We start from the raw sequence: 259,904 nt of genomic DNA on the forward strand, positions 1-259,904 counted from the left end.
AATCTGGAGAACCGGGTTTGATTCCCCACTCCACCTGAAGCCAGCTGGGTGACCTTGGGCTAGTCACAGCTCTCTGGAGCTCTCTCAGCCCCACCCACCTCACAGGGTGTTCTGTTGTGGGGATAATAATGATATACTTTGTATACCGCTCTGAGTGGGTGCTAAGTCATCCTGAAGGGCAGTATATAAATCAAATATTATTATTATTACCTGAATAATTCCAAATATGTAGTTTTGGGTGTATATTCAGTATTCCTGAGCTGAATCACACACCCCTACTGGCTGCACTGTGGGTTGGTGGGCCCACCAATGGGCTCTTATTAGCCATACGGCACAATGTGATATAGGTATATCGCTTTACTGTAATCCTAGTTTTTCAAAAAAGGACTCTGATAGAAGTATGTGCCCGGGGAAATCAGAAAAGGCCCTGGCCTTACCTGGCAGCCTGGGAGGAGGAACATAGCCTATTGCAGATGGCCCTGGCTATGGGCAGCAAAAAAGTCAGGCCACAGGTCTTGCCTCTAGCTAAATTGCCACCGCTGCTGAGTTCTGCCTTGGTGCAGCCAACATTCCAGCCCGTGCTAGAGCAAGCCCTTTCATCTTTGGCCAGCTGGGCTGTGGCTGGGCCAGGAGGACGCAACTCTCACAAGAGTCTGGGAATGTGTGGGAGTGGGCTTATCAGCAGCGCTGCCTTCATTTAGATTGCAGACTTGGGCAGTCTTGCACGTGGCAGTCAAACAAGAACGGGAGAAGAGCAGAGAGGAGAGCCCGTGGGTGCCTTCAGTCTCTTCCCTTGTCTGGGCTGCAGTTGTCAAGGCAACGGGATGCTGGAGAGGATGCCAGACCCCAACGCCCCCGTGCCTCACAGTTTGTATGTATCTGGTTATACCTAGGTAATGCTGGTGCAGAGAGCAGCGACAGTGTGGGTTATATCCACAAAGGATTGATATTTTCATGCTTATGTAAACAAAACCGGAAGGAACTGTGATAAAGTGGCTTCTACAACACAAAGGTAACCTCACAGGGGGTTGGAGTTGGAGTGCTGACCGTGAATCATTGGCGTTCTATGCATCAAGCAAGAGCCAGGCAGCTGAACTGTAATAACCTTGATGTTAAATCTATACCAAGAAGGGTGTCTTTTGAACTATTGGTTGTAAGCGAAAGCATTAATACAATAGACTGCATCTCATAATTATCAGTACCCAGAAAATCTTCTTTGTTAGGTTCACATAACGGGGGCGGGGGGAGTCTAATTTGTCCCAAAGGCACTTTCTGGTCATGGTTGATACCATATTATATAAATGACCTTTTTTAGTTCCACATCATAATAGGTTTTGTTTTAGAATGGGTTTTCCTCCCCTTAAAACAGAATGTTGCTTACATCCCGTCTAAAGAACGCTTTCAGTCACATGAACAATTTGTCTGGGGCCAAAATCTTATCTACAGAGAGTCTGATTCAACTGCAGAGGCTTAGACTGAGTGTTTTTGTTGTAGTTGTTTCTTTTAAAAATACATATATGTGGCTTGTTAAAAAAAACTGCTGCCCCCATCTAAGAACAATACAAACCTCACATCATTTCCTGAAAATATGTAGAGTTGGAAGGCAATTATCTACTTACCAAGCAAGCTAAAACAACAGTTCCTGATATTCTTCTGAAATATTTCAACTTCCCAAGAATCCGGAAAAAATAGTTCCATGAGACTAAGCTATGAGTATGACATTTCAGCTTCCTTCACTTCCTTCACTTGGAATTTGACATCTCAGGGCAATAAATTACTGCATAGTTGGCACTGGCTGAGGAGGACCCGTGAAGAGATGTAATGAGAGGTAGGGCAAGGAGGCTGCTGATGGCACGTTATTTTTCTTCAATACAGGGACAATGAACAGTTTGTGTTCATCTCTTCCTTATGATGACAGGATGGATTCACTTGTCATGGTCTTTCAGCAGTAATCCTCTCACTGCCAGTAGGTGAAACAGAAGTCATACAGTGAGCATGGGAGAGAGATTATCTGTCTTCCACTTACTTTCCCTCAAATAAAATTAGCAAACTAAGCTGCAGACATATGAAAGTGCCTGACACTAACTCGGTCTATCAAGGTCAGCATTGTCTACTCTGGTGGCTGCTCTCCAGGGTCTCGGGTAGATATCTTTCACACCACCTACTACCTGATCTTTTCAGCTGGAGATGCCAGAGGTTGTATCTGGGAACTTTTGAGTGCAAAGCAGAGGTTCTGCTAGCAAGCCCATGGCCCAAGTACTAGTAGAGAAGCTGTTTTGATGTGGGACTAAGGTCATAATGTGATACCAACCATGACCAGAAAGTACCCCTGAGATAAATTAGACCTTTCTCCTCGTGTGAGCCTAACAAATAAGACATTCTGGGTATTGATGATTACTAGATATAATCTTGTAATAATTGTTTTATCTTTGGACTAATAGTTCAGAGAAAACAGTACAGATTAAATGTTTATCTGTGAACTGGGCTTCTATCTACTTAGAAATAATTGAGGAAAAGGGTACTCTCTGTTGATTTCTTTTTTCATCAATAGTAGTTTCTCACTTTTTGTTTCAGTGAACTTAAAAGAACTTAAAAGAAAGTATAGTACGTTCCAGTTACCACATGTACAAGTTCAACAGGACAGAGGTCATTGGACTTTAGGGTTTGTTCATTCATATCTGAATATTTTGTTGAGTAGAGCTCTAATATTGTAATAACAATGGTGATATAAGGGTTATTTACAAAAATGGCATTTTCCAAGTAAACCCTCAAGCTTTCTGCATTCTCATTAGTAATTACTTTATTTTCATGTCTTTGGAACTTACTTCACTAGATGTAAAGGAAAAGGAATGGGTGGGATTTAGCTCAGTACTTACTTGGTTTTTGTGTATTCCATTGTCAGGTTTGCTTCACAGATTCAGCATCTACATCTGTAGAACATTTCATTCTAGTTAATACCCCATGTCTTTTTCCCAGCAGCCTTCTGAAAGAGTTTTAGGGGATTTCAGCACTTTGTTTGCAGGAGATCATTTTTTATGTCACATTTAACACACTGGCTACTTAATATATTATGCTTTCCCTACATAGATGGCATTTCTTATAGGTCATGGTTATCAATGTTGAGTTTTGGTGACATAATAGCCAAAATTTAAAATTGAATACGGACATCTATTTATAATTTTAGTATTGTTCTCTGCCCTCTTCTTAATATTAACTTCCTGGTTAGCTTGGGTGGAGAGTGTTTAATTGAATTGTCCACAATATTTTAAAATCCTTTATCCTGAATTATTGCTGTGAGTTTAAAACTATTGCTATATATTGGAAACTAAAGGATGGTGTTGAAGAACATCCTTTGCTACTCTGCAGTCGGACCTCCATTCTGCTGTCCATTTTCCACAATTCTGCAGTGCCCTCCTGCCCTCATAACCCTCTTGAAAGCTAACAAAATATTTGTGTTGGTGCTGTTTATCCAAGTATGTAAGCACCCCACTGCTTTAGCCTCGTGCCAAATCTGTTAGTAAATATAGGAAATGCTGCCAACCTTACTGTAGACTGATGCTTCTCAAACTTAACTGATTTCAGGGAACCTTTTCCTCATTCGCTTATCTGCCAAGAACTCATGCACACCTATCTAGTAATAATTACTGTTAATAAGAACAATGCTGTGGATCTTGCTACATCACTCAGCCAAGTCTGAAGCCTTCCTCCAGCCTAGGGAACCTTTTTGAAAGGGAAGAGCTGCTTAAGTTGGAGGAAGGCTCCTTGGGCTAGAGGAACTAAGGTCTACTGAGTCTTCATGTGCATTGAGAATGCACCTTGCTGAAAACACAGTATTCCCTTACAGCTGCACATTTTCAGGTATGATTGGTAGAGACGGGCAAGATGCATTCCAGGGAACCTTGTCCACCATTACTGGTCTTCTCATTGAAGGACCTCTGATAAGCTTCCCTGGAGCACAGTTTGAAAAGCACTACTATAGACTTTGGAAGGAATTACTGCTCAGTTAACTTTCTCTATGAAAACAGCTCCAAATCCACCTTTTCCGATTAAGGGTTTTTTTTTTTACTATAATCCAAAAAAGTGCACATTTTTCCATTTCTTTTTTTAAAAAATTCAGCTGTTAGCCTTTGATTTAGGACACACTGAAAGAAAGCACAGTCAGAGACAAGGTGGGCAAATGAGGAATGTGAGAACTCAGAGGGTTACATTGTATAACTTGAAGGGCAACCGGGAATAGAAATGAATGAAGCAGGTAAAGGTCTTAAAGTGCTTAAGGCAAGCCATCTCAAGGGTCAGCACACAGATGACTACAGTCCTCAAGCCATTTTCTTGGACATGCCACTGTCACATTTTCTAGTGGCGTTAGGAAGCTGACCGCAGTTTCAAGCCAAAGATGTCCTAAAGAAGGTTTCATATTCTCTCACGGGCAAAAAAAACCCTTGAAGCCATTGCCAACTGCTAAAGTTAAAACCAAGCCATAAAAAGGCCAGAAAGGAAAAGGCTCAATCACCCCCAACCCACCCATGTGTAATTAAACTAAATAGCTGAAACGAGTTGGCTGCTGGCACTTTCAATGCCCTGAGGAGTATTCTGTTTTGGAGGCTCAGCTGCGGTAGCGTGTAGGACGCGCAAGACAGTGAAACTAGCCAACCGGATGGGCACGCTCTCCGCAAATTGGGCTAGGTCTGCTCCCAGTTCCGGCCACCGGATGACAGACGTAACGGCCCCCATAGAACACAACCTTTAAGAAACTGCCATGACCAAATGAACCACTGACCTTAGCTGAAGAACCACATATAATGTGGGTGAGGAACAGCTCAAAAAGAGTATTTTTCTTCACTTCCCTCCTCCACCAGTCATCATTCTAGAATTTGTCATTCTATCACACCTATCAACAGTTCCAACTTAGACATTCTAGCACCTGCTTGGGCAGTTGAGGGGGAGAAATCTCCTTGACATGATATACCATACTCTTTTCATACTTCTAAAGCAGCCCTTTTCCTCTGCCCTCAACAAAACACCTACTGAAAGCTTTGGTGACATTGGGAACATTGAAAAAAAGTAAGAGAATTCACAGACAGTCACAGCTTTGCCCTCCCCCATATACATATTCTGATAAATTAGTGAGCAACAGCCAGCCAGCACAGTGTAATGGCTAGGGAGACAGACTAGGATCTGAGTGACCCAGGTTCGATTCCCCATTCTGCCATGGACGCTTGCTGGGTAACCTTGGGCCAGTCACTCTCTTTCAGCTTAACCTGCCCCACAGGGTTTATTGTGAGGAAAAAACAGAATGATATAAGCTGCTTTGGGTCCCCATTGGGGAGAAAGGTGCGGTATAAATGAAGTGAAATAAAAATAAGGAGTGTGTGTGTGTGTGTGTGTGTGTGTGTGTGTGTGTGTGTGTGTGTGTGTGTGTGTGTGTGTGTGTGTGTGTGTGTGTGTGTGCGTGTGTGCTGGGGCAAGTTATACAAGTTATACAAAATGTGAAGCCTTGTGGTGATGTTAGTAGCTGCAGTAAGTTGGAGGCTCAGTAGGGGAGCAGAAGGTTTGCAAACAACCCTGTCTTCTTCACCTGTCCCATAAACATTGAGGGTTGCCCAAGTGAGGAATCCACTGCTTTTCATAACACAGAAAAGAGAGGAGATGGTGTTGCCTGGAAGGTGTTGCCAGATGTAACAACTTAGGGTTATCCCACAGCAAGGCTGATGTATGCTAAATGTTCATGATGACTTCTGCAAAACTGTGTCCAGCTTTCAGGTAGGCAGCTTGCCACATTTCAAAGCATATCTCCCTTAGAGGTGCAAGAAATAATACTAAATTTGGAAATCCAAAGGGTGAGGCGCATTACGACAGATGCCTGATTGTCACATATGAAGTTCAGCGCATTGTACTCTTTTCCTAGTGACCCATTATTTTAGCAAGTGTGGCGCCAGTTTGGTCCAAAAGCGAGAGAGCACCACTGTATCGCTCCTCCTTGGAAGGGAGTTGTCTTGGTGGGAACCAAGACAACAAGCGTACCGAGGAGGAAGCACAAATAAAGTTCAAGAGAGGCAGGTGGGAGGTTGTGTTGTTCCCCTCTGGAGATGGCCAGAAACTCCTGCAACCGTAATGCATCATTTAGTCAATATGTTGAATCAATTAAAGAACCTTTACATTGACTAAATAGTGCATATAATTGATTGGAAATTTATTTTTTTAATGGGTAATCAAAGTTGTCATTTTCGCAGGACATTCTCCTCCTGTGCCATGCATGTGAAAATGCCTGTTGTGATATAGGTATGCACCACTTTAGAACAAAAAATGCTTTTAATTTTTCTCATTCCTCTTTTTTGTGGTGTCTTCTCCCCTTTCCTACTGTGCTGTCTCTCTTAGATAGTAGGTCTGCTGGCAGGGTTAATAGGATTACTGTACAGCACAATTTGTGAGATGCTTTATAGGTCGTGGTGATCACCGTCATCGTTGTCGTCATCCTTAACCTGCAGATTGAATTGATCAATTGCTCCGTTAGTTGGCTAAAACCAATATGAATGACTGGTTTAAAATTTCTTTGAATCGGTTTATAGCCTTGCCTGTTGTGAGGAGTATTTAAGAGCTCTGAGAGATAATAAAATAAAGAGGACATTTACAGCTCTATAACTCTAGATAATGGCCAGGATCCAAAGACCCATAAAAGTAGTTCTGTGAGCCCAAGGAGGTTTTAGACTTGTTTTTCTTGAACAGCAGCCCACCCCCCTAGTCTGTGGCAAACTTCACTCTCTCTCTCTCACTCACGCACTCACCCACCCACCCCCCCCCCCCACACACACACACACACAGAGAGAGAGAGAGAGAGAGAGAGAGAGAGAATGACTGGATCAGTTTTATAGGAGTTTTAGTAGTACAGTGAAGAATGTGTGCATTTCCACTTATCTACATGAGACCTGAGGGTCCAGCATTTTGATACTCTACACATGTGAAATCCTCCACAAGAAATGCATATAGAAACATTGTAGAATTCTTAAGAAAGGTGTATATTTTTACAGCCAAGCTATTGTATTACAGAAAATGGTTCTCTCCATATGTTTGGTGTAGCTTGGTCCTTGATTGTACATGCTACTAGACCGTTCTTTGTGCAAAGAAATGTTTATGTGCAAGTTACATCTGAGTTAAGACAGTCCTGTTTTTACTAATCTTCAGAAGAAGCTGCTGCATGCAGTTTGTATTTTGGCTGCAGGCTGCTGGTATAGGGATTTAGGGCACAGGTATTGCATTGAGGAGGGGTGAGTGTTACTTGTAAAATATTTCTCCAGCCCTGTAATTTATCCAGCTGTTCATCCTGTTCATTTGGAAATGGATTATTATTATAGACAGTAAAAATTCTCAGTGTTCTGTCCTTGAAAGGAAACTGACCATGAATTTACCACAGGTCATGGGGACATAATTCCTGAATCCATCTCTGCCAGCTGTGCGATGGAAAGAACCAGCCTCATAGCGGATTTCCAGTTTGGACTATTCAGTATTCAGTGGTTATTCCAAAGACAGCGAGGCCATTTTCTAAAGGAAATATTTGCTTGACCTACCTGGGTGGCTATGTAAGTATCATTCACTACTTCTGTAACAGAAGGCTGTCAAGATAGCAGAATTTGTCAACAAATTCACTGATGAACAGTAGGTTAGCAGTATGAGTGTTATCTTTTAGCACACAAATGTTAAAGATGTTTCCATTGAAATAGAATATAATGTAGGTCTCTTAGACAAGAACCCTCAATGCATCGGTAAAAGCAGTACTGCCAACTAGAGATGGGCACGAATAGAAAAAAAAAGGAACATGATGTTCGTTGTTCGTTGCCATCCACAAACAGGGACTCATGAATGCTTATGAGCATGACCTGTTCACAAACATGTTCGTGGTTGGATGTTCGTGGGGGCCAGCAGGCCCTCCTCCAGCCATCATCCAAGTTTGGTCAAGATCGTTGAAGGCTTTCACGGCCGGAGAACGATGGCTGTTGTGGGTTTTCCGGGCTGTATTGCTGTGGTCTTGGCATTGTAGTTCCTGACGTTTCGCCAGCAGCTGTGGCTGGCATCTTCAGAGGTGTAGCACCAAGGTCTTTTGGTGCTACACCTCTGAAGATGCCAGCTACAGCTGCTGGCGAAACGTCAGGAACTACAATGCCAAGACCACGGCAATACAGCCCGGAAAACCCACAACAGCCATTGGTCAAGATCCCTACTGCACCACTCCCAGAAACTTAACCTGAGCATGCAGCAGGAAAGGTACCAATAATAAATAATAGCTTGGCCCCAGAGCCTGGCAGCAGCCCTGGAACTTGAAAGGGTAGGTCCCTACCGCACCACTCCCAGAAACCTTACACTTGAGCATGCAGCAGGAAAGGTACCAATAATAAATAATAGCTTGGCCCAGAGCCTAGCAGCAGCCCTGGAACCTGAAGGGGTAGATTCCTATCCCACCACACACAAAAGAAAATTCAAGCTCCAATGCACTCTATCAAAATGCCAACAGCAGCTGCCTCTCTCCCTCTCCACTGTCTGCAAAGCCAGAGCTGGGAGCGCCCCCCCCCCCAGTCTTTGCTCCCTTGTAACAAATTTGGAGTGCCACACTTGAAAGGAAGACCTGCCTATCAAGCTAAATTGGGCTTAGATTGGGGGTTCCAGGGCAACAGCAGTAGTTCAGACAGAATTCAGACAATCCCTGCCTGAGTTGCCAAGTGAATTGATTGCAGGTGCCAGACTGTCTGACTTGACGAACAGCAACGAACGAGGCTTGCAACACCCACCTGTTAGTTTAGAATGGGGCCTCACGAACAGCTTGTTCTCGAACAGCATGTTGGGCTGTTCATGGCTTTTTTTTTTTGTTCGTATTGCTGTTTGTGCCCATCTCTACTGCCAACACAGAGTACTGTCTGGTACTATTTTGGGTATAAATTTTGTCCATTATTCGCTGTTTGGCAGCAATATGAATTTTAATACCATTGTGGGAAAATAGGAACTTAGTTTATACAGAATACAATAGAACTGTTCTAGTTGATGCATTTGTAAGACCAATTGAGACAAAATGTTTTCCCACCCTGTCACTCAAATAGGTGGCCTCCTTAATTAGTTGGGGAATTAGCATTAAAGGAGACAAGCGAGAGGGGTTAACTAGAAATCTTCACCAATGTTTGCAGAGATTATTCCTTAGAGAACTCTCAAATCAGGCAGATGTTCAACCGGAAAGGGTTTTTTTTATTAAAGAGAAATAAAAGGCAAATGTACAGACAATCACACACAGCATGCATACAAGGCTAACTAGGAAAATTAGGGAAGAAAATGGGAGAAAGCAGTTCAAGGAGGGTAATAATTGGATAATAATTAACAGCAAAAACTACCAGCGTTTCACAGCAAGAAGAATCTCAACCAAACTTGGGGGGTGGGTGTATGGATCCAGAACACACACAGAGAACACATGGCTGGGTAGCCCAGTTATAGGGCAAAATGTTCCCTTGTTCCAAAAACAATGGCTTAGTGGTTTGTCTGGAGGTAGAACATTAAGTAGAGAGGTGTTTGATGGTTCCTATCTGATGTACACTGTAGGTGAAAACATTGCTTGATGATCTGCTAATACTGGATGGGAAAGCTACCAGGTTTGCTGAGTAGCTTTGATTAGGATAGTGGGTGAAGGGGAAGTATAGCAGGGTGTTGATGAGATTAGACAGGGGTTTTCTCAGGAAGTCTCATTATCTCTGCATCTCTCCAGGGCATGGCAGGACAGTCAGTCAGTCAACCACCTCTGACTCATGGCATTCACTCTTGCCTTGGGCCAGGCAGTCCCTTGGACTTATGGCATATGAGGAAGGGGTTTATGATATTCCTTCAATAAACTCCTCTCTCAGAATAAACACTGCTAACATCCCAGGACTTACATAGAATCTTCAAAGTACTGGATGACAAGATTGTTAGCTTTCTTTTCCAAATTAATCATGCTAACAGTGTGGTGAGAAATATATACATAAAGTAGTATTTAAAATCACTTGGCATCAAAGCATGAAATGGTAGAATGTGTAACCACAAACTACTTGGTGAAGAAGAAACTGGCTTAACCAAATAATTTTGTAGCTTGCCATCTTTTCTAGGTCTTCATGAACAGTAGCTGTCTGGAGACTTGTTCAGAATTCTTGGATGGCAGGAACTTTGTATCTCCTCACTAACATTAGAAGATGAGTAATGTGTTATAGAGGGATTGGGCCATAACAGTTCCATCAATTATGGGTATCATCTTGTGAGAGACTATGCCTGTAACACAGGCAGTGTATAGATTTGGAGTGTTTACAAGATTTGTTCTAATCCTTTCTCAATCGTAACTTTACCACATTAGTAATAATCTCAAGGTAGACTCATTTATATCCTATATTTTTTTTTATTAAAAAGCACAGTCTGTTGTATGTGTGTATGAAGTGTGGTGTGTGCACAGATGGAATTAACAGCAGGTGCTTATGTGCTGTCCTGTACAGAACACAATGGGGATGGAAGCCAAACGCAGCCCTTACCCTTCTTCGAAATCACAACTTGTTCTTAGTAGGTTGGATTCAAACTCAGGGAATCCTCCCAAACAATATATGTAGCACAGGGGACAGTAGCAAGAAAGGAAAATTGAACAAAATCACTCCCACACACATACTCTTGTGTGAATGTAGCAGGCATCTTGCGTGCATATTGTTGAACTTGCAGCAGCAGATGGGTGAAGGGATTGCTGGGGGAAGGAGAAAGAAGGGATGACTTTGTTCCACTAATTCTTTCCATACACTGGGGATTGGATCTAGTCAGTGCATTTTATATTATAGGCTCATACATATTGTCATTTGTAATACTTTGTATAGTCTGGTATGGTGTTAATCCTCCTTCTTCCAAGGTCAGGATAAAGTAGACTGATCTAGTTTATTAATTTCTTACAACACTGTGAGATGGATTGAGCTCAGAGACAGTGACGGGGTCACCCAGCAGGTGTCATGGCTGAGAACAGATTTAAACTTGGGTCTTGCTGGTGCTGCTACTGTCTCCCCAGTGATACCACTGATGAGTTTGCAAGGCCATCTTTCAGTTTATCTTCTATTTTAATTCATGCAGACCAAAAATCCCAAGTACCTTCTGCATCACTACACATTAGACTGATAGAGGGCACAAATGCTAACTATGAAGAATCAGATAACTTACTGACTGTTTGTTCAGCTTAATGCCTGTAAGGATAGGGCAGGAAGAGAGGGCAGTAAAAGGCAAGATTGTTTATCGTCAATTCAAGTTGGCAACAGGATCAAGCAGTTTCCAAATGGCTGTTGGAAAATGTTAGGACCACTGCTGTGTTTGGACAATATGGGCTATTGGAGCAGAAAACTTCAACATGCAAGGGAGTCCCCCTTCTTTCAAAACCCAGATAATTCCACTTGCCAGGAAAAGCTTGCCAGTCCTTTTGGATGTGGAGATGGTGAGGGTAACCTCATGTTTCCACATGAGAAAAAAGCTTATCAATCTGCAAAGTTATAACAATTTTACTGTTGTGCAGTTTTAAAACTAGCTTAGTGCAGTGAGTCTTGTGAGAGCCATTTTCATTTTAGGTGTAGTGATCTGTGTATACATGAGTTAAATCAAACTGTGGCCATTTTTGAAGTTTTTACACAGGTTGAATATAAAGATTCAGCACATAGATTCAGTACATGCAGTACATAAATTTAACTTTCTCAGAAAGGCGTCTTAAATATGAGTTAAGAAAATGGGCAGATATTATTACATCCCTCTGCAGCATTTGTTATGCACATGGACAAAGTATTAGGGGTTGTATATAGGTATCATGTACTTTAGTGGTTCTCAGACTTTAGCAACCTAAGGATTTCCATGTTAATTAGTCATTTTCACTACACTCCCAAACTGCCATATACTGTGTTTTATATTTTGTAATCCACCTTCAATCTCAGAGAAAACGGTAGGCTTTAAATGAATAAAACAACAACAAATCATAATCCACATATGGCAAAAGTGTGTATATCTTTTGGAGGCTTCTCATATCCTCAGAGTAACGAGACCCTTTTCAGAAACAGTAAGATAAATGTTTTTATTGTCAGTACATGGCCTACATCATCAGGTTCCAAATGATAGCTGATTCTATAGGGTTACAGCTCAAAAGACCCTGACCCAAGTTCCTTGCATTGGGTACAGCAAGGGACTTGATTATTGTTTAATAATTTCTAGAGAGAGGCCATGTGAACAGGGGTGGGAAGGGGCCTGTATCTTTTTTCAGAGCAGCTAACAGGAAAAGACCAACTATACAGAAAATCTGAACTTCAGGTAACCAGCTGAACATTACCTTTGGCTACTATTGCCTATTAATACACAGTGGCATCTCTGTACCTTTGTGCTGAAATGCTTTACATTAGAGTGAAACCAGTTCAGTTTCCTACTGGAAGCTGTGGTAAAATGACCCCAGATAAACGTGTAAAGAATTTCCACTTTGCTTTGAGAATGTCAGGGTTACGCTCTGTGAATGCTCAGCTCAAACTGATCTTAAATGGAATCTGGTCAAAAGAAAACCGGTCATCTCCTGCTCTCCCCCCCCCCACCCCGCCCCCATTGATTTTTCATTTATTTGATTTACGTTTGCCTTCCTACACATGTAGTTTTCCACCTTCTAACAGACTGTATTTGTTGGCAGGAGCCTCTTTGTATTTTTGTCTTTGTCAGGTTTCAGGAAGACATCTTGTAGACAAAGTCGGCAACTGGATCTGGCCATTGATGAACCTACTAAAAGTTAATCAAGGGTTGATGAAAATCTTGTGTACCTTTTTCACTGATAAGGAAACCAACACTACTTATCTGTATGTATCTAATACACGTTACTGTATTGCAGATCGCAGAAGATAAGCAGGGTCAGACTTCGTTAGTAATTGGATGGGAGACCTCCAACAAAGACCAGGGTTGCAGAGGTAGGCAATGGCAAACCACCTCTGATAGTCTCTTGCCATGAAAATGCCACCAGGGGTCGCCATAAGTCAGCTATGGCTTGAGGGTGCCACACCCACCCACATGTATTATAGAAAGGTACACAATCACCACCAGCCTGCCTTTGGGGGGATTTTTTCAGGGAACACATTTGTTGTAGTGGTTAAGAGCGGTGGGACTTTAATCTGGAGAACTGGGTTTGATATCCCACTCCTCCACTTGAAGCCAGCTGGGTGACCTTGGGTCAGTCACAGCTCTCCAGAGCTCTCAACCCCACCACCTCAAAAGGTGATTGTTGTGAGGATAATAATAGCATATTTTGTTAACTGCTCTGAGTGGGGGTTAAGTTGTCCTGAAGGGCTGTATATAAATTGAATGTTGTTGTTTTTGCTTCCCCCGTCCCCCAATGATTTCAGACCATTTGGGCAAAAAAGCCCAATATCTGTGAAGCCCTTCTTGCTAGGTGATGGAAATTTATTGTGGAACCTGACTATTCTTGGGGAGTTTAGATAGTGCCATTCCAAAAACTAGTATCTGGAAAGCACTGTATTCCCTGAGAAAACAGAATATCTGTGTCTCTGGAGTAGAGTAAATCCTGATACTAAAGAATAATATAACATAGACATTCCTGAGCACCATCACCCCTACCAGCAAAAATACTTAAAATATTTTCTGTACTATGTAAGTAATACATCAACACTGAAGCTGATTAAAATATGATAAACCACTGACCTCCTCACTCTTTTGTTAGGAAGACTGTGGAATGAGATAAAACAGTGTCACAGCTATTAGGACAAACATCATAGCATCCAATAAACTATTTTATGCACATATTTTGTTAAGATTGGTTCCTGTTTCCTTGTTTGTTAATAAGTTGACTCATCCAGAGTTTCAAAAACTGGTTTCTAGCACCAATGAGATTTGGATTTCAGCCAAGTAGAGTTGGAGGCAGAGATAACAGTCAGCAACAACAATAGTCTTCCTTGGTCCATTTGCCAAAAACAATTGGCAGAAAGGGCTTGCCGCATAACTTATCATTTGGTATGGTGAGAGCTCTGAAATTCTGGAAGAACACAGGGGCCATTTGCTTGTAAGAGATAAATTGCAGGATACAAGAAAGAGACAAGCTCGCACGAGACTTTCTTACCTGAAAGTGTTTCCATCACGTATTTAGTTGCATTTTGAATATATCCCTTTGCCTATACTGGTTGCTGATATTCCACACGTTCAAGGATCTAACTATCACCTGCCCCACAATATGTACATTTGGACTGCCAGTGACTTTGTCTGGAATAGATTTTCCCTTGAGCTGTTGCATAGTTGCTGCATGGAACCAGGGAAAAAATTTACGGAGTAGGACACAAGCAATAGACCATATGTTGCCTGCTCCTGTTCCATCTAATCCCTCCTTCTCAAATACATTATAAGGCAATTTTAAAAATGTGAACTTTATTGTCCTATTCTGCTCTTTTTCTCTGTGTCCCTTCCCCGCACAAATTGCGTTCTTCCCCAGCTGCTTTTGGCATTGCTAGGGAAATTTATGGGAAGATCTAACTTTTCCCTAACACAGGTAAAAACAGCTGTGAAGTATTTTTCAGCCAAAAAACCAGGACAAAGCAGAAGGATTAAATAGACCCTCTCACCTCAGGCATTTTTTAAAAAATTGCTGTCCGAGCAACGACATTGTGCAAAATAGAAAGCATCATTTTAAAATATCATAAACTGTATATAACATGTAGATCTCCTCTGAATTGCCATTTCATTACATTAAAAAATATAGTTTTAGCACTGGTTGGTGAAGTGGTGATCTGGAAAGGCCATCTTATTGTTTACACAATACTTGTCTTGGCAAAGACCTGTTTTTCAATGTACATTGGTCCTCTGAGTTTTGAATGGTTGTACCTAATGCTGAAAATAATATTGTTGTCTTCAGACCTACGGCAATGTTTTTAAAAAATCTCAGTCCCTTGGGGCTTCAACTGCTAACCATTGTCATTTATTTATCTGTGCAAGGCACCTTTGAATTACAGAGGGAAAAACAAGTAATACTTTCCATAAAAGCTTACACTGTAATTCTAATAGAAGCATCACATGTGAAGGAGCAAGGCAGCAGAATATCACACTAGATTAATAGCAATCACCAAGTAGTTTCTCTCTCTAGGTTAATGTACAGACCTTCTCACTACTAGTTAGGTCTTTTTCTTTTTCTAGCGGTGCTCAGTGGTACTGAGTATGAACGCTTTTGCAGTGGGGGTGTTCCTCTTCCAAGTCCTGAGGAAGGAACTGGTGGAAATCAATGGCAATCTTGTATATGAATACCGTTACCTCTTTAAAAAACAAAAAAGCACTGCCCCAGTTGAGCCTATTCAAAACATTGGTCCAACCCCACTGGCTCCTTCTGCCATTCTATTTATAACTTCAGTTTTACATAACACAACATCAGTCATAATTTGGGCCCCAGAAGTATCATGTGATGCATTTCTTGCTGGAATGTATCACAACATACTATAGGCCAGGGATCACATTTGAATGCCTCCTTGTCCCTTAAAGTATTTTAAAAACTAACATGTTAAGCAGAAAGGTTTCAACCTGCTCTTCTCCCTGACACAGTGGGCTGAACCCAGCATAAAGACCATATTAGGTCTGTGCAAGAATCCCCCATCCTCCCAACTCCCCTGCCCAGCAGCCATTTCCAGCCCTGGGAAAATTTACTCCTGGATTGCTAAACCTGCTTGGAAGAGTAGATGGGGAGGGAGGGGCAAAAACCACTCCCTTCCTTTTCTGTCAACAGAGTTCCACTAAGGTGAGAGGCAGGAGGGGGTGATTTTTTCCCCTTCTTCCCCTTCTCCACTGTAGCTGTCTGACCTGCATGGCTATTACAGGTCCTATGATCCTGAGAATAAATTTTCAGTTAGAAATGGCTGCTGGCAGGAAGGGAAAGCTGTAAGGTTTAGCAACCATCAGTGCCTTCCACTGACAGATCGTGGAATCTAACCCACTCATTTTCTGTATGCTGTTTAAAAAAAAAAAAAACTATGAGAGTTCAAACGTGACCCTGCATTGTGCAGGCTAAATAATCCAATCCAGCAAGAAATATATCATGTGATACTTCAATTGTTAATTCCATAGGACTTAACAGAGCTTAACCACATTCTTGTACGTTTTGTGTGTGTTATGTGCCATCAAGTTGCTTCTGACATATGGTGACCCTATGAATGAAAGACTTCCAAAATGTCCTATCATTAACACACTTGCTCAGATCTTGCGAGCTGGAGGATGTGGCTTACTTTATTGAGTCAAGCCATCTCATCTTGGGTCTTCCTCTTTTCCTACTGCCTTCAACTTTTCCTAGCATTATTGACTTTTCCAGAGAGTCTTGTCTTCTCATGATGTGACCAAAGTACAATAGCCTCAGTTTTGTCATTTCAGTTTCTAGGGAGAATTCAGGCTTGATGTGATTTAGAACCCACTTATTTGTCTTTTTTGGCCATCCATGGAATCCACAAAACTCCTCCAGCACGAGATTTCAAATGAATCAATTTTCTTCCAGATAGCTTTTTTCACTGTCCAGCTTTCACATCCATACATAATAATGGGAAATACTATAGTTTGGATTATCTTGGTCACCAAAGAGGCATCCTTATCCTTAAGGATCTTTTCTAGTTCCTTCATGGCTGCTCTTCCATGTCTGGATCTCTTTTTTATTTCTTGGTTGCAGTCTCCCTTTTGGTTGATGACTGAGCCAAGTAATAGAAAATCTTTTAACAATTTCAGTTTCTTAAAATTGTGAAATTCCTGTCATTACTTTTGTCTTCTTGATGTTCAGTTGTAATCCCACTTTGGCATTTTCTCCTTTAACCTTCATCAGTAGTCGTTTCAAGTCTTTATTGTTTTCTGGCAGTAATGTGGTGTCATCTGTGTATCTCATATTGTTAGCATTCTTTTTATACCAATTTTCTTTTTCAAATTTATTTTCTTTTTTAAAATACAAATGAGGGTACAGAAAAGAAAAGAGAAGGGGGCCAGAGCTGTGTGTTACAAGGGTTATCAAAATACAGAGTACAAAAATCTTATACGTTTGAAAATGAAAGAATAATATTTGAGAATATTTGAAATATATATTTTCAAATAAACAATATGTACTGAGTTCAAACCTGAGTTCAAACTTACCTCCACATCTTACGAAAATAGAAAAACTCATTATTACCCTTATCATTGCCTTATATATTTCTTCACAATATTTCAGTGCAGACTTCTTAACAATATTTAAATACTATCATACACTGGATTTTACCAATTACCTTAATTCAACTAATTATCTTGCATCAATCAAATTGAAAGGCATGTCTATATATACTATATATATCTTTTCAGTATATAGCATATTTATCCATATATCTCCATTTAAAACTTGAAACAAACAACATCTCGGTGATGCTATCCGGAACTCATAATCATAATCAAATTTACAGGACTGATGTGTCTTATTCAGTAAACAGATGCTCTGACCTCTCTGTCTTTCTAACTCTTTGGTTTGTCCCCCTCTGAAACCTGAGGAAAGAGACAGTGTCACGTCCTCCTTTTCTAACACCCCCTCTTGCTGTTGCTTGCATCAGTTTATGAGGTTCATCTTGTCTCATACAGCCTGAAAGCGAACTCTTGGTTAGGGCATCAGCAATTATCTCTGAGGATGGACAGTAGATTATCTTTGTGATGCCTTTCTGTTGTAGTTCTTTCATGAGGTGATACTCAGGGTCAATGTGTCTTGTATGGTGGTAGATGTCTACTATGAGAGCTTGATACAGTTGTCTCTAATTTTCCATTGTATTTGACACCAACTAGAATCCTTATACATCCTTATATATCTAGAGCTATTTTTAATCCAACAGCATGTTTTTAGAATACTAAGGCACTTTTGAAGCTTTACACTGTCACTTCCATAAATTTATGATTTTGTTGGTACATTCACCAGATTTATAACATTTATAAAGATTTATATTATAAGAATTTTTGCCTACTACAGACATTACGTTCCAGATACTTAATCACTTCCAGGGAGCAGAATTTGCAGTTCACCCTCTGTGATTTATAAAACTGTGTGGCTTATTGTTCATTGTTTAACCCTGCTAAGTCAAAGAAGTTAGATGTAAGCTGATTTAGATCCATCGGAGGTCTAAATGTCACAAATATGCATCTCATTCAGGTTGACATGACACTACACAGTGCTTAGATTTCTTTTTTATAGATGAAATCCTTTTGTTATTCAAAAGGCAAATACTTGTCTTGCTGTGCTTTGTCTTTCACAGTTGCAAAGAAAAAAATACATTGTTTCAGTACTCCCATTAATTTTGATGAAACTTGTGCAGGAGAATGTGGCTTTTGTCATTTACAGTGACAAAACATTAACAGTACAGTCATAAGCAGAGTTATACCCTTCTGTTGAAGGGCTTAGAAGGATACCTAGGATTGCATTGTTAGTGGGGCTTTCATATTTTTACCTATAATATCTTCAACGAAGATGTTTAATTTAGAACTCTTAAATCAGCGGTACTCACTCCATGGACTGCAGAGATGCATAACTCCCATCACCCAAAAGAGCCACATGATTATTGGATGCCTTGCATACCACCCCAAGCAATCATTAAAAAACATAATAACCTTTTAACTACTGGAGTGCCTCTGAACACGTAGACCTGTCTATCGACACTACTGTTGAATCTGAGCCAGCCCCTGTGTATCTGGTGCAAAGGGAGAAGGCTTGCAACTTTGCAAGAGAGTTATGACACAAAACAGTGTGCAAGCTTTCAAATTGTCCAGAACTCTTTATTAGGCTGGATGTTTTTTTAAAAAAATGTATCTCTCTGTTAAAATTCCCCTTAAAGATTCACTCTAGTTCTGCTGAAGAAGGGATGGTCATAAGCTCTCTCTTTGTCAAGTTTCCTGCTTGCAATGAGTTTTGTTTTGTGGGCTAGCCTTCAAGAGTTTTATGCCCCATTCTACAGGCAAGAGAGCTCAGAAGAGCCACAGGTGGCTCTTGAGCCACTGAGTGAGCATCACTGCCCTAAATCCAGAACTATCACATCCTAGGATGAAGGCGTCAGCCATTTTAGGATGGTTAGGAAGCAACAGAACAGAATATTACCCTCTTTCTCATTTCTTCATCTCAGGCCCTCACTGGTTTCCAGCACAGCTTCACAGCTTTTCTGTTTGAGAGCTTTTATAATAAACTTCTTGGGTTAGTACAACTTACACTCCAGCACATTTTGCTCATGACCTGCTGGCAATATGTTAACTGTCAGTGGTTTTATTGTGCTGCATTGTGTTTGCTTTTGGATCAATTGTTTCCCCCTTAAAAGACAGAATTTCCCTTTTCTTCTTGCATGGTGAACTTCAGGCCCATAGGAACCATAAAGACAAACATACACCAGACATTTCTTACAGTTTCTTAAGACACAGACATTTTTCTGGGAAGAGGGGCAAAGCTAGGAGGCTTGTTTCCACACACACACCAACACCAACCCTATCTTAACTGCAGGATCAGTCAGCTGTTGATCCATAGGATTCATGAACAAAGCTGTCTTCTAAAGAAGACAATATGTTTTTTTCCTGTGTTTGTGGCATGGCCTCCTGGAAGGGATGTTGGGTTGCCTCCTGAAGAATCTGGCTGTAATCCTACGAACTGTATCCTGCAAGCATGCCATTCAACTGGGTTTAATCCTGAGCAGAATTGATTTGACCTGCTCATGTGTCTTTACCCATAAACCATGTTTAAGGAATACAAGAATAACAGCTGTTCTAGTAATTTGCCATGAGGGAGTTTACTGAACCAGAGTGCTCTTTCCAGAAAGGTGGAATTTTAGCTTCTGTGTAATAGAACTGCTATTCGTAGAGACATTTAGTAATCCTAGACTGTGTATGATTGATTTTCTGAAATGCTTCAGATGGTTGTGCACTACTATGAACAGTCTCCTTTTTAAAAACACATGGTGTTTAGTAAATGAAAATGTCACTGCGCATTGAGTTTGAGAGAGACATTCTGAGACACTGATGCTATACTAGTGTGAGTACATTTTCAGACACAAAAACAATCCAGATCTAACCATTAGGGATAAAGCAGAACTAAAGCCAACTCTGTTAGTACAATACTTTCTCTCAGCCCAAGAAAAAGGATAGCCTCATCAGGGCAAATGGCAGTGGCGCAAAGGAACTGTGTTTTCCTTTCCTACATTTCTTTTAATAGGGAAGGGACAGATATCTGTGGGAAGGGCTGTGGCTCAACAGTAGATTCTCTGCTTGGCATGCCAAAGATCTCAGGTTCAAGATTTCCTTCTGAGACCTAGGAGAACTGCTGCCAGTAGGGTTACCAGTGTACAGGTGGGGCTTGGAGATCTCCTGGAGTTACAACTGATCTCCAGAGATCGGTTCCTCTGAACAAAATGGCTGCTTTGGAGGGTAGAGTCTATGGTATTATACCCTTCTGAGATCCCTCCCCAAACCCTGACCTCCTCAGGCTTCACTCCCCAAATCTCCAGGAATTTCTCAACCCAGAGTTGGCAACCCTAGCTGTCAGCCAGATCAATGGTCTGGTAGTCAAATGGACTGGCTGTTTAAAAGTGTGTATGTAGTGGTCTCCTTATTTCAAGAGTTATAATTGTCTTCTATGAGAGCTGCAGCATTCTCTATGTAATGGTCAGCTGAAGGAGGTGCGTAGAGCACTTTCTCTTTCAGGGTTTAAAAAGTTGTGCAAAGCCAGGCCACCTTGTTCTTTCAGGTCTCTGGAAGCTAAAAACGGTTGTCTACAGCATTCTGTCTTCAGGATTCTCCAAGATTAGTGCCCTCTGTACCCATGAGATGAGTGGCAGGTACTGTGTAGCCTGCTTCTGTCTTGGAAGTTTGTAAGTATAGTGTTATTTAATACCGTTTTATGCTAAAAATCTGTGATTTTTAGGATAGTGTTGGTTGGATATATATTACCATTAAGAACCACATGCCTCCAGTCTCAATTCCAAACACACCAAGCAATCCGTCGGCTACAGTCAAGCTCTCCACTACAGCTGTTTCTGTTCCAATCCCTCTGACAGAGATTCTTATCTGCAGGATCTACAACAGACATTTTTGGAACTACAGTATCTACCTGATGTAATAAGGAAACACATCTACAAAGCCAGAATAATACCAAGGAATAACTTGCTACAAGACAGGCCCAAACAAAACAACAACACCAGTGGTGGTCACATACAACTCTTTCTCACTCATAATAATGCATTTCCCAGCACTGACACGGACTCTGGTACCAACTGCATAATGTTTTGAGAGTGACAATGAACCAAAATGCCAACTCTGCCCCCACATTTATTCCAATAGCAAAATCACTGGACCTAACAACACCAGTTATACCATCTCAGGATCATTTACTTGTTCATCTTCCCGTGTTATATAATGCTATCAAGTGTCCCAGCAATGCCCTTCCACTCTACGCTGGACAAACAGGTCATATCCTACACAAAAGAATAAATGGACATAAATCTGACCTTAGAAATCACGACACTCAAAAACCAGTGGGAGAACATTTTAATCTTCCAGGACATCCATTGGTGGCAAGGATATAATTAGAAATATGAACAGAAAAACAATGTGGGGCATGGGATCTGATAGAGTGATGTGGCAGATTTCAACAGCCACTGCAGGCTTTCTAATCCGTGTGGCCACTGGTTTCCTGACTTCAGTTTGGCAATGCTGGGGAATTGTCCCAAAGGAAAGAAAGCTGCTTTTACATTTTCTTATGCCGTTCTTATGGTATTTATTTATTTACCTTTTTAACAATATATAATCATACATTAACAAAACACAACAAGCAGTCTAAAAAATAATATGCAATACAATTTAAAAAAATTGAGGAAAGGGAAAGAAAAAAATTGTGATGTTTACAATTATTGCCCTACATTTGGTCTTACAGCTGCAACAAGAAGTTGCTACAACTTCACCTACTTACTTACCACTTATACCTACTTACAATGCTAAATTACATCTTTCCATATTTTCCTGGTATTGCATGGAGGTTGAAGAGTTATTGAGAGAGCTTATTTTTCCCATGCCATAGTTCTACTCCTCTTCAAGAGTTATGGTGCCACACTGGGAATATGAAATGCTGCCATGATATACCCCTAGGAAAACAAACAAAAAAATCTGTCCTCTTGTTAAGACTGTGATTTCTGACTACTATTACCATCTCTTTCAGACTGTCAACTGCATAATGTTTTGAGGGTGGGAAAATTGATGTCATTTTATTCAACAGTTTGTCGTAGTTTCCATTCCTACCCCTACATGAGAGGTACAAATCATTGAAGTAATTGGGATAGAAGCTTACAGATGGCAGAATCAGTTTTTCCCCCTACTGAGATCACAATATCCTTCCTAACCAATGACAATTGAGCTGTCAAGAATATTACATCATCTTATCTCTCCTGAGAGGCCAGCATTTCACTCAAAGACAGCTGTCTAAATAAAACTTACTCTGAGATTTGGAAAGCTCATATTATCATACACATGAATTTGTGTTCTTTAGGAGATCTTCTCTGAATCTGAAGGTAAATTAAAAACAGAATTTAAATTTAAATCGTACATATAATTGACTTATTATATCCTTGTTGTACATATCACAAGCAATACCACATTAACATTAGCAATATTTGTTAAGAGCCACAAGGGATCAAATTAGGCTTGTGGAAAATGACACAGTTCCCCTGATTTTGACAGAGCTGTGCAAGGTGATACAAGAGCATTGCATATTTCCCTCTCTTGGACAGAGCAGCTCTTTCCTCCCAAACCATTTTAAAGTTATTTAGCTAGATGAAAGGGCAATGAAGGCTCTGCTCAGCTTTAAAAGGACCTCAGTTTGACAGACAGAAACATCAGTCTTCTGTCTACCACACAGCTATCAAATGCTATATATGAAAGGGAATTTGTGCATACTCCTTCTCCCCAAGCATTGGTCACTTCACACAGTGTCCAAAGGATATTGTTCATCATGCCTCATGTGCCTTCAGCAACTTCCTGACCAGTAGAAACTGAAGAGGTGGTCCTTTGCCCATCAGTGACATGCCGTTGTAGTTTATTCCCGTTGAATCACTGCAGTGACCGTCTAGGAGCCTGGGGGCAGGGAGAGAACAGTAACTGTAGGGCTGCACTGCTATGCACACTCACTTGGAGATTAAGCACCATTGAAGTCAGTGGACTTTTCTGAGTAATCGTAAGGATAGGAATACTCAAAAGCAATGTTGCTAGAGTGTCAGTCTGGGGTCTGGGACACCTGGGTTCAAATCCCCATTCTGCTGTTAAGCAGAATGGGGATTTGAACCCAGAATCCCCATTCTGCTGTTACCCAAGTAACCTTGGGTTGGTCACTCTCAGCTTAACTTGCCGCGCAGGGTTGTTGGAAGGATAAAATGCAGGAGTGAGCTTGAGCTCCCTGGGAAGGAGGAAAGGCGTGGAAAAACACTAAATAAATAAATGCAACTTTCCTCGCTGAGACCCAGAACTTTTTTTAGATTTTTTTTTAAAGTCACGCATTATCTGTTATTAAAACCCACCGAAATAAATGTGCAAGTTTTCGACTTCTCCAGACCAGAACTCTTCAAAAGGTAGGATATTAAAACGCGAAAGATGCGTTCTATTCTTGTGGTTGGCCTTAATAAAGAAGTATCGAAATACCTTTTGTTTACTGGGTTTGGGGATGGAACAACTCGGGCGACCTACTTTGTGTGTTAAGTTCATAAATGAAGCCTGGGGCGACTTCCCTAGAACGCTCTCCTCTGAGCCCGCTCGGGGAAGCCTCCTCGGCGTCGTCGGCCGCCTCCTCCTCCCAGCCACTCCCCGTCGCCCTTTGACTCGCCGAGGCGGGCTGGGGGCGGGGATGCTGCCTGGGCCCCAGCCGGCGGCCTGCCTGGAGACGCGGGCTGGGCCGGCTTTTTTTAAGTCCGTGCCGGCTTTCTCTCTCCTCCCTCGCACCGCCGCCATGGCTTCCGCGCTCCGTCCTGGCGCCTCCTCGCACCTGGCCCTGCTGCTCGGCGGCTGCCTGCTCTTTGGCGGACTCCCCGCTGGGGCTGGCGACCCGAAGGATGGAAAGACGGAGGCGGCGGGAGGCGACGAGACGGACCCGCACGCGCGCCACCTCTACAACGCCGAGATGCTGAGGCACGGCGTCCAGAGCGCCCCGCACTTCGTCATGTTCTTCGCCCCGTGGTGAGCGGCGGCGGCGGCCTGGCCAGGGGGAGAGGGCGCGCCGTGCTCTCCGCTGCTTCTGCCGCTGACGTGGCAGCCGGAGGGAGACCCGGTGAGGGCGGCCGGGCAGGGTTCCTGAGGAGAAGAACCGGGGAGGGGGCTCCCTTACACACCCACCCTCAGTTACTCTCTCCCGTACACGCGTGTTGTCCTCCTCCTGATAACGACCTTTAATATCTCACTACTTTCCCCCTTCGCGGCCTCCTCACAACGGGATTTCACCGCCAATTATTTTCACATCCCCCTTCACATCCATACGCGCGAGTTGTCCCCTCCTCTCTACAGGATTTAACAGCCTCAGTGTGTACCAGGAGCGGCAGGGGAAAGGTTGAGCCTCCTCCTCAGCAACCTTATATTGCGGTCCTAAACAGAATTACACTCTTCTAAATCCATTGAACCCCGCGGGCTTAGACGGGTGCAATTCTGTTTAGGATGGCACTGTAAATCTTCATCAGGCAAAAAAGTGCCTACTGAAACTTTGGCTGCTTGTTTCTCAAGGCCACAAGTGAACTTAGGGAAGGTTGACTTAAGGAAGGGGGGGGGGTGCAACTCAAGAGATTGTGCTAATTTTACCATCTTAAAATACGTTCTTTATCCCATGTGTAAATTGACGTTGTAAGTGGGGACTGTTTAAAGATTGCAACCACAATATTTTCAGGTGGGTAGCCATGTTGGTCTGTAGTAGAAGAGCAAGATTCAAGTCCAGCAGCAGTTTAAAAACTACGGTTTCCAGGAAATGAGAACTCATACCGGGGAACTCTAGTTGGTTTTTATACTTCTACAGAACCCAAATCTTGGTCAACTACAACCAGTTAGGGTTGCCAGCCTCCAGGTGGTGGCTGGAGGTCTCCTGAAATTTGATCTCCAGGCCACAGACATCAGTTCCCCTGCAGAAAATGGCTGCTTTAGAAGGTGGACACTATGGCATTATACCTTGTTGAAGACCCTCCCCAAACCCTTCCATTTGCAGGCTCCACCCCCCCCCCCAAATCTCTGGGAATTTCCCAACCTGGAGCTGGCAACCCTACCCAGTACTGATATTGCAGTCTTTCAGACCTCCCCCTACCCGTGTGTTAATTTTCATCTGAATTGGGGTCATGTGAAAGATCACATTGGCCACTGTTGTTAATCAAAAATAATAATTCTTGTGCCCTCCCGTTCAGGTGTTGTTGTTGTTGTTATTTATTACATTTCTAACCTGCCCTTCCCGCAAGTGGGCTCAGGACGAGGTACAACAGTTATAAAAAAAATACAAATATTAACAGTTCATAAAAAAAACAGTTCATATCATAAAACCCACAGATAATAACTGTCTCAAGATGGGGTCAATTCCAGGTTCCTGCCCATCAACATACAGGTGGAAGGAAGCAGACAGTGTACTGCAACCCATACGTGGGTCAGCTAACACAGGGCACTACATAGCCCCATGCTGTACCCATACATTGGGCAGCGGGCCAGTGGACACTGTATAACCCCACACTTGGTGGGAGACCAGTGGGAGGCTCAGTAAGGATCTCATGCTGGCCTCAGCCATTTGCCTGGTGGAACATTTCCGTCTTACAGGCCCACCGAAATGATACAAGATCCTGACGGGCCCGGGTGTCCTCAGACAGAGAGTTCCACCAGATTGGGGCCGGGACTGAAAAGGCCGTGGCCCTGGTTGAGGCCAACCGAGCCTCCCTAGGGCCAGGGACCACCAGCAGATGTTTTCCAGCTGATCGGAGTGTTCTCCAGGGTACATACGGGGAGAGGCGGTCCCTCAGGTATGATGGTCCCAGTCCATTTAGGGCTTTATAGGTCAAAACCAGAAACTTAACTGAATCCAGAATTCCACGGGGAGCCAGTGGAGCTGCTGCAGAATTGGTGTAATATGTGTGCTGTAAGGAACACGCGTCAAAACGCAGCAGCATTCTGGACCCACTGTAGTCTCTGGATCATACCCAAGGGCAGCCCTGCATAGAGCGAGTGACAGTAATCCAGTCTGGAGGTGACGGTTGCATGAATCACTGTCGTTAGGCCCTGGGCTGAGAGAGAGGGGGCTAGCTGCCTGGCTTGCCGAAGATGGGAAAAGGCAGCCTGGGCAACCATCGCAATCTGGGCCTCCATAGATATTGCTTATTCAAGTGCACCACTTGTGGAAGTAGTTACAAGGCTTAATTAATTGTGGTAATGTCTGTGTTCCCCTGTATGTATGGCAGGAAGGCAACCAGGATGGTGATGGGTCTTCAAATGAAGACCTTTTGAGGACAGGTGAGAAAAGTTGGGCATGAGGAAGAGAAGACCAAGGAAAGACAAAGATCACTGTCTTCTGCTATCTTAAGTATCAGTCATCTGTGGGGAAGACCTGTTCTCTTTTGCTTCAGAAGGCAAAATTTAGAACTGAGTATGAAAAAGTTAGATTTCTATTAAATATTGGAGAAGCTTCCTAACTGCAAGAGCTGTCAAACAGTGGAACTGACTGTGTTGGGAGGTGGTTGACTCTCTTTCACTTGAGGCTTGGCAGAAGGGAGATCAAGAGCTAACATATGTGCAGAGAGCTGCTGTAGCATAGTAGTTAAGTTGTTGGGCTGCGACTCCTGTTACTGCCATGAGCTCAGTAGTTGTCCTTGGATGAGCCATTCCTCTCCGTCCCAGTTCCCTGGCAGTATTGTGGGGATAATAATAACACTGACTTTGTTCACTCTCTGTGTGGGGCACTAATCTGTCTAGAAGAGCGGTATATAACGTGCAGTTATTATGTACAAGCACTGTGTCTATGTGCGTATATATAGTATGTGTGCAGGTTCCATCCCAGTGGTTGAGTGCAGGCAAGACATTTATCTCCTACCCCCTGTCCATGTACATTGTCTTGTCCATGCATATGTTGTGTGTACTATCCTCTTCTGTTCTTGAGTATGTGTTTTCAAAACAACTATATGTGACAGGCTCAGTTTTAATGCAACACTGGTGGGGTAGAACCAGTGTAGTGTAGCGGTTAGAGGATCAGACCACATTCTGGGAGAACCAGTTTCAAATCCCAACTCTGCCGTGGAAATTTGCTGGGTGACCATGGGCCAGTTACACACTTTCTGCCTAACCTACTTCGCAGAGTTGTGATGATAAAATGGAGGAGAAGAGAATTGGATATACCACCTTTTATGCCCATTGGGGAGAAAGGTGGAGTATAAATGAAGTAAATAAAATTATATATACAATGTTGCAAGCACCTTGCACGTTGTTTAAACTGGGCTGCTACCCATGCAATATTAGTATGGCAGCGCACAACACTAATCTGGGCTGCAAATATCTGGCATGCTAGCACTAAATGTGTAGTGGCCTAGTTTGAACAAAATGCTGAGCACAAGACCATTTTTGCTCGCCAGTGTCACATTTGAAATGGGGCATAAATTACCCTCTTCAGCTAACCCCTAAATGATGTCTTGCACGTGCATTCTGCTCATGAGAGAAATGGAGCGTCAGAAGTGGGACTTACAATTTCAGTGATTACAGGATTCACGATATCAGCCTTGCAAATAAGCTTATAAGTTACTAACCTAACAAAATATTTAGGTTAGGTTACTAACCTAACAAAATATTTAGTAATGTGCTTATCAATATATATATTAATTTAAAATTACTTTTCTAGGGTTGTCTAACTTGCAAAACTTAACATAAATTGAAAAACCCATCTGTTCTGAGATTATAAAACTAAAAACAAACTGCAAAATGTATTTTAGGATTTTTTTTCAACTTGATGTAATTTCAAATGAGCATATAGAAAACCTGTGGCTACAATTACACCCCTTTCATTAACAGTTCCTTTGTTTTGCAGATTCTAAACAACAAAAGCCAAAACGTTTCCCTCAATCCTGTGCAGCTATTTGTAATGAGCATCTGTATCTTTTCTTCTTCCCCGCCATCCCCATGAGAATGCTAGAATCCAAGCTGGAACTTGTTACCAAAGTTCAGCCCAAAGACATAATAAGTAATAGCAGCCGTATTGGCTCAGTATGAGCCAAGTGCCCTTTTCCTTCCACTTAAGCACTCTTACTTATCCCTCAAACATCTTCCATATAAAAACTGTTTTAAGGCTAATGTAGCTTCTGCAGCAAATGCAAATAGCAGATCAGAGATCACTGTAGACCTTTCTCTATAGGCCAGTTTAAGAGCAAGGCAAAAGTAAACATAAGTAAATAACAATAAAGTGATCTTTCTCATGAGCATTTATGCTGGAATAATATGTGGTTAGTCTCTAAGATGCCACTAGACCTTTGAAGCAGATAAAAGCTGCTTCCAGGAAGAGATGCCTTTCCCAGAGCTCATCTGAGTTATCACTTCATTTACCAGGGCTTGGTTTGTGCAAAAAAGGTACAAACAAAGCAAGATGCTTTTGGCACAAATAATATTCCATAATTCAAACCAGTTCAGTCAGCATTAACGTGGGCTTTTTATGTTGTTATGAAGAGTGACGTTCATCCTGGGCAGTGTGCTGCAAATCGGAGCTCTGCGTTCTCACCTGGACATAGAGGGCAATTTCGAATCACCAGTGACAACTAAATGACCTGTTAATCAATCACGAGCCTAAAACAAGATACATGTCTGAAACAACCCTCTGTGCCTGTCCTTCAAATGCTATTATATAAATGGAAAAATGTTTTTAAAATACTTGTTCATTATCCTAACCAGTCGTCTCCCATTCAGGGGACTCATCAGATCTATACCTGCTTAGCTTTAGCAATGAGGTATAATCAGATCATATGGTCTCAGGGCACTCATTTGGCCTCACAAATGGAAAACCTTACAAAGTGTAATGTCAGCACCAGCTCTCTCTCTCTCTCTCTCTCTCTCTCTCTCTCTAACGCACACGCACACGCACACGGGTATCCTCATGAGGGATCACATTCAGTGAAATTGTACGGGGATGTTCCAGAGCTTTCTTAGCTTCGCATCATACAGTGCAAACAGTGTATTTTCTGGGGAGCTTATTAAGATAAGAATTTGCTCATCTCCTCCACAGGTTCTCCCTTCACATTTTACATTTGAAGTGCAAAAAGAAACAGCTTGATTTTTTTTCTCCCGAGCCCTGTTACTCATGCCTCCTTCATAATATGAAGCCAGAATATGCATTATAGTCATCTTAATGATGCTAATGAAAACTTACCTTGGCAAGTGATCCCAAGCTGGTTTTAAAATGTTCAAGAACTTACAGTGTGACTCCCGTCTTGTGAGTCCATTCTGCCCCTGCCTTCTTTTCTAAGTGGCCGCTGGATACATAAAGTAGAGGATATGTATAGTCTTAATATGACTGGCGAGTACTTGCAAACTTTACCAATGGGATGGTCATATAGTTCATTTTGAACTATAATGTGTGTTCTGGTCTAGGTAAAGCTGCTTTGAGATGGACAGAAGAATTCTGGACAGGAAAAGTATGAACCATACAATTGTAACACTTACACAAATAAGATATTACAAGTGTGGATCTGTGACAAAACATTGTGTTTGCTTCTAAACTGCTCCCGTTCACCTACAACGGTTCCTGTAGAACTGATTTTTCTGAGGGTGGGAGTTTAAAGAACAAGATTGTAGTTTCCCAGTTTCAGAAACAGTGATCTGACTTGTAAATTCACAGACCTTAGAAACTGAACCTGATAGACTATAAGACTGTGCTTAGGGAACAATTTATAAACAAATGTGAAACAGTTTGTAACACCCATCCCATAACTCCAGCTACATAGAAGAAACTTCAAAGTGTGTGTAACATTTCTTTGAATGTATTAACATCATAAGAATTTAGCAAAAAGGCGAAAGATTTATACGATTTGAAGAGAAATCCGAGTGTTTTGCAAAAAAACAAAAAAATACTGCATGAACTATCCCAATTCCCAACTGCTTTTCTTCTCTCTAGAGAAAATAGATGGGGGGGGGATTTTTCAAGAATTTCATGCTACTATATTAAATTACAGCATAATTAGAATCTTGAGTTATACTAGAAACGAAAATGTAAAACTGGTAGTAACTTTGGAGTTTGTTTTCAAAGCTGCGAGAATAAGGATATATAACTACTGATTTCATGGATGAAATTTCATACTTCACCTGCAACATTCTCACATGTTCAGGTATTGCAAACATGGTGATCTTTTTCAAAAGATTACTGTTTTGGCCAGGATCCAATGTTTTATTTTAAGCATGTTCAAGAACTTTAGAGTTTTGCCCTGTCTCTTAGCTAACCACCATGCCATTTACTGTTTTTGAAAATTGTCTCAATCTTTGTCAACAATAATTATTATGTTAATAATTTTATTGTCTTGGAGTTGGATTTGTCAAGATGGGACAAATAGAAATGGGGAGGGGGGGTCTGATTTAGATCCAGAAAAGATTAAATATTCCATTCTCACCAGTGCAGTTTTTTAAAAAGAATCTGAGAGATCTAGTAATTATTCTCAAACCATTTTGCCTGCAGACATACAAACAGTGAAATCCTAAACAGAGTTATTCCAGTGGATTTAGACTGGAGTAACTTTGCTTAGGATTTTACTGGAAGATGCTCAAAACAGTGGTTTTCAGACTTTATGTATTCAGAGAATCTTTTCCTCATTGAATAGTCTCAAACACGCCCTATGTATTTGTCATGAAACCTTTGTACATTGCAGAGGATTCTGGGAGATGTTCCAGGAAACATGGTCATTTCATGTGTTGGATAGGCCTATCAAACATCATCACAAACATAGTCTGTACTCTCTTTTGGTGAACATTGTAGAAAGAGATTGTTAACACAATCTCATTCCTTGTTATTTATTTAATCAATATCTTTCTTCCATTAAACTAAAATAAGGGGTGTGCACTAAAAAAATTGGTATTTTTCAAATCTTGATGTTGAGAAGGCTAAAAATATCGGTATTACTCAATGTACACATCCTTCCAAAATTAACTGGGTTCATTATTCCCTATGGGGGAATCTTTCTGGGGGGCTGGAGTGGGTATTTTTCATGCATATTACACCCAAATTGCTGTGGAGTGGCTGCTGTCTGTCCACTAAAGACCTCCCAAGTTTCAAGAAAATTGGGTCAAGAAGTCCAGTTCTAGGGACCTTGCAACAAGGTTCCCTCAGCTATTCTCCATTGTTTCCCGTAGTGGGGGGAAAAAGTTTTCTCTAGGGCAAAGAAGTCTTAGTTGATCACATGAGCAACCACTGACCAAAATCCTCTTAATGCAAAAAGTACCAACAAAGTCCAACAGAACCAGAGAATCTGGATAGAAACAACCTTGCAGCAGTAAGTAAGTAAGTAAAGCACAGACTGATCAGAGCAGCCAAAAGCACACACTATAAAAATCTTGCCCAGAAGCTGCCTGCAGCAAGAACAGCTATAAGAGAATTATTGTTTATCATTGTTCTTCTGTGCAGGCCTACATTGGGACTGCACACTCACAGGCCTGCTGACTACAGAAGTTTAGGGAGCTACTTCTCCCAGTCACATCCCCAATCTTTCCTGCCCAAATGAGCATGTGACTACCCAGGAGAAGCGACCTCGTCCCCTCAGTTCTCTCTTAGCCGTATTGAGAACTTTGCTTGTGAACTCCATTGTTCGTAACTCATCTACTGTTTTTCTGTCTTGATCATCACCTCAGACTGTCTTTGACTCCCCGTTTTGATTTCTGATTCAGCTTGTGCTTTGTGGACGGTTTTGACCCAGCTCGTTTGTCTTTGTCTTCTGAACCTATTACAGTTCTTCAAAATGTCTCAGAGGGCACTTTTCAAGAAGTGCACTAGATGTGGTACTAAGATGCCCCACACTGTTGAACATGATCTTTGTTTGCTATGTTTGGAAGAAGGCCATTGTTGCGACCTGTAAAGTTTGCCAGCAGTTTACCTCTTAGGCCAGAAATGAGAGGGATCTTTTTTTTTTTTTTTAAGAAAGCTTTAGAACTTTGTTTTTATACTTTATTATGGCGGCAAGAGTACTTTATGCACAAAAGTGGAAAACTCCAACATTGCCTACAGTGGAGGAATGGTGGACAAAAGTTTTGGAGTTTGTGTCAATGGCAAAACTTACTGCATTGATTAGAGAAAGGACAGTTAACTTCTTGACTGAATGGAAACCGTTTATAGACTTTTTACATGAAATGGATAACAAGGATTAGATGACATCTGGATTTATGGATTAAGAAACATGAACAATAGAAAAAAGAGGGGGGTTGTGACTAACCTAGAATAAGTGTGACTCTAGAAATGATATACACTTGTTGCGAAGAAAATCGGAACTCAACTTGTAGTGTAATTTTAGGGTCCCCCCCTTTTTAATCATATAGATATATGTATTGTTAGTGTGTCTTATGTTTAGAGTGTTGTGTTTTTTCTTGTTCTCTGTTTATTGTTTATAGTTTATAGCTATTATGTTAGTTTATAGTTTAAATAAAGAAAAATCTACCTGGAACAGCAAAAAAAGAACAAGAAAAGAAATGAGAGGGCTCTGTTTAAGCACCACACTTTGAGAGAAAATGTTATCTGACTCCAATCCTTTGGCAGCTGAGTCTTCTGCCATGAAAGAGCCTCCACTGAGCTCTGAGCCCATGGCAGCTAAGTCATCTGTCGCAAAGGAGCATCCATCTAGGGATGGATCAGTGTCTTCTTTGAGGTTAGCATTGAGGCTGGATCCAACAGAGAGAAAATTTCTCCCTCCTAGGCCTTCTGCAAATCTGAGGCACTCTTGGGCCCCGTTGGGGCCCAAATCGGCCCATTGCAGAGCACACCACACCACTTGGGAGCACACCGCAGGAGGTGCATTCCCCTACCTTTCCCCCTCGCCGGCCAGGTAAGCAGTGGCGGGGGATGGAGGGTGAGTGCAGGGGACCCCCGCCCTAAGCAAGGGACTAGTAACCCTACCAACACCACTGCCCAATCTGAGAACCTCTAAGGTTCAAATGAAGACCTTCTCGTGCCTACTCACCATTGGTTCCGAGGGATCAGGGTCACCACTGATCGGAGCTACATCCTTTATTGGAACTGACATCACTATCATATGCCCACCAACACCACGCATGCTGCATTCCTCCACCAAACCATTGCTAATGGCCAGAGGGGCCAGGTGGGCAAGCTTCTTTGGACCTGAGACCATCTACTTCATTAGGTCGGAGATGGCTACCCCCACCCTACCCTTTGAAATTACAAGCCCAATATGACTCAAAAGAGGAAGGTGAACCTGTAGAAGCCAACTCCGAGGTCGAATCCAAGACAGCTTTGGATCCATTGCCCAATGACAATGTGGGCTGGAGTTCCGGTTCTCTGTATGAAGACCTTCACATTTTCTCCGAGCAAACATCCAGGATGGCAAAATACTGGAATTGGATGTGTCTTCATCGGATCTCAAGATGAAGGAAAAGCTCCTCAGCCACCTCTATGCAGATTCACCTTCTGTCATAAACTTCCCTATTTTTGAAGGTTTAGAGGGATTACTAATATATGGGAAAGACCTGCAGAGCTCCCAGCTACATCAGAAAAGATTGAGCTCATTTATAATATCAAACATAACACATGGCCATCCCTAGTGAAGCATCCACCACTCTCTTCACTGGTTACGGAAGAGGTGCAACAACGTCATCGTCCAGGTTTATACTCTGCTCTGCCTGACAGAGAGGACAGGAAACTGGATGGTATGAGCAGAAGACAATATTCTGTCTCAGCTCTAAACCTGCGCATTGCCAACTAACAAACTATCATAGGAGGTTACCAATTGTACCTCTGGGAGAAGCTGTCCTCTTACATTTTTGACCTCCCAGAACACTAGAGGTCTATGGACAACCTACTGCAGACAGAAACCATCAGACAGTGGAAGCAACAGATGAATGCAAGTAGACATACTGTTGACACCTTGGCCAGAGACATGGCAGGAGCAGTGCTTATGCGGCATCATTCCTGACTCATCCTCAGCTCGTCCCCCTGAAACGAAAACCAGAGTCAAGGAACTACTGTTTGAGGGTACATCTCTCTTCAAAGACGGATGACACACTCTCACAAAAGAAAAAGAATGGATGGACAGCAAAGTCTTTGGGCATGACACCTATTGAGGAGAGTATAAACCCAGGTACTTCTCACATCACCATTAACCTTAACACTATGGAAGGCCTCTTCGACATTACCATCAGAGCCAGTTGATGGGACAACACCCTTTCAACTCTCCGCCACAATCCCAGTTTAGAAGACGGGCTCTGTATAGACCCAAGTCTTCACAGAAATACAAGGACCCCCTATGGTCTTACTAAACAGTTCTGACTGGACTGTGACTTCTCTGACTTTAATTGTTGGTACAGAGACAGATTAACAACCTGTTTCTCTGAGTGAGAATCAATAATAGCTGGCTCTTGGGTCTTAGCCATAGTAAGAAATGGCTACGGTTTAGAGTTCACTGAATTGCCTAGGTGTATATTGCTTGCCGCAGCTGTAAATAATTTCCTATACGAATTAGCTGAGTAAATCCAGTCCCTTCTAGAAAAAGGGGGCATTCAGGAGGTGCAGACAGCTGACACCAAATATGGTTTCTTCTCCAGGTTTTTCTTATTCTCTAAAAAATATGGGGGCCCTCACCCCATACGAGATCTTAGAGATCTAAATCAGTGTCTCAAAGTGTCAAAATTTAGAATGGTCACCCTATCATCTGTGCTGCCTTCCTTGGAGACTTAACAGCCAGTTCGCTATTCTGGACCTCAAGGACGCGTATTTCTATATTTCCATTAGGAAGGATCACAGAAAATACCAGAACAAAGTGTTTCAGTAAACAGTGTTGCCCTTTGGTCTTTCAAGTATATGGCACCAGTAGTAGCCCACCTTAGATCTCAGGGATGCTCCCTTTACCCATATCTAGATGATTGGCCCGTCACTGCTCCATCTGTGGATCATCTAATGAATGATGTGATATTAATCTGATTTTAGAAACATGCCAGAAGTTGAGATTAGTAATCAATGGGAAAAAGTCAAGGTTGTAACCTACTTGAAAAGTGGCCTACATTGGCACATTCTTGGACTCCATAAGTTGCAAGTTCACCCTGCCCTTAGATAGAGCACAAGCTATTAAATCAACAATAGCCATGTTTTCAAGAAAATGTTTTCAACCGTGTGGAAAATGTAGAGGTTTTGTGGGCTTAGGGCAGCTACTACAGCTGTAGTACCCTGGGCCAGGCTGAATATGCGTACCTTGCAGAACTAGTTTGTGAAGAAATTTAAAGCATTCTCATACTTCCCTAATCACAAACACTCCATTCCAAGACAGTGGTGGGGCAGGGATAGCAACCTCTTTAGGAGTATCCCTTTTGGCACTAAACAGTATCAATAACCAATGCCTCATTACATGGCTGTGGTGTGATTGTGGCGAGGTTGCAATACAAAATGAATGGTCTGATAGGAAAAGTCATTGCATATCACTGCATTGGAACTCAGAGCCGTACGTTATGCTCTTGTCTCATTCACAGCTATGCTCCGGGACAAAGACATTCAGAGCCAAACACATAACACCATGGCAATGTACTGCCTCAACAAGCAGGAAGGCACGGCATCGCTAACCCTTTGTGTAGAAACTACTGCCATCTGGAACTGGGCAATTCTCAACGATGTTTCTATGCAAGCTATCCACATGCTGGCTTGGATAACACCGGAGCAGATGTGTTGAGCAGGGTTTTGAGTTCCAGTCACAAATGGACTGTGAATGGTGCTTATCTGAGCCCCATATTCTTGCAATGGAGTGCTCCAGATGTGGATCTGTTCGCAACACAGCCAGTGTCAAAGCACCAGAGTTTTGCTGTATAGCAGAGAGCAATCCCCTCTCTGTCGGAGATGCATACCAATATGTATAGGCAGGCCGCCTATTTTACGTGTTTCCACTAATTCCCTTGGTACCCAGAGTCTTCTGCCAAACAGCGAGGGACAATTCAGATTACATCCTCATAGCCCCCTTTTGGCCCAGACAAATTTGGCTTCCGAAGTTACTCCCTACATCCAAACAGAAGTATGTTCCACTTCCCCAGACACCAGGCATGATTCAGTTGGGAACATTATTTTACCACAACCCAAGCTCCGTGCATTTAGCAGCATGGTGCACTCAATCTAGACCATGAGTTTTTCTGTGCAGGTGCAACAAATGTTGCTGAACACAAGAAGACCTTCATCTAGGAGGTCTTACAGTTCTAAATGGAAATGCTTCGCAGAGAGGGCACAGAGTAATGGTACTACTGCAGAGGATTGCTCTTTGATCTTTGACTACCTATAAACCTTGAAGTCACAGAATTTGGCTGCTACATTTCTTAAAGTACATCTGGCAGCCATTTCTGCCTTCCATGTACGGGTCAAAGGCAAGTCTGTTCTCCCATCCAAACTCCCACCAATTCCTCAAGGGAATGTTCAGTCTTTATCCCCCAAGATCACAACTGGTCCCTATTGTTAGTGTTCTCACGCCTTATGTTACCACCCTTTGAGCCCCTAGCCACTTGCATGTTGGAGTTACTATCACTGAAAGTGAGTTTTTTGGTGACTATCATGTCAACCAGAAGAGTGAGCGAGTTGTCAGCACTTAGGGCCAACCCACCATTTCTCAAATTTCACAGGAACAGGGTGGTCTTTTGTCTAAGCCTCCAGTTTTTACTGAAGGTTCTGTCCCCCTTTCACCTATCTCATGATATCACCCTGCCTGTATTTTTTCCAAGCCCACAATCCAAGGCAGAAAGAGCACTACACTCACTAGATGTTGAAAGAGCATTGTCATTTTATTTGTATAGTACAAAAGACTTTCATACGGACCTGCATTTATTTGTGTGTTTTGGGAGCCCAAATATGGGCAAAAGAGCTTCAGCCCAGACCATTTCCAGATGGATTGTTTCCGCCATTCAGCTGGCATGCCATCATACTGCTGTCCAGAGTCCTCTGCACCTGAGGGCTCATTCAACCAGATCTCAGGCATCCTCTTCAGCCTTTATGCGAGGTGTGCTGATAGCAGACATTTGCATGGTAGCTACTTGGTTGTCATCAGATACCTTCGTCAAACACTATTCTATAGATGTTAACACCACACAAGATGTGGCAGTAGCCAAAGCAGTATTGTCATCTCTGCTTTGCCAAAAAAGAGAGATAGAAGGGATTATGAGGCAATGCGTCTTAAAGTTTTTATATGTGGTTATAGCTTTCTTAGCACATTTCCAGGTGCCTGTTCAGTTGTATATTCATTGATGTGCTACTATTCTTCGTGTTGATGTTCATAAAATATGCCTTCAGAGATTCATCCCGCCTCTTCATTGTGTGTAGCTTGGTAATCTCCCAATGTGGGACTGCACAGAATAACAGTGAAAACAGCATTGTACTTACCTGTAGCCATTGTTCATTGTGTTCTTCTGTGCAGGCACACATCTTTTCCTTGTTTCCCCTCTGTGAACTCTCTGGCAAGGTCCAGTATGAGGTCATGGTGACTCAGGAGAACTGAGGGGAAGGGGTCGCTCCTCCCAGGTAGTCACGTGCTCGTCTGGGTGGGAAAACTAGCAAGGATGTGATTGAGAGAAGTGGCCCCCTAATGGAGCTCTATGGAAGCGACAGAAATTTTTCTGGTCGGCAGGCCTGTGCATGCGCAGTTCCAATGTGTACCTGCACAGAAGAACTCGATGAACAATGATTACAGGTAAATACAACCCTGTTTTCTTAGATGGATGGTTGAGCTCCTCCCCCCCCCCCCCCAGAAACCTCCAAAAATAAGGGGAAAAACCTGCAATCTTTAAAATTCCATCTCTGGTTATTTCTGAAAATGAAATAATCAGGATTGGAATACTAGTATCGATCTTGCGTATCGAAACCGTATTCCCAAATATTTATTTTATTTATTTATTTTTTCAATTTATAATACCGCCCATCCCCAGGGGCTCTGGGCGGTGAACAGTTAAAATCGATAAAAACAAAAACTAAAATCAATATACAAATAATAAAACAAATTAACAAGGTGCAGTGGTGGGGAGAACCTTCCCCACCCCAAAGGTGGGAGGCCGACATGGCACCGCCCCCTTCAATCACCAAACGCCTGGCGGAACAGCTCTGTCTTACAGGCCCGGCGGAACGATAATATGTCCCGCTGGGCCCGGGTTTCCATTGACAGAGCGTTCCACCAGGCTGGGGCCAGGACTGAAAAGGCCCTGGCCCTGGTTGAAGCGAGGCGGGCTTCCTTAGGGCCAGGGACCACAAGTAAATATTTATTCGCTGATCGAAGCGATCTCCGGGGAACGTACAGGGAGAGGCGGTCCCGGAGATATGCCGGTCCCAACCCACTCAGGGCTTTAAAGGTAAGAACCAACACTTTGAACCTGATTCGGAATTCAACCGGAAGCCAGTGCAGCTGGCGCAGGACAGGTGTGATGTGTGACTGGTAAGGTATACCAGTCAGGACCCGTGCCGCCGCATTCTGGACCAGTTGTAGTTTCCGGATCAGGCCCAGGGGTAGCCCAGCGTAGAGTGAGTTACAGTAATCTAGCCTGGAGGTGACCGTTGCATGGATCACTGTAGCCAGGTCCTGGGGCGTCAGGTAGGGGGCAAGTTGCCTGATCTGACGAAGATGGAAAAATGCAGACTTGGCAACCGCCGTGACCTGGGCCTCCATCGATAGGGAGGCATCCAGGAGCACACCCAGACTCTTTACCACTGGCAAAGTTGCCAGTGGTGTCCCATCCAGGGCAGGGAGCTGGATCCCAACATCTGGCAGCCCCCGTCCCAGCTGCAGGACCTCCGTCTTCACTGGGTTCAATTTCAGCCTGCTCTGTTTCAACCATGCCGTCACAGCCTCCAAAGCTCTGGCCAGATTGTCTGGGGCCGTGTCTGGCCGGCCGTCCATCAACAGAAAAAGTTGGGTGTCATCCGCGTATTGATGACAACCCAGCCCAAACCTCCGCACCAACTGGGCGAGGGGGCGCATATAGATGTTAAATAACATCGGGGAGAGTATCACCCCTTGGGGAACCCCGCACACCAAAGGGTGATGGGGCGATAGATCTCCCCCGAGCGCCACCCTCTGTCCCCGACCCTGGAGAAAGGAGACCAGCCACTGTAAGGCTGTCCCCCTAATCCCCACGTCGGCAAGGCGGCTGGCCAACAAATCATAGTCAACCGTGTCAAACGCTGCTGTGAGATCGAGTAACACAAGCAGCGCTGACCCGCCTCGATCCAGATGCCTGCGAAGGTCGTCTGTGAGGGCAACCAAGGCTGTCCCATGGCCAGGACGGAAGCCAGACTGGAATGGTGGTCTCCCTGAGAGAGGGGAACCAAGGACCGAACTGTTCGAAATAATTGAGCCGGGCGTGAGCTAGCGGACGCAATGGAAGCAGCAAAGAAATCCCTCTTTGCTGCTTTCACTGCCACCTCATAGGCTTTCATAAACGTCCTATAAGATGTTCTTGCCTCTTCGTCGTGCCCCTGCCTCCACACTCGCTCTAGTCGTCTCAGAGACCGCTTCATCTGGCGAAGCTCCTCGGTAAACCAAGGAGCTACCCGTTTGCGGGCTCGGAGAGGACGGCAGGGGGCAATAGCGTCGATGGCTTCGGAAAGACAGCCATGCCAATCATCCACCAGCTCATCTAACGTACTGCCAGGGGGCATCGGATCCCGCAGAGCCGCCTGGAAAGCAATTGGATCCATAAGCCTCCCCGGGCAGGCGTAAATCCGCTCACCGCCCACCCGGGAAAGGAGCGGCATGCTCAGACGAGCCTTCAGAACAAAGTGATCTGACCATGGCACTGCATCATAGGCATCCAGGACCACCATCATCCCTGCCCCAAAAATCAAATCCAGCGTGTGACCTGCTTGATGCGTGGGAGCCGAATCAAACTGGGAGAGTCCTAGGGCCGCCATGGAGGACACCAGGTCAATGGCCTGCATGGAGGCATCGTCGTCAGCATGGACGTTGAAATCCCCGAGAACCAAAAGTTTCGGGAATTCCAAGGCCCAGCTGGCCACCGCCTCCAAGAGACCAGACAGGGAAGATGCAGGTGCAGTAGGCGGTCGGTACACCACGCATATTGCCAACCTCTCCTCGGCGTCCAACGCTAGGCCCACACAATCAATGCCAGTAATTTTGGGGGTGGGGAGTGGTCTGAAGGAGAAAGACTCCCGAATGAGCAAAGCCACGCCTCCCCCCCGACCACTTGTCCGGGACTGGTGGAGGACCGTATAACCTGGGGGGGCTAGTTCTTTCAAAGCGACCGTCTCGCCCTCCCTCACCCATGTCTCGGTCACGCAAGCCAGGTCCACATTCAATGCTGCAAGATAATCTTGCAGCGTTTTGGTCTTATTATTTATGGACCTGGCATTGCACAGCGCCAGTGTCGGAGAGTGGTTTAATATCCTAGCTCCACAACAGGTATATCTTGGGATGGGACGCAGATTGGAAGGGCACCTGGGAAATATACCTGGGAAATACCAATAAGGTATTGTTTGGGTGTATTTTTAAACCTGAAATACTGAAGCATACGTCCCTAAGATGGTAAAAGCAGGGTACCTAGGCAGACTTCCATACAGGTACCAACCAACTCTGGATCCACTTAACCTCAGGAACTTTGTTGTGCCAAGTGCTTTTAGATCATGTCCTTGGACCATTAATAATCTTTATATTCCAAAGATTATTACAAGATTCTAACAATACCATCCTAAGCAGGGCTACTCAGAATCTTCTCAGATTTGTGTAGTGGAACTTACACCCAGGAAACTGTTTTTAAGATTGTACTGAAAGTAACTTCAGATTTCCCCCAGAACACTGTTTGAAAACCACAGTCCCTACCCATAGGTTTCCATGAGACAATATGAATGAGAATTGGAGGAGAGATAACATGGATGCAAACCTGTTTGTAGTTTAATAATAAAGGAAGAAACTATAGAGAACTTTTGATCTCCAAAGTATTGGTGGTTTTTCTAATCTCCTAGGTGTGGACACTGTCAGCGTTTGCAGCCAACTTGGAATGAACTTGGAGACAAATACAACAGTGTGGAAAATTCACAAGTTTATGTTGTGAAAGTAGATTGCACTACAGATACACCACTATGTTCTGAATTTGGTGTCAGAGGATACCCAACGTAAGTATAAAACTTGCATGTTTCTACTTTTTCTGTTCCCATCTATGTCTTTTTTTTGTATAGGGGATATTTTCTATGCTCCTCTGATAACTTGATGAGGGTAACCGTGTTGGATTGTTGTTTTGGTAGCATCTTAGTAATCAGGCTAAATTTCAGCAGTCTCACCTTGTTGCCAAGTGCTTCTGATATATCATCCTTTTGCAGTAGATTGTGAATTTTATATCTAGGACAGATAGAGGACAGATCAAAATTCAGTTTTTCCTCCAGTGAATATGACTTTAGGCTAGCAACAATTCATTTAGCAAGGAAATGGTGTGTGTTTTTAAACTCCTCTTAGTGTTATATGTTGCTTTAATCAACTTTGCTCAAGTGAGTAAAAGCAGCATTCCATTATAAAATATGTATGACATTTTCTTATTGCTGCTAGATTATAGTGAAAAGTGTTATAAACATGCCCATTTGTTTGCATATGCCAGGATAAGAACAGCTGTGTAATTGCACCAGGCTGATGTAACAGTTTTACAGCTAGCAGAAGACAGTTCAATTGTTTCATTGGGCACTGATATACAGACCACACCTGATTTAGTACAGTAATTGTTGAGCATTTCCTTCCTTCGATGCAGTTTTTATTGCTAAGTCAGGAACAAAGCGATTAATGAAACTATGAAAGTTCAAAATATAATTCCAAATATCTATCTACAATTCATGGCAGGGGCCACTTAGATGATTCTGTAGAGACAGCTTCTCTTTGTGGACTTCCTCCCTGTTACGGGGTTTATATAACCTTAGCTCATCCCAGCTGAACTTGTATGAGGCTGACAGCTGTTCAACTTCACATTTACTGTAAATTATCTGACACTTACTGGCAAACTGCAGTTATCAAGAGTTTAACATGCCATGTATGTGTAGATAGGAGTCAGTCTCTGGACTATTTCCTAGCATTTTATTCATTTAAGAGCCCTGCAATTGTTAATATAAAATGCAGCATCTCTGTGTATTCGCTATGACTGTTTTAGCAATTTTAATAGCAGTTGTCAGAAAAAGAACAGGAATACATCATCTTAATAATCTATGATACTTGAGGCTGTGTGACTCGCAGCTACAGGGTTCTCATCTTATGAAGAAGGGCAGGTGTCTGATGGTACAAATAAAGACTAGTTGGCTTTATTCGGAGAATGATGTGGAGGAACCAGTGAGTTGGATCCCACAATCTGTCAGTAGAAAACGGTGACAGTCTCCCATCATCTTGGGTTTCCCCTCAGCAGTCATTTCTGACTCCAGGAAAGTTTATTCTTAAGTTTGTGGGACCTGCTTAACTATGTGGGTCAGGAGGCTGCAGCGGGGAGGAGGAAGGGAGCAAAATTGCTTGCTCCTGCCTTTTCTGTGAGCAGAGTTCCCCTGATGGAAGAGGAAGGAAACAACGTTGCCCCCTTCCCCCTCTAGTGCCCTGGGCTGCATGGCTGGGTCCCGCAACCCTGGAATAAACTTTCCTGGCATTAGAAATGACTGTTGGAGGAGGAGAAAGGCTTAGAAGATCAAGGATCCTTGCTTTGGATCCAACCCATTGTGCCTTTTTCATGTATTCTGCATGAACTTTTGTCTGATTTTGAAGTACACAGCAGCTTTTAGCTGACGTATTAAAATTGCATATATGAAGTTGCAAAAAAAAACCCCAGTCAAACAATGATTTGCAAGTTTGTGACAGACTAGACTCTTGAAAACCCAGGTTCGATTCTCCACTCTACCATGGAAGTTTGCTGTATGACCTTGGACCAGTCACACACTCTCAGCCTAACATACCTCACAGGGTTGTTGTGAGGAAAAAACGGAGGAGAAGAGAATGATGGGTCTCCCATTGGGGAGAAAGATGTACACATCTTGTGTTGACTAAATCATCTTTAAATGAAGTCACAACTCAATGCCTAATGAACCTTATTAGTAATAATTTTTCATTTTGTTTCTCAGCCAATAGTGTCACCACTTCCAAATAGCGTCATAGTTTTTGGAAGAGTAAGACAACAGAGAAATCTTACCGGCTTGATGTAATAGACCTTGTGTACTTGTCAGAAACTGAACATCATGTAAGCAATTCAGCAAACAAAACCAGAAACTGTCACCCGTAGGTCAGAAGACTCACTGTTAATATTACATATAATATTAATATACTGCAAAGGGATATAAATGCACATTTATATCCCTTTGCAGTATATTAATATTACATGTTAAATGTGGGCACAGTAGGTTTTTCACTTGGTATCTTGCACACATAGATGTCTTATGAACTAAACAGCTCTGGATCAGCGCTGTCTTGCTTCTCCTTAATCCTTCAGGCATCCTCTTTCCTTGTTTTTAATTATTTATTTGTTTACGTTATTTATAGTCTGACTTTCTCAGTGAGACTCAAAGCAGATTATACAGTATAAAGCAGCTTTATCCATATATGCAGTCATTGGGAAGATGTATTGGTACCGTTACCAGCACTAGCCAGTAGGTGCCTATCACACACATCTTTTTCTTTAGCATGATTGAAACTCTCAGAACCAGATTATTTTGGAGCTCAGTCCAGGACAGAAGAATGTATGTGTATTTTCATGACAGAGATTGTGTATTTAAACCACCACTTCCACAATTACAGTCTTAAATCTGTCTTTGCCCTAAAAGCCCTTTGAAATGTTACAGAACAATACCAGAGGTCTGAACTTGGAAGGCATAATGTTATGTTATTGAAATTGACGGAACTCTCAAAACTGGAATTAAAAAACCATTGTGACTAATGTTCTTTGAGTTCTGTCAAAATGCGATAAGAGGGATTGTTTTCAGAATGTTTCAAGCTTTTATGACCTTGAACACATTTATCTCATTGTCTTCTAACATTTGCAGCCTAAAACTATTTAGACCAGACCGAGAAACACTGAAGTATCAAGGAGGTAGAGACTTTCAGTCACTGGAAAACTGGATGTTGCAGAATCTAAAACAGGAATCTGTTGTAAGTGAATGGAGTGTGCTTTTTCAGGACAGATGATAAAAAAATATTTGTAATAACAATAGTATTAACACAGTATAATGCATTTACAGTAAATACCTATCCAGGTACAGGGGTCCAAGGGGGTATCTCCCGCCTGCCGTTTCAAGTGCTGCTTACAGCCACTCAAACCCCTAGCAGGCCTCCGGGAAGAATAGCCCTTACCCCTCCTGTTGAGACTCACCAGTCTCTGGGTTCTTTTCCAACCTGGGGGACTCTGCACACACTTGGTCAGACACTCACAGACACAAGGCTTACATAAAAGGTGTTTATTACTTCAGAAAGAATGTATGCAAGTAGCAGGAACCACTCTAGGCACAAGCAAGCACTCTAGGCACAAGCAAGCACTCTAGGCACAAGCAGGAACCACTCTAGGCACAAGCAAAGGGCATTTAAAACAAATAAAGCTTGTCTATATTAACTATAGCTGACTAACATTTCTCTGAGGAAAACTTGAGGCTTATGGTCATTAACATACTCCTTAAACTATACCAGGCAGGTCTGGTCGTCAGGCCTGGCATAGAGCAAAATATCTCCCTCATCTGCTGGAAAAGTAGTCTCGAGCAATCTCCGGGCTGAGAGGAGCCAACCTCCCCCTCTCAGATTCCTAGCCAATCAGAGGTGCGTGCAATCCGCGTTGCTAGGCGGGAACTGGGATAAGACTCCCTTGTTTCTCAAGGCCCCCTCTCTCGGCAACAGCTTGCAGGTGCAGTTAATTAGCTGAGCCAGACATTCTGCTCCCAGGAAGTTAAGCTAGAACTGGGCCTGTGGAAACTTAGAAGCCTGAACCAATACAGGCAATGGACTTAAAGGGGCTCTGCTAGACAATACCCACATATAAAAAATTCTTTCAATTTACATTGAAGAGCAATAATTGGCTTGCCATTGTTGATCGTTTATTTCTGCATTCAACCAAATGCAAACTAGCCATGTTATGCATGGGATAAGACGGCAGAGTAAGAGAATTTGGTCTCCAGCTGCTCTTGGTTGTATTTCCTTCCACCCCCTTATAAGAATTGCTCTTGTTGTTTCTACTCCCTGGTAGCCTGAATGACTCTGGCATGATAATGTTCATCCATGCTAATAACATTTTTTCCATATAAAAAGAAAGTCATTTTTACACAAAATGCATTTGAGTAACTGATTTAACTTTTATTTATTTATATATATTTATAGTTCACCTTTCTCACTGAAACAAGATGAATTACACAGTGTAAGTCAATACAATCAACATCTGAGATGTTTAAAGAACAATGCAGTAGGATATGCATTGAAAAGAAGCATAAATTCAAATACAGGAATACTGAGATGAAAAAATGCTGAATAAAACCGAAGTAATTTTACTTGCTATATTAAATAATGCAAAAACTACCCAGGAGAAGCATACATATATACATCAACTGACAGTACCCGGTAGTATAGTCTACAGTCCCTGAAGGACTTTGTATGTGATGGCCAAAACTTTGAACTAAGCCCAGTAACCCATGGGTAGCTAAGGGAGTGACTGCAGAATGGGAGTGATTGTATGCTCTGTCTAGCTCCTGACAGTAAACAAGCCCCAACATTCTGCACTGGCTGGAGTCTCTGAGTTGTCTTTGAAGGAGACCTATGTAGAATACATTACAGTAATCTAATCTCAGTGTTACCATGGCATGAATCCAGGTGGCCAGATCAGCCATGTCAAAGTATGCAGCCATCTTCCAGGCTAGCCTGAGTTGGGAGAAAACTTTTCCATCATGTCTGGGTTCAGTTTTAATTAGTTTGTTTTCAGCTATTTGACCACGCCTGTCAGGCAGCAACTCAGTACTTCTACTACATCACCACGAGATTTGGATAGCAGGACACATAGAGATTGAATAACATGGGAGATAAGATGATGTCTCATGGAACCATGCAAGATAATTCCTACATTGAAGATAGTTGGTCAGCTACGGCAACTTTTCAATGGGAAATGATTTAAACTAGTCCAAGACACATCCCATGATATCTACTTCAGAACACCTCAACAGGATGGCATCATCTACTGTATCAAAGGCAGATAGATCCAGGAGGAGCCAAAAGGAAGCATATCCTTTGTCTATATTCAAATAGCGGTTATCAGTTAAAGCCACCAGAGACATTTCCATCCCATATCCTGGCTTGAAAGCAGACCGAAACCAGAGTACAAGAGTTGTCTAAGAAGACCTAGAACTTGTCAGCTACTGTTCTGTCATTCACTTTGTCCAGAAAGGGCAGATTACTGAGCGATAGGTTGCCACATCATTTTTGGCGAGGGGCGTTTTTTTAAGTAGTGGGTAGATGACCACCTTGAGTGGCCAAGGGAAAGTCCCTTGAGTTATTTATTGATTTATGATAGACCTCAAGGACTCATTTAAGTGGCCTTTACAAGATTTTAGCAGGCAAGATAGGCAAGGATCGTGCACACACGTAGTGGCCTTCGTAAATGCCAAGATTCTGTCACTATCACTATAACTGGGTCAAAATGGTTCATACATGGTGTATGTGCACACTGTAAATCAGATTTCCAGAAACATTAAAAATATGAATGGTGGTCATTGCATTTATATTTATGTATATAACTATAACTTACAGTATCATTATGCAAGTATAGTAAAATCTTTGTTATCTCGAACTTAATTATCCAGAATGCTCTGTTAATCAGCACTGCCCAGAGGACAAGCTCCTCCCCCTCAGCCACCATGCTCTTTGTCTTTGGGCACCTGCATGCCCCACTTCTGCCTCTCCTGACAAACAGCTGTTCTGACAGTTGCCCCTTGCAGGTGCTTCCTTCCCTCTCAGTCTCTCTCATACTGTCAGATCCCAGGAAGCTGGCTCACTTGTCTGCCTGATTTGCTGTATGTGGCAGCTCTGTGGATCGAGGGAAGGGGAAGGGTCCTGCCAGGGCAATTCTAATGGGGTTTGGTCACTGAAGATGCCTCTGGTAGGGGGCAGGGCAAAGCAACTTAACTACCCAGCACATTCGATTAACCAGCTACATGCATTCCTTGTGCATATAGCCAGCTCTTCCCTTTTGTTATATAATGTTAAACTTTTAGTCCAGTAACAGTGTTCATCTTGTATTCTCTTAATTTATTTTTTTTTAAAAAAAAATAGGAGCAAGAATCGGAGTCCTCAAAATCCTCTGAATCAAAGCACGGCCTATATGAGCTCTCAACAGCTAATTTCAAAACGCATATTGCACAAGGTAATTACTTAATAATATAAATTCTGATACTTATTCTAGTAATTCTAGGACACGCACAAATCAATTGGGCACAGATCTAAGGACAACATTCAGATTCTATTTCTTCTGTGACTCATTGTATGGTCTTGGAAAGTTGCTGACACTCAGCCCAGGTAGGAATAGTTAATAGATTTTTATTAAAAGCATTAGCATCATAATAGGTAAAAGCCACAAACAGTTCTGTAAATATCTCCTGCTACAAGCTTAGGAGAAAAGGAAAATTTTCACCTAGTGCTTAAAGGATAGTAGGATAGGCATCAAATGACTGTCTTTGGGGAACTTGTTTCATATTTGGTAATAGTAACTTACTTGTCAGGGTTGTGCAAATCATGTAATAAAGACTAAAGCATTTTGGAAATGAAAGTTTTGAAATACAGAACTTAGATTTAACTTGCAATGATACAATACTTTGTGGAGTTGTTTGCTGGCATAGTGTGCCTTACATGTATTTTCTGGAAATGAAGATGCATAATGTTCTCCACCACATTCTGTTTACAAAGTACTACTACTGTACTTTTTGTTTCCAGATGTTACCGTGTATTTAAATAAAACAGCAATGAGATGCAAAAGAAATTCTGTCAGTGTATATATAGCTTTTAGAATGTTCAAAGTGCTTCTCATGCACTCCTAATAATCCTTACAACAACCGGATAAGATTGGTCACTATAATTATTCCAAAATTTGCACCCTAATACAGGGAAGGAGGCTGAAAACATAGTGGCTTGCCTAAAGCTTGCCTAAAGCCTGCAAGTAACAGATCTGCCTCTTGAAAATTAAATTGAAAAAGGGTAGATGTCCATCTGCAAAAAGACCAGATAATTGCTGCAGTGGTCTCAATCCTCTTTGTTTATCTATGCTTTTTTCTTTTAAAGGCAGTCACTTTATCAAGTTTTTTGCCCCATGGTGTGGCCACTGCAAGGCATTGGCTCCGTCTTGGGAACAGCTGGCTTTGTTCCTTGAAAACTCTGAGACTGTCAAGATTGGCAAGGTAGGTTTGATTGGCCAGGTAGCTATGTCTCGTTATACTGAGGAGAAATTATTTGCAAAAGCCCCATAAACCACACTTCACTTTGTTTAATTTGTGCTTTCTTTTGAATTTCCTGGTGCCTTGTGTGCTTAATAGAAGCAAACCCAAAAGTAACATACTGCTCTGCCGCTGGCAGCTGTGTGTCGCAAGGCAGCTGGAGCAGTGCACTTTACAAACTTTTACTCAGAAAGCGTTCTTCTTGGGTAAGTGTACTAGTTGTCAGTAGGAAGACAACGCTCACTGGGCCTTTCCGTTTTAAAAGAGGAGAAGGGGAAATGTTTTAATGACAACAGAGCTCTTCATTCTTTTCCATCTTCAGGCATGTGTGTAAGTCGTGACTTTGTTGTCTTTCTGATGAGAAAGTTTACTCTCTCACTCCGTGGTGCTCAACAACTGTACAACTGTGCTGTTAAAGTTCAAACAAAATCCTTGAGTTTAGATTAGCAGTGATCTTTTGCGGGGGAGGTGGGGGGACTGGACTACATGCTATGTTCAGACATGTGCAAGGAAGCCACAACATGAACGAGCCCTTGTCTCCGCCCTTAAACATCCAAGAACTGACCATTAGCTGTGACTCTTTTGCGAAGTTCTTTGATGAGGAAGTCTTGCAAATAAACTTTGATTTAGACACTGGCCACAATACAGCTGAGGCACTGGAAACCCCCAATACAGCATCCAGTCATTTTACGGATCACTTTGACCTCATAACTGCAATGGATGCTACAAAGGCCGCCACTTAGACCTGTACCTGTCTTGGATACTTAAAACATGTAAAGATCTCATCAGTGATCCATTGGAAAACAGGTGCCATCCGTCCATAGGATCTATCCCATTATATTTCTTTTTAATGGTTTCCTCTAACATTCCATATTTAAGTTCATACTTTTAAGTCTCTCCATAGGCTTGCCCTTTCATTGCATTCTGTTCTCCTCCTTGGTTACTGTATTTATCAGAGTGATCTTATGGAACCGCCATTCCCTTGTGTTATTTTTTTTTCCAGCTATATGCCTTCTCTCTCATGATAGCTTATTTATGGCACTCTTTCACTACATTTTAATTTATGTATGGTCTCTTCTTTGCCCTCCTTTAAGAAATTATTAAAAATTCACTTCTTTTCTCTTGAATTTCCCTAATGATATGGTCTGTTTTGATTATTTTCTTTATTATGTTAGTTGCTGTACAGGTTTTACTGCAGCTCCTTTTGCTTCCTCGTACAGCAAATACAAAATTCTCCCTTTCTTCCACATAACATTTTGTTTTGTTTCTGTTTTTTAAGATTGTGAATCTGCAGGAAGGGACCTATTTTATTCATGTCGGTGCCTAGGACATTGTTGTCACTTTTATAAATTAAAAATGATGATAGTCACTTTAATTTAATTTGATTTTGCAGTTGTGCCATTTTTAGGTGGTGGTAAAAATAAATAGTTCAGTTTTCCATCAGTGGAGAAAGGTATCCTTAATATTGGATGATGGCTCCTCGTTGCTTCGTGGGTAGAGCTTACACAAATAGTTTTTGGAAGGCTTCATCTGTTGTTTGGAAGCAGACCCCAGTCCATGCCTTAGCCACTTTGTGGCTGGACAGGCTTCCCCAGGTCACTCATAAGAAAAGAGAGAGCAGAAAATGCAGAAACACAAGAAGTCTTCCACCATCTCCTCCGTCACTTGCCTAATTGCAATGGCACTGGGGATGCAGAGAAAGAAATCTTCTCCTGTGGTCCGGAGTGGGGCAGTCAGCACTAGTGGGTAGCTCCTCCTCCGTCTCTTGCGCAGGGCCGGACAAACTTGCGATCCTCGGGGGAGGGGCTCCCAGGATGACTCAGTTTTTCCGGCCCTGCTCAGCAGAGCGGACGCAATTTCGGAGCTCTTAGAGAGCGGCGATCTTCAATCAAATCTTCAGGCGCTGACTCGCTGGGGAAAGGAAGGACCTGTTCCTCCACCCCGCCCCCCCCCACTCCCGATTGAGTGTTCTTTGCGAGGCAAGGGAGCTGCGGAGGCGAGTCGCACAACCGACGATCCTAGCCAGCTAGGACCCGGTTGCTGCAGAGGAGGCACGGAAAAGCGGCGGGAAACTCGGCGGCCGCAGAGCTGGCAGGAAGCTTAAGGGCTCCAAAACAGCAGAAGCCTCCGAGAGCGCGCCAAAAACAGTGAGTGTGATACAACCCCGCAGAGGGGCCTTCGCTCTCCGTGGAGCGGGGGGGGGGGAGAACGAGCCTGGGCCCCGTTTGGGAGCGCAGAGAGCAAAAGCGGCCTTAGACGCCTCAGGAGGAGGGGGAGGGGGAAGCAGCCTCTTACTACACCTTCCTCTCTGGGTTTTGTGGCTCCGTTTTTGGGGTGGTTAAGGAAACTCTTCCTAATGCAATACCCCGTGTATTTCCCCCATTAAACACTGTGAGTTTGGGAAATTGTGCTTCTATTGGGGTAATGCCTGCCCACGTTTGCTCCAATGGAAAAAGACTGTTTCAGACAAATGGGTACTGGAGACGGTCTCCAGGGGCTACTCATTGGAGTTCGAAAAAATCCCAAAGAGACGCTTCATTCCAATGGCTCGGAACAGCTCCCGGCTGAAACATCTTCAACTCATGGAGGCGATCAAGCACCTGTTGCAAATCAGGGCTATAGAGCCAGTGCCCAAACACTCCAACAAGTTAGGGGTGTACTCGATCTTCTTCACTGTACCGAAGAAGAACGGGGAGGTCAGGGCCATTCTGGACCTCAAGTGGCTAAATCTCCACATCAGGTCCAGGAAATTCAAGATGGAGACAATGAAATCAACTACGGAAGCCATTCAACCTGGGGACTTTTTGGCCTCCATAGATCTATCGGAGGCCTATCTACACATCCCCATACGCCCAGCGCACAGGAAATATCTGCGTTTCGCCTACAACGGACGCCACTACCAATACAGAGCCCTCCCCTTCGGCCTGAAGTCCGCCCCGAGGGTCTTCACCAAAGTCCTGGTTGCGCTGGTGGCTTTCCTCAGGATCCAGGGGGTGGCGCTGTCGCCCTACCTGGACGACATCCTGATAAAGGCACCCTCCCTGCGATCTGCACAGACTGCAGTGTCTCTGACCATACAATGCCTGGAGAGCCATGGTTTCATTGTCAACAGACAAAAGAGCATGCTGGCCCCAGCACAGAGAATTGTGCACCTGGGAGTGATTGTGGACACAGTACTGGACAAAGCCTTTGTGTCTCTGGAGAGACAGCACAAAATCAGGGAGCTGATACAGGACATACAACTGACAAGGGTGGTGGAGGTCATGCTTTTGGCCAAGCTGCAAGGCATGATGGTATCCTGCCAGGATACGCTCCAATGGGCCAGGTTCCATACCCGACCTCTTCTGAGATTCCTGCAGCCATACCAGCGGGTCATCACCCACAAGTGGCACAAACTGGTGGAGATTCCCGAGGCGCTGCACAGGGAGCTGCGCTGGTGGCTGGTTCCCAACAGATTCGGGGAGGGGTCCCCGCTCAGGGAGCCAATCCGGCTTACGGTGACGACCGATGCCAGTCTGTTAGGATGGGGAGCACACATGAGGGACAGGATAACTCAAGGGGAATGGCTCCTGGAAGAACAGAAAGCCAGCATAAACCTGCTAGAGCTCAGGGCCATCAAGAACGGGCTCTTGGAGTTCAGGGATGCCCTCCAAGGGAATCACGTCATGATACACACAGACAACATGACGGCAAAGGCTTACATAAACCGACAAGGAGGCACAAGATCCAGGCAACTGAGCAAAGAAGCGGAGGAAATCTTCCTCTGGGCAGAAAAGAACTTGAAATCAATAAGGGCAAGCCATATAGCAGGACAACAGAACACCTTGGCGGATTGGCTGAGTCGGAACAAAGTGGACCACTCGGAATGGACACTGAACAAACACATCTTTCAGGAGTTGTGCATAAGATTCGGCACCCCAGAGGTGGATCTCTTTGCCTCTCTGAAGAACAGGCAGGTCCCCAAGTTCTTCTCAAGGTACAGGGAACCGGAGGCGTTGGGGGTAGACGCACTGAGCCAGGAGTGGCCGCGCCAACTACTGTACGCATTTCCCCCAACGAAGATCATCCACAGAGTCATACAGAGGATCATAGATCAGAGGGCGGATGTGGTCCTAATCGCGCCATTTTGGCCCAGAAGGCCCTGGTTCCAAGATCTCAAGAGGCTGTCTCACCCGAACCCGTGGACCCTTCCATGCCAGGAGGATCTACTAGTACAAGGGGAAATTCTACATCCGAACCCGGGTTCTCTGAGGTTGACGGCTTGGCGGTTGAGCGTGAACAGCTCAAGGAACTAGGATATCCGGAGAAGGTGGTGGAGACGATGCTCGCCTCGCGGAAAGGCTCGACCAACAAGAGCTACAATAGAACGTGGCAGCGTTTCTCCCAATGGTGCATGGGGAAAGGTCGGGATCCCATGTCGGCATCGGTGACGCAGATCCTTGTTTTTCTACAGGATGGTCTAGACAAAGGTCTCAGCACCAGTACGCTCAAAAGACAGGTGGCGGCGATCTCTGCGATCAGGGGATCTCAGTCAGGGGCATCGCTCGCTTCGCATCCTCATATTAAGAGGTTCCTGAGAGGAACAACGCTACTGAATCCACCCCAAGTGCATCGTTTTCCTACGTGGAACTTGAACCTAGTCCTGAAGGCCCTTACCAGGGAGCCATTTGAACCGATGGCGACTTGTTCCCTCAAAAATCTGACTCTAAAGACAATCTTCCTAGTGGGCCTGACTTCGGCCAGGAGGGTTTCAGAATTAGGTGCACTGTCTATAAGTAAGGAATTGTGCATTTTCCACCAGGATAAAGTAGTGCTTCGAACAGACCCTGCGTTTATCCCCAAGGTCAACACGCCATTTCATAGGGGGGAAGACATCATCCTGCCTTCCTTCTGTGCTAACCCCAAACATGAGAAGGAAAGGGAATGGCACACGCTAGATGTGCGTAGGGCCCTAAGTTTCTACATAGATAGGACCAGTCATGTAAGGAAAGTGGAGTGCATGTTCGTATCCTTCAGGAATAGCTCCCTGGGGAAGAAAGTCTCTCTGTCCACACTAAGCAGATGGATTAGGGAGTGCATTGTGCTAGCTTACAGATCCAGGAATGTTTCTCCCCCGGCAGGGATTACGGCTCATTCCCTCAGAGGGGCAGCCACCTCAGCAGCCTATAGGTCATTCCCATCCCTGGAAAGGATATGCAAGGCGGCCACGTGGAGGTCGGTTCACACCTTCACAAAACACTATAGGATAGATAGGATGTCTTCCTCCGAGGCTGCCTTCGGCAGGAGAGTGCTACAGCACGTCCTGGATTCCTAGAACACCCACCCAGGGGCACACTGCTAGGAGTATATCCCACTAGTGCTGACTGCCCCACTCCGGACCACAGGAGAACGGAAGATTTTTATACACTTACCGTGAATCTTCCTTTCTTAGTGGTCCAGGAGTGGGGCAGTCAGACCCCGCCCATTACAAATATAGAAATAACTAAATAAATAAATAAGGGGGACAGACAGATATATATGAAGGACTAGTAATCAGAAAATACAGAAATAGTGTCTATGGTTAATACTAAGGGAACAGGACACCGGCAAGGTCCATGGATCCTGGAGAGTTCCTGGAGTTCACCCGGAATTTGACAGTTGGATTGAATGTTTTAATTGACTGTTGTTGTTAGTTATGATCCAGAACAGGAATGAGCTGGACTGAGTCTTCAAGGGGTTTATACGGGCTTGGAAAGGAACTGAGTCATCCTGGGAGCCCCTCCCCCGAGGATCGCAAGTTTGTCCGGCCCTGCGCAAGAGACGGAGGAGGAGCTACCCACTAGTGCTGACTGCCCCACTCCTGGACCACTAAGAAAGGAAGATTCACGGTAAGTGTATAAAAATCTTCCGTTCTCACACTCAGAGCACCCAACTTTGCTAGGAGCTGAGCCACAGCTCATCTAGTCAAAGTCAGCTGTAGCCAGATGGATGAAGGCCTACGTCTTCCTGACCTATGGGTTCCAACATCTGCTGGCACCTTCAGAAGTCACTGCCCATTCCACTCTGGTGGCAGCTTCCCAAGCAACCCTCTCCACCAGTGCTCTCATGGAAGAAATCTGTAGGGTGATTGCATGGACTTCAGTCTCAACCTTTTACAGTCTAAATATGTTTGCCTCCGCTGCAGCAGATTTCCGCAGAAGAGTTCTTCATCTGGTCCTTCTCTATTGATTCCTTCCTCTCTTGCCTAGGATCCTTCAGCTTTGGACATACTGTGAGGGTTTATTCTCATCAGTGGATTGGAAGGTATCCTTCCCTGCCCTTGTAGGAGGTGGCAGAATCAGCTGGGAGAGCACCTTTTTTCCTAATGGGATGAAGACATTTTGTCGCAGATGCCATTTATTAGCAGTTTCTGCATAAAGGTGGATGTCTCTTCCTTGGAAAGCTTGACAAGATAAGAACTGGAGTCCACATCCAAATGGCAGAAGAAGCCCTGCAGAATTCAATTAGATCTGCTGGTGGAACAAGAAGGCATAACTCAATATTAAGGATACCTTCCAGTATGCTGATGAGAAGAAACCTCATAGTGTGTCCAGTATTTCATTCCATGACTGTAGCAAATTTGAAACAAAGTTTATTGTAGTCTCTTATTTTGCATTTGTAAATTATTTCAATTATCCTGTAATTTAGGTGGACTGCACACAGAATTCTGAAATCTGCTCCTCATACCAAGTGCGTGGCTATCCAACCCTCCTTTGGTTCAGAGATGGAGAAAAGGTGAGAGGGTATCATGATCTGTTACTATTCATGAGATTAGAATGTTCTCATCCTTTATGTAGCAGATTTGTCTAGATTGCCTTTAATCCTATCGTAAGATTCCTGATTCTGTCTCTCTGTCTATAATGACAGAAACCCTAAGATCTGGAATTAAGTGAATCATGATAATGAAAGGATGCTATCACTTAGTTATAAGTACTCTGCAACAGCTGTTTTGCTTCATTGTTTTTGTACAAGGAAACTTGAGGAAACATTTTCTGATTTAATAATTTATATGACTTGTCTGTAGGCTGACCAGTACAAAGGCAAGAGAGACCTGGATTCCTTGAAAGAATATGTGGCTTCCCAGTTGAAAACCCTCGAAGAAAATTCAGGTGATGCTAAGCCTACCGAAGCTCCACCACCACCACCACCACCTAGAGAAATAATTCCTGAGGGAGAGGTGAGATCAAAGTTGCTATTTAAATAAGTTTCTTATAGTAAAAATTATTCTCATGGATTTGGCACCATAGCTCTAACACGATGATGGCTAAAATCCTAAGTGTAATATTCTTGTCAGAATTTGCAAGAATCTAACAAAGAAGTTGGCTTTGGGCATTCCTTTGCAGCAGTCAGTAGAAGAATGAATTAATGTTTTGTTTTCATGCTATCCTTCAGATACCTTTCTGAACAAAATTATTCCCACTTGTTCATCCTTTTGTGAAAAAAGGAGCTATTTAGATAATTAAAGACATGATGTTCACTTCCTGTCATGTGGTATAGTCATTTCCTGCTGCCTCTTCCTCAGTAATGATCCTTATGACATCACTGTTATGTTGCCAGGGCAAACATTAAGTCACACAGTAGTCTGTCTTGAATGATGTTACAGCATGGAGTTAGAGAACAAATGGATAGGAAAGAAGGGATTACCATAAACCAGAAGGTGCTAAAGGATGAAGATATGTGTAGAGGCAGAGAACCAAACTACCTAATTCTATTCATTCAGGCTGCATCATTCATATGCTAGATTTTCAAAGATGGCAGTGATGAATTAGCATTTTTGGTTAGAGTTTTGTCTATCTTTGGGATTCAACTCCTGTTCACATCTGATCTTCCTTTCACCTTGAGATCATGTGATCTTAAATTGCCATTCTGCATGTGCTAAAAGGGTGCAAAGGATTTTTTTTAATTTGCTATTTGAGTGCGGGGGGAGGGGGAGTGGCAGTCATCTGCTGTGAACGCATCTCCTCTCTCCATAACTCCCTAGTGATCAGAACCAGTCAGCTCTTCAGAATGGGAGATCTTCTGAGTTGGTGCACTGTTAGTCTAGTATATGGAAGGTTTGGGTTTGGGAAATAATTGTCCAGTTACAGCCATAGAGTATAAAATTGTGGCCCTATAATGTAGGGCCAATCATATACTTTCCCCCTTCTAAATGTTTCATTTTATCTTGCTTTAGTAATATAAGCTGAATGTAATGGGTGGCAAGTTTTACTATGGAATATTTGGCTGAATTGTTGCTAAAAAGTCAGTGTAACTGGAGTATGCTCAGGGAGTTCGGGTTAGTGATAAATGGAGAGAAATCTTTCCAAAAAAGTTGTCATGAAAAAGAGTCAATTTTAGAAGTGATCCACCTTTGATAGGATTTTACCAGTATATGTAGTTAAAATAATGGTGGATGTTAGTTCTGGTAACTGGGTCAGCTAGGGATAAATTCCACATCCCCTTTGTAGAACAGAGGTGCCTATCAGCATGATTCTGCTACAATTATCATTAGAAAGGGTCTTTCAGAAGGAGATAGGTTTGAATATTAGCTGGATTGCATTTTATGTCTCCACATTTAGGGTCTTTCCTGCACAGGGCTTTTACATTGGTTCTGGCCTCATACTGCATTAATTTCTCCACAGAGTTCTGCACACACAGTCAAAATACCCCCACTCAATTCTCCAAACTGCTTCCCTGACTTTTTGGTGTTCTGTGCAGAAAAAAGCTTCATCTGCTGCAAAATCGATTTCCCCCCCAGCTTTTTTGAAGTGCAGAATGCTTTCTTCGGTGTGAGGCCTGGCCCTGGCCCTATCTTTTGCCCTCCCCTGTATTCCCCTGCATCCTGATTGGTTGTACAGCAACTAATCCAGTTTTTTTCCTGATTTTTTAACAAAAAGCTTTAACTAGTAACATTGCAAGGTTGGTGCCTTAAAGAAAAAAAAACTGGCAACTGGGGAAGGGGGAAACGCTGCAATATGGCTAACACAAAAACTACAGAGAGCCCTGAATCCCACTTGATATTTTAAAGTTTTCACTTCTGTTTCCTGTACTTTTTAGTCCATTCTTTTTTGTTTGTTTTTTTCAAAATTTAAAACAGAAACACTGCAACATGGGTGCCATTTTAAAAAGAAAAAAAACTTGTACGTTTCCTCAGCAATCAACTAAGGAAACTGAGGAATCCTCAGCAAATTAGCTAACAAAACTGACATGATCTCAGCCAGTCCTCTAACAAACTGATGTGTCCTCAAAGCCTGCAGCAGAAATGGGGCACTTTTCTAGGACAGAAATCAAAAACAGACACCACTTTGATTCGACTCCCTCAAAATATAGAATTAAACAACCAAAGCAGTATGGGTCCAAACTGTTGAATAAAGCGTATTTGATCCTCATGCGTTGAATATACAGAAAGCCTGATGTAAAGTTCACCATGCGGAAGGGGATGTAGGAGGCCAGGTTTGTTTATTGGCACTGGATTATTTTTTGTAACATGAAAACTGGGGATTTGGATCAGGAAGGAAAAAAGTCACTCGGTAACAGTTAAGAATGTTCGTACAAAATCTTAACCATTAAAATGTTGTCTTTGTCGTAGTTTTAAAGAAGTATGGATTTTGTATAATTCTGAGAAGTGGTAAAGGGATGAATTGCTTGGTGTTCCAACTCTGTGATTCTGTGTGTGTGTGTGTGTGTGTGTGTTGTGGTTTGACTGTGATCCCTTTCTTTGGTCAGGGCAAGGTCCTTTCCCTCTCTGAAGAAGACTTTGATAAAGAAGTTTCCAAAGGGATCACCTTCATCAAGTTCTACGCTCCATGGTAAGCAATGCACACAGGGCATTTTTGGGATTACTGGTATTTAGCATACAGTCCCCTCTTTTGTTGAATGCTTGTTTTTATCTGCTTTAGTCTTTTGAATCTAATTATGCACTCAATACGTCTTTGCAGCCTTTACCTATTAAGTAAATTCTCATCTTACCTGGTAGTAGTTGTTCCCTGTCTTCATGTCATGCTGAGATGATGATGATAATAACTGCGCTTATATACCGCTCTTCTAGACAGACAGTGCCTTACCCAAAGCAGTGAACAAGTTAGTGTTATTATTATCCCCACAATACAGCTGGGGAGCTGGGGCTGAGAGGAGTGGCTTACCCAAGGCCACCTACTGAGCTCATGGAAGTAGTGGGATTCGAACCAATAGAGTGCTGATTCGCAGCCGAACCACTTAACCACTGTGTTACAGCAGCTGAAGTTATCTGTGGTAAACTCTTAATTTGTTTGTAACACATTACTTGTAGCTGCAGTTTAGAGGTTTGCCTGGGACTGTGTGTGTATGTTTCGTTCTTCCAATGAGTTAATATTTTGTTGATAATTGCTACTAAATTTTAGTGTGAATAATGGATAGCCCCAGCATGGCAGTTGCTTGTAGTACAAGATTACAGTGTTAAGCTTTAGGAGATTCAGATTTGCCAAATTAACATACTTCGTATGTTACCTTTCTTAATTTGGGTAAGATTCATAAACAGAACAAACACACATTGGTTTGGTTCAGATGTTTTCTCCGATGCGTGGATGGAAAGTCATCTTGTATGCTTTGTACATGTGTATTGCATTTGAGAACTAGTTCCAGAATACAAAATGTAACATATGAAGCAGCCCCAAGAGCCCAAAATTTGGGGATGAGAATTCTGTTGCCAATGTGTATCTGACAAGTTTCCTGCTGATCCTCATGTGGATGTAGGGGGAAGCGTATTTGGTATGTTCAGAGGATGGTGAACAGAAGTGCCTTTTGTTAAGCTGTGTTCTTTGGTAAAGAAGGCTGTACCTTTGGAGGAAAAAAATTCCAGACATGATCTTAGCTCCCGCTTTTTAGATGTATCCAAATATTCCTGTGGTCCTTCTTCACATCCATTTCTAAAACTCTGTGCTGACATTTTTATCTCATGGCCAAAGTGAGACTATATAAATCCTAAGAATTTGGTTGTGCTGTAAATTGTGAAACTGCTTGTAGTGATGATATAAATGGGAGGGGGAGGTGTTCGTGCGATATGGCAGTCGAGAAAACTGATTGTGTTTGAATTTGGGGGCATCAAATCTGAGAGCAGAGAGAGAACATAGAGCTGCGTAATTCATACTCTGAGATAGAGAGCTGGATCACACAAGCACTTTTGTCGTGGATTTCTCATCATTGAGAGAATGTATGAACATGATCGCTTGAATTGCTTTGTTTGGTTTGGTTTAGTGAGCAAGAGACAGGTGAGAAGCCCTGATGCATTGTTTCTCTAAAGCCTGCCACAGTGGCTCAAAGTGCCAGTTACCAGGTCAGATAGCAATAGAAGAAGTTGTGCCAGTATTTATCTACAGAGGATGAGGTTATATATGAAAGCAATAGGGTAGTTGTGGAATTCATTAAACTTTTTAAACTGTAGCTGCACTCCAAATATAACTTCCATTCTCTCTTGGCTTTGTTCTAAAAAGGGAACACCACAAGGATGCTAAATATCCAGAACCGAGGGCTGTGTTAAAGGATATTCTAAATGCCACCCAACCAATTCCCTCTCACATTGGCAACAGTTATTTCCATGAAAACCTGCAGTTTAGACTAATGTTTACTACACAAATAGCTGGTATCCTATTCCTGTCTACCAAAATTATGTACACAATTATAGATCATTGTATACAAATTGACCTTTTTCTCTTCCATGTCAACTGTTTTATGTTTGGCTAAGTAGCCACTAGTGAGCTGAGGTCTAGTTTTGCCCTTTACTGTGTTTTAAGTAAATATTAACATTAGGCTGCGTGACAAGCAAAAAAGCCCATCTCATCTTAGTAGTTTTCTGTGTGTGCCATGAAATAGCCTTCTAATGTTCACAGTGTATACCAAGAAGGTTTAAAATATTTGCTTTCTTGGTTTCTGAGGTGGGGAGTAGATTTTTACCACTTTTATTATACCCTGAATCAAACCCTGCTCTGTCATAAACGTATAGAACGACTGTGAGCATGATACATCTGAAGGAGGTGGTTTTACCCAAGCCCCCTCTCACTGTTTCAGCACTCCAGTTTGTGGTGTGTTTTGCTTGCAAGGCTCTCCAGATCCTCTGAGAGGTATTTGGGAAGAAAGCAGATGCCTAAGGAAGGGGAAGGCAGAGAAAACTCCTCTGCCAGGCCCTCTATTGAACTCTTCTACTGAAGCCAGCCCAAGGGTTCCATATATTTTGGCTGGCATTGGTAGCCATCCAGAATTTTTGCTTGCCATGGAGTATGTGCATGCATGCATGCACCCACACACACCCCAGTTTGGAAGGAGTGCAAGCTTGTCCCTGACCACAAGCTGGTTAGTGCTTGGAAAGAAGCAGGTTGGGGGTGTGCACCAAAAAAAAAAATCCAAAACTGGGTTTCAGGGATTTCAAACACAAATGCAACCTCAACCCAGAGAAAGCCCAACAACCAAACTGAAGTCCCCCCAAAACCTAAATATCCCCTGGACAAGCTGCCCAGCCATTCTTGTTTCCTATGGGGGAAACATTTCCAAGGAGGCTCTGAGGTAGAAACACACGAGGGCAAGGCTGTCAGTGGCCAAAGGCACACTCCCAAATGCAAGAGAAAGCCCAACAGAATGAAACTGAAGCAAGAGAATGGATGGAATCCCCTTCGAACCAAAGTGAATCAAGGGGACCAACATCAGACTAGAGAATTGTGTCAAAACAGAGAATTCCACCCAAATCAAACAGAAGCAAGGGATACTGATGCAATTTAGCCCAGTTGGGCCGTTGTCACTCACAGATGGCAAGCAGACTAGGAGAGCTCCTACACAGATTGGCCACTCACTCCCCCTCTCTTCTTGGAAAAAAAGGAGAACGCCAAGAGGAAACCAGCCAGAGGCTGAAGCTACATTTCCTGGACTTACCCAGATTTATCCAGGAGTCTGGATCCAGGTTCTCGGATCAGATCCGCGAGTCTCTGATTTGATTCAGGAATGCTGGATTTAGATTGGCAAAAATCCGTTTTTTCCCACGAATCCGGATTGCACACCCATAGCAGTACGACATTTGCTATTTACCAGGCATCTGCAAGGGTCTCTGAGGTCAGGAGACTCCCTTCTCCTGAACTGGAGGGAGAGGAACAGTTCTCACTGACCTCAATGGGAACTTGTGCTGCCAGATTAAAAGATGCATTTGCCAGTGGTGATTAGACCAAGGGCGTTTGTGAGCCTCTAGTGTAACAAAGAATTTTCCTACTGAAGAAGGATATCTATTTTTGGAAAGAATCAGTTCTGTGGAAGAGAATGGTTGAAGTAAATATGAATTAAATTCATGTTTTATATTGTATGTTATATTGAGTGGTCACTTCTCAGTGTTTCTGATTTTATGGCATTTGTATGTAATGGGGCTTTGTATTTGCATTACCATTCTTTTGAGTATTATTAGATATGTGTAGCAATTCTATAATATTATTAAATTTAGAATAATGAAAAGTTGTGCATTTTTCACGAACTTTTTCTTCTTCTAGGTGTGGTCACTGTAAAAACCTGGCTCCCACTTGGGAGAACCTCTCAAAAAAGAATTTTCCAGGCCGGATGGATGTCAAGATAGCAGAAGTAGACTGTACTGTTGAACGCAATGTCTGTAACAGATTTTCTGTAAGTGTAGATACTAAATGTTGAAGTCACTATTATGTGGCCTTCTCATATGATGCTTTGGAAGGCTTTCTTTCAGGGGAGAACATGAATAAAGGTTTATTATGATCACATATGTGAAATCCATAGGCTAGGATTTTGAAAGCTTCTGTGCATGTGCCAGAATTATACCAGTCCCCCCGCCCCAAGTTGTTAATTAGTTTAGGGAGTGGTTTGCCAGCTGCTTTCAGAAGGATATGCAGGGCTTTCTGTGCGACCTTCTGAATTCCCACCACACCTTCCTGGAAACTGAACTACATCCTGATTATCTTTCCTGCAACATACAAGTAAATGATAGACATATTGCGGAGCTGATGATTGTAGCAGTGGTGGTGATTTAACAAAGGTCAGATACTACTCTTTAAAGCTGAGTTTCTTCTGTGCAAAGTTTAAAGTACTGTGCAGAATTAGAGGAATTTCAGGAGATTCGTGTGTCGCAGAGGCATAGTTTAACCTGAGACCGCTGCTTCTAACACTCTTTACATTTTGCTTTCCTTGTGAAGGTGCGTGGCTACCCAACTCTGATGCTTTTCCGTGGTGGGGAGAAAGTGACCGAACACACTGGAGCCAGAGATCTTGAAACACTGCACAACTTTGTTTTGCGGCAAGCAAGGGATGAACTGTAAAAAAAAAATGTACCTGTTTGGATACTGCTGCCCTTGGCTGTGTCTGCCCAGTAAACGAGAGAGTTGAATCATGGTAATGTTAAGAGTTTTCCAGTAGTGGTTATTGGGAAACTGAATATGTTCAAGCGTGGTATCTTCTGAGTGTGTGTGTGTGTTTCTTGCAGCCCTACTGCATTGGCCTTGAGTGTGGCTTATAACAAGTAGTCACTGTTCAAATTGAGAATATTTTCAGTATCGGTTGCATTAATGAACTTCCACTTGTCCTATGATGAAAAAGTAAATTGTCACTTTGAGACAAAAATAAGTGAGGAAAGGTTGAAATTAAGGGGACGTGGTAGATTATTTTCATTAGTGGGTGAAGCAAGTTTGAAAACTTGCATTCATACAGCAAATAAAGCTGCACATCGTAACTTTATTTTATTGTACTGGTAAATTGCTGCATTTTAATGAATATCATGCAGGTGCACATTCAGAGACAGGTTAAATGGAAGTTCAAAAAGAAAACACATACGCACACTTTAGGAAGATACTCCTGTCTACTCTGGGTTGCTCGATTGCTGTTCTTGATTTCTCCTGTCAGGGGAGATCGGAAAGGAAAAGTGGTGGTGCTCGAACATGTGCTTGCTTACCAATGAATTGTGCTGTTTGTCAGGTAGTTTTCATAATTTTTAAAGCTATCAGTCCCTTTTAGTCATCTGCAAAGCAATTTGGCTCCCTTCATGCATAATCAGTGTTCATTTAAATGATCAGATAACACAAGATCAGATCTTTTTAAAAGTCCCTTCTTGGAACCATAAGCAGAGTCAGAGTTTTTAGAGGTAGATCAGGGTCCAGTGGCTTTATTATTCTCTAATGAGCAAAATCTTAAGAGCTGCTGACAAATCTTTTCTCATTTTAAATATTATTGCAAGGTACTGTAAACGACAGAATCAGCTTCTCTGAAAAACCCTTCCCTTTTTTAGTTTAGAGCATTCTCTCTCCTTCCTTGTGTTCCCATTTAGGGTGCTTTCCACGCAGGGATGGACAGTGCAACAGCAATGGGGCTTCCACGTGGCAGGTTCCTGCCCCAGCCCCCCAAAAGCAGCCACCACTCCTCTCCTCTGTGCCACCAGGGCTTTTGCAAAAAAATCGGCAGTAGAATATCATTTTAGCAATATAATTTTAGGTGGCTAGGCATGTTGGTCTGCAGTAGAACATCAGCTGAAGGGAACTCTGACTCTCAAAAGCTCACACCCTGAAAATCTTGGTGGTCTGTAAGGTCTGTAAGTGAAATCCTGCTTTGCAATAATAATAAAAAAAAGTAAAGCCCTAGCACCTTCTATTGCATACATGCCTTTACACTTACATTTTTGCAACAAAAGAGTCTAAAGGCTTTTTTCTTTAAATGAAAGCTGAGAATTCAGAGACCCTGGTACGCACATTGGTATAATGTTGTATCAATATAACGATATAAAGGCAGACATGCCTTGACATTTATCTCTGCAACAGAAGAGGCTAAAGACCTTTTTCTTTAAATGAAAGCTGAGAATTCAGAGAACCTGGCACACACATTGATGTAACGTCGTATTGCTATAACGATATTCTAGTGCCAATTTTTATAAAAAAATTAAAAGCCCCCCAGAGGCAAGTGGAAGAAATGGCCACTGCTGGGACAAGGTTAGGGAAGATGGCTGTCATTTGAGTGAGAAAATCCAAATTTTCATACACACACAGTAGTCATCCAGGCTTTAGTGCAATCTTTTCCCCAAATTTCAGAGCAAGTCAGGTTTAAGAAAGATCAGAGAAAATACACCCAGGAGATGTATGAATGCACACAATGCTGTGTGGATACAGAGGGGAAAAATAAAACACTCCCCAAAAGCATCAAACCCGAGGCAGATAATCTGTGCAGAAATGGCCTAGGACAATAGAAAGTATTCCACATGGAGGACACAACTAAAGCCAAAGAATCTCAAGCGCCAGTTCCGATGCAAGACGAAAGTAGGCCAGCAAATTAGATTTTAAAACTTACACTAGTCGTTATATGAACCTATATTGCCGTTTCAGGAAGGAGTTGTGGCTTGTAAAAATGCACAGACTTGTCTGTAGAAAGATGCTCTTGCCATGTGTCTGTCTCAGTTGGGATGATGCAACTTTCACTAGCCATGTCTGCATTTTACTGCTTGTACAGTAGTACATTTTCTGTATGAAAGGCCAGTTCCCAAACAATTTTTTTTAAAAAGATGGGCATACGGCAGATACATCAGATCACCAGGTAAATTTCTGCCTTAAAAGGAGCCTTTATTCATGACGGCTTTTTAAAAACCTTCTAATGAAGCACAATCTCGTGAACACACTGAGCTGTGAGCCACGAGTTTCTTGTACAAAATCAAGTGGTACAATTGTTTACACAAACATACTTTCTGAATAAAATCTTTTTTTACAAAAAAAATCTTGTTTTGCTAAATGATACATCAAAATTAATATATCTGACAGTTGCAATAAATTATAATTTTTCATTTATTTACAAGAAGTCTTTTAAAAATGCAAGTAGTCAAAGGGGAAGTGCACTTTTCTTGTAATTTTTGCCTAGGGAGAAATTTTCCATTGTGTGGAGTCAGGTCTAGGCGATGTATTTATGTACATTAAACCTTTCATTGCTCAAAAGGCGATTTTTTCCTCATGTCAGGGAGATCATAGAGACAAAGTTTGTATTTCGAGAACCCTCACTTTTAACCATTGTCTGAAGCACGTCAATTAGATGAGGGTAGGGATTTAGACAGTTTTCCGCCTTACAGTCGATTAGTTCGACATAGATTTTTGCTGTTCATTTGAGGTACAGGAAGTATACATGTGTTCATATGAGAGAGAGAGAGCAGCAGTGGTGGCAGAATGTATGAAAAAGCTGTCAGAACTGGCAACAGTGAGTAATACAGAAGTTGTCTTATAAGCAAGAGTACAAATAGCATCTTGCAATCTATTGAACAACTGGACTGCTAGAAAGGCAGAAGATGTGCTTGATAATCAGGAACCAAAGGTAAATTTCCAGTTGTGTTGTTTTTACATGGACAGGGACGGAAGAGCGGCAAAGGCTGAGATGGCTGTTAATGGTAATGTTTTTACTTGCGCTTCTAGGAGGAAGTCCAAGTGCCGCAGTTTGCCCAGTGCAAGTGATCTAGCTTGCATGCCTTTAGAGTTCAATCTTGAATAGCTTAGTTTGACTGTATATGGTCAGAACTTTGCCTTTTTGCCATGAATTATGCATTTATTTTCCGTCTTATGGCATCAACTAGAATTTGATGAGTGCTTGCTTAGCAAGTCCGAACTGGAGATCAAAACAGGCAGGTGTGTATCTGTACCCTTTTGCTGTAATAAGATGAGTCTTACTGTACAGTTTATGCTTGATATACTTAGAAATTGTGAAACCAGAAGAGCCACCATTGTACAATTGCTTTAGAAGTTACTCAAGTAGCACTGGAGTTCCTTGTGGTTTTGCTTATTGCTCCTTAAGGCACAATGTTATTCTAGAAGCATTCCGTTTTCTCTTTGAGGCACTGGATGAAAGTCATTAAGAATAGCACATCACGTTGGTCTTGTCAGTGACACCCACATGCTCTTACCACCATATTCCTGTATTTTTTCAAAATGACATTGGAATTGTCATCAAAGTAGAGAACCGATATTGCGTTAAGTTTTGTTGGAGCACAGCATGGTTTAGGAACGTACTTCGGATTCATAAGATGAACCTGTTTAAGGAAAGAAAAACTGCCTATTTCATTTGTAGCTCCAGCCTGTTTTTTAATGTATCCCATTTTATCTTCACAGCCACCCTATGAGGTGCAGCAAACATTTTTATGCCTAATTATACTTAGTCCATGTTATTGCCTTGTTTCATGGTGTATATATATAAATACATAAATATATTATACAGATAAAAAAACTTACACGGCGATAGATAAACTGGTCCCTGTCCCTAAAACTACTGATTCTCTTGAAAATGGTGTGTATTTTTTTTAAAAGGCTTTTAAGTTATGCCAAAGATCAACTTGAACAATTCTCTCTCTTGTGAGAGCCAGTGGTGGTGCTGTCAATAGATGTGAGAATCCTAGATACGGATTCTCAGTTTAGGCAAACTTAGTAGCTTTCCTATCTAACAGGGTTGCTGTAAAAGCCAAACGGTCACTCTCCGCTCTGTGAAGGAAAAGTGGGATATAAAATTAAAATTCCCAAATTCATATCTCCCATTTCAGGCCAATATCCCACCCACCCCACTACCTCATCTGAGTTCTCTACTCCTCCCTGCCTGGTTGATAAGGTGCTTACAGTGATGGGCCAAATTTATAATTCCGAGTTTATGCTTCAAGTATATTTTATTGCCTACCCTAAAACACCCAACACAAATGCTGGGAATATACATTACTTCTCTTGTCCGTTCCATCAATCACATATTGCTACAATAGGAAAGAAGAGAAGAGAGACGAAGTGGAGCTTCTTCCTCCCCCCTCTCCCCAAACAACCACCCGCTCTTAGGGAGTACTTTGGAGAAGGGTGGCAATGAACTATTTAACTACTGCTGTGGGATAGACTTAAATTTTATACTTACCAAAGTTTGTACAATGGCATGATTGGTGGCATTCATGTGAGCATTAAGTGGGAAAGAACATTCTCCATCACAGTAGTTTGCTGCATAGCCCTTTGGTGCAATTATCCAGTCCTTAATAACAGAAACATTATATGGACACGTTAAATTAAAATAATTTCACAGCTGTTTAACTCCAGAAATGTGAGAACCACACAGAGCTTAAATGCTGTGAATCGGAACCAACTCTTATAAATTGGCTTAGCTGACACGTATTTTAGGGAACACTGCTATTTGCATTGGTGTAACCAAGGCTTTTTTTCAGCTGGAACGCGGTGGAATGGAGCTCCAGCGGCGCAGAGGGCAATCTAAACTCCCCTCTGTCTGGAGAGCAGGGGGCAGGGCCACCAGCCATGTGTCCATTTTTTCCGAGGGCAACCCACTGAGTTCTGCCACCTCTTTTCCCAGAAAAAAAGCCCTGGGTGTAACAGAGCAAAGAGGTTAAAGGGAAGAGATCCCCATTTGCTCTGGTCACCATGAGGCCCTTCCTAAAGGCAAGGAGAAGAAAAATGGATCTCTTTAATGTTAAACCATCAAGATAAACCTCTACAAGGTAATAGCAAAACAAAAAGAACAAATACAGGAAAATTTTAAACAAGAATTAAAAGGCGTCAGTGATGACAGAAGCTATTATCAACTTAACTGTCCAAATAAAGAATGGCAATGTTCTGGAAGAATTCAGTATAAACATGTAAACAATACTTCAAGATACAGTTCTGATGGTATTTGACAACTTTATGAATTAATTGTGTGTATTGCGTTTTTTAGGTAGAATGCTACCACTGTCATACTTTGGATCCAGAATTTTGTAACTACAGCAACAAAGGATTATTAGAATAATTATATCATATGTTTGCTGCCTGTGGAACAAATGTATTCGGGGCAAATCAGCCGATATACTGACCTTAACAAAATGGCTTACAAAAATTTGACTGAAATATTGAAATGACTATAAAATAGTGGTAGAAAAGTAGGTAAGTTTGTCAGTACTGTGACCGTTGTTTTAGGAACATGTCTATAGAAGTAGAAGTGCCACATACCTGCCATCCCAAGTCCTGGAAGCTAACATAAAGTTCATGCTTCCTGCAAGCTGTTTTTAAATCACTGCTGTTATAATCTGTTAGGAAATATAAGAGAGCAAATCCATAAAAATGGTATCTTTAAAACTCTTAGCACCACAGTGTTGCTGAAGACGTTTTGTGGTTCTAAATACATGTTCCTACCTGGTCTTTTTCAAGTTGCTCATTTCAGTAAGGTTATCTAACAGGCTGTTTGTCTTCTCACTTCTTCAAGGCAAGATAATTTTGAATGTAGCCTTGTGATAGGAACGTGGTTGACGGAGGCTAACGTGCTCATGCCTGTGCCCCCTCCATGCACAGGGTTGTCTGTACCAGGCTAATATTATTTGTTTATTTTATGTCATTTATAGTCCGCCTTTCTCACTGAGATTCAAGGTAGATTCACAGTATGAGATCAGTACAGTCAGTTTCAAGGACATTTCCATAAACAATGCCATAGGGTAAATAAACAAGTTTACAAAGACGTAGCATTAGTAAGAATCCAATACAGAATTGAAGAAATGCTGGAACAGAACATAAGCAATTCTAGGGCTGACATCAGGCAACATGAAGCACAGGTAGCCCATAGGAGCACATATTTAAAACAACAGATAGTATGTAAGACAGCATAGTGGTGAAGTCTATGGTCCTTAACTCATTACTGAAGCATCTGAAACCCCCTCCCTGCAATGCGAAAGCTTTTTTTATAATTGGGTTTTACATCATTTGTGGAAAGCCAAGAGAGTGGGGGCTCTCCTGACCCCCTCAGGCAGGCCGTTCCACAGGGTAATGGCCACCACAGAGAAAGCTTGTGTACGGGCTGTTGCTGATTTTGCCCATGTGCAAGTCCAGGCTGCCATGTTTCTATTATCACAACATAAAGTATTGATAATTGTTGAATCCACCAACATGCTGTTCTGTTGTTTTACAGAATTTGGATGGATCTTCTAAACACCTGCACCTCTGAGTCAAGATGTGGATACAACTGCAATACAGTAGTCTTGTATTTTACAAACCGTGTCATCCTAAACTCAACTGCACCCTTCTAAGCCCGTTGATTTTGATGGACTTAGAAGGATGTAACTCTGCTTGGGCTGGCATTGTAACTTCCCATAATTTTGAATACTTTTTGAAAGCGGGGGGGGGGGGGTGTCTTAAATTTGGTTACAAATTAATACACTGCCTGCAGACAGGCAAGAGGGCATGCAATATGGACATATAGGTTGGAAGTGCTGTCTAAATCCACTGAAGTCAACAGGCTTAGAACGGTGTAGTTCTGCTTAGGGTTGCGTTGTACGAATAGTTCTTTAAAAGAGAACTGTGAGAAGACTGGGGTTTAGCTTTTTAAATGTTGTATTTTGGGACTTAAAATAGCTGTTTGTCAATCAAAATGACCAGAAAGGCTGTTAACTGGCTTCTGTTAAATATGCACTTCCACTCACCAGTAATTTTGTATAACAAATTTGAATGAACTTTCTGAACAAGTTTTCTGCTTTGAACTTGAGACTACTATCTTTGAATTGAAACAGAGTGTATGGTGGGGCGGGGGGGGGGGTCAGTTCAAACTAGTAACAGAAACGCAAGATTTCACATGGTGCAGATCAGCTTGTAGATGAAAAATCCTGCTGCTATACACTCCTTTATGGAAAAAACCCCAACACACTCAACCATACTCTTAAGTTTAATAAAACTGGCATAAAGGTTAGGCTGAAATCCTTCTGCCTGACACGCTGGTTTTGTATTATTCAAGAAGTTGTAACAGAAAATTAAAACCTGGAAAATTAGTAAAAGCTTCAAATTAGGATCAAATTTGAAACCCATCTTAAAGATGAATGAATAAAGCTATTGTTAGTTTTTTAAAATATCAAAACTTTGCAGAGCCCCCTATGCTCCTGAGTTAAGATTTAAGAATTATTTGATGCAGCAAATGAACAGAACAAAGGTTTGCTTCCTGCCAATTTGGAAGAGAATGGTCCTAGATTTCTTTTTGTAAGTTTCAGTACTAATGAATAGTCAAATCTAGATTTGCATCTGTCTGTATTCCGAATAATATGGATACAAAGTGAAGCTACCTTCTGAAAGCCCCAGAGCCCTGCAATGAACACCTCTCTGTACTGAAGCTTGAGACAAATTTGCTGTGAAGTAGTTGTTTAGAACATGAGTAGGCAATCCCTGGCATACATGCCAAAGGACAACATTTTGTTCAGCACACAGGGCTGGTTCTCTGCCCAAGCAAGGAAGGTAAGCTTGAGGTGCCCACTGGGGTTCAGCTTGCTCCCAATGTGTCTGGCTGAGTACAACCCTCCCTCGCCCTTTTACTTGCTGGCACACCAACAGCATCACAAGTAGATGTTGCAGTTTGGGGCAATTTAGCCAAAAATGTTGCTTGGGTTAGACTCAAGATTGATTTCAATGACTATGTTCTCTAAGATCCAGAGGAGTTATCCGTGTTAGTCCGCCATAGCAAAATAGCAGAGTCCAGTAGCACCTTTAAGACTAACCAACTTTATTGCAGCATAAGATTTCGAGAGCCACAGCATCTGACAAAGAGCTGTGGTTCTCGAAAACTTATGCTACAATAAAGTTGGTTACTCTTAAAGGTGCTACTGGATTCTTTGCTATGTTCTCTAAAACGTTTCTGACTCTTATCTATGGCTAAGCAGGTACACAAAATTTACTTAAATTATCTCCCTCGTTAAGAGATTGATCAGGTTCCACCAGATAATTAATAGGCATAGTACATCAAACCTATTTTGAAAGGGGTATCTGGGAAAGCACTGTCCCCATATACAATATTTAAGTTAGGACACAGGTCCAGATAAACTAGTCACGCTGCTAATAACAGCCTATTTAAACAGAATCAGTTTGGATGGGAAAATTAAATCTTAAATCTCCTGTATCTAACCATGAAGTTAAGTGCAACCTGTGTATATCTAAACCACTGCTATCCCTATTTTCCCAGTTCAGAGAATCCTTAAGTGCTCAGATTTCTCTGAAGAAAGCTCACAGTGTGTAGATTGCAACTGAGAGCTAAGTTACAAGAATTGAATTACATGAGGAGGAGCAGGTGAAGGGAATCGCAATGTTAGCCAGGAAGCTGAGTTTTAAAAGAGAGCGGCTTTGTCAATTTCCCCTTCTACAGATTGCTGCTCAGGTGGTTTATTTCCTCTTCACCTCTTAGAAGGGGAGTTGTAATGCAGAGCTTTCAGGAGGCAAAGAGGAAATTAACAAACCCTGCAAGCAGTAATTTCCCTGGCTCTGCAGAGGGGGGAAATTAACAAAGCCTTCTGATCTCTTGAAACTCAGCTTCCCAGCTAACATTGCTACACCCTTCACGTGCTCCTCTTCTGTAATTTTTCTCTTGTACCTTGGCTCTGAGGCCTGTGGAATGGACCGCTCAGGATAACACACAAATGTTCTGCATGAAAATGGATCAAATGTATCCTCAAAGATTCCTTCTTTCCTTTACTGTTCTCTGCAGTACTTCGCTTTGCTCCTTGCGCCCCTCAGAGGTACCTATGTTGCTGCTTCCCCTCTCCTGTCTTCCTTCCTTCCTGCCAGCTGCCTTTTGAAGATTGGGCCTGAAATGCCCCCCTTGCCCATCTGAACAATACTGGGCATGTGGGTACCAACAAAGTTCTCCACCTCTCATCTCACTCAAGGACCTTAAATAGATAGTTGTGACCTCACTGTGGCACTCCGGTAATTGATTTACCGCAGTTTTATCCCATGGCCAAACATTATTGCAAATTGCCTTGCAAGCTGTATTGGTTCATTTATCTTCTCTTATATCCCTCCCCTCCTAAACCAAATTTTTATATCCACCATTGCCTAAGTCCCCTTTGTTGACTATTAATTTTAAAGCTGTGATTTGAAATTGCTAAGTTAGGCGTTGAGCTAAAACTTTTTAAAAAAGAGACCTTGACACAACAAAATTGCTAGTTATGTTGTTTCCCCTCTTTTTTTAAAAAAAAATACTCATCATCTGGTTGTTGCCAGAAAAAAAAGATCGTATAAAAATGGCAACTGTGCTCAATATATCTGTTCTGTCTAGGGCTTTGAGTCATTATTGCCTGCCTTCACAGCAGTAAAAAGTTTGTTTGTATTGTACTTAACAGCAGGGAGAGGCAGGGAGTCTATATTGCCTTAGACATCACCAACACAAGATGTCAGCCAAGTTACAGTTCTATAATAAAATCCTGGACTGGTGCACACATTACCTAAGTGCTTATTATATCAATGCTACATGGGAGGAACAGGATTCCATACTGGGGGGTCTGAATCTATTCCTATCATTACTGAATAAGCAAATTGACTTTCTGGCAGATAGTGGATCATCATGTTATTCTATACTATTTGATGCATACAGCTGGATCACAATTGTCGCTAAGAGACAGCAGTTATAGTGAAGCAAAGTATTAACTTTAATACTATATTAAATAAAGTACATTACATAGCTTTACATGCTAGGCTTTTATGGCTCAAGCAAACTAAAATCCCCCTTCCCATCACATGTGAGCAGTGTAATAAAAGAACAATAACCTAGCTGGTCCTCTGGGATTTTTTGTGCATCCTAAACCATTTCCTACTTGCTTCTGTTAGTCTAGTCCTGTTTATACGGCTTATTAATTCTTTTACCTATGATAACATTATTTAATTAGCAAGATTTGGGTTCGCTATCATCTTAAGGACCAACTAGATTTCCAGGGCCTCTCGAAAGCTCATACCCTGGAAATCTAGTTGGTCTTTAAGGTGCTACTGGACCCGAATCTTGCTATTCTGCTACAGATCGACACAGCTACCCACCTGAATTTATTTAATGGTTATAAAAGGGATGCTTTAAACCAGTTGTTTGCTTGAGAGTACAGTACTTGATCTGGAGAAAGAAAAAAGGGAGCTTGCTATGAAGAAGACAGTCTAAGTAAAATAACTAATCGTTCTTATTCTACAAATGGAGAAGTACTTTTCCATAGACTGGGAATACAATTCAGCAAAAACATATACCGAAAGGAGAGTTTCAGTTTATCACGAGGCACAAAGATTGGTCAGCAAACAGAAAACATTTGCTTAATTTGCATCAATATTTCAGAACTTTTTCAACCAGCTGTAATGCAATGTAAAGCCATGTGACTCAGCAAACACCATAATGATCTCTGAGACCAGGGTCGTTTCCACACAGCTTACCTTGTTCCGGAAAACAGCGAAATCTCGCACGAAATCGCACGAGAAGACGCTGTTATTGCGTCTTCTCATGCGAATTCGTGTGATAACAGTGTCTTCTCATGAGATTTCGTGCAAGATTTCGCTGTTTCCCGGAACAAGGTAAGCCGTGTGGAAACAGCCAAAAACAAGGTTGATGGATAGGACTGAGAAACCCCATTTTAAAGTGAAGGGGGAAGGAGATGATTGTTTAAAGGTAAAAGGGCCATTGTGACGACAAACAGAACTCTTCGAGACAGGATGGCACTTAGTATATGGGGAAAGGTCAGAGTTTACTAGCAGAGCCTGTATTCTGCATACAGAAATGTATAATCTACAGGGTCTCTCAAAAGCTCATACCCTGGAAATTGTTGGTCTTTACGGTGCTACTGGACCCGAATCTTGCTCTCCTGCTACAGATCAACACAGCTACCCACCTGAATTTATTTAATGGTTATAAAAGGGATGCATTAAATCGGTTGTTCGCTTGAGAGTACAGTCAGACCCAGCCTTGCTGTTTGAAAAGAAGGTTGGTGCAGTGGCCAAGAGTACTTTCCATCTGGTTTTCCCAACTGTCCTTTTTTTTTAGACTCAGCCAATTTGGCTACACTGATCTATGCTTTTGTAACTTCACAGTTGGATTGCTGTAATGCACTGTGTTTAGCTGTCCTTGAAGACAGCCCAGAACCCACAGCTGGTCTTGAATTTGGTTTTAATGAGTAATATTTTAATTATTACTTGTAAGCCACCTTGAATCAAGAGGAAAGGAGAGGCATAAATATTTTAATTAATAAAATGAGGAAGACCCCAGTTCAGTCTCCAATTTCAAGGAACTCAGCAGGGCTGGGAAAGACCTTGGAGAATTGCTGCCAGCCACAACAGACAAGTCAAGGCTATATTCAATATACAGTCTCTGGTGCAGTATAAGACATCTGTTCTTATCTCACAGTACAACAGCTGGTTTCACGAAGAATAGTAAAAGTGCTACTGTGATCCCTGCTGAAGTGTAGCTATGGTCACTTTATGCAGAAAGAGTAAAATTTTAAGGGAATAATCTTTCAGATGCTTATTTTTTAATTGATTTTTTTTTACTATTAACGAAATATTGTGAAGTAATCTATACCACTGCACCAAAGCGACCAAGTCCAGCCTTTGTCAATGCAGTGCAGCAAATACAATGCAGCAAGAAATCCAAAAAGTTAATCCAGAGTTAATGGGCTGTAACTGAAATTATTTATCGAAAAGGAGTTGTAGAAGATAAATACACTGTGCACCCAATGATACACTCAACAGTAGAACGTGAAACAGCATCAGACTTCAGGTGCAAAGGTGATACTCTTGAAAGAAACATACTTCTTAAGGGTTAGAGCCAAACCTTACCAGAAGGGCACTTCAGCTACTGTATGTGTATGTAGTGGAAAAGAACAAGAGTCCAGTGGCACCTGTAAGACTAACAAAATTTGTGGTAGGGAATGAGCTTTCATGAGTCATAGCTTGCTTCTTCACAAGTGTGTGTGAGTGTGTATGGAGGGGGGGGGGTGATTTCTCCCAACTGCCCACTGCTATTGCAGATTTAGATTATTCTTAGGGGTTTCTCCTGAACACCAAGGGAAGTGTTTCAAGAGCAACAGTGAGGGGAGGTGGGAAAGTTGTGTTCTACAGGCAGAGCTCCACTTGTATTTGGACCCAACTCTATGAACAGGTCAACTGCTTAGCAAGGATTTTATATTACTTTTTTAGTGGTTTAGGAGATCAGCCAGTGAATCCCAGAGAGTTTGTTGTAGTACATGTATGTTTCACTACAGGCTAAATAGCCGTTTTGAGGGACTACAGAGGTCAGAGAAATGGCAGAGGTGAAAGGGTTAAACCCTCCCCTCACACCACAGTAATGAAATACTCACCCCCATGACTAGTTCTGACTTCTGTTTGATCCCCAGCTGAGATGCAATTAGTTCTAAGAAATTAAATTTCACTCAGCCCATTAACAGAAATTGTGTAAATGATATGGCAGTCAAAATAGCATATATTTCAGATGCTAACTCAAAGGCACAACTGAAATACATTCTTAAAGGTGCTAAACTCAAAGAATAGTTTAAAAGATTAAGATTGTACATGGCACCCTCTCAGAATAGTGTTAACAAGGAACCATGATCTCACAGTTATGTGTTTCTCTGTTCATATTAGACAAGCAAAATTACCACTACATAACACAGAAATAGCATGATTACAGGCAAAGGAGGAAGACATACAGAGTGGAGATTTCAGTAAATCCAGTTTTTCTCATCATTTAACAAGCTGTATCTGTCAAAATTCTCTCCTATATACAACTTTTAAAGGAATAAGGTCTTCCTTCCCCAATGTAAATATGCTGTAATTTCAAATGAACACCCTGAATACACTAACAAGATGCTCTAGGGAAAAGTGGGATAAAAATATGTTAATAAATATAATTTAATAAATAAATTCCATGTACAGTACAGGATTCTCTTACTAAGGCCATTTCACTTTTCTTTACTCTTCTCTGAGTTTATTGGCAAAAAAGAAAAGAAATCTCGAAACAGAAAAAACATCCCTAAAAGCAATTCATAAACGTAAAGTGCTAGGGAAATTATAATCAATAATCCCCCCCAAATATTTTATTTCCACATAACCGAGCAGTCATTTAAGAAGTTACCTGTGCTGCTGGATGCTCTGGAAACATCCTGAGGCTGGGTGGAGCGGTTCCGACTCTGCTGCCTGTGCGTGCCGGTGGCTGACCTAGCCGTTCGAACATGAACTTCGCTCACTTTGAAAAAGGCCACCATGAAAGGCTGTTTGTCATAAGGGCCATCGCGACCTATTAGTCCTGCTTCTCTAGGGTTTATACTGAGGCCTATAAATTAAACAAGCACCAAAAAAAAGCGCCATGTGTTACATAAAGAGCACAGTGTTTCTGAATAACTCTTTTTGACCAACGCAGCTTCTTTCCCACAAATAGCATTCTCTTGTCCCCTTTTCCTCCCTTCCCTTCTCTCCTGTAATTAATATGCATGATACTCTGATTTGCAGAGAAAGTTCAAAGACTGGATAGCCTTGCTTCTTTAAGGTTTCATATTCAGCCCTAATTTCTGTTGCTCATGCTGTGCATATGGAAGGCCCCAGGTGCAAACTCCAATGTCTCCACTTAAAAGAATCTCCATATCTACCTTTGGCCATGAAGAACCACTGCCATTCAGAACAAACAGCACCAAGTTAAACGGAGTAATAGTCTGAGTCAGTATAAGGCACCTTAAAAAGTTCACATGTTCTATTCCCAACATGGGAATCTGCCATCAGAATGAACTCTACCTGAAGCCAACAAAAGATATTCTCCCAAAATGCTTGGCTCCAGTGGCTCATGGCATGATGTGAAAGGGAGACATCACATGAGAAATCCCACCAACAAAGTTCCTTTCCCTAACAACATTAAACAGCACAGGGATAGAAGCACGTTTTGGCATTACATCAGTACTAGTATCCTAGGAGATGACTAACCAGCTTGTTTGAAAGGCAGAAAAACTGGGCTGAGATTGGTGCCCACTGAGGGTGCCGGCTAAGTTCTAGAAGGCACTTCCACTGCCCTAAGACACTGGAAACTAGAATTTTTTTCAATGCATCTCCAGTGAATTCCTTGGCAAAACATCACTATCCACAAGTCAGGCACCTCCAGTGTTTCACATGCACAGATATGGGACAAGCCATAGAAAGGGAGCAAGTTTCAGTCTTTGCTGTTGGATCCAGAGCACAACCATCACATCCCAGCTGCATGTTTGGCTGCATTAGTCAGATCATCACATCACAGCTGAATGCTATAAACATAGCTTCCAATTAATGATTAGGTCATTGGCCAGATGTTTCAAGTATGTTGGCCTGTTACCTACCATCCCTGGTCACCACACTCATCTGGAGTCCCAAGTTATGCTGAGGGTTTATCACCCACATGTTACTGGTGGCAGTGATGTCAAACTCTAGCCAGCCTTCTTCTGAGGCCCACACCACTCTGGTATCCAGCAAAAACAGATCTGAATCTCTGAAAAAAAAGGAGGGGAAAGCCTCAAAAAGAGGAAACATGAGAAGCATCACACCATTATTCTCATCCAGATTTCCTGTTGGCTTTGATAGCTTCAGTGATGAGCAAGAGGCAATGTTTTCAAAAGATTCTCACCTGTCACTTATATGGCATGGTGTTATTTATATTTGGCTTTAAATGGGGGGACGGGAGGGTAATGCAACCAAAAGCAAACAGAAATGACATAGAAGGAATAATAAAGCTAAGACATAACCCTGAATTTTGAAATCAGTAGGCAATCTTTTTGGCCCAAGCCCATCTGTGAAGATATTTGTGCACCAGCATTCAATTTGAGGAGGGGGAGAAAAGGATTGTACTTGGACAGATACACTAGGAACAAGCAGAGCCTGACTGATACTGTAAGTTCTGTGCTGTGAATCTATATCTCCCCACCTTCCCATATTTAAAACACTAAAAGAAATGGTTGTTTTTAATTGGGAAGAACAGCTGGAAGAGTAGTATCGGACAGTACTAATTCTTTCTCTGCCCATAATTTCTCTATTCCAAATTACTCTTAAACCACTTTCCCCTCTGAAGGGATCCCAATGTATATTTGGAAGAGGAGAAATTATGGGTCTGAATGGTAGGCAGAAAAGAGTTAAGTGTATACATGCCCCCCAATTCTCCTTATCAAATCTTTCCGATTCACAAGTAGTTAAGCCCCAAGAAGTTATTGACTTAAACTTAGTGCCTGCATTAATGATCCACTCTTGCAAATTGACAAAATGTTTATTCAAGAATGGTGGGAATGAGCACAATGAAATCTATGAACTGGAATACAACCAGAGTTTTTTTCCCATGGGAAGATACAGTTTGATAATTGCCTTTCATCCAAAGTCACTCTCATTACGTTCATTCACATAACATTATGCTTATCTGGAGCAATGTGTTGGTGACCCGAAGATAATATTCCCCATTTGAATCAGTGTCAATTATTTTCTGCATCAGATGTTCTCTTTTATCGGACATTTGTCTTTCATGTGCAAACCAATCCTGTGGCCCAGTTCATAGGAGACTTTATGATAGGGTTTCCGCAATCTTCAGATACTCCTGCAATATCACTAAGGCAGATGTTGTGGCCTTCAATGGTTAGTATAAGTGCTCAAGCAAGGTATACAAGTGCAAATCCCAGAATCAGTTCTGGCCTACACGCTATATAGAATAAAGTAATAGACTTCTGAACTGTACCACGTAGGAAGGATGTATTTTTGAACACTTCTTCGTGTTAAAACAAACCCCTCTTTAAATTTAGTAAAATAATATAGCACAGAGAGAGAAACCATTGTGTTCATATACATGAAGAGAGTTTTTTTTAAAGGGAGCATTTAAATGGAACATTTTAAAAACGATTCCCACACCCACGCATTTGAAGCAGTTCAGAACTCTCATTGAGATGCTATAATTCACTTTATTCTGCATACCGTATTGGGGCTGAAGCTACATATACCATAGAACGAGGGCCAAACTAGATAAGGCGGCACCCTCGAGTCTGACACAGAGATACCACCACCATTTTAAAGCCTAAAATGGGCAAATTAAAAACCTGCCTGGGCCTGAACCTGACCAGGCTCGTGATGTGGCTGGATGAGGTGGACGTGCTTCCCTCACTTGCCTTTTCAAACTGTTCATTCCCCCATGCACCCCAGATCTGTTAAGCTTTCTTTTGGCAGGATTTTAAAAAAAAAAACAGAAATATTCAAAAATGGTCTCTGCCTTTACAATCTGCTGCCTCGAAACTGCTGCCTCATCCTGCTGAATCAGTGGGCCTAGATCAGTTCTCAGATTGTCACACCACCATAAGATTGTCAGATTAGCAATGGAATTGCAATGAGCTGCCCAATCCTAAGAAGGGAGGTGAAAAGCACACGGAGTGGAATAAGGCTTACACAGGCATAAATGGCACTTACGTAGGCATAATGCCCCCCTCCACCAACACCCGCCCAAGGCTCATTACTGAAGACGGGCCGCCACCAGCAGGCACGCTTGGTGGCTAGGCAGAGGCATAAGTGCAGTGCAAGCCTCCATGCCAGCGCTGAAGGGGGCGGAGGGCGGGCCATGAGTTAGCTTCCAAAGCTGCCCCAGGCCCGGGAACGCCCCCTGCAACGGCAGAAAGTTATGCCACGAGAAAAGGCAGTGTAGCCCATAGGCGCCCATTAATCGGGAAAACTCGGACCTCCCTCCTGGTGCCCAGCCCCGCCCACACAGCCCAAACAGGGCATAGGATGGCAAATACCGTGGGGCCCAATCAGCATGCGATATCATGGTGGATGAGCCCCTCTCCCTGTAGCAAATCAACTCTCCAGGCACCCTACATAACCTCTGGCTGCGCTGCCCTTGAACCCAGGTAAGTAGGGAGGTAGGCTGGAGGCTCTGCCTGACAGCCCCCGGCAGTGGGGACTTAGTGCAAGGCAGGAGACTGGGTGCTTACGCTGGCAGGCCACGAGTGCACTAGGGGGGGACATAGTGGAAACTAAGAAGCACTTTACATTCACTCCAGGGAAGAAGAACAAAGTCCAAAATGTCTAACTAACAGTTACCACCCAAGTCCTCTTGCAGGTTATCTGACTCCAGAGTCCTGGCTCAGGAAGGGGCGAGGGAGCACTGACAGGTAAGAATGAGCTGGTGTAGTGGCCACCCCGGCTCACTGATTTTTGCCAGCTGCCCTCCTCACCTGAACCCTTCCGACCACCAGCCTCTGCAGGTGAAGCTTGCTTTTGGGGGCGGGGGGCAACAGCTGCCTGCCACAAAGGCAGTTGCCCAGAAAACTGCTCTTGACACAGCCATGGGGAGGGTGCACCAGCTACTCATCTGGGGGCTTTGCTCAGACTCCCTCAACAATGCCCTCTCCCAGCAGAGGAGGAAGTGCAGCCACAGGTCACGTTGACTGGGTGTTTGTAACTGGAGGGCGCTCAGCCCCCTGACTTTCTCCCTCACAGAATAAGACCATCCCAATGCAGAGCGCTTTCTCACCAGAGGGTCATGTATCATATGGCTGCGGGTTGAACCTGTGACACTGGATCTGCCCTGCCGCCGCTCTACCAACCATGGATACCCTCCCAGAATGTGGCAGACTGGGCTGGGCCTAGGACCGCACTACATCTCTTGCCACACATGTGTCTGTTTCCCATGCAGGCAGGTCACAACTCGTCCAGGAGACCATGGAGCATGGCTGTTCCAGCCCCCAGTGATCCTCTGCAAGTACCATTCAGGTCCAGCCCAGGCCAGAGAACAGTTCCCCAAGGCAGCCCGCATCTCAACCTCGCCCCTGTGAGGGCAGGATGAGGAATGGGTTTTGTGGCTCCAGCTGCTGTGCAAACTGTTTTTGCTCCCTTTCCAGCCAAGGGACATTGGCAAGACACATTTCCAGAGGAGCTCTTCACCTTTTCCAGTTTAATAAAATGTGTGTTTGAAAATAACAAACTGCCTGACTATTTGCTTGCTTGTCTGACGATGACAGTAGCCCCCTCTCCCCGTAGGGATGTTTTTTCACACATCCCTGCAAATGTTTACTGGCTCAGGGCTGGAATGGATGGGGTGGGCTCTGCTGCCAGAAGGACAGGTGTCAAGTGTTGCCTTGAGGCCTCAACACAACAACACCGAACAGGAGGCCTCATCCAGTTTCCCTGCCCCCTTCCCCCCTAAATGTAACTTCAGGCAGTGAGGTGGGAATGGAAGTGTGGCCCTTGAATGTCTGGGGGGGTGGGGGGCACCACTGAGGACTTTCATTCTCTGACAGACAGAGCTGCTGGCATCTGATAAGCCAGGCAGATGACCACTGCATGAGGGGGAAGGGGGAGGTTGCTGCAGGGAGGTAGGGGATGTGGAGCGATGTTGAGATCTCTGGGGCTCCTCCTCCGGGAGGATAGACCACTCTCCTTTTCGCTGTTTGCGGAAGCAGGGATGGATTTGGGAAATCTGGCATGGGGAGGGGATGGATGACAGCCCCTGGAGCAGTTTCTCTGATCCTTCAGGCCTACAGTCCACTCTGGTGGGCGTCACCCCAGGACTGGAGCATGGATCTCAAGATCCAATCCACCTTCTCCTCGCTTCTTTGCGATGCAGTCATGTACTCAAATGGCGTTGCTGCAAGTCCGTGGGCATTTTTCACTCCCATCATCTCCAATGCGCCTTCTGGCCTCTCACATGGTTTCCAATGGGCATTCCTGTCACTCATTGAAGAACCCGCCCCCCCCACCTGCCTCTCCGGGACCTGGGGGCTGATCCCAAGTGCTGCAGGCTGCAAGTGCAGCTCTCACCGGGTCCTGCTGCCTTTCTGAGCTCTCTTTTCAGGGAAGGGATGCATCTACCTTGAAGAAGCAGTGGTGGTGGAGTTTGCAAATGAGCAGTGTATCCACTGATAGCCTGCTCCTTGTTGGGAATGGGACTGGACAAGCATGTGGGCAAGCACCCCATCTCCATCATCAGTGTCCCCCCCCCCAGGCAGCGCTCCTCTCAGGGCAGGTGCCTCTATCGGGGTACAGAGAACCCGATCGTGGGGGTCTCTCCCTGAAGGGTGAGGGCGTGGCAGCTGGGGACAAGAAATGTAGTCCAGGACTGGCTACGCCTTCTCTGCCTCTCACAGCGCTGTCAACTGCTGCTGCCCTGCAATTGGTCAATCCTGGCAGCATTGCCTGGGCGACGACAGCGCACTCACTCCTGGCCATGCCTTGCTGGACTTGGTTGGCTGGCCCAACACTCCCGCGAAAGTCCTTAGGAGGCAGACGAATTGTGCTGCATTTATACTGACACATGGCTGTGGGCGCTAGATGATTAGGCATTAGGATTCCACAGAAAGATATAGAGTTTTCTGTATCAGTTCCATCAAACTCTGCTCCCATATAACCCTCATTCAGAAACAAAAAGAAGGACAGGCAAGATCAGTTCATATTAGACTGGACACAATGTCCCTGATACATAAAACCAAATAGCAAGAGGCTGTCATGCTTGTAGAAATAATATCCCACTTGTTCCATTAAAATTTTTGGTTCTCAGATATTAATTCTCACAAAATGTCACCTTTACTGATCATTTTCTGAATAGTAAAAAGTTAAATAGACTAAATTAACATTTTTAATACTGGTGAAGATTAGTGTTGTCAAACATCTGCGGGAGCAGGAAATCCCCCACCCCACCCCCGCTCCCATTTCCTATCACTGCTTGTGCAGTCAGCAAGAGGAAATTAATCTTTTAAAAGGGCCATTAGGAGATGGTCTGACATTACTTCCAAGGACAACCCAGAAGTGATGTCAGTCCTTTCTAAGAATTGCTGAAAATCATGGTTTTACCATAGAGTTTCTGAAAATTCCTAGAGAGATGTAACATCCTTCCCCCTAGAAGTGATATCATGCCATCTCTGACAATGCCCCTATACCCCTCCCCCTGCCTAAGTCTTCCACTGGTTGCCATACCTTGCAACCCTAGTGAAAATGCACCAAAAAAACCCCTCCTTTACATTTTGTAATCAGCCAAGTGCACTTCAAATACTCTTTCCTTTACTGGTACTGAAATGATACGTTCTAAATGACAACATTTAAACCATAAAAGCAGCCTCTGTTTGCTTACAAAATGGCTGGCAAGTGTGCCTTTTTCTGCTCAAGGTCAAATCCACATTTTCTAAGCAAAACACAGTCCCCCGGGGGACTCGCACCTGTTTGTTTACAACATAATACCCATTGCTAGAGAATAAACTGGCATACACAGACTCTAAATTATGCAGCTGTTTTATAAAGAGGTTAGTAGCACGCTGTGTTTTACATGCCTGATTTCCACTCCTCACAATGACCTCATATAGCCTTTCTTCATCACCTTCTTGAAAGTAAAGAAGTATGGCCCACATGCTGAGCAAGAAAGGACTGAAAACATGACAATTCTTCTTTGTGGTCTCTGTGGAATCTCACATATAGGGTTCTTCACCAGTAGCACAGATGGAGTTTCAGAACACTTTAGGGCTCTATCCAAGGCCCTTCCCTGAGAGGGAGTTTTGTTCCACTGAGCATGTCTATGGGGAGTACTTCTCTACTCAGTTTTTGTTTCTACCACAATAGCAGCAGAAGCCCCACACTGACTTGACCTTTGGCCAGTCACACACTCAGCCTAACCTACCTCACAAGCAGCAGTGGTGCCAGGGTCTTCAGCGCCCGCAGCTGGCCAGCAGGATGGGTGACCCCACCCCGCGCACACGCACACGCGCCGGGCTGTGTGATGACGTCATGTGTGACATCATCACAGGTGCATGCGTGCCGCCGGCCCAATCTCTGCGGCGGGCAGTTGGGGCGGCACATGGGTGGCCTCTGAGCTCTCCCACTCGGTTGCCCTGCACCGCCACAGACACCTGCCCACGGCTGCTGTGCCCGGCCGGGGGCATGGGCTGGCGGCGGTGGCGGCGCAGGAGGGCTAGGAGGTTGCAGCTCCATGGCGTGTGCTCCCTCCCCCCGCGTCTCCTCCGGTGCCCCCTCTGGCACCCCGCACCCTGAGGCCACCACCTACCTGGCCTCAATGGGCACGCCGGCCCTGCTCACAAGGTACACAAGCCACAACTCTAGAGAAATGGTGGAGTAAAAATGTAATCAATAGACAGATAAATAAGCAGTTTATAGAATTCTCTCTTTGAGAATCCCACCTCCCACCCTTTCATTTTGATTGTTTCAGGCTGGGGAAATGGTGCGGGAGAGAATACTGACGTCTTTTCTCCACATGCACCAAGGTCCTGATCCTAACTGGGCAGTACACATACAAGAATTGAGGAGAACCTACAATCCACATGTCATTGTTTTATGTCTGACACTAGGTGGAGACCCAGCCTATCTGCTCTGTAATGTATGAAGAGGGTGACATCATTTCCCTTTGTTTCTTAGATACGTGGACGTAATCCCTGTTTTTTTTCCCCATGGAATTTTAACATTATTTTTCATACATTTAGAGTTCAGTGGCTTACATGTAAGCACTGCAGCTGTCTCAGACGACACGGCATGTACCTTCTTTTTTGATAACACAAGGCAGAGTCCTGCATTAACTCTCAAAGCTGGCCTTCTTATCTCCATGCACAATTCTTTCCTCCTGGGTTTGGCCAACAATGGAGTCCAATCGCTACAGACAATGTAGCAACAAAGTTCTATATTATCAGACAATGGGTCACAGTATTACTAACATGCTAGGTGATAGCTGTGGAACGGGTACCTGGGGAATGGGTACATTTGAAGACACATTTTTCAAACTGCAGTATACATACCAGAGTTAACTAGTATCAGAGCATATGCCCCCAGCTAAGCTGGATAGTCAGCATATGAGTGGTCCCTCCATCTTCACTACCTGGACTCAGTGTTTAAACTATGGGGCTGACCACTTGGGTGGGGCCCTATGAGCACCCACCCACAGCTCAGTGGCTTTGCATGCAAAAAGGCTCAGTTCAAACCTTGTTCACTCGTTACAACGTTCCCCACTCCACAGTAGGCCGATTTCGGCCCCAAACAGGCCCGATTTGGCCCATTGCAGAGGGCAGGAACACTCCTGGGGGGGGCCCTGGAGCACTTCTGCACTTCACAGTGGGCAAATTTAGGCCCCAAACAGGCCCAATTTGGCCCCAAATGGGCCCCGCTCTCCCAGGGGCATCACAAGGCCCTGCACGATGATGTCACTTCCCAGAAGAACTTCCACAAAGGTGAATACCAGGCCTCCAGCCTACTGCCCGGAGAGTGAGGGGACCTGGCAACCCTACCTCACCCCCTCAGCTGCCAAGTTTAGCCAGGCACTTTCTGCTAGGAGCTTGCCTGGCAGACTCTCTCCCTCTCCTTTAGAGTGAAGGGGGTTGGCTGGAAGCAGGCCCCTTTTTCAGGGCTATTTCTTTCCCTCCCATCTGCCCCAGCCTAAGCCAGCAATTGGCCAGGCAGCTCATAGCAAACTTGGCCACCAATATGGTTGGAGACCATATTTGTTGAGGAACTGCATCTGAACCTAGAAATGATACCACTTACAGTAGCACATCCAAAATGGGGGTGTTGATAAATGATAAAGGTACTCTTGAGCCAGCCAAATATCTGGCCTCTATGGAAGTAAATAATTTCAGAAGGGCATTTTCTTTGGCCAGGTGTTCAGCTTTTCCATCAGTGGTTGTTGAGGGTAGGTCCAACAAAATCCCCTATGCAGAAATTCTACTTCTATGCCCTTTGGGAGAGGTAGAGTCTGCAGAGCACATGTTCTTCAGTTGCCCATTCTATGGAGAGGTTCATTTAAAAATTATTACCCCACTATTAGATAGGATCCCTGCTCATATAACTACAAATAAAGCAAAGCTCTGCTGGCTCTTAGCCGATAAAAACTACATGATCACATGGCAAGTAGCCGGATTCTGTACATTAATTTTTAAACGGTGTGAAATGTATTTTAAAGGTTTTTTAAAAACTGATGGTTTTTCTTTTTATTGATAAGTGGTTTCGGTAACATAATTTTTGTATATTGGTCTTGGTACTGAAATACCACTTACTGGCAATGCTCTAGGAATCCCCAAAATCTTTACCAAAATGATCTAGGGGTTTCTAGAGTACTGTCCGTCGCTTTTGGGTTCTTCCATCACAATCCCCCCCCCCCAGCACTCTCCTGCCACCGGGGCAGGCAATTGAGCCTCAAGCCACCAGCCAGCCAGGGAGTGCTCCAAGCCACTGGTTGGTCTGCTAGCTGGTCTGGGCAGCAGTGCTAGGGCCAAGGATACCCCTAGCACCTCCCCCTGCCTTCTGGCATGAAACAGACATTTTCTTACAATCCTCATCTCCACTCCCTCCATTTTGTTTGCTAGCATACCAACATCTTCCCAAACAGATGTGGCATCTTTTAAGCACTCGGGCCAAAAAAAGATTGCTTACTTACTCCTGTCTTAGAAAATCCTAAGTCTTGATTTCAATATGCTTATGTTACTTAGACTGCCGTAACAGCAGATAATTGCACTGTAAGTGTCTGACTTCTCAAGGTATTTCAGGCTAAAAGAGGCCCCTTCCCAAGACCTCAAACAGCACTTTCCATCCTGAATAGAAAACACAGGAATAATCGGCCAATGACCTGACTCGGCATCATACATATATATACTATTTTTACTCTTCAGTGAGCCTCTGCAAGGGAAAGTACAGGAAGCAAACATGATCCAGAATGAAGAAAGTGGTACCAGTCTAACCTAAGCAAATATGCCTTAACTCCTTGCAGAGGATTTATTTATTTATTTATTTATGGGATTTCTGCACCATATTTCTAGCCCACAGGGCAGGCAGTCAAGAAAAAAGAAGTTGGCTCTAGTTTTTCAAAGAAGAGTGTTCATCTGCCACATTATAAATATCTAGCTACTATTCTTAACCAATGCATCCTGACCACATATTTAGAGCTTTCACGGGATGAATATTTTGCAACTTATTACGACATTTCCTATGTAATCTAAACATTTCTTTAACTAAAAACCACTGTCAAAGCCTTGGGCAAGAAGCCCAAAGGTTTTAATTATCTCAGCTCTGACTAGCTTATAGAAGTTTATGCAATTAATAAACAGACTGATGTTTTTGCTACTTACAGTTAGGGAAACTGCCAAATTAAAATAATTTTCCCTCTCTTCCCTGAGCACACATCATACCATGGAACACCGCCACAGCAAAACATCACAGCTATTTAAAGCTATATTTTAAATATACATTTTTAAACAGTTGTCCAGTTTCCTACCTCTTTCTTACCCAAGCCTTCAGTTATATATAAAGGCATAAGTATTCCCAAAAATGCAGAAAGCACAAAAAAAAAAAATCTTTCTAGCCAATAATTTTCATACAAGGATTCTCTAATTTTAATTAGAGTTCTAAGGGCCACTCTTTATTTGGTCAATCTTCAAACAACACTATTACTAAGGTGCTTAACCAGACTGTTATGCATCAACAGCCATTTACTGAGCTATTCTTTACCATCACTCATGAAAACTTCCTTCATATTGAACTTATTTTGTTTACCATTCTTCAGTGACATGTTGACGTAACAGTCTAGACTCTGCATAGTGGTAACCTCAGGAAGGATGTGATTTCTAACAGAAGGTGCCAGTGTGTTTATGGATGCTCGTTACTATTTTGTATATAATTGCAAAACATATATATGAATTAATGAATTTATTTGCGGTCAGAGACCATAACAATGGCAATACATCCTTAGCAATCAAGAGAATAGTTCAATCCAGCGTAAAAACATATATATTGGTATCCTTCCTAAATTCGTCTGTGGGTAAAATCTTTGACCTGCTAAATTTTGTAGTTATTCGAGAACTGCTGTAGCGCAGTGGTTGAGAGGTTTGGCTACGAATCAGCCCCAGCTCCCCAGCTGTATTGTGGGGTTAATAATAACACTAACTTGTTCACTGCTCTGGGTAAGGCACTAATCTGTCTAGAAGAGCAGTATATAAGCACAGTTGTTGTTGTTGTTGTTGTTGTTCCTGCCACTGATGTCAAGCCTTCGCCCAAGAATTGCTTTTACTTGTTAGTTTTTGAACATGAGGATGTCAAACCATCTTCATCTCCAGAGCCTGAGCAGTAGTTAAAGAGTAATGGACTGAAGAGTACTGGTAAATTCTCTGATAGACATCCTGGTACTAAGCCAGGAATGAATTTAAAAGAGGGCTCACACAAGAGCCCCTGCTACTTATTTGGCTAAAAAAAGTCACTAGTGACAGCAATGCCTTGTCATTTGTAATTATCACTGGCCTTGAATCATATCACTAGGAATGAAACAGATTCTATAGGGCAAGAGTCCCCGATCTTTTTGAGCCTGTGGACACTTTTGGAATTCTGACACAGGAGGCAGAAATGGCTGTCGCAGTTTACCTTCAGTCACACAATGAACATCTTTGTGCTTTGGTGACAGCTGCTGCTGAAGCAACATTTTTAAAATCCACACAGTCAATCAAATCTCCAATGGCCAATCAGAAGCCCTGCTGGGCAAAAAGCCCACCTGGCCCCATCATTTCCTAAAAAAACTTTGTGGGTACCAGGAAAGGTGTCTGTGGGCACCACGGTGCCCAGCAGTACCACACTGTAGATCCCTGCTAAAGGGCATAAAAATATGTGTTTATACCTCCAAACTAGGTATGCTTTGCTCCCCCCCCCTATTCAACTTAGTTGAGAAATGTTATTTATTTACTAACTGACAAATGATACTGGCAAATCGAACAAGGATAATATGAGGTTAACATGAAATACAGACAGGTAGTAGATCCTTATTATTTGCAGGGGATCCATGCCCCAAATCTCTGCAAATGATGAAATATACAACATAGTGAAACCCACTGGTGGGAGGGGGGGTTGCTGCCTCCCAGCAGAAAAGCATCTACATTTCCCACAAAATTTAATGATGCAGCTGTAACCATTAAGAGATGCAGGATACCTTGATTAACACTCAGGGAGGCCCTGATCTCAGAGAAAAAACATCCTTTCTCTGGGAAAAAGAACCATAAAGATCTCAGATTTCAGGCTGAGAGGAGGCAAAGTTTCCTTTATAGAGACAAATAGGCAGGGAGAAGATAACCATTTGCCCACCTACCGGGAAAGGGCAAAATATATATTGTTTCCTGCCAAAATGTATTATTTGAATATCATGAGTTGGGACACAAAGGCTGGGACATGAGTTTTAATTTGATTGGAGAAAAGGTACACCAGTTTGGTGTAGTGGTTAAGAGTTCAAGACTCTAATCTGGAGAACCGGGTTTGATTCTCCACTTGAAGCCAGCTGGGTCAGTCACAGCTTCTAGGAGCTCTCTCTCTCAGCCCCACCCACATCACAGTGTGTTTTGTTGTGAGGATAATAATGACATACTTTGTAAACCACTCTGAGTGGGTGTTAAGTTGTCCTGAAGGGGTTGTTGTTGTTATTGTTGTTGTTGTTTTTACATGTGGGGATTCACTCCCATGTTCATTATAGGTTAAAATGAAATCCTCCCAGCTGGGACAGGAAGGGCTAAAAGATCTGGTCACCTGGTCAGAAGTGTGCAAGCTAAGGTCTGAGGAACAGGGGAGCTCTGGAGTGAAATCTGTACTGACCAGACTCTATTTTTCAAAGTTCTAGTAGCCTTGCGTCTATTCCAGAGAAAGGAAGGCTGGTAACACCAATATAACACTGAATAACTTAATTAGACTCATATATTTTATTTTATTTTATTTTTCTAGTTCTGTTATACACTATAGTATTTTGATATAGTTTCCCAATGCCCTTGTGTTCTAGGAACTTGAGATTGTATTTTGATAAATAAAGATATTTTCGAAGGCTTTAACGGAAGGAGAACAATGGTTGTTGTGAGTTTTCCGGGCTGTATTGCCGTGGTCTTGGCATTGTAGTTCCTGGCGTTTCGCCAGCAGCTGTGGACTGAGAGATCTCTGTCCTTTGGTGCTACACCTCTGAAGATGCCAGCCATAGCTGCTGGCGAAACGTCAGGAACTACAATCCCAAGACCGCGGCAATACAGCCCGGAAAACCCACAACAACCAAAGATATTTTCCTTTTAAAGATTAGAGTGTTGTCAAAGAATGTCATCCAGTGTGCCTAACTGCTCATTCCATACATAGATCAAAAACGTCTGGCTGCAGGAAGGTGTGTGTGAAGCTGTACATGCTCACATACACATGTGCACGCGCCCACAAACTCTATGGTACACACAGCTTGCGTGGTGGTGGCAACCGAAGAAAGAGGAAAGAGGAAAGAGAAGGGAGGGCTGGGGTAGGGGAAAGGTATCTCTCTCTCTCACACACACACACAGATCCCCCTCCACCTCATGGGCAAAGATCACAAGAAAGAAGAGGAGGAGGGGAGCTCTGACTATGATGATAGTTAACAGGAGTAAAAAGAGGCTAGAGACCATACCACGTGAGGGGACAGTGGACCAAGAATAAATGAAACTGCACATCATAAATAGCTAGGGTCTACTGCAAAGGCATCTATTTTATTTTTCTCCCTTCCGTTGGTGTTTTTTGTCAATTGTTCAGCTTGAGGAAGAGTTCTACGTAATGTGAAATTGTACAAGATACATGATGACCATTATCCACGATTTAAAACTAAAAGCTCAGCTGGTCATTTCCTGTTTGAAAGAGGGGGGAAACTAGTGTGTTAAAGCTAAAAAATACTGACAGATTTTATGCCTTCATAAAAACTATGTTGTGGTGCAGTAGGACAGTACTATCCAGTGGTGGGTGTGGCAGACTTCTACCCATTTTCTCATATTGTCATTCCTAAAGATATCCACTCACAAGCCACAAGCCACCTTTATTAAACAGTTTCAGTGCATAGCAAACAAAATAAACATTGAATGTTAAGATACAGTATCTCCCTTTGATCGTCTTCTCATGTCCCTTCCTTGTGGTTTTTAATAGATGAGTTGTTTGGACAGCGTAGGAGTTTTTTGAGGCTTGAGTTAACAGGATATTTACATTTGAAAAATAATCAACCATCTCTGGGCAAAGGGCTGATATCTTTGATCAGCCACAAAACTTCACCCCGCACTCCTGACCTGACATCTACCTGAGTTAAAGAGAGAAAGTTTCCAGGCAGAGTGTATATGTATAACAACCAGTTTCCAAAAATAATCCGTTTATTTTTTCCACTCTTTTTCAAGGGCTCCTTCTAAATGAAGGAACTTGTTTCTAAAGAGATTTAACATTTAGTTGCCATATTTCAGTATACCATGAACTCAACATTATCTTTCAAGCACAGCATAAAGATCTATTTAAACTTCAAGTGAAGGAAAAAGACGTGTCACACCCAATATCCCACCACATTTCAGTAGAAAAGTAAAAGGTACACTGTAGGGATAGGCAAACAAAATGGGGGATGGAGAAAGGAGGATTGTACTTGGGGAAAGCCAAGCCTCAGTGGCATTGTCAGCAGCTCAGGGATTTACCTTAGACTCACCTGGTTACTGTGCAGGTCTGGGAGGTGATGGCAGGCATAAGCCATGCCTGTTGCTTTCTCTTACACCGCTAGCAGGGCTTTTTTTCAGGGGGAACACGGGGGAATGGAGTTCCGGAACCTCTTGAAAATGGTCACATGGCTGGTGGCCCTGCCCCCTGATCTCCAGACAGAGGGGAGTTTATATTGACCTCTGCGCCGCTCAGCGGTGCGGAGGGCAATCTAAACTCCCCTCTGTCTGGAGATCAGGGGCAGGGCCACCAGCCATGTGACCATTTTCTCCAAGGGCAACCCACTGAGTTCCACTACCTCCTTTCCCAGAAAAAAATCCCTGACTGCTAGCCTCTACACTGCTGACAGTGCCTTGGTCGCTTGGGTAAAGATCTGGCCCTGGGCACAAAGTAAAATGGTCTAGTGTTCAGAAGTGGGCATACGTGCCAGGCGGAGGAGGACAGCTGCCTACCCTTGCTATAGAAAATGGTCTGAAGAGGAAGGATGTACCTTGATCTCCAGAATGCTATCTGTAAATGTGAATAACTGGTTCTGGAATGATAAGACTAGCCAGAAAACCTGTGCTTGCTCTTTTGAGTTCTGTGCGGGATGGATGAAGCACTAATATAATCAAATAAGGAAATAATGAGCATGGATTAGACAAACAATCTGTTAGACTACTTGGAACTCAATTTAATAGGAATTACATTGAACCAAGAATACAAACAAAGTTATGGGCATCCATAAGCTTCTGGTAGTGCTATTATTAATATTTCTACAGTTCTTTCAAGTAGTAAAGCATTTCAGATACATTAATAAAATCTCTCAACAATTTTACAGTAGTTTAGGTCACTATTAGCTTGCCCTTTTTCTGAACTAGGAGTCAAGCTACAAGTGACACAGTTCACGTGAAGTGCACTTGATTGGCCTTGCAAGTTTAGCTAGGAAGTATAGTCAGAGACTCCATCCTTTACATAGCAGCTGTGGCGGCAGCAAAGGTTCTGCTGCCCTTTATATGCCCGGTGCCTGCGCATGATGGCTTGCACACACAGCCTGGTTGGTGGGGGGAGGGGGCGGCAGGACCGCAGTGAGGGAGCAGCAACCACAGCAGTGAGGGAGAAGCAACCGAGGGCAGCTGTGCCCCTCCTCCCGTGGCCCAGTGGAGCTGCACAGGGCTGGAGTGCAGTTGCCAGGCACCTCCTGACGCGAGAGCAGACCACAGTGCTGTGCCCGCCCAGCTCCATCCTCACCCCGCTGACCATCACTCTCCCTGCCCCGCAGCAGGCGGCTCCTGCACCGGCTCCTGCAAGCGAGGAGGGAAGGCAGGCAGGCAGGAAAGAAGAAGCAGCCCTGCCACCACCACAGCCCAGCCACCAGCCAGCCAGACCTCCGCACCATGGCTTAGCCACCTTGCGGAGCCCCCCAGCACCCGGGAGCAGGCAGGGGAGAAAAGAGGAACTGAGCAGCTGGAGCTTCGCTGCTGCCGCAGTTGCTATGGGAAGAAGTCTCCGATTATACTTCCCAAGTAAACTTGCGCAGACCCGCCATGTGAACTGCGTCACTTGTAGCTTGACTCTAGAAGAGGGTGGTGTTTATCAGATTATTATCACCAAATTCATTTGTTTCCTGCTAAAATGTATTCTTGCGATATCAATAATCTTAAAAGTAAAAAGGTCAAATTTTAAAAAATATGATCACAAATGTACTTCTGAAAAACATTTCTAGGACAAAAAACAGCCTTGAACAGTTATTATGCTTTTAAAAAACTGTATACCTATCTTCTAATTAGTGTAACAGATCTCAAACTAATGACTTTTCTGCTTGGACTCATCAGCTGTCTTTGGATAGAGACGCACCATATTTTATAAGTAGGTCTACCAATGAAATGCTAATTCTAGCCAAGTACATACTGGCCATTAATATAGGCCGTCGTCACACGGGCGTTTATTCCGTCAAATTTCCATTATGTGGCACTATTGTTCCTATCGGCGCCATGACGCAATCTTTTGTCAAATACCGTCTCCTCCCGCTTCGAGTTGTTCACACTGTAGCGCTCTGTGCCGTCATTTTGAACGGGCACAGAAAAAACTCCTCCCCCCTTTTTTAAAAATTTTTTTTCCGCTTTATTGCGTTATAACGACATTACATCGTTATAACCAAACGTTAGCCCAACCCCAAAAGAGCAGGATAGGTTGGCCAAGTTTTCCCGCCCTGGAAGCAGCTTGAACATTGGCTAAGATTGTTTTTCTTCCTAATTTGAACATCCATAAATATACTCTTGTTCTGAGAAAAGCCCCTGTCTGACGTGATCCCCATCGCCGAAGACTCAACCATGGCTCCACCGAGTGAACTTGTAGTTCTGGTGGCCCAACTGGTTGTTTTGATGGTTCAGAGCACGTTCACTCTGTGCCATGCACACCTGCGATCCCTCCGTCGGAGGCGAAGGGCAGCGGAAAGACTTTTTCGGTCTATGCTGCTCGAGCAGCATAGAAAGAACACTCTTTCATTGCTTTGTATTTTTATAATATTATGACGTTATAGCGATATAAGGACGTTTTTTTTTAAAAAAAAAAGGAGCTCGCTGCAGGAGAGTGCGAAAGGGCATCTGGGATAACGGGTCAAGATAAGAAAGGGAAAATTCCGTCATTATGGGATAGAAATCGATGCCGGATGGTCACACGGAAGCAGATTATAGCGCGAAAATTGAGACCAGAGGAGAAATCTCAGACTTGCAACAGTGCCAGAATAAGGTGGGAATTTTGCGGTAGATTGCGCAATTTTCGCGCTAATTTTAAGCCCGTGTGATGACGGCCATAGTTGTACCTTGACTGGGAAATTTTCTAGGATCTCTACAACAAGCTTTCTAATGGTTAGATAATTTTGTAAAGAGGAAAAGAAAAGCTGCTTCAAACTCTACCCCTCAGTGAAGAACAAAGAGAATTTAAAGGGGTCATTCTCTGCCTGAACTCTTGCATTCTAATAGAGTCCTAACTGACACCCCAATCAAGGATCTATGGAGAGAATGGAGTCTTAAGCAGTTATTCCCAACTAAAGCTACCAATCTCAAGGTAGGTCTGGCATTCTCCTGGAATTACAATTGATTCCCAGACTACAGAGATCGGATTCCCTGGAGGAAATGGAGGACTCTATGGCATCACCCCCCAGCTGAACTTCCTTCCCAACCCCATTCCCAGGCACCAACCAGGAATTTCCCAAGTCTGAGTTAACAACCCTTGTCACAACATGTCTCAGTTTACAATTAATTGTAACATGGAGATATCTTGAATATATTGGTGGAGTCAGGAAGAGGTGATAACTAGTCATTATTTGGACCCATTCACAAGAATGATTGCCAAGACAAAAAGCAGAATAACAACAACAACAACAACATGTGAATAATAATAACATGTAATAATAATCATGTGAATATGATTGAATTGTCCTTTACCAAGAAAACTGCATCTTGGTTTAAGGAATGTTATTCAATCAGAGAATAAATAACAGACAAAGAGGCTGAAGAATGTTGTGGTTTTCAGCCTTAAATGGTTCCACTTGAAATAAAGGTCAGATGTTACCATCATTTTCTTTTACTAGGCTGTTTCTCCCACAAACAATTGGGGGAAAAGCTGTATAATTTTCTCAAAGGGATCTTAAGTTGGCCAGAAACCTGAGCTACCTTATAAGAATATCATTAATCTTTTCATTATGTTTTGTTAACAACTCCAGTGGTTTTTGTAATGATAAAATGTGGTCTGCAATGATTATATGATTTAAAACCATGACCACCACTTTCCCCCAAAGATTTTTTTAAACAGAGAGGAAAGCCCCATTCCTGCTATCCATTAGTTTCTTTTTAAACCTCTTGAGAACATATACAGCGTACATCAATCACATTAGGCATAAAATGTCTTAATTCCACAAGTACTTTCAGTTTTGCACTGCCTTAAATAGTAGCACAACACTACAAAATACTCCTTCCTAAATGAAGAAGTGCCTCTGATATTTCCATCTGATTTGCATTTTGAATGATGCTGCATCTTGTTCCTCAAATCAATTCAGTCTTTCTCTTGTTTCGTTCAACTGCACTTGGATGAAATGCCCTTTCACTTACAAAATTAGCAGCCCATTTCAAGAATAACTCAATAGCTAGTACATGTGACTGACTACATGCTCTCATTCTTCCACAGACCTATTCAATTAGCCCACTTCACAATACCCAACAGAACATGCAGAACTCTAATCCACCCAATGTGCTTGTTTTAAACGTTCAGCTGATTTCTGTCCTAACCTTCTGCTCACAGCAGTATGCAATTTTATCAACAGAATACAATTCAATTAAAACAAATTAATTTTTAAAAACCTTAAAAATTACAAGACATGCAGTGCAGCAGGCTAAAAGTAAACAGTGTGGTGTAGTAGTTAGACTAGGAACAGTGAAATCTGGGATCAAACCCTCCCTCTGCTATGACGCTTACTGGGTGTACGTTGGGCCAGTCATTCTCTCTGGCTAACCTGCCCCTTACCTTCAAACTGGGGGCTGGGGGTGCTCTCCTCATTCTTTGTGTAGTGAGTGTACTGGAAGCTTCAAGCAAAAAGGCTCTCGTAGCAAGGTTCCATACAGCTGCATTCCGACTGGCCATGTTGTTGAGCTGGCCAGTCAGGATTCCCCTACAGACTAGTGAACTAGCGAGTAGGGTTTCTAGATACCAGGTGTTTGCTATTGGTTGAGATTAATTGTGGGCGTGTTCTGGAGGGGAGTTGAGTGTTCTATAACTGCTGTTTTGATGTTTGTGCTTTGAGTGGTGATGTTGCTGTTAATAAAAGAGTTATTAGAAATCACTTGAACTGTTGTACCCACTACATAAGACTTTGTGTGTGCACATTCTAGGGGGCTTTTGCTGACGTCACTTCTGGTTTAAAATGGAAGTGCTGTGTTTGGGGCCTCCCGTCGCTTCCATTTTAAATCAGAAGTGATGTCAACAGAAGGACCCCAGAGAGCATGCATGCCATTTTGCCATGTGTTCAGGGGGCTCCAGCCAGCCTCTCAACACTTTTCCCTCCCAACTGGCTAGGTGAGTGGGAGCAGGAGGTGGCAGGTGGGGTGGGGATCCCGTGCCTCGTGTAGGGGCCTGACAACTCTGTGCCTCATAGAGTTATTTTGAGGATAAAATTGAGAGGAGGATACTGCTCTATCCTGAAAGAAGGCAGAGAAAAAATTAGATAGACACTAAAGGGTTTCTAGCCAATCAAAGGAAGGACTGAAAAACTGCTAGTCAGAGAACTATAAGAAAATAAGGTTCTGAAATTCCATGCAAACTTAGTGATTGGTGACCTCATTGTGGTTTGTGAGCTAGGGTTGGATCTTACCTAACTACATGCATGGCAGAGGGAAATTTTTGCCAATTCCCCATTCAATGGCAGACCTCCTACTCCCTTGAAGATATTTGTGAGGGTTCCCCACCCCCAGGATCAGCATTCCAGGGGGCATTTTGGGCTGCAGTGAAAGAGAGGAGGCAGAAATTTTAGGTGGAATTCAAAACAAAAGAGAAATCCAATGGTATCTTAAAGACTAACAACGTTAATTCCATCATGACCTTTCATGAGTCAGAGCTCACTTCTCCAGGTGCAATGGAAAGAAAGAAAATATTTTTCTCATGTTTATTCAGAAAATTATAGAATAATAATAATAACAACATTCGATTTATAGACCACCCTTCAGGACAACTTAACACCCACTCAGAGCGGTTTACAAAGTATGTTGTTATTATCTCCACAACAATCACCCTGTGATGTGCGTGGGGCTGAGAGAGCTCCAGAGCTGTGACTGACCCAAGGTCACTCAGCGGGCTTCAAGTGGAGGAGTGGGGAATCAAACCTGGTTCTCCAGATTAGAATCCTGCCGCTCTTAACCACCACACCAAACTGGAGGGAGAAAGGAGGAGATGAGAATCTCATGTGAGATTTATACCACTGAATCCACATTCTAGCTTGGGACAGTCAGACTTCCAATATAGGAAATTTAGCAAAAACATAACACAGAAAGGAAAAAAGAGAAAGATAAGGGTTTGGGCTCTAAGACAAGAACGAGCTGGTTAAATAAAGTTGACCAGATTAGAAATCCAATTAAATTAGACCATTTCCAAGTTAGGCAACACAATTGTAGATATGTTAAGCTCTATTGGCACAAGTGGATCTTTTCTGGATCCAAAGGGGACTGAAGTCTCCAAAATTATCATAATTCAACATCAACACCCTTCACAAGTACTAGATTCCCGTAGGTTCCCCCCCCCCTCCATTTACTTGGTATAGTAGGTGCTTGAGCCAACCACAGTTGTGCCCAGATGGAAAGCAACTGTATCTTCCCCTCATGACTAGCAATTACCAGGGATAAGTAAATGCAGCGAGGGTTTTCAGAGCTATTGTTACATAGTGCACAAAATGAGGTGATAGAATTTAGTCTTCAGAAGTAGCCATAATTTTGAATCTTTTCCCAACTCAAAAAGTTTTCTGCATGTAGCACAAAAGCACTTCAGAGAATGGAGTTCACTAAGTTTTTGATCCCAATATGATTCACAACATGCATGGGCAGAATTCAGAAATGTTACCATACCCTATCTGCAGCTTAAAGTGGTCCAGTCCATAATTTTAACATATCAGTCTATTACCCCATTCTACAAAATGTGTAAAATGGCTTTAATGTTCTGTTCAAACTCACAGATTTTTAACATTACCTTGACTCAGCAGGGAATTCTCCACTCTCAGCCCCAATCTACTGCCCTCAAGAAATTGAAGAGCAGCTGAAAAAAATGGCCTACTTAGTGAAGCTCTACAGATTTCCCCTAGTCTCCACAACATTTACCATGGAGATTAGGGGAATTTCCTAGAGTGTCACTTAGGAGTGACATTACATGCTCTACAAACTCCATCCTCTCCAGATGCCAAGCGCGCGCGCCCCCCCATCTCCCCCCACTTGCCTAAGCAATGTTGGGAGCCTTTCTTGACACACAAACAAGCTAGGTCTCACCAAACCATAAAGCATAACCCTCCAAAAAAGCAAAAAAAAAAGTTCATCCTAACGCAAGGTTAAAAACAAAGAAATCTTTCTTTGGCTACAAGGCAGGTTCTCTATAGGTTTATCATCACTTCAAATCATGTCATCAAATGTCAAGAGACCTAACATCTTTATTCAGATCTTTAGTCTGAAAGAAAGTCTGACAAGACTGCCTTTTAAGTAAAAAGCAGCTGTTCACTTTTGGCGTCTATGGAACAGTTGCTGGAACTCAGTGTCTAACAAAGTTTTGCTGGCTTGCATTTAAAAAAAAATGTGCTTCTTTACTCTTGAGTTTTAAAAGTCTGTTCCCAATAGGAAAAGAAAACAATATATTCCAAATGAATCATCGCCACTAAAAGAAGCAAGAATGAGGAAAAATGTTAGCCACTTGTGCAGAGGTTTTTAATCTAAAATTAAGGGGAAAAAACCATACAGTGATAATCAGAAGATAAAATTAGTCAATGTAAATTTATCTATAAATTACTCAAAGCATCCACAGAGAACTCAAGGTAGAAAGAAGCATCACACATGCTTGTAGGAGTTTATATTATGACTTTCCTGGATACAGTTGCTAGCTCATGGCCCAGGAATAAGAACCTAAAGTAAGATATTGGCTCCATTAAAATGAATGGCATCTGGTTTCCATACACCCAAGTTTCTTCCTTAGCGCTCATTGGATTGTGTATTGGTAATATAAAATGCACCCATGATGTGACCAAAAATGGAGCACACATCTGAAATTTCACAACCTGAGTTCATTAATCTGATCAAAATATTTGTAGAATTCCACTGCTGACACATAACTTGCATTTTGTAGACGATTAATTAAATAATCTCATTTTTTAAAAATGCCAGCAGCTGTTTAATCCCAAACAATTGTTTTTAAAAAAACACTATGTTTTAATGTAGCTTGGAACATTTACATACAGACGGCTTCATTCGACACATCTTGTGCAAGTATCAGATGACAGAGTCTGGGCTTTTATGCCTTCTTAGCCAGCCAAAGAAGAAGGGTTTGTAAAGGGAGGAGACAAATTATCCACTAGCGCAGCTAAACACATAAAGGACACCTGTTAAAATGTACTCCAGATATGGACTATGATTGGAAAAATATACATCACACAAGAACAAGCTCAATACTTCTCCACCCACATAACAAGCACACCCACTCCACTAATCTGTTCAACAATGTCTCAGTGCCTTACAAATACCATGCCCTCCCGCAAACTCCATCATGCTCGGTCTCAACTTCCCTTCTCTATGAACTTACCCATTCACTCCTCTACAACACAGAATTCACTCACTCTACTCAATCCCCATATGCACTTTCCTACTGTATTTATCATCCAAGATGTTTGTTTTCAGCATTTACAGAACTAAGACCCACCATTCACTAGCCTCATGGGACACACTAAGCTCCAAGCCATGTAACGGGAAGTTACATCACAGTCATTTGTCATCAGGATCACAATGTAGGAAGAGGGGGAGCCAGAGTTATGACCTTACAACAATCAAGGCCAGAACCATGGGCAGCAGTCCAAGAAAGCCAGGGACAGGCAACACCAGGAGATGCAGTGTAGTAAGGGACAAGTCAGTACTGGCAGATTCAGAGATGTCCCTCTTCACAAAACTGTGCACATCTGTATGCCCTCTTTATCCTCCCCAGTTATTCTCGCCTGCACTTATGGTGCAGAGTCACCCCTGAAAATGATCAGCTTTCTTAAGGAGACAAGGCTCTGTATTGCAAACATGTGCTCAGGGTATTACAGGACCAGTTGGTGATATTGGGAGGTGGAAGGGCTATGCCAGGATGAATGGGAAGAGTGAAAGCAATGGATGTTTTTGCTGGAGAAGGCACTTTGAAAAGGAACCCTCTCTGCTGCTGAATACCTCGCCATCCTGCTTCTCCTTTCACCATGCACACAAAAAAAGGCAGGGCAGCCTAACTCTCCATGTTTGGACACCAGCAGCAAGTCCTTCCAAAAGGCAGCAGAAAACGGCATCTCTGTAAGGGATCATAACCCACCTGAACCATTAACTGAAGAACACTGATCTAACCATTTGAAATTGATCTAACATGCTATTTTTCTCTTATGCGCCTCTTTTTATGATCCTTTTTTCTACTTTTTGATCATGAAACTCACTGGGTGACCTTAGGCAAATCACTCTCTCTCAACCTAACCTATCTCATAAGATACTTGTGACAATATTAAGGAGAAAGGGCGAGCCATGTGTACCACCTGAGATCCTTGCAGGAAGGATAGAATAAAAAAATGTGACAGATAAACTGTATCTTTGTTTACCAAATATTCATTTTTGTCTTGCATCATTCAAACCTGTAGAAATCTCCTACAGCCCGGTGCCTAACTGCTTTACACAAATGAAGGTGAAATTAAGAGCATCTCTGTATGGTAAGAAAAGTACCAAGTATATTTCACTCTAATTCCAAGTACTCCTGATTATGAGACCACAGATCATCCAGCCAGTTCTTCAAAATCGTACATAAAGAGCTATATATATATAGCATACATACATAAATAAAAAACATCCCAAATAAAACAAAATGACAAAATAGATAAAACAGCAGTATCTCTTAGCTCTTTGTTTTGCATATCTCCCCTTTATATTATACATATACATATATACACATGTTATTTAGTGCAAAGCAAGAATGTTAGTAGTCAAAGCTGCCCTCACACTAACAGGGAAGTTTATGGATATGGAATATCAAAAGCCCCTCTCCTCACATGTTTTAAACGCAGGCAAACTGCTTGGCTAGGCAGGAAATGGATATCAGCTCCTGGCCAGCAGATGGAAAAATACTGGAATGTGAGCTAAGAGGTAAGACTAGCTTCCAAACCCACACCCCCAGAGATGGGCAGAACTGTATAACGAAGGGGTCTCCAGAAGCTCTTGAGTTAATTCCATCACCCACCCTGCCAATCTTCCCTTCTCCCTTCTCCCAGCCTGAGCCATTCAGGAACTGTAAGCATCACCTATCCAATCGTCGAGGGTCATCAATCATCTTTTTACACCTTTAGTTCTTCCCAGGAAGGTTTAATCAAGCTTTCCCTATTTTATTGTCTTTCCCTCGGAGACAGCCACCGAACTATTGTCTTTGGGAACAAGACTTCAGTTTTACCCCAGGATACATTTTGCTCTATAATTAGGCTGTCCTGCCAGGTGCTCACAGTGTCCCTCCATGCATCTGATGAAGAGTTGTGTTTCTTGAAAGCTTATGCTACAAATAAATGAGTTAGTCTTAAAGGTGCTACTGAACTCTTTACTATTTTGCAACTACAGACTAACATGGCTAACTCCTCCGGATCCCCTCCAACTCAGGTCTGAGCCCCCTCCTTCTCCTTGTCATGAAGTGCGGATCGCTCAAGGCTGCTTCTTTACAGGATGTCCTCCTCCTCTTCTCCTAGACTGGTATAACCCAATCCTAATTCTCTGTCCCATTTTCCCCACTGTTTTATACTTAGCTCTGTGTCTGTGTGTGCTGTGCAACTGATCCTTATTATTTTATAAATAAAAACCCTATTGGTTGAGCCTGCTTATTTAAAGAGTTCTCTAGAGAGCCAATTCTCATATACAAAGGTGTAAGAACTTGCAGTTACTTGCCTCTTGCTGCCTCTCCTTGCATGCTAATTCCCCCAACTCGCAAGGAGACCCCTCATTTGGGTAACAAAAAGGCTGCCCTGTAAAATGTCTGATCCCTATCTACATAGTTCATCCACCTATTTACTTTAGACATCACATCCTTGAGCACACTTTGGATGTAATTGTGTTACTTCGGATCGAATTAATACAATCATTTTTATCTAAAGTGTGTCACTTATTGTAGAGTCATGAACATCAGCTCTGATACACCCTCTCTCTCAGGATTCATCAAAACTGAAGGAGGCAGGCTTTAGGAGGCTTTAGTCATTTTATCTGTTTTTGAACTGGCCAGTACTGAATTATTGTGATGTATTAAAACAATATAAACCACAAGAACACTTGAGTAATGAATACCTAATAGAAAAAGATAATTAAACCAAATTATACCCGATTATATAAGCAATTCATTGAACACAATTCATTCCTCATTCAAACGTCCTTTCTCTCCCCGCCCCCACCACCACTAAGAGCGGGACCACAAGTGACGCCTGACACAGGTTGGACACTTGCCAGCTTCCCTCAAGTTTTGATGGGAAATGTAGGCAGCTTGGCGGAATGTTGGAGAAGTGACAGTTGAAAAGTCCATTGGACAGCAATCAGAGAGTCAAGCTGCAAGACCAGGATGCCTACATTTCCCATCAAAACTTGAGGGAAGCTGACTAGTGTCCAACCTGTGTCAGGCGTCACTTGTGGTCCCGCTCTAAGTGTCACAATTTTATCAGGAAAGTGCACAATACCTGTTCTGATGTTCTTGTAAGACTTGATAGATGGTAATCAGAAAGGTTTGATTTTTAAAGCCTCCAAAGACACAATCTTTGTAGATTCGGAACTCAGCAGCAGTCACTGTCTCTCCTTCAGGAATCTGAGACAAATTAAACTTGAACTCCTTGTGATGTTGCTGATAAGGTGTGAATTCCTTGTCATATTCAACTGTATAAAAAGACCAAAAAAATCAATTTATTGGAATGTTTCCACATTCCCCATCCCCAATCCTACTTTTCAAAAACAAAATATAAATCAAAATCATTACAAAAAGTGTTTCAACAAATATTCAGCATCACAAACATTTTAAATTAAAAGTACCTGCAGAAAATATCAGGCATTTCACTAGGATGCCTGTAACATTCCTGTACCAAAACAAAAACGTTTTTCATGCAGCCCAAACTCAGAGTTTCAAGTCAATAGAAAGGGATACATTATTTGTTCCACTGGTTTCTCATCTTTTATCCAAATAAATTTGGTGTATGTGAGTTTTGGAGGGAGTTTCCCAGGCAAACTGCTTCCAACTAGGCTTAGATCTATCCAAATATTGCCACGAATTCAGACTTGTCAGCATAAATTAGAGTATTGTCATATTATTCTTTTTTTAAAAAGCAAGATTGTAACAGCACTGAATCCAGTGAAAGCTTTGTCTTTGCCTTCTGCAGAAGAATAGTATAGCATTATCATTTTCAGTAAAATATTGGATAGATCCTGAGTTTCTTTATTGTGTTTATGCAAAGAAGTTTTCTTGAAAACACGGCACAAACAGCTTCCATTCACTTAGTTTTTGTTTAAATACTGCAATCCCATCACATACAAGCACACACACACACACACACACTATTGTCTTAAAACCAACTTTCAGACTAGTGCTTCTTTGACATTCAGAAGCAGAAAACATAGTATGTTGCAAGGCCTATCACGGTGGGGGTGGGGATGACAGGAGGTCCATTTGGCCGGTGCATCACATTCACAGAGGGTCTTAAATTTAGACTTCTGACATTATCTACAAATGAGGTTATACAAACAGTCACAGAGATATATTGACAGGATTGAAAGAAGATGTTCATCATACAACTTTAAACTTGTGTCCGGGCCACACCACTTGTAGTGCACTATGAATTAATATCATCATCATCACCATGGAATTTTGCCCCCTTTATGAGACCTGTGTTAGGTTTGCCTGGTTTCCTTGGTGTTCTCAGAAGATTTTCACTGCCACCAAAGCGGTAACTGGAGAAAAATAATCAAAAAGAGTCCAGTAGCACCTTTAAGACTAACCAATTTTATTATAGCATAAGCTTTCGAGAATCAAGTTCTCTGCATTTGATGAAGAGAACTTGATTCTCGAAAGCTTATGCTATAATAAAATTGGTTAGTCTTAAAGGTGCTACTGGACTCTTTTTGATTTTGCTACTACAGACTAACACGGCTAACTCCTCAGGATCTATGGAGAAAAATAAGTCTTTGTATCTGAGTCCATTTAAAATGTTTGAAGATCTGTACCTATCTTGAAACCATTACTGAAATGATTTTGTTTTAAACTGCTTGAAAATTCATTTTACCTTAAACCTTTATCTCAGGAAGGCCCTGCTCACAACCAACATTCTCAATGGACTCAGATAGAAAGACTTATTTTTCTCCACTTGCCACTTAGGCTAATAATATTCACAGAGAAAGAACACATAGATTTTCCTCAGATTACAATACTTCACTCCTTCTCCCTCTTTCCTCATAACAGCTCTCCACAACGCTTATACAACGCACGGAACTCATTCCCTCAGAACAACTCTGACTAAACTGCAGTTCACTCTGCCCCCTAGGGTACTTCAATCACCCATCCAGCTCCCTCTTCCTTGCTTTATGGTGGTGGTGCTGGAAAGTACCATCAAGTCATAGCTGTCTTACGGCGACCCCCTGCTGAGGTTTTCAAGGCAAGAGACGGACAGAAGTGGTTTGCCATTGCCTGCCTCTGCAACCCTGGTCTTCTTTGGAGATCTTCCATCCAATTACTAACCAAGGCCGACCCCACTTAGCTTCTGAGATCTGACAAGAAAGATCAGGCTTGCCTTGGCTATCTAGGCCACAGCTTTTGCTTTATAGGACTGCATTTTTAACCACAGTACACATACTTTCAAAAGCCCACGTTAATTAGCTGAAATAAAACATACAAAATATTTATATGCCAAAATATTACAATCATTATCATCATTATATATTCTAATAACTAAGTGTGGCCCATCTGATAGAAAACAGATAGTTCTGCAAGGGGGGGAGGTTTGCAGAAACGTCTGAAAACATTTTTTAAAATACACTGGGCGTTTAAACTGCCCCCCAAACAAAAGCTTTGACTGCTCTTCCACAGACAATGCACATACCTCCTCCTCTATTGGCAAGGGCTGGGAGCTACAGTGGAAGCTGGGAGCCACGCCGGGGGGGGGGGGCGGCCATCTGGGAACTGCACTGGGGGGCCAGTGGGGAGCTATCCAGGGTTCGGTGGCAGCAATGGGGGGGCGGGGATCGAAAATGGAAGTAGCCTGGGCCTCTCTTGACCTCTGAGCAGCTCTAGTATGTTGTGGCAGCTGCACTGAAGTAACTTCATATATTTATGACATAAATCTCAACATAGGTACAAAAACACTTGTTTAACAACGCAGTCTTTAGCAGAGTTGTACACTCCTAAGTCCACTTAGTGATTCTGCTTAGGATTGCATTGTATATTGAGTCCCTGATGATCATCTTTCATTTTTGATTATCATATCATATAGTTATCTGTCAGAGCCGAGCACAACGGTGACAAGTCTTCCACAGGTAGGCTAACACAAAGCATAGTGCTTGATGGCTGTGGGATAAACTGAGCAGGTGAACACATCTGCCCCTTTATTTCTGTCTTGCTCTAGGTCCCCTACCACCATACATTTCATATTCCCTCCCCACTGAAAATAAATGACAAAAATTCTTTCATTAAGGCTTTCCATGAGTTTCGTTCAATCTGAATACTCATACATTATCGGCTTTCTTTTTTATTAAAAGCTTGGCAAACACAGACAGGCAAAATGCTTTCTACCCATTCCCAGGGCTAACCATTTTGTGTTGTTCTCACATTACACTGCAACAAATGACTTTATTACTGAAAGAACAGTGTACTCCAAAATGAAAAGAAGTAATGTGAAGGAGAGCATATTCTCACAGTGCTCCCCCCCCGCCCCCGCATGTGATTTGATTCAGGTTGCCCAAAGTTCTAGCTTGTGAAAGACAACCAATACTCATGTATGGCCTAATACATGTGTGTACATCTCCTAAATAGTACATAATGGTTGGGGGGGGGGGTTGTAGAGAATGAGGCAGCCAGATTAGTTTGTGCTGTGATTTTCTCTCAAACATGCTTAGGCAATGTTATATTAATGCAGAAGGACTTGACTTAATCAGTAGCTGCTTCAGGTAATAAATCTGATGAATTATTTATTGCCCAAACATCTTTGATTTCAAAACAGTAACCTCACATCTAGAACAAAGGGCTGAATTTTAATAAGCTGATACCTGTGTGCTGCGATTTTTAGAAAAACCAATCCTGTCAGTTTCATCCGGCTTTAACAAGCATATAATTATACAAAAACAAAGTCTGGTGGTGTAATTACCCGAATAAATTTGTTACATATAATTTCCAAGCATGATCGGTGTGTTAGCATTCACTGTGGACTACAACAGACTGTTGAAACTGTGCTGTTTCAACAAGTTTTTAAACAATTATTTTCATTACTTAATGGGGAACCAAAGTATCTTCCATCATTCTCCTCTCCTCCATTTTTTCCTTACAACAACCCTGTCGGGTAGGTTAGGCTGAGAGTGTGTGGCTGGCCCAAGGTCACTCAGTAAGCTTCCATGGCAGAGTAGGAATTCAAAATGAATACTGTTGGGGGAGGGTCTGTGGCTCAATGATAGAGCATCTGCTTTCCATGCAGAAGGTCCCAGTTTCAGTCCCTAGCACTGAATCTGGTAGCAGTTGATATGAAATACTCCGCCTAACACTCTGGAGAGTTACTGCCAGTCACAGTGGACCATACTGACCTTGATAGATCAATTATCTGACTCAGTGTAAGGTAACTTCGTTTGTTCATTAGCAACCTAGGTTCCACCTCAGCTAAACACTAATGACTGCGGAAAAGTCATTCACTCAACTATTCCAGTTCCCCAACTCTAACACTGAAAATCTCATTACCCTTGTAATAAAGGCTCTACTGGATTTTTGCTCCAGTTTGCCTCCTTAATTGCATTCTTTCCCCTTTCTCTTACAATCAGTATCATTTGTTCCCCATGTTTTTCTTCAAGTTTTTCCCATTTTTTTTTCAAACTAACCGGAAGAACTTTTAAAGGGGGGGGTATGCATTCAGAATCTTAGCTGTGGGAAAAAGTCATTAGGACAAGGGTCTGTTTGGGGAAAGCAGCCAGCAGGAAGGAGGTTAAGCACCTCCCTCCTGCTTCAGATTACACTTCCGCACACACACACATGCTCAGACACCACTTTGCAGCTGATAAATTTCCTCTATCTAGGTCTCTGCCAAAACACTGAGTTCTGCCCTAAGGACTAGGATGATATAGGGCAAGGGGCAGCCTATGGTCCTTTTGTGTCTGAAAGTTTCCAGGCACCCTGTTCTGGGTCCAACTGAAAGGGTTTTGCCCTTTTCAAGAGATAGGATATTCTGGCTGCTGCTGCTTCCACCGTTATAATTTTACAATGATTCAATGGTTTTGGAATGAATCTTTTGAAAATGTTACACATCATGTGTAAGCAAACCTTAACAAACTCAGCATTAGTTATAACAAATCTTTTCAACAACCAGTTTGAGATAGGAAGAACTGTATTTCAGTCCCGATAGAAAGCACACCCATGTGCATAGAATACAAAGCTCACTTTCTATATTTTGTACGCTTAAAGGGAACATCAAGATAATCAAAATTTGCATTCTAGAAAAGTACCAAAATCTGTCAAATACAGTTTCCTCATATTGTATGTCAGCTTCTATTATTACAGATGACAATAATTAAATAGAAACAATTTAAAAGGATACATAATGAATCACATAATTCAGTTCTAGTTAACTCTTCAGAATGAGAAAGTCTTTAACAAAATATTCAAAATATTGGTGAAACAGCTAGCCAATCAAAATGTGACTTTATATCAATATTAAAACAACAGAACTGCAACCAGATAAAAGCAGGTTAGAAGAAGACTACTATCTTGGAACTGAATCCAAGCATCTCTTTCAGCCAACAAGAAATCAAAATGGATAATGTAGACAAGGCCACTCAGCCACTTACAGTACAATCCTAAACAGAGTTAGGCCAGTCTAATCCTATTGAAACAAATGGGCTTAGACTGGAGTAACTCTGTTTAGGATTGCACTGTTAGTGTGGGGAAATATTTGTGAGCAGAAGCTGACCAGACCTGCCCTGCTATTAATCAGGGCGAAGCATCACACCTCCAGGGCCAGTTCCACATTTAGGGGGAGTGCCCAGGGTCCACCTATGCCCACAACCAGGCCCCCTTCTTGCCTACTTACATGACCCCACTTGCCTGTGCATCTTTCCCTCGCACATTCAGAGCTCTCCCATCAGGAGCTCTGCTACTGTATGCACCTCCCACATGCCATTCCCTGGCAACATGAGGCAGCATATGCAGCTAAGAGCATTGGAGTCAAAGCACTCGCAATCAGGCAGTGGAGGGGTGTGAGTGTGGGTGTCAGAAATGATGCATAAATCAGGAGTCAGCAGAAGTGGGCCTTGTCAAAAATCCCATGCCCTGGCAGTCCTACCTCCGGCAACAAATTTTAAGAGAGGCAATTAAAAGGAAATACATGGTCATTTTTTTAGTTTAATATTGGTATCCACTACGAGGGGGGCGCCACTTGGATTTTCTGAATTCACCATCAAAATGTCTTCTAAATTTTTTAGCAACAATGGTAATACTCACTACTGTAAAAATCATATCTGAAGCAAAGCTAGTATTTTTAGGCTATTACAATGCTTTGCCATTTCCCCATTTAACATGCCTTGTCGGACAATGTACTTGTTGAGCTCATAAGTGCGGCTCCACAGAATTAGTTCCAAGGGGTTGTTTTGTATCCATCTATCTATCCTGTGCAATTTTAGAAAGTGAACTGAAAGCTGCACTCAAAGCAACTGGGAGAAACAAATCAGGTGTAGATGGGATATCAATAGAGCCATTTCAAGCTACAGAAGCTGAGTCCATCAAAATTATTACAAGAGTATGTCAACAAATATGGAAAACAAAACAATGCCTCCCAGCTAGAAATACTCAATCTACATCCCAATTTCGAAAAAAGGAGATGCCAAAGATTGCAGCAGTGATCAGACCATTGCATTAATTTCCCATGCAACCAAGTGGTGCTCAAAATTCTATAGCAAAAACTCTTACCATATATGGAACGAGACATGCCAGATGTTCAAGCTGGATTCAGAAAAGGAAGATAGAAAAGAGTCCAGTAGCACCTTTAAGACTAACCAACTTTACTGTAGCATAAGCTTTCGAGAACCACAGTTCTCTTCATCAAATGCATCTGACTAAGAGAACTGTGGTTCTTGAAAGCTTATGCTACAGTAAAGTTGGTCAGTTTTAAAGGTGCTACTGGACTCTTTTCTATTTTGCTACTATAGACTAACACAGCTAACTCCTCTGGATCTATGACCAAGAAAAGGAAGAGGCATTAGAGAATAGAGACCATATTGCAAATTTACAATGGTTAATAGAGCACACTAGAGAATTTCAGAAGAATATCCACCTGTTTTATAGATTACAGTAAAGCTTTCAACTGTGGGTCAGGGACAGCTATGGATGATGTTAAAAGAAATGGGTGTAACACAACATCTGATAGTGTTGCTGCAAAACCTGTACTCTGGACAAGTGGCTACTGTTAGGACAAAATATGAGGAAACAGAATGGTTTCCAAATGGAATAGGCAGGGCCTTTTGGGGGGGAAAAGAGGTGGGGGAAATCTCAGCGGGGGCTACTCCCAAGAGGAAGTGCTGCCTCTATTAGTACATGAGTGCACAGTGCAGGCATGCTACCAGAACTGAGCGATGACATCACTTCCAAGAACTGATGTCATCACGCAGACCGTGGCTGCCCTGGGAGCGCTTCCGTGCTCCACAGGGGGCCTGATTCAGCCCAGATCGGGCCAAATTTGGCCCAGATTGGTCCTGAAACAGCCCTGAACGTGCCACTACAGCACAGGGATGCACTCCCCTGCCTGGCAGCAGCCAGATCCAGGCAGTATTGGGCCAAAACAGGCCCAAAATGGCCCGGATCAGGCTGAATTGGCCTGGAACAGGCTGCTGCTGCACGAAAGGGCACTCCTCTGCCTGGTAGCAGCCCAATCCTGGCCATTTCGGGCCCGATCTTGGCCCTTTGGGGCCCAAATTTGGCCCAAACTGGCCAAAAAGGGCCCAAAATGGTCAGGATCAGGTTGCTGCTGGGTGAGGGAGTGTTCCCCCACCCGGTAGAGGCCCGATCCTGGCCATCTCAGGCCCGATCCTGGCCATTTTGGGCTGGATCCTGGTACTTTGGGGCCCGAATTGGGCCCAAAATGGCTAAAAGGGGCCCAAATGGCCAGGATCGGGTCCAAAACAGCCTGGATTGGGCCTGAAACAGCCTGAAATACGCTGCTGCCAGGCGAGGGAACCCTCCCCTGCCTGGCCACTTTGGGCCCTATCCAGGCCCAAACAGGCCCAAAATGGCTGGGACGTTTTAAAAATACCCATGTGATGATCCAGGGCATCTCAGCTCAAAAAAGCCCTGGGCACAGGTGTCAGACAAGGATGTATATCATCTCCCTATCTGTTCAACCTGTATGTAGATCATATCATTAAAAAAGCTGCATTAGATTTAGATAAAAGTGGAGTAAAAATTTGTGGAAGGAACATTAACAATTGAGATATGCAGACAACATCACATTCCTGGCAGAAAATAGTAAAGACTTGAAATAGCTATTGATGAAAGTTAAGGAAGAAAGTGCCAAAGCAGGATACCAGCAGAACATCAAGAAGACAAAAGTAATGACTATGGAAGAATTACACAATGTTAAAATTGACAATGAAGATTTTCTATTCAATCCTTAAACCGAATGGGAGAATCCAACCAAGAAATCAGAAGGAGACTGAGACTTGGAAGGGCAGCCATGAAGGAATCGGAAAAGATCCTTAAGGATAAGGATGTCTCTCTGGTTACCAAGATCAAGATAATCTACACTACGGCATTCCCCGTTACTATGTAAGGATGTAAAAGTTGGACTGTGAAGAAAGATGACTGGAAGAAAGCTGATTCATTTGAAATATTTTTCTGGAGGAGAGTTTTACAGATATCATGGATCACCAAAAAGACAAATAAATGGGTTTTAGATCAAATCAAGCCTGAATTCTCCCTAGAAGCTAAAGTGATGAGACATGCTATTGTACTTTGGTCATCATGAGAAGATAAGACTCGCTGGAAAAGACAGTAATGCTAGGAAAGATGGAAGACAGTAGAAAAAGAAGACCCAAAATGAGAGGGCTTGACTTAATAAAGGAAGCCACAGCCTTCAGTCTGCAAGATCTGAACAAAGATGTTAAAATGATAAGACGTCTGAAAGGTCACAGGGTCACCATAAATTGTAATCAACTTGATGGCCTATAACACAATACACCTATTCTGTGAAACTTATTGGTTTATGTTAATTACCTCAGTATTATTCATAAAGGAACTTTAGTTTCATTAGTGTTACTATGAACTCATAGCAACTGGAGGCAAGAGCTTATAAAGAGAGGGAAAATCCCCACAGTTCACAATCACAACATTTCGTTTTCCTGAGTTACTGAATAACATGGGACTTATTTCTGAGTAGACCTGCTTAGGATAACTCCCAAAGCCAGCAATTTCACCATATAGTAAGCATGTTGTTTATCTAATACAGAATATTCTACTCTATATTAATAATGGTCAGTAGGGAAGCAGGAGATAATAGTAATTTCAGACGAACAGGACTAGAATAAAAAAATTATGACCTCGCATATATGATATAAACTCTAGTCATCTAATAACAACAACAACAACATTCGATTTATATACCGCCCTTCAGGACAACTTAATGCCCACTCAGAGCAGTTTACAAAGTATGTTATTATTATCCCCACAACAAAACACCTTGTGAGGTGGGTGGGGCTGAGAGAGTTCTGAAATAGAGTGACCCAAGGTCACTCAGCTAGCTTCAAGTGGAGGCGTGGGGAATCAAACCCAGTTTCTCAGATTAGAGTCCCGCGCTCTTAGCCACTACACCAAACTGGCTCTCTACACAAGGCTCGGGTTTTTTTTTTTAAAAAAAGATCCCAGCTCAACTTCCAAGTTCTCTTTCGACACATAGGGTTTTTAAATTAATATCCCCTGATGGTTTAGAACATACTTGGAATGCCTCTGTCCATCTGATAAAGAGATTGGACAATGCAGTCCAATTGCAGATAGTCTTACTTTAAAATATGTAGCTTCTATTTCTGCAGGGAAATTCACTGTTCTCTGTAATTTCAAACAGGAGGGCAGGGGAGCCAGGGAAATAATACTTTGGGAAAGAAAGATGATCTTGATGAAAAAGTTAGAGGTAAGGACTGTATCTGAGAGAGGAAAATGGGATGGTTAAAATATTAGTAAACAGGATCTGAACAGTTAAAACAGCTTTCTTAATTCTGACATCACAGCATTGCTGGGTAGATCTGCACAAGAAATGAAAAAGAATCAGCCGTTGCAAATCATACCCACATGCCACCCACATCTCACACTCTCTCTCTCTCTTTCACACACACACACACACACACACACACACACACACACACACACACACACACGTTTGTGTGTGTGTGTGTGTGTGTGTGTTTCATTTTTGTTTTCTATTTTCGTATTAAAAATTAAAGCACCTGCACAGGAGATAGCCTAAAATGTAAGGAAGTGGGTAAGTTCTCTGTACTCCTCCAGAGCCTTTAATATTTATTTATTTGCTAAAGACTCACAGAGAAGTAAATTAAAAAGTAGACCACATTACAAATGTTCCACATTTAGGAACAAAAATTACATATTATGTGGTTTCATACTCAAATTTATATCAACAAGATCTGAAATGAAAAATAAACATTTGAAATTTGCAGTGTGTAGGTGTATGTGTAAACATCAGTTTCTGAGTCTTTCCTAATCTCTGATTTTTTTTAAATACCCAAGGAAATATTAGCAGAACCAACTTGTATAGTTCACAGATTTTTAATCTATATTTAATATAACTAAAAGCAATGAATGCTGAAGTTATTTTTTAAAATTACATGCTGTCTACTGCACATGCACCCACATATACTTTGTATTTATTTTGTTATTTATTTGAAGGATTCATGCCCTGCTTTTGTATTGCAAAAATACTCAAAAGTGGTTTACAAGCAAATATTATAAAACCAAAACACCAAACTAATAAATATGTCAAGATACCTGAAAACACAATCTAATTGTCTTTCCTTTGTCCTAGCTAGCCTCACCTCTGACTGTGAAGGTTTCTGAAACGGAAAGACCCACCAGTAGACTCTCAGACCTAGGAAGGCTCACATGGTGGATGTGGTCCTTCACATACTTAGGACACAAAACCAGCACTTTGAATTGAGCCTGGAAACAAATTAGAAGCTGCTGTAGTGTGTAAAGTACTGGATGTCAGACTGTGGCTAAATAAGGCTCTCACTACAGGGTTCCCTTTAGAAGCAAACACAAGTCCATTGTTTGAAAAAGGAAACTTTACTGCAGAAAAGGTCCATTATAGTCCACTGTCCTGAATAGGAGACTCAGGATGGTACATGATCATTGTTACCAATGAAGAGCAAGCATAAGGTACAGAGTAACAATACCCATCTGGATTAGCCTCCCCCCACAGTTCTCAAAACAACATCTCTCAGTCCTGGGAAGCTGCTCTCCTTCAAGGCCAATGCTTGGTGGAACGGTGTTAGACAAAACAGTCTCCTCCGGTGGGAATGCTGCCTGGGAACTGGTGCACCTGGGAAGAAAGCACTTAAACACTAGAAGCATTAGAAAATGGAGTCAGTACAGTTTAGATATACACTGGACCTGACATTCTGCCCCCCTTAAAACAGATCCCCCCCTGGTTTATATGGGTAGCGAGTATGAAAAGCTTTGGTTAATCTAGGAGCATGAACATGTGCAGAGTTCACCCATTCATCGTAACCAGAATCAAAGTCCTTCCATCTAATGAGGTAAAAAAGCTGATTTCGCTTGAGTTTAGAGTCCAAAATTTGTTGTACCTCATAGTGTATTTGGTCGTCAATTAAAGTTGGAATGGGTGGAGCTTTGAGGTGCCATTTGTTGTCGGTGGGAGCCCTCTTTAAAAGACTGACATGGAACGTATCATGCACATGGCGCAGGTTCTTGGGTAAAGTTACAGCGACAGTCACTTTATTTATTATCTTGCGCACAGGAAAAGGTCCCAGGAATTTCAGAGCGAGTTTGCGGCTTGTCTGAGCTAGTTTCAGGTTCTTTGTGGAAATATACACATGATCTGCAGGTTGTAATTCCCATTCGGCCACACGATGGCGATCTGCGTATTTTTTGTAATCCAGTTTGGCTTTTTCAAGGTGTTTCTTAATAAGAGTCCACTGATGCGCCGCCTCCCCCCACCATGAAGATACATCTGGCAATTTAGAGGAATGGAGAGGGGGAGCGTCCAACGGGAAGGGATTGAAGTGAGTTCCATAGACAATTTTGAAAGGGGCCTCTCCCGTTGAAGCGTGTACACTGTTGTTATATGAGAATTCGGCTAGAGGGAGAAGGTCCACCCAATTATCTTGTTGAAAATTAATGTAGCAACGAAGGAACTGTTCTAGTATTTGGTTTGTTTTTTCGGATTGTCCGTCGGTTTGTGGGTGGTGGCTTGAGCTGATACCTTGCTCAATATTCAACATTTTCAAAAGCTCCCGCCAGAAGTTGGCAACGAACTGTCCGCCGCGATCCGAAATCACCTTGGACGGAAAAGAATGTAATTTTACGATGTGTTTTAAAAACAAATCCGCTAGTTTTCGAGCGGAGGGTATAGCAGTACAGGGGATAAAATGAGCTTGTTTGGAGAACAGATCTACCACAACTAAAATACAATTATGTCCTTTTGAAATAGGTAGATCAGTGATAAAGTCCATAGATATTATTTCCCAGGGTCTGTTTGGCGTTTCCAATGGTTGCAGGAGACCCGGAGGTTTTCCTTTCCTGGTTTTGGCGCTGAGGCAAACGGGGCAGGAACTAACATATTGGGAAATGTCTTTGCACATGCCCGGCCACCAGAATTGCCTTTGGATTAGGTGCAAAGTTTTCAGATACCCATAATGACCGGCAGTGGGAGCATCATGACAGCGCTGCAAGACCTCCAGCCTGAGGCTGTCTGGGACATAAAATTTGCTCCCAGCTAGCCAATCCCCGTGTGGGGATTGGGTCAGTTTGTTTCGCGGAGCTTTATCCCCCTCCTTCTCCACCTCAGTTTTAAGTTTCGATTTCCACTCCTGGTTGGCCGGGAGGGGCGGCTTGGCACGACTGCGAGTAGTCACCATGCCCCCAAGTTGCGTAGGCGAGAAGACCGTGTCGACAGTCTCCTCCCGTTTGCTCTTATGTTGGGGCATGCGCGATAGGGCGTCCGCCAAAAAGTTAGTTTTGCCCGGGAGATAATTTAGAGTGAAGTTGAATTTGGAAAAGAATTCCGCCCATCGCAATTGCTTGGCATTCAGTCTGCGTGGGCTTCGGAGGGCCTCCAGATTTTTATGATCTGTCCAAACCTCGAAAGGGTATCGCGCCCCCTCCAGCCAATGTCTCCAGTTACTAAGGGCTGCTTTTACTGCAAAAGCCTCCTTCTCCCACACATTCCAATTCCTTTCCGCCTCCGAAAATTTTCTAGACAAGAACGCACAAGGCCGCAATCTTCCATCCTCCCCCTTCTGTAGTAAAACCCCCCCTATCGCCGTATCGCTGGCGTCGACTTGTACTATGAAAGGGGATTGTTCGTTGGGGTGGGAGAGGATGGGTTCCGTTACAAATTGCTTTTTTAGGCATTCGAAGGCAGTTTGGCAATCGGGGGTCCATTGTAGTTTGGAGGAGGGTTTTTTAGCTTGGTCCCCTTTATCTTTTGTTTTCAGCAATTCTGTTAAGGGGAGTGTGATTTGGGCGAAATTTGCTATGAAGTCTCTATAGAAGTTGGCAAAACCCAGGAAGGATTGCAGTTCTTTACGGGTGGTGGGTGTTTGCCAGTCTTGGATCGCTTGTATTTTGGCTGGATCCATTTTTAGACCCTCTTGGGAGATACAATACCCGAGGTAAGTGAGTTCGGTTTTATGGAATTCACATTTGGACAACTTGATGGGCAGTTTATTCTTCATCAAGGTGGCCAGGACCTTTTGTACCATTTGAACATGTTCTTCCTCGGTATCCGAATAAATTAAAACATCATCAAGGTACACCACCACCCCTTTGTACAGAAATTCGTGTAGAACTTCGTTTATCATGGACATGAATACAGACGGGGCTCCCGTCAATCCAAAAGGCATAACTAAGTATTCATATTGTCCGAGGGGCGTATTAAACGCGGTTTTCCACTCATCCCCTGCCTTGATACGAACGTGGAAGTAAGCATCTTTTAGATCTAATTTCGTAAAGATCTTACCTTGGGCCACGACGTTGAGAAGGTCTCGGATGAGCGGTATAGGATAGGCGTTGTTGGTGGACACTGCATTCAGTCCTCGGAAATCCGTGCACAGTCGGAGTCCCTCATCCTTCTTTTTTACGAAGAGGACTGGAGCAGCGTGGGGGCTAGTGGCAGGGCGGATGAACCCTCGTTGGAGGTTGGTGTCGATGAATTTCCGGAGCTCTTCGCGTTCATGGAGACTCATGGGATAGAGTCGTCCTTTGGGCAGTGAGGCTCCGGGTAAAATTTCCACCGCACAGTCCGTTCGTCGGTGCGGGGGTAGAGTATCAGCCTCCTCCTCAGAAAAAGCATTTAGAAAAGGCCAATACGGTTCGGGTATTCGGTTGACTTCTTCTTGGGTGAGAAGGGCCTTTTCAGTATGAGTTGGATCATCGCCCCAGTTTTGGTTCCAACGGTGATTTTTACAGTTGGCATGACTGAAGGTAATACATCCTTGAGCCCAGTCTATGTAGGGATTGTGATCACATAGCCATTTGCTGCCTAGAATTAACGGGTACTTGGCAGTAGAGCTGATGACGAAGGACCTCCTTTCCCAATGTTGTCCCATGCCTGTGATCACTGGGATGGTCTCAGTTGTGACAGGGTTCATGTTGGTACCATCCATTTGCTCAAAGATTACTGGATTTTGTAACTCCCGAGTTGGTAAGACTAGTCCATTGACTAGAGCTAGGGCGATGATGTCTCTCGAACAGCCCGAGTCAATAAGAGCTTGCACCCGAATGTGCATTTTCCTCTCTGGGTTGATTAGAGTCACTGGCATGAATAAGATGGACCCAGGCGGCCGGTTCCGTGCAGGGACTGGCTTGGGGCGGATCTGTCGTTTGGGCCCTTTTACGACAGATCCATCTCGTTTCCCGACTGGGGACTTTCTGGATTGACTTCTGCGGTTGGGGAAGCGGGGTCGTATTCCATAACTTCTTCCGCTTCCAGCCCTCTCTCTGAGGCTGGCCTTTGGGAAGCGCCGCGGCCTCTATTCGTTCGTGGTGCGGGAATCGGGCGTTGGAGAGTAGGAAACGGAGCAAGGGTTGGACGCCGTAGTTGAAGCGGAGGTCTTTGCACAGGCCGGTAGGGGCATTGTGCTGCAAAGTGACCAGCTTGTCCGCATTGCAAACACAGCCCTTGTTGCCATCTAGCATCTCTCGCTCCACGGGTGGCGTAGCCAGCTCCCCGTCCTCCCTTCTGTAAAGTCAATGGTTTTCTTTGTCCCGTTTGTTGTTGTTGTTCAACCAAACGGACTTCCAAAATGCGATTCTCCACTTCGCAAACAAGTTGGATCCAACCTAACAACGTAGGGGGATTGTCTTGCATGAGGGCTCTGTCCAAAAGTCTCGGGTTTAGTCCTTGCTTGAACAGAATAATCTTGGTGGACTCCTCACACCTAGGGCACTTGGCTGCCAATTGCCGGAATTTTGTGACATAGTCTCTTGCTGACATGCTGCCTTGTTTGATGGCTTGCAATTCTGTTCGGGCCCGGGTTTCTTCTAAGGGGTCTTCATATTGTGCTCGGATAGCATCCACCAACCCCTGGAGAGTATCGAGTTCTGGGGCCCCAACATTGTATAGTCCTACATACCAGTCCGCTGCTTTGCCCTGTAGGCGAGATCCAAGATGTTCAATTTGACTGGCCTCACTGCCGAAGAGGTGTCCCCACCGGTTGAAAAACTGTACCACTTGCACCAAGAAAAATCCTAGTTTGGAGGGATCCCCATCGAAGGTGGCTTCCAGTTTCACCCAGCCCATCGGGAGTTCTTGTCTCGGAGCAGGCGCTGGGTAGAAGTCCATCGGCAGTCTTAATTGCGCCTGGGGCGCAGGAGGAGGTAACTGGGGCCTCGGTTGGGGCAACGGTGGCGGTTGTACTGGCGGCGGTTGTACCGGCGGTGCTGGCGGAGGTTGCCGTGGTTGGGCCGCCGGGGGTGGTCTCGGTTGGGCCGGAGGCTGCAGTGGCGGGCGAGCAGGTGGCGGCAGTCTTGGTCTGGCTGGTAACACGGGAGGCGTTGGCAGTAGCTGTCGAGGTGGGGGAGGCTGGTGTGGTTGAGTGGGGATCGGCCGCGGAGGAGGGGGTTGGAAATGTCGTAGTGGTGCGGGCCTTCCCGGTTGATTCGGGGGTGGCAAGGCGGGCTGGTCCTGTGGCTGCTGCAACGGTATGAGCTGCGGTCGAGGTGAGAGGGGCCGCGGCGGCGAAGGTCGGACGGGTGGAAGGCCGCGCGGGCTTGCCCCTCCGGGCGTCGTTATTCTGGGAAGCAAAGGCTGGCCTCGTGGCGCTGGTAGACCGTCCCCCGAAGGTTGCCCGACGGGAACAGTTTCTCGCGGTTGACGAGGGGCTTCCTCCTCGGATGGAGCCGGGTGTGCTCCCGATTGGTCCGGCCGGACCGTTATAGGAGAAGTATGGGGGGGTATCACCGGTGTATCACTTGGCTTTTCTTCCCCTTCCGTAGGCCGCTCAACGGGAGTCTCGTCTGGCGGCACATCCCCTCCCGAGTTAGGAGGCTCGGTGGGAGTCTCTCCGGGTGGCTCAACCGGGTTATCCCCTCTCGGTGGAATTTCGTGCTGTTTGGGAAATTCCTTGGGTTGTTCTCCCGATTCGTCAGGGTAGGTGCCCCCCTCTCCGGTAGGTGACGACCGTTGCTGGACTCCCTCCACCGGATAGGAGATGACACTTTGGAGGGTAGCTATCTGCACCGCCATCTCTTCAGGAGACAGTCTTTCTCCTGCTCCCATTGCAGAAATTAAATGAATGGCATGAGCCAAACTTTCTTCCATATCCATCAGTTTAGCTTCTAACTGTTGCATTCGACTTGGCCCCGGTTGCTCGCTCATGGAACCTCCATTCGTTGCACTCACCAGGAAAAAGGGGCCCCAAGGAGGAGGGTCCCCTTGAACGACTCGCGATCTCGCTGCTAGAATTCCCTTGGCCATACCCGTCACTGCCGAGATGCTGGTATCTACCGCATAGGTGCGACCTTGTATCTGCTCCCAACTTTGTTCAGGAACTTCCGTTGGCTCTTTCCACGGAGCAAGTTCGGAATAATCCCAACTCAGGGCGCCGCGGCGGGACGTGTCCCCCTCCGTCTGCTCGAACGTCCTGTTCCAATATCGCCATGGTTGGCTGCTATCTAGCTCCGGGACGGTTTCTAGGCTTCGGCGCCCGTCCATCGAAACTCGTGGATGGAGTCCACCTGCCCGGCGCTCTCTCGTTTCTCGGGGTCTGGCTCCCCACTCCGACGGGGTGGGTACCGAGATCAAGGGGAGAGCGGTCGCTTTCGGCCTTGCCCCGAGGTCGCCTTCGGTCTCGTCCCGAGCACCGAGGTCGATGAGAGGCGGTGTGGAAGTGGAGGCTCCGGTCCCGTTCCCGGCTGCTCCCAGCTCCTGGGAGTCTTGGGCTTGCACTGGTTGATTGTCGGGAGATGCATACGGATCAAACAAAGGATCCCTGTCCGGGACAACCTTGGATTCCGCTGGGCCCGACTCAGACATGATTGGTAACAAAATGTCAGACTGTGGCTAAATAAGGCTCTCACTACAGGGTTCCCTTTAGAAGCAAACACAAGTCCATTGTTTGAAAAAGGAAACTTTACTGCAGAAAAGGTCCATTATAGTCCACTGTCCTGAATAGGAGACTCAGGATGGTACATGATCATTGTTACCAATGAAGAGCAAGCATAAGGTACAGAGTAACAATACCCATCTGGATTAGCCTCCCCCCACAGTTCTCAAAACAACATCTCTCAGTCCTGGGAAGCTGCTCTCCTTCAAGGCCAATGCTTGGTGGAACGGTGTTAGACAAAACAGTCTCCTCCGGTGGGAATGCTGCCTGGGAACTGGTGCACCTGGGGAGAAAGCACTTAGACACTAGAAGCATTAGAAAATGGAGTCAGTACAGTTTAGATATACACTGGACCTGACACTGGATGCATAATCTGTTATCTGAATTCTAGTTAGTATCCTGGCTGCTGTACTTTGTACCAATTTAAGTTTCTGGGCCATTGTCAAAGATGCAGCACATTGAGATATTCCCTCAGGCATGCATGACAGAATTTTAGAAGACGTTCTGAGAAACATGTTCTTTCAGAACAGTCATTGTTAAGAATAATCATTTGTTTCAAATATGGTAGTGATACATTCCTATGATACTGGCTTTTGTCTCTACCTCAAATGGGTTCATTTTGTAAAATTTACTCCCTTGGTTAGGGTCAAAGTAAGATATGTATGGACATTTTAAAAAGACATTAGGAGGTAGAAAGTAAAATACACAACTGAGATAACTATGTATCCAGTAATTTTTATTCTACCCTTCCTCCTAGGAGGTCAGTGTAGTCTTCATAATGTTAGCTCTCCTATTTTGTCTTCAAAATAACCCTGTAAGGAAGGTGAGCCTAAAAGAGAATGACTGGCCCAAGATCACCCAGTAAGCTCCATGCATGAGTAAGGATCTGAATTTCAGATTCCTAGGCTACAGAAGTAGACAGCTATTTATAAGAAAGGGCCCAGTTACCCCTGGCCTGTTCAAATAAAAGCTATCTATTCACCTTATTTTCTACCTCAAGCAGGGCTCATTTGGAGGGGGAACACATCGGAATGGCGGTCCTGTAGAGCTGAAAAGAGGTCACGTGGGTTTTGGCCCCGCCCACGTGATTCCTTTTCCTCCCCTCTGCCTCCCCTCCAAAGGAGGGTAAGCTGCTTCCGTTCATTCTGCTGCTTTATTTTCATTCATGACTTGTGAAAGAGTGAGTGAGTGAGTGAGTGCAAGCTGGGCTACTGCACCTGGCTCTCCAAAGGAGGGTAACCTGCTTTGAATTCATTCTGCTTTATTTTCCGGAAATACCTGGAGATTTTTGGGGAAAGGAGCCTGAGGGGTGGGTGTTGCCTTTTGACACACTTCTGGTGATGTCAGGGGGTGTGGCAAATGCTACTGAGTTATGCTAATGAGTTCCTGCAGTTCTTTTTCTATTAAATGACCCCTGACCTCAAGTAATACCACATGAACCAGTCCTGTAAATAATGGCTTAACTCAGACCCATTGTCTGTAGTAAGAAATTATTGCTTCCAAGCAGCCAGTCATGAAAAGCTTTAGAAAATTGGTTTTCTTATCATTATGCCAAAGATTCTAACATATATGTGTGATGTATGAGCTTGCAAAAAACTCATGCGGATGTGGTCTAGCAACTTTTGTGATCTTGTTTGCAAAGCTTCATTGACCCATCTAAATTCTGAATATAGATGAGATAGGATGGGATTCTGAAAACTGACCACAGAAATAGTGGACAGATTGCTGTTATACTAGCAGTAGGTGTTGCAGTCGATTTAAGGGGGTTAGTGGGTTTCTGTTAAAAGTCTAGGTTAGGTAACAGAATGTGCAACTTTATTTTTTTAACCAAAAGTGAGAATACTGCTTGTGGATCACTGGCCTATGCCAAGCAGCTTTCTAAATTAGATGCTTAGAAATGTTTCTTCCAGGGAGCAACTAGAAACTCCTAGGCTCACTTTGAAAGAAGGCATTCTATCACACTGCAAAGGTCAGTGTAGACTCTTTTCTAATTTAAAAATATTTATTTTTATTTTATTATTTTAAAGATAATCATGTACAATATTTTTCTTATACTCTATACACAGAGTCCCTTATTCATGAAAAGAAGGGTTCTTCTGCTTGCTGAGGCCCATTCCACATGGTCAATTTAGGGCAATTCAGATTCTGCTTCTCTTGATCTCCAGATTTCCACATGAGAAAAGGAGATGTGAGATCCAGAATTGACCTCCCCCTGGCTTTTCTCCAACTTTTTTCTGTGCATACATAAGGCAACTTTTTTTTTAAGCCATTGCTGCTGATGTGTCCCTATGTGTGTAGAATGCTTAGTCTTTATCTGAGTCTCTTTTCTCCCCTCTCCTGGGTGCTGATTGGTCGGCCACCCAATGGAAACCATTCCCTGCCTCCCCAGCTCTCCACACACACCCTCTTTATTTATTTTTTAAGTGAAGGAAGGGTTGTAATGCTGTAGCGTTGTTTCTCAAACAGCTGTGGAAACCACTCCCTCACCAGCTTTTTCTTTTGGGGCATTAGGAGAAGCCTGAAACAAGCCCCAAGCAACTGAACATCCATTCCTCCCCACCTTTCTTTTAATTAGGAGAGGATTGCAATGCTGTGATGTTCATGTATCCTACCCCTTTGTCCATCCTGTTCCCTGATAGCAGTCCACTTTCCCCACTGATCGTTGCTTGGGTTTACTTTTTATTTCCTTTCTTTACAACTGGGGCTCATGTTCACGGTGATTTGGAAACAGGGGTGGGAGACTCATCTCAAGAATCTACCTTCCCCATCCCAGAACACGCACATGTGATGTGCGGAGGCCAGTGAGAATGCTATTTTGTTTAGGCAGCAACATCTCAATATTCTCTGGCAGAGAGGCGCCATTTTGCACGAAGCAGACAATTCAAACCACACCAGAGTAATCTGCTAGAAGCTAGTGGAACAAGCATGCAAAGTATTTTGTAGGTTTCCACCTAGAACTCTGCCACCAATTTCCTCTCCAGAATTAAAAAAAAATGATGGGCACAGGACTGCCCAATCAGCAAATATAGGAGGGGGGGTATGGACACACTGGGCTCCAACATTTCAATGTTACAAGGAAAGAGGACTAATTTATTCCAAGAGAAGAGCTTTCTCTCCAATCCATAATATCTGCAAAAATGTCATAAGCCCCAACAATGCTTGCTTCTTCACACAACATACTCCTGCTTTGAGTAGAAGATTTCATATTATGTTGTTTTCTTTCCAAGATTCTCATTGCGTTGGAACTTCAACTCTGATGCAATGGTAGGACATGAAGTGGGGGTGGGGGCAAAGGCAGCAATTAGCAACACAGGAATCAAGCATGTAGACCTTGTCCCACCCCCTCCACCACATTTGCTGCTGTTTGCACAGTGGGGGCAGCTAAGCCTATCCCTGTGTGGAAACAGTAAATACTATAATACTAATTTCTCTGCCAAAATACAGAAAGTGTATGTTTTGTTTTAAAATGTCATTTAGTTTAATTACACTTTCTTAATAGCTGTTGATAGCAAGGACAATGCAACCTACTCCTTGCAAGAGAATACCAAAAATACTATATTAGAAATTAGGTTATTATTTCTTAGTAATACAGAGAACTTTCAACACTTTGGAGTTTCACATATATGATCTCAGCAATCCTTACAACAGGTAGCATCCCCTGCATGTTGAAGATGCATAGGGGAGCTAAGTCTGTAAAACCAGTGACCTCCCAGCTTACACCCGCTATACCATACCAGTTCACTTCAAAGTATACCTCTTAATATTATATCTGAGTGGTATATTTTTTATGATTGTATGTATGTTAGAAAGTATTAGTGTAAAACAATGATAAATATTAATCTTGATTTATGTACTAAATCACATTAGAATAAAGCAGGTCCTATGAGTGAGAAAAGTTCACATTCTAATATTGCTGATAAGTCTCAGCACTTCAGCAGTAAATTTAAACTAAATTCTCAAATCTGGTCATGTTTTAGAATTAGAGATGAGTACAAACTGGGAAAATTCTGAACTGTGTGGTTCATGGTTTGTAGCGTTTCATGAACCATGAACTTTCACGAATTTGCCCTGATTCGCAAACCGGTTCATTTGGTTCATGAAAACGTCACTTCCGGGTCAGCAGAAAGTCAACAGAGAGCCCATCCCCCTACCTGTTGCCTAGGAAACTGATTGATTGACACCAGGCTGTCTGCAGTGACGAACCAAATTCCGAACCAAACGGCTAAAATTCATAATGGTTCGTGAGAAATAAGCTACCACGAACTGGCCCGGTTTGTGACGAGCTTTGGTTCGTATTTCAGTTCAGGCCTGCCTCTAATTAGAATACATACAGTGCAAATTAAAAGGGAATAACTCTTATTAGGATTGCACTGAGTTGACATTGCATCACTTGATCCATAGGCTGAATTTTCTCCATGTATAAGTTTTGTTTTTTACCTGTACAATGTTTTTCTAATCTTTGCTGAGTTCTTTAATTTAATTTTCGTATTCCCCATTCCATTCCAGATCTCAGGATCATGGGTGCTGCTCTCTGGATTGTCTTCCATGATAATAATACATTCACATTTTCTCCTATGAAACTTCATCTGCAGGAAAAAAGAACTTACTGAAGAAAGATCCAGATGCCTATTCAAGATCATATACTCACTGCGCAACTAAAATTCTTTCAGATTTTAGCTGTTTAAAAATAAGGGATCTAACTAGGGAATGCAAAATAAATGAACTCTAGATATTCGTTTTCTTGAAATTTTAATGGGACACCAAGTGATATCCCAGGAGCCTAAAATGACAGAGGGTTTTTTAAAAAAATAAATAAAATTTCAGTCTGTCATCAACTAATTGTGGCCCTGATAACTATCTGTAGGTGAAGAGCAGAGGAAGGACCTGTATGTCAGTGGATTATTTCATAACTCAAGAAAGATAATGAACTATACATTTTTAAAGACAATAGTATGATAGATTAACTTGGTATGTTTAATCTATTATTGGAGAGGCTACAAATGAGCACTCTTTGAGTCCAGTAGGACCTTAAAGCCCAACAAGATTTCCATATACTATAAACTTTCAAGTGTTAAAGCTTCCTTTGTCAAATACTTTGACTCTCTAAAGCTTATACCCTAAAAATGTTGTTGGTCTTTAAGGTGCTAGTGGACTCGAATCTTGCTCTTCTGTCACAGGCCAACACTGCTGCGCACCTAAAGCTACAAATGAGGTTTGCAGGGCAATCCTAAGGAGAGTTTCTATGACCACTGAAGGGTGTTACTCTGCTCAGACTGCTGAAAAATGATCTGTAATTTTTCCCTTTCCATATTTGAGAAGGACAGACGAGTATGAAAGAAGAAAATGCCAGAAACCAGAGTTCCAAAGAGCTCAGATATGAACACAAATCATCACACAAGCAGGCACAACCCCCTTCAATGTCAGGGAATAGTCTGAACATACAGTGAACCGAAGTTGTCCATTTCCTATGACCACACTATGACTTTCATTACAGATCTGTTATCTCAATGTCCAACTATCACTGGCAGTTGCAGGGAGCCAAGGAAAGGAAAACCTTTGCAAATTCCGCTAAGTTTGCACAAACAAAAGCTATGTGGACTTATAGCCTTAGGGAAGCAGCCTTCATCAGTGTCACTACTAGAAATGTTTACAAAATGATCTTTTGGGGAAAAAAACTGATCTAATGCAGGCCTTGACAAATTTTCTTTGGCTCTAGGACCCAGCCACAAATATTTAGGAGCCAGTCTCATTTCATTCTCGAGGGTTTTGCATTTTATTTTTTGAATATTAGGCACCACCATGAAATTTCTAGGTGCTATGGAGAGTTGGCACCTGGGAATTGCTGGAGGTCCAACGAATGGAGCACTGAAACCAAAGACTCTGCTTGATTTTGCCTGCTAGAACAAGTTCTCTGCCTCTTACCACAGAGAATTCCATTAATCAACGTGGCTAGTAGCTGATTTACATCTATCCTGATTTGGACACACCTTGACATTGGAGAATTCTACTCCACCATTGGAGTTATATTGTTGTGATGCTGATGTCACTTGGTATAAGCTTATCTCCAGATATGCCAGGATAGCTCCCACTTAGCCCACAGCCTCTTCAAGATGTGCTTATGTACAGCTTAGTCACCACCCTAAGCCCTTCAGATATGCTGTTAATCTCTCCCCCCCACCCCCGTTAGTTGCTCAGCATTTGGTGACTATGGAATGTGTGAAAAGTCTCCATTGAAGGGGATTCTGTTTGTTGCCCTAGTGTAACTGGTGCCTTGCTAGCTTAATAAGTCTCAAGAAAGCAACTCTTCTACTACTAGATTCCTCTCATCTACTTAACCACGATACAACAGCATGTTCCAAATTATTAGAGATTCTCTTTCCTGTGCTCAGGCTGATAATATGCATAAGTCACACTAGCTTGATACCCGTGCTTCACTATGGTATTTAACTACTTTAAATCCAGTTATAATACTTATGGATATGTAACATTTTTTGGTTTGTGGGTGGGGGGTTGGGGGGGTTAGTTGGTTTTGCAGTATAATAGCACAGTACCCGAGCTTCACAAAGGTGTTTGAATAAAGCGAAGCGTGTTGATGCCAAAAACTGATGAAGTGAATTTTGAAATGTAACATTTATTGAAGAGATTTTAAAAGGAAAAGATTGTGGTGCAATAAATAAAGTGAAAAATACGTACAATCGGTTCTTTTCAACAGAAGGACCTCTTTGTAAACCACATTGGTGATTTTACCCTCAGGTGCTAGAATCACCAGGCTGCTGAGTGAGCTTACTCTGGAGCAGGCCACGTAGAACTGCCCATGTGAGAAGCAATCCTCCTTCAAGTCAATTCCTGCCAACCTCCTGCCACAATTCCTGCCAGTGTCTGACTCTAGGATTTGTTAGCAAAGCAGATCTTGAGGGGGAACTGCAGTCTCTTGAACTCAAAGAGGTTATCTGATGGTATAAGTGGTATCTGTGGTATCAACACCAACTCCCCCCAAGCACTGCCGGTGAACAATGTGGCCTCGATGATGTTCCTGTGGAGGGCTTTCACGAGCAGTCTGGTGCCAATGCAGAGTTTGGGTGGGCTGAGGTTCTGCAGCAACATCACTGGAGCCCCCACTTTGAGGAGAAGCTTGTGGGCTGGGAAGCCAGGATGGTTGAGCGTGTTGAGGAACTCTACAGGGTAGTGGACTGCATCATCCATTTGCACCACTGAGATCTGTACTCCATTTCTGCCCCTTCGAGGGAGTTGTGTTTCATTAATGATGGCAGCCTTGTCTTTCTTAGGGGTCAGAATGGCACACTTGCACAGCCAGTCCATGGACTCCTCCATAATAATGGTGATATCAGGGTATATCATAGCTGTTAGGTCTGCTAGGGTCGTCACTAATGTGCCCAGGTCTGCAGGGATGGTCACCTTTCCCTTGGACTTGGGAGACTCTCTGTCCTCTATTTTTAGTAGGAGTTCAGAGAACTCCTCAGCAGACACCACGCTTCTCAAGTGGACCCTTATATTCTTTCTTACTAAGAGTTTCCTGATGAGGGGCCACAGATACAACGCCTTGATATACACAATAACCTTGTTGGCTTGAGTTCCCCTTGGGACTACTGGCAGAGTCTGCCAGAAGTCTCCAGCCAGCAGCACAGTGAATCCCCACATCGCTCTCTCATTGCCCTGACATCTTTGAGAGTTATGCTCAGTGCCTCAAAACACCCTTTGTGTGCCATGGTGCTCTCATCCCAAACAATGAGCTTACAGTTCCACAGCACTTGGGCCATGTTGCTTTGTTCTGAATTGCTGAACAGGGCTGTTTCTGCATGGATGAGGTTAAGAGGCAGCTTGAAGGTAGCAAAGGATCATATGCCGTGCCTGAGTGAGCTTTGACCTTCCATGGAAGTGAACGCCTCTCTACTCGTCTTCCAGGATTGCTTTGCTCATAGAGAGACTCTGCCACTCTGTGCACCTCGGGGTGATCTTGCTGGTACTTGGCCACTGCTGCTCAGGGCACCACAGGAGTACGATGTGCATATTTCTTTGCCGCATCTCTAAGTTGCTTCCTCCTTTTAGTGTTGGCGTATCTTGCACGACATCTGCCAAGAGGCTTTTTGGCAGCAGTAAGAGGTGATGGCTGCGAGAGGTGTGAGGTGGGGTTGGACTGAGGGAGGGGTGGTGTGGTGGGCACTTCAGCAAGTTCATGTGAAAGGTTCACATTGAAATGGCCCCTAGAAAGATCATGCACCATCTCCTCATGAACATTTAAAAACTCAGTTGCTATACTGACTTTTACATAAAATCCCTATTCAGGAGTCTTGTACAGTCTTTCTTCAACTGTCTGCAGTTTCCTTTACCTGATTTTTACCTCAGAATATGGGGTTCCACAGCTGACCAATCTGGGGGGGGGGATGAGAACAGGCAGAAGCCTGCCAGCCACACAGGAAAGCCAGGCCTCACAGGGAGACGGGCAACCCTAGAGGGGAAGACTGAGAGGTGCATTTTACTTCAGGACACATTCAATGACTCCCAACAGCAACTGCATACTATTTAGAATGTTGGGGTGATAACCAATCAGGCCACATATGCAAATGGACCTTGAAAAGCTGGCCCAATCAGGGAAGAGTAGCTGAGTTGGCAGTTGGCAGGGGGGCAGGCAGCAGCCTGCCAGCCACACAGGGAAGCTATATCCCTTTGGGAAAACACATTTTACCCCTTTTTACCCCCTTAGGGGGCGAATTTCTGAAAATCCCTTCTTAGTTGGTGTTTACATCATGAAAGGAATGTTCTCCCCAAATTTCACATTTCTACGTCCAGGGGTTTGGGCTGGGCAATGATGAGTCAGTCAGGACACCTGTCTTTATATATACAGAATAGCTGACCACAAAGCGGAGGCAATCACAGAATGTTGGGAGCTCCAAAGCCAAGCATGCTCCTGTGATGAAGATAGCTGTTTCTGAACAGATAGTCACTGTAGACATAAAGGTGGGATCTTCTGAACACTTCCTGTTCAGAAGGTGGAGGACTGAAGGATGAACTAGACTGCTTCCCCTCTCTCCCACTGCACTGCAGTCCTGACCAGAAGTGGGGCCCTGTGGCACTTTTAGAGGGAGCTGTCCATGGGGGCCAGCAGGTGACTGCCCGTCTCTGTAGAGAACACATGACAGACTTCACATTTAGTTAGACCCTGACTTATTGCTTTGGGGAGGAAGGAAGCAGGCACCAGGAAATACATTAGCGAGCATCACTGTAGTTGGGTCCACTTCTAATGCTATGATTAGTAAATCATAATTCTTGGCATTTATAACACATTTTAGTTGTTCAAATCACTCCACTTAGGACATCTCAGCTATCATTACAAATGCTTTACAAATGCCTCCCTCTAATAGTTTAAACTCCATAGTTCCTCTTCATTTCATGTATAACACCTCAACTCGATATTCTTCCAAAAAAGTGCTATGGTCTCCTCCACTGGAAAAATTTTCTCCACTACCATCCAAAACAGACTTTGAAATTTATTTATTTAAAACATTTGTAATCTGCCTTTCTACCCAAATAGAGTTCCCAAGGCAGTTTATATTTAAAAAATTTAAAATAACATTTTAAACAATTTAAATTTAAAACTACTTTTAAAATAGTATAAAATAATTAAATAAAAACACACACAAAAACAACACCAAGAACATGGAGGAGAGCCAAAAATAGTTATTGGGGGTAGGCCAAATGAAAAAAAAAAGTATTCACTTGCTTGCAGAAGGCAGCCATAGAGGAGGGGCAAACAAATCTCTCTGGGGAGGGCATCTGAAGCAGGGCTACCAAAGATGACTGGAGTGAATGGGCAGGTTCATATGGATGGTCCTTAAGGGATGCTGGCCCCAAGCCATATAGGGCTTTAAAGGTCAATACCAGCGCCCTGAATTGGGCCCAGAAGCAAATTGGGAGCCAATGCAGATGGAACAAGATTGGAGTTACATGGTCCCTATGACCCACTCCAGTCAGCATTCTGGCCCCAATGTTCTGTACTAACTGTGGATTCCAGACAGTCTTCAAGGGCATCCCCATGTATAGCATATTCTAGTAATCTAATTTTCATCAATGACAAAATCTTCCCTGCCAAGGAGTACTGTAGTACTCCTTGTAGGTGGCAACTGCTACCACCTATTTATCCACCAGGAGGCCCAGCTCCAGCAGCACCTCCAAGCTACAAACCCGCTCCTTTAGGAGAAATATAACCCCATCTAAAACAGGAGACATCCTCATTTCTGGGTCAGACCTTCCCCTCACCAGCAGCACCTCTGTTTTGTCAGAATTAAATTTCAGCTTGTTCACCCTCATCCACACCTCAACTGCCCCCAGGAAACCATTCAGTTTCCACAGCCTTCCTGGGATCTGCTGATAATAGAGATGGGCATGAACTGCAAGACGAACTAAAGTTTGTCATGAACTGGGCTGGTTCGTGCTTCACAAACCAGTGATTTGTGGAAGCCCGTTTTCCACAAACTGGTCTGCCAGTTCGTTTGGTTCCTGTAAAAGCCCAATACCCATTTCCGTGCCACTGCAAAGATCTCCCCGACAACCAGCTGATGCAAGCCTGTGGGGGTGAAATGCCCCTTTCCGTGCCGCTGCAAAGCAGCAGGGAAAGGGGCATTTCACCCCCTGATCAGCTGCTTGTTGGGGATCTCCCAAACAAGCAGTTGATCCAAGCTGGGGCATTTCACCCCCTGAAAGGGGCATTTCACCCCCTGATCAGCTGCTTGTCGGGGATCTCCCAAACAAGCAGCTGATCCAAGCTGGTGAGGGGTGAAATACACCTTTCCCTGCTGCTGCGAAGCAGCACAGAAAGGGGCATTTAACCCCGATCAGCTGCTTGTTGGGGATCTCCCTGACAAGCAGCTGATCCAAACTGGTAGGGGGTGAAATGCCCCTTTCCGTGCCACTCTGCAGCAGCACAGAAAGGGGTATTTAAACCCCATGAATCAGGAACTGGTTCGCGAACTGGGGCAAGTTCATGAAAGTTCGTGGTTCGTGAAACAGGATGAACCACAAACCACACAGTTCATTTTTTCCCGGTTAGTGCTTACCTCTAGCTGATAGTGTGAGAAAAAACTGAGTGTCATCTGCTTATTGGTGGCAACTCAGCCCAAATCTCCAGATAACATCTCCCAGAAGCTGAAATGCTGAAAAGCATAGGGGACAAGATGGAACCTTGGAGCACCCCATAGGCCAAGAGGCAGGGCACCAGTCCCCTAACATCACACTCTGAAATTAGCAGCCCTGTTGTTTTACAGGGAAAGGATAGGAAGCTTTCAGGGAAAATTATTACAATCAACTCCAACTGAGGAATGCCAATGGCATGTAAAGTCTCAAATACTTTCCCCACAACAGCACCAGATTGCTTTCATTAGTTTTCATCAATCTTTCATCAGTGGCTAGCGCTGCCTATTGAATATGACTCAGTCAGGGCTTCAGTAGCAGCCTGAAACTTTCCTCCTCTCTGAGCTTAATGACTGGCTTTACAAATATATTGAAAAGAATCAAACATGCAGTTTTTAGTACTTTTCCCAAGACAGATAAGAGATGCATAAATTTAGCAAGGAAGTTGGTGGTGAGACAAAGAAAATCCAGTATTTCAGGACCATGTCGTCCTGAGATTTCTCAAGATGCAAAGCGCACTTCCTTGGAGTGGTATAAGCAATTGTAGGGATGGAAACGTTTCTTTCTTGCTGACACCTTGCTCTACAATCCAACAACATGTAAGATTTGATTGAGCCAAGAAACTACAATATAGACATTCCATCTGTCTCTATGACTGAAATACAGGTGCTTGAGTTGTCATCTTCCTTTAAGCAATGATGGCTATGAGCTAATATAGGTATTCCTTTTTTAAAACATTTTGAAAGCTGGTGGTGGTGGTGGTGGTGAGCGAATGGCAGCTTGTGCTCAAGACAACTGAATACAGACCATGTTTAACACATGCATAGCAGTGGGCAGGAAAAGAAAGAGAAGAGTCCAACCACAATCAAAACAGTCACCTCGAGCAGCTCTTTAAAAATCCATATGGTGGCTCACACCACTGACTCTTTGATGGAGGGGAAACTCATATTAACTCAGTTTGAGAATTCTTATATTATGAACTTTTCATATGACTTTGTCTCTGTGTAGCCCTTCATAGTATTAAGTTGCAAGTCTCCACTGATGGAGGTATTCTTCATAAAGCAAATCCCAGCCAACCCCTTCTTGAGGGTCTAAGATAAGTAATCCATTAAAATTCACATTAAATATCTCTTAAAAACAAGAAATAAATGTTGCTTGCTCCAGCCAATCAGGGCAGTTACCTTACTGACCCAAAATACCTGGGGTGGGAGGAATCAAGAGTTGTGTCATAAGAACTATTAATTTTTCTGTAAATCCAAAAGTCATGTAAAATCTTTTACTAGGACAGGCAAAAATAACACAAAACAATGTGTTATTTTGCTTTCAAATTTTCTTTGAACCAAAGATATCTTTCTGTAGATAGATATCTGCTTTGGTATCCTTTGTCCTATCCTTAATTATTAAAGCTTGTATGAACATAAATACATACGTGTCATCAGGGCTTTTTTTCTGGGAAAAGAGGTGGTGGAACTCAGTGGGTTGCCCTTGGAGAAAATGGTCACATGGCTGGTGGCCCTGCCCCCTGATCTCCACACAGAGGGGAGTTTAGATTGCTCTCTGCCTCTGTCTGGAGATCAGGGGGCGGGACAACCAGCCGTGTGACCATTTTCAAGAGGTTCCGGAACTCCGTTCCACTGCGTTACAGCTGAAAAAAAGCCCTGCGTGTCATCAAGTTGCAGCCAACTTACAGCAACCCAAGCAACAGCCTTTTAAGGCAAGTGAAAAAAAGAGGTGATGTATCATTATCTTCCTCTGCAGAACAACCCCATCTTGCCCGGTGGCCTCCCATCCAAGTTTTGATTAGGGCTGACCCTGCTTAGCTTCCGAGATCTGACAAGATCAGGCAATACCATGTTGCCTTCCCCTATTAAACCTGGCACAAAGGGCCTTTCACTGTTTTTGATTCCTAATGGAGCTGCAAGTTAAGTGCTTGTCATTTATCAAGGGGGCCACCAGTGAAAAGATTTCTCTCTAACTGCCAAACAGGTGCGGATGATGTGAAAGGCACATATGCAGATAATTTAATGCTGAAACCCCTCGGAGATTTTTTCCAGATTACATCTCATGTTTTGGTAGAAATTACTTAATTTGATTCAACAAACTAAAACAAAACAAACAAACAAGGGAAAAAAGGCCACAAATTTGTATGTCATTTTGATGGAGTTCCTCAAACATTTCTAGAAACCAGATGAAGACATTGAAAGAAGCCAAGCCTCCAAGTGAAGCGTGAGCTGGCACCAGATATTTGTATTCCATCTTAATACATCCTGATCCTCGATCTTAAGTAATGAGGCCAAATCCAATTCCGTATATGCACACTCCAACTCACACTAGCTTCAGGGGAGTCGCCTACGTGCAGAAGAGGGTACAACTTCATCCAAAAAGGAAACGATTCCCTATGCACTGAAATTTGTTTCTAATTAAGATTCATGTGGATCCAGACAGGCGGGGTCCAGGGCTACAACATCACTTGTAGAAGGAGTCTCTCTATCAGGTTTCAGTGAGTCAGCCACCAATTACGAGGAACTTGATTTAAATGTACACGTTGTTATAATTCAGAGGGGGAAAGGAGAGAAAGAAGAGGAACTACTACGACTTTAAGAAAGGCAGGAAACAGTAACACCAATCCCTACCACCACGGCATTTGCAAGACAGATGTTGGAAGGATGAGTCCTTCTGGTCACTGGAGTTCACATAAAAGTCTAGTGTGAAGGTGAAGAGTAACATCTTCACCGTTTCTCTTTTTCTTTCCTTGGGGGCTTCAGATTTGAGAAACATATGAAGAACATTTTTTCAAGTGGCTTCAGATCTGGGCAACAAATTAAGATGATTGTTTCCATATATTTCACAAAATTAAAGATTTTTTTAAATGTTATTTTTCACATGCCTTAGTATCTCAAATGTGTCTTGTAATTTGGAATCCACCGTTCTCTGATGGTCTTGGAACTGGGAGCTAGTTTTTGACTGGTTATAGTACAGGATGAGTTATTTTATATGTGTACTTAGAACTAGAAGATAGTAAATGATCTTCAGCCCTTGGTTTTGCTAGTAGAAAGACTGTCTGGCAAAGACACTGGTGGCCAACCTATGTCACATATAGCTCAAGAATGAGGAAGTGTTTGTATTCCTGGAGAGGAATATTTGATTAGACCTATACAAGCATGGAACCTGCAAAAAGTTGCAAGGGAGCATCTCATTTTTTCTTCCCCCACTATTTCCTTTTTCCATTCCCTGAAAGCCCCCATATCCTTTCCCCTCTTACTCTTTGTTTCCTCCTTTCTACCCACAAGGCAGTCTAATTTAACCATGGAGTTTTGACCAAATACCAGAGCCTCCCTGGTATCCCCCAATGATACACTGACATCCCTTCCAAGTGATGAGGAATAACATCAGCATGTCAGGACGATGCCCATCCTCCCTTCAGTTTCTCACCCTTCTCCCCCCACCAGCCTGCTGAGTGGCAACAGGAAGCACCATCGGGGGATCCCCTACCACTACTAGGGGAATGGCAACCCTGACACAACTGGGTCTAGCCCAGTGGCTAACATTGCACAACTCAGCCAGACTTTGCCTTAGGGAGAGGCAGCCAGGGGGAGGGAAGAACTTGACAGGGTGAAGTTTCCTGGTGGTTGCTGCTGTTTTGACCCCAATGAGTTGTCCCTCCAGGACAAGAGGGAGAGAAGCAGGGGTGGTGGAAGGGCTCTTTCCTGCCATTGCCACTTACTGACAGAAACCAAGGCTTGAAAGCTAGCAATATTTTCGTAGTTGCCTAGCAACCCCCACAATGGCAACTGAGATCTCCTATCTTAAAGGTACACATGGTGCTTCCATTATTATTATTATTATTATTATTATTATTATTATTATTCAGGTTTTAAGTATCCACATATTGGGCCATATTGAGAATAAGATATATTACAATATGGGCCACAGCGTGATTCCTTGTTCATTAAAGTCACTAAATAACATAATTCAGCCATCTAGTTATGAAAGATGGGAGGAAATGGAAATTCTCACAATGCAACTTGGAAACTGAAGAGAGGTGGCAGGCAGTTAGCAGCATATTGCCTAAATAAATGCACATTTCTTCCACGTTGATTAGATTGCTGAACTGAACAGAGAGATGGTTCATTGTTCTGTAGATTACAGTGCACTTCAAGTCCATTTCAGTTATCAGGAAGGAAGAAGGAAGGAAAGGTAGTTTCTCATTCAGAGGAATAATGTTGCAGTAATCATGTTTGGGCATGTACTGACAAGGGACTAGTCTCCTCAGTTTCCTGATCTGATGAATGCCAATTGCACAGGTGCAAAAGCAGGAAATCAGCTCAAAATATGTCTCATTATTAATTATGAAGTGAGTAACAGTTTCAAGGTAAGAATAACTAACTTGTAATAAAAACAAGAATCACAAGGAATAAAAGTTCATAATATGGTTTGCCAGGGTCACTAATGATAGTCTCCCTGTTTCTGCAGTCCCAGAAAAGCAGCAGAATTAGGGGGTCAATATCTACAACTCCATAGCTGCAGCAAAAGACACACTTGGAGGAATGCTCCTTAGGCTGGAGAAAGCCTTCAAACTTTGCTGAGCATCGTGGTAAGCAGGAGGCCAGGCCCACGATGTTTATGGAATTATCATACATGAGTACTGCACTATTTTTAGTGCATGGGTCCCAATTGTCCATTCTTGGACTAGAATCAAAGCCACCCAAGTAGACAAGGGCACGAATCAAAATATGGATCAAATTTTGTAACGAATCGGTCCAATTCGTGTTTCGCAAAACACATTTTATGGGGCCGCAGTTTTCACTTAATTCACAGCTTTTGGGGCCAATTCATTTGATTCATGAATGATTCGTGATGCCAGACAGGCTAGCGCTGATCCATTGATTCCCTAGGCAACATAGGCCCAGAATGTCTGCAGACCTTTTGTTGCCATTGGAAACCCAAATCTTAGCCGACATAACCTTGATAGACAGCACTCCTTGCCAACTGGAGAGCTTCCATTCTGCCCTATACAGCAAGGAGCAGGGGGGTTAATCCCCTAGGCAACTGAGGAGATGGGCCTTCTGTAGCTATGGGAACACCAATCTCATCCCTCCAAACCCTGTTAGGCAGGTCTGTCTGCCAACCAGAGACCTCTTATTCTGCACTATGTGAGCATTTCTTATATAAAGCACAGTTCTCTGCCTCGTGCTTTTCAGTTCCAGTAGACAGAGGGAGAGGGAGGACCTGTTGCTGGAATTTAGAGTGAGAGAGTGGAATTGGGAGCTGATCTACTGCTGCTTTAAAAGAGACTGAAAAGCCTCTTTCTTATTTTCAGCTCTTGGCCTTGCTGGGAAGGTCGCTGGATGAGGGTACCTTTTTTCCTCCACCCCACCCAACCCCAGTCTCAGGGCATTGCCTGGCTCTGGGGCCTAGCTTGACTGAGGCATACCTTTTTTTTCTTTAATTGCTTATATTCTTATTTAGAGCATTTGTTCTTGCTGGCTTGTTGGGTGAGGGTGGGTGGAGGAGAGCCTGCTGAAGTCTTCCTGCGAGTTTGGCATCTCTGGGTATGAAGGGGGCCATTGAAGAGCCCTGGGTTCTGACTAATCATGAAACTAACGAATCATTTCACAAAACGGGACAATTTCATCAAAGTTCATGATTCGTGGAATGTGACGAAACTCAAAACGCTTGTTTCATTTTTTTCCCATTTCGTGCCCATCTCTACATCCAAGACACAGGGGACTGTGTAAGTAGTACCAACTATCAACATTTTGTTTGATCAAATTTATACCCTGCCCTCTCTGCGAACAGGCTCAGGGTGGTTAAAAAGATATATTATACAATTAAAACCAAAATCATATCTAAAACCCATAAAAACAATACAAAACAACTGGTGCCATGATCAACTCAGGCTAAATAAATATCTAAAAAACAATGTACATAGCTGCAGCACAGCCCAGGGCAACTGCCAGTGGAACACGAGATGTGGCAATCAAGAAGGGGACAATTTCCTGTGTCTCAACCAAAGGCTCCACAGAAAATCTCCATGTTGCAAGCCCTGTGGAACTGTAACAGGTCCCACAGGTCCCATATCTCAATTGGGAGTGTGTTCCACCAGACCGGGAGCCAGGGCCGAAAAGGCCCTGGCCATGGTGGACGCCTTGTCCTGTGGGCCGGAGAACTCTAGGAACTGAACTGGAAGCCAGTGCAGCTGGCACAGCACAAGATGGATATGTGCCCAAAATGCCCCCGTAAAGATACATGCCGCTGCATTCTGAACCAGTTGTAACTTCCGGGTCAAGCCCAAAGGCAGCTTAGTGTAAAGAGACTTACAGTAATACAACATGGAGGTGACCATCACATGGATTACTTAAACCAGGTCCCAGGGCGAGAGATAGGGCACCAATTGCCTTACCTGCTGAAGATGGGAAAAGGCAGATTTGGCAACAGCCATGACCATAATGTAGCATTGTTACATTAACTCTGAAAACAGTAGCAACTCCTAGAACAGTTTATAAAGATCAGTCCTATGGATGCCTCTGCATGCGTATACACCCTTTTCCATTCTCTCCAAACTAACAGCACTCTTCTGAAGCCCTAGCTGTCGTTTAAAATGGGCTTAACCTATCTAGTTAATCAGATTACATCCAGCAGAGTTCTCAATACCATGTGACTGTCATTGGGCTCTAGTTTTTAGTTCTGCTTACTAAGGAAGGTTTAGTCTTCTCCTGAGTAACTACATGAACATTTCATTTTTACAAAGTGGACTAATTGTACAGGGAAAGTACTGGAATTGGCACGTACAAGTCTTTACCTTCAGACTCCACCCAGCCACCCAACTTGGAATTACCTAATAACCACAAATAAGGTAAAGTAGGGACAACTTCCCCACAGTGCTCCTTTGACAGTCCTCTATACTTACAAAACAGAGCTAGTTTTATGATTCCCCATTTCATGTCTTTTATGTTCTTATATAGACCCACAAAAATCCCATGCAATGTAGTTTCTGTATTGATATTTCTCCTTGAAACTGGGCTTGCAGCATTGATCTCACAGCACCTCGTTGAAGTATGTTTATGGGCGCAATTATTTTAAGCAACTTATAACAGATCTAGGGATGGAAGTGAATCATACGTTTTTGTATGCAAGTTTTCCCAGTGATTGTAGCAAATCTTAGTTACCAGGGCTTTTTTTCAGCTGGAATGCAGTGGAAAGGATTTCCGTCACCTCTTGAAAATGGTCACATGGCCGGTGGCCCCACCCCCTGATCTCCAGACAGAGGGGAGTTTAGATTGCCCTCCACGCACGGCACGGAGGGCAATCTAAACTCCCCTCTGTCTGGAGATCAGGGTGCGGGGCCACTGGCCATGTGACCATTTTCACCGAGGGTGATTTAAACTTTAAAAAACTCCCCCTTTGTTCCAGCTGACCCAAAGAGACATCACTGTGCGGTCCTGAGTTTCACCACCTCTTTTCCCAGAAAAAAGCCCTGTTAGTTACTAAAAATTTCCCCTTGTTCATCAGTTCTGTGCTAACACAGGTTCAGACCACAACTTGTACATCACTTAAGACAATAGTCGCTGTTGTCAGAACAGTAGTGCCAACACTAAAATGATGCATTGGTATGATGTTATGAGGAAGAAGAACGTAAGGGAAAAAAATTAGATATCACAGCAATAATTACAGGTCATCCTAAATTATTATTTATCTTTGCTAAGGTCAAGTGATCCCCTGCATAGAGCCCACAGGTGCCATGATGACCAGCAATGGTTTACCTGGCAGCCATTTTTCTCCTTTGGCAAAACATCTGTCCCCTAAACAAAAGAGCCAATCCTGGCTTTCTCTGCCTCTTTGGAGCAGGAGATGCTTCAGAAGGACCCTGGACTTTGTGTCTGCAAGGAATATCCACAGATTTGCAGCCTCCTAACATTTTGTGATTGGCCCAGAAGCCCATGACAGTCCTTTTGTGATTGCCCCCTGTGACAGTCTTTTTGTGGTGGTGCCCACTCCCCAAGCTCAACATTCTAAAAATTCCCAACAAAGGCTCAACAAAACTGGGGAACCCTAGATCAGAGGATCAACCTATAGCCTTCTAGCAGTGATAATATGAAATATTTTGAAGTGTGAAATCTTTTACCCACAATCTCCTAGAGATCAGTTCTCCTGGAGAAAATGGCTGCTTTGGAGGGCTGACTCAGTGGCATTGTACTCTGTTGAAGTCCGTCACTCCCCCTTCCTCCCCAGGTTCCACTCCCATATCAGCAGGAATTTCCCAACTCAGGACTGGCAGCTCTAGGATCTCCCTTGTTTAAGGCTAGAGGTAATTCTCCAGGGGTACTCATGTTTCTGATCTGCTCCCTGGTTCTCTATATGACCACCAGCTTGCTACATGGACAGTTTTATGTGCAGGTTAGGATAAATGAAGCAGGTGGTAACATTGACTAATTTTTGAGCCAGGACTGATTTTCCAAAATGCTAGTAGGCCACTTGCTGTCAGCACTTGACAATAAAGGATGATGTAAGCCACTCTGAGTCCCCTTTGAAGAGAAAGGCAAGGTATAAATGAAGTAAAAATAAAATTAAAAAGCTAGAGTTGTTTATCTGAAAATATATGATTGAAAAAAGAAGAGTGCTAGGATTTCCTTCTCCTTCTTGTAAAAGGGGGAAAAAACAGCAAATGCAGAAAACTTACAAAAATGACAAACTGTAACAAATAGAGGGGGGGAACATGTTACGTTACTATTGCTATTGTAGAGAATGGGACTTCACTCTACAATTTTCTGTTAAAGGTCAATGTATATGCAGGGTTGTTGTAAGAAAGCAATGTACATCTCTCAGGGCTGTTTAGGGCCAAGCTACAACTGACAGCAGCCATGGGGTCATCCCATTTTTAGAAGCATTTGTGGTTCTTTTAAAATTGCTGGGAGGCTCCAGGTGCATGGTGCAGCAGCCCCAGGACCTTTCCCTCTACCCACAACTTTTCAGCAGCCAACTGCTGTTTCAGTACTTGCAAAGTTGGGAAGTGGGGCGGGGGGGGGAGGAGAAATCCCACTGCATTGCACATGGTCTCTGGATTGAGGCCTCGCTGCAATTTTAAAAGAACTACAAATTACTTCTTAAATGTACCTCTAAGAGTTCAATGCCTGTTACTTTAATTATATTGGTTAAGGCCAAGATGGATTGCAATTTGCCATTTTATTTTCAATGTTTTGCTCAGTCCTACCTGTAAGTAGGTAGAGTATGTACATTATAATTTTATTAAACCTTTACAAACACAGACCTTTACAGCATGAACTCTAGAAGTCTGATCTCTGTACCCTGCTAATACCATGTCCTACTTTCAACCACATTACCAAAAGCGAAGAAACGGGAAGGGGCAAGTGACTCCTTCATCTCTTAGAGTGTGAAAGGGCATCGGCTTGTTTCCACTGGAGCTCAGCTAAGCAAGGCAGTGAACAGACTAAAGAGACAGAGCTGGCATATAGCTCCAGGACGCAGAGGGCTCGAGCCCCATTCCTTCAGCTTATTATTACTCTACCAATCAAGTGGATGGTGACTGAAGAAAGGGTTAATCTGGGAGTAGAGGGAAGTGGACATGTTGGCAAATGATGACAGCCTGGAAACTTCTAGAGCCCTCTAGAGCTATAAACAGTTATATGCACTTTTATATACTAAGCTTACATACCAAAGGCACAAAGGCTTAAAAATGGATGCTTATATATGCCTCTTTGACCTATGTTGAAAACATTGCTGGAGTTCAAGAAAATATTTTTTTTTAAAAAGTCACAAACAAATTCCTTTAATTTAATCTTGAATATATAGCCAAGAATGAATCTTCAAACTTTTAACAATTTTGTCGCCCCTGCTTAGATCAATAAAAGTAATGGCTACGTTCTTAAGAATCACATCTTATAGACTAATAGCCAAGTGGCCCTGATATGTGGACTCTTAAATCTGGAGACTGAAGCCATGAACAGACAAGACAAACCTTCCTACACACCTGAAAAATGCCTCAGGTTTGCCGAAAACCCTTAAAATCTCTTTAAAATACATTGGGGGGGGAGGTTTTAAAAAACTCAAAATGTTAAAAGGAGCATCTGTAGCATTAACTGGATGCCCTCAGTGGCTCTTGCTAGGCAACCATAACAGTTTAGCCAGTATTCTAGGGTGGGTTTCCATTGGTAAAAGGCAGAGGGAGGGGGAAGGGACCTTTCCAGAGTTATTTTGACTTTTGAGGGAAGAATCATTGTGGCCTGGCCCAGAAGCAACCACCACACAACTTGATACCACATGACTTGCATGGCTCATCCAGGCCTGACAGCTTACTACTATTCAATAGCTCTCCCCACTCCAACAAAAGCCAGTGTAATATAGTGGTTAGAGTTTCAGAGATCCAGGTTCAAATCATCACTCTGCTGTGGAAGCTCACTGGGTAACTTTGAGCCAGTCACACACTCTCACCTTAATCTACCTTTCAGGGTTGTGAGCAGGCAAGGAGAATGATATAAGCTGCTTTGGGTCCCCATTCTGAAGAAAGGCAGTATATAAATAAAATAAATTAAGAAATATATGTGGAAATGTGGGCCGATAAAAGGTGAGTTTTTTAATGGATTTGAAGGAAAGAAAGACGTAGGGAAAGGTGAGCATATGGAAGCTGCTAAGGGGATAGAGGGGAAGTGAAGTACCCCTTGCAACTCCTTGCATGTTCTCTGCCATGCAACTGGGCCATAAGGAAGATGCTGCTAGGGCGGGGGAAGAGAAAAGGTGAAGACAGGGGCAGACAAAGGTGGGTGGGAAGGAGAGAATGGAATAGGAAAGTGGAAAGAGGCTATGGAGGGGGCAAGGAAAGGAAATAGGACATGGTGGGGGAGAGGAAAATGAGATGCCCCCTGCAAGTCTTTACAGGTCCCCACTGGTAAATATATTTAATTCTCATCATGGTCCCATCTGTAGATACTTAAATCCAAAGACTGGAGCAATGAACAGATAAGATAGCTTTTTCTACAAACCTGAGAAAAGTCCAAGGTTTGAAGAAAAATTTGAATCTAAAAAGGGGGGGATTAGCCCCTCCCCCAAAATAATGTCCTGATGGCCCAGGCTAGTTCAAGCACATCAAATCTTGAAAGCTAAGCAGGAACAGCTCTGCTCAGTCGTTGAATGAGACACCACCAAGGATGTCCAGGGTCACTATGCATAGACAAACAACTGGGCAGCAAACTACCTCCGAATGTCTCTTTTTGAAACCCTACAGAATTGCCATGTCAGCTGTGACGATGGCATTTCCCACTCATGACAAAATAACAGAATTGGCACAGGTAGCTTTAAGAAAAGAATGCCCACTAAGCTCTCGGTCACCATTTTGGATGTTGCTAGGCAACCACAACAACATTTGGTAACTTTGGACCAGTCACATACTCAGCCTAACCTACCTAACAGGATTGTTCTGAGAATAAAATTGAGGAGAGGAGAATGATGTAATCTGCTTTGGGTCCCATTGTGGAAAAGGGCAGAAGATGGGAGCCAGATAAAAGGTAGGTTGGTTGCTAGAAGGAAGGAGAGAAGGAAGCAAGGGATATTGAGGATAAGGGAACTGCCAGAAGAATGGAAAGAGGAAATAGTGTGGGGAAATAATGAAGGTTTCCTCCTGAGCAACTGGCCCTAGCCTGGCTGGCGCTAGGTAGCCAGAGTTCTCCCTAGGTGGAGGCTGCCAGGGGAGGGAGGAGGAAAGGCTGAAGACATGGAGCATATTAGGGTTGTCAGTTACCCTGGGAGACAAACTGGGAATGGGGGTGGCAGGTAGGGACAAGTACTTAGCCTGTAGTGCCAGAAAAGACATCATTTCTGGCACAACATGGAAGTTATGGGTAGTGACAGGGGCCAATTCTCTAAAAAGCTGTGCTTGGGGCCAAGTTTTAGAGAATCAATCCCTGACATGACCCAGCACTTCTGCAACATACTGGAAATGCTGCGTTTTGTTAACTCAGGAGTGTGTGCACCCATTTCAGTTGCATGCCTCCGAGGCGGAGTGCATGCAGTTGGCTGGTTCCCCCCTACCCGCCCCCCCAACTTGCCAAGTGAACGGTGGCAGGGGTGGTGGCCCCACCCTCACTGGGAGACTGGCAACCCTAGGGCAGATAAAATTGGTTGCCCAGTTGGTGAAAAGAAGAGAAAGAAACAGGAAAAGGGGGGAGGCTATGGGGGCTTTCAGGAAAGTGAACAAGAAGGATACAGGGGAAGGTGAGAACCCCCTCCTGCAAGTCCTAGTAGGTTCCCCACTGGGGAACTGGTCCCAACATGGCCTGGCTGGCACTGTGCAACTCAGCCAGAGTTTTCCCATGGACAGGCTTCCAGAAGTAAGGAAAGAAGAAGATAGAGGCAGATAAATGTAGGCTGGCTGGTAAGTGGGAAGGAAAAAAGAAAACAGAAAAGGGAGAAAGGCTATGGGAGCTTTCAGGAAAGGGAAAGAGGAAATAGGGAGGGAGAGGGAAGTGAGATGCCCCCAGCAATTTCTTGCAGGTCCCCCGCTTGTGTATATATTTTTTCATTCTGTACCAGCTAGCCAGAAAAGACTCTGCATATTCAATTGTATGCTTCATAAATGTCTAGGTATTCCTTGGAGTGTCTTGAATATTTGGGAGTGGCAGTTTACACATTCAGAATTTTTATAGCTGACACCTAAATTTTCTTAACTAATTAGGATGGATTCAACCCAACATAAGAAGGCACTGGGCTATAAATCTGACTTTAATGAGATCTTGGAATCAGAATGTTTGGAAAAGGTTCTTCCAAGGTGGTATTTAACAGGTTGCAGAGAACTCAAGAGGGAATAATATTTTTCTGCTCCAATTATATATATTTAATTTTTTTTTTAAAAAATTACTTTTCCAGAAAAAGCCTACAGAACACTTCTATGTTATTAATAAGGCCTGAAGTAATTCACTGGTAAGTTTTCATATTCAGTATTCGCAGATTAATTCTGTTTTGGTTTAAGGCTTGGCCAAAGTAACCCCTAACTGAAGTAAAATTAAATTGCAAGTTTACATGTGGTAGTATTTTTATAAATTCATGAAAAGTAAATATTGAGGGCTACAAGCTGAGAGTCGGAGTGTTCAGAGCTGCCACCAACAGCTGTCCAGGGCTGGGGGAATTCCACAAGGAGAACATTAAAAGCATTTTGTTTTCCAAACAGGGCTGTATATGTTTGCTTCTCTCTTTTTTTAAGTGAAACTTTGCAAACAAAGCTGCCAAAAGTTTCAAATTCTGCTGCTTGATCACTGTTAAATTAACAGTGCAATCCTAAACAGAGTTACACCCTCTTACGTCCATTAAAGTCCATAGGCTTAGAAGGGTGCAAATCTGTTTAGGATGGCGTTGCAAATTTCACAGCGTTCCAAGAACTTCTGCATCCGATTTGCAAACTGCAGGACTTGGATAAAACACTGAAAGTTCAATGAGCGTTCAGTATTTGCGGAACTAAATGAATAAAAGCTCTTGGGAGCTGCAGATAAACAAAATTAAAAATCACCCCTTTGTTGAATTAATGTCACTGGGAACAGGTGTTGACATTTTTTTACTGTTCAGTCATAATTTCTTCTTTTGTATTACTGCTTTGTTGAAAACAGTTTAGTTTAGTTTTGTTTTAATTTTACTGAGTACTTGAGAGCAGCAACCACAGAAGAGGGCTTAGAGACACGGCTACTGCCCATCATTAATTCAGTATCATGAAGACTGTGTAAACTGCCAGGAGATGTATTTATAGATCCATTTGTATATACACCCACCATCTGCTCAACCCACTTCATGAATTTGATGAAGAAAACTCTCACCAATAACACTCCCGCCCTCTCTTGCCTCATGTGCTGTGAGATAAAAGTTGCTTCCCAGTTTTTGTCCATTTGCCACATGTCCAAGCTAACAAACTATGGTTTGGGATTGCCCTGCAAAGCACGATTGCAAACCACAGCAGTTGTGATTTGGGGTCCTAGTCTGAAGTGCAAAGTATAGTTTGCTTGTGGTATGTGAAGGGAGGAGGGATGAGAAGAAGGCACCATGCAAGCCCAAGGCCCTTGCCAAGTTCATTCAAACCGTACCAAACCTTATCCAAACCTGGCCTCTGTATTTTACTAATACTAGGTATTTGGTTAAAGGCACCCCAGGAACACATGTGGTGCACATGCTCCCAAGGGAGTGTGACAACATAACTCCCAGACATGACGTTGTCATGCTGGCCACGGAAGTGCTCCTGCACTTCATTTGGGGCTGATTTTGGCCCCAAACAGGCTGAATCAGCCCCACACAGACTGCGGGAGCACTCCCATGACTGGTGTGATAACTTCACTTCTGAGAGGGATGTCATCGCACAGGCGCCAGACCACGGACATAGCAACCCTAGCAAGAGAGTGAAGGCCCGTTGCATGTGGGGAACCTGTGAGGACTAGTGGAGACACCCCACTTTCCCCTATATCTTTCTCTCTACACTATTTCCTCTTTCCCCCCTTATAGTGGTCCCCATATCCTCATTTCCTGGCTGCCTCCTCTCTTTCCCTCCCAACCAGCAACCTATCTTTTACCTCCCCACCACGCCCATGCCATCTTCAGGTATATTTTTTATTTACTTAATTTATATCCTGTCTTTCTCCATGATGGGAACTCAAAGCAGCTTACATCACCTCCATTTTATCCTCACACCAGCCCTGTGAAATAGGTTAGACCAAGAGAGTGAGACTTGCCCAAAGTCACCCAGTGAGCACCATGGCAGAGTTGGGATTTGGAACAGGGTCTCCCAGACCCTACTCTAAAATTCTAACCAATACTCCATACTGGCTTTTGTGGGGTGGCTGCTGTTGAACATTAGCAAGCAGCCAAGCCTGTATGAGACATATAAGTCAGGTGGTAGCAAGTCAGCTGGTTGTGGCTAGTAGGCCTGGCTCCAATGATTCCTCCCTCAAAGTAATGGAAAGGGCCCTGATCCCCACAAAGGCCCAAACATCCTGGAAAGGGCCATACCCCAAACACCATCTTGTGTGTGTGTGTGTTTAATTTTATGTGGGCTGCATGAGAGGAGACTATCAAACTTAAGGTAGGCTTTGGCCTAATCTCCTCCTCACCCCCCTCCTCCTGTTTCAAACCAGTAATCTGACAGCAACTTCCTAGAGAGGACAGGAAATCCAAAAAGGATATGAGGAGATATGCCCCAGAGGCTGCAGGAGAGAGAGCTAGTTCCTGGGCAGAAAGTGCTATATATATTACCCAGCTTTTGGGCGGGAAATTAGTCGGTCAGTTGGAGTACGCAAGAGACAAAGGCAGTTATTATAGCCCTGCTCTCAGGCCAGAGATGGTGGCCATTTTAGGGAAGTTGTTTTGTCCAGCTTTCCCCAGAGTAATAAAGTAATGTACCTGTCCTAGGCCCTCTAGATAGGGCATGAGTTTAGAGGAGGGAAAGAGAGAGATGAAGTATTTTTGACAATGTTATTTTTATTTCTTTTGTTCACTTCTGAAGTACCTGTATCTAGTTGGGAGTTTTAAATAAACTCTTTTGATTCTTGACGGAGTGAAGTCCCTCTGTACCACCTAGTTCCCCAACCACTTGGAAATGCTAGGAGAAGAGGGGGGGTCATAGAATCCACCATGATGTCCCAACAAACAAACTGACCAAGAGCACACCCTCTTTAGTGATGGTCTTATTGATGTTGCATTTCTGCCATTCAAGGTTTAGTGATGGTCTTATAGATGTTGCATTTCAGCCATTCAAGGTTTGGCCTCTATCAGAATACAAATACCCCTCTGGTGAGCAAAATCATGGCAACCTGAAAAAGGAAGTTCCTCTTCCTTCACATGACAAGGAATATGTGACACAAAGCATAATCATAACTGGACTAAAGCAAATCCCTAAATTATCTTTATTTATATTTCTGCTAAGGCATGTATAGCATCAATGGATCACATTTGTACTTTAAGTGCTAACGGCTCTACCATGCTGTCATCCATAGAGTTTTACCAGGTTTGCCAGTCCCCTGATGGAGCTGAGGGATTCCCCGCCACCAGTCTATGCCAGATCTCAGCAATCAAAACCTAAATCAAACCATCTCTAGTGTTTGAAATATATGTAATATACCTAAAGCCAGGGCTTTTTTTCTGGGAAAAGAGGTGGTGGAACTCAGTGGGTTGCCCTCAAAGAAAATGGTCACAAGGCTTGTGGCCCCACCCCCTGATCTCCAGACAGAGGGGAGTTTAGATTGCCCTCCACTAAACTCCCCTGTCTGGAGCTCAGGGGGTGGGACCACCGGCCATGTGACCATTTTCAAGAGGTTCCGGAACTCCGTTCTCCCGCGTTCCCCCTGAAAAAAAGCCCTGCCTAAAGCCAATGCCTCAAAAAAATTTCCAGAAATCTTTAAAATCCAGAAATCTTAGAAAAATAACCATTATTCTTAGTGTCTGCTTTTTGTAGCTGCATGAGGTTACGTCAGCAAAGGGAAGAAATGATTCAACAAATATATCTAACTGATCAATCAGTCTTCAAAACACAAGTTCCTACCAAAGACAATTATCCCACCAGGATTTTTCTGTGTAAATCTGTTTCTCATTGTAAACACTGGAAATTAATACCAGTAAATAACAAGAAAATGAACATATGCAATAATTATAACATTTTAAAATACCAATTAAAATTAAGTATAAGCTAATACAAATCAAATTTCTGTGCACATCCTTAATACTAATACAAGTACTAAAGTTAAAATTATTTAAAGTTTGTCTCCAAGCCAATACTCATGCAGAGTATTTTCTCTGCTTCAGTTTCCAAACCACAGTGCTTTGGGGGGTGGGGGGGCATTCACATTACATGGGTCTAAATATGTTTCAATTGTCCTTTCTCACTATGTAGATGAAGCCCAAGTCACATGGTGGTGCAAGCCTTGTAATTTGTACTCTGAATGCTCAAGAAGTTAAGCTAAAACTACCTTCCTAAGATAGACCAAATATTTACCTAGCCTTCCATCTGTCAGGCTAATGGGGAGAGCAATTTGCACGTGGGTGTGAGATGGCCAATGAAACAAGGTATCTTTTCCTGCGACACCCTGACTGTAATCAGTGAAATCCCAGGGACAATATAACCTGGGAATATAGGGTTTTTTTCTGGGGATCTGTGATGAACTAGAAGAGCTGCTGCCCTGTAGGAATGTCTTGTCACTACCACTGCTCTACCTGTATATTTATAAATAAAGCAAATACTAGAGAAATGACATAAACCTCTCTCCTTCAGGGGAGAAGCTCTCTCCTTCAAGGGAACTGACCCACTTAAACACTGGCACTTAGAATTTTTCACTGCATGGAGAAATGGACAAACATAACATTATCTTCATGTTTCATGTAATTCTAAGCTAATTAAATGAATGAGCATTTTTTAAAAAATAGATTCAGAGCTGGATGCTCCAAGGGGTTGGATAGCATTTGGGTGACCATTAGTGAAAACCTGTTAGCTAGTTAAAGCACAGCTGTTTTTCTGGAATTTGAAGCTGAGCTTTCCTGTTTATGGCCTTTTTGTACCCAAAAACAAGGTCAGTTGTTACATGCATGTTGCAAACAACAAATGCAAGCTTCAAAAATAAAACCTCAAACCAGTGCTTACTTGTTTCACTGTCTGGAAAACAACTCACCTAGATTCTAAATCTTCACTGCCTACTCATAAGTGGCAATAAGAAAGCAGGATGAATGACATAGAGAGAACAGTCAAACTTTCCATGGATCGATTTTCCATCTTTGGAGAGTGGATTTTGGTTTCCTCTATCCCCACAGATAGCAAAAATTGTGAGGGGTGAAGCAGTAATCTGAATGCTTCACAAGTTCAGCTCTCCATTTTTCAGCTATTCCCCATGTCTGGTAACTTGTGCTGCTTTCACAAATGGGTAAGGAAAGTTGATTTCTCAACAGCAAGAGAGATTCTGGTATGCTGAGATGGCATTCACACACTCTGTTTCCATACCACTCACTTGCTGGCACCAGCCTTCCCCATCCCCTTCCTGATCTTTATGGTGGCACCAAAGTGCTGACATGACAACAGTCTTGCCAGCCCCCCTCCCAGCAACAGCTGAACCTCAGCTGAGTTTTTAAAAGTTCTGTTAAAAGGCTAAGGGGAGGAAACCTACGTGCTCAGGTAAGCCCCACCCCAAATTGGCTGCAGGCAGAGCTTTTACCACGAGGCTCTGCCTGCAGCCGATGCTCTGTTTTCCCTTTAAGTCAGAGTAAAGAAGGCCTTTCTTTGCTCCAGCTTAAAAAAGAAACCTCCTTGGGCTGTTCTTGGAAAGAGCCACAGTGTTGTGTGGAAACTCCCAAATACTACAAGGGCCTGCTCTGTGCCACCTGGGGGAAATCCCCATGTGTAAACAGTATCAGTTCTTGGGACTCAAGAGCAGTGAACCTGAGTGACTTTTTCTGTTGGTGAGGAGACAAAACCTGAGAAGATATGACAGAAAACAAGCCATTGTGCAAACAAAGCCTTGTCACTCATATCTTCAAAAGCACTTCATTTTCCTAGCCTATTTTAGAGACGGCAATATTTTTGTCACTTTTGTGCACCTTTCATGGTTTTTTATATGCAGTTTTGAAGACAAATTTATTTGACTAGAGCATGCCCGGACCTGGATGACCCAGGCGAGCCTGATCTCTTCAAATCTCAGAAACTAAGCAGGGTGGCCCTAGTTAATACTTGGATGGGAAACCACCAAAGAAGTCTGGGGTCACTATGCGAGGAATGCAACAGCAAACCACCTCTGAATATCTATTGCCATAATTTGGCTGCTACTTGATGATATTATAGAGGCTCAATATATCTCTTACCTTTGGTGTATCTCCTACATTTAAGCAATATCTTTCAAGGGTTACATAAAACCCTTATTAAAATATTTCTATCCCATCTTTCTCCTGCACCAAAGTGAGACCCAAAGCATACAGTAACATAAGCTAAAACAATAAAATAACAATAAACAATAAAGAAGAGCAGCAAAATAAAATCAGCTGGGAGCAGAACTACTAATGCATTCCATCTCTAGCCTAGATAGGTGTTGCAGACGGGTACTTCTGAAAAATCAAGAAGAATCAGTACAGTGACTCCACCTGTCTGTTCCAATAGAAGTACCCAAAGCAGCTTCCAGATATAGAACTGAAGCCACACTGAACTGGGCCCAGGTAATTCTGTCTCACTTGCCTTAAAAGCCCCTTGTTAGGGTTGCCATAAGTTGGTTGTGACTTGACAGCACTCATGTACGTAAGTAATCAGATTCACCCAGAAACACCTGGATTTGAACCATCACCTGACTTAAAGCACCTATTGGACCAAGGCTACTTTTATTCCTCATATACAACATGGCAGAAGATTAAATTTCCTGCTCTGTGATAGGACAAAAAAAAAACTAAAGCAGCATGGAGCCGCTTCATCACAAGTCAGGACCTGTAGCTTCTTTCAGTTCTTAGAAACAGTAGCTGAGTCATTAAACTTGGTGGTTTATCATTTCAGACTGCAGGTACAAGGAGTGTGCAGGCGGAACTGTATCTTCTGTTTTGTGAGAACTCGGCTTTAAATGATTGGTGGTAACAGAGGAAGCATAAACTGTTTGGACTACTGTCTTTCCTATTTCACAGAGCTACACTTACAGTGATATAAACATCTCCAGGTGAATCCCAATCCCCACTCTTTCCTTCGAGCTAGTTTAAGACTGGACTAAAGGAAGGCTTGTGTATGGCCTTTTAATGGAAGGGTATGCACCAAGATCTTCATAGTACTAATGTCTTGTAATACACTGCAAATGGCAGCTGCTTTGTTATTGGCAGAACATTTTGAGGGGGTGAAAATGATTTCCCCCCGTGAACATACTCTTGTTTTTGCTGTTTAAGGCCTCACCTATAAGGAATTAAGCTGGATTCTTGTACCTTAAATTGGTCCACATTCTGAGTGTTACTTTGAGCTTTTAAATAAACAAGTTTGGTTGACTTAAAAAAAAAGCATAGCATTACAGATGGTGGCTAGCTAGATGAATCATTAGGATCCAGGAGCATTTCTTTAAGAAAGGTCAGTATCTTTCAAGGCCATTGTTACTGTCTATCTTTCAAGGAATCATTTGTAACTATCCGGAACCAACTGGCCACTACCCTTCATTTGTAGATGTCATCAGCCAAGAAAAGCAAGATCAAGCAGAGAAACATACATGCACCAGTACCCAATGACTGCAATAACTAAAATTCATCCAAATAAAATGACAATTTGGCACATCTGATAATCATACTGTGTCAAAAGTGGCATCTAGATCAGAGCAGACAGAAGTAATTTCATTTTCAGAGTGTGAAGCAAACACATCACATCAGGCTGCAGAGAATTTGATGAAATTAAGCAGATATGATGGCACTAAGTAGATACTTTTCACTGCTCAAAGCAGCTCCACTGGATGCTTCTGTGCAGATGCAACAATGACAAGGAAGTACTCTTTTTCTTTTTCTTTCTTTCTTTCTTTCTTTCTTTCTTTCTTTCTTTCTTTCTTTCTTTCTTTCTTTCTTTCTTTCTTTCTTTCTTTCTTTCTTTCTTTCTGTCATCACTACCACACTGTAGGCTATAAAACAACCTCTAGCTGGTTTTTGGTTTTACTTGTTCGGGAATTTTATCTACCACTGTTATTGTTATGTATTGGGCTGAGTTAGGGCTTCACAAGGCCCTAATGTCTGTTAGTTCATTGAGTGTTTGCACTGTGTAGAGCTTCAGTCTGAGCCTAGGCTCCTAGAGCTCTCATTGCTATTGGCTGTTTTTCTGCTGGCTGCATCCAATCCACTACGTACAATAAAGTCCAATCACAGCTTTTAAATATGTTACATTGTTTATAGTTAATGCAAATGATGGTATTCTAGGGTGCGTGTTACTATTGGTGGTTGGTTTCTATCAGGGCAGGGTTTGTGTGTATATATTTGGCTCATGCTGAGCTTGTGTTATCTGTCTGTCTGTTCTGGCTGTTAATAAAGATATTGCTCTGAGCTGAAATTATTGCTGGCTGAAATCACTATTGAGCACAAGGCTCAATACTTAATAGTGATCATACTCCATACGAACACCCTCAGCTAACTGAGCTGAGTTCAGAGTAAGAAGGCATCTAGTGATGAGGTTTACTGACCCAACACTTCCCTATTCCAGAAGTTGAACAGGACTTCAACAGAACTGCTCCCCACACCAAATGCCATCACAAAACAATTCAGATCAATCAGCCACCAAGTATAGATCAAGTATGCATTTTCCACCCTAACAGAGAGCAAAACTCATCAGCTGGAGATCTATCTGTTCAAGACAAGGAATAACAAACATATCCCCACTCACTTGGCAAAAAGTGCACGAATGAACATATGAGCTTTTGTTTATGTAGAAATTATGACACTTCGGGACAGCATGATGGTTAATGGCAGCCATAATGTCATGAGCCATCCCAAGCTCTGGGGGCATTGATATTTAATCCCCTCCCCAAAAAAGATCAAAAGCCAGAGATCATTTCACAATACCAAAGCTGAGACCAATTCAGATCAGGTCTGCAGAAGTGAAAATATAGCAGAACTCAAGTTCACAGCAGATCTTGACACGGGCAGCATGGAGGATACCAAACAGAGATTCATTCTGTGCACTACCAAACAGAGATTCACCAATGAAGGAAACTGCAGGGAAACTAACTACATCAGCAAGAATCCTCTTCACAGCTCACAGGCGCTCTAAATACTTGCACTCCCAAATCGCAAGATTCATTAATCTCAGTGAAGTTTGTTCCTGATCATAACTCTTGACAGGTTTGAGTTCAGGGCCTTCTCTATTGGTGGTTTCTTTTGTTTCGTACTAATTTTTTTATTGTTTGCCTGAATTTTGAGGGGTGGTGACAAGGAAGTCACAAGGAAAACCTGAAAAATGATAGGAGAGAAAAATATCAAGACGTGCCAGGATCCTTATTTATTGAAGAGCAGCAAAAGTACTCAGGACCCTTCTGGCTCCAGACAAAGCCCCTTTCTCATTACTGCGGTCAATTTACAGTCTTGGTTTTCAAGGGACTGCATAGATATTTCACTCTAGATAGGAATTCAACCAAATACAAGACGATAGTTCAATATTCTGCCTCAGCTAAAAGAAACTTTCTTTAGCAGAACTAAAGCAGTAGACATCCCTGAAAATCCAGTAGCACAAAGGAATGCATATTCATATGAGAAATCTTTAATGGTAAAAACAGGTAGAGAGAGCTGCTGCCTGTCAGAGCAGACAACATTGACCTTGATGGACCATTGGTCTGACTCAGTATAAAGCCGGTTTCGTGTTCATGCGGGCGGTACCCTTGCAGTTGGGGCTCACATGATTGAAAGCTTCCATGGTTTGTCAGGGAAGCCCACAAGCTGAAATAGTGCACTTAAGACATGAGAACTACACTTCTGAATGTCCATCACAACATAAGATGTATTAGAGAGACTGCAGCTACAGTAGATTATCCTGAGCATAATTGTACCAACCAAAGCCTATTCAGGATTGTGTCAAGAAAAAGAAAAGAAGAATGAGGGTTTGACCACCTGCCACAGTTCTGCTTTCCATCTCAACCCATCATAACATGTATTAAAAATGCTCAAGCTGGATTTCCTAATTTGCCTGTGTGATCAAAATACAATTATAGATCTTGCTTCACCACTATCGCTCCACATATCCACTGACATTAACAGCTCTTGACACATAATATTAATGGCAAATGTTGTGAATAAATGGGTAATTGAGATGGAGAAGAATTGGCAAAGCACATTCACAGTTATGTACAAACAGCACATGCAGTAACCTGGGCAAGGAAAATGATGGGTTTTATTGTTGTTTAATGTTTTAATTATGCATTATAAGCTGCCAGGGCTTCTTTTCCAGTGGGAACATGGAGGAACGGAGTTCCATCACCTCTTAAAAATGGTCACATGGCCGGTGGCCCTACCCCGATCTCCAGACAGAGGGGAGTTTAGATTGCCCTCCGCGCTGCTCGTGCAGAGGGCAATCTAAACTCCCCTCTGTCTGGAGATCAGGGGGCAGGGCCACTGGCCATGTGACCATTTTCACCAAGGTCAATTTAAACTTTAAAAAACTCCCCCCTTGTTCCAGCTGACCCAAAGTGACATCATTGTGTGGTCTTGAGTTCCACCACTGAGTTCCACCACCTCTTTTCCCAGAAAAAAAGCCCTGTAAACTGCCTTGAGCCACGGGGAAAGGCAGGAGATAAATGTTTTGATAAATAAGTAAATAATCCTCCAACTTTTTTGCCGTGGTTTAAAATGGTTGCAAATGTGAGACATTTCTTCCTACATATACCAAATATTCTGTTGCTCTTGTAGTAACACCTGGTTAGCCAAACCATGTTTTAGTTGCTTTGTCAATACACTCCGGGTTTCCTATTTTATCAAATTATTTATAAAAATGTTACAGGGAATTTGGACAAACCTTGTTCTCTATTAAACATTTTGAGATATATTATTTGAGAATCCTCAATCAGAATTAGAATATTTTGGCTATCAAATAAAGCAGAGATTACCTGTGTGCTGAAGCTCACTGGTGTACTATTACTGAGTCTTAAGTCTGCCTTGAAACATAGACCTAAACAGGTCTACTCAAAGGAAAGCCCCATATTATTCAATGAGACTTACTCCTAGGAAATGTCCTTAAGACTGCAGCCCCTAAACTACTATATCAGAGACATCCACCACTGAACGCCTGGAACTCCCATGAACTCCCATGGAGTCACAACTTTCTAACATAAGGAACCAAAATATGCCAGGATTTCCTGATACATGGGAATCCAAGAACCATCTTCATCATTGCTCAGAAAGCATGATCTCTGCCTGAGCCATGACTGACTGGTTCAAGAGGCTATCCTGCATCTGAAAAGGGGATACCTATCTGTTGTTCTGGGAGGTAACCAAGGAAAATATGCATGCTTTTTGAGTGTAAGAGTAAAACATGACTCCATTTTTAATTCGGGGGGAAACTTCTGTGATCGAGAAAAGTTTGGGAAACCATGAAATTAACCAAACTACCCAAAAGCCTTTAAGATGATGTGCCCTTAAGAAAAAGCTTGGCTTCAGTTTCCTCCCTATGGAGGGGTATAGGGCCTCAGCCTTTACTACACAAGCTAAGAAATATTTTCTCCATTTGTGAATGAGTGCTTTTCCATCTTCTGTTTTATGGAATGCTAGATATGTCAGGCGTGTCACTGGGGGCTGACAGTTCTGCCGAAGCTGATGGAATCTGCAGAATCTTCAGGCACGCACGCACGCACGCACGTGCACACACACACACACACACACAAATCCCTGATGCTCCCAACAACAACAACCTGTTAAATCTATAAAACCTACTGTAGTAACAGGTGCCACTTGTGAAAGCCGTCTCTCCATGCAACTTTCAACTACTTTTGCTGTGGAAACAATTGCCAAAGATTCAAGCTGAAAGTCTTCCCGAGAGATTTGGTAAATAAGGGAAAACAGACTAAAGAAAGGAAAGACAGCTGTTTGGAAATGAACTGCAAAAACATCTGTACTGCACTCGTGAGGAACTTTAAAGGGATACAATTTTACAATAAATTTCAGTCCACTAGAAAGAACTCAGACATTAAAAGAACCTGAAAAGAGGGAGGACTAATACCAATAGGTAGTTGTGTTCAAGCTACCTAAAAAACAAAACTGAAACCTGCAAACAGAAGTTAGGAAATTACACATAGTTCAACAGTAATATTACAGTGCATTTTTGCTGACTTTATTGATGGGGCAGCAAACATTTTTTCTTGGGATCTTCCTAAGGAATAGCACAAGATTAGTGGACAACTCATCTCTTTAAACTAGGGGAGGGGGGGTCACAGTAATGTATAAAGCAGGGATCAAGAACCTGTTTTAAAAGAGAAAGTAATGTACGGGTGAGACATGCTAAGGCCTCCTGCAGTCTATGGCTTACCTCACTGCACTCTGTCTCCAGAATGATTTTTATCCCTCCCTAGCTATGTAACTATACCCTGACCTGGATAGCCCAAGTGAGCATGATCTTGTCAAACCTCAGAAGCTAGGCAGGGTTGACCTTGGTTAGTCATTAGATACGAGACCTCCAGCAAAGATCAGGGTTGCAGAGGCAGGCAATGGTCTCTCTATTAGTCTGCAGAGACAGGCAATGGTCTCTATTAGTTTCTTGCCATGAAAACCCCACCAGGGGTTGCCATATGTCAGCTATGTCTTGAGGGCACTCTCCACCACCAGCAGTGTAACTAAAAGTGAGACTTTGGTGGGAGAAATGTGCCTGTCCAGTGGGGTGGGGGCTTGGACAGATTGAAGAAGCATAAAATATGGATGATTTACCACTTCTTTACATTTTTGCTCTTATAATTGTGTACACAGATTAATCCCACAAAAATTTTATTGAATCTATAAACACAATGTCATTAATACACTTCTTGACCAAATCCCAATTTGATGACACTAAAGCACTTCCTACAATTAATCATTGGAGAGGCTATAAAATGTGGTTTAAATTCAGGGATGCTGATAGGATGATATGGCACTAGACAACAGAAACCAATGCTTAAGCACATATTCAAGAGAGCGCTAATGAGTTCTAAAAGAGGCTTACCAGAACAAAGTCTGAGAATCTTGAAAATTAGTGCATGGAAATTGCTCTCTCTGTCACACATTCATACACATTGGAAGCTGCTAGTTGGGGCACATACAGTCATATTCCATAACTAGTTTATTTAAATTTGGAATGCTTCTTTCCACCTCGGTTCTAGTTTAAGACTTTAGAGGGGAGGGAATACAAGCTTCTAAAGTCTAGGTAGCTTGATTTATTTTTCAGTAACTAAGTTACCAAAACCTTGTAGCAAGATTATATTTATTTTCTGAAGGAGGATCCAAGTTGGCAGAGAGGGCTTTGAAAGTACATATTTCTTCACGTTCTCTTGATCTCAGTGCGTGGAGATTCATTTAACAGCTGTTTTACGTACAATTGTTTTTTCAGGCACATATTCCTGCACCACAAACAGATTAAAGGGGGGGGGGGATGCTGAAACCCTTTAAAATCAAAATAAATTTATCAACAATTCACTGCAATTCTTCTAATCTATTCCTGTACGTCTTCAAATGTGTATTTCTGTGTTTTCAAACAATGACCTCGGAATATAAAAGTCATAATCTGACCTAGGCTAGTACATTGTATTAAGGCTACAGTTACATTCACACATGGAGTCACCAAATCCACACACTGTTTTTGCAGGAACTGAATCTGTGCCCATGAAGCAGAGGAAGCAAGTAATGTAAATGTTGCGGCATTCTACAATACCATCTTCGTTAATAAGTGTTCTAAACACTTTTGTTAGCACTTTTTTTTTCTTCAAAGACATCCCGTAAATGGAATGCAGACTTGGGAAAAATACTCCGCAGCGATCAGCATCTCTCAAGCTACAGAAGGCTGCATCTAATTTTTAAACTTATCTTTGCATGCGTGGCATAATTTGCATAGCATCTGCATGGACACATCTGGTTTGCCTGTTACACTTACTGTGGTATTCTTATTCTGGTATTGTTTAAAAACTCCTTCAGCCATTCCTTTAAAGCAAGTATAGAAATGAAGAGATTGAGGAGGCAAGACAATGTCTAGGATATTTTTTAAAAAAAATTAACATAGCTGTGGTTCCTTCGATCTTTTAGAGATTCTTTTTAGACAGACTTTTCTGATAAGAAATTCCTGCATGTTTCATCAAAGGTTGCCAAAGCACTGAGGAAGATTCTTAAGGCATATACCATGTTCATTCAAGTCTCTTGGATCTCACTGCTCTGAACGGTCTGAGCCCAAACCAGACATGATACTGGGAATTTTAAGACTGCAGCTCCCAAGCATTTTTTTTATAATAACAGGCAGCCACATGGTATCTGATCTACCATGGAACCATAGCTTGAGAGAAGAGTTTATCCTTTCCCCCTTCTTCATTGTTTTCTCTACCAAACTGTCTTTGTGGAACCATTTTTCTTCTTGGAGGCAAATTTTTGCCCTGTTGGGGCAAACACACAGGCATCGTGTGGAAGTATAGCAGCTAGCATGGAGAATAATCACACCCCTTGAAATGCCTCACTGAATTATGCTGTATGGCCTAGTCATGTGAAGTGCTGTGTGAACAGACGCAGCTGGAGGGCTGACCAAAAGGACTGCTGCTCTGGTACATAGGTATGCGTGTACTGCCAAGTCTCACTGGCTTATGGTGCTTTCAAGGGGTTTCCAAGGCAAGTGAGGAGCTGGGGTGATTCGCCATTGCCATCTTCTGCAAAGCTGCTCCGACAAACAGGACATTATCTAAAATCAACACATGGGGGGAAGTGTCTGCAAAGCACCACTCATATTTTTATTTCCAAACTGCTCTTGAAATAAGAACAAAAGCATGGCTTTAGATTCTGCTTAACTTTCGGAAATGATTTTTAAAATGACATGGATTTAGATTCTGCTTGACTTTTAAAAATTGGAATATAAAATCATGCATTTTTTTAGTCTTAACTATACTCAGCAATGATTACCTGCAGACATATTGCCAAGACACACAATAAAGTTCTTAAAAGCATAGGCTGAATTTTAGCTTGCCTGGATACCATTCAGTCAATGTTCCATATAGTTACTCATCTGCTCAAGCTTAGCTATTCATTCATTCTGCAACATACTTTCATCTCCCACTCATTTTACTCATCTTTTTAAGGTTCCTGCCAATTCAAACACATAACACAGAGGGAGAGTCCCCAGAAGCCCACCTGGGCTCCAGAGCTAAACTACCCACACAATGATGCTCTGTCCTGGTTTGTCATAGTTTCCTGATTCTTATATGGTGGGAGTTATGGCTTTTGTTTTTTAGGGCAACATCTGCATGGTAGCCTCCTGGGTACTCAGTCCTGTGCTGTAGTGCACAACTGGAAAGAGAAGTCTCTCCCGCATCTGGACATTGGTGCAAAGAAGCTGGCTGTGTAGATTGCCCAGATGTGCCAGTCCCACCATTTCCTTTTTCCTTTCACTGTAACAGACTGAAATGTTCTACTTTAACTACAGGGCTTGAATCTAGCTCAGAATAAGCAGTGTGTGGATGTGACCATTAATTTCTGCTTCAAGTCTACAACAACAAACAACCCACAAACCATGGGAGACCACACTTAGCCAGTTTAGGGTAAGTGATCCAGAAACTTCACATGGCTTGGATCACACAAATTTTGTAACCTGCCCAAAAACTGATTCCAGGAGTTGAGAGCAAGCATAAAGAACTCCAGGCCCAGGGGGCTGCACCAAGGATGGTGAACCAGATGAGATTCATGCTCACTTTTCTTTCCTGTGAGCAGAGCTTCCACTAGCACAAGAAACTCCCTTAGAAGAAGTGGGAGGGAGGTGTGATTCTGCCCAATTCTCCCACCTCGTTGTAGACCCCTATGACTCATGGCATGAGGTTCCTCAGATTCCTACCACCAGATTTTGGGGGGTCACAAAGGGCTTCTAAGGGAAAGAAGAAAATATAAAATATCCATGTCCCAAAGAGCCTTCTGCGTGTGATTTGTTGGATCCAATTTCATTTTTGGAGTACAACTACAATGATACTTCATTGGAACAACTTCTTATGTCTAGTTCCTAAATGCTAGAACCAGCTTTTTCTCCCTACAGTGCTGGCAAAATATCTTGAATTGCATACTGCATGGTGACTAAGATATTAGATGTGATCAGATTACTACTTATTACACTCATCTATAATGCGAGTTCACATACCTTGCACTTAACAGTGACATTTTGGTCATATGAATTTGCCATAATTAGTAACAAAACCAGAGATGTAAGCTAATGGTGGGCAAAGAGTGCAACCCAGATATATGGGCAGGAAGCAGGTCAGTAGACTGTACACAAGACCTATGCAAAAAAAAATCCACTACATTGATATCACCGACAGAAACAGCAGCAATATCATTCAATATCATTCAAGCTCAAGCAGCAATATCATTCAAGCTCATCCTGAAATCGAACTGTTGACTGGTCCACAGCAGTGACCCTTTATGCAAGCCAATGGCACCATTTAGTGCCCAGAAGTAGCCCATCTGGATACAGTCAGAAACAATACTACTGTCAACAAAAGAGCAATGATTCAGTAGTATCCAGGACAAAAAGGTCAGGCACAAACACATTCAACAAGTGCAGTCTGCCAGGAACGTTACCCCAAAATGAAACATGATGGATGCTTGGTTCACTTTCATATTATATGTAGAATTTTGATTTATCTGAAGACCTAATTCCCACAAAGTACAAAAACATGTGCTACTTTAAGTTAGTTCTCAATAGCTTCTAACTGCTAATGTTGCCTGATCCATGGTTAACTATTCTATGCTTTCTAACTCCTTTTTAATTGGTTCCCATTTCACACAATTTCTGATTTTTGATACTTTTTTTAAAGTTAGGTAGTTTTGCTTTTCTTTGTCCTTGTAATCAGGAAAGAAGGAAAGGAAGGAAGGCAGCAGACCGCAGATGCAAGATGGGCAGGTAGAGAAATACATAATTTCCTCATGTCCTTGGTTACTGGCATGATATCATTGATTTTTTTCCCTTCTTGATTTTGATTTTTAAAAATGGACTTTTTTAAAAGCAAGCAATACTAATAAAACATAGCCATAGTTCTTTCAATATCTTAACCATGCATGGCTGTCTAATGCTATCACTTTTTTTTCTGACCCCAAAATTTTAAATTATTATTATTATTATTATTATTATTATTATTATTATTATTATTATTTCTGTGATTGTTAAAGGTAGTGGAATAAACTACTAATTTAAAAACACTTCTCAGGATGCTCCTTTGTACATGCTGCAAAAAATTAAGTTTCTGAGATGACCAGAAAAAATCCACTTGAGCTTAGGGAAGCTTGAACAACTGCCAGTTTAGCTGGCATCCTGTTGGCTGGTTGTGAACAGGGACCTAATTTTCCAACAATCAGTTCAATACTTTGTTGATCAATGCTGTAAAGCAGGGGTGGGCAATTGTTTTGGCTTGGGGGCCACTTTGTGGGAGCGGAGGTTAGCGGAGGGCCGTACCTTTTAAAATGATTGCATTCATTAGTTAACTTTGCATTTCAGAAAAGGTATAAATTGTATCATAAAAATCAATAAATATAAATTAAATAAAATAGTGGTAGTTTTATTCAATTTATTTATTGTGCTAATTTCATATCATCTATAGCTGCAAGCACATTTAATTTTAGAATCAGTTTAATGAGACAAATGTACCCTATCACACTTTTCTACTGTCTTGGCGGGTCACAAAATACTCTGTAGCGGGCCGCATGTGGCCCGTGGGCCGCAATTTGCCCACCCCTGCTCTAAAGGCTGCTTTGCTGTATTTCTTCACCATTTCTTCCTAATGGCCGCCAGTCAGGTTGAACTGACAGTGCCTTTGTGCATGCTCAGTTTTGCAAATGCAAACCAGATGCAAACCAGTTTGGCATGCACGGAAAAAAACCCAGATCAAGTAATTGAATTTCATTTGATCGCTGTCTTCTAAAGCAGTATATTTGACTGTTGAATACATTTGTTGCCAAATTCGCTGCACCGTTAATTAAGCCATGGCTAGCAGATCACACCACAACTGAATGCATGCAACTGGGCCATCTGGACCCAAGTTAACCTGGATTTTAAAAAAGAAAGCTGAAACTCAGAAGTTCATCTCTTCCTCTGAGTCAGCATTTAGACTTAAGAATAACATAGGTGACTAAAACCAGTCTAGCTTCTTAAAACATCAATTTCTGATTTTGTGTGCTACACAGCCTCCCACTCTTACCCACAACTATGTGCCCTTTTGCAAACCACAACACACTGCTTTTTCAGACTTATCTCAACAAAAGAAAGGAATTAAGTTTTGTTCCCTGTTCCTTTAAAAAAAGTCAGGAATAATTACTTAAAAACACAAACAACCATCCAAAGCCTTTGCAGAGACTGATACAGTCTCTGTATCAGGCATCTGACGAAGAGAACTTGATTCTCGAAAGCTTATGCTAAAATAAAATTGGTTAGTCTTAAAGGTGCTACTGGACTCTTTTTGATTTTGCTTTAAGAGATTCAACAATAATATGATTAAAACACTCCCCCGCCCCCATGTAACACCAGTGACGCTCTGAGACTGTGCCCACAGATCCTAAGTGCTTTTTTTCTTTTTAAATAACAGACATTCTGAGCCCTGAGTCAGATCAGGATTGTGGTAAGCAAGGAGGTAGATGGCGTTTTAACCCCGTGCCATTTTCCTATGCTAAAATGGCCCCACAAAGCAGCTTTTTTACCTCAGGGTGAAGAAAAGCAAGAGTGTTCATATGTTCGCCCAAACAGGGCAAAGAGCACACCTTCAGGGCCACTTGCAAAATGGCAGAGGGGGCAGAACTAAAACACCCTCCCTATGATGGATGGGATGATGGAACCCATTATCTGCCCCCATTTCTAGGAAGGCTTTGAGAAGTCTTTGGCCGTCGTCACACGGGCATCTCTTCCGTTAAATTTACAGCATATAGCGCCCTACCTGTTATCGGCACAGTAACGTTTCTTTGGGTCACCTAACGGCTCTTTGCGCCACCAGCTGTCCACACCGAAGCAGTCTGTTCTGTTCTCTCTAACCGCGCAAAAGCAGCTCCTCCCCCCTTTTTTTAATTGTTCTGGCGTTTAATTCCACTATAACGGAATAACAGCATATAAACATTCCATTCGAGCAAAACATTACGACCCTTTTGTTTTTCCAACTTTGAAATTATATAAATAGCCCTTTGCCCACAGAAAACTCCGTCTGACGTGATCCCCATCACTGAAGACTCTGTCATGGCGATTGAGTCATTTTTACTTCAGCAGAAAGTTTGCATTGTGTTATGTTGTTATGGCGTTATAAGGACATAATAAAATTTAAAAAGGGGGAGTCACAGGAAGAAATGGATTCTGGGATTGAAGGGAGGGCATAGGACGTTGCGAGGCGAAATACATCGATGTGAGGCATTCACACTGAGGCACAAAATAGCGCGACTATCAAGCACAAAGCAGAAGAGAGAAAATCGCTACAGTGTTGGAATAAGGTGGGTGTTTGCCGGGAAATAGCGCCATTTTAGTGCTAAATAAAAGCCCGTGTGATGACGGCCTTTGTTTTCACATTGAGTGGATGGGTGTGAGAGGAGCTCATCCTCTGTTTTTACAAAGGATTCATGGACCCTCAGGGGTTCCTAAACCTCTGTCTGAAAAACGCTGGGCTACAATACAGTGTAGACTTCTATTCCACTGGTTGTGTAAAGATGTCAACTCATGCATTTCTCATATTATAATTGTAACTTGCACATGAGAACATATAGTTTTACCCACAAGAAACAACTATCACAGATTAGCTATCACAAATGACTTTTTAACATATAATGTATCCATCTACAGAAAATTAACTGGAAGCTGGGAAGCATTACTGATTTTTTTAAGTTAGCTGTTATTACTTCATGAGTATAAACCCACAGCTAAGTAACATGCAGATAATTTAATAAGAAAATGGCTGCAGTTTTTCTTCACATTTAGTTAGGGTTGCCAGGCACAGGAGACTTTGGGGGATAGGGCATGGGGGAAAGGATATCATCTGCATGCCTATGTTACTTCCAGCTAAAATCCAGAAGTGACATCACTGACATTCTAGAATTTTGGCCAAATCCTAGAATAAGTGTCAGTGACATCACTTCTAGGCTTTAGCTAGAAGTGACATTGATGTGTCAATGACACACACACACCATTTTCTCCTGCCACTCATTTGATCACTGGTGGGGAACAGGGTCACTTTACGGGAGGCTTGCTCGACAAAAGTAGGCAAATGGCTTACCTACATTTAGTGGCTGCTGTGGAAAACAGAAATCTATTTCATGTGGTGCATAAACAGCTAAGGTTGAAACTAAAGCTCATGTGTGTTAAGTCAATCTGTGTTACATTTTCACTTCTAAATGTGCTTTTTTCTCATACTCAACCAGTTGCTAAGATTGCTTAGGAGGACTTATGGTTTCATATGCTTAGCTGCAGATGTTTGAAGAAACACTGAAAATGTAAAGTACCAGAGACCAGGTGTATCTTATTGAATGACATTTAGCAATCATTGGCAACTTTTTTCTTTAACTTCTGGTGATCCCATAGGGTTTTCAAGGCAGGAGACATTCAGATGTGCTTTGCCCTTGCCTGCCTCTGCGTTGCAACCCTGGAATTCCTTGGTAGTCTCCCATCCAAGTACTAACCAGGGCTGACTCTGCTTAGCTTCCAAAATCTTATGAGATCTGATTAGCATGGGCTACCTGGTTAGGGCTGGCAACTTTTAGTCAGCTGAAAATTCACTGTTGTTTGAGTGAACTCTCTGACATGAAATGATGCATGGATTGCTTGTACTGCAAGAAAATATCTTGTTGATGCTGGGGTGAGATAAAGCATAGCTCTTGAATGCACTCATAAGAAACAATTGCAGTAACATATTATTTAATTCCATAACATATTTATTTAATTCCATATTTATACTTCCTGTGAGGTAGGCTAGGCTGAGAGAGAATGAATGACACAAAGTTACCCAGCAAGTTTCCATGGCAGAGCGGGTCTTCCCGGATCCCAGTCTGACATTCCAATCATTAGGCACAGAAATACATCTGCCTTCATGGGAAGCTCTTGTTCACCCCTTGGTCCTCACTGGGACTATGAATTGGACCCCTTGTTTAAATGCTTTCTACAATGGCTTACCTACATTTCCCATGCGTGCAGGCACAATCCCCACATTACCACGTAAAATGGAAAGGAGGGATGGCCCACTTCTCCTTTCTATTTTCTATTGCTATTTGCTGGTTGTCTGGAAAGTTACAGTTCAGGACTGACAGTAAAGTTCTCATGAGACTAAAGAATGAATAAAGAGTCTGGTACATAGACTTGTTACTTTAAAAAAAACAAATCTTTGTTTTCATTCTTTAAAATATATAGTCCGGTTTCCACATCTGTGTGAACAGTGCAGTAAAACACTTTTCTCTGTGAATGAAGTTATCTTTAAACATACAAATCACAAAGCTATCCAACATGCTGATGTCTGTTTATTTTGTTACCTCAGCCTAATAATCTACCCACCACCCACTCACCCCCTCATTCACAACTCACTTGCCTGCTTTGTTCTGCCTGCATGTTTTGTCTGACATTTAAGTTATAAATCTTCAGAGATTTTATTGTACGGTACAATGGAATTAAGATCTTTCTCTGGTGTTCCTGAGAGACGTTTTAATGACAACCACAGACATAGATATCCCCGTAACATTTGCAAATTGTGCTCCTCTTTATCTGATAATTTGTGGGACAGCATTGTTCTGGTGTGATCCATAGCCATAATTTACTAGCAGTTTTTCTACAAGAAATAATTTACTAGTAGTTTTTCTACAAGAGCATGATATATGTCTTTTTGGTAAAACAAGGGTGTGCTTTTAAAAAATTTAAATGTTTCAGACTTCCTTGAAGAAAGGGTTGCAGATATGCACTTTAAAAAGTCCTAAATGAATGCTGTACAGTAAGCTAGTCACAGTCATCTGTATATGTAAAGGTTAGTTCCCAGAGTTCTGAAGCACTAGGGTACAATAATTTAGAATGGTCAATAAATACAACTCAGGTAACATCAGTGCAGACCATAAGCATAAGACAAGGTTGGATTTTCCAGAGGCTGTCATTAAGTAAAGTTTTCAGATAACTTGATACATCCTTAAAACCCACTATTATTTTATTTGGAAAATTTCTACACTGACTTTCTAGGGAACCTGCCCAAGGTGGCTTAAAAAATGTAATAAAAACATAAAACATCATAGAAGTTATTAAAACCCACCAATCAAAACACAAGAGAGAATAAACTTCTAGAAGGGTGAAATGCACAAATCTTTAAGGAGTGCAATAAAGGAAACCAATAAAAACTATCCTAATTGAATGTTATGATATTTGCATTTATGTACACATAATTATATAAACTCAAAAAGAACAGGCCATTTTAGAGAACAGCAGCACAATGGATGTGAGCACAAATTCAGCAGCTATGAAAGGACTGCCTGATTTGGATCAGGACTGTGTCATGTGTAGAAAAGGGGTTTCAGCCTGCACTTTTTTCCTTACATGAAATGGTCCTAGTGGTGTTATTTGGCCCATTGGGGGAAATGGTGTGGAAGAAGGTTACAGTCCCTTTTCCACATGCAATGTTGTCCCAATCCAAATTGGGTACCCAGCATGCAGGAACCGAGAACCTGAAATTTATGGCTGACTGTTATTCATGGTAGGGACTCCAGCCCCAATCTGTGTATCCCATAACACGTAAAACAGTTAGCTGAGCCTTAGCTATATCTCTGCTCCCCCGTGACTTTCATCTTTGACCAGAATTGCCCAAATTTTCTTTATCTCATTGTAAAGAGGAACATACGAATATTGAGTTATGCTGCAGGAAGAAGTGGTATTCCAATTTTTAACTTTCATAGATGACAGCTACAATCTGGCAAATTTTGGAACGCTACCCATTTCCCTTTTGCTCCTGTCAGTAACTCCTAAAAGGAGTGCTGTGAGAGGATTGCTAGTGTGCCATTAAATAATTAAAGATTCCTGTGAGCTCAAAGTACCTACCTATGGAGGAAGGTGCCCTCTGTGTCTCAGCATGTCTGGCCTTGCCTCCTCCTCCTCTGCTAGGGACAGATAATTCTGCCTCATCTCAGCATGAGGTATAAATCACTCCTGAAACAGAGAGACAGCAGAATTGCCCACTCCAGAAGGAATCTACCACTTGCTTCTAGGCACAAGTCATACCCAGGCGTACAGTGGTGGGCTCCTCTGAGAGTAGATAATTCTTACTTTTATAAATACTGAAAGAAAATGTTTTTTTGCAAGAGTAACATTTACTGTGAATTTTAATTGAGAACATAAGCCCCTGACAGCTATCAAAAGTCTGAGATATACAGGGTTAAATCTTATAGTCCCATTAATACCCAGGCTCCAGAATGAAGAGAACAAGTGAAAGAACAAATGAGACAAACTTCCCTTCATCTAACATCCTTTTACGCTTACACAAACAGAATAAGACATCTGGCTGACATCCGTGTGGCCAGCCACAGATACTAGCTACACATAAAAATTGTGCAGATATTCAAACTGTTCCAATGGGGGAAAGCCACAAGCTGCAACTGGCTCTTACAATGAACTCTGTAAACAATTTGCGGACATTTTTGCCCTTTTCTTGGCAGAGTCCTTTCATTATGTGTGTGCTCGGGTTCCCCTCTCCCTCCCCAGACCACCAGCATTCTCCAGAAGGATTACTGAGAGGGCCATAAACATCCCGAACAGCTTCAATGGATGAAGTAGTTCTACAACATCCACTGTTATTATACAGTGTCACTGCCAGTTGTTAAAGAGCAATGCTACTTGGAAATGGGCCTGTCCAATTGGTAATTAATTGTTACAAATTTTAAATGCCACACAACTCCTATGGCATTCTACTCAGCTGAGGTTCCTCTCCTCCCCAAGCTCAAACCTCCAGGAATTTCTCAACCCATAGTTGGCACCCTTAAGAACTTCTGACTAGACATGTGGGCATGAACAGCAATACAAACTAAAAAAAACCCACGAACAGCCCAATCTGCCGTTCACGAACAAGCTGTTTGTGAGGCCCATTCCAAATGAACAGGTGGTCGTTGCAAGCCTTCGTTGCTGTTCATCAAGCCAGACAGTCTGGCACCTGCATTCAATTCCCATGGCAGCTCAGGCAGGGATTGTCTGAATTCCTGCTGTTGCCCTGGAAACCCCAATCTAAGCCCAATTTAGCTTGATAGGCAGGTTTTCCTTCCAAGTGTGGTCTGGAGCTCCAAATTTGTTACAAGAGGAAAGACCAGGGGGGAGGGGGGCTCCCAGCTGCTCTCTCAGGGAGAAACAGCTGCTGTTTGAGAGACAGAGTGAGTGCATTGAAGCTTGAATTTTCTTTGTGTGTGATGGAATAGGGATCTACCCCTTCAGGTTCCAGGGCTGCTGCCAGGCTCTGGGGTCAAGCTACTATTTATTATTGGTACATTTCCTGCTGCCTGCTCAGGTAGGATTTCTGGGAGTGGTGCAGTAGGGATCTTGATGGCTGGAGGAGAGCCTGCTGGTCCCCACGAACAATGAACAACAAACAACGAACAAGTTCGTGACAGAATCATGTTCATCAGTGTTCGTTGTTCATTATTCATGGATGGCAATGAACAACGAACACTATGTTTGGGGGTTTTTTTCTGTTCATGCCCATGTCTACTTCTGACCCACCAGCTGTACTGCCTACATTCTTGAATTATCAAAAAAACCAAAAACTTAAGGCTAGAAACTTCTTACCCAAAAACATTCCCAAATCAATTACCAAAAACGTTCCCAGTTCACACACACCATTCCCCCATGTCCAAAGAATCCATAAATTCATGATCCAAAGAGGCCAAAGCAGGCATCCCTCATCCTTCTGATGAGTCTGAGGATGAGCACAACAGCAACAAGCTCCCGGCCCAGTCTTCGGCTTGGAACTGGAGAAGAGATGACTTATTTCCACTATTATGCTGGAATTTGGAACTGGCTCAAATTACCTCCAAAGCCTGGCAATATGTCAGACACAAGACCCTGCCCTGCTTCCCAAGGGAGAGAGCAAAACACACATTTTGACTAGTTATGCAGGCCAACTGAAATGTGTAGAACCACATGCCTCAGCAGTACCAAGCACAGGAAGTAAAATCATGATATTACAATAATTGTGTGAAGCTTACATGGCCAGGCAAGAATTCAATAATCGAGGCACACAATCTCTACCGGAGTGTTAAATATTTGGCCTGGCAACTAACTCCTGGGTCTCTGACGAGGGCTGGGAACAGTTTTCTGCTCTTCAAGCACATGTAGCTCCTGGGCCCTGGCCCATCTTCATTTTTTATATTCTTTTTCCACACAGTTCTCTCCCATGCTGTACTTTCCCCACATAACTATTCTTTATTTAGACCCAACCCACCCTTTCCTCTTCCTTCATTTCTTGTCCCTCCCTAGCCCTTTGTACTTCCCTTTTCTTTTTTGGCCTTCTCTTTTTTAACCCAATAGCCTTCCTTGGTAGGACTGCATTTGAACTCCAGCATCCCAAAGCACAATTCCAGTTTCTCCTCTGAATAACTGCAACCGTCACCCACTCATTGAAGGAATTACTCCCAGCTGGAGGGTATTTCTGGGTGATACTGTGGCCAACTCCAGATCAGGAAATTCCAGGAGATTTGGGGGTGGAGCTTGGAGGGGTGGAGTTTGGGGAGGGAAGGGACCTCAGTGGGGTGTAATGCCATCGAGCCCACCCTTTAAAGAAGCCATTTTCTCTAGGGAAACTGATCTTTGTAGACGAGAGATCAGCTTTTAATTCCAGGAGATCTCCAGACCCTACCTGGAGGTCGACCATCCTATAAATGGACAATGACATGAGTCAATTAAGCACTGCCTGGAAAGAGTTTATAAGAGATGGAGGGAAAGAGAAATCAGAATGTGCCAGCAAGATTATTTTGACTGGGAAGAGGGAACATATTTTATTATTAATTTTGTACTGTATTAACACTGCATGGATTGAAAATTGACATTCCACATGGGATAGAGAGAATTAATAATAATATCAACTGATAGTTTCAGTGCAGTTCTATGGAGGACTGTACCTTTTTAAGTCCATTAAAGTCAATGGGCTTAGAAGGATGTAACTCTTCTTAGGCTTGCACTGTCAAATCAGGCTGATAACTTTTGAGTTTACTTAACAAGAACTGCTGTGACATTTATTATCTAATGTCTGATAAGAAATTTTCTTCAATAAATTAATAGAAGGTTGTTAGCAAAACTTAATTTCACCTTGTGTGCATGTATAACTCTCTTCCCCCCTTCTCTCTACACACACAATAAACACTTGAGATGCGTGCATTTTATTGCTCTGTCGTAATCTGGATTTTAGATAAATTTGACAGCAGCAAAACTACCAAGTAAATTGGGTACTGTGGAGATGCTGATGCCCAGAATTTCTTTTGCATCTGTAGTTTTATCCCATCCAGACCTCACCTCTCAAACTGTCAGTGCACATTCAATATCCCAGTTCGCTCTTTGAAATACTTATTTTAGTGTGAGAACCAGCAACGTTCTGGTAAGATACTTTTAATAAGGTCATAACAACAGAAGCATATGAACATCATTTCCTTCCAGGCAGTTCTGTCAGACTTCCCTCCCAGACACCTCAGAAGAGAGACCATTCATCAGCTGTTCGTGGATCAGCCCAGGAAACATGAAGGGACATTACCTATAGTTTCATACCCATGGTACAGGCTCATTAGCCTGAATGAAGCAGCCTTTCTATCACTACCCAGTGGGAAGCGAGTGCATAACACATCTGCCTGGAGAGCAAGTCCCGAGAGAACATTTTATTCCAAGGAGTGATCCTCTGTCACATAAATATGTTTTTAAGGGTGCTCTCCTAAGCAACGACAGGCATAGGTGCTCACATTTCTATGAAATTTACAGAGTTAAATCCATGCTGGTTTTCATATACATAACTGAAATATATGCAATTGCATCTACATTTACTTTACTCATCAGATCTAAAAATGTATTTTAAGAACATAACATGCACTGCGTATAACTTAACACAAAAATTGTACGTTGTACTATTTATGAAAATTGACACTACAAATGTTTTCATTTTATACAAACAGTAACTGCAAATGCATTAGAGCTGAAAACAATATGGCACCCAAATATATCTTAGTCTGTGCCAGTTGCAAAAACAGGAAAAAAATAAGAGAATTAGAAATTATCAACATTATAGTATAGAAGGGAATATTTTATTACCTGACCAAAAAAAATCTCTCTTCAGTCAGCATTTTCCAGCAACAATACAAAAATCTTCAAACTTTGTTTAGCTAAGGCCATTGGAGTTAGTGCACACAAGCAACAATTCCTCTTCCAACCTGCCAACCTAATTCCTCTGCCAGCCTAATAGAGAACAATATTACAGGCTTTTCATAAGTGTGAGAGGAAGTGTGTACAAATTTAGCCCCAAGAAACCTTTATCTGTCATGTACCTCATGGGTTACAGGGCGTGAAAGGATCACCAAACTCTTCCACACAGAGCAGACGTTCTTGCTGAATTTTGGAGGGACTGTTGCATACAAAGCAATGGTGCCTCTCTTTGTGTGTATGACAAGAACAGCAGCAAGACAGTGGGGGCAGGATCCAACCATGGTGCTGACCTTAGCTGCTCTTGCTAGTTTTAAATGTTCGCAAGTTTGTATTTATATATCCTATTACATTGTTTATTGAAACTCCGTAATCCACCTTGAGTCTCAGTGAGAAAGGCAGACTATAAATAATAAATACAGTACACCTCTTGGCACTTAGCTTGTGTTTCATGTCCCTGTTTCTTTTAATCTGCTGGCCATGGTCCTGGTCATGACACAGGTCAGGTTTTAACTATAAACCTCCTCTTCCTATCACATCTTATGATGGTGCATACTTTCCTGCCATACACATGCATAGTCCCGTGTTCAATGGGTTTAGAAAGGTTAGACACTATTGATGAAAACAATAAATATTTCTTAAGAGAACTAAACAGTTGCATGGAATGATATGAGCTTCTCGTTAGTTTATGTCTTGATTTGGCTTGCAGATTTACAAATAGGTGAGAGGATTTAAGTACATCTCTATTTATTTATTTATTTGTTTGTTTGTTTGTTTGTTTGTTTAGTCTGATAGCATGAGACTGTAATATTGTAATTACCAAAGCATAATTGTCTTACATAGAAATTATACAGGTATTAGAAAGCATTTTAAGAGAACAAATTGTTAAAACCTTGCCTTTAAAAGCTTTTAATTTATTCTAAAAGATAAGAAGGTTCTTCCCCCAATTTCCATTTTTTTCATCAGAATTTTTTAAAAGACCTTTGGGAAGAAAAAGAAAATTTCATCCAACATTAACATCTATACCCTAGGCAGCTCAATGCACTTACTACATGAAACATTGCTTTGCACTTAAAATTGTGCATGCTTATTCAGCACCATTCTTAGATGTCTACATTTTTAAAAAATTCAGTATTTTCCTTTGCTTAATGTAATGGTAATCGTTCCTGCCAACACTCTGTAGTATATCAAGACTGCTGCAAATTTTAAGTCTCCTTTCACAATATGGACACTGTCAGAAGAGAAGAGAATCATATATTGTTGTTTCCCATCTCTAACCTTTCAAGAAACAAGGGTGAAAGAAGTACAGTACTGATATATAGTGACCTATCTATGAGGGCAAGGCTAAAAAAATTACTTAACTCAGGAGCGACCCTTGCATTCCATACTTAGACAAGGAGTCAAAATCTCATGAATTATTGCAAGGGAATAGATTTATAGCATAGATACCTTTCATGAGAATCCAAGTTCCACCATATAAAATGATACAACCTTGCTACTCATGCCAATGGGAATTCCAGTTACTATACTGAATCAACACAGCCAAAAAACAGGAATTGTACTCAGCACACTGATTTGTTTAGAGATAGTCTCCATCCAACGGCTGCAATTTAGAAGTGTGCATGTCTAGATTCAAGCCTCCTTCATAGTTTTAAAAACTGTCCCAAGATGAAAAGGTTTTTGCAGTTTGGAAGGTGTCAAGTTTGCAGGGAGGCTCTGAAGCCTGCCTTATCGTATGTATGCATTTCAAGTTCTCCCTCTTGATTCCAGACATTATATGCTCTAGAGTATGCCTTCATAATTCAGAACTACACACTAAAAATGAGGGAAATGTCCAAAGATCTCAAGAGCAAAACTTCCACCCATCACATCAGGGGAAACCTCCGCTATTCATTCTCCTCAGAGATTCATAGTGTCAGTCCAAAGTTTCCTCATAATCATCATGTTTTATTGAGGGGTGGGCAGCTGTCTGGATGCAGGTGTAGACTAGGAGGCCAAAACAGCCCTAGAAAAGGGCCCTGCCCTCATCTGCTTACTTGATAGAGGGCAAGGATTCACCACCATGCTCTCCATTGCTGGTCCCACAGGAGGATGGCATCTGGAACAGATGGCCCTTTGGGTAATTTCCTGACAAAATAAATGGTGAATCCCACCCTTGATTGGAGGCCATATTCTATGGTATATATCTGTCCATTGCAAGCCATACTGGCAACCATTTTGAATGCGATTCCAGAGAACCCAATTTTCCACTCCAGATGAATGAAAAGCCAAATACTGCCCAGAAGTAGCAGGAGAGAAAACCTCCAAAACTACAACATCAGAGCAGAAACTTCTGCCATTTTATTTTTACTTTTCTTTCTCCTAGCCTCTTTTTTAAAAAGTCTAGGCTGTGCATGTTTTTTCTTTTTTCTTTTAAAAGGCAAAAATGTAAGCAATGCCTCCTGCCGCTTAAAACGGTGAAGGCTATTTTTGATGTAAAAGTGGTGGGAGTCTCTTTAAGAGTCCCACTAGAAAATAACTCTTATGGCAATGCTAACAAATGCTATCCTCAAATTTTGTCAGTGTCATTAGTTAACTCAAGGATGTCAAAACATGTAAATGGGCTGTTCAAGACAAACTGCCTCTAGTGACCTAGGCTGGCCTGGCCCCGAGGGCACCTGACTTCTAACTCTTCTCTTCTGTCACTTACTCAGTGATGCAGGGAGCTTTTAGACTTACATTTCAGTTAAAAGTTTTTCAAAAGCTTCCATTAGCATTTAAAACATCCTGGACTGGTTACATACAAGGAAAAACCAAACCCAAAGAGGTAGGAATTAAATACTAAATGTTTATTAGAAGTACAATGACCAACCTAGATCGTTTTTCAAATGTTGGTATTATCAACTCATCAGTGCTTAAAATTCTGGCTGCCTTGGTGTGTGAGCTGTCCAGCAACAAGAACAACTTACTCATGTTAATGTTACCCTATAGTGCCATAAATATATGAAACTATATAAGCAGAAATGACCAATCTGCGCCGAAGACCCATTTCTACTCCTGATGCAGCCACATGCATTACATATTTTTTTCTGCTGTGATCTCACTAGAAATGCATCACCATTTTTTACCACTCTTATTCACCAATTCTACATGCAGCAGCTGTGTTTGTTTACAGGGATAGGAACTGACTCAGGATAAATGGACTTCATCCAGCAGATTTTTGGGGCATTTTCCACTACACTTCACAATATATTGGTCCTCATAGTCCAATTAGGCATTCGTCACTAACGCTAGTCAAAGGCCTTGGTTAAGTAAAGGCTCTCCGACACCATGTGGGGAAGTTTTTTTTAATTGCTTCAATATACGCACACAGTGAGAGACTCATTAACAATGAAGTATATAAAAATATTAGTTAAATAAGTACAGCCTGGCTCATTTACATTTGGAAAAGTCATTAAAGTATTGTCCACTTTTGATTTTTTTTTTCACGTTACACATAAAGAATGTCATCATAGCCCATCCTACATCATGCCAGTCTAGTAAAAGTGATGAAATCCAGTGGTATTTTATAGCTCCAGAGCTTGCCAGTATCCTCCACTCATATTGTAATCCACAGCTCAGAAATGCCAAAGCTGAAAGGCCATAAACTAACCTTTCACACTGTGACATGTCAGCTCTTAAAAGAGCTTGCCATTTAAAGTCTCCACATGCTTTTGGAGTACAACATGGGTAATAAAACATCTATTTTTTTAAAAAAAGTCAACTTACATAGTCTAAATAGGGTTGGTTTTTTTAAAGTACAACTAATATAAGCCAAAAGTCACCCATGTTAGCATAACAGAATGAAGGCTGTGGTAATTTAGAAATTAAATCTACCTATTTACAGATTTGCTTGTTTTAAATCTTAAGGCTCATCACCAATCACTGTATCTCATCACTGTATCTCAAGGTACAGATGATGGTACAGTGCAATGACCAACACAAATAGACCAAGGTACAGTAAAATTTGTACAGACAGCCCCCAACACTGAACGCTGGTACATGTGAAAATTATGCATGCATATTAAAACTGCCAATGGAATTCAAACAAAAGTCACCACAGTTCTTTAATGACACCTATTACAGCCTATGGAACTGATCTGCTGCCCCATCTAATAGCATCTCATCTCCTCTCAGAACTCCAATATAGCAGAGGCCCCATTTCCCGCGGGGGGAGTCTACAATATGGTCATTCCTATGCGAGTTCTTCCACCAGCTTCCAAGAGCAGAGGAAGTAGCTCTGAGAGCAGTTTCTTCTGCAGGACCACAGATTTCTGATGGTACCAGAACAATGAAGGAAGAAGACATGCTGCAGAAGCTGTCAATCGAGCAGCAATCAGCACACAGCCACAGGCTTCTCTCTCTATTTGCAGCAGTTACATGATTATTTAGTTCGTAACGGTTTGTGTCAAAATATCTTTCAAAAGCAACACGCACACAGTAAGTTGCACATTCATTAGCCTTACAGTTCTAATAGTGGTAAGAATGTCAAGACATCACAATAAGGCACATGGAGAACTCTGTCAAAGTAATTTATTGCTCTTTTCTGTGTAATTATGTTATGCTGGAGCAGACTGCTGGAAAAGTTAGTATAATCATTAGCAGAGTGGTGAATGTTTTGATTGTCAGACAGGTTGTATATGATGCAAATATATGAGTCAGAAATGATTTCACATAAACATTTTGCTTAACAGTAATCTGACTCATAACCTCCAACATAGAAAATAACAACCCTCACAAAACATCTGTGCACTACAAGCATTTAAAACTTGTAATAAGCCTCAAAAAATATTGCACAGCAAAACAGGGAAAGCAGAGAGGGGAAAGGAGAAGAAAAGAATAAACTGGAGGAATAAATCTTCAGAAGTTCGGTAAAATGCAGCTACATCGACATAATTTGAGACAGAGTTAGTTACTTATGGTGCATCCAGACATGGTCTCCCCCCACCCACCAAAACAATATTAGAAACAACCATGTAAGCACAGCTGACACATGTTGTGCAGGTTTTGATAATCCCAAGTGTCAAGCCAGGGCTAAGCAAAAACAACACAGGTGTACAATCCAAACCCTGGGCTGCAGCACAGAATCCCAACAGTAGTGGGATCTTTTGGGAGGGGGTAGCACCTTTGTACTTCCAGTTTAATTGTACAGCATTAAATCAGTCTCTGAGAAGCTTCCTTTCTCAACTGAGTTGCTAGCAGAGGTATGCAACTGGAAGATAACTTATCAAAACCAAAATGAATATACCCCATTCTTTAACATAGCTGTGATACCAAAGCCTAGTTGCAGGCCTTCAGGAACACCAGGGGCATATTTAAAAGAGCTATGCAGGTCTTTTATTAATATCCAAAGTAGCCTATATGTAATGGCGCCAGAGTATTTTAAAATAAGTTTTTAAATCTATTTTAAAAGTTGACTATTAATTTATTGTGTTTTAATTATGATGTGAGCCACCCTGAGCTCATTCGTGGGGAGGGCGGGATATAAGTCAAATAAAATAAATAATAAATAAATTTAAGATTTTTTACTCTGAGCTTCAGCTACAGTTAACTGTAGCTGCTAGAGCTGCCAATGTCACTGTTTTATCTGATTTGTGGTTGGTAGATGTTTTAGGATGGGTGGCTCCTGCCCCATCATACCACTCCACTGGGCGAAGTTTATTAAAATACTTATATTCCACCTTTCCTTTCGGCTCAAATCCACAGCTTTCCTCTATTTAAGGAGCCTTACTTCAAATTAAGTGACTCACCCGTTGGAGGAAGGCTACTTGGAGGATGGATAGTTGGATCTAGCCCAATATTTTACTTGATTGCATTTTATGGATTTTCTATTGTCGGCAGCCTTGAGTACTTTTATGAAGTAGAAAGATGGTTATACATTAAATAAATAAAACAGGCTAGTCTCTTGTTTTTTTAAAAGAAGAACTATGCACACAAAACATTTATGGACAGAAAAGACAGTATTTATTCAATTACTGTTCACTTTCAATCAATACCTCTCCTCATTTTCCTAGTTATCCACAAACTGAATTACCGGGGGGGGCTTTTTCACACAGGGAGGAGAACTGGACTGTAAGAAAATGGTTCAAATAGATGCATTGGTAAAGTAAAAGGGACTGTAGACTATACTATTGCATACAGTCTGTTGCTGTAAGTATATTTCTATTGGGTAGATTCTCCATTGTTTAATATGTCGTGTTCAATTGCTTGTGCTCTGTTTCAGCATTATTTCAGCTCTATATTAGATCTCTGCTTGTTTTCAAATCTCTGCACATTCACATTTGCATACCCAATTGCATTGTTGTTCATATTGACTTACACTGTGTAGTCTGCTTTGAATCTCAGTGAGAAAGGTAGACTATAAATAAAGTAAAAGAAAACAAAATAATAACACTAAATATACTGATGCACACTTTGTAAAATAATGTTCAGAAGGAGTCTAAAACAGTGGAACAAACAACACTGCGCCACTTCTGTAGCGATGGCTGCAGCCTTATAAGCATATATTAACGGCCAAACTTGCCAAGCACTGCTAAGAGTAGCTGGAGAACTCAGATCGATGATGTGCCTTTCCAAAACAAACTTTAAAACTAACAGTTTGAATCTTGCACAGTCGCATGGCTGAAATGGTTGAAAACTGTATCAACCCTCCATATGTAAGTAAATTTCATGTTTAATTACACATGTAATCTCTAGCTCATGACATATCTCAGTGTTGCCTCTGGTAGCTGTGAATAAAATGCTCATTTATGATTCAGCAGTTTTGTAAATAGTTAAATCATGTTCCCATTCCCCCCCACCCTGGAAGAAAAAAAATGCTCACATGTCCACCTCTTGGTCTTCCATTTGGTCAAAAGCATTTTTCAGATTTTACAATCCATTTGAATTTTTTAAAAATTCAATCCAGTACTGTACCAATATAATTCCTTACTGGATCAGAGGAAGTTGTGGCAAAAGTCCCCAGTTAGATAGTTCCTGGGCTGCTAGATTGCATAGGTTTCTACATGTATTGCTTAGCATCATAGTCTACGACCAGCTGCCTAAATATTGCATTGTACCAAAGCTCCCATTTTGCAATTCTGTGCCAGAAACAGCATTTATTTTTATTATTAGTGTCTCACTATTGGCAGTGTTTTCAAGCTAAATTCTAAATTGTATATTTATATTATATAGCATACAAGTGGGAAACCTGAAAGTACTTACAGGGGCATCCCATTCGCCCCACCCCCACCATGAGCTCTTTCCCTTCCCTCCCAGAGCCTCTTCCCCTTCTCCTGCTTCCTTCTATCCTCCCTACCCACCTTTGTCTGCCCCCCCATCTTCACCTTACTGTACATTATCAAAGAATTATCAACTGTCTCTCACATCAATAAGTTTAAGAACATCACTATCTAAAACAGTAAACTGGCTGACTCCTGTGAGTATGACACAGACTGCAAAACCAGACCACAGACAAGAGCTCTATATGCTCAGAGCACTCAGTTACGCAGTAACATTTGACTGTACATTAACTCCCATCTCACACACACACATATACTCCAGGAGATGTGGGGAATGTTCAAAACAGCTGACTGGTAGAAAGGGTGTTACAAGAAAAGGGGCTACTTGGAGGAAGATGCCAGGGTGCAACGCACAACATAATCAGCTTGATTAGAGCTAGGAGATATGCATAGGGGTTGGAAATACAGAAAATAATAAGCAATGCAGTAGGGCTAGGATTACAAAATCTGTTTGAGGCATGACATACTATAATGAGACAAGGGGGTTACAAAGGCAGAGGACACTGTAGGGAAAGGGAGGTGATGCATAACATACAGTAAACATTGCAATAGATTATAATCCTTTATAGAAGTATTCTAGATGGTGATATTTGAAAGTGGGGAGGGGTGATGAAAATGTCCAATTCATTAATTCCTCTTTCCTGAGATACCTCACATGCCCCCAGCATGTATACGAACCTTCCATACAGTTTGTCATTGCACTTTGCCCTCTTCACAATGCAAAAAAGAATACAATTTAAAATCTGGAATTCTCTTTCAATCTTAGATTAAAATTTTCTGGCAAAAGGATTTCACCATCACTGCTTACTCAGTATAAAGTAAACGCTGGCATGGCATACATGTTTAGTTTCTTCTTATATTGTTTAAATTATTTTTATAAATAAATCATGTTTATAGCCATTGTTTGTCTTTGAAGTAACATCAAAGAATTTCTCCCATCCCAATAATTAAGCAATCAAATAGCTGTATAACTTTTCTAGGTGAAGAATAGCTGTGGAGAAGGGAAAAAAGAGGCCCTCGTTGCTGCTTTGTGGATGGTTGGTTGCTTTGTTTCCCCTTATCAGAAAAGAGAGGGAGAGGGAGAGGGAGCGGCCAGCAAGATAGGCCCCCTCTCCCTCTCACTGCCACCAGCATGCTTTGCTCCGGAGTGCAAGGGAGCAAGGGGAGCACACTTCCTCTCGCTGCTGCCAGCATACTCCCCTTGCTCCCCTAAATGCACTCAGGACGGGAGCCAAGCACACTGCCAAAGGTGAGGGGGAGCTGAGCAGATTAGATGAGACGCCTAGAGAAAGAACTTCTGCCAGGGAGAGGGGGGATTATCCTTCTTCACCCTGACAGAGGTTCTTTCTCACTACATTTCCCATGGAAACTTGCAGGAAACTGATGTGTGTCCTCCACGTGTCCTTCTAGTTTGGCTCTCAGAGATGACAGGGTGTATGTGGAGGGCCTGTATATCATTCAGAATCTCTGGGACATACATATAGCCAGAGCATATACATTATACAGGAAATTCATAATTGGACTGCCTAACATTTTCACTTCAAAGCAGCAGGGAGGAATAGAAAGACTCCAAATAGAATTAGAGCAGCAATGTTAGAATATGGGGCATATCAGAACTCCTATTAGTACCTTCCCTCTCACAAAAGAACTACTATGGTAAAATAATGAAGATGTCAGTATATTAATGTACCTTCCAAAGCATGTTTGCAATTAACTGCTTGCTTGGTCATCATTCACTAAGTAAAGATTTACCTTCAGACCACCCTTTCCTGATGTGTACATAGGGCCACCCAAGTGTCACTGTGCCCTTGCTAACTTGAAAGAGCATCCCTCTCTTTCAAGGCTATCCCTGAATACAGACTTCATATATCATGGAGCCATATAGCATGATGATCATCACTGGCACAATTATTTGTAACATTTGTTCCAGGGATCACAGCCAAAGCAAATGCCCTCATTCTTGGCCAACTTAAAACATATTAGTGACCCTGGTAAAATTCAGAGAATCTTCCAGGCACGCTTGCATATCCCCACATTTCTCACTGCTCTCAATGTGGACAAACGAGAGATGAGGGGACCATTATCACATACAAATTGCGGGACCTAGTGAGCCACAGAATAAATGCTGTGTGGGTGTGCCTTCAGTAATGCTATACTCACTTCCCCCCAACATACATTTATGTTAAATATAAACATTTCAACCTACCTAAGAAGTTTGCTCTGTTTTCAATTACACGTTGCCTAATGGGAAAGGTTGCTTTGCTTCAATAGACATTATGTCACTCTTTAGCCCTTGAGTAAACAGAGCGTCTAACCTCTTTACAAGAAGTACCTTCTAGGCAAGCGCAATATAGAAACTGACAAGATAAGTATTTTTGCATGCACACCTGTGTAGGGCAGTTTGCTAAAAACATCAGTTCTTATAGATTAGGCTTTAAATGATGCACAGCTACAGAAAACTGTAATATATACATCTCTAACAAGGAATACATTGAAGAATCTTACCATTAATAAATCAAAGAAAATATGTAGCTTTTAATCCTCTTTCTTGGAACATGTACTTTTCCAGTATGATACAGCAGTTTTCAACTAGTCCCTGCCTAGTTGCTACACTGTAACACTGAATTCTACATCTCCAACCGAGCACAAGCTGTTTTGGTTACACATTTGTCTTTCTTTCTCCCTTTTCCCCCTCTTCTTCGCTTCTAAAATAACTTGGAAAAATGTTGGAGTGGTATGACCTACTTTAGCACATACGTCCATTGTCCCAGTTCACTGGGAACAGTTTTGTTACCTATCTCTAGTAAATGATTGTCCAGGTTTGTCTTTTGGAGAGGTTTTGAGGATGCGCTAATGACAGAGTTGTCTTTTCTAGATCTCTGAGCGGGTATGTGAAAAACAGATGCATCTTGAACTCTAATATACATGTATTACATTTACGAATGCAAAATATCCATGCATAGCTTTTGTTACATGACCTTGAGAGAACCAGTTTGGTGCAGTGGTTAAGAACCACAGGACTCTAATCTGGAGAACCGGGTCTGATTCCCCACTCCTCCACCTGAAGCCAGTTGGGTAACCTTGAGCCAGACACTGCTTCTCAGAGCTCTCTCAGCCCCACCCACCTCACAGAGTGATGTTGTGGGGATAATAATAACATACTTTGTAAACCGTTCTGAGTGGCCACTGTCCTGAAGGGCTGTATATAAATTGAATGTTATCATTATTATTACTTGTATTTACAGTGCTGATCTGTTAATATTCTATAATACAAGTAAGGGACCCATTACAATGAACAATTTAAAGTAGAATATTTAGTCAGTTTACAAATACATCCCACTATAGAAGCAGGATGAGTTGTTTGAGCATATATTATTAGTATACTGAGATGAGATTTCAACAATATGCACTAGCAGGAATGGGGAAACTCGGACTTCAACAGTTCCTTGAGAACACAGGTGTTACAAATGTACAATGTCCTTCTTTTCATCTGCAAAATATTGGAAGGGAAGTATTAGGCCATGACACAATCTGCCAAATGAAAACTAATAGCATAATAATGTTAACACCTTACAGATGAAACTTCAGGGCTCTCCAGCGGTACTTTTTCAAATTGTCCAGCATTATTTATTTATTTATCATTCTGTTATTTCTCCATGAGGCTCATTTTCTGCTCATAACAATCCTGTAGAATAGGTTAGGCTAAAAATTTAATGACCAGCCCAAGGTCACTCCAAGTTCAGTGGTAGCAGAGCAGAAAGTGTTTATTATATGAGGCCAAAGGCCATTATAGTTGGAAAACACAAGAAAAACATGAACAAAGTGCAACAAACAATAAAATTATAATGCTAAAACTGCATTAAAACATAGACCCTCTTTGCTATATAAAAATAAAGGCGCCTCAGTCATTAGACACTGCTCTAGCCCATATTTCCTTAGCAGCCAAGGCAAACTATGCCACTTTATAAGAAACATACTGATCTGAATCGGAAAGAAGTGAAAATAATTTCTCCACAAGAGAATTTATACCTTTTAAAATCTCAGCAAGGAATTTATTTCTGGGCTCCTTATACAAAGGGTAGAACAAAATATAGTGTAGCCAACCAAGTTGTCGTGAGGACAAAATAGAGATGAAAAAGATATAAATTGCTTTGGGTCCCCACTGAGTCCCCCTTCATAAATGAAGTAAATAAATAAAGGCTTTATATAGGAACGGTGATTTAGGTTAGGTGCCCTGTAGTACCATCCCCCAAGAAGGAGAAAGGAATGGAAAGGAACAGGCGATCCTGTTCTGGCTTCAGGCATATCCGTAGCTGCAAGCTTCTTCCTGTTACCTTCCAACAAAACGTTAAGGGAGCTGCCATGTGCAGACAATAGCCCTAGGCCAGCATGACCTAACAGAATGCCAAATGTTGCTGGTCCTGGGAAGATATGCCCCATAAGCAGAAGCCCAGAAAATAACAGCAAGAAGAAGAGCCCTGGAGAGCCTGCCCTGGAGCAGTACATAAGGGATTGCTGTTTTGGTTTCTCCTGTGTTAAGTGACTGCTGTATTGTGGACTGCCTGTTTCTCTCAATTAAGTCATGTTTATCCTGCCAGAATGTCTTATCTCTATGGGCTCCTTTGACCTTCCAAATCCTCTGAAAAACTCCTGTCTCAGGCAGAACAATTGGTGGTGAGGATGGGGTTTAGTTGGTCAAGGCCATAATAGGGCAAGTCAAGTGTCTGATACCTGGGTGGCCTGCCATGTCAGCATGGGACCTTGTGGCCCAGCTATTGAATGGGCTAGCCTACTCCAATCAATTGGGAATCTGGAATAGTAGGAGGTAACAGTCTAACACCAGTGGAGGTAAGTCAATTTCTGAACAAGCTAGGGGTGGAAAATGGGGTCCAAAAGGCCATACGGGGGATTGGTTGGGACCTCCTGATGACACTCTGGGAGACTTGGGACCACTGACAGACTACCCAGAAAAAGGCTGGGAAATTGCAAGTTAAAATTGCAGAATTAAAGCTGCAACAAGCACTCCTGGGGGAGGCACTAGGGGGAACCCAAGTCCAGGGACAGGCAGTCAAGGATAAGGCAGTGAATTTAGCTGTAAGGTTTGCCCATCTGTGACCCACACAGTGCATGACTATACTCAGACACAGTGGAGTAACATTGCTGAGGGATATTTCCAACACTCCCATGAACCCCTGGGAGAGTAGTTCACTTGGCTGCGGGGGAGCGCTTCCAGAGCAGTACATGACCCACGCGATGGCATCACTTCCCAGAAGTGACATCATCATGCAGGTCAGGAATGCATGCGTGCATGTTGGGAAGCAATAAGATAGGTGCTGAGCCTCCGACCTCCCACCCCGGGGGGGTCGGGGGATCTGGCAACCCTGCCTCCCAGTAGGGGAGGTAGTACTCCTGTTGGGTCAGTTAGGGGATGATATTCCATGAAGACAGGGTCAGAGCCTGTGCAATGCAGGTAACCCAAGGCACCGAGGAAACACTCACAGCATGATGAAAAGGTAACTGAGAGCCGAACTACACGATACAAATGACACGCAAACGACACACGAACAGACTTACACGTGTCTTCTACTGCACTCCTCCAAGACAGAGGAATGGTATCCCATCATGCACTGCCAGTTTCTGCATGCTTAAACAATCCTCTGTAACCGTCCCTTGTCTCCTATTGCCTTTCTGTGGGGGAAGAGGAAAGTGGAAGCAAAACAGAATCACCACTCTGCAACGGCGACTCGATGATACGGTCCCCGGACAATCACCAATGTAAACCACTTTTTTTGCTGACACGTGCACAGAGCAAAGCCACGGACATGAGTTCATCGGGGGTGAAAGAGACACGGGAAGATGAGGGGGGGAAAGGAATCTGGCCACTCGCACAGACTCGTGTAATTCATCTCATCTAGTTTGGCTCTCACATAAAGATGTTTCTGCAGTTATGGAGGGCTGGGTCCCAAGGGAGGTTATTGATGGGCTTTCAAATGAGACTATTTTTGCATTGTATATGGAAAAGTGCAAAAGGAATTAAAAGGAAAACATACAGAGCACTGTCTGATCTACCTGAAGAGGGGTATCCATCAGAGAATGGATGGTATCAGTATGTGGTCTGAGAACTTCTCCATCTTAAGAGATATGGGTGCGGTGGGTCTCCAGGGTTGAAGCTAATAAAGGGAGCCATACATGGAGATGGAGGGCCCACCTCCCAACTGCATGCCATGTGGCAATAGTAAAGAGTCTTTAAGACTAACCAACTTTATTGTAGCATAAGCTTTTGAGAACCACAGTTCTCTTCGTCAGATGTGCTTCTCAAAAGCTTATGCTACAATAAAGTTGGTTAGTCTTAACGGTGCTACTGGACTCTTTACTATTTTGCGGCTACAGACGAACACAGCTAACTCCTCTGGATCCACGTGACAATGCTTCTCTGTGAAGCACTGGTTCATAGTATGAACCAAAAAGCAAGATAATAGTTCACCAGCAGCAACGAAAAGAAAAAAGTTTCAAAATTAAAGATTATCAATACAGAAAGAATAAAGGCAATTTACTACTTCTGGTTCCTACTTCCGCCCTGAGCCTGCTTGCGGGGAGGGCGGAATATAAATACAATAAAATAAATAAACACAAGTGACTAGTAAGTTGGATGCTGCTGCAGAAGTTTCTGGTGTTGATTTATGTTTCCTGGTAGCTGCATTTTGCACTTCATCCACAGTCTAAATTTCATGAATAAATTTGTTTGTTGTTATATAAATGTCTGGATTCAAAGTTATTCTGCTGTCACAAATGTTTTGACTCACAACAGGATTTTTTTCCTCTTATCTTTATCTCAAAAAATGGGTGCATAATTACCCAAGGCTTTATACTTAAAACAAAGGCTTAACCCAGTCTTACAAATAAGTCCACAAAAATGTTACTTGCTTGCCGGCATACCTGTGTTAATCATTTGTGTTATATCAACGGCCTGAAACAAAAAGCAGGGCTGGCGCCAGAGTTTCTGGTGCCTGAGCCCGGGGGGGGGAGCTTCAGGACTGCTCCTGCCCCCTCATGCGCGCACACCCAGTGGGTGGCTGTGAAGACACACATGCGTCCTCCCAGCCCTCCCACTCCATTGCTCCACGCGCCACCCTGGACGCCTGGCCCGTGGCTGCTGCTCCCGGCCGGGGGCACATGTTGGCAGCAGCAGCAGCACAGGAGATCTCGGAGGATGCAGTAGCTGCAGGCCAGGTGTGGCAGGTGGCTGGGGCAGCATGCGGGCAGCTTCCCATCCCTCCTGGTCAGCTGCCTGCACACTGCCACTGCCAGCTCCGCAGCGCACGCCCCAGGCCCCGGGTTGCCTCAATGGAGGCGCCGGCCCTGACAAAAAGACTCAACCCTCTTCCAAGTTAAGCTGTGTACATTAAAAAGAAACTCACAACTTTGTAGACATGGTTTTTATTTATTAAAATGCTTATATAGCACCTTCCCCACACAGAGGACCCAAGTCTTTGAGCTCTGCCACTCTGGCACAAAATTAAACACTGGTATACCGGTTACTGCCACTGGCTGAATGTTTTGCCACTGCTGCTTACTCTTCTTCCAGCTGTTCGGCAACAAAAAAACCTCTGTTCCATGCAAGGGAAAGAAGCTGCACCGTGTCTGTCTCAGGCATTCAACTTCTGGAGGAAGCAGTGGCAGTAAGAGGACAGGAAAAGGAGAAGGAAAGAAATCTTCACCTACTACTATTGCCACTACCTCTTCTTCCTGCGGAGAAGGAAACCTTGAAACCCACAACATCTGAGTGCCACAATTTCCTCCCACCTAAGCTGCTGGGCGCTTCGTTCTCCGTCAGGGCTGTTTCCACACAGATGTTCTGCTCCAACTTGGCCTCTTTACAACAGCACTGTTTTCAGGAGCATCCATAGCACAGCAAGGTGCCTGTGGGGGCCACAATGCTTGACTCAATGGAATTGGATATAGTCCAGCACAGTCATCAAAGTTGTCTCCATTCCAAACCAGGGACTGAACAGATTGAAATGGGCCAAGGGCAGAACAACATCCAGGTGTGCCTCTGTTGTTGCTCTGTCACCACCTTTTCAATCACCCTGTTGGCTGAGTACATTCTTCCAGTCCAAAAAAGTTCCATCCTTCTACAACATACAATATTCAACTTGGTCTGCTTTTAGTGCAAGGGTATGAAAGGGCGTGCAGGCAAATCGGTGTGTCTGCTCAATACTGGAATTTCTCTGTTGTAGTGAAATTCCATCTAATAAGTAGGGCTGTGCATTCAGGTATATCCAAGGGTGGTGGTGGGGGGGGAATCACACACAAATTAGCTGCTTCCATTTAGCTTGCAACACATGGAATGACCCCAAACGCTTCCAAAATTCCAAGAGTAATGAAAATTTATCTCCTGGAATTTTGGGAGTGTTTCAAGGTAGCATAGGAGTGAGGAGGGAAAGAGAGGAAGCCAGACCAGGAAACAGGTATTATTCAGCATCTCTCTTCCCTTAGAGACTCCGCCTAACAGCTAATGGGTAGGTATGCCTAGTCTCCACTCATGGCCCTTTAAATTTTAAAAGGGAAAGGACTGAACGGGTCCCGATGTCTGTATTGTCTTTGCTGGAGGCTTCTTCCCATGCCAGCATCAAAACAGCAGAGACTGCCCCTCCTGCTGGAAAATGGCAAGGGGGGCTGGTGGGTTCCTGGACAGTTGCAAAGGCTTGACTGTCACAATGGCCATTTCCTCCCTCACCATGGTGGGATTATTATTTTTTAAATCACCAATTGTATATACGTGTACCAAGTTCTCTGAATTCTCAGGGTTTTTTAAAAAGTAAATCTCTAACTCCTTCCATTACAGAGATACGTCTTTTCCTTTATATCTCTACAACAGAAGGAGCTAGAGTCTTAACTTTTTAAAAATGAAGTTGAGAATTCAGAAAAGCTGGTACACATATCGCTCTACTGCTATATCAATAGAGCGCTATTCAATTGTCTGTTAATAAAAAGCCCCCAATGGTGGTAGAGGAAACGGCTGCTGTAACAGCCAAGCCTCGCAAGAGTCCATGAGCCCACTATTTTCCAACTGTGGAAAATAAGGGTAGGACAAGAAGGAAAGTTGAAGCTTAACATCAACCACACTACCAGAGGCTTCCCAGCCCAGTAAACAGCTTTATCGGCTTAAAGAGAAGTTTTACCTCAGGGTAGGGGAAGGTCAGCCTAAGCCTGAGTTGGACGTGGGTTTGTGGCACCGCCAGCGGGGGACAATACTGTAATCGCAAATCTGGGGCTGGCTTCCTCTTGTTCCCTTCCTCCTTCCCTGCTCCAGCTGCCTTGGAGGGGGAGGAGAATGAAAAAAACCTACCAAAAAATATCTTCAAATTGGTAACATTTCTGATGAATCACGATAACAAAAAAACAGTCTACCCAAAACGTGGATCAGAAATTATTACATTTTAAAGTGCACATCCTTATTAAATACTGGCCTTTTTTAACATCTCAGCAGCAGTGTTGATTCTGTCTTTTAAACCTCTGCTTACTAATGATGGTGTTTTGTTAATGTGCAGTAAACATACCATTAGCCAGATCTGGAATTATCAGGAATGTTTAGTAGAGTATTTCAACAGCACAATCATTAAAGAAACCATTTCCTGCATGGTTATTATGCTTACCCTGATGATCAACATCATTTATCAAAACCTTTAGAAGAAAACAATACGATGACCTCTCACACCACAGTTTTCTCAAGATATCATTAAAAATGTGCAATCTCACTGTGCATGCCAATGTCTGTTTCCTTATTTCCTCCCCCATCAAATGGCGTATGATAACTTCCTTACAATAATCTTCAAACATTACTCTCTTGAAAAGCTGTCTATCCTTTGCTTGAGCTTGCTTTTGTCATTTCTAAATTTACAAGCCACTGTACTGCATTCCTGTTGTTAGCCACTATTCTTTGTTCAGAAGACCAAGAGTAATTTACATACAATTTGCATCATTCTTTAACCAAAGTTAAGAATCCATAGTATGCTTTCCTCTTGCCCAAAGATTAAGCATGTTCCTTCACTCAGGAACAGTTTCCATGAACATGTGATCCTGCCTAGAAAACAAACTCCCAAGATTGGATCTGCACTGTAGCATGCTATGAGCAGTATGAGAGGCACCCCGGGAAAAGAATGTGCTTCCTACTCTCTTACCCTCAACTCTGCAAAGAGCACTGCTATACAGGCTGCCCAGAAACATTAATAGAGCTGCACCATTCTAACACAGACGGGCAAAGAACAGTATGGACCAAGACACTACGCTTATCCAGACTTCACAGACCAGTCATCAGGGAGCAATAATATGACTGTCTTTAAAAGCTTTATGGGTCTCTACAGCACCAAGAACTCTAATATCAAACCACAATTCGGATTAGAATTAAAACTACCAAAAAAGCTCTATGATGGAGCAGGTAATGCAAGGCTCAAGAATTACATCTAGCTTACCAAAATCCACCCCCCCCCATTCTTGAAAGTTCCAGATGACTCTTAAATCTTATAGACAACACCACTGGCGTCATGCACTTTGTACTAATGCTAGTTATCTGAATTTCTGTTTTACTTACTTTCTAATGTGTAAACCAGCTCTAAGTGACCACAACATTCAGAAAAAATCAAATACCTTGTAAAAGGTTCAGATATATGCTGGCAGGGACCAGCCTGGGCCCCTGTCAGCATATTCCTGATACAGAGGACAAAGGGAGACAAAACAATTAAACAGATATTTACAGCCACAGATCAATGGCACAGCACGTACTGCACACATAAAAGATCCCAGGTTTTATTCCTGTTATCTCCAATTAAAAGAATCTCAAATAGCCAGAACTGGAAAGACCCTGAGAGCTCAGAAATCCATTGCTAATCAGGGGAACAAGCAAAGTTTTTGATTTGCTGATACAATATAAAGGCAGCTTCAAAGAACAGCTAGCCGGCTTGCATAGCATACATCACTCTTCCTGAAGGAGCAAGAAACCGTGCCTAATTACCATGCAGTGAGGTTATCCTAGGTAACTAGATTTTACATGCTTAAATCTTTGGTTTGTTTACATATTCAAGATGCACAGATGGGCTGAGTGTGCTCTTGACAGCTCCTGGGATAGGTAAATAAAGCCCTTTGCCAAATACCCTGAGCTGGTCCCAGAAACAATGGAAATAGTACCAAAGTCAGTACCTCAGACACATGGAGCTGACTGCCAGCAACTCTCAGCAAGTACAGACAGTGACTTAAGATAACCAATAGCAAGATGTGCAGCTTCAAAGTGATACAATGTACACTCAAGAGGCAAATATCCATTTGAGAGTAACCCTAAACCACCATTAATACTGATGTTGCTTTTTCCTGATAAGAACAAACAATTATATTGCAACCAAAAAGCACTGAAGTATTATTTCATATGAAGCTGCTTAATATTGAGTTAAGAGTCAAAATTGTTAGTCCATCTACATTTACACTTTCTCCAAATGAAGAGTAGCTCTCCAAGGTCTCAAAACTGAGCTTTTTTCTGACATTTGCTTTGTCAAAGATGCCAATGGATGGAAGCTGTGTACAGAATATGTGCTCTATTACTGAGCTTTGTCCCATCCTCATTTCAGAAATATCATTTGGAAAGTATTCAAAATATTTCTTATGACCTATATAGATACAATCGTGTAAAGCAAGCTTGGATTTGACAGGAGCCCATAATATAAGCAAGTACAGGCAGAACTGGCAGTGGCCTCTTCTAACTTTAAGATGCTTTATTCATTGATTAGTAAATGGCTGCTTATCCCCTACACACGCACATGCTTGCTAGCTTTCCACCACTCCATGGGATGGGAAGGTTTTGAAATAAGGGGCATCTGTTAAAACATGAGCTGATGACTATCCAATAAGATGGCATCTCAGGGCTTGCAAACACTTTACATTCTTTCCCTTAGGCTCAGCACCTGCCAGTTTCATAAAAAATATATGTAAATCACATTTACTCAAAGCAATTTAATTTTGAACGTTAGATTTCTGGTCCCCACTCTAAACTTGAATGAATTGGCAAGTGGGATTTGAGAAGCCTGTAGTGTAGCAGGAGCCTTCTTCTGGAATAACTGGGACTGCAGCTCAGTACAGAGCATCTGCTTTGCATGCTGAATGTCCAAGGTTCAACCCCTGGCACACCCAGTTAAAAAGGAACTGGTAGTAAGCAATGTGAAAGACCTTTGCCTGAGGCCTTGGAGAGCCACCACTATTACCAGTCTCAGAGGAGTAGCCATGTTGGTCTGCAGTAGAATGGCAGGATTTGAGTCCAGAGGCACCTGAGAGACCTACAAGATTTTCAAGGTGTACATTTTTTTGGAGTCAGAGCTCTCTTTCTTCACCGGAGCAAGATTCAGGTCCAGTCGCACCTTAGAGGCCAACTAGATTTCCAGGGTGTGAGCTTTCAAGAGTCAAAGCTCCCTTTGCCTCTCGAAAGCTCACATGCTGGAAATCTAATTGGCTTCTAAGGTGCGACTGGACCCGAATCTTGCTTTTCTACTACAGGCCAACACAGCTACCCTTTCTTTGCCTTTATATCCTGACATCTTCCTTTGCTACACACCTCCCATCTAATCAAGCTGCACTGTACCTTTGCATCCTGATGACCACCCTTGTAACGCCCCCACCCACCTTTAGCTGGGATACAAAGCCTCAGGGATCTCCATTCCTACCTGTCTGAAGAAAAGAGTTTTGATCTCAAAAGCTTACACTCTGAAAATCCTGCTGTTACCAGTCTGGTGCTACTGGACTCAAGCCCTGCTGTTACGAGCCTGAGTAACAATACTGACCTGGATATACCAATGGTCTGGATCAGGATAAGGCAGCTTCATGTGTTCACCTCGGGGGTATAAGGGGAGCAGCTAAGACTAATACAAGAATAAAGCAGTTTCCGTAGAGAGTACAGGAAGGGCGACACGGGGACTTCCACGAGGGAGAACAGGCCGGCCAAGTGCAGAAGCCAACCGGGGCAAAGAAGCGCGGTTGTGGACACAAGCCAGCGGGTGCGCGTGCGCACACAAGCCGCGCCACTTCTGGCCAGGTGTTCGCACGCACCGCCCCCTCTCGCACTCACCCAGGTTGACGAAGCTCATGACCATGTCGGCGTCGCTGAGGAAGGCGCTGTCCTGCGCGCTGGCCAAGGCGGGGGCTCCGGAGCCCGGGGGCTGCTGCTGCTGCTGACCGAGGAGCGTTTTGCGCGGCAAAGGCTGCGCGCTCGGAGGCGCCGGCGGGCTGCCCTCGCCGCCGTCCTCCTCGCTGGAGAGAGCGTTGTACAGATCCAGCATGAAGAGCGGGGCCGAGTTGAGCCTGCCCGGAGGGGGCGCCGGTTCTTGCCGCCGGGGCAGGGGCGCTTCTGCCGCCTGTTGCTGCTGCAAGCCGTGCAGAGGCCGGGGTCGGTGCGGCAAGCCCAGCACGGAGAGGATCTCCTTCTGCATCTCCCGCTTCTCGTGCGACTTGAGGCGCCGGTAGAGGAAGCCCGCGGGGGAGGCGGTGGAGACCGGCGGCTGCTCCTGGCCGTCGCCCGGGCTGCCCGGGAGCAGCGCGCCCGCGGCGGGCAGCAGAGGCAGCGCGGGCGGCGGCGAGCCCCAGCAGGGAGCGCCGCTGCCGCACACCAGCGCCCACCACCAGAGCCAGCGCAGCCTCCAAGGCATGGCTTCGCCGCGACCTGCCTGCTGCTCCCTCTTCTGACGGGGCTCGCGCCGCCCTGGGGAGCCCTCGCGCCTTTCCCTCGAGGCGGGCTAGTTCATGGGAGGGGAAGGGGAGGGCTCGAAGCCTCTCTCCTAAGCCTGGACCCCATTCTCCGCGCCCTGCCCCGCGGGGGCGCTGCCGCAGGGCTTCCTCTGCCCCCCACCAAAAGGTTCACAGGGCCGGGGCAGGTTTCCCTCCCTCCACAGCCCGGCGCGCACCACAACTCTCGCTCGGGTGGGGGTCTAACTCTGCCGGGGACAGGGGATGCCCAGCAACGCGCCCCCTCCCCTCTACACCCCCCTTCTTTCCCTCACAATAGGAGAACTCTGATAGTGGAGGAGGAAGCCCTCGGCCGGGACTGGTGAAGAGGAAGAGAAAGGACGGGATGCGGAGAGACTTGTTTCGCTTTCTCCCCGGGAGGCAAAGCTCCTGCGAACCCCCGCGGCTCTCTCGGGAAGGCTCGCTGGAAAAAAAGAGCCCGTCAAGGCAATCCCAATTGCGCGCGCGCTCTCCCCTCGTCAGCACCGACGGCCGGCAGGCGGGCAGGCAAGTCGCTCCTGTGCCGCTCCTCGCAGGTACCGCGCGGCCCAGCTGGAGAAAGCGCCTGCCTCCCTCTCTGCTGATGGGCAGCGGAGGCGACTGTGGAGAGAGCCTGCCCGGTCCCTGCCCGTCGCTTCGGCCGCGCGCTCTCCTCCCCACGAGGGGGCGTTGCCTCCTGCAAACTTGCAAGCGCTGTCAGTTAAGACACGCGACCTGGAGGCTTAAAAGCAAGGTTTGCAAAAAGGGTCAAAGGGGTGCAATTAGTTTATTCTTGGGGGGGGGGGGGGTGTTGAAAAAAATGGATGTTTGGGTTGGAAAATCCTTTGGTGGATGGGGGGTGGAGGGGTGAAATTCCCCAGCACTGAAATCTTGGTTTTCAAGTTTTTTAAAAAGTTTCGTTTGGATTCCACTAGTTTGAAAGATTTTAAAAAAGGATGGATGGAATTTTCTTTAGGGAAGCACAGGCAAACAGGAGGAAGAGACTTACAAAACGAACTGATTAAGGAGGAAGCATTACAGGTATAGGTTTATATGATCATACATAGGGCTTTTTGTGTGCTGGTGGTGGGGTTCACCTGTTTTGAATACCAGCACTTTTCTGAAGATGGTGGGGAATTGAGTACCACCATTTTTTTAAAACAAGAAAACATATCATAAATCATACCTGTGTGTAATCTGAAATAAAAACATGTATGGACTGGGAGCTGTTATGGTATTCAAATCTCATACTTCAATTAAAGATGACAGGCCTGTGCACAGATACTATTATGCTTCTTTACTTTGGAGTAGATCCTATTGATCATTTTGGTATATATTTCTGAGTGCATTGGGTTGGTTGAGAATGTGCGGACTCTCAAGTTTCACAGAACTCTTTGTCAAGAACCAGCATGTCTCACAAAATCCCTGTGTACATAATGAAAACACCTAAGCTCCTTTTTTCTGACCATGGAAGCCCCTAGAAAAATCTTTATGAAGCTGCTCACCCCTGTATAGTGTTGCCAAACTTCATGTGCGGCCTGGAGTTCTTGTGGAATTGCAACTGATCTCCAGATATTAGTACAAATCATGAAAGCACCATAACCCAGCTACTTACATAGAAGACAAGTCTCTCTACATAGTCTGGGGACTCCTTGGGTATGCACAAAGTACAAACAAGAACAGAGGAGAGAACCCTCCAGTAACCACCCTGAGTGAATATGCCCCAGGAAATCAAAATGCTGGAAGGCTGAGAGTCAGAGCAGGAATTAGCTTACTCAAGATGCTAAGAGCTCTCAGAGTATCAAAGGTGGAGATCTGAGTGGATGCGATTTCCATATTGCTTCTCCCATGAGATTCCTCTTTGTCCAATCTAAACATAAACTTGGGTGTAGAAGCAAGATTCCCCACAGTATTTTATTATTTAAGTATTTCTACACTGCTTTTTTCTCCAATGGAGAAAAGTGGCTTACACCATTGTTCTTCCCTGCACTATTTTATCTTAACCACCACCCTGTGAAGTAGGTTAAGCTGAGAGTGACCAGCCCAAGGTCACCCAGCAAGCTTCCATGGCAGAGAGAGGATTCAAACCTGGGTGTCCAAGATCTTAGTCCATCACTTTTACCTCTATACCTTCCAGAAGCCCACAAAAAAACCCAGACCTATCTCGGCTCTGTAACGTCTTGTGGAATGTAATATTTGAGTATCATAAGGGCACATACAAGACAACCTGGAAGGCTTCTTGCTTGGAAGGTATTCTTGTGCCATAAGGAAGACTCATCGTAATGGTACATGATTCTATGGCAGTGTATGCACATTCACACCTCTGATTCCTCTATTATGAAACGGAAAAGGGCTCACCTGGTTAAACAGTAGTTCTCAGCTTACCTATTTGGTCTTCCTTGTGTTTCAAAACCAGCATAGCAACAACATTCCAAGGTAATTTCATAAGTCATCACCCCTTTATTAGTTTTCTTCCATCTACTATGCCTTTACTTGGCAGATTATAGTAATTTAGTTACACCAACTAAAAGCGGTATCAGGTTTCTGGACTGATTTGAAACAACTGTAACATAGTTCTTGAATCAAATGCCATGATATGTATAAAAGGCTAACTATTTGCAAAGAAAAAAATTAACAGGCATTCAAATCCATTACAAGGATATTGTTACAATACAAACGAACAAACTCAGCTGAAAAAAGATTTGCGGAAGACGAGCAGATGCCATACAGAGGAGGATTCCTGTTGGGGGGCTGGGGGAGGGGGGCAGCTCAGTGGAGATGTGATGCCACAGAATTCACCATCTGACGCTTCCATCTTCTGCAGGAACTGGTCTCTGTAGTCCATACATTGTAATGCCAGGATAATTCTAGACCCTGCCATAGTGATTAGCAACCCTTATTCCTGTACTGTTTGTTAATAATTGTGTAGAAGAAGAAATTTTGGACAGGTCTGGTTTTTCATCCTTGGTAGCACTGTAGCTAGGAAAAAGTTGCTCCTGTTGAAATTCCTGCTTCTGCATAGTTATAATGACCCCTGGTATCTACTGCCTCCCACGTTTAACAGAGAATTTGTTCAAACACAACAAAATAAGGCCCCTGTATTGAAAAACTTAGAACTGAGTCATTAAAAATGCTAAAATAAAGTATGAAAAAACAGAATGATCAATGCACATTATCAAAAGTAATGAGAACTTTTTAAAAAAAGAAGCAGGCATGGAAAAGTTTAACAACAACAACGAAATCAACCCAGGTGTATTTTAAGCAGTCAATTCTTCATGAAAAAGATGTTAAGAAAAAAGTTATTCTGAGCACTTGGCCTCATAAGGTTTATGGGTCTGATTTGAGGCCATTTTGAATACTCAAATGGCTTTTCCCTGCAAGATTTAAATCCAATGGCACCTTAGAGACCAACAAGATTCTTAGGGTATAAGCTTTCGAGAGTCAGAACTCCCTTCTTCACATGTCAGTTATCTGAAGAAGGGAGCTCTGACTCTCAAAAGCTTATACCCTGGAAATCTGCTTGGTCTCTAAGGTGCCACTAGGATCAAATCCTGCTGTTTTTCTGCAAGTAGTGTTTCCTTTTAATGGATTTGTATGCATCTTAAGGAACCAAGTCCATCAGAAAAACAGTCAAAAAAGCACACACCCTTGCTGACTGCCAGGCATATGATGAGGTCAGACAATCTGATGTTTGAAGTTTATATACTCACTTTTCATTTGTTTCTTCCTGTGCTCCCCCATCTTACTTCGGGAGGTGGTCATTAGTACTAAAACAATGTATCTTATTTCACTGGTAGCTTACAGGAAGTACAGTATAATAATCTGTGAATAACTTTTAACAGGAAACCCATGAACTTAGGACTGCTTTTAAAGAAGAAACAAATACTAATCTTGGTTCGTTGCAAAATATTTCACACATCCTTGCAAACATAAGCCAAAAAGAAAGAATTGTGCACAGAATTTCACTTACTGATTTCATTTCAGTAATATATGTGTATAATGCCCCTTTCCCCCAAAGTAATCAACAATGCCATCCTATGCAGTGTTACACCATTCTACATTTATGGAAGTGAATGAGTTTACAAGGTTACAGCTCTGCTTAGGATTGCACCCCAAAGCACTTGACCTATATTCAGGATTTTTTTAAAAAAAGTGTTAGGCAAGCACTATGTACTAGCTGAATGATTTTTTAATAAACGAATAATGGCCTGATAAAATATAAACTGCCCGAAATTAGATTCTACCTCATGGCCTATTAAACGGTGTGTGTGTGTTTTTAAACTGCTTTTCAGGAAACAGCATTTTAAAATCATTTTCACCCTTCCAAACACTTCACGTTTTAATTATGCAGGCCTCAATGCTTACACTGATTTTTTTAGACACCACCAATGAAGTGGAAGAAAACAGAGAAAATGTTTCTCTGTTTCTCTTATTCTCTGTTTCTCTTATTCTTCTCTATTTCCCACCTGTTCTTCTGTTATCTACTTAAAACCTCCTTCTGATGCAAGAAAGCCCCTTCCCACAGCGTTGTGTGAGAAAATGTGTTCTTTATGGCCAGTTGTCCCATGGGCCCTAAACCACAATGGTACAGTCGTTTCCCTATTGGTTGCAGCGGCAGCATGCAAATTTCCCTCCCCGCTTCCTTAGCCCAAACCTTCCCCCTTGCTTACCTTCTGTTCTACGCTGAAAGATGCTATTAGGTTTTCTGCTTGCACATGACTCAACCAGCCAATTCCTCCTGCCCATATGATGTCTTGAACTGCAAGGGGAAGAACACTTTCTCAAAGCTTAAGGGATCCAGTCTGAGAAAGGAATTGAGCTTGGGGGATACACAGAACATCACCGATTTTACATGAAACTATGCATACGCATTGCGCACGCATGCGCGCGCACACGCCTCAATCTCCTTTAAGGCCCAGACTGGAAGGAAGTAACCCTGGTTACTGCCCTTGTGAGAGTTCCAAGACATTACGGCACATGCAGAGGGTTTTTTTGAAAATCTTTAATCGTTATCATCTAGGGCCTTGTGACCTTAAAACGTCTATTTTTACATCATGATTCCCTGTATACCTCAAGGTCACTCTGGTATATTAGAGCCCTTCCAGGTTTCTCTTGAATGCTCTCCCAAGCCCACGCAGTGTAGAATACCCTCTCGCTTTGCTATATACGTTCAGTTAAAGCTTTATTCACTCTTTGAAGAACTACGTCTGAATATCTTGATTTGGATTCAGATCATACCAGTTTCATGTAAAAACCTGAGAACATTATCACAGTCAAGGTATCTTGATGGGAGGGTGTACAAGGGCCTCTTAAATTACCCATTTTAAAAGGACCATTTTTCCATTGTGAATGATACAGAAAATTACTTCCATAGTAAATAAAAACAGCAAGGTTTTCTGTGAGGTATTTCAGGCTACAGAATTAAACGGTAATACTATAAAAAGAATGTTTCACCTCCTGATATTTGTGCTTGCTCTCTCTCAAACTTTCCTTTCACTGTCCTGTCTTTAAATATGTTATGAATACTGAGTACAGAATATCTTTATTTTATGGACATCATATTTTCCTACTCATGGAGGACATCTGGTGGTGAACCATAGAGTCAAGCTTTTAAAAATTCTTTCATAGCGGAAAAATGGGTAGTTTGTTTTTTCAATTAGCTTCTTTGAATTCTCATCATAAGCTGAAGTACTCTCTGTTCTAGTATTCAGCAGCCACCAGTTATATACATAAATTTATTACCCACCTCATCTGCTATCATCACAAAATACGAAAATTGTTGTCAAAAATAACTGCTATACATTGGCCGTTTTCACACTGCTTACCGGCCATGGAACATCGCGCCAAACTCCCGGAACAGCAGGGTCTTCCTGGCGCGATTTCGCGCAAGAACTCCTGTTCTCGAGCAAAATCGCACCAGGAAGACAGTGTCATTCTGGGAGCTTGGCACAATGTTCCATGGCTGGTAAGCAGTGTGAAAACAGCCATTGTCATAGTTGTATCCCACCATATCTCTGAGAAGACCAGAATGGCATATATGAAGTTATCCCATTTTATCTACACAACCACCCTATTAGGTAGGCAAGATTAGAAAACAATGTCTTGCCCAAGGCCTATCAGTAAAATCCATGAACTGCGCTGCAAACCCAACTCTGCTGCAAACACAATACTCTGTCCACTATAACTTCATTGTGATTAATGTTTATTAAAATACTTATATCCCACATTCCCTCGTGATTCAAGGCAGCTTACAACCAACAAAATAAAATCCCAAATAACTTCCCCCTCCCTTCAAAAGATATCTGCAATTTATATCCCATTAAAAACCCTGGCAAATAAAATAGCCTTAAAGATCTCAATCTTAAGCATGTTCATTCCCACCTTCAGCCAGCTGAAAGGAATGAAGGAGCCTTTCTAGGTGGAGGTCTGTGCATGCACATATGTGATGCAATTGTGCTCACCAAAGATTGTCAGATCAGAGAAATTTTCAGTGCAATCAGCAGGCTCGTGGAAATCAATGGGCTGAGACTGGAGTTGCTCTGCACAGGATTGCATTGTTTGTGGATTAATTTCCGTGAAATTTATTTCTTTGCAATTCTTATGGTTGCAGAAAACAGTAAGTGATCATCTGTTACCCAAAGTGATTTTTTCCACATTAATACTACATTTAAAAACTAGGTATCTAAAGTCATAATTAAACCCATTTCCTCTGGTACATTAAAATGTTTAATTAATCTGCAACCATTTTATGCTTCAAATATACGAACAGTTGGCAACCTTAATATGCATGTACAAATTTTCTTAACTGCAACTCTTGTCAGCAGTTTAAATTTTCCATCCACTGTTTTATTTTTTTTTTATTATACTTTAATGGGAGAAACATAAGTAACTGTTCTTATTTTGTGACCTTAACATTGAAATTATTATTAGTAGAGGTCAAGTCACACACTATCCAACTCCTATAATTTTGCGCCACCGCGCCCATGTCCTAAGTAGAACTTCTTAGCACCAGGAACAGATTCATTCAGTATCGCCTGTAATCCTGTGTCAAATTCAAATTGCATGGCTTCAGTGAACGAGGAAGCATCAAATGCACAGTAGTAAGCAGAGTTTCTGTCTCCACGCATACACTGCTGAGGAAATGCTGAAATCTCTTCTGCTAATTTAATTGCATGGTGAAGCGCTGTAAGGGGGAAAAAAGGGTGGGGAGATAAGCCTGTATTTAAAAAGAAAACTTACATAATTTTATGCCTGGGCAAGAACTTAGCAAACATGGTAATTTTGAATAGGATCTAAGGACTAATGTAGCAACTTAGATTTTAATACAAAACTGACACAAATTAATTTCCATGAATTTTAGAAAGTGGTCTCTGATCTGATTTTTTTTAGATAAAGTTTTATTTGAAAAAAAGTAATAGAAATAACAATAGAAAGTGCATAGAAACTTATACAGAATACAGAGCACTACATCTGAGCTACATTTAAGCTACAACAGAAAAGTATATTAAAAGTATATGACAATACAGATAGCTTATGTAACAGTTCTCTTCTCCCCCTCCTTGCCTCTGTGGGAAGTGGATTTAATGAAGAAGATTTCATATGCCTTTATGTGCCTTTAATACTGCTATGCATTATTATTCTTAGGCGCTAATGTAGCATTTGTAACGCGACTTGCAAGAAAATGAGACAAAATGATCACAGCAGAATGAATGTTATGTACGTTAATCACTGTGAAGACTAAAAACCAGTCACTGTGAAGCTTGCTATAAGGCAGTTGCACCTGCAGGACACCTGTTTTAAGACTCAATACAGAAATCCTTTAGTAAAACTGCTTTATGCTAAATGTAGCAACAGAAAAAGGGGAAAGAAAATGTGTTACTGAAAGAAGGAAGCTAGCTGTGAGCTAATCAGATTAGCTGAATCTTTCAAGGCTAAGAACAAGCCCTAGAGAAGGGGAATGGGTGCTAAATGCAACTTCAAGCACATTCCTCAGGAGGGGAGAGCACTCCCCTCCCACGGAGCTCAGCATACAAGGTTGCCAAAAGTGACATTGGGGTGCCTTTAGTAAAATGCTACATGGAACAGAAAGAGGGGCAGAGTGAAAAGCCTATGAAAGAGATATGTGGAAAAGGAAGAGAGATGTTCCTGCTAGAGATAAACCAAGGACAGATAAGATAAGCAATGGCAATCGGGAAATATTATAATTATGATGTTCACCAAAGTTGTTTCTTCCAAAAAGCATACCCCTGGACTATTGTATCATTAGAGGTGGTAGCCCACTTGAGCCAATGGGGACCACAGCAAGATCTGAGCCAATAGAATAACAAATATTGTAATTAATCAAAAGGTATAAAATGCTTTGCACAGCTTTGATGAGCATTGGACACAAGGGAACCCTTTACTCTCTGTGTAACCTTCATTCCTCCATGTTTAATAAACGTTATAGACTTGCTTCATTCACAGGACTCTGCGTCTGTCTCTTCTTATTATTGGCTGAGGTACATTCGGACCACAGATTGTGTAGAACACATCTGATCTGATTAATTTATCATTAAAAGTAGTTATCCTAATTCCAAACCATGGTCTGCAATGTAAGAGTTTGCCATAGTTGCGATCAACACATTGAAAGATTAACAGTACAATCCCAAGAAGAGTTACTCCAGTCTAAGTCCATTGATTTCAATGGACTTAGAGCAGAACCACAAGTGACAAAAGGCACAGATTGGACACTTGTCAGCTTCCCTCAAGTTTTGATGGGAAATGTAGGCATCCTGGTCTTGCAGCTTGGCTCTCTGACTGCTGTCCAATGGACTTTTCAACTGTCACTTGTCCAACATTCCGCCAAGCTGCCTACATTTCCCATCAAAACTTGAGGGAAGCTGACAAGTGTCCAATCTGTGCCTTTTGTCACTTGTGGTTCTGCTCTTAGACTGGAGTAACTCTTCTTAGGATTCTACTGTTAAGGTTCTAAAGTAACCACCCACAGAGAAGAGTATCCAACTACTTCTGATCAAATGAAGGCAGGTAATTTGGAATGCATCTCACCCATCAGTTTGGTGTAAGGGTTAAGAGCAGCAGGACTCTAATCTGGAGAACCCTGTTAGATTCCCCACTCCTCCACTTGAAGCCAGCTGGGTGATCTTGGGTCAGTCACAGCTCTCTAAGAGCTCTCTCAGCTCCACCCACCTCACAGGGTGATTGTTAGTAGGATAATAATTACACACTTCGTAAACCAATCGGAGTGAGCATTAAGTTGTCCTGAAGGGCAGTATATATATCGAATGCTGTTATTACTACTATTATTATTATTACCATCATCCTCACTCCCAATGCAAAGATACAGTAGGATTCCCCAGTCCCCACACTAGGGTCAAGCTAAAGGTGCAGATATTTAAAGAGTTGGGTCGGGGGGGTGGTGGTTCTGCAGCCATACAGCAGTTAAAAAGTACATGGCTGTTAAAAAATAAAGGAGAGCCCAAACAGCCTCAGAATGCCTCTGTGGGGGGAGGGAGGAGCCATTTCCCTCAAGCCATTTCCCCATGTTAAAATAGCACAAAGTTTTTCCCTGTTTTGACTGCTCCACATGCACAGAACACTCCACGTGGAGCAGTAAAAACAGGGGAAACCCCTCCCCCACTCTGTGCTATTTTGACATGGGAAAGCAGCTTGAGGGGGGAGGGAGAAGCTCCTCCTCCCTCAGCGGAGGCATTCTGAGGCTGTTTGGGCTCCCCTGTATTTTTTTAACAACTATTCCCCAAAGCTGCTGTGTAGCTGCAGGGAACTCGAGTTGGGACTGGGGAACCCAACTCTTTAAAAACCTGCACATTTAGCATGACCAGAAATCCCTGCTCAACAAAGAATTATTTCACACATACCCACACATCCTCTCTCTCTAGTCCCTCACTGTTTCACAGAAATATTCAACTATTATTTCCTTTTTATGCTTAATAGTGGTTAAGTGGTTGGGCTTCAAATCAGTACTCTGCTGGTTTGAATCCCACTACTGCCATGAGCAGAGTAGGGCCGATTCCAGACGGCCCTCCCCATCCCGAAACATCGCGCATCATCGCGCGAAAAGCGCGAAATATCGCGTTTTCTCGCGAGAGTTTTGCGCGACGTCGTGCAAAACTCGCGCGAGAAAATGCGGTATTTCGCTCTTTCCGCGCAATGACGCGCGACGTTTCGGGATGGGGAGGGCCGTCTGGAATTGGCCGAGGTGGCCTTGGGTAAGCCACTCCTCTCTGCCCCTGCTGCCCAGCTGCATTGTGGGGATAGTAAGAATACTGACTTTGTTCAGCACTCTGAGCAGACACTAAACAGTCTAGAAGAATGGTGTATAAGCACACTGTTGTTACTGTTTTGTTGTTATTATTATTATTAATTCCCATTCCACTTTGTAGTCTTATTTCACTGGTTCAATGTTTGTTGTATCTCAACTCAATAATTCCAAAAATGGCTGCTCAAAACCTAGGTTCCCAGCTCCATCTGTATGAGAAAATGCAGCAAAATGAGTATAACAACGCTGTACTTTGAGACTGAAAAATTGGAATAGATAATTTTTCCTAATTAATAATAATACTATTTTTTCTTGTGGGACAAGAAATAACACACTTTAGAATTCTCTCATTTTCCAAGCCACCTACAGCAGAATCAAACTGAAGCACAGTTCAGTACCCTTTCCCTTTCCCTATCACTATCCCCACAGCCATCTCTTGCCCTTCCAACTTACATGGCAGTAACAAGTAGGCTTCTTTGTAAGGCCTTTATCACACTGAAACAGAATGTATTTACTTCATTTAATACCCAACTGTTCTCCCAATGGCGACTCAAAGCCCCTTACATCATTCTCATCTTCTCCATTTTATTGTCACAACAGCCCTGAGAGGTAAGTTTTTATTTTATTTAAAAAGAAAAGATGTATCAATAGAATGTGCATAGAAACTTATACAAACACTACACTTGAATTTAGATTAAGATATTCAGATATTCAGAATATATAATAGCACAACTAAATTATATAATAGGTCTCATCCCCTCTCCTTGGTTGCTTATACCCAAACTTTTAATGTCAATAATTTTAATCAGTCATTTCTCCTGCATTTTATCTTTATAACATAATTACTTTAAGTTATCTTAGTTTTAACCCAAGTAATCAAAGAAATCTTTCCATTTTTTCCAAAATTCCACTATTGGTCTGTTGTGCACATAAGAAGTTAATTTGGCCACTGATGAATATTCGTACATCTTGTCTTTCCACTCTGGCATGTCAGGGCACAAATCTGTTTTCCATTTCCATTTATCCGGTAAAATGTTTAATAGCATATTTTTCGGGTTTAGCTCAAACCTGAGCTTGAGAATCTTCTGCATCTCCTCATGAATCTTTATCCAATATCTTCATGCTCTCTTACATGTCCACCACATGTGATAAAATGTTGCACCTGCGCATTGACATTTCCAACACTGTCCCCTATAGTCCTTACTAATTATCACAATGTCTATGGGGGCAGTATACCATCTAAAGAACATTTTATACCAGTTCTCTTTTAACAACTGACAATCTGTAAATTTAATATCTTTAGTCCAGAGATCTTCCCATTGATTCATGAGGATAGTTTATCTGAAGTTTTCATCCATTTTAACATACTGATTTTGACTTGTTCCATTTCTGTGTGGTATTGCAGTAAAATTTTGTAAATTTCCCCTAATAAATGCTTCAGGTCACCACTTATTAATGATTTGAATTTTGTTTTTTCTCTTAAGCTGCCGCCAACCCCTCCCATTAAATTTTTGATTTCATCAGGAACGTGATGCAATCCTGATTTCAGAACAATCTTGGAAAAGAGTTGCTTTCTAACTTTTTTTAAAAAAGAACTGGTTAATGGATCCCATTTGGAATAGAGCCAAAAGTTCACTCCTCATCAGTATCTCATCTGAATAAATGTTAACACACACACACACACTAGGACTCAATGAGGCCTGCATTAGTTCCAACACCTTCCTGCCCAAGGTTCAGATTTGAAGAATGAAAAGTAACAGTGTTTACAAAACAGTATCCTTGTTAACAACCACTACCCCAAATAGGAATTTTGAGAAGGTGCAATTTCTAAAAAGGCTGGAGTTGCAGCACTTCTCTTTTTAGACATTAAACACCATTCCACTCCTCTTTTGGTTAGTCTACAAAAGATGAATGCCATGTCTTTGCACCATCTTCTCAAGCGAGCCAAGTATTCTAGCTTTAAACTACCTGTATTTACTGCAGCCATGGGAGTAATAATCTAAAAATAAAGTTTGCTCTGTTAGGTTTAGCCGTTTTTTCACCATTTTCTATGAATGCATATTTTAATATAAGATGTTGAGCAAGGGATGTTTTAATGAGAAATAGCAACATCTTGCTATTCGCACACTGCAAGCCACGGCTTTTTCTGCCCAGAAATATTTTCCAAAAATATTACACAGGTCTACAAGATCAAAATCTTTGATGTAGTAAATAAACATTGATTAATTCAGTAACAACATTACCAAAACCAACACTGTTATATAAACAAATATTTGGAAAGCAAAACAAAGATTCATTCTTATGATTCTACATATAAGCAAAACTTTGTGTGAATATCCACGTCCCCCAACACACAGTTAACATGGATAGACTCAGCATATAATAATTTCATTTGAAGTTTAATAACATCCTTAAACGGATGAGTAAATGCATTCACCAAGAGCTAAAAGCTAAACTACATATAACAGAGGCTGTTTCGTGCGTTTGAAAATGGAATTTGAGTGATCTTAATAGCAAGACTGGCATGCAGATGAGGGAACCAAATCCATTGCATGACTACAGCTCACCTCCCTTCTGCCCCTTCTCAAAGTGTTTTTGCCCAGAAAAGTTCAATTCCAGTATGAGAACTCAGCAAACGGAAGGGGAAAGACCTCCTCAGTGATGGAATCTTTAGGGATAGAAGCAGCCTGTGGAGTGGGGGTTCTAAGATTCTCATTCCTGCAACTCTTGCTGTTTAAAAAGATCACACAACATAGACACTAAGGCCCCCCAATACACAGTGTGTGCCCTCCCCCATTGGCCAGGTGCAGCACTGGTCCTGTCTACGGGCCAAGCTACAAGTGACGCATGACACTTGAATGGCAAGTGTATTTCTCCCTGTTCACTTGCCCTCCACTCGCTCCACTTGCTGTTCAAGTGTCATTTGTCACTTGTATCTTGGCCCTACCAGATATACACTGGGAATTCTGTGCTTGAAACTGAAATCCTGAGCACAGGGGCCGAATTCAGATGAGGACATGACAAGCAGAGAGAGGAGGCTTAACTCTTCCCCCTCCCATACTGTTTTCTCAATATGAAATGGCCCCAAAGAGCAGCTATGTGCCACCCTGGGGAAACTTTTATGTAGACCATCAGTAAATATAAGTTTCCCCAATACAGAAAGTGATTGGGGCAGTTCGAAATTTGAATTCACAGAAAATTTATCATCTTGCTGCATTTGGAGAAAAAGGTCCCTTCTTCCAGCAGCCAATACAGATAAGCAGATAGCTTGAGATTATTTCCATGGAAGGATACTGGTGCTGGGAGCAACCCCCAACTACTGTTGTTAGTCTTGGCCGTTCTTTCCTTCTTGACCACCCAACCCTGGCTAATTCAATAATTTGAAGGTAGTTTCAGATACTTGGATACTTTCAAATACCTGAAGGACTGTCTCATGTAAGAGGGAAAAGAGCTCTCTGCTGTTCCAAAGTGTAAGAACAAACCCAAAGGTTTTTAATTACACAAGAATAGATTTTGGGTAAACAGTAGGAGAAACTATATTGTCAAAGGCTTTCACGGCCGGAGAGAGATCTCTGTCTTTTGGTGCTACACCTCTGAAGATGCCAGTCACAGCTGCTGGCGAAACGTCAAAATCCACAACCACAGTAGGAGAAACTGCTTTTTTAAAAACATGCATTAACAATAGCCTCTCACTTCATTTGTCCTTTCCGATTGATTGAGGCAGCTTTGTATTATTGCTAATTTATAAACAGGGCACTGAGAACAGTCTAGTTTCTCACAAACAACAGATGACAAGGGATGACAGCATACCGAAGGGACCGTCTCTCCCTGTATGTGCCCCAGAGAGCACTTTGTTCAACAGGAAAACATCTACTGGTGGTCCCTGGCCCTAGGGAGGCTCAGCTGGCCTCTACCAAGGCCAGGGCCTTTTCGGTCATGGCCCCAACCTGGTGGAAGTGTCTGTCTGAGGACACTCGGGACCGCCAGGATCTTGTATCATTTAGGTGGGTCTGAAAGACGGAGATGTTCCACCAGGTATATGGTGGAGGCTAATTTTAGCCCATCATTGCCGAGCCTTCCACCAGTCTCCCTCTACAAGGGGTATGGAGAGTCCACTCCCTCTGATTGCCCCGAAAGGGGCACAGTATTTTATCTGGTTTTATCTGTATTTTATCTGTTTTTATCATTGATTTTAAGCTGTATTTTAATCAATTTTGTACCTTGCCCTGAGCCCGCTTGCGGGGAGGGCGAGTTAAAAATAAAATAAAATAAATAAATCTCTTTGTGGGCTGCTTTGCTTCTGATTGCCGAGAACAGCTCGCACGACTGAATGCGCTTCCACCCTAAGACATAGGGGTGTGCAAGCCAAAAATTTTCAGCTATAGCCGAAAGTAGAAAGCCGAAAGAAGATTCTCTATCGTTAAAGCCGAAAGCCGAAACAAGAACCTCTTTCGGCTTTCGGGATTCTTTCGGCATTCTTTCGGCATTCTTTCGGCTTTTTTCTATGGGAAAATGCCTCCGTCTTCCAGGACGCCTGGAGGAGGCATTTTCCCACCGAATAAGCCCAAAATTGGTGGGGACCTTCCTCTAACCCTTCTCTAACAACCACCCAAGTTTCAGACAGATTGGACTTTGGGGGGCCATGTTATGGCCCCCCAAAGCAAGTCCCCCATCCTCCCATAAGAAAGCGAAGGAGCAGCATATTGTTAGCATGCTGCTGCTCATCTTTCTTCATTATTTCCTATGGGGAAAAAAATGAAGAGGCAGGCTTCCTTTGCCAGGGGTGGCATTTTGCATGCAAAATGCCCCCTTACCCTCAGGGGCCCTTCTCCCACCCCTCCTCCCACCCCCCACCAAGGCTCAGCCTGCTCCCACTTGGGGGGGCCATTTCATGGCCTCCCCAAGTAGGTGCTCTGCTCTCATCTCTACCACTGACAGCTGGGGGAGGCTTATCTTGCCAGGGGTGGCATTTTGCATGCAAAATGCCCCCCAGCCCTCTGGGGCCCTTCTCCTACCCTTCCTCCCACCCTCCACCAAGGCTCAGACTGCTCCCACTTGGGGGGGGGCATTTCATGGCCTCCCCAAGTAGGTCCTCTCAGCCCCTAAAGTCCACCCCTTACAGCCCCACACAAACCCAATTCCCCCCCAGCTGCCACACACAGACCCAAATCCCCACATTAGCCCCTCACAGACCCAAATCCACCCCCACCTGCCCCACACCCATAACCCCAGGAACAGGCTGGCAAAGGCCAGCCCTCTCCCTTTGTTCCCTATGCTGGGAACTTCTAAACTCTCTTTCCCTGGGCAATTCTGCACAGCCCAGGGGTGCCACAATGGTGGGCACACTTCTGAGTGCCAGCTGGTCCCTGTGAAAGAGCACCTGAACCACAGACACCCTCCCTCAAATTCCCCCACCACCTACAGAGATGGCTGGCCAGCCAGCCCCATTGTTCCCTATGATGGGAACCAACTGCACAACAAAGAATAAAACAAGAACAACACAAAATAAAGTTTTAAAAAAATTATTTTCTCCCTTCCAAAGTACAAGTAGGCAAAGCATTATGACACATTACACCAGCAGTCCCCCACACAGAAAAATTAAAACAAAATTCACTTAACATCAGAGAATCACAAAACACGATTCCTGTCAAAAACACTTTATTTCTTGAACAGCTTTAGGCTACACAGCAGGGGGGAACACCAAAGGGCATGGAAGCAGTATCTTACACAAAAATAACACAACTCACTTCACATTAAAGAATCACCCCAAAAAATTGCTGTCAAAAGCACTTTATTTCTGTAACTGCTTTAGGTTACACAGTAGGAAGGCACCACAGAGCAGGAAAGCAGTGTACTACACAAAAATAACACAACTCACTTAACATCAGAGAATCACACAAACACAATTGCTGTCAAAAACGGTGAAGTGGGTTGTATTATTTTTTGTAGTACATTGCTATCATGCTTCTTTTTTCTTTCGGCTACCCGAAACGTTTCGGCATTCCCCGAAACGTTTCGGCATTCCCCGAAAGAAGCCGAAACACGTTTGTTTCGGCATTCTTTCGGCATTCTGAATGCCGAAACACACATCCCTACTAAGACATTCCCTGCACCTAGAAAACTAGCAGGTGATGGAAAGAAGATCTAGTTTTATATATACATAGAGAATTTTTGTTATAGCACAGCATCCGGTGATGCCAGTATCCTTCTATTCTACCAGACCTAGTCCTACACTGGCTTCTGAAGCAGCGTATTAGTAAAATAACCATAAGAGATACATGTTTTTTTAAATTAATGTTTATTCTCATAATACATTTGGAGACAGAAGACGGTATCAGGGGATTTGCCTTGGACTGATTTAAATCATTCCTCATGGGATGGACTCAAAAGCTTGCTATTGGAGACCAGCTATCCTCAGTGTGGGAATTATCTTACGGGGTTCCACAAGGTGCAATCTTATCCCCCATGTAATTCTACCTCTACATAAAGCCATTAGGAGAAATCATTTGTAGGTATGGAATTGGCTGCCGTCAATATGCAGATAATAGCCAGCTCTATATCTCGCTGTCTCAGATGACACTATAGAGGTACTGAGTCACTGCTTGACAGCTCTTGTTAAATGGCTGAAAGCAAACAAATTGAAATTGTACCCAGACAAGACAGAAGTGATGCTGGTTAGAAAAACAGAGATCCTGAAGGACATTGCGCTTCCGATCTTTGATAGGGTCCAGTTGACCCTGGCTGGCTCAGTATAAAGCCTAGGGGTTATACTGAACCTAGCACTGCTCTTGAGAAGTAAATGCAGCAGCAAAAAAGGCCTTCTCCCAACTTACACTAGTCTGGAAGATGGCCATCTACCTCAACATGGCTGATCTGGCTACCTGGATTCATGTCACGGTAACATTAAGACTAGACTACTGCAATTCACTCTACATTGGTCTTCCCTCAAACTCAACTTTGAGACTCCAGCTGGCACAAAATGCTGCAACTCATTTACTTTCAGGAGTTAGACGAAGCATGCATATCACTCCCATTCTGCAGTCACTCCATTGGTTACCCACCAGTTACCGAGGTCAATTCACGATTATTATATTCAAAGCCTTTCATGGTCTAGGCCCCTCATATCTCCAAAACCACCTCTCTTCCTATGTTCTGCAAAGGCAGCTTCACTCATCTGAACAGGGCTTTCTGCAGATACCACCCAACAATTGGGCTAAATCAACCACTGGCCATACATGTGCTTTCTATGTGGCAGCCCCACCTTGTGAACGGCCTGCCTGAGGAGGTCAGGAAATCTCTCACTTTCCTGGCTTTCCACAAACTATACAAGACTGAATTATTCTGGAGGGCTGTGTCATCATAAGTACCAGCTCAGAGAGATACCTTGGTAAGGAACAGGGACAACAGACTAAGCTATTGGTTACGGTCTGCTGATGTAGATATGTTCCTACTGGGTAGTTCGATGTTGCTAAAGATGTCATGTTAATTACTTAATGCTTTAAATTCAGAAAGGTTTCATCTATGTGTTCACCTGTCTTCTAGTTTTCACTGAATGTCTTGCTGATCTTGTTGTATTTTCACTCTGTGAATGTCCAGCTATTGATTATATTGTATTCACTTGCAGTATGCAATTTGCCTTTGATCTCAATGAGAAAGGCAGTCTATAAATACACAATAAATGATGATGATGATGATGATGATTGTATATACTAAAGAATAGCTTCAATTCAACCATATTCAGCAACATCCAGGGATCTTGGAATACAATTTATGCAGAAAATAGGAAGGAGACAGTGCAGTGGGATTTGTGTCAAGGAATCAATAAAGGAATCAACTGAGCCACAGCCTGATCATTTGACTGGCAATCAAAAAGGTTGTTAATAGCAGTATAGCTGTCCAATATGTCTAATACAACTGAATCTTCACCAGCTAAAGCATATGAAACAGGAGACTGTGAACTACAAGTGAGATGCAACCATTCCTCGACACACCATATAATCCTAAACAGAAGGCTTCAAAAGGTATCATTCTACTTAGGGTTTCACTGTTAAAGATCTCCTTCCAGAGACAAGGACGACGGGGCAAAAATAGAGGCAGCAATTTGTCAAAGATGAGAAAACAGGGACTCTTAACATATATACTTTAGCACAACCTACATTAACTTATACTTTTTATAAAAGGAATTCCACTTCTACATCTCTCTGGCCAGAGTTAAATTCAAGGAATGCATTCTTTCTGCCACCAAGTACTAGCTGTTTTGTATGTTGAATTTATGAAAGGTTTTTCAGTACACGCCGACACAAATAAAGAGGGTAATGTGGAAGGAATAATCACATCATATTAAATTTTGTGATATGGGTCAAAAAGCTTCAACAAACCCAGAGCTAGCTTAGGGATATCTACCACGGCAAAATTCAAGATCCTAAGGCTTAGAGCAGGGATGGCCAACTTGTATTTTCTCGATGGCCACTATGTTCTCCAAACAGGTGGCAAATATACTAACAGAACTACTAATAAAATTGTGGCCACTAAGCAGAAAGCGCACCACACTTATGGACCACATATGCCCAAATTTGTCCAGGCATGCCCAACCTCATCAGATCTCAGAAGCTAAGCAGGGTTGGCCTTGGTTAGAAATTGAATGGAAGGCACATGCACACACCAGGAAGACTAGAGTTGCTGTGCAGAGGTAGACAATGAGAAACCACCTCTGTTAGTCTCTTGCCTTGAAAACCCCCAGCAGGGGTCACCAAAAGTCAGCTATGACTTGACCTCACTTTCCACCATACGTTTAGCTTTACATACAAAATCCAAAGGAAATGTAACATTTAAATTATGGGATATCTCTGTTTCTAATGCATAAAAACATTTTTATTTCCTCAAAAGTCACACCAGAGGGAAAACGTTTTACCATATTTTAAGGTCTGATAGGGCTGCTTATGTGACATAAAATTGCTTGGGGGGACCAATCTGGCCCACCAAGTGTCACATGGCCATCCCTGACTTGGAGTAAACAAAGCAGGGTTTCATTCACATTTGTTTCAAAAGATACTTCGCCTGATGCCAACTAAAACAGCCATATTTTAAAAGGAATCCGGATATCAGAACGCACGCAGTAAATGACAGCAAGCCTGTAGAGACGTTAGTCACTTCTTGGACTTGAAGAATGGCAGCAGCTTCAGCAGGAACTGAATAACGTACTGTGTTATAAATGATCTCCCTCTTCCCCCATTACATTTCCACGAGCAAAATAATCTAATTTTAAACACACACATACAGAGAGCCTAAAAAAGAAACATCTGAATCTGTACCTTTTTGTTATGACTAGTTGGCTTCTGGCTAATTTCCTTTTTAAAAGTCTGCTACAATATGAACACCCCCACCCAACCCCAAAAGCCATTTCCAAAGCCTGTTCTGCATTCAGATATGAAGTGTATGCGGTCATTGTTTTGCTAACAAATCAAGAGAAACAGCAGTCATACCAGCTTAATCTGAATCAAAGCAGCAGCTACTACCCATTTCAAGTCAGAATGAGGTAAAGCCTGTTTCAGAGGGTCTTCCTTTTTCCTCTATAGGAAACCTCTAGAGACTGGTTAGAGAACAGTTGTGTACATTTACCTTACAGAGGTAATTCCCTTCCAGTGGTCAAAGGTTAACAGCAGGAATGTGTTTTCATGAAGGGACACACCCTTGTTATTGGAAGAAATGTATTTCCATGTTTTCAAACCCTCGCTCTAAATTAAACAGAATCAAGGTTCTGCCCTCTAAATGGAATGAAGTTCACGAAGAGCAGCCAATTGCTAGCTACGGGAACAGGAACAATGCTGTAAATTCACATGCAGAGGGTACATTTCCATGACTGAGAAACGAACATATTATACCCAATCTCCACCCCAAAGTGTAGGAAAGCCAGGCTTGTAAATAGCTGTTCACCTATGGTGAGTACAAGTGCCTCTAAGTGATCAAATGGAGATTTTAAAAAGTGAACGTGTCTTGATATTTTTTCCCTTTCATGCATTTGCTATGCTACAAATAACATGCACAGATATATACGGGCAGTAGGCTTGTAAAAAGTTAATCATGTCTGTAGTTGTCTTTCCTTTGGAAAATTAGCATGAAGTCTTAACCTATGCTGCTAAAAATGCCTTTCAGCTTCCCATATGCTGTTTGGTTGAACGATGCTTAAGCAGAACAGAACACAGAAGGAAAATCAGTTGTACATTTTAGCCATTTATAGCTTTACATTTGCATTAAAGATCAATTTAAAAATAAACTGATTTAAACTTTACATGTAAAAACTCTGAGACTTTAGGCCGGGATGTCTTGGCTGTGAGGGCAGGCAGAAGTAGACGCAAAGATGTATTTAACAGAAAATGCATATACAAAATAAAATCCAACCAAAAAGCAATAAATAATTTAAAAATATCTCCTCAGATTACAAACCATAATCTAAATACCAACAGCATTTCCATCCTGCTCAACTGGCTTCTCTCAGAAGCCATGTAGGGCTTTTCTGCCCACTTGACTTATTCCTAATTTTCATAGCAGTCAATCCCCAAGCGCTGAAATCAGTTTGGATATGGGTCTTCCTCGCGTCTTCCTTTCTTTTGCATTTTTAGTGTTGTGGAATTGGCTTATTTTGTACTGCAGGTGCCTTAAATATCAAGATTTTCAAGCGAGGTGGCTGATGTCATCAGTGGAATCATCGGTGATGTCAGAGCACCCCCCCTTTTTTTTTTACTTTTTGTGTATGCTTATAATGTTTTGGTTTTTTTAAAGATTGAAAATGAACACTTGGTAAAGTTTTTGCATGGGTAAACCTAAAAGAGGAGCAGTTCTACCAGCTATACCTGCTCCCCCCACTCCTGGTCCAAGCTGGAGAGCACCACCAGGGCTGAACCAGAGCTAGGTGGAGACCAACACCAGCAGGGCAAACCAACCTCTGTTAGGATGAAGTCCAGAATAGCAGCAGCTATGTGCTTTTCATACCACTTTTTCTGGTGCCAGAAATGGCCACCCCACCCCCACCCCGGACTCCCAAGGCTTTTGCAATTTTTTAAAGAAATCATCATTTTCATAGCATTATGTTGACCTACAGCGATATAAATAAAAAGGCATATCTCCATAATGGAATGTTCTATATACTTTTTAAAAAATGAAAGCTGGGAATTCAGGGAATCTGCTACATGTATCGATACAACGGTAGGCCAATATAGCACTATGAAAATGACAATTGAAAAAAAGAAAACAAAACCAGGAAGGGGGGGAAAGGAAGTGGGGGGAGTAGTTTGATGATGATGAATGTCCAGTCATCAAAAAGTGGATTGGAGGTGTGTGGGACAAACAAAAGCAAAAGAAACATTATGCATGAGGGGGGGAAATCAACTCAACATCGGCTTCTAGAAAAAGATTGGGGTAAAAATGGTCACAAAAGCACTGAAAAAATAGGAAAAACCAAAAAAATCTCAAAGCAAAAAACAAAAGGCAAAACATGATTGCAGAAATCAGGGGATAAATCGAAGCAGTATGAGGTCAGAACCAACAGAAAAAACCTATGTAGAAAACCCCATGGTTTCTATATTTTTTAAATGAATCGAGCAAAAGAACAATCTTTGTTTCATATCAGCCTTTTGGTCCAATTCTGAGTCAAACTCCTATTCCCTCTTTCCCTGTTGCCTACCTACCAAAAAAGCATGACTCAGGCCCTGCATCTCACTGCACACATTTAAAACTGCTTTGACTTTGACAATGTTTATTGACTTCATTTATACACCACTTTTCTCTCTAAGGGGGACCCAAAGCAGCTTTTACTTCATTACAAAATGAAAACACAACTGGACATAGGCTTGCTCCAACCTCAAACTCCGTTTGACTTCTAGCTACTTGTAGATATATTTGCCTACACAAGGCAATGCGTAAGTACTGACCTTGGCCATTGGGAACAATCCGATTGGCCAGTCCAAACTGATAGGCTTCTTGCGCAGTAACAGGACGCCCAGTGAGAATGAGATCAAGTGCTCGTGAAAGACCAATCAGCTTTGATAGTCTAACAGTGCCACCATCTATTAGCGGAACACCTAAAAAGGCAAACAAGGTGACAGAAAAAGGCCATGGATGCTTATTCAACAAATAGCCATATTTGGGGTGGGGGGAGTAATGTTAACATCAATGAAATAATATAGATACTTGCATATGACAGTACAGTGGTGGAGAGGGAATAATCCAATTGCTATATTGCTATGCATTTGCCAAATAGTCTCTAAACATGAACAGACATGAGTTCCACGGACAGACTTTATTAGATGATGTAAAACTACAGCGAAAAGCTAGCAATTGTTAAAAGAGAAACATACCAAATCGCCTGCTGAACACTCCGAAGACAGCACTTTCCTCCACAACGCGTAAGTCAGCCAACAGGGCCAGCTCAATCCCACCAGCCACTGCGTAGCCACTAACTGCAGCAATCACGGGCTTGGAAAATTTCATCCGGGAAGGACCCTGTAGCAATTAAAACTACATGCAATTCAGTATAGATTGTGTGAGGGCCTCTTCCATCAGCAGGTAAAGACTTTTTTGCTTGGTGCACCCCTAAAAACTGTTATTGGCCCTTCTTCCTAGTTGTGTTGTTAGGTGAGTTGGTGTGTTTATATGTTATTATTGAATTGTTTATACATACTGTACTTTAAATGTTTTTTTTAATGTCTTAAATGTTTTTTTTTTTAAAAAAAAAATTTTATTGGGTTAGAACATTAATATTTTTACATTACATTACATTCAATTTTCCCCTAATTTTTCGTTTCTAACCCCCTCCCTTTCCCCCCCTTTTGTTGACTTCCAACAGCTTTCCCACCCTCTGTCCCTTTTCCTTTACTTCTATTAACTTCCTCTGTCTAAAACAAATATATATTCTCCATTATATTAAGCAGTACATCTTTAACTCTTTTACTTATTATGCATCCAAACTATACTTCTTTAGATAAACAATTTATCCCATTTTCCAGTTTTGAATATTTCTATATATCATAAACCATAAAAATTTCCCACATTTAAATCAAACAATTTGATTTGTTCTCTATATATTAATCATTTCTTCTTTTTATAGTATTTCTATATAACTCATCACATAGTCAGTCGTTTTAACTCTTCTATACATTCAGTTTGGTGCATATAAGTCTTATCAAGTAAAAAAAAAATATTGTTAATTACTCAATCCTCATGTTTAAACCGTTAATTATTCTCTATCAATATTCTATCAATTAACCTTTACATATCTATATATATCTCAATCAATTAATTAATCTAACTGCTTATAAATTCACATTTCTCTTCCTCCCCCGGTAAAGTCACCCCTCTCTTTTATACTTTTATTGTACTTCAGTAGTTCTCAAACTGCCACAGTTTTCCTCCCACCTCCCACTTCTTCTCCAGGTATTGTTTCAGCTTCTCCCAGTCTGTGTTAAACTGCCCTGAGTCCAGATCTCTCAGTTTTCTTGTCATCTTATCCATTTCAGCCATATACAGCAATTTGTAGATCCAATCTTCAATAGTTGGCACTTCTTGTACTTTCCATTTCTGCGCATACAAAAGTCTAGCTGCTGCAGTCATATAAAATATCGACGTCCTATGATGGGCTGGAATTCCCTCCATTCCCAAGTTTAGCAGCAGGAGTTCTGGGTTCTTATTTATTTGAAACTGTAAAATTTCACTCATTTCTCTTATTATTTCCCCCCAGAACTGCCTAGCTACCTCACACGACCACCACATATGATAGAGGGAGCCCTCATGCTTCCTACATTTCCAGCATTTATTAGAAGTGTTCAAGTTCCCTAGCGCAATCTTCTTTGGTGTCATGTACCAACGATAAATCATTTTGAAAATGTTCTCTTTAATATTAATACATGTCGTTGTCTTCATTGTAGTTTTCCACAAGTATTCCCATGCCTCCATTGTTATTTCTTTATTAAAGTTTATAGCCCATTTCACCATTTGTGTTTTAACTATCTCATCCTCGGTATACCATTTCAACAGTACTTGGTATACCTTGGATATTCTTTTCTTGTCTTCTTTAAAAAGGGTCTGCTCTAGTTCCAAGTTCTCTGTTCGTATGCCCCCTTTTGCAGAGTCCGAATTGTATAAGTCTCTAATCTGTCTGTACTGGAACCAATCATAGTTAGGTGATAGTTCCTCTTGCGTCTTTATTCTAAGTTTAGATGCTTCAGTTTTGGTTATTTCTTTGTACGTTAAACATTGTTGTTCATTATCAACAGCTCTCGGATCTATCACCTCGTATGGAACCACCCACCAGGGGGTTCCTTCTTGTAGGTAAATTCTGTACTTCTTCCAGATTGTATATAAACTTCTCCTTACAAAATGATGCAGGAACATCGAGTTGACCTTTACTTTGTCATGCCATAGGTATGCGTGCCATCCAAAAAATTTTTTATATCCCTCTAGGGCTAATAGTTTCTTATTCTTTAATGTCATCCACTCTTTTAACCAAACTAGGCAGATTGCATCATGATAAAGTCTCAGGTTGGGCAGTTGCATTCCGCCTCTTTCCTTTGCATCTTGTAGAACTTTTACTTTCACTCGAGGCTTCTTGCCTGCCCAAACAAAATCTGATATTTTCCTCTGCCATTTTTCAAATTGTTTAGAGTCTCTGATGATTGGTATTGTCTGTAGCAAAAACATTACTCTTGGTAACACATTCATCTTAACTGCTGCAATCCTGCCCAACCATGACAAATTCAGTCTATTCCATTTGATCAAGTCTCTCTCTATCTGAGTCCATAATTTTTCATAATTGTTCTTGAACAAATCTATATTTTTTGCAGTCAGCTCAACTCCCAAATATTTCACCTTACTAGTTACTTCACAGTCCGTTATTTCCATCAACGATTGTTGTTTCTGCTTAGTCATGTTTTTGCATAATATCTTTGACTTCTTTTTGTTAATGAAGAAACCTGCCAAGTCACCAAACTCCTTGATCTTATCTATCACTTTTGGCATGTTCTCCAATGGATCTTCTACAATTAACATTATGTCATCTGCAAATGCTCTAACCTTGTATGAATAGTCCTTTATTTTTATTCCTCGTATTTCCTCATCTTGTCGTATTTGTATCATCAGAATCTCCAATACTAAAATGAACAACAATGGAGATAACGGGCAACCTTGTCTTGTTCCTTTACTAATCGTCAATTTCTTGGTCAGTTCATCATTCACTACAATTGCTGCAGTCTGGTCTCTATAAATTTCTTTAATTGCTCTGATGAATCTTTCTCCCAGTTGTAGCTTTTCCATAGTGGCAAACAAAAAATCCCAGTTTAAATTGTCAAACGCTTTTTCAGCGTCTACAAAGAAGAAACCAACCTCTTTATCACAACGCTTGTCATAATATTCAATAGCATTGATCACTGTCCTTAAATTGTCTCTTATTTGTCTGTCCGGCAAAAAGCCTGCTTGTTCTTCCTCTATGACTTCCGAGAGCCACCCCTTCAGTCTCTCCGCCAATATCTTCGCAAAAATTTTATAATCATTGTTAAGTAATGATATAGGCCTGTAATTTTTCACGTTAGTCAGATCTTGGCCCTCTTTTGGGATCAATGATATATTCGCTTCGCTCCAAGTGTCTGGAATTCTTTGATCCCTGAAAACTCCGTTCATCACCTCTTTTAGGAATGGTGCCAGTTCGTTGGCCATTGTCTTATAAAATTTAGCCGTAAGTCCATCTGGCCCTGGCGCCTTTCCTAGATTTGCGGATTGTATTGCCTTACTTATTTCCTCATCAGTTACTTCACTGTTCAGCTTATTTCTCCAAGCTTCCGAGATCTCTGGAAGTTTGGTTTTCTCCAAATATGATGCTATTGATTCTTTGGTTACTTCTTTTTTATTATACAGCTTAGCATAAAATTTATAAAAGGCTCTACTAATGGTAGTCTGCTCCAGGTACGTTTTATTTTCTTCACAGATTTTATTTATTATTTTCTTTTCCCTTTTCTTCTTCAATTGCCATGCCAAATATTTCCCAGGTTTATTAGCACCCTCAAAAGCTTTTTGATTCAGTCTTTTAAGGTTCCACTCCAATTCTTTATTACTCATTGCTGTTAACTGTTCTTGAAGAATTTTGATTTCCTGATGTATTTTCTTTTTCCCTGGTCTCTTTTTTAACTGTGCTTCTTTGGCCTTTATTTTCTCCTCAATCTCTTGTCTTTTCTCCTCTTTCTTTTTCCTTGCTCTGCCATTTAAGTCCATTAGTATGCCCCTTACAACCGCCTTGTACGCGTCCCAAACTTTACTGGTTGGTACTTCTTTATTCACGTTGTATTGTATAAAAAACTTTGTCTCTCTTCTCAATATTTCCATATTCTCACTTTCCTGTAACAAGTCCTCATTTATTCTCCAGGCTTTCCTTTTTCTCCTTTTTCCAAATTTCCACATAATTGGATTGTGATCTGAGCCTACCATCGGCATTATTTCTACCTCCTTAGTCCATAACGCTAAGTCCTTTGAGGCCCAGATCATATCAATTCTTGATAATGTAAGATGCCTTGCAGAATAAAAAGTAAACTGTTTGGTTTTAGGATATTCTCTCCTCCATACGTCTTTGAGAGTCTCTTGTTGAATCAACTCAAAAAAAAGCTTTGGCAATAGTCCTCTTTTCTTTTGTGCTGTTGTAGTCTTTTTGTCTAGTTCCAAATCTGTCACTCCATTGAAGTCTCCAGCAAGAATTATCTGGTCATATACAAGATCGTCTAAATGCTTCCTTAAATCCTCAAAGAAGCTTTCCTTTGCACCGTTAGGTGCATAAAGTCCGACTACCAACACTCTCTTTAAATTCCAATTACATTCCACTGCTACAAATCTAGCTTCAACATCTCTCATAACATATTTTGGCTGCAGCTCCTCTTTTATGTACAACACCACTCCTCTTTTTTTCGTGTTTGAGGCCGCTACAAATTCTTTGCCCAATTTTCCAGATTTTAAATATTTTACATCCTGTTTTCTAATATGGGTCTCCTGCAAACAAACAATATCACATTTTTGTTTTAGTAGCCAATGAAAAATATTTTTCCTCTTATTCGGTGAGTTTAGTCCATTTACATTCCAAGATAATACTTTACACTCCATATTCATGGTTTTGTTGGTAAGTCTTTTTCATTGTCCTTGATAAATCTCTCCATCTCCCGCTCAGATCTGATGCGTTTTTTTGCCCCTCCAAACTCAAAGGACACTCCTTCCGGTAACTCCCATCTGTATCTAATATTCATGTCCTTCAAAGTCTGAATTAGTACTCTATATTTTTTCCTGTCCAGTAACACTGATCTGGGCAGTTCCTTCATTATGATAATCGTCTTGCCATCAATCTCCAATGGATCTTGAAATTGTTTTGTCACAATCCTCTCTTTCATGTTTCTAGTTGTAAACTGCACAATCACATCCCTTGGCAGTTTCCTCTGGGTTGCAATTCTCGAGTTCACACGGTACGCCACATCTAGGATAGCCACAATTTCCTCCTCCTCCTTCCCCAGGTAATCAGCCAACACCTCAGTCATCTGTTCTTGCGCTGACTTCCCTTCCACCTCTGGCAGACCACGAAAACGAAGCTGCTTCTCCATGTGTTTAGTTTCTGCAACTGACATCCTCCCCTTCACCAGTCTCATCTCTGTTTGTTGCGTGTCTATTAAATTCTCCATCGCGTCTTCTACTGTTTTGACTCTCTGCTGCGTTCCTTGTAATTCACTACTAATCGTTTCCACGCCTTTTTTCACTTCTGACAGCTCCGACTTTACTGTCTGTGTAACTTCTTTGACCTCTTTAATAAGCTCCAATTTCGTGTCCTTAAGTTCTTTCATCATGTCTATAAGTTTTTTGTCCAAATTTTCTATTGCCGATTGCCACTCTTTTTTCGACATCGTGGGGCTTGCTTTAGCTCGCTCCCACGAATCTGCTCTCTTCCTTAGCTCCGTGGCGTATATTTAAACGTTTTCCTTTTTTTCAAATGTCCCAATCTTTGCCAAAATTAATTTTTTTGTATCCAAAATGTCGGGCGTCTTTTCTCTATGGTTTCTCTATGTTATTGTAATCCAAGATGGCCTACTTCCTCTTCCGCTGAAGCCGCGACCCTTCCCCTTTCAAAAATGGCGATTCCCTACTTCCTGTCCGTCGGCAAGGGCCGCTTCCCTCCAGCCACTCTATTGTTGTTACGCACTTCCTGTCTCCCGTCTTCCCACAGCAGGTCTCGCGATGGTGTCTTTTTCCCACAGCTCCAAAACCACAGGTATTCAAAACAATAGTCCGATTCTCGCAATAACTTCTTTAAATTTAGTCTCTTTTAAAATACAACTCCTGCCGAGTCTTCACCTCCTTTTCACTAGTCTGTTGCAGTTTAAAAATCTACTTTCTTTCCTCTCTGTTTTTATCAATCTGTCCCGTTTCAAGAGATAGCGATCTTTACCTTCTCTTCAACTTTCTCGGGTTGTAATCGCTGTTTCGATCTTAAATTCTCCTCTCGACTTCCCTCCCCGATCGAAGCTTGGGTATGTAGGTCTTATGCCAGCCGAATTGGCCCCAAAACTGCCGCAGAGATTATAGCCGACCCGTCGCAAGGTGGGACCTCAAGGATCGGGGGGAGACTCCTTGAGTAGAGCCCCCCCTCGTCCGAGATCTAACTCACCCTAGGGTCTTGAGCGTTCTTTGCCTGCTCCCCGCCTGAGAGCAGTCGGCCGCGGGTTATTTTCACCCCTCCGGCCGGTTAAAACGGCAGTCCGGTCAGCTCCGCAAATGGAGCTGCGTTAGACCTCCATGAATCCCAAACCGGAAGTCAATGTCTTAAATGTTTTAACATTGAAAGGCCTTAATATTTTAACATTTGCTGCCTTGAGGACCCTATTTGGGTGCAAAGGCATCATAATTTTTTTTTTAATAAATGTGTGTATGACATATAGCGCACAGTTAAAATGCTTATACTGGAAATCACAGGATTGTATTCTACCCCTCTGCTCAGCTACGGGTGGTAAACTCTGCTGGCACAAGATGTATTCTGCTAACACAAGTGCAGCAAATACATAAAGTGTATAGTGAGACAAAATATTTGGTATCTTTAAAATCTCAAGCATGCTTGGCTTTTTTTCAAAACGAAAGTTTCTAGCCCTTGCAGCTGTGAAGAGCAGTTTGAAAGTGTATGAGTAAAACCTCATGAAGTCTCTGAAGACAGAGGTCATTTGGAATACAATTTATGGTGCGCCCTACTTCTTTCTCCTCTCTTCTGTAAAACTAGCAAAAAGCAATCAATTCTGCAAACTAAGCATAGTGCATACAGTATGTGCAATGAATCTAGTGCTGCAGAATTCAGCATTTTCCCTGGGTGATGAACCGTGACTGATTTAGTGCAGCACACATGCACATGCACAACCTTGTCTTGTAAAACAGCAAAAAAATTCGGCAAAACACGTTTGTGGAGAAACTTTGTGAGCCAAAATCGTCATGATAATGAGAACGGACTGTTCATATGTTTTAAAATGATCAGGAGAACATGTTCCATGATATACCTTCCCTTTCAACTCTGCTAAAACTCTTCACAATATCCATTCAAAGGTTTACTTAGTCCAGCATTCGGCTTCCAACTATGGTCAAGTCAGCCATGCATTTCTGGGAAGCTCAGATGCAGGTCATGGAAACAGCAGCTCTCTTCTGTTACTCCTGGCACTTGGTATTCAGAGGTAAATTACCTTTAAAAATGGAGGTCCTATTTAGTTATGCGCAGGGCTTTTATGCGCAGGGCTTTTTTTTCAGCTGGAACACGGTGGAACCTCTTGAAAAGGGTCACATGGCTAGTGGCCCTGCCCCCTGATCTCCAGACAGAGGAGAGAGGAGTGCGTGGAGGGCGATCTAAACTCCCCTCTGTCTGGAGATCAGGGGGCGGGGCAACCAGCCATGCGACCATTTTCACTGAGGGCGATATAAATTTTTAAAAACTCCTCCCCTTGTTCCCGCTGACCCAAAATGACATCATTGCGTGGTCCCGGAAGTATGTGTGCACTTTGCACGTGTGCATGTGGTACCAGGGGCACCACTTCCGCCAGAAGTTGCCCCCTGTGCTGGTAACCCACTGAGTTCCACCACCTTTTTCCCAGAAAAAAAACCCCTGGTTATGAGTAATTTCAATTGATAGACCTTCATACGACGGACCAGACCAGAAAAGTCCCACTGGCTGTTCTCTGCCTTCTGCTTCTCTATGAAATCTGCACTCATTTATACCACATAGTTCACATTTGTATAAAATACAGAGAACAGTGTGCATAATTTCCAAGTTTACTGGGACTGGACATATAACTTTTCCCTTGAGAAAACAACCCCATTTGGTTTTAGTTACTCTCAAAGATGAGAAGATTCCTCCTCTCTCCCATCCCCATTTTTTTGTTTCAGCGACTTAACTAAAATGTGTTGCTGGTTTCCATAGTGAAATGCAAGGCAGCCCATGGAAATGGATTTCAATTTCACAGAACTGTCAGGATTTCCCTCCAGACTGTTTCCAAGAACATACCATCGGACCAGGACCTTTTGTGACATCTTGTTCCAATTTGATTGAGCCTGGGTTGCGGGCCAGCTCCTTCAAATCATAACCAGCACAGAAATTGCCTCCTACAAACACCACAAGGAAAAGAAAAAAGAAAAAAAGGTTGATTATGGAACAATTAAAAAAAGTGTTGTGAGAGATCTGCCTTTTGTTAACGGTCAAGCCATTAGAGATGCACTTAAAGAGCTGCCTGTTTTCTATTATCCAGAAGCATGTGTTTCGCCTTGCAAAACTAAAAGAAAGCTTTTACAGAAAATATACCTAATAGCCACTGATAGACCTAACAGTTAAATGGAAACTCAACTTACAAGGAGGTGATGCCAGAAGCAAACCATGAGAGCCCGCGTGGTGTAATGGCAGAGTGTCAGACTAGCCTCTTGGAGACCTAGATTCAAATTCCTGCTCTGCCATGGAAACTTTCTGGGTGACCTCTGACTAGCCACACACTTTCAGCCTAGCCTACCTCACAGTCATAGAGTTGTTGTTAGGATAAAATGGAGAAAGGGAGGATGTTATATGTCACTTTGGGTCCCCACTGCGGAGAACAATGTGGCATAGTACAGAAACAAGTAAGTTCCCGGGGCATTTAGTTGGCTGCTGTTGAAAACACCTGTTGGGTAGATACACATTAATTGGATCCAATAAAGCAATCCTTATGTTTTCATTTTAACATTCAACCCATTAGGTACATTATCTTTTATGCATGCCAGTTCAGCAACAAAAACCAATGTGCTAGGATGGCGTGAATACCCTTCAGGACTGCAGGTAGCCAAGTCCCAGGAAATTCCAAATACATTCCAGAGCTGGGCACTGCATGACCCAAATATGATGCAACCATTCTTTGTCTTTCAAGAGGTCAAAGGAGTCTCAGCAACTCCCAGACCCGGAGTTTCATCAACACTCCACAACCAAGTGAAGGGAAAACCTGGAGCTGATACAAATAAAGAAGATGCTTACTGATATCCTTATCATCTCTACAGACTAATTTCCTTGTGCATCAACTTTTTTTTCTTCGTGGAAGTTGGTCCGCAAATATTTTGACCGTTTTGTTCCCTGGGAACTGGAATGTGAACATTCAACTTTATCAGAGCAGCTTAACCAACCAGTGGCTGAGGCTGTGCCCCAGTGTAATAAACCACAGATATCCTTAGCATGAGTGTGTGGACTAGGCATGCACAAAGAGGAAAGTCTGCCAGTTGTGGATTTTACTGTTAGTGCACCATAATGGCTTAGCAAACCTAAGGTGATCATTGTCAAGAAACCGGCCTTCTTAGCCTGTTTCTTGAATGACAAAACTTTGATTCAGGCTTTTGGCCTATTCAGGCCGCAAGAGAAATCTCTGAAAACTTACTCTGTTTCCAGAAAGATACGCTTAAAAATGGTATGCACAGAACCCAGATGCAGGTGAGATCATTAAGATCAGGGACATCAAGGGCAGAAGAGGGAGGTTCATCCCCTGAATTCGATCTCATTATTCTTAGAGCACCAGTGGGGGTTAGTTGCTTTAACTCTGAACACGTCTCAGCGGCAGAGGGACATCAGGATCAGGCCATGTTACAGGTGACAAGCCTTAAGAATGGGATCTTCATTTTGTGCACTGCTCTTTCCTTAGCTTTTGGCCCTGCCTTAGCCATCTTGCTCTGAAACTGACAGTCAGTCAGTTCTTGGTCCTATCAGGTCAATAGTTGGAGGACTGGGACCATGTTTCTTGGCCTGTTTGGCCTCAGATACCAAATAACTGTTTTGTGGAATTCAGTCTGCAGGTGTCCTACCTTTCAGGGCTGACTTCACATTTAACATCTGGTACAGCTGGAGACTGTTTCCTTGGTCTCTGAGCTTAGGGTTAGCTAGAGGAAACTGGTGGTGACTCATTACACTTCCCAGAAATGTGTTTTGTTTCACGATCACGCCTCCTGGGCTACTCAAGGACTTGGGGAACCAGTGACAATCATGACAGTGAAGAAACAATGGGGGAGTGGAGAGAAGGATACATTTTTCATTGATTTGAATTAACCCATCATTTCTATGGCTGCGGACTTCTCTCTCATCTCCCAACTTTTCTGTTGATGTCCCTGGTTTTTTCCCCCTTTTTATTCTTATTAGTCCTGAGCTACTATGGTACTATTGTGTTGTTTAGTGTGTAGTTTTGGCATATACAGATGTAAATCACCTTATAGATAATTTGATGGATAATTTGATGGGATATTTTAAATGAAAAGTAAATAAAGAGCAAAAAAATTTTTTTGAAGTGCAGGCATTTCTGAACTTTAAAAAAAAATCACATACACAAGGCCTAATAAGGGCATGCAATTTTGTTGTGGGTTTTTTTCCCAATCTTAACCACAGCCCATAATTTCACTCAAAGGATTCCTAATGATGAATAAACTAACAACTATGTAGCATCCCTTATCACCAAAACCGTGTCTCCTTCCTCTACCACAGCAGCAGCTAATTCAAGCCTCTTCTCGTGCGGCAGTTTTGTGTGCTCCGGAAGAAGAAGGAAGAACGGCTGTTGTTTCTTTCATCCACCAGGGTGAAAGCAACCGTTTCCCCATATTTACTTTTCTATCTAGCTCTGCAATGGTACAGAAATCACTTGCCAACTCCAGCACACAAAAGGCCACAAAGCAGGCCTAAACCAGATACATATTTAACAGATGGAACCACTATTCTAGGCTTAAGACCCAACTCTATAATTTTCTCAATCAAATCAGCATTCTATAAATAGCCCTATGTATATACATCCTTGGGGGACATAAAAATATAAATCTTCCTTGTTTAAGTATTCCACTGTAGTCTCTATCCTTGCTTTTTAGTACTTCAATGACACAGTTGCTTTCGATTCAGACTGAATATTTCTTTGTATCTCTAAAAAGAAAATTGTAATCATAATGCTGTACGTTATATATATGTTATATATATATATATATTTGTTATATATCCAACCATGCAATTCCCGTGATGGAACAGCCATTCACAGATGAGGAAAAGGGCAATTTCTGCCAATTCCCTCCTTCCACTGTAGACCTATACTGTTCCTTAGAGTCCACGGAGAGTCCACTCCCCCCCCCCCCAGGAACAAACTGTCAGTGGGTTCCGTGGGCTGCAGCTGAAGGAATAAGAAGCAGGTAAATCCCACACTGCAAATTCTTCAGACAGCTGAATACACACCACTCTGTTGGAGACGAAGGGGGTGGGGGAAATGAGCACTATGTGAGAAATCGTGTTGCTTATGTGCTCCGTGTAAGTTTTGCAACAGAGACATTTTACTTCATAGGGCAGTGTGAAGGAGTAAAAACAGTGCTGTGGCGAGGTGGAAGAAGGCTGAAGCCACGTCTACCCACATGCCACAGTCATGAAAGAAAAGAGCACTCAAGTCTGGGAGGCACTCAATTCATCTTGAACGTTTGACATAAAGTCCTCATATCATCCACCAACAAACACTATTGCTACTAATCTCACCTCAAACCTGAACAATGCAGAGAAGAAATTTTACACGTGTGCACCCATCAATGAAGCAGCATGTGGCTGCATTGTACTGTTGGGGTAAAGTCATGGCTTCTTTGCAAAAAGGCCCCGTCCCCACCTTCTCCAGTTAAAATAGGATCAGGCAGTAGGAGATGTGAAAGGCCTCTAACCAAGACCCTGGAGAGCCGCTGCCAAACAGAGCAGACAACACTGGCCTTGACAGACCAATGAAGTGATTCAGTATAAAGCAGATTCATGGGTTCTTCATGTTTATACTGTCAAATAACAGAGATACAGGCTGTAAGTTACAGAAGCATGGACTGGAGAGGCTGAGGGCTCTTTCATACCGCCTATGTAAACCATTTTGGCTGCTGGCTGTGAATGAATTTTTTTTCAAGCATGGCAGACACAATCATTTGTGTCCCATTTGTAATGCTGGGTTGAGCTGGTTTTTATGAAAACCCTTTTCTCGCATTGCTTATGTCTGGTGTGCTTGAGAATTGCTGCAAAGTAATGTCTGAAGAGCAGGGCTTTTTTTCAGGGGGAATGCGGGGGAACGGAGTTCCGGAACATCTTGAAAATGGTCACATGGCTGGTGGCCCCGCCCCCTGATCTCCATACAGAGGCGAGTTTAGATTGCCCTCTAGCAGCACAGAGGGCAATCTAAATTCCCCTCTGTATGGAGATCAGTGGGCGGGGCCACCAGCCATGTGACCATTTTCTCTGAGGGCAACCCACTGAGTTCCACCACCTCTTTTCCCAGAAAAAAAGCCCTGCTGAAGAGTCTTCAGTGCTAAGTGCCACCATTTGACTTTCTCACATGTTGCCTACCAACTCCCTTCCCCTGCGGTTTTCACCTTTTAAAAAACCCAGATATAGTGATTTGATACATTGCTATACTGGTATATCAGCATATCACGGTAGCACAAAATTTGTGTTTGTTTGGTTTTAATTGTGCGACACCAGACAAAGCAGTATGATTTGAAACACAAACAGCAATTTGCATCCAGTTCATAAATGGATGTGAGGAGAGCTTGTGAATGGAAGAAAAGAATTCCTAGCAATTTAAGAACACCAGGTATGCAATCGGTTTCAAATGAGAGATGCAGAATAATGCATAAGACCCTCACCCAAACCATGAAGTACTGCCACAGTTAGGGAACTATCCTCTTCAAATGACTTAAAAGCCTGCCACAGCAACTGTGCCGTCTCCGGGTTCACAGCATTCCTGGCTTCTGGCCTGTTAATGCCAATAGTTATTACAGTCCCGATAATTTCAGTAATCACATTCCCGCACCCTAAAAAAAAACAAAATAGGCAAAACATTAGTTCTTATGAGAAATTCCATTTTAAAAAGAGTCATCTGTTAATATAGCAAATTCCATTTTAAAGGGTTAACATGTGGTACTGTTAAACTAGCGACATTTTTAAAATATCAGTTAAGATTAAAGCTAATTTTAGGGGGGGGGGGTAGCCATGTTGGTCTGTAGAACAGCAAGATTTGAGTCCAGTGGCACCTTAGAGACCAACAAGATTTTCAGAGTGAGCTTTTGAGAGTCAGAGTTCACTTCTTCAGACATCGCTAAAGAAACCCTCTTCACCGGTGGTGCACCCCCCCCCCACACACACACACACTCAGGTAGAAGAAAGGAGTTCTGACTCTCAAAAGCTTATAGCCTGAAAATCTCATTGGTCTCTAAGGTGCCACTGGACTCAAATTCTGCAATTAAAGCTAATATATCACTTCTATCATTTCATCATAAATACAACTGCATGGACTGGCTTCAATTTGACTTATTTTGGTGTATCTGTTTTCTAAAGGGCATTTACCAGATTTGGAGACAAGCAATAAAATTAAGACACTAACACTGAAATCCTAAGCAGAGTTACTCCTGGCCTGTTAATGGTTTGATTTCAGTGGGCTTAAGATGGAGTAACTCTGCTTAGGATTTCACTGAAAAGTACTTCCTAGGTATCAATTAATAATATTGAACAGCTATGGGGGGGAGGAGGGGTCAGGGCACAGAAGAAGATCACAAATTGGCAAGAAAAAGTCATACATTGAAGTTATTTCTATTAAATGGTTCAAGGAGAGGCAGTTATCACATGTTGTGCCTACTTTTTATACATAGTTCATAAACCTCACACTGACAAGTTAATGAACATTGCCTTTATTATACTGGAAGTTCTATTTTCATAGAAGAGAAATGGGCATCTTTTTAGTCCTTCAGACAGCATGACCCATGTGAAGGCAACATACGTAAAAGGACGGTAGGAACAAGTATCTACAGACTCTTATCAGGCATGCTGTTTTTTTCAAACATTCCTGATCACAGAAACAGAGTCTTTGAGCATGCTTGTAATCCCCTGTGAAGAGATTTACATTATGTAGGATATTTCTATGCCACATCTTCAGAGTCCAGCTGGAACCAGCTTACACTTAAAACTAAAAACAAGCCACTGAACATAGGCAGCATAAAAACTATCCATAAAACAGAAGCAGACCATTAGAAAGCTAGCAAGAGAAAAAGCATAATTAAAATCCTGGGTAAAAAGATGTGTTTTGGCCTGGCACCTAAAAGAAAGTAAAGTAGGCACCAGGCAAGCCTCAGAGGAGAGGGCATTCTAAAGGCAAGGAGCCACCACAGAAAATGCCCTGTCTCTAGTTGCTACCCATCTCACTTTTGAAGGTGGGAAAATCTCGCAAGGGGGCAGGGCGGTAAAAGCATGAATTCCACTTTACATTACAAAGGACCACAAGCATCATCAGAGCGCACAAGTAATTTCTGGTTCACTGCACTGGTTCCTTCAACTCAGCTCTCTAGCTATAAGTCTCTATCCTAGTGGAGTACAAGGGGTTGGCCAAACTGGAAAGAACTATCTGACCCAAGCTAGCATTTCAGCACATTTAAAATCCTACTTGTAACTATTACTGAAGTTTCCTTAAGCACATTAATACACATTGAGTTATGAGAACAAAATGCAGTTCATTGTATTTTCACTCTGTATCACTGACCCCAAAAAACAGTAAAGAATTTATTTGACATTAATCAGTTATGAAGCAATTCTTTTCCCTTCACAGAACAATAGGAATTATTACATTTGATGAATAGATTAAAACCAGTTGTTACTCTCATGCCTAATAAATCAATTTGTAAGGAGAGCATATGATGCAGAACTAAGTTTTAAAAAATTTTATTACTGTCTTCATAAACAAGTGTTTTTTTTTAAATAACAACACTTTTTCCCTGGGGTTGATACAAGGCTGACAGTGTGGTTCCGAGCACAGCAACACTCTTCTATGCCCATTAGCATCAATTAATTTAGAAAGGCATAACTTTGTTTAGGACTGAATGGTTAAAAATCTATTTATAATCCGTCTCAGTGACATCTGAGCAATGGAACTTGGTGCAATAATTGGTAAGAAAGATCACTTGTTCAAAACCCCCCACAGAATTTAACCAAATTTAACAATATCAGAACACTGGATTCAAAATATAATTATCATTGAAGCATCTTTAATTTCTTTTAGACATTGGTCTCGTTCATTGGGCAACTTTTTTTTTGTATTGTAACTATTTAGCATATATTAAGATAAAGGTCTGTGTAAGCTCAGATCTTTCTCACCTTGCATGAGCATGCCCAAAGGATAAATAGGGCCAGTGCACATGCAGTGAAACATGTGGCGTGTTAGCAGCGGTGCAGTGTGTAAATGCTGATCTTTTTTAAAAGGCATAACTAGCCTGCAGAGATATGTGGCTGGGGTGGGGTGGGGAAAGAAGCACAACATGTGGTACTCCATAGACATTTACATCATGTACTGAAGCGATACTCTGGTTTCTCTTCAGATCGCATAGATCTTTCGCATGTACTGAAGCAACAAGTTTCATAATACGTGACCCAGCCCCCTGAACTCTTGTAGAAATTCTGACATCAGAGGCAAAAAAAATAATTTGCAAAATCTACATCAGGCAAACATTTATTTCAACAGTGCAACAGAGGCAGATGTTTAAGTTAGGGGGGGAGCTTCAATATGGTGTGGGAGAGCTTGCTTCAAATCCCTGCACAACCATGAACTCCTCACTGGGTGGCCTTCAGAAGGTCCCTTTCTCAGCTTCACATCCCCGTCCGAAATATGTATTAAAAAGATATCCCATGCAGGATAATTACAGACAAGTGCTTCTCACACTGAAACAGTATGAATTCAACTAGCAACCCTGGACCTTGTCCAGTTGAGTCCCATAGAAACTATGCACAAAAGTGGGCACTGCATTTCTTTTTAGTAAGTATGACTGCAGCGTGTGCACTAGAGGCTTACAAATCAGTACACAGTGGTGGGAGTCACAGGGAAGTCTCCTGCATTTGGGCAAACTTAAGTTTTAAGTATCCGTCAACAGCCAAGCCTGGCAATACTCCAGCCACCAGTTGAAGTCAGGATTTCACAAAGAGGTCACTATTATTCTGCCTGCTCCTCCTTTCCTGGCATGTTATTTTGTCACTTTTTTTTCTTGCGGGTGGGGCTCCTCTACCCTTAATGACAGGCAGGCATTCAGCAGACAAAGCCTTTTCCATCATTGTAGTGTCAAATTTTTGTTTGACTCATAGTCCCTGGCTAGCAAAAAAAGGGCGGCATTCCTACACAGTTCCATCACTTAACAATCGTTCACTTCAAAAGAGCCAGTTTGGTGTAGTGGTTAAGAACGGTGGGACTCTAATCTGGAGAACTGGGTTTGATTCCCCACTCCTCCGCTTGAAGCCAGCTGGATGACCTTGGATCAGTCACAGCTCTTTCAGAGCTCTCTCAGCCCACCTTATAGGGTGATTGTTGTGAGGATAATAATAACATACTTTTGTCAACTGCTCTGAGTGGGCATTAAGTTGCCCTGAAGGGCGGTATGTAAATCGAATGTTTTTTTTTTAAAAAAAAACTTGTTCCTTGTCCTTGCCGTGAATCCTTGCCTCTTATACACAAATGGCTCAAAAGGAAGCCTCGTGGCACCTTAAAGATTACCAGCTTACTGGTGACATGAGTTAAAGTCCATCGCATCAGAAGCATGAAGTGGGCTCAGTTGAATAAAATCTTCCATCAGGGCACCTCAGCTTAGCTCGAAGGGCCTACAAAGCTCCTCTAACCTGTGAATTCCTTGGTTGCGAGTCAACTATTAAGGCTGGCGACGTCTTCTCTGGCAGGGCTCCTGTGCAGTGTACGCACAGGAAAGATTAGCTGGCGGAGTTTCCCGTTGGCTTCCCCGGCGCAGTAGCCGCTGGCACGGAAGCCGACACTCGCGGAGATTTCTGCCTGGCGTTTCTTTCCAGCGCTACAACGCAGCCTGCAGGCGTCGCTGTGAGATTGTCAAATACAAACTAATCTGGCAGGGACCCGTGCTTGACTCTTCGCCACACTGTAGCTGCTTAATGCGAGGGACAAAAGTTATGCCAGTCTTTGCGGAATCTCTACTTGCAGTGCACAGACGAATGGCGTCCTTTGCTTAACGCAAGGAGGAAACCAGAACGGCTACAAACCTTGTCTGGGCGGCTCTCCTGTTTTGGAAGTCGCGGAGCAACTCGACTGCCTGGCAGAAGCCATTGTCCCCAGTGGCCTGAAGCTATGCAAGACTCCTCTGCCGAGATGACCCGAGGCTTTCGGCAGCAACTGTCGGGCCATTGCGAACTCAGCGAGGCTCCAGACGAGACTTTCCGCTCCGTCACGCCTGCTGTTACAAACCGCGCCTGCGTCAAATTGCCTACTTTCTTTCTTGCTGCACATAATCGTGGCACAGTAGCGCCTCCTTGTAGTGTGTCGTGCAAACTGCAAGTTTATGGGGGCTTCAGAGACATCGTGGGGGTCAAACTTCGATGTGGGGAAATGTCAGTTAGATCAGGACACATGATAGATAAACATAATTCCTCATTTTAACTAGCCATGCCTCTCTTCTTCGCTTTATCCTTTTTGTGTTTCTTTTAAAAAAAATAATATTCCATCCTTCCTCCAAAAAACTCAGGGTAGCATACATAATGCTTCCCACTCCTAATTTCTTCACGATAGTTCTGTGAGGTTGCAAAAGTAAGCAAGAGTCTAGTGGTACCCTGAAGGTTAACAGAGGTTTACTCCAGCATAAGCCTTAGGTGAATTAGAGCCCACTTCTTCACATACAATGCAGCAAGTCACAATTCCACACAGATCTCTGATTAGCAAGGGTCAAGTCCAGTAGCACCTTAAAAGACCAACAAAGAGTTTCCAGGGAATAAACAGACAAAGGAGTTTGACTCAAACAGCGCAGTCCTAAGAAGAGTAACTCTGTTTTGGACCAGAGGAGTTAGCCATGTTAGTCTGCAGGAGCAAAATAGCAGAGTTCAGTAGCACCAACTTGTTTGTGTATTGTCGAAGGCTTTCACGGCCAGAGAACGATGGTTGTTGTGGGTTTTCCGGGCTGTATTGCCGTGGTCTTGGCATTGTAGTTCCTGACGTTTCTGTCTTTTGGTGCTACACCTCTGAAGATGCCAGCCACAGCTGCTGGCAAAACGTCAGGAACTACAATGCCAAGACCACGGCAATACAGCCCGGAAAACCCACAACAACCAACTTGTTTGTGGGTTAGGACTTCCAGGACTGCACTATATACCCTGGAAACTCTTTGTTGGTCTTTAAGGTGTTACTGGACTGAAACCTTGCTCATCTATTGCAGACCAACATGGCTACTCATCTGAAACTACCTTCTTCAGAGATCTTTGATGGAGAGGTGTGTGTGTATGTAAAGTGCCATCAAGTTGCAGCTGACGTATGGCTACCCTGATTTATGGGGCTTTCAAGGCAAGAGACAAACAGAGACTGCCTCCGCATAGGGACCCTGGACTTCCTTGGTGGTCTCCCATTCAAATACTGACCAGGGCTTCTTAATAGCTAAGATCTGACAAGATTGGACAGGATTTGGACCCTCCCTGGGGGCATAATAAAGAGCACAGTCAAGGGCCATGAGAAACAGGATATATGGGATGAAATGTAATTACATATTCCAGCTGTGACCTTTCTTGGAGAAATCTGGCCACAGTTACATATGCCATTGTGTGGTGCTGGATAGACTACTGTAACATACTCTAAATGGAGCTGCCTTAGAAACCACAATCAATACTGAATGCAGCTGTCCAACTGTTACAGTTACACACAGGGCTTTTTTTCTGGGAAAAGAGGTGGTGGAACTCAGTGGTGGAAGTCAGGACCACACAATGACGTCACTTTGGGTCAGCTGGAACAAGGGGGGAGTTTTTAAAAGTTTAAATCACCCTTGGCGAAAATGGTCACATGGCCAGTGGCCCCGCCTCCTGAACTCCAGACAGAGGGGAGTTTAGATTGCCGTCTGCGCCACTGCACAGAGGGCAATCTAAACTCCCCTCTGTCTGGAGATCAGGGGGTGGGGCCACAGGCCATCTGATCATTTTCTAGAGGTGCCTGAACTCCGTTCCACCACATTCCTGCTGAAAAAAGCCCTGATTACACATAACCATATTTCTTTTCATTAAAAAACTCTTAGTATATTCCCTATGTGCATTTCTTCATTATTTGCATTTCTATGGCAGCAGAATTTGAAATGTTGGATTTATGTAATTTTTAAAAGGGACAGGAGAACCACTGCTAGAAAAGAGCTGATCCAAAAATGATTTTAAAAAAATAGAAGACATTGACTATTTTTTAAACTTCATATCTAAGAGCCTCTGATTTGAAAACCCTATCCCCATATCCCATATTGGAATAAAGAAATCTGCAGATGTTCAGATACACTCCCGTCTGTATGACCAGGTCACATGTTGCAAGGGTGACTCACACAGACCTTTCCTAAAATAAACTGTCTTGCTTATTTGATGCACACTTTCAGTCTGTCTGATTGACCTGATATTTTACTTGTCCGCTTGCTTAATAAGTTTCTTTACATATGTTTTAAATGTTTTAATATTATCACATTTATTATATTGATTCTGAAATATGTGTGGCATGTCATGATGAAGAGGCTGTCCCTTGAAATATTTTGAGTATGAGAGTAACTAGGACCCTGTTTGCTGTATATTTTGCGATATAGTGAATTTGAGGAAAATGTGTGTGTGTAAACTCCTTCTCTTTGCTTCTCATGATTCTTGCAAAAATGTTTTCTAAAACTGAACGTATGCTGCTTGCAATGCACATTTTCACTCAAGTTGTAATTTCTTCAGTCTTCTGACTCACTTTAGGAGGCTATGAAACCTACAGTTCCTATAAATTGTGGCGTGAAGTCATGCTGGGAAAGATTGGGCAGAGAAATTTACAGGAAAGAGAGGCTTCAAGTCAGAGCATGCCTACTAAATGCTCAACCTTCTCCTTTGGAAAGGTAAAATTTGTGTCTGGCATGGGGGAGGTGGAACTGGAAAGCATGGGAGGGCACCCATTTGTGTGTGAATGTATACAGGCTTTTTTTCTGAGCATTGCATTAAATGCTCACAAACACCCATAAAACATCATTGAGTGTTCAATATGAATGCTTGCAAAAATTAGAACAATTTTGGGCAGAGCATGGAGGTGCTCCTGTAAGCATGTGTGGATGGTGCAGGGGTCCAAAGAGCAGAAGCAACATTCACATCGAAGGCAGATGCAGTAATATTCCAAAGAGCAAGTCAGGAGAGACGAAGAAGTGGTGCATACTTGCGAAGCCATCCATCAGGTATTATCTGCTGGAATGGTAGAGAGAAGGTGATGTACTGGGTGGGACTGAAAATGTTTGAGCTTGGAGTCAAATATTTCTCACTACTATGGGATTCCTTGAAGATACTGAGAGCAGAATGTGTCATATGATGGACAGAAATAAATAGAACCAAACAGAAAGAGGAGTTCTGCTTCACTAAACCAAAGACAGAACAGAATCAAGGAAGGTGGGAATATACAGCTATAAAAGGAAAGAAATAAAAGCTGCACAAATTCAGTTTCTGGAGCTTCTGGTTCTTACGCGGACAATATTTCCTGAAGGGGTTCAACAATTTGAAAACAATGGGAGACTCATGTTTAAAGGTACGGTATCATTTTCTCATTTCAGATTTTCAGTGGAAATCATCCATCTTCACTTGGAGAATACCACGGGCTGTATTCACAGATGCCTCCTTAAAGCGCTTTAGCTGAATGAGTGAAAGAAGAACAATTCTAAAAGCACTTGCATCATGTTTCTCAATAGATCAATGGATTTACAGTCAGATCCCAATTTCTTGCATTTGGGCATCACTTGTGAACAGGTGGGTTCTGTCTGAAATGGATTTCTAGCATTTCACCTGCCAATGTTTCATTAGAATTTTGGGATGCTTTCCCCCCCTCACACACCCAACAAAACAGAAGACAGCTATGTGCTTTCTGGTGTTTTAGTAACAGAGAAAAAGAAAAGCTGAGAAATTATGGTGGGGTTGCATATCATCAATTAAAAGGCCCAGAAACCTGAGTTGCTAAATTGTGCTTTTGCTTATAAATTCAGCAACTGACTTTTTTAAAAAAAGCTCTGAAATGGCTCAGAATTGAATAGAGAAATGTAACCGAAACAAGCAGGACTTGGGTTTAGCTACCTGAAAGTGAACAGAATGTTGTCTTTATTATATTTGAAGAGCAGCCCAGACAGAGTGAAGCTCCTAGCAGGGAGGGAAGAAGTCAAGCTTTTTCAGCCACCCCTTCTGAGGACAGCAGAGGGTTTACGGAATTAATCATAACAATATTTCTCACTGAAAGAGCACCTTCAGTGTTCAAACTGCTTCAGAAAAGAGCAAGAGTCCAGTAGCACCTATAAGACTGACTAAATTTGTGGTAGAGTATGAACTTTCATGAGCCACAGCTCACTTCTTCAGCTCACTTCACTTTATCCTTTTGCAGTCCTGTAAGGTAGTCCGGTATCATTATCACCCTATTGTAGATGGGTGGCTATGGCAGAGACAGTGGCCTGCCTGAGTCTAACAAGCAAGTTCATAGCAGATGCAGGATTTGAACCAGGAAGGAAGCATGAAGATCACAGGTCGGTCTCTGCACCGCTGCACACACCTCTACACCCTCTTCTGCAGATTGTGTCAAAGCTTCCTTGCAAGGCAGTATAAGTTAGCAGAGGAGAAACGCAAGCCCAGGGCAGGGGAGGGGGTATCTTCTTTATTACATGAAAGGGGTGTGATCACATTTACCAGGAGATAAACATAATGTGTGATGGGTGATAATGCACATTAACAGAAGTGGGTAAGTAGGGGATATTCCTGACTATCAAATCTTGTATGTTTTCCCCAATGAAGCTATCTGTAGGGGAAGTGGAGAGGCAATATAAATAATGGAACAGACAACTTGTATATAAAACTCTTCTAATTTTACATTGCCTTGTGATAACCATTATAATTTCTACATTTCCTCTCAAGGAATTTTGATTTTTTTTTTATCCCTTCAGTTTTCATCTGTAACATGGAAATGGGCCCTTGCCTTCTTCAGTTTTGCTCTAGAGCCTGCATGTACTGTTGGACAAGATCTTTCAGGATATGACTCAGGTACTTCTCGCAAAATCCATTCATTAGCCCCAAAAGAACATCTTTGCCCTTGTGAAAGCCACGTGCTCCACATACACATTCCTACGTTGCTATTCATTATTGTGTTGAAAATTAAAGATTACAGCTGCACATTAAATGCACTCTACGTAGGGCTGCTCCTGAAGATTAACTGGAAACTACAAGAGATGCAAAATGATTCTTCTGCAAACCAGAATTATTGGATGGAAGTCTTCCCTTCCCTTTTACCAACAGCTTCTTTTTAAGTAATTAATGATTTAAGTAAAATAATCACATTGTTGACCCAATTGTCACTAGCATTGGCTATGATCCAAGGTACAGGGATGTTCTGTCCAAACATGAGCTGCCCCATTCCTTGGCATTAAAGAGAACGGGACGTCGTCTGCTTGTCTAGGATCGTGTATCTGTAGTGCAACCCCTGTGCATACTGGAGCTAGATTGTTTTTTACCCTAGATTAATGTCATAGTCTCCCCAGAAACTAGCATAATGTCATTGGTAGGCACGTAAAATGCATGCTTTTACAATTTTTTGCCCCATTTATCATATTTGTTTCAACAAAATATTCTAGGGGACAAGAATATCAAAGCATATCCACATATTCCAGAGCCAGGAAGCACAATTTTTGATGGCCATGTATCAGGAGAAAGTTACAGCACCACAACAGAAAGCCTCCCTTACATTACAAGGTATTCAGAGGAAACCACAGCTGGTTACTATGAGTCAACATATTCTGCCTACTATCCAGACAAAGAAGAACCCACCGATCCTACACCAATGGGGGTCACAGATGCTACCACCTTGAGTGAAAATAAAGACCTTTTCCAAGTTCCTGAAGGTCCAAAGAAAGCAGAAGGTGTGTGAAATAAAATAAATTTCTCTCCCAGAACTATATAGCTGTAAAATCATTGCTAGAAGAGACCAAGATACCATTCTTCCTATAACCATCCACATACCAACCCCTCCTCATCCACAATATTGCTATACATTCAATAAGTTTAAAATCTGTTTAATAATAATAATAACATTCGATTTATATACCGCCCTTCAGGACAACTTAATGCCCACTCAGAGCGGTTTACAAAGTGTTATTATTACCCCACAACAATCACCCTGTGAGGTGGGTGGGGCTAAGAGAGCTCAAGAGAACTGTGACTCGCCCAAGGTCACCCAGCTGGCTTTGTGGAGGAGTGGGGAATCAAACCCGGCTCTCCAGATTAGAGTCCCGTGCTCTTAACCACTGCACCAAACTGGTGCAGTGGTTTCCAACTAGAAATCCTGGAAACTATAACCTTGTGAATGGGCAAGGAAAATCTCAATAAAGAATTCTTTGTATCCTCATCCTATATGTAATGGTGAACTTGACCCCTTCACAAATTGATGGACCCTGAGAGGGAAATGTCATTTCAAATTAAAGAAAGCAGAAGTGGAGGGCTTGCTTAAGTCCCATTCATCTCACTATAAAATTGCGCAAAATTAGCCCCTTATTCCAAAAACGAATCAGTTCTTTGCCTTCCATCTGAAACTCAAATGTAATTTTTTTTGTTCAGTCTGTAAGCCTGAGCTTCAGATAAATGAAAGTTTTATTATTGAATACAGTGACATTGACACAGCACGCTGCTCTGGCAATAGTTCTTCTTCTACCTCAGCATATGTGCCTGGAATATCTAGTGCTTTTTGTTCCCTCCTGTTTTCATGTTGCCTGCTGTTCTCTTCCAGTTGTTGATCTTTTGGAAGAACTAAGACTGTCAAGTGCTACAGGATTCAAGATTGTTCCAGGATCTCAAAGTGGTTTGAAAGCATATCAATTGGGATCCGGTATTACAAGAAAAACCAGGTATGTTAACCCCCCCCCCCAATGTAACTAATTGGTCTTTTCAACTGGGATCATAGTAATACTATAATCCAGTACCTTAGTTTGCTGTTTCTCATTCTCCAGCCACATTGTATGTGTAAATCGTTGTTGTTACACCGCCCTGAGCCCGTCTGACGGGGAGGGTGGTTTAGAAATGTAATATTTAATTAATTAAATAAATAAAAGAGCGGTTAAGGCCTGTGAATCAAGGCACTCGTAATAACCAAGTTTCCGTCTTAGGATACAATTACTATTGGTTAGCCAAAACGGAGTGACTGCTTTTCATAAGCGTCATTCTACTGCATAAGCATTCATAAGCGACTGCAAACATTTCTCCCTTTCCTGTTTTGATTGATTTTAGGTATGGGGGTGGGAAAAGGGGTAAACGTTCACAGCAATGCTTCCTTCCTATCACCTATTTATAGCAAAGTCCTTCTTGTCCTCACTTTGAATTGGCTTCATAACAAAACAGTGTAGACTGATGAGTTTAGCTACATGACAATGTCAGCTGCTTTTGCACGGTGGTTAAGTGGTTCAGCTGTGAATCAGCACTCTACCGGTTTGAATCCCACTACTGCCCTGAGCTCAGTGTAAGTAAGCCACTCTTCTCAGCCCCAGCTCCCCAGCTGTATTGTGGGGATAATAATAACACTAACTTGTTCACCGCTCTGGGTGAGGCACTAATCTGTCTAGAAGAGCAGTATATAAGTGCAGTTGTTGTTATTGTGGTTATTGTTATTGTTATTATTAATTCAGAGTGCTTTCTGCGCTTATTGTAAATTGTCTTAGTGCTGGTGCCTCAGAGGCAAATCCAATCGGTTATACGGCACTGTGACATCAATGCATTTCTTATGTGAATCCTTATTGTCTGGGATCACTTGATGAAGGTGGGGAAAGGAGAACAGGCAAGGGAGAGATGATACTAAAACAGCAGCAGAGAAGGGAAACAGCTATTGTGAACCATGAAAAGAAAGACCCATCTCAAACAGGTTCTCTGGAGAAACAGCATATAAATTTTCCAAATACATTTTTTTAAGTTACCAAGAAGGGAATTTTCAGTAAACATTTTAAGCCTCCTTAAACTCCCCTTTCACTCCAAACTGTTTTTCTGGTGAATATGTGATACAACCCTATATATCCCCCGCTTGATTTATTTGTTTATTTAAGATATTTATATGCCATCTTTCTGCCCAAAATAGGGTTCCCCAAAGCATCAAACAACAAATATTAAAACATTTAAAACATTAAAATAACATTTGAAATAAATATAAAAATATAAACATACATCAAGGAGGAAGCCAATAAGAGTTTACACAGAAATCTTCACCTCCATAGGAAGGGAGTTCCAAAGTTTTAGTGCCATAACCCATGATCAAAAGGCCCTTATTCCAGCAGAGAAAGAGACAGATGTCGCAACATTCTCTCCATTTAAGGAATGCTTTTTAAAATCTCACACATTCTTGATTACTTTTAAGAAAATAGTGTGAAATATCAGATTAGCAAAATTAGTACTTTTATGCCTTTTTTAAAAAATCTAATAGTATTTCTCACAGGGAACATTGGAAAAGAATTTTGAATTAGAAAATACAAACTAGAATTTTGGCAATGTTTAATAATTTGTTTCCTTCCTTCTAATTCCAGTGGATTTACAGTCAGATCCTAAACAAAGTTATTCCAATGGGCTTAGACTACAGTGACTCTGCTTAGGATTTCACTGCATAGGATCACAGAGTAGCAAAATTGATGGGGATTAGGGCATGTTTCATTCCTATTCTCCTGACAGCAGCCTTTCATATCAAAGAACTAAAAATTCCAGCCTTCCATGCCCTTATGTAGACTGACTTACAGAAGTTAGTATTCCCTCCTCCAGGAATCTCATAATTAAAAAAAACATCAAAATACCATTATGCAGGGCTTTTTTTCTGGGAAAAGAGGTGGTGGAACTCAGTGGGTTGCCCTCGGAGAAAATGGTGAGGTGGCTGGTGGCCCCGCCCCCTGGTTTCCAGACAGAGGGGAGTTTAGATTGCCCTCTGCGCTATTCAGATTGCCCTCCATTCCACTTCGTTGCAGCTGAAAAAAAGCCCTGCCTTGTTCTATTTGTTCACTGCTCTGTTGTTCTTCTGCTGCTTATTGTTTTATATATTACTGTTGTAACTATTTTTGAGATTGTTTATTGATAAAACAGGAAAACATATTTTAAATAAACTCCCAAACTTTAGTGCTGCATAGAGATAACCATGGTCCCCCACCCTACCACGAACATTTTATGATGGTGCCCAATCCCATTACCCTTACTCAAGGCTCCAAAACTGCCCATGGATTAAATGGATTTCAGGACCCCTGTGCTAGATCTCGAATTCTGTTAATCCTTTTATCGTCTTACATACCCCATGCATTCTGCATCAACTATTGCCATTTTGAAACAATTGTTCCATGAATGACCCCTTACTAAATGCTTCACTGAACAGGAAGTTAACATTGGTCAGGGATCATTAATTTATCATGCATTAAAGAAAAAAGAAAACAAAAGGGACAACTAATATTGCCAACAGCTCAAGAAAAAATGTCCTATCTTATAAAAGAAGCTTAATGGGAAGTTATTGACCAGGTGATGTTATTTACAAATTATTATAATACTATTTTAAATGTTGTTTTAAATTTAAATTGTTTAAAATATTATTTTAAATTTTTAAATGTTTTTAATGTTCACTGCATTTGGAAACCTGTTTGGGTATAATGGTGGCATACAAATATTTTAAATAAATACATACACACATTTACCTGCATGACATGAAAAGCTTCACCTTCCTATTTTCAAAAATTAAGCCTCTATTAAAGGGATTTTTTTTTAAATCCAGATTTTGGCAACCCTAGGTCATACATTAGCAAAATGTATCAATGGCAGAGGTTTTTTTTTTTTAGGTATTACAAATGTGGTAGATTATGGACAGATGCAGTAAATACAGTAATACAGTATCTAATACACTACTGATCAGATACTATACCGATCAGTAATACAGTATCTGATACAGTACTGATCAGGACAAAATAAAGGAAAGATGGAAACAATACACCGAATAACTATACAAAAGAGATGGAAGGATGACAGATACTTTCAATGAAGAATCTTTTGATGAAGAACCAGAAATCCTAGAAAGTGAAGTGAAAGCTGCACTCAAAGCAATTAGGAGAAACAAAGCACCTGGAGCAGATGGAATACCAATAGAACAATTTCAAGCTACAGAAATCTTGACAAGAATCTGTCAACAAATCTTAACAAGAATCTGTCAACAAATATGGAAAACAAAAACAATGGGCCACAGATTGGAAACATTCTGTCTACATTCCAATTCCAAAAAAGGGGATGCCAAAGAGTGCAGCAACTATTGGACTATTGCGTTAATTTCCATGCAAGCAAAGTGATACTCAAAATTCTACAGCAAAGACTCTTACCATATATGGAACGAAAAATGCCAGATGTTCAAGCTGGATTCAGAAAAGGAAGAGGCACCAGATATCACATTGCAAATTTATGACAGCTAATGGAACATACCAGGGAATTTCAGAAGAAAATCAGCCTGTATTTTATAGATTACAGCAAAGCTTTTGACTGTGTGGATCGAGAAAAGCTATGGAGAGTCTTAAAAGAAATGGGTGTGCCCCAACATCTGATTGTTCTTATGCACAACCTGTACTCTGGACAAGAGGCTACTGTCAGGACAGAATAAGGGGAAACAGAATGGTTTCCAACTGGCAAGGGTGTCAGACAAGGATGCATATTATCTCTCTACCTGTTCAACCTCTATGTAGAGTATATCATAAGGAAAGATGGATTAGATCTAGAAGAAGATGGAGTGGAAACTGGTGGAAGGAACATTAACAATTTGAGATATGCAGATGACACCACATTACTGGCAGAAAATAGTGAAGACTTGAAATGACAACTGATGAAGGTTAAAGGAGAAAGCTGAACATCAAGAAGACAAAAGTAATGACTACCAAGGAAATACACAATTTTAAAGTTGACAAAAAGGAAATTGAAATTGTTCAAGATTTGCAATTCCTTGGCTCAATCATCAACCAAAAGGCAGACTGCAATGAAGAAATCAGAAGAAGATTAACACTTGGAAGAGCAGCTGTGAGGGAGCTAGATAAGATCTTTAAAGATAAAGATGTCTCTCTGGGAACCAAGATCACGATAATCCAAACTATGGTATTCCCCATTACTATGTATGGATGTGAAAGTTGGACTGTGAAGAAAGCTGACAGGAAGAAAACTGATTCATTTGAAATGTGGTGCTGGAGAGAGTTTTGCGGATACCATGGACAGCCAAAAAGACAAATAAGTGAGTACTAGAACAAACCAAGCCTGAATTCATCTTAAAATGACAAAACTAAGGCTATTGTATTTTGGTCACATCATGAGAAGATAAGATTCTCTGGAAAAGTCAATAATGCTAGGAAAAGTAGAAGGCAGTAGGAGAAGAGGAAGACCTAAAACGAGATGGCTTGACTCAATAAAAGAAGCCACGTCCTACAGTTTGCAGGATCTGAGCAAGTCTGTTAATGATAGGATGTTTTGGAGGTCTTTCCTTCATGGGGTCACCATAAGTCAAAGGTGATTTGATGGCAAATAACACACACACAGGTTATGGACAATTCACTTAGATATTCAACTTTCAGTCTTTCTTTTCTTCTAGGTTTGTACTCCCATATGGCCTTCCCCAAGAATTTGCCATTGTCTCTACGTTCAGAATAGGGCATTCCAGCCTGGCATGGGACTTGTGGGTGATTACTGGCAGAGATGGAGCTGATCAGTTCAGACTCCGCCTCTTTGGGAAGAGCTATGCTGTTGAGGTATATCACGCAGGAGCAGCGACAGGTGATACAGTCACTACTTTTGAGGATGTGGGAAAGCTGTTCGATGGAACCTGGCATAAACTTGCTCTGGGTGCCCAAAGAAACCAAATAGTTCTCTATATAGACTGCCAGCAGATAAGTACAGCCCCAATCAAGTATTATGGACCAATCAGTGCAGATGGAAAGATGGTTCTAATCCGGAGGATAAAGGATAATAACACACTGGTGGTAAGTACCAAAGCACTATAAGATAAACATTATCTTGAGTCCATTAGAAGTTACTAGGAATTTGGCTGATCATTTAGCTTTTATTAATGCAATATTCATATGTTAGCTTTTTCCTTCACAAATTTAGATAGCCTAACATGTCAATTAAACTTGATTTATAGGCAGGATTTCACTGCTTCAGTCTGCAGTGAAAGAGACTATTGATTCTGCATTTCCTACTTCTCTTACTGAATTCTGGCAAAGCTTATACGAGCATTTAAATACAGCCACTACTTAGTTCCAGGACTCCACCACTCAGTTCCATTTATGCAATAGTTTTTACCAGACATGGAATCAGTTACAAGTGTCTGTATAATTAACAAAATGCAAAGTTTTAAAAGTCTACTCCAGCAACGGGTACAGACAAAAGCTGCAACAGGAATATATAAAAACAATTTCCAAATTACTTGTGTGCATGTTTGCATATCATATTTAACTCCCTGCCTACTAAGTGTGACATTCCATAGGGAAATGCAACTTTGGGACAGGGCGTCCAGGGCCTGAACTTCCACAGCAGTTGCTAAATCAAGACTGTGTCATACAAACTCACTTCCATAGGCGGTCAGAAAGACTGCAGGCTCCATCTTTTTCAGAAGTAAATACCAGATGTACGGCTTTAGCATTTGCATCCCCTATAGTTTTTTCTTATTTAAATCACATGACAGGACATCTGTTTGCCTATAATCAAACACAGTTTTTTTTAGCACCTCTGGCATAAGGCAGTTTGCACTCTCCTACACTATTATTTACTGCACGCTGCAGTTTCCGTTGTATTTATTAAAAGCTCATAGGTGTTGTCCTAGTGAGCTTTTCTATTAACTCCCCAAGCCAGTGAATGAAGATTACTGGAGGTTCTTTCAGTAAAATGGAGCTCATTAATTCAGGAGTGTTGCAGTGAAGCTTGAGAAGTTTTGTTTTTCTTAAACCTCGTAAGGACAGAAAAGAGACTTTCTTTAAGTCAAGAGAAGTGTGATGGTTTTCTCTGAGGAGGATGGTTTACTCCCTCTTAGGGCCAAAACAGGTGTTAAAACTAGAGATGGGCACGAACAGGGAAAAAAACCGAACATGATGTTCATTGTTCGTTGCCATCCACGAACAGGGATTCATGAACATCGACGGACATCACATGTTCACGAACACGTTTGTAGTTGGAGGTTTGTGGGAGCCAGAACAGCCCCCTTGGGACTTAGCTGAACTTGAGCCGGGAAAAGGAGAGTCCATGGGTCTCCCCCTTTCATGTCATTTTCTCTTCACAGTGGCAAAAACTGGACTGTCTGCTGGAAGCTACTTTGAGGGGTTACAAACTGACCTTCCCAATGTCCAATACCCACCAAATTTGCAGGGGACATATTCCTCATTGTCCTCTGAAGACCCCCCAAGTTTCAGAGAGATTGGACCCTGGGAAAGCCATGATCCATGGGTCCCTCCCTTTCCTGTTATTTTCTTTTCACTGTGGAAAAAACTGGAAGGAAAGCCAGAAGGAGTTCAGACAGAGTTTGGACAGTCCATGCCTATGTTGCCAGGAGAATTGATTGAAAGGCGCCAGACTGTCTGGCTTTATGAACGGCTGTCGAACGCCACAAAGAGGGCTTGGAACGAACACATATTCGCTGGGAACAGGGCCTCACGAACAGCTTGCTCGCGGACAGCAGATTGGGCCGTTCATGGCTTTTTTTTGTTCGTATTGCTGTTCGTGCCCATCTCTAGTTAAAACTAGTTTTTAACCCCTGTTAAAAGTAAACTGTACATATATGCAGTTCTGATTTAGATTGGGGAGAGAGGAGCTTTATCTCTTTGAGGCTGCTCCTTTTTGCTAAAAAAACCTAGTTTTTTTCTGCTATTATTAGTGATTTTAAAGGGGAGGGGGAGACAGATTTTTACAGGACACTTTTTTAAAAGCTGCTAATAGTAGTGTGGGGAGTTTGGTTTTGCTTAGTGATCCAAGCAGGGCTTTCCCCTTCTCGTGTACCTATAACACAAATTGTGATGGCCTGCTTGAACAGTTTTAATAGATAGAGATATGCAATAGTTGTTTTGGCCAGATGTGCTGAAAAGAGACTGCTTTTCATTAAACTTTTGGTAGATATTAAAAGCGCAGTCTTTCAGGGACTCTTCAGATATGGGGCAAATGTTCCTTCAATTAGAGGAAGAAATGTGATGAAAGAAGCATCACCCTCAAGTCATGCAGGCTTTGTTTGTTCTCAATGACATCACCATGTTACCTAGATCTGATTGGCCACATGGAATTCTGATGTTCAAGTTGAAATCCTCTGAGGAAAACAATACAGTTTAAATAAAAATGGCTCCAAAGCTACAGCTCCTGATCTGGGAAAGAACAGGAAGCAAACATACACTGAACAAAATGAATTGTGTGTGTGTGTTGGAAAATATGCCAACTCAAAAGCACACTTTTGTATGAAATATGAAATGGGCAGACATTCAGGGACATCCCTGCCAGAGGGTAATTCTGAGTAATTAAAGCCAAGTGGGTTGGATGCATGAGTTATAGTTATGGCCTTTATGAACCAGCTGCGCGTGCATTCCTGAATGGAACATGGGTTTCAAAATGGAATCTCTAAGACCCTTGTTCTAATAAAGATTAATCTAGCAACTTCATGCAGGCCAACAAAGTCTGCTTCCTCACCTCCATGGAATAAAATGTTGGTTAGGCAAGAACCTAAATGGCCGGCAAAATTTTCTAACATCTTGCACCTTTGCAGAGGAGTGAAAGATATTAACTTTTTGGTCTCTTTCAAGGCCTACCATTCTCTGAAATATAGTTCTATGAAAAACATAAGCACTTAGGAAGGAACTATAATAGTCAGGGCTTTTTTTCAGCGGGAACGCGGGGGAACGGAGTTCCAGAACCTCTTGAAAATGGTCACATGGCTGGTGGCCCCGCCCCCTGATCTCCAGACAGAGGGGAGTTTAGATTGCCCTCCGCGCCGCTCGGCGGCGCAGAGGGCAATCTAAACTCCCCTCTGTCTGGAGATCAGGGGGCAGGGCCACCAGCCATGTGACCATTTTCTCTGAGGGCAACCCACTGAGTTCCACCACCTCTTTTCCCAGAAAAAAAGCCCTGATAATAGTTGACTACAGCACTGAAGAGCTATTAGGTGTTTGTGTACTACTGAGGGGGGAGAAAGATGGCTAATCGATTGCTGATATTGGTGGTACTACATGTCTCCGTTTCGGTCATACCACAGGTTGAAATGCAAAAACTTCAGCTGTACAAGAATTATAACCTGGTATTGAATGAAACCTGCTGTGAAATACCTGGAGGGGTGAGTTAGGAGAGAAGATGTTTGCATTGTTTATATCTATTTTTGTTCTAATGATATATCTAGTATTTTTTTGTTTATTCTCTTTTTCCATGCAGGAGGATGAATCTTTGGTAAGTCTCAGAAAATATATTATTATATCTAATCATAAAATCACTAGCCCCCATGCCAGCAGGAAAGGCTTATGGTACCACTAACAAATAAGGTAGGAGCTTTGTAGTACTCTTAAGACTCTTCAGAAATGCAGAGATAAATTGTCCAAAAGGCACAGATAAAAGTCCAAAAATTGTGTAGTTGATTGGGGAAAGTGTCCGTGAGGAAGCCGCACTGTTACATCAACTTAGCATGCTAATGATATGTATGCGCCGGTGAATGTTATGCTAATGTTATGCTAATAAAGTGTAGGAATAGATGTAACTAGGATGTGAGTGTGGTGAGAGAGTTGGTTCAGAGAAAGCATTCCATGCAAAAATGTTTCTGTATGTTTTTACAAGCAAGTACTTGCATTTTCTGAATTGGAAAATAGAAGCATTAGAAACTGATATTTCCTTTACTTCAACTACATGAGGTAAGTGGTGCCAAATGTACTTAATATGTTTATATCCACTTGTGTTTATTTTCTGTATGGTTTCCTCTACCCCAGTGCCCCACTTCAGGAGAGATGGAACTTGCAACAGATTGTCAGCCTGGGGGACCAAAGGTAGCTGGTTTGCAAGGTCCAAAGGTAAGACCAATTAGGCATTTAATAGATACAGGATGTGTCAGTTGAAATTTAGGGCTGCTTTATACATGACAGTCTTCTTGTTTCTTTTTCAATGTAGAAAAAAATGAGGACACTGTCATGTAAGAACATAAGAAGACACATTTTTGTTGTCTACTCATAGTTCCATAAAAAAGGGGAAAATACCTAGGGTCATTTAGTGGAAAAAGAGCTGCAGGAACTCATTGGCATAACTCATTTGCATATGCCATGCCGCTTGACATCACCGGAAGTATGTCATTGGCATAACTGATTTGCATATGTCACACCCCCTGACATCACCTATCCTGGCTGTTTTGGACCCAATCCTGGCTATTCAGGGCCAAAACTGGGCCCAAAATGGCAAAAAGGGACTGAAAATGGCTGAAAAGGGGCCCACAATGGTCAGGACTGGGCTGCTGCTGAGTGGGAGAGTGATCCACCACCAATCAGAGGCCCAATTCTGGCCATTTTGGAACCAATCCTGGCTGTTTGGGGCCCTATTCTGGCTATTTTGAGCCCGAATTGGGCTGTTTCAGCCCTGATCCAGGCCGAAACGGGCCCAAAATGGCCAAAAATCAGGTGGGCAGGGCCAACTGACATGTGGCTTCTTTGGAGAACTGCCGGAACTGTGTTCCTGTGCATCCCCCCTCAAAATGAGCCCTGCCTAACCCAAAAAGATAGGGTAAACCAAAGAGACTGAGAGAACAGAAGATGCAATATACGAATAAAAACAATTCAATGATGTGCATAGAACATAGCATCAATATGTGTGTGTGTTATGTGCCATCAAGTCAACTCCGACCTATGGTGATCCTATGAATGAGAGACCTCCACAATTTAATATGTAAAGGCCTCAAAACCAAATATGCACACTCAGTAAGGTAAGACACACTGCCAAGTCACATGGAAACAACCTAAGTCACCACATTCAGTTTTTCCTCAGTTACAGTGCATGGTTTGTTGACGTGCAAAGGCAGAAAAACTATCATCTTATCTCCCAAGTTAAACTCCTTAAGTCCAACTGTCTTACCATACCAGCTCCTCTTTTTGCCTTTATTTCCTGCTACATTCTCCTGAGCAACCGTCGTCATGTTCGCTTAATCTCTAGTGCACGTTTAACCATGAACTACTTGCCATAGGCATCTTGTCCTCCCAGATCTCTCTTACAGGACCTAATGCTAATTGCTACAGTGCTTTAGCCTGGCCACCATTCTTGGCCATGCTTTGGCAGGCTACCCAAGACTAACAATACTCCTTCACATTCTGCCCCAGCCTGTGCCATTAGACATTCAACAACAACTTGTGTTTAGTCCATTTGATCCTTAAATGTCCTGCACATGGAATATCATCGTGAGCCAGCTCCAATAACCTCCTCCTGTGCACTGTAAGCTGTTTGACAAATTCCCAAGTCACACTCCATTCTCCCAGCAACCACAGCCTGTACAATCTTCCTTGTTTCCAGACCACCTATTCCCAAAAGGTTTCAGAGAAACCCACATCTTTTTCCAAGGCTACTTGGCAAAGTGGCTTCAGGCTTGGGTCAGTAAGAACTCATGATCAAAATGAAGTGCATGGAAGCCCTTCAAGCAACAATCCAGCACAAGCAGAGATCTGGAGAGGAGTTCAACTCAAGAGAGCTTCCCTTTCAGTGCCTCCTTCTAATTAGGATTTACAGATGGGATACAGAGAGTTTTAGCATCCATTAAAAATTAAATTATTATTTCATGTCCCATAATCCCCCCTTGTTTGTTTGTTTTTGCATTTCATTGTTCACCGGAGTGAAAAAAGTGATCAAGGGGCTCCGGATTTCTACGGATTTTAGGGAAATCGAGTAACTGCTAACATAATCAAGCACTGTAAGGATTTAGAACGCAAATTTTACAACCTAATCTCAACAGGCCATTAATTCCAAAAGTTTAAAATCAGTTTCATTCATACATTTGGTGCAATTTATAGCATTTTTAAAAACAGCCATATGGAGGCCTCATGGATGTGGCAGACATTTTGTGTGAAGTGGGTTATTGACACAAATGTGGTGATTTTTACTACAGCACAGAGAGAGCCACTTACATGTGGGTTCATTTTTAAGGGACTACAACAATATAGCAAGTATATGTAAATTAGGTCTACCACATAAATATGTTTAGAATCAAGTCTTGACTCTAAACAGGAGAAACATAATTTTGCTTGATGGCTATACTAATTTGGCTCCTAGGTTCTTTCATGGGCTTAATTTGTGGCAGGGCTCACCATGGCCAACAACAACCTAATTTGGCTCTGAGATTCTTTCATGTAGTAATTTGTGGCAGGGCTCACCATGGCAATAGCCTGTTTTCAATCATGTTGAATGCAGCCCTGAAACACATGAAAACAAGCAAAAATGTAAGAAGAGCCTTGATGGATCAAATGTATTCAGTTTCCAGTGCTAGCGAGCATGTACTTCTTCCCTTCACCACTGAATCAACACAGGCTACCTAGAACCAAACCCCGGAGAAGAGAGGAACCATTTGCCCTGGGCCTCAGGCTCAAAAGAGGTCCTCTTATGTAGACAACTACACAAACACTGGATTTCCCCTCAATAATTAGTGCTTTTGTACAGAAAAAGGGTAGTAGAGCATTTGTCAAATTTAAATATATGGTAATCAATCACTCTTATTTTCTTTTCAGCTGTCATCATTTTTTGATTTCTATTATGGCTGTGGGGCAGGCGAATGGTGCGGGCGGCCTCCCAGCCACTCGCGCTGCCACCGCCAGCTCCATGGCGCGCCGGGACATCTGGCTTGTCACGGGGCAATGCGCACTGCCTGTGTGATGATGTCATGGAGCGACATCATCACACAGCACCAGGAGCGCGCGCATGCTGTGTGCATGTGCAAGTGGCCGAACTTCGGTTGCCCTGGGCACTGGCAACCGTAGATCTGGTCCTGGTGTTGAGTGCCATTGCCAGTCTTGGTGATCCTGTAGGGTTTTCAAGACAAGAGACTTCAGAGGTGGCTTGCCATTGCCTGCCTCTCTGAAGCAACAGTGGACTTTCTTGCTGGCCTCTTATTCAGGTACTAACCAGGGCCAACCCTGCTTAGCTACTGAGAGCTGATAAGGTCTGGCTAGCCTGGGCCATCCAGGTCAGGATAGAATACCCAGTATCTTCTAGTAATTAGCATTACCAAAAGATTCACATATTGGATTATTCTAGAGCAGTACAATGCACATGCATGTGGTTTTTTAAAAAAGCATAGAACTGCATTATTCTTGAGCAGCAGCATTATTTATGCACCAATTTTTAAAATGTGGAAGGAAAATCATTATGCAGACTTGACAACGGTGAGAGTGGGGGAGTGATGCGGCCCCTTCCTGGCTGCCACTCAGCGGCTTAAACTGGGTGGCCGAAGTTTGCCTCCTTGGAAGGAGGAGGAGACAGACAGGCTTCCCGGCCATCCGAGCTTCAAGCCGGGGGCGGAGACAAGAGCCTTAGAAGGCGTCTCCACCTCCGTAGCTTCAGTAGCTAAGCAGAGGCTTGGCCTTTTTGCATTGGCAGGAGAAAGTTGGGGAATAGGGAGCAGGCCAGTGAGCACCCCTTTGTCAATTCCCCATCGATGAGGAAAAGGAGTCTGTCAGGAAGGAGAGTTTGCTTCATGGCTGCCACCACCTGTGCAGACCACCTCCAGGGAACCCCAGGTGCAAGTCCTTCCCTCATGTTGTATGGCTGAGGCTTTAGGAGCTTGATGGTGGGGGGAACCCTTTGCCTGGCCATTCTAGGAATGGTGAGTCCAGGCCACTCTAGGAATGGCTCATGGCCAGGGCAGTGGGGCTCGCCCAGACAGGTCAAGGTGGAGGTCCCAGAGTGACCCCATGGCTTGACCTGTACCATCAGTTTGCCTTTGCTGCAGTTTAAAGTTGATGTTGTATTTAATAAAGCGGCCCTTAGTTCCAATGAGTGTGTCTGTCTTGTTCTTCCGACTTGTGGGGGTGGGGGCAAAGGAAAATCATGGGTAACAAGGGTGAAACACTGGATTCCCCTGTGCCATGTGAAGCACTAGTAACAGGATCATCATGAGAAAAGCCCCCTGTGTGGAATCAGCTCAGGAAATGACACAGACTAGATTGGATTAGGTTAGGTGAAATGGTGCTGGGTGTAAATCTCATTTTAAGGTGCCTCAGAGACTTCTGGATGAAGCAGCAAAATCTGAGGCTAATTTATAATTTAAAAGATAGACTCCATTTTTGCTTCTTCAATTCTGGAGCCTCTGCCAGAGTATCTTGAAATCTGGTTTGCATTCAGCCGCCTGCAATAATCCTGGTCTCCATCTGAAGGAACTTACAAGTGGCAAACAGATTTCTCTAAACATCATTTTTCTTCCCACCCATCCCCTTCTTTGTACTTAATATCCAACTGAATGTGCAACCTAGCGGGGCCCCCCAAATTACGCCCCCATCCCCTGCAAAAGGATAACATTTTGGATCCGAGCCATATCTTGGGTTGCCAGCAGCCAGGGCAATCCAAGTCCGGCAGCGCCCCATCTTCCCACACACACGCACGCATGCATGCACTCCCAGGAGTGCATGATGATGTCATTTCCGTGACATCATCATGCAGTGCATCCCCAGGAGCGTGCCTGCCATTCCTGCTGCCACGGATCTCCCAGCCCTGCATGCAGCCACCCGTGCTGCCGCTGGACAGCTGGGAGCATGTGGCAAGCCAGCTGCCCGGTCAGTGTGGTAGGCACCCAGTGCAGTGCAGGCGGCCTCCCAGCCCTCCCGTGCAGCCACCCACACTACCACCGGAGGGCCAGGAGCGCTCACTCCCAGCCAGCAGCTGCTCCAGTGCCCTCTGTTTGGCAGCACCTGGGGCAAGTGACCCCCCCTCCCCCCCCTTGATCCAGCCCTATTTTGGATATCTTCTTAGAGCCAAACTACATGTTTTGTTTTGAAGTGGAAAGAGAGATATTTTAATGTTACATCTTTTATGTTTTTATACGTCATATGTCAGTGTTTGTATTTGTGTGAACGGTATTGCCTGAGCACATTTGCTCTGTGACCATGAAGTCCTGTCTGCTAGACAGCAGGTTACCATGTCTATGGTAAGACATTATTTCAGACATCTTGGATAATAGCAACCAACCTGAGAATACAGAAGTTGGCCCTCTCTGTGCTAAGGACCTGTTCCAGTGACCATCCCTAGGCCTGACTGCCAGAGAAATGAAATCATGTCAGTATAGTCTAAGGAATTATATTTCTGCAGAGCAAAATCCACTTTGCAGAGCCAGCCTATTTCTTTCACACTGATTCGTTTGAAGCAGTGAGAGTCCCTCAGTGATAGATTATAATGCACAAATGCTGACTGGTGAAATAAATGACTCTAATATACATATGAACAAACAGCATGTACCTTTTCTTCATCAATGCAAAAATAGCACATCTATCACAACAGATTGTATTCACACTTCTGTTTGACAGGGAGACACAGGTGCTTCAGGAGACGAAGGACCTTCAGCGAATTCAGGAGCTATGGTAAGTAGCCGAGAGATAAAGCAAATGCATGTTCCTATATTGAGGCAGTGCGGGCAGTAGACCACAAATATGCACTGCTTTCACATGGGGCAGGGAATCTGTACCTTCCCATCCACACTCTTACCAAACATGCTTTGAATACAATCTTTCTGGAAAGATTGTACCAAAGCAGGTTTCAGAAACTGTGGAGTAGAGCCAGGATAGACCCAGAAGGTAGGCAAACACCCACAGCAATGTGATTGCCCCTTGAGAAAAAATCATTGCAGTTTAGGGGGAAAGTTCCATGTGGAAGCCGCCACAGTATGCCCAGTAGGGCTTTCTGAACTCTTGCAAGAGCATTATCTGGTGTGGCTCCTGGACTATGTGGTTTGGTGGAGAGAACATGGCAGGGTGGCAGGGCTGCTTTTTGAACCACTGCTACATCTACATAATAGGTTTTAAAGCAAATACTGATCAAGCTTTGGCATCAATGCCTGTCTTTTATTCATTTTCTGACTTCAGGTTCTATATGTCATGATAAATCACTTGGTGCATAAGGCTTTAAAACTCTAGTTTGTGGGTGCATGTGTAGTTTATACCATCTTTTACAATTCCAAATACATAAACATGGAGAAAGGCTATAGAAATGTGTTTGCCTGTTTTCAGTAAGCATGTATAAAAATGCAGTGCATCTAAACTTTTAGAAACTTAAGTAACAATGGGTTGTACTTTCCAGGGTTTCTTTGGGCTATCTGGAGAAAGAGGTGAACCTGGCCAGCCTGGGGAAAAGGTATAGTGGAGAGCCTTTTGACTCTTTATGTCCAAAAACAAACTACAGTTCATGTAACACCTTTTATAAGGATCAGATACAATGACATAAAACAGTGTTCAAGCTTTTGAGTTCACCAGGACTCTTCCTCAGGCTGGATGTGACCAAAAAAATTTTTTTTAAAAAAGGAGGCAGGAGGAGGAAAAGATATTTCACACTGGGCAGGAAATCTGTACCTTCCCATCTACACTCTTACCGAATATGCTTTGAATGCAATCTTTCTGGAAAAAGTGCAACCTTGATGTAAGGTTGCACTGTACTTCAAGAGAGAGAAAAAAATTGGAATTGCAAAGGCCAGCAGACTTCCTTTGATCTGTCTGACTATAATCTGAGAGCCAGTTTGGTGTAGTGGTTAAGAGTGTGGGACTCTAATCTGGAGAACCGGGTTTGCTTCCCCACTCCTCTGCTTGAAGCCAGCTGGGTGACCTTGGGCTAGTCACAGCTCTCTGGAGCTCTCTCAGCCCCACCCACTTCACAGGGTATTTTGTTATGGAGATAATAATGACATACTTTGTAAACCTGCTCTGAGTGGGAATAAAGTTATCCTGAAGGGCAGTATATAAATCAAATGTTGTTGTTATAAGATCCCTTATAAAGCAGAATCCCTTCTAAAGCAAGTAAAGGACTTCCTTGATAGTCATTATCTTAACTTTGGAGAAAAACATAAACTGATGCATTTTATTTGCCTGTTGTGGTTAAACTCAGGTGAAAACTTGAAGTGGAAGGGGAAAGCATTAATTAGGGACTGTTTAGATGATTTGTAAAAGGAGATGCTGAACTGCAATCTTGAGAGTTAAATATAATATGCGGATGCTTTTATATAGCCATTATTTGGTGGCTTCTCATCCCAGCTGTTTAAGCCTGACCTACATTATTTTTATTATGCACTGGTTGTTTGAACACCCTCTGTGTGGTGCTTTACCCTCACACTCAGCATTATGTTTAACGTAATCTCTGTTATTTTTCTGTCTGCCATGGAGAATTTCATCTCCAGATCAGTCTTTTGGTAGCGGTGGTGGTGGGCATTGGTGTGGAAGTTCCCTTTGCTGGGGAGAAGAACCACGTGAAGAACAAGTGCTGGTCATTACCGCAGAAGTAACAGTCCTTAGGATACTAATGTGTAAATCAGATCTACACATCACTATCTGTCCACCTTCCCTGTCACTTTCTCATCTTTTGCACACTGTCAGCTTTGCTGTATTTTTTATAAGGTCCTTGCCCCCACTCAGACCCTGCGCCAGCTGCTTCAGACACAGCTTTTTGCTGAGCACAGCATTGCAACATGTCTTGTGATGTGACCACGTCCAGATATTTGAGCAAACACAATGACAGTTGAGGAGCCATGAAGAATGGCAGCTAAGGTATCTGCCCAACGTTTCTTCATCCTTGCTTTGAAAACAGCACCTGGCCAAAGTAATATCTTGGCTAACCGACTTGAACCATGACTGTCCAATCGTAGTATCTGTCAAACCTGTCTTTTTAACCCTCTAACTGAGCCTGTTCATGCACAACTCTTGTACGGTCCTAATGTAGCCCTGTTCTCTTGAAGAAGATGGTAATATAGTTACATTTATGAGCAGTTTTTCTTTTTAATATGGATGCTTTGGAAACAAATACAAATCGGTTGAGGCTATCCAGGTTCTTCACAAAAGGAGGACTCCAGACCACTCCATTTTTGCTAGAATTACCACTGTGTGTCACCAGCGGGGCAAGGAAGGTAATTTGAACAGATTTACAGCAAAAATTAATGTTTTTCTTTCCCTATCACAGAGTGAACCAGGCTTGCCTGGACCTCCAGGTGAACCTGGAGTCAAAGGAGAAATTGTTAAATGACAGAGTCTTTTCTGATATCTTTTTTTTTATTGAATGAGTACCAGCAAGACGCTTTGGCCCTAATCCAACAAGAGCTAGATATGAATAAGTCTCATTGAAACAGAAGGAATATGTTAGCGACAACTAATTGAAACTTAACAGTGGAACTCTTGTCACAACTAACTTTCTGGATGCAATTTAAAGAAAGTTAAGCGAGTTGAAATCCTATTGATTTCAATGGGACACAAGAGCACTTAACAGCCTCTGAACTGCACTAATTGCTGACATTCTGTAATTCTAGAGGGGATGAATCTACCAAATCTTCATTCTGTGGAATCTGCAGGCAGAATTAATGGCCATTTTGCATTTCAGGGAGACGGTAATGAGGCCGGCACAGATGGTGGCTCAGGAGCTCCTGGGGAAAAGGTATATGTGGCTTCAGCTTATTTAAACATAAATCCCCCCACCCCCACCCCCCAAAGGTGCCTGCGGTTCATATTCCATCAAACGTCCTGGCAAACAAATGTATCTTGCAGCACCTCCTGAAGAACTCCAGAGAGGAGGCTTCCCTCACCTCTGCAGGAAGCCCATTCCACAATGTGCAGACTGCAATGGGAACAGCCTGGGCTCTGGTCAATGCCAGGCAGGCCACCCCAAGCAGGGGGAATAGCTAGCAAGTAGCAGCCTGAAGACTGTAGCTGGTGTGCAGGAATATATGACAGAGATTGTTCTTCAGATGTGGGGGGCCCCAGGCTGTGAAGGACTTTAGAGGTCATAACCAGCATCATGAATTAAATTCAGAAACAAACTGTCAACCACTGTAGTAGTTTTAGGGTAGGTAAGATATGTTCCCATCTGCTAGCCCCTGACAGTAACTGGGCTGTCGCTTTCTGAACCAGTTGCACTTTCTGGGTTGTCTTCAAGGACAGCCCAACATAGAGCATGTTACAGTGATCCAGCCATGAGATTACAGAAGCGTAGATCAGCATGACCAGATTGGCAAGTTTAAGAAAGGAGAGAGTTGGCGACGCAGAAGCAGTTGACGGCCAATGTACCAATTTGCTTTTCAAACACCAAGTCTGGATCCATGAACATCCCCAAGCTCTTAACTTGCTCTGCAAAAGCTAACTCCATTCTACTGACTGTTATTAGTGCGCAACATTTTTAAACATACTCATCATGTTAATTTTTCATTCAATGCTATTACAATTTTTTCTCTTATTGCCACAGGGTTCTGAAGGTCCATCAGAAGAGCAAGGGCTTCTAGGGCCTAAGGGGCCCAAGGTAAATCCCCCTATGTATTCCCAATGCAAGGTTTACCATTAATGATATATCACTCTATCACATTCTACAGATCCTTCCCCTTATTCTTGACTAAGTTGCTCGCATGCTTCTAAAATCTGGTCCTAGCAGATGTTTCCATCGCCGTGTAAATCCCAAGATGGTGTCACAAATGCATTGCATTGACCGCTGTGATTGCAGAACAGGACACCATCCTTTTAAAACAGGACTTTCCACTTTGTTTCATCCTTTCTTGAAGTACTAGAAATACAAGAGGTGGGCTTTTAAAAGTATGTATTGCAGTTGGCTACTTTTGGAAATGTGACAAAAACATGAAGATGTTTTCTGTGCCTGTTACCAAAGACATAGGGCCAAATTAGTCATTGCATCTACCATGTGACCGCCACAGGAAACCGGCAGTCATGCTGCCTCTGCAAATTCCCTCTGGGAACCCCATTCTTAACCACCACAGGAGCCTGATATGGACTGGGACCAGGGAGGGAGGGGCTTCATCCTCCCCCTGTGTGGTTTTCCTGACCCAAAATTGTCTTGAAGACTGAAGGTTGCAAATGCCCCTGTGGCACTTCAGAAGGGAATGCGCAGTCAGAACCTGCAAAGGCAGTATGACTGCCAGTCCCTGCGGCAGCAACATGGTAGATGTCACATTACTTCGTACCTAAACTGTTACAGATGGGGGTTCTCTGGTATGATAAAAACCTCTTTGCATACAGAAGTTAATTAAAAGAAAAAATAGAAGTGTTAAAATAGAGGTATTAGAACAGCAGGCTCTTCTGTTCTTTCACAGTCTGTCTTTCACATGCAGACATTTCTATTCCAGGGCTTTCCAGGTGATGATGGACCTAAAGGAATGACTGGAGAACAAGGATTTATGGTAAACAAAAATTAAGATTGGCCAATATCTCATGATCTGCCATGATTGAAATGTGTGGAAGTCATCAATATAAAATGCCCACTTAGGTCTGATTCACACATGCAGGTATATTATCTTTTAATTTCTGGTCTAGCTGCTCAGGAGATTGGCAGCTGAATTTGTAAGCTGGCTCCGCTGGCAACTTGTATTGTGTTCGAAGTGACGTCAAGCAATAAAGAAAGCAGCAGTGACAATACAATCACCTATGCAAGTCACCAGTTGATATTGTAATCATCAAGTGAGAAAGATGCATGTGTTAACCAGCATTAAGAGCATTCAGGGTTCTGTACAGACCCTTATAAGTTCAGCCCATAAGCCATGATGAGTCATAGAACATTTTACAAAAATTAAATTGCGCTTGATTTGTTCCATTCTGTTTCAATCTATTGTGACTTACTGACTACTGCTGTTGGGATGGGCTGCCCAACGAAAGCCAATGTTCAATTGGGCAGATTACAATATGGGGAGGAGCCATGGTTCAGTGGCAGAGAATCTGCTTTGACTGTGGGCCCTTCCACATGCAAACCCCAGCAGCTCCAGTTAAAAAACAATCCAGAAGTAGGTGATATGAAGACTTCCACCTAAGACCCTGGAGACCCACTGACAGGCAGAAGAAACAATACTAACCTTGATAGACCAGTGGGCTGACGCAGTGTAAGGCAGTCATGTGTTTAGGAGCATACATGTCAATGAGCCAAGCTACAAGTGACGAATTATACTTGCATGGCAAGTGAACAGACTCAAGTGTATCCCTCCCTGTTCACTTGCCGTTCACTTGCGCTCCACTTGATCAAGTGTAGCGCAAATGCATGGCAAGTGAACAGGGAGGAATACACTTGAGTCTGTTCACTTGCCATGCAAGTGTAATTCATCACTTGCAGCTTGGCTCAATGCTTGCTGATTGTTGTGCTAAAGCATGGAGTGCATCTTTCATACCTGTTATTCAGCTTAATATTGGTTGCTCTTGGGTTTTTTTTATCCAAG

The 259,904-nt window shown here is 42.5% G+C and overlaps 3 protein-coding genes across 3 annotated transcripts; 1 reads left to right on the top strand and 2 right to left on the bottom strand.

The window, feature by feature from the left end:
- Positions 1-23,880: 23,880 nt before the first annotated feature.
- Positions 23,881-65,311, top strand: TXNDC5 (thioredoxin domain containing 5). The gene is made up of 10 exons (XM_054985500.1): positions 23,881-24,207; positions 41,153-41,302; positions 44,183-44,288; positions 47,439-47,529; positions 48,441-48,556; positions 55,259-55,345; positions 55,635-55,787; positions 58,316-58,398; positions 62,089-62,218; positions 62,758-65,311. The coding sequence occupies exons 1-10, from the start codon at positions 23,981-23,983 to the stop codon at positions 62,878-62,880; spliced, it is 1,266 nt and encodes a 421-aa protein (XP_054841475.1). The 5' UTR covers positions 23,881-23,980; the 3' UTR covers positions 62,881-65,311.
- Positions 65,312-65,412: 101 nt separating this feature from the next.
- BMP6 (bone morphogenetic protein 6) lies at positions 65,413-193,475 on the bottom strand. Its single transcript, XM_054985499.1, has 7 exons — positions 192,085-193,475; positions 103,187-103,379; positions 77,655-77,803; positions 76,430-76,627; positions 68,539-68,615; positions 67,463-67,573; positions 65,413-66,605 (listed from the first exon to the last, which is right to left on the bottom strand). The coding sequence occupies exons 1-7, from the start codon at positions 192,659-192,661 to the stop codon at positions 66,456-66,458; spliced, it is 1,455 nt and encodes a 484-aa protein (XP_054841474.1). The 5' UTR covers positions 192,662-193,475; the 3' UTR covers positions 65,413-66,455.
- Positions 193,476-198,901: 5,426 nt separating this feature from the next.
- On the bottom strand, positions 198,902-232,741 carry LOC129333678 (enoyl-CoA hydratase EchA19-like). Its single transcript, XM_054985501.1, has 6 exons — positions 232,562-232,741; positions 228,169-228,336; positions 223,538-223,635; positions 215,346-215,490; positions 214,920-215,069; positions 198,902-199,899 (listed from the first exon to the last, which is right to left on the bottom strand). The coding sequence occupies exons 1-6, from the start codon at positions 232,701-232,703 to the stop codon at positions 199,676-199,678; spliced, it is 927 nt and encodes a 308-aa protein (XP_054841476.1). The 5' UTR covers positions 232,704-232,741; the 3' UTR covers positions 198,902-199,675.
- Positions 232,742-259,904: the final 27,163 nt, after the last annotated feature.

The sequence above is a fragment of the Eublepharis macularius genome, chromosome 7 (assembly GCF_028583425.1).
Source record: "Eublepharis macularius isolate TG4126 chromosome 7, MPM_Emac_v1.0, whole genome shotgun sequence".
NCBI lineage: Eukaryota > Metazoa > Chordata > Lepidosauria > Squamata > Eublepharidae > Eublepharis > Eublepharis macularius.

What these genes read in the sequence shown, in the direction of transcription:
- TXNDC5 (XM_054985500.1), top strand. Translation starts at nt 23,981, where the DNA reads ATGGCTTCCGCGCTCCGTCCTGGCGCCTCCTCGCACCTGGCCCTGCTG. An exon ending in GGTGTCAGAGGATACCCAAC is followed by an intron (nt 41,303 to 44,182) that starts GTAAGTATAAAA and finishes TAACATTTGCAG; the next exon opens with CCTAAAACTATTTAGACCAG. An exon ending in ATCTAAAACAGGAATCTGTT is followed by an intron (nt 44,289 to 47,438) that starts GTAAGTGAATGG and finishes AAAAAAAAATAG; the next exon opens with GAGCAAGAATCGGAGTCCTC.
- BMP6 (XM_054985499.1), bottom strand. Translation starts at nt 192,661, where the DNA reads ATGCCTTGGAGGCTGCGCTGGCTCTGGTGGTGGGCGCTGGTGTGCGGC. An exon ending in GAGTGTGGTGACCAGGGATG is followed by an intron (nt 76,628 to 77,654) that starts GTAGGTAACAGG and finishes TTTAATTTATAG; the next exon opens with GCCTCAGTATAAACCCTAGA. An exon ending in CAGAGCATCCAGCAGCACAG is followed by an intron (nt 68,616 to 76,429) that starts GTAACTTCTTAA and finishes ATTTCCTAACAG; the next exon opens with ATTATAACAGCAGTGATTTA.
- LOC129333678 (XM_054985501.1), bottom strand. Translation starts at nt 232,703, where the DNA reads ATGGCCCGACAGTTGCTGCCGAAAGCCTCGGGTCATCTCGGCAGAGGA. An exon ending in AGGAGAGCCGCCCAGACAAG is followed by an intron (nt 228,337 to 232,561) that starts GTTTGTAGCCGT and finishes GTTTTTTTTTAG; the next exon opens with GGTGCGGGAATGTGATTACT. An exon ending in AGTGTTCAGCAGGCGATTTG is followed by an intron (nt 215,070 to 215,345) that starts GTATGTTTCTCT and finishes TTGCCTTTTTAG; the next exon opens with GTGTTCCGCTAATAGATGGT.